The sequence below is a fragment of the Netta rufina genome (assembly GCF_964035555.1).
Source record: "Netta rufina genome assembly, chromosome: 8".
Lineage (NCBI taxonomy): Eukaryota > Metazoa > Chordata > Aves > Anseriformes > Anatidae > Netta > Netta rufina.
This window is the reverse complement of record NC_140131.1, coordinates 19,920,202-20,204,555: the sequence shown is the minus strand read 5'-3', so window position 1 is coordinate 20,204,555 and position 284,354 is coordinate 19,920,202. Positions and strand designations below refer to the sequence as shown.

Genomic DNA, 284,354 nt, shown 5'->3' with positions numbered 1-284,354 from the left:
GAGGGGCTCGCCGGGGTGCCGGGACAGCCGCCTGCGTGCAGCCTGGTGGTGAGACCGCGGGTGGAGGCGTGCACACCGGGGTGCGGTAGGTGCTGCGCACGTGAGCATCGCTGCTGACAGAAGTGTGACAGGCCAGGCGGGATGGGAAGGCACCAGGGGTGGCTATCCCGCACCATCGTTACCATATTTATTATTTATGTTGGTGGTGGGTTAAGTTGAATCAGGATGGACGTACAGAAGCAGGGGACAGCAAAGCTCTTTGGTAGCAAGTGACCCCCTTGACCTCACTACTAGAGCTGGAAATAACTTCCTAATCACTTATCCTTGATCCAAAAGAATGGAGATTTGATAAGAAGCATCTGACTACCCCTCTTTTTTTTTTTTTTTTTTTTGATTTAGGGTTTGTATCACAAAAGCTGGAGAACTTCCAGCTTGCTAATTATTTTTTTTTTCCTTCCCCTTTTTCTATAAAAACCTTAAAGCAAAGGAAGAGACGGGCCAATGCAAATATTCTTGGCAGACCTGTCCAGGACCACAGCCTGCTTCCTGGCCAGGCCTGCCTGGTCTCCTTGCAGCCTTGTGTCCCCACTGCCCACAGGACGAAGCCCGGGGTCCCTTTGATGATGTCCCACGCCTGTCCCCCACACTACTGGTCATATGAGCTGCATCTCAAAAATAACTTGCTGTAAATTCCCACCTCTCGAGGCTCCCTCCTCCCCCTCAGGTGCCCGTGAGCAGCGGGGCTGAGCCACAGGAGCCCCATGCCAGCAGCAGCACCCTGCTGCCTCAGGCCACATCCTGCTCGCTTCAATGCCAGCGGTGAAGCAGCTCTGGAGCCACGCGCTCCACTGCTAATCAAGCGGAGTTCGATAATTAAGACATTAGCTAATTGTCAGGGACATTAACATTGATTTCTGCCCTTTCACGCTGCAGACACTGATCCGGCCACGTACACGCCGCACAAGGCGTGCGTGGGGGAGAGGCTGGGCTGGCTCAGGGTGCATCGAGCACCCCATGAGCACCCCTGGTGTGGGTGCCCCGGCACCCCCTGGGACAGGGCCAGCCATGAAGCAGTGATGGGGGAGCACTGAACCCCACAGAGATGCCTCTTAGTGGGAATGCAACCTGAACCGAGTCACCTTCCTGTTAAATGCAGGGACGGTTTATCAAATTAAGGCCGCTTAAGAGAGGCTGGGCAGAGGCTAAGTGCAGTTTAGTGCCTGGAGTGGGCTGACTTGGCTGCGTGTGCCGATGCAAGCTGAGCCACCAGCCCAGCTCTGCCCCCACCCAGGGCCATGCAGGACCCAGCCCTGCCTCTTCCCACCCACGCCTGCATCACGTCCCGAGGAAGCGCCGGGACTGCATTGATCTGCCAGGGGAAGGACGGGCGCGAGCCAGGCACCGCCGTGGCAGCAGCGGCGTGGTAATGGGCACGGCGGGGCGCTGGCAGTGGGCCCGCAGCTCCTGAGCGCGGGGACAGCCACCTCCCAGCCTGCTGTCCTCGCCTGAGCGGCAGCGTTAGAGATCCCAGCCACGGCTCTGAGCCCATCCCTGCTTCTTGCTATTGCAAAGGGGCTTCGGTAAGTCAGTGCCTTGCCCCCTCCCAGCCCAGCAGGCTGGTTAAGAAACCTGCAGGACTCTGTGAATTGGGCTTCTTTTATTAGCTCTCCTTAGAGTGAGGAACTTTGAGGTGAGAGCAAAGGAAAATGTCAGAAAATCCCCGGACTCGGGGAGTGAAGGATTTGCATAAGACATCAAATGAAATGAAGCCCGGGCTGCGGTGGAGGGAGGTGGCAGCTGGGCGCCCCGCACCACACCGGTGCCATGTGCTGTGCCCTCTGGCTTCGCTCGCTGGAGACTTTCACACCCGCAGGCAGGAGCCCTCTGAGCAGAGTGATGTGGAGCACGGCTCCCTCCAGCGCAGCGGCGGCTCCTCCAGCCTCAGGCCGAGCTCCCAGCCCCAGGCATCCCCGCGCCCCCCTCCCCGCTGTCAGGGTGGGCACCGGTGCGAGGCGAGGAAGCTCCCAGCCACCCCTCTCCCTGCTTAGTGTCACCAGCGTGGCACCGGGTGTCAGCGAGGCACGGCAGCAGCCGGGCACGGGCAGCCTGGGGAACACGGGGCTGGTGCTGGGATGAGATGTGGGGTGTCAGCGGGGCCCCCCCAGATCTCCCCAGCCCTGCCCTCATGCCGGGCTCAGCCCGCTGCTCTCGGAGAGCAAACACGCCCTTGATCCCCCCCCAAAACCTATCCTGGGGAGAGCGCAGGGGGGTCCTCGGCACCGACCCTCCCGGCTGCAGACGGAGGGGGGACACTGACACCTGCCGGCAGGTCCCGCAGCGCCCGGCCCGGCCCCGGGACCACCGAGGGGGGTTTGGGGGCACCCCAGGACCCCCAGCACCTCCAGCCCGTGCCAACGCAGCGCTCGGGGGGAGAGGGGGACATAGCGCGGGGCTCCCCCGAAAAGGGGAGGCAGAGCTCTCAGAGTTTGGGTTCCTCCCGAAATTAAAGACCGGGGGAGAGCAGGGGAAGAGCCGAGCCACCGCTCCCCGAGCCCCCACTACCGGCCCCACACGGGCATCCCGCATCCTCCCCCTCTCGCCCAGGGAACCGTGCGGCGGCACCGGGGCCGGGACCCCCCCTTGTTCCCCTCCCCCCCAGCTCCCAGGGTCCAGCTGTTGATCGCTGCGTGCCCGGCGGGGTGGGGGCGCGTTTGGGCATTTTAGAGGGCACCTTCCCCGCTGCTGCCGTCCCGGGGCTCTCCTGGCCCCGGCGCGGCTCGCAGCCCCCCGCTGCCCCCCAGCCCCCCCGGGGGCAGCTCCGCGCTCCGTCCCGGGACAAACCCGGCCGCAGGGGCTCGTCCCCCCCGGGACAAGGTCACCGAGCGGCGGCAGCGCATCCCTAGCGGGCTGCCCGCGGGGAGCAGGGGGGGACACAGGCAGCGTGGGGCACCCCACCGCCCTGCCTCAGCATCCCGATAATCGCGACATCATCCTCATCCCGAGCTCCGGCTGCCCCCCGGGGATGCTCCGCGCTCCCGAGGGCTTACCCCAGGCTCCGGGGTTCTCCGTCCCGTCCTGCCCCGTCCCCTCCTGCTCCGTCTCAGCCCCCCCGGGCCCGGCCCCGCCGCCCCATGGCGCGGAGCCCCCCGGCGGGCAGCGGCCACCCGGGTCCCGCCGCGCTCCGCGGCCGCCGCCGCCGCCTCCACGCTCGCCCTCGGCCGCCCCCTGATATATGCACGGGCCGCAGCCAATCAGCGGCGCCGCCTGCCTCCCCGGGCCCTCCCATTGGTGCTCCCGCGGCCGCTCGCCTCGTGGGGGCGCGGGGGGCGCGGACACGCGTGGGGGGCGCGGGGCGCTCCGGGCGGCTGCGGCGGGGAGAGCGCGGAGCCGGCAGTGCCCGGGGTGAGCCCCAGCAGGCGGCAGCCCCCCGCCTCCAGCCCGCTGGCTGCGTGTCCCCTGAAAGGGGAGGGGGTCCCCCAAAAGGCGGGGGGTCCCCCCCCGAAAAGGGTTTCCCCCGGGAAAAGGCCCCCACGCAGCCCCGCGCTCTTCCTGCGTCCCACGGCTGGGTATTGCAGAGCTGGGTTTGGGGACGAAGTGGGTGGTGTTTGGGGGGAGCAGGCCCGGCGTGGGGGGCTCCCTCGCGTCGTTTCCCACGGCCAGTTCCTCCACTCGTGTCATTTCCCACGGTCATTTTCTCTGCTTGTGCCCTTTCCCATGGTCTATCCCTCCACTCGTGTCATTTCCCAGGGCCAGTTCTGCTCGGGTCCTTTCCCACGGCCAATTCCTCCGCTTGTGTCTTTACCCACGGTCTGTCCCTCTGCCCGTGCCCCCTGCCACGCGTTATTTTCCTCCCACGGCAGGGGGATGCTCCTGGGCAACAGCCGCCCCCCCAAGTGGGGACCCCGGGGGTCCCCTCGGCTTCCCGCTGGTTGGAGCAGGGCTTTGGGGTCGGTTTCTGGGCCCCACTGAGCAGAGAGCCATGGTCAGCCTGCCAGGGGGCTTCTGCCCCCAAAGAGAAGGCCAGGCCCCATCTTACAAAACACTGCTGTGGGTTTTTACTGTATTTTTACTGTTTTTTTTTTTTTTTTTTCCCCCTTATCTTCCATTATATAGCCTTTATATTGTCTTTGTATTTTTCCTTATTATTTCTTTATATTTTTCCTTATGTTTTTCTCATATTTTCCCCTACTTTTCCCATATCTTTTCCTTATATTGTTCCATATTTTCCCTTTCGTTTTCCCATATTTTCCCCTATATTATCCTATATTTTTTTCCATTTTCTCCCCATTTATTATATTAAATAATATAAAATATAAAATCCACATCACTTTTATTTATATTATATATAAAAAAACATAAAATATTATATTTTCCCATATTCTCCCCATCTTTTTTCCTTATATTCTATCCCCCCCACCCCGCTATATTTCCTTCACGCTCCCCTTCTGCCCCCCCCTTATTTCCCTTTACATTTCCTCCACCCTTCCCTTACACCCCCCTTTCATTTTCCCTTACATTTCCCCGCCGTGCTGGCAGCAGTTCCGTACCGGGCCGTGTGTGTGCAGTGTCCCCCGTGTCCCCCACTCCCTCCTCCCCATCCTTTCCCAACTCCGAAAGCACCCTCCCCATTCAACGAGGCTGAGATTGAGAACGGGGCGGGGAGGGGGGATTTAATTTCCGGCGAACCGTGCCGAGCCGAGCCGTGCCGAGCCGTGCCGTGCCGTGCCGAGCCGTGCCGTGCCGTGCCGAGCCGAGCCGAGCCGTGCCGTGCCGTGCCGTGCCGTGCCGTGCCGTGCCGAGCCGAGCCGTGCCGTGCCGAGCCGTGCCGTGCCGTGCCGAGCCGTGCCGAGCCGTGCCGTGCCGAGCCGAGCCGTGCCGAGCCGTGCCGAGCCGTGCCGAGCCGAGCCGTGCCGTGCCGTGCCGTGCCGTGCCGTGCCGAGCCGTGCCGCACGGGGAGGCGCCGTGCCCCGCGTCCCCGCCCCTCGCCGCCGCCGCCCGGCCGGGGCTCGGAGCGGCGGGGCTGCGGGATGGCTTGGGCCGGGCTGTGCGCCCTGCTGGCCGGGTGCTGCCTGGCGGCGGGCAGCGGCCCCGCCGAGGCGGCGGCGGAGGCGGCGGCCAAGGAGCTGGAGTGCAAGCTGAAGAGCATCACGGTGTCGGCGCTGCCCTTCCTGCGGGAGAACGACCTGAGCATCATGCACGGCCCGTCGGCCGCCGAGCCCAAGCTGCTCTTCTCCGTGCGCAACGACTTCCCCGGCGAGATGGTGGTGGTGGACGACCTGGAGAACACCGAGCTGCCCTACTTCGTGCTGGGTGAGCCGAGCATCCCGAGCAGCCCCAGTATCCCCGCCCGGGGGGCTCCTCCCTGCGGCATCCCTGCCCCGGCCGCCCCGCCGCAGCGTGCGCTCCCGGAGGCCGGGGCCGGGGAGGGGGTTTGGGGGGCTCCCTGCGCCCCTCCCGGGGCGGCATCACGGGGGCCGCCACCCTGGGGCTCGCCCCGGCCGGGGGCCCGCAGCCCGAGGCCGGGGGGAGGCCGCCGGAGCCCCCCCGAGCGGAGGCCGGTGGGAAAATGTCCCCGGTGGTCCCCACGCTCTGCCCGCGGGGGCCCTGCCACAGCCCCCCCGGGTCCCCACGCCGCGGCCTGCTCGCGTGGGCCAGGCTGCGCTCCCCCCCCATGGCCAGGTACCTCCCTGCGCTGCCTGGGCTCCGTTTCCTCAGATCTGGTGGCCTCATTCTGCTGTGTGTGTTTTATAGCCATATATATTTTTATTTATTTTTTTATTGTCATCCAAAACCTGACCGCTTGCTGCTTTGTTTGTGCTGCGATCAGAGCAAGGCCTCCGCCACCCGGACGCGGGCACCCGCTCCCCTTGGTGCCAGCCGCGCTGTAGCAGCCACTGCAATTTTTAATTTTCAGTGATATTTGTGCCGAATACCAATTTCCTACCAACCCCCCATGTAAGCCCTGGGTGGGCTCCACAGCTGCACCCCCGCCGTGTCTGTGCGTGCCTCCTGTGCACCCTGCCAGCACCTTTGGGTGCCCCGTGACGTGTTCAGTATGCCCCCCTTGCCTGCGTGCTGTCCCCACAATAATGTGCTGGCGCGTGGCTTTGCATGCTGATGGCCACCTCCTGCGACGGCCCCTCTCTGGGTTGTGTCCCCAGTGCTTTGTCACCCTCCCGTCCCCCAGACCTCCTGCAGAAAACCCGCGGTCCTGGCTCGGAGCAGCGCTGGCTGCTGTGCGGGCATCCCCCTGCTCCCATGGGAACGGCAGAGGAGGGCGCAGGGATGGAGATGCCATGGGGGGGGAGGTTGTGGGGACACCCCTGGTTCTGTGCCCGGGGAGTGGGGGATGGCTGGAGGGGGCTGTGGGATGCGATGTCCCCACCCGTGGCACAGCCCCTCCGTGTGATGCTGCGGCGGAGGCCAGGGAGCGTTGCTCTGGCAACAGGGCCGCAGCGCAGCGGATGCTGCGGAGCCGCGCACGCGTGGCATTGACGCCCCAAAAGCAGCACAGGCTCTCGTCCCCTCCTCGGACCCGCTCCCGAGAAGCCGGACCCCCATGGCTCTGGGGCGTGGGATGCTCCTGCCCTTCGGATCTGGGGCTGGGATGTGTGGTGCTGCATGGGGAGGGGTCCCAGGGCACATCGCGGTGGGCTCTGCTGTGATATCGGTCCCCTGCGAGCCTGCGGGTGCCTGGGGCTGTGGCAGGGTGCGGGGGTGCTGGAGCAGCAGGATGGGCACCCCGGGGGCTCACTGTCCCCGTGGCTTTGCCTGGGTGACTCCTTGCTTCGTCTCCGTCCCTCCCAGCAGGGGATGTGCCAGCTTGGCATGGCCACCTTGCGCAGTGTCATTATTGTTATTATTATTATTGTTGTTGATATTATTATTATTGTTGTTGTTATTGCTGTTACCATTATTATCATCATCACTGTCGTTATCATCCTGGGTGCTGTGCTGGCTGGGGGAAGCCCTCCAGTGCACAGAGGTCTCACAAGACCCAGCTTTGCTACCTCAGGGGCTGTGTCCTCTGCACCTGGAGAGCCCCCAGCCCAAGAAGCCCCTGGGGCAGAGGAGCATCCCTGGCTGGTGCTGAGCACTCTCATTCACTTTGCACCAAAGCTAGCATGGATTTATCCGAGGGCAAACATGGGCATAACCATGTTACTCTGTGAGCTTGCCCCAATTTCTTTACAACCCCCTTGGGTGCCCTGGCAGCTCCCTGTCCTCCTTGGAGTCTTCCCAGGGGGTTGGAAAAGTTGCTTCAGGGAGTCCATGAGCTCCATGAGCTTGCTGGTCCCCGCTCCGAGTTCCTCCCAAAGCAGAGGGATAGCAGGTTGTTTGTGGGGTTTTATTGCCCCCGTTTATTGATGGGGGGGCACTGGGCAGGGACTGCAGCTGCTCAGGGGTTTGGTGCCCCGTGTTCGCATGGCAGCATCTCAGACACGTGCACAGCACCTCCCGTGCTCACTGGCACGCACTGGGAGGTGGGGATGGAGCAGCGCCCTGCTTCGTCCTTATTTAAATCGGGGGAGCCTCAATCGCTGCCTTTCATCTCACTTGGTGCTCGTTGCATTAGTTATGGCTTTCCTGAAGGAAGGCTGCCTCTCACCGCTCAGTGGCCATTAAGAAATGCTAATTTTCAGCTCAATATTCCCTTTCTGCCAACCTTCGCAACCCCTTCTTCCTGGCCCGTTGGCTCGGCGGCATCAATCCGCATTTGATATGTCATTAGCTGGCTGCGCACTCAGGCGGGCTGCGGACTTCTTTGGTCCCTTCCCTCTCAGGTTATAAACGGCGAGCGGGGTATTTCCGAGCAGCCTGGCTTCCCGCGGCCAGGCAGGCTCGGAGGACATTTGCAGTGCAATTAAAAATGCACAAAAGGCAGCATCTCTGCCTCTTTTCCCTTCTCATCAACGTACCAAAGAGGAGTCGCGAAATGCGTTTGGTGCACAAAATGGGCTCGAAGCACAAGAATGCTGGGGAGCTGAGCTGGTGGGTTCAAGATGCCAAAATGTCCTGTTCTCCCTTGGTTTGGATGAGCCAAATGAGCTTTTTTTGCCTACCCAGTTTGCAGCCACGCTGAGCTGCTCTGGGATGGTGGCACCGTGTCCCCAGAAGTGTCCCCTGCTGCCCGGGCCTTGGCTGGCCGCCTCACCTGCTCAGCAGACAGACGCTCCCAGCCCCAGTGACTTTAATGGATTATCATAAACTCGGGCCTTAATACAAGCTGTCACAATTTCAAATTATCTTACTTTCAAATTAAATAGATTCCTTTTTAAATACAAAATCAATTCTAATTTTTTAGAGGGGTGAGATCTTTCAAAGGCACTGATGAGCTGGGCATATTTAACCGCTGCAGGATATCTCCCTGAAATACCTAACCATTTCTTGCCCTTTTAATTAATTTATTTATTTTTCTATGCTTTTATATTTTCTCTGCTATGCTCTTGGCTCTGCTGTAGGGTGCTTGGGGGCATTGAGGTCGGGGTGGCAGCGGGACGGACCCCCAAGGGGCACGGGGTGCTTGTTACTTTGGTCACCCAAAGCGCCTCCTTCCTGTGGCAAAGCCACGGGGAGCCCTTAAACCTCCCAACACCCAAAGCTGCCTCTGCCCACAAGGAGCAGAGCTCCCATCACTTGCCTGCCACGTGTGTCAGGCTGAAAGTGGTGTTCCTTGATGGTCACATCCTCCCTCCACCCTGAAATAAAATAATGGGGAGCTCTTTGCACACCGAGGTGATCCCCGTGCCCAAACCATGGCTCGGCTTCATTTCTGGGGAGGTGAGGGCACCCCACCTTTGCCAATGGAGCTCCCCTTCCCCATCCCCATCGCCTGTCCCCCAAGACTAGGGCATGACAGTGGGGTGCAGTGGGGCTGGTCCACCCTGCCGTGGGACCCACAGCATCGCATTGGTGCTAACCTTGCACCTGAGAATAGGTGTAATGGTGAAATAATGGAGCAAATATTAAGAAATTCTTAAGTACCCAGAGAATAACCGAGTTAAATTATACCAGAGGAGCTCAATTGCCTTGCTTAGATTGATTGAATTACTAAATGAGCCTGACTAATGGAATGGAGTGGATATATCGGACTTTTACTCAAGATCCTGAAATAATTTCTCTAATAAGATTGTGAGCCATTAATTGAACTTGGCTTTGATCCTGGACACTGTCGCATGCACCGAGACCCGCCGCTATGATCTATGCTCCCGCGTTCCTGCAGCTGGTGGGATGATGTCCCTGGCGCCCTAACACTGCGTGGTGCAGGGTGCTTCCCTCCGTGCCGATGTTTGCCACCTCCTCTGTTCTCCAGCGAACATCTGCCGGTCATCGCTGAGGCCTCAGTGCTGCAAAATCTCCTCTCTCTGCTGCTTTGGCACCCGATTTTCACGCTGAAGGCACCCTCACAGCCCCCCACTGCCCCCTTGGCCAGGAGCGAGTGTTTCGGTGGCATACCAGCTATGGAGGGCTGCTGTATATTTTATTTATTTATTTTTTTTTCCTGGAAAAAAAAAATTGGGATTTTGTCTCTGGGAACCCGTTGCCACAGCAACCGTGCATCCAGCCGGCTCCAGCGGCAGCGGGGCTGGGGCATCTCCCTGACCCAGAAAGCAGTGGGGGGAGCCCACGGCAGGGCTTGTGCCACTGCCCTGGGGCTCCGTGGGCGTCTGGCTGTGGGGCAGGGTGGCTGCGGGGGTCTGGTTCCCCCCGTTTTGGCTGCTAGGTGAGCAGAACGATGCTCCCATCTTGCTGAACTCACAGCCTTATTCCTCGCTCCCGTCCCCACAGAGCCCTGTCCCTTGTGGATGCAGTTTCGGGGGGCACACTGCCTGTGTGGGTGCTTCAAAAGCCCTCCAAAGCTTTGCCACTCTGCCACCTGCCTCTGCCCTGCCGTCCCAAAGCCAGCAGGTTTTGCTCCTGGGCTCCATCCCATTTCCCACCTTCTGTTTAATTTTTTTAGGGCTGCTTATCCAGCTAAACGGGGCACAGGGCAGTCATTACTGGGGGGCAGCATCTCGCTGCAGAGGAGCCCTTCGGATGAAGGGATTTTTACCTCCCAGGACTAAGGAGGCGTCTGGGTACTGGCAGCTCTGTCATTGCAAATGGAGCGTCCTTTTACTGGCACGTTGCTGGGGCTCGCGCCCAGCAGCAGCATGCAGGTCGGGAGGATTTTCCTAAAAAAAGGGAAGAGTTTGCTCGTTGCTGGCTGCTCGGTGCCGAGAAGGGCTGGTCGCTAGCTGGTGGTGGCACGTCGGTCACAGAAGCCTGGGTGTGTGACCGTGGTGCAGGAGGAGGCATGGTCCCTGTGCTGGCAGGCTCTGAGGCATTTCAGTAATTAGTATGACTAATGAGCATAGCAGAGCAAGCAGATATCGGGGATGTAGAGAGCTGGCTCTGCTCCTGCAGGGAAGCGATCCAGCTGAAAACCAACCCGGTAGGAGAAGGAGATGGAGAAGGGTTGGAGAAGGTGGCAGGAGGTGTTACGGACAGACCAGCCCTGCCTTTTCAGGGAGATTCTGGGTGGGATTTGGTGGTGTTTGAGCACGGGGGAGCCTGGAAGGGTCTGGCCAGCCCTGGGGTGGCCACACAGAGCTTGGTTTTCCCCCAAAGCAGCCCTGCTCCAAATGGTGGCCTCATGGCCAAGTGTCCCTCTGGTCCCCCCCTGCTCATCCAGGGCCGGTGGTGGCACCTGGAGCTGCGGGCACCGAAAAACCCGACCGAGATGTCACCGTCACAACACGGTGGCTGCCTGGGAAGGCAGATATTAGCAACCCCGAAATATCCCGGGGACAGGCTCTTGTGTGATGGGAGACAGTTACCATGGAAACCTCCTTCAAATGAAAAAAAAAGAAAGAGAGAGGGAGAGAAAAAAAAAAAAACGAAATTTAAAGCAGCCCTTGTAGCTCAGAGGAACTGTAGACCTTATTATGGGTTTTGGCACCCCCCCTTTCCCTTTTATTTGTTCCAGCTAACAGCTCCAGGAGACAAGCCAATTAATTTGAACATCCCGAGGGGAGCGGGAGGGCGAGGGCACGGCTCTGGCAACGCGCCGCCGGGGCTCAGAGCCACCCTTCTCCCTCCGTGGGGGGCTCGACGGATGCACCAGGGGGACAAATCAGCCCAGTGGGCTTTGGTGGGCCGGGAGGACATCTGGGGAGGGAGACGTGGTGGTCCCAAGTTTTCTTGCCAGGGTCTGCTTGGCAGCTGTGCTCCCACGGGGGGCTCAGCGCGGCGCTTCCATGGTGCCCGGTCCCCTAATGATGTCCCCAGCGTCCCCAGCCATGGGGAAGCCTCCTGGAGATGCTGGCTGTGCGCAGGGAGCCCACGTGCTGCAGAGCCTCCCCGGAGCCTGCCTCCCAGCAGCACTCGTGCTGGTGGGGAGCTGTTGTCCCACCTGTGGGAGGGCGGTGGCGTTTCGCAGGAGAGCACAGGTGGCTCCTGGCAGCACACCTGGACGCAGCTCCCCGGGCTTTTCCCTGGTGCTCAGCGCAGAAGCAGACGGGTTTGGTGCTGGAGAGCACCCATTTTTTTGGCACAGGTTGGTGGTGAAGTTTCAGCAGGTCTCTGAGATGCGTGGTTCAGCGCGCACGGCAGCAATTGCAGCTTTGTTTCAGGACAAAAAGCAACCCAACTTTTTTTTCTTTTTTTTTTAAGTCTTTTTAGAGGGAGATGCTCTCTCCCTGGGTGCGCATCACGCCTTGGCCACTCAGACCTGAAGGACCTCAGTCCTGTTGGGTGGATGATGGAAATGCTGGTGGGTATGGGAAAGAAACATCGCTCGAGTCGTGTCCATTTGCTCAAACCCTGCCCAGATCTGGCTGTAAAAGCTTCTCCTTATTATGTTTCCCACTTTCCTTGCTCAGAGTAAGACGCGTGGCTGGTTATCAGCCAGAGGACTCTGCCTCTTCAGAAGGACAAAAAATCATTAAAATCTTTTTCAATTAGGTTTCAAACACGAGGAACATCCTTTGGGTCAGAGGAGGCGGTGGGCGAGGGTGGATCTGGCCCCAAGCATCCCTCCTGTGTCCTCCTCCCCCCCCCCCCAGTGGCAGCTGCACGGGGGAGAAGGGAGCCCTGGGGATAAAGAAAAGCTGTGTCTGGCAGTGCAGGAGCCTGCAGTTCGCCACAGCCTGGAGTCTGGCAGGGCTCTGTGCTCTCCAGATGCCTGAAACACAGCTTGCTCCTCGATTGGGTTTAATTGCACTTGTTTACCGAAATGCTGCATATTTGCTAAAACGGGGTGCAGCGTCCCTCCAGCCCCGCTCTCAGCACCCCAGCTCCATCCCCGATGGCACGCCAGGATGGCAGCATTGCCCTGACAAAACCAGGACGCTTTCCTCTTAATTTTTCCCCCCAGGTTTGTCCCCACAGCCTCACTCCCTGCCTGAAGAGCCCGGCAGGTAAACGCCGTGCTGCCCTGATGCGCAGCCACGATCCAGCCGAGGCGTGCTGGAGATGAAGAGCCCTGTTACATAACTCGGACTGCAATGCAGAACCCTCGTTTATATGTTTAATTATCCCATTCCCCCTCCCTGCTACGTAGCAGAGGGGCTGGCGTGCGAGTGCGGGGTGCCGGCGGGTGAGGATGATGCAGGAAAGCCTTCCTCTGCCACCCCGTCCCTCGGTCGTTGCGCTGCTCCTGCTCCCAGCCAGCTGGAAGGGACTGGGCCCATGGTCTCTACCCCTGAGCTGGGTGGGAGAGGGGTCTAAAAATGTGAGGAGAAGGGGTGTGGGTCTCCAGAGGTCTCTGAGGGCAGAGCTCTGCTGCGGTTTGCCTGCCTTTTATCCCTCCCTTCCGAGCTCCCGCTCTGCACTTTCTGTCCTTCTGACAAAGGCAGCCAGCTCCGAGCAGCTTAGGCTTCAAAGTTCCCAAAATAACAAAGGTTAAAATATATTAAAGAGAGGGAAAAAAAAAAATCAAAAATTGCTACAAGATCAAGTCAGTGCCCTGCTTGCACCTGGGCTCGGTGCTTCAAAGAGACTGTGAGGAGCCCCCGTGGCATCCACTTTCTGCGAGCAGCAGCTCAGGGCTGATGTCTTCATCCTCCTGAACCCCTCCTCTTCCTTGTGCCTTCATCCTCCTGGAACCTTCACCGTCTTGGACTCCTCATCCTCCTGGCGCCATGGGGAATTCCCTGGGGATCAGCCCACGGAGAGGGGAAGGGATGGGAGGGGAGGGGAGGCTCGAGGGGCAGGTGACACAGGTGTCCCCTCACCCCGTGCCCACCCACCCATTTCCCCTTGCAATGCAGGTGGGCAGAAAACTCCTTGTGGGGAGGCTCTGTGCTCAACTTGGTGCTTGGTGCCTCTGCTGGCCCCGCTGATTTATATAGATCATCAATATGACAATTATATACACCTGCAGATTTAATTACCTCCATTTTCGTCAGGCAGTGACAGATTTATACCTCTGTTCAGTTCCTGTAAATCTGAAACAAGCTTGACTAGACCCAAAAGTCCTCACATTGATCACCGCGCGCTGGCTGGTCTCTGGCCCTCTTGACAAGCTTTTCTCTCAAGAGTGATAAATTCAAGATGCGCAGACAACTTTTTCCCCTTCTACATCTTTCTTCCCTGTTTTTTCTTTTCTTGCCTCCTCCCTGTCATCTTCAAGCCTCTCCACAAACTTGAAAGTGGAGCTTGAAATTGGTAAGTGCTCCTAAAGGCTGAGGGGTTTATGGCACTAGGCTGCAGTTGGCTCTAGCCCATACAGCACCTTCTCCATCCCCTGGGACCGGTGTCAGAGGAGATGGGAGGAAGAGGAGACCCACCTCTTAGAGAAACTCTTGGCACAGGAGTGTGCAGGGTTATTTTGGTCCCGTGTGCCCCATCAGACAGGCAGGTCCCCATGGCAGACGCTCAGTGAGCGGCCGCGCTCATTTCCTGCGCCGAGGACGCCAAAATGATGTCTAATTCTCCCGACCTCTTGGCCTCGGTGTAACGAGCACTTAAACAAATTAGTCTGCGGGAGCGGGCTAGATTTACCCTTGAAGTGAGGTCCGTGTCGTCGCTGTAATGCATCCCCCTGCCTCCCCCGCCTGCCCCGCCACCGCTGCTGCTGGCCCTTGCTGTGCGTTGCAGGAGTTTCTCCAGCTTGGATTTGCCTCTGGGCTGCTGGCCTCGATCGCTGCTGGTGTATCTGTCTTCCCCAAAATTGGTTCCTTTCTCAGTGCTTTCATGCTTTATGGTGGATGAAACATAGTCTTTTGTTAGTTTTTCCATTCCTAATTCTTGCAAAGTGAGAAATAGTGAATAATCATTGCCTTTTCCACTGCTCCACTGGCTTTATGATTTTATAGGCTTTTATCATCTCCCTGCTCAGTTGTTTGTTTTCCTTGCCGAGGAGCCCTAGCACAGTTGGTTTCTCTTCTCCACAAACCACTTCTGACATCTCTGCTTCCTTGTCTCCCCCCCAAGCCCCTTTTGCTGCCTCTGTTATGAGATGCCTGACCTGAATCCTGCTGGCAGCTTTCAAGAGTGGCGTGCTGTCACCAAACTTGCATTTCACCTGCCCACTTCCTTGCCCACTTTTCCTCTAGCATTTCACAGCTTTGGCTTCGAGGAGCCTAAATTTAGCACTGGTGACCAACTTTGTCATTCACCTCCTCTTCCAGCACGTTCCTGAGCAGCCAAGGTCCTGACGAAGATATCTGTGGGGCGCCTTGGTAACCTCCTTTTTTCTTAAGGAGTAACCTCTTACCTCCTCTGCCTGGTGGGCTTTGAGAGGACTTTCCTTCTTGTAATCTCCCTATCTGGGTTCTCCGGAGAGATGCGAGGGCTGATTTTGACAAGAGCTCTTTGAAACGGGTCCATCAAACTGGATCACCCTTATCTGCTGGCTCACAGTGCTGCGTGACCCACATTCACCCACGCACCTACTGGTTCCTCTAACAGACTGTGCTGGGCAGAAGTAGGATTTATTGGTCTGTAATTTCCATGATGCACAAGAGCTCTTTTAAGAGATTGGGGTCTTTTCCATCAAATTTGTTCCTCTGGTTGGTCGCTTGCTCTTTCTGAGCAGTCAGTGGTGTGTCAGTTGTCCTCTCCGGTGCTTGTAAGTGAGCATCAACGAGGACGAGCAGTTCATGCTCTGCTTCTGTCCCTTTCCTCTAAAACCTCTTTGCTCTAAAACCTCCTCCATGAGTACTGCCATTGAGCCAGCTCTGCTGCTGTGTCCATATGGAGGGCAAAGATGGGGAATGTGAAATCCCCTGTGCTCCTCCGATCGGTGCAGGGAACCCCCTGGCCGCATCTCCTCTTGGGTGTTCCTCCCCTGTAAATCTTCCTGATGTGGGCTATTTCCATGCCATTTGCTGGAAAAGTTTGCCTTTTTCCCAGTACTTTGCTCTTTGGCCATGATGCTTCCTAATTTCAAGTGTTAGAGAGCCCAACAGAGGCAGTGGGAGAGCTATGGGGCTCTCCAGGCCAGTAGACAAGAGTAGAGTGGGATCTGGAGGATGCTGATTCCAGTTTCCTAAAGCTGAGTCTGCCCTGGTATTTGCTGGGAGGCCAGCGCAGCAGTTTTCTGTGGCTAACTGGGAACTTTGCCATCGTTTGGGCTCTTTCTGTGGAGATCCATGCTTCCTTCAGGAGGAGGTGATACGACGGCATTGCAGGGTGTTGGGCTGGGATATCCACTGCAAATGTGGGCCTTTTGGGGATTTAAACATCAATTTTGCGTCTCTTCAGTTGCTGGCATGTATCCTATATATCATATATGTTCACGTGCTGTCACGGTGTGGGGTTTTGTGTGGTTTTCACGAGCTTGTCTTCCACATGTTGGTCCAGGACCTGGGTTTGTTCTCTTCCCACAGCCCCTATGTGTTTCCTGGTTGAGGTAAATGGGACCGAATTAACAAAACAGGAGTGAAAATCCACCAAATCCACCACCGACACATGTCCCAGCCTGCTTATCTCAGCCGTGCACATCAGCCAAGATTTTCGCAGCTTTTGGCCAAGATTGACAGAACTGGTGGAAAATAGCTTTAAAGGCGATGTTGCACAGTTGTGGTTGGACACGTCTGTGGGTCTGCAGAGAGGAGCAATGGGACATGGCAGACTGTAGGGTCAGCAGCTATGGAGTAAAACTGGTCACCTTGAACCAGTTCCTGATGAATCAGGGTCCTTTGCTCTGGAAACGTGGCACAGTGTCACTCCAAAGGGTTGCTGTTAAAGGGAAGCGTTAGGGCCACGGCATATTTGGGATAAAAACCCCAGTTTGAGGGTAGAGTGTGAGTACAGCTTTGAAAAGCAACTCCTCGATGACCTTCCCAAAAGCAAAGGCACCCTATATTTCAAGGGGAAACCTGGCTAGCTGTCAGCCTAGCTACAGCAGCCGAGGGCTCCACGTGCACCAGCCCCAGGTGCAGGCAGCGTGGTAGGGTGACATCTCCGACCTCTCCAGAGGACACTCCACTAGTAGCTGGGTGCCTTTTCCTCGAGACTCCAGGTTGTCCCATGCCTGTGGGTCTTGTGGAAATTTTGTCTCAAAATGCCGTCTCCTGACAGGTAAAATGAGGTTTGTTCTTGCTGGTTCAGGAAAGCTGGGTTGTCTTAAAAAGGTAGAGTGACCTCCAGAGTGAGCTGGTTTTCCTGCCTGACGTTGGGGAGGGGAAAAAAATGCAAATAAAATATGGATAGTCAGTGATGAATGTGATTTTGTTTAAACAGGCCCATAAAAACATGAATATCACCCCATGAAAGATGCGTCAGTAAAACCTCAGAAGTAAAACCTGCTCCTAGACCAGGATATGGATTCTGACATCCCAACTGCTGAGGTCCCAGCGCAGGGCGAGCGGCTCACCATAGGGAGGGCTCCTGAGCCCTTGGGGGCCAAGGCTTGCTTCAGCTGGGACACAGCCTTTTAAAGGACCTGTGAGGTTCAGGCATGGAGCAAATGTGGAACTTAAATAAAAGCACAGTTGGGTTCCAGATGGAAAATAAGCCAGGTTTAAATGTTAATGAGGAAATATAAGTCCGAGTCAAAAGCTGCACTCTGCAGAGACTGACATTATGGCAGAGTTCATTTGACTAATCAGAGGCATCTATTAGTGCAAAACACTTCCAAATGGAAAGGAAAATTGTTTTGCCTTTTTTTTTTTTTTTTTTTCCATAAAAAATGTTGGCTTGCATTTGTTTTTGAGGAGAGTTGCTCATTTTATGTGTTTTTCCTTCCTGAGGCATTGTGGGGGGAAGAGGATGGAGGAATGGCTCCGTGTTGGTGCTGGGACCCTGCTTTTGATGTTTCCTGGGCTTGGGCATGGTGTCTCTGTGTGCACACACAAACCTGGCCTTGCTGCAAAAGAGCGTGCAGAGATGAAGGCCAGGGCTTGCTGTGGCTCTCCCCAGGAAAATGGGTTTATTGGGGTGATAATGAAGCAGGTGTAACTCCACCACCTGCAGCAACTTCATCCAGACTTCCCTGCTCTCCTCTCCTTGCCTTGCTCCTCCCCAGCCTCCCCTCACAGGTGGTGAGGGAGAGGAGCCGCCCTGGCCCTGATGTTGGAGGCACCAGATGGGGAATTTGGGGGCTGCTGCTCCTGTGGACGTGAGGAACCCGGGCTGCCTTTGGTACCAGGTGAGCATGGCACAGCGTAATTAGTGGTCTCCTGCTGTTATTAACCCCTGACTCGGGCAGGCTATTTTTTAACAGAGGTGCAAGAAGTTAATAGTGGCATTAATGGCTTCACATCCAAGGCTTTAATGAAAGCCAGGCGGGGACCAGGCCTATCATCAATATCTTTCAAACTTCGGACTTGAAATTATCCTCCTCCCTTCGCCCTTGGTTGGCTTTCTGCCTGCTCCGGGGTCTTTCTGCCTACTTTCCTCACCTCCTCTAGGATCAGCTGGGCCCGTGGCACCGGGCTGACACCCACCAGCTGGACAATGGGGTGGGCCCCCACCTGCCCCAGTGATGAGCTGAGCCCCGTTAGCACCCAGATAAATGGCCCCAGCAGGCTCTGGGGGGTGTGGTAGCATCTCTCACCAGCTGATGAGAGGTCTGCTTGGAGAGTGAGACAAGATGAAGCATGCTGGAGTGGGAGAGCAAAGATATGAGGTGGCTCCGTGTTGGTCTTGGTCTTCATCCTGGTCTTGCTGTTGCTTGAGCCAAGCCACAGGAAAGCTTTAAGGGGACAGGACAGTGTGGATAAATCTGTTTTTGAACAAAAATTGAGCATAATGGGGCAGCCAGAGAGTTGCCAAGACCCTTGGGGAGAGGAGGAGGAGGAGGAGGTCTGAGGATGATGCTCTCCAATCTGGTTCTGCAGGAGCAGAAGTGGAGGAGCAGCCTTGCCCCGTGGGGTGATGCCATGGTGGTGGTAGCCCACCTGTTTGGGGTGGTGGGGCTGACTCCTGGGATGCTTTCCTGCTCCCAGCACCTCTGACTTGTGGCCGATGCGGCGGCAGGAGGGAGTGCAGTGGGCTGGGAGGGGATCACACATGGGAGCTCCGCAGCTGGGTGGTGCTCTTTTAAATCTCTTAAATCCATTTTTTATCGAAATACATTTTTCTTTTTAAAAATAAGCCCGTTTAAATAAATTTGAAATTATGACAACCTATTTTAAGGCCTAAATTTACTATAATCTATTAATCATTTAAATAACTTCCATCAAGGAGTCCTCCTCAAATATTAATGAGCTGAAGGGTGCTGCTTTTTCAATGATATGTCAGATCAGGGGAAAACATCTTTAACTCCAGCTTTCTAAATGTCACAATGTCATATACTTAGTATCTATTATTTCCAGTCTTCACAATGGGGGAAATGCTGGTATTTACATTTTTCCAAATGTCAGTACGTTGAGTTCCTGTTGTGCATAAAAGCCCTTGCCTTAATTACTCCTAATTTCACGTTAGCAGGCAGGTGCAGGGAGAATATTTTCTTCAATTTGAAATAGTTCATTTGAAGTTGGGAAGCCGTGGGGAGCTGAGGAGACAGGGAAGCTTGTTTTCCCCTTCCAGCCCATGAATAAAGACCAGGTGGGAGAGGAGGAGACGGGCTGCTTCAAACCCTGGTGGCTCCCGGGACCAGATTTTCAAAGGGGATCTGTGTGCCGAAACACGCAGCTTGGCGCTTAGAGGGAATTTCAAAAATGCTTCTGGCTGCAGAGATGCTCTCGGCTTTGCTGCGGTGGCTTGAGGAGAGCTCAGCATCTCTCTGCTTGGGACACTGGAAGCGTGCTGATTGCTGCCAGAAACAGAGCCCGTGCTGAGCAGGAACACCCTGCCAACTCTCTCGCTGCAGCTAATGTTTCGTTTGATTAATCAGATCGCTCTGGAAGGGCTGAACCTGGTTTCTGATGCAGTCCCCCCCCCCCCCCCAGTAGTTAGCTCACTTAAGGCAGCTTAATGAAATTAATTAACAGTACATTTAAAATGTTTTGTGTTTTTTGTCGTTGTAATTGAATTCCAGCTTTCATTTGAAGGCAGCTTGAGAAAAGCCAAATACAGGTGACAATCTGCAGCACAGGCACGGGTGGGCTCCTGCCAGCACCAAAGTGGGCGGCACAGATGGGGCAGTGCAGGGCAGAAGCTGTGCCTCCTTGGGATGCAAATGTGAACAGAGCTTGCATTTTCAGGGAAATAACTCAAGTGCTCTGCCCGTCCGTCCCGGTGCCCCTGGACCCTGAAGCCAAAGGGTCAGGATGCTCGGGCAGAAGGTGCAGGTGCTGCTGCAGGTCTTGAGGCTGTGTCCCATGGGGGGAGCTGCAGAACGTGGTTGGGAACCTCTGAACGCATCTCAGTGAGAGCCGGAGCTGCGGGTGTGATGGTAGCCACATGCACCTTTCCCTATTCATGGCATTTGTTTGCAATAATTAGCAGCACGGCCCCCTTGATCCCATCACTGCCCAGAGAGGTTGTTCTGTATCCTCTGCACCCACAGCCGGGCTGTGTGCAACATGGAGCTTACGGGCAAAAGCCATGCTGCTGGGTATCCATGGTCACATACCATCCCCTGGCTGCTCCCACCACCAATTTTTGGGGAAGAAGCAGACACATCCCTGGTGTCCCCTCCTGCTCTGCATTCCCTTCATGACCACCTTTTGTGTTTTTTTTTTTTTTTTTTTTTTTTTTTTTTTTTTTTTTTTCAGAGATTTCAGGCAACACAGACGACATCCCGCTGGTGCGCTGGCGGCAGCAGTGGCTGGAGAACGGCACGCTGCTCTTCCACATCCACCACCAGGATGGGGCCCCCAACCTGCCCGGCTTCGAGCCCACCGATGAGCCCCAGACTGAGTCGGCAGAGGAGGAGCTGAGGATCCTCCACATCTCTGTCATGGTAGGTGCTGGTTTAGGGTGTCTGCTCCCTCTGCTCCTCCTGCCCCGGGATGGGGAACTAAGCCTCAGGGGTGGGCTGAACGCACCCCTCCAGCCACTGGTGCACGCAGAGGTGCCTGCTTTGGAGTCAGGGGCTGTGTTTTTATTTTTTTTCTTGTCTCGGAAAAAAATCTGAAGAACTGACAATTTCTGAGCCGCTGGAAGATAATTAGCTGGAGACAATGTGCTGCCGAGGCTGCAAACAGGCTGTTTAATGGTGCCTACCCTAATGAGAGCGTCGGTAGCTCTTCCAGATTGCAGCCTGGGGCCAGGTTTCTCCTCCATCATTTGCGCTTGATTAGTCTCGAGGAAAAAAAAATAATAAAAAAAGGAAAAAGTTCTGGCAAAGCCAACCCCAAACCCATTTTGGTCCCTTTCCTTATTTTTGTCACCATCCTGGCTCCCATCCCATGAGCATGCATCACTGGGGGGATGGTTGTCCTGCTCTGCTGCTGTTGTTTTGGTGCTCTTGGACACCACTGAGTACACAGACCCGGGCAGGAGTGCATGAAATAAAGTTGTTATCAAACTGATGGAAATTATGCCCGCAACCCCTGTACCAAAATGTGTAAGTGCGGATTGAATCTTCCCCTCTTCTCCATCACTCCCAGCTCTGCTCTGGCAGCATCCTGACAAATAGAGCTTGGCTTCTGTGCCCAGCGTCAGTCACGTGTAATGTTCAAGGCTGATTTTCTTTCTTTCCCCTTCGGAGAGAAGCGTGAGCAAGGGGCTGTGTTCATCATGGCACGTGGGCCATGCCAGAAACCCTCATGCAACTCATGTGCAGCACCGGGACCCCTTGGAGGCTTTTCCCAAGTGCCCGGTGGGAGGGGATGGAGGATTTCTGTGCTCCCGTGGGGAGGAGCTGAGGACTGAGGTGGTGCCCTGGCCCCTTCAGCAAGGCAGGTGGCTCCACCACTGTTTTTTTTACTCCTGGAGTAAAACTCTTGAAATATCTTGAAACCTCAAGTGGCCACCATCTGCTTTTCCTCATGGGTTCTTGGACTACCAGGGCAGAAAAACTGCTGTTTCAGTTAAATAACGGGGCTTTTATAGACATCTGCAGCCAAGGGGCTTCCACTCGGCTCGAGCTCCAGCTTGGTCTCCTTGTTTACCAGCCGCCCAGCTCAGGCAGCAGGCAGAGCTGCCTGCTCTTTGAGGGGAGAGCCGCATGCAGAGGGCAGCTGAGGAAAGGCAGCAAAGTCCCCGTGTCACCCCCCACCCATGGGTGAACCCTTCCAGGGGTGATGGGAGCTGTGACGTAGGAGCCATCTCCGGTGGGGACAGGGAGTAGGATCCACATTCGGGAATCAGAGGAACCCAAAGGGATTTAAACCCCATAGAGAACTGGGCCCTGGCTGCCTGTGTCCTCCATCACTGGATTCTCCTCCTTTGTCTTTTTCTTTTTTTTTCTTTTAAACAAATTTTGTAAGGAGGGCTGGGAGGGTATATTGCAGCTCCGTTATCCTGGGAATGGAAGAGGGCTAAGCCATAATGGCTGTTACAGCTCCTTTTCCAGCCGCTTCTCCTGCTTCTCATTCAATAATTTCCTTAATGTTTTGTCCTGATGGAGCAGATTGTTACTCGCGTTTTATTTTATCAAGATCACCTATTGCTTGAAAAAGAGGAGGGGGCTGGAGCTGCAGATGACCAGGGAGCTCTTAGCTGGCACTATTATTATTATTGTTATTATTATTATTATTATTATTGGCACAGGGGGCCAGCGAGAGCTTTCATCTCACCGCCTCCGTCCATGCTGCAGCAGTGCCATCTCCATGGGGGGTGGCCTTGGGGACAGAGAGGGGGTGGCAGGGCTGGGTGTGCTTTTGGCCATCTCCAGCACCGTGGGGTTGGAGCTTCTCCAGCCGTGTGCCCCCGAGCCTTCGTCTCTTCCTGCATGCTGAAATTTCCGCAGGACGCCCTGGGAAAATCTCCCAAGATTAAGAGCGACAGCACTGAAAGCGGCTGGAAATGGGTCAGAAAAAGTTGCCCCTAGGAGTGTTTGCCTGCAATAAACCCGGCCTCCGCTTTCAAAGCCGTCGCGGGAGCGCAAAACAAAACACGCTCTACTTTAAACGTTGCCTTTTCACGCCTCGGTGGTGACTTCAAAGCCGGTCCAGCTCGAGGCAGGCTTTACCCCCCGGTGCCAGGATGCTCTTATCAGCGCGGCCGGGCTTCTCCCAGCCTGTCCCCCCTCCCAGCGCCCCGGGGCTGTTTGCTGGACCCCCCCTGAGCCCCGCTCGCCCTTGGTCCTGCAGGGAGGGATGATCGCACTGCTGCTCTCCATCCTCTGCCTGGTGATGATCCTCTACACCCGCCGGCGGTGGTGCAAGCGGCGCCGCGTGCCGCAGCCCCAGAAGAGCGCCAGCGCCGAGGCGGCCAACGAGATCCACTACATCCCCTCGGTGCTGATCGGGGGCCACGGGCGGGAGAGCCTGCGCAACGCCCGCGTGCAGGGCCACAACTCCAGCGGCACCCTCAGCATCCGTGAGACCCCCATCCTGGACGGCTACGAGTACGACATCACCGACCTGCGGCACCACCTCCAGCGCGAGTGCATGAACGGCGGCGAGGACTTCGCCAGCCAGGTCACCCGCACCCTGGACTCGCTGCAGGGGTGCAATGAGAAGTCCAGCATGGACCTCACGCCAGGTTGGGAAGCTATGGGGCCAAACCGGGCCCTTTCTGCCTCATCTTCCTCGCGCGTGTGCATTTTCCCTCCAGGGTTTGGCCCATTTCTCTGGGACTCCCTCGCATGTGGGATGTTAGTGGGGTTTTGGCTGCTAGTTGAGGGTGGTCCCCATTGAGTGGCACGCAGTTGGAGAAGGCAAGGTAGAACTTTGGGGGGGAAAAACTGTGATTCCTGTGGCCTGGCTGAGGACCCAGATGGTGTTTCCTCCGAGCTCCCCCATGGTGAGCTTCCCAAATTCCCTTTTCCATCCCAGAACTCCTGGTGTCTGCACCAGCTGAGGTTTTTAATATTAAAATTAGGCTTGCCATCAGTATGATTCAGAGTTAATGCTCTTCTAATCACCAACAGAGATTATTTGAGGCTCGTAACACACTTGCTTGTTGGCTGTATTGCCAAATGAGCCGTACAAGTGAAACCCTCTTAGTCAAGGCACAGTTTGGGACAGCTATGCTGTGGTTCCCACAGCTCTCCAGGGATTTTCTTTGCAGACCTGGATATGCAGAAGTGCCCTGGGAGGAGGGGGAATGCTGAACCTCAGTATTTTTACGGGCTTGGTGGACAGGGCAGACTGGTCCACCAGCCACAGTCACCTTGCACGGGTGCTGGGGGTCCATCGAAGGAAATCTCTTTCTCGCCTCCCTTCTTTTCTTCTTTTTTCGGTCTTTGTCCCTGAAAGATGTTGCCTTCGATTCTTCCCGCCTAGGGAGCGACAACGCCAAGCTGTCCCTGATGAACAAGTACAAGGACAACATCATCGCCACCAGCCCCGTGGACGCCAACCACCAGCAGGCCACGCTGCTCTCCCACACCTCCAGCAGCCAGCGCAAGCGCATCAACAACAAGGCGCGAGGTGCGGGGTGTACGGGGATGTGCCAGCCCCCGGCAGCTCCCCAAACTGCCCAGACCCACGGGATTGGTGGGGCGAGAGCTGTGCTGCAGGATGGAAATGGGGGTTTGGGATTTGGGGCTGGGAGCTGTGGCAGGGGGGAGAAGTTGCAAGGCAATGGGGGCTGTGGTGGGGAGGGAGAAGATCTGCGTCCAGCTTCAGCCTCCAAGGCCACAGCAGCAGAGGGTGATGGAGGATGAGGTGTGCATGCAGTCACCCCGCCATGACGACACTTGGTGTCCCCCACAGCCGGCTCGGCGTTTCTTAACCCCGAGGGGGACTCGGGGACGGAGGCGGACACCGATCCCCAGCTGACCTTCTACACAGACCCCTCGCGGAGCCGGAGGCGCAGCCGAGGTGGGTGCAGGCAGGCAGCGAGCGGGTCTCTGAACCCCGACGTCCCCCAGCTCTGCCTGCTCATCTGCTCATCAGGCTTTCCCTGTGGGCTTGCCCCACGGTGTGGGGGGCAAGGACGGGGATGCAGAGCCCAGGACCCCTCTGAGCACTCTCCCGGGTGGCTGGGTCTTGGGTCTGAGAGAGTTTTTGTGCCTTGCAGTGGGGTCCCCCCGCAGTCCCGTGAACAAGACCACGCTGACCCTCATCAGCGTGACGAGCTGCGTGATCAGCCTGGTGTGCTCCTCACACATGAGCTGCCCCCTTGTTGTCAAGATCACCCTCCACGTCCCCGAGCACCTCATCGCCGATGGTGAGTGCCCCGTGGCTCCCCCCGAGCTCCCTCAGCCGTGCACTGGGAGCTGTAACAGAGGGGAAGGAGGAACGATGGAGGGGGTGGGTGTGGGGTGGGTGCAGGATGGAGGGGACGGGTTTGGGGTGGAGGACAGCAGCGTGGGGCAGAGGGGATGGGGGTGGGATGGTGGGGATGCACTCAATGCGGAGGTGGCTGCTGCAGGATGGAGGGGATGGGTGAGGAATGCAAGAGATGGATGTGGGGTGGGGGGGACCGTCACGGGATGGAGGGGACCGTCATGGGATGGAAGAGGCTGTCACGGGACAGGGGACACTGTCATCGGACGGATGGCATTGTCACGGGCTGGAGGGCACTGTCAGGGGATGGAGAGCTGAGAGTTGAGCCGCTGATTGCCCCCCGGGCGGCAGGGAGCCGGTTTATCTTGCTGGAGGGCAGCCAGCTGGACGCCAGCGACTGGCTGAACCCGGCGCAGGTCGTCCTCTTCTCCCAGCAAAACTCCAGCGGGCCCTGGGCCCTGGACCTCTGCGCCCGCCGCCTCCTCGACCCCTGCGAGCACCAGTGCGACCCCGAGACCGGTAAGCCGGGGGCAGTGGGGGTCCTGCGGGGCCCTCTGTCCCTGATGTCCCCCCTCTCCCCGTAGGTGAGTGTCTCTGCTACGAGGGCTACATGAAGGACCCGGTCCATAAGCACCTCTGTATCCGGAATGAGTGGGGCACCAACCAGGGGTGAGTGTGCCCCCAGCGCCGTGCCCAGGCTCGGGCGGCAGCACGGTGTGGCAGGGCTGTGGGAAATCCTCTTTGGTGAAAGAGTTAAAAGCACCTTGGTGAACCGTGAGCTGTGGGCTCTGCAGGGGCTCCTCAGGAGGTGAGGATTTTTGTTGTTTGAAGTCGTCAGAGCTGAGGAGCGCTGGCATAGATGTTGCTGTTATTAGGTTTCAGAGTGAACAGCCCCCACAGAGCATCGGTGCTGTTCCTTTTCTCCTTCTGGGGGCTCTCCTCTGGCAGCCAGCACCAGGAGATGTTTGCCCGACATCATCATACCCCCAGAAATACAAGAGCAAAATTTCCTGATGTTTTGGTAGCATGCAGAAAGCCCAGACACAGCAAAAAAAAAACTAGGGGGACAAGCGACCGTCAGGGATGTCCCCAGCTCTCCATGGCTCCCCATCCCCTCTTAATGGATGGGGGCATAGGGATGGGGTCTTCGCCTTTCCCCCGTTGCCGAGGACACGCTGAGTGTCTCCCGTTGGGCTGGAGGAGCCCACAGCCAGCATGCACAGAGCAAGGGGGAGAATGACTTTGTGCTCCAACACGCATCTGTGAGTGCTGGCTTCCTGCTGCTGTGCTTCTAGGGTGTGGGACTGCAGCTGAGCACCTCAGCTAGCTCCTCGCTGACCTAGCTGCTCCATCTAAAGGGAGAGGGGAGAAAAGGCTGGTTATTAGGAAAAAATACAGATGGCAGCAGGCGGGAGGGAAGCCAAGGGCAGGAAGGACAAATCCGCTCCTGCCCTTTAATAAGGAGTTGTTTGCTCGGCGTAATTCAAAGGGGTCTTTGGCATCGTCCCCAGGATAAATAGGACCAGGGAACTTGTTTTTTCCCATGTGCGGTTTTGGCATTATAGGATTTTGCTGTGTTTGTGCTCTGCCTTCCGTCCTGCAGCAGCGTTTGTGCCTGGCCAGGATGGGACCACCACAAGCCCCCCGGCCTTTCCCTGGGTCCGTGGGGGCTCTGATGGGTTGGGGCTCTCTTGTCGCGGCTCCTCCAGTTTGCCCAATTCCCTGCAGAACTTGCAACCTTAACCCAGGATTTATGGTGTTTTTTTGGGGGGCAGGGCACAAAAGCAGAACTGGGGGGGCTTTGCTTTTGCCAGCCCCTTGGTCGTGCTGCGGAGCACTGCTGGGATGCCTGGGCACGGTCTCTCAGCGCTGACAGAGCGGCGCTTTTATCTGAAAGCGCACTGCGAGGCTCTGGATGCGTTTCCGATTGGTTTGTTTTTATTTACAGTGATTATCATTTGAGTCAGTGTCTGTGCACTCAGCAGCATCTAATTTTGCTCGTGAAGGCGAGCTCATCTTTGAACTTTATTTGCAGTGGCTTTGTGTGCTGCGTGTATTTTGGGTACCACACCGAGAGCCGAGCCATCACCATGCATCCTTTACTGAACGCATCCGGTCCCTAAATCAGCACCAGTTTTTCAAAAACGAGAACTTTTTGATCATGTGCAGCAGATATATTTTGATCGTCTGCTTTTGTGTGCTGCTCTTCAGCTGTTTTAAACAAATCTGCTGTGCGTTGCCTGTTTGTTAGCCGCCTGCCTCCCGACTTTGATATGCATTTTTAATTAGCTGCCCCGCGGCTTCTTCTCCAACATTTCTCAGGTAGCTTTCCAGCAATCTGGCCAACCTGGCTGATCCAACCGGATTCCCAGGGTGGCACCATGGTAGGACTGTCCTGGAAGTCACATCGGCGAGCTGTGCACCCGGGTAGCCTGCCCACCTCCCTAATTTCTTGACCCCTTGCACCTGCAATGCGATGGCTGATGGCTGTCCCCTCACTGGCTGTCTCCTTACCTGGGAGATACCCCCAGTGAGGTCTAACACCTTTGGCATTTAAGGGTCTCAACATGCATTTTCCTCTATTTTCACTCTTCACCACTGCAAGGGGAGGTTTGGGGCCAGTTTAAGGTGATTTGGTCAATGTGGCTGGCTGTGTGCTGTCACGCTCTTCCAGCATGGGCAAAAATATGGGCAGGGGAAAGCAATGGGGTCAGCCCCCTGGTTGTAGGGTGGGCTGGATTTGCCCACTGCTTGCCAGGTGAGACCCCTCTGCTTGGTAGGACCTGCGCCAAGGTGGGCCCAGAGGACCCATAGGGCAAATGGTTCCCTTTCAACAATTTGGGTACTGCTTGAGACCCTGTGAGGTGTTAATTGCTTTTCCTGGGTATTGGTGGGGATGGCTCCTGCTGTGGGTGTCTGTCTCCTGCTGTGGTCATCACCTGCCCTGGCTCTTCCCAGGGAAGTTCCCCCTAAAGTCAGCAGTGGGATCCTTGTACTCACCACTGGTTTGCACTGGGAGCATCCCCTTGCAGAGCGTGGATTTGCTGGGGGTCCCCAACCCCAAATGCTTCTCCCTTTTGGGGGGACAGCAAAATCCCACAGCCAAATTGGACCACCCCAGCAGGGCAGGGCACCCCTTTATTCCTGTCCTGCTCACCCCCTCCGCACGGTGCCCCTTCTATGGGGAGCTGTCCCCCTGCCCCCCTCTGTGCTGTGTACCCACCCGTGTCCCATCCCCTCCAACCCCACAGAGCAGCCAGGGACATGGAAAAGTGACAAGGACAGCACTTTCCCTGCTTAAGCTCTTTTCTTTCTCTCCCTTTTTATTTTTCCACTCCTTTTTCTGCCTATCTTTTTTTTTTTTTTTTTTCTTTCTCCTCTGCCTCTTTCTATCCCCCGCTGTGCGCCGCGGCTTTGCGAGCTGGAAGGACGGCCAGATAAAAAGCTCGTCTTTCTTTCAGATCCTTTCACCAAACCACCCCTCCGCCTCCTCCTCCCCGCCCCATTCTCCTCGCAGATTTACGGGCAGCCCAGGAGAAAGTGCCGGCATTAGCATTTTTAATAAAGAGCCGCTTGGAAGGGAGGGCAGCGGGCGGGGAGGTGGGCAGGAGAACAGCAGCCGGAGCCTGGCGAGACCCTGGCCAGGCAGAGCCTCAGTGGGGCTGGCACTGGGTGGAAACCCCAAAAAGCATCAAGGGGCCGTGGCCCAGACCTATTTTAAGCCCATAACCACCAACCACCTAATTCTCTGGTGGCACTGCAGCCGTGCTCATGTGTAGCAACTTCTCAGCACCTTCGGCTCTCCCTGCCAGCTCCCTTCCAGCAGCCCCATGTTAGCTCATCACTGCCGTGTCCCATGGGCCCAGGCTTTAGTTCCTTATCCAACAGAGGCAAAAAAGCCCCGTGGATAACGATGGCTCCCAAGGCTGGAGGTTGGTCTGACCTTGTCCCTGTGGGGCTGCAAGGCAGGGTACAGCTCCGGGGTGCAGGGGACGTAAATCAGAGAAACACCAACAGCACCAGGTCCCGAGGGCTTGTCTGGCACATCGGGAGCTTCCCCTTGAGCCTGGGTCTGGAGCAGGGCATGAGTCCAGCTGGAAAAAACAAGAGGCCTGAAGACCGTCCCGGGGATGCATTGGCAGAGCTTTGGCTGTAGGCACTCGCTCACGGTGCTTGGTGAGCTTTCTGGCTGTCGGCTGCCCCGTGGACCCCCCGTTTTGTTGTTTCAGATGCCAAGGCTTGCAGGGAGCCAAGGGCTGTCATTTCTGGCCCATTTAATCCAATCTGATCAGATGCAGAGCTGCTTCTGATCTGTCTCCGTACCCTTTGTGAGCTTGGAAGGCCACGCAGCCGAAATACCTGCCAAGAGCAAGGAAAGCAGAGCAGCGAGGCGCCTGCGGAGCACAGGAGGTGGGGAGACAGGCAGCTGCATGGGCACAGGGGAAGAAAGAGGGGATGAAACAGCACCAGAGCCACGGGGGGGACATGCCAGTGATGAAGGAGGTGAGATATGAGCGGGGGAGAATTTCTCCCCCCACCCTCTGCAGCAGGAGGCACAAGTAGGCGAGGAGGGGACTTTTGTCTGCCTGGAAGGAACAGTCGGTGCGGAGCTCCTGGAGAGCCAGGCTCAGAGCACAAAATTTTAGGCACAGTTGGAAGTCGGACACTGGGGGGCATAACGTGTCCTGGGAGCTGATTTGCACCTCGCAGGCAGACTGGAGGCTGAGTGGCACGGCGGTGCTGTCTCCTGGGCTCCCATGGCACTGCCACTTTTGGGCTGAGCACCGGGGCATGCAGAGCGTGGCTCTCCACCACCATTTTCCCACCCGACCCGCCAAGGAACAATACCATGCTCTGCTTTTGTTCCCAGCCTGGCACACTCCGGAGAAGCAAGAATAAAGCCCATCTATCTGCAGGGAGGCGGGGATGTGCAGCATTCAAGGCGCTGGCGAGGCACAAGGAGCAAGAGGGCCTTATCCGGGGCGAGGCGCTGGATGTAATCCTCTGCGCCCAGCCAGCCACAGCAGTGCCATTGTGTCCCGGCCAGGAAATGAGCAGCGTGCTCTAATCCTGCAATCAGGATTTTTATTTTTTTTTGTCCTTGCTGAAATAACTTCAGATTAGAAATTGAAGTGCTTATGCAGGAGAGCTGTAATTGCCTGGAGAGAAAATCCCCAGGCTTGCTGGAGCAAGGTGCTTGTGGTGCCCCTTGCGGGGAGGCGAGCTCTCACCGGGTCTCTTAAAGGTGGCAGGGTGGAAAAATCTCTTTCTCTTCCCAGCTCTGAGCTTGCCTTGCAAATGGGATTTGGTTGGGTCTGGTTGTGATTCCCCTTGTCTGGTATCCTGAATTTTTTTTTCTTTCTTTATTTTTTTCTGGTCTCTGACTTGCCAGTCTCTCTGCAATGGATGCTGTGTAAAAAATGCAGAGAATGCTCCACAAAAGATGCTGTGTAAATGATGCTAAAAGCTGTAAATTTTTCAGGATAAAGGAAATAAAAGCTTTGTCTGGGTTTGGGTTAGCACCCATGCCACCTGAAAGTATGAAACTGAAGGGGGATAAGGCAAGGGGTTGAAACTGTCCCTGGGCCTGAGATGCTTCCTTCCAGAAGGCTCGCAGAGGAAAGTTTCAGATGTGTTTTGGGTTGCTTTTTGCAGTTTGATGGATGTGATAAAAATCTCCACTGTGGGAGCAGGTGGGTGGTACCCGAGGGTGCAGGGGTGTGAGGCTCACACATGCTCTGCAGTGATGGGAAGGGGGGGCTGGAGCCAAGCGTACCCTGAAATAAACGGCGAGGTATGCCACTGAATGGGGGCACCAGCCATATAGGATCCTAACTCCTAAAAATTGGGAGAAAAAAAAAAAAAAAGGCCAAACATCTTGGGTGTGGGGCTATTTTCCTGCCTTGTCCTGGCTTGGTTTGAGCTATGTGATCCCAGGACCCATTCTGTGCTTGCACCCATGTGTGTGTGCCACAGGTGCAGTGGCTCTTGCTGTAGCACATAGCAAGCAGCCAGGGAGATATTTGGGGATGCCAGCGTGATGTCCTTGTGCTTCTCCTCCAGACCCTGGCCGTACACCATATTCCAGCGCGGCTTTGACCTGGTGCTGGGCGAGCAGCCATCCGACAAGATTTTTCGGTAAGCCCTGCTTCGACCTTATCCCCACCCCTTGGACCTCCCTGCTGGTTTGGCCGCTGCCTGGTGCTGGTCCTGGGGAGGGTGCAGCAGGCTGGTGATGGCATGGCCAAGCACCGTGTCCTGTGCCACCTCCTGGGGACTTGTGAGCATGGCTGGCGTGGTCCTACTACAGCGGCCACGTGGGTTTCATGGGATGCTGGATGCCCAGCAGCCAGTTCCTCCTCCCCATCCACAAGGAGAGCAAGATGTAGGTTCTGAAGGAGGATTTCTACCAAAAGGAGAAGTGCTTTCCTTTTCCCTGGACACCTCAGAGAGGAGGAATAAATACATGAATAATCCCTCGTCACCTCTCCTCCTGCTCCCCAGCAGCATGCTCCTGGCGGATGGGTGCTGGAGATACCTGCATCCAGCTGGGGATGGGTTTGGGACCACCCCAGGGAGAGGGACGGGTTCAAGGGCTGGGTTTTGGTGGAGGTGGACATCTGCATGATGTCGCCGCATTGATGTGACACAAGGGTGGCCCTCTGGGTGCGGTGCCCCCCTGTGTGCCTGCTCCCCTGCCAGGTTCACCTACACCCTGGGGGAGGGCATGTGGCTGCCACTGAGCAAGAGCTTCGTCATCCCTCCGGCTGAGCTGGCCATCAACCCCTCGGCCAAGTGCAAGACCGACATGACGGTGATGGAGGACGCAGTGGAGGTCAGGTGGGTGTGACTGTAGAGTGGGGACGAGGGTCTGTAACAGCCTGGTGTGGCTCTGCAGCCAGGGGGACAACCCAAAGGACGTGGGGGTGGTGAGAGCTTGGGGGTTGGTACGTCTGCTGCCAACCAGAGCAGTGCCAACCAGAGCAGTGAAACACCTTCTCCCCCTCCTCGCAGGGAAGAGCTGATGACCTCCTCCTCCTTCGACAGCCTGGAGGTTCTCCTCGACTCCTTTGGCCCCGTCCGGGACTGCACCAGGGACAACGGGGGCTGCAGCAAGAATTTCCGCTGCATCGCCGACCGCAAGCTGGATTCAACGGGCTGCGTGGTGCGTGGTGGGGGGACAGGGCGGAGGAGGAAGAGATGCCTCCTGCTCTCCTCATTACCCCAGAGTGAATATTTTTTGTGTTTTGGGGGCACCTGGTGGCTCTTTCAGGTGTCCCTATGACCTTTAGCGTGTTCTGTGCTGGTGGAGGGGCCTCAGGGAGCAGCATTTTAGCACCCACCACCTCCACAGCCTCCTCTCTGCCCCACCCAGCTGGGATTTCATCCCAGGAGCCACTTTTGGCTGGCTGGGCTCCCCTCATCTCTCTCGCTTTCCCCTCCACCAGTGCCCAGCGGGACTGAGCCCCATGAAGGACGGCACAGGCTGCTACGACCGCCACGTCGGCGTCGACTGCTCTGACGGCTTCAACGGGGGCTGCGAGCAGCTGTGCCTGCAGCAGATGGTGCCCCTGCCCGACGACCCCCTGCTCTACAACATCCTCATGTTCTGTGGGTGAGCCCCCCAGCACCGTCCCCAGCATGGGGACCTCCGTGTCCCCAGGAGCAGGAGACCCCTCCTCGCTCCGTGAGGGCACGCAGGTGGCCTTGGCCAAGTGAACTGAGAGCACGTGGGGGTTTCTGCACCATAACCTCTTCCCAAGCAAAACACAAAATGCAAAGTGGCCCCAGGGGCTGGGTGGCTTTGAGGGTGTCCTCATTTCTGGGTGTCCCACCTGGAGTGGCTTGGGCCTCGCTGGTGGGGCTGCAGGTGATGGGGCCCCGCTGCTGACTTGCCAGGTGCATCGAGGACTACAAGCTGGGTGTGGACGGGCGGTCCTGCCAGCTCATCTCCGAGTCGTGCCCTGAGGCAGGGGACTGCGGCGAGCCCCGCGAGCTGCCCATGAACCAGACGCTCTTTGGGGAGATCTTCTATGGCTACAACAACCACTCCAAGGAGGTGGCCCCAGGGCAGGTGCTCAAAGGGACCTTTAGGTAAGGGGGGACGTGGGGAGGTGGCCGCTGGCAGGGTTTCCAAGAGCACAGTGTGTGGTTCAGCCATCTCTGGCCAAGTTTTGCAGAAGACCGAGGGACTGGCAGGGCAGGCACATCTGAAACCACATCTGTCTTCATAACCCATGCCCAGAGGCTTGGTGCTGGGTTTTTGGAGTGGGTTGCCAGCCAGGTGTTGCCATCCCTTGTCCCCTCACCCCATTCTCCTCTCTCCCCAATTAATTTCCAGGCAGAACAACTTTGCCCGGGGCCTGGAGCAGCAGCTGCCAGACGGGCTGGTGGTGGCCACGGTGCCCCTGGAGAACCAGTGCCAAGAGGAGCTCTCAGACCCCACACCTGACCCCGAGTTCCTCACCGGTGAGTGAGCCCGGCCAGACCTACACCCTCCTGGGGATGCTGTGTGAAATATCCTGCCTGGCTGCAGCACCCCGTGCCCAGCCCTGAAAGGGGAAGGCGGCACGTTTCCCGATTTTATTTCAGCCACCTGCAAACGGGGGCAGTCAGTAGCATTGCTGTGGCAGGCTGCCTGCTGCCAGGCTGCCCGTTTGCAGGGCACAGGCTGTGAATTAATTGTGTGGCTAACAGCTCAGGTGCCCACCGGAGAGCTGGGGGGTTTTCAAAAAGATTTTTCTTCTTCCAGGCAAAAAACGTTTTCCAAATGCCTTTAATTTGATTTCCAAACCAGAAATTGGTGTAAAGAAGCATTCAAAACCACAATATTTTGGTTTGTCCTCACAGACCATTGACCATGAGCACCAAGGTCACGGTGCGTTCCTAGCCTGGAGGGTGCCATGGGGGTGACAAAGGCAGTGCCACCACGGCCACGGCATCACAGAGGGGATGGGGGCCAGGGACTTTGCTGGCAATGACGCTGGGGAGACAGAAGCCAGCAAATTGCTGTATTCATTTCCCACTGCTCTGCTGGCTCTTTGTGACTGATTAGGAGGGAAAAAAAAAAAAGAGAGAGAAGAAAAAAAAGGAAAAGGAGTGAAATCTTCTGTGCTTGTCAGTAGGCAGATCTGGGCATTGCTGTGAATACACGAGAGGCAGAGCTGCTGAGTAAGGAAGGGCTGTTTTTGCATAAACACTTTGCAGGGACGAGCGAGGCTTTGAAGCTGTTGGCAGCAGCCGGCACTGAAGGAAGCGGCACTGGGAGGCAGAGTACCGCATCCTCCTTATCCTCTGCCTCTCCTCCTCGCTGCGGAGGGGGGAGGCACGTTGTTGTCCTGCCTGAGCCCTGCTGCGTGGCTGCTCGGCTGCCAAGCAGTGGTGTGCTGCACTGGAGGTGTGCAGCCAGCTGTGGGATGCTCTGGCCACCAACATCAGAGCTGTGAGCAGCCTCAGTTCCCTTTCTCGGGCTTCGTCCCAGGATTTGGCTCTCAGGAGCTGGGTCTGTCCCTGGGTTGACCACCCTCATCCTCATCCAGGCCATCTCGGGAGGGTTTCTGGTCTTGCTCAGCCCCAGCATTGCCACAGTGCCCAAGGGACCGTGAGCACAGGAGGGCGATTTCCCCATGCACACGTGTCCTGCTCTGTCCCCTGGGCCTCCGTGTTGGCCGCAGCTGTGGCGTGACGGTGACCGTTCCCAGGCCTGCCAACAGCTCATTAAAAAGCGCAACTCTCATTAGCGAAGTAATTAGCACACCTGGGCATGTCTGGGGAGCGGCCGCCGGGAGGGAGGCAGGAGGAGGCTCGTTATCTTCCGCCGTGGAGCCCCGGACGGCAGGATGAAACGAAGCCATCATTTTTCATTTAAAGCCATGATTTTAATTGCCGCAGAGCAGCTGACGGCGGGGACATGATGAGTGCTGGTCCTTTCCATGACTCCTTCCCACCCTGTCGGGTGCACAGCGCCAGGCATGGCACAAGGCACTGCGCCCTCCGCGGTGTCCCCACGCCTGGCAGTGGTGCTGAGCGGTGCTGAGCGCCGTGTCCTCTCTCTGGCAGGGATGGTGAACTTCAGCGAGGTGTCCGGGTACCCGCTCCTGCAGCACTGGAAGGTGCAGTCCGTCATGTACCATGTCCGGCTCAACCAGCTCACCATCTCCCAGTGTAAGTGGGGCCAAAAATGGTGGTGAGAGGACACGGCACCTTCTGCTGGGTGGTGGGCTTAGGGTTGGCTGGTCTGGAGGGCCCAAGGGGCTCAGTGTCTGCATGGATCTGGGCATCTCCCCCCATGTCACCCCCAGCCTTCAGCAACGCGCTCCACTCTCTGGATGGGGCCACCTCCCGCGGGGATTTTGTGGCGCTGCTGGACCAGTTTGGCAACCACTACATCCAGGAGGCCGTGTACGGCTTCGAGGAGTCCTGCTCCATCTGGTACCCCAACAGGCAGGTCCAGCGGCAGCTCTGGCTGGAGTACGAGGACATCAGCAAAGGTAGGAGCCCCGGGACAGGTCCTCAAAGCCACCCTGCTGCCTGCTGAGCAGAAGCTGGGTTTGCCCTCTGCACAACAGGGAGAGCGCCCAGCCCTTGCAGAGGCTGCATCCCACCTCATTTTCTTATTTCCACCCTGCTGTTGTGGTCAAAGGACCCCCGTGGACTGCAGCCAGCGTCAGCCCGGGCCAGCAAGGCGTATAAATACCCACACCCCCAGGGAGATGAAAGATGAATGCGCTAATCCCACCAAGCCGTCCTGTCTGATTCTGGACTTAGCTGCTATTTGTCTTTAATCCCGTCCCTTCGCTCCCTTTGTCTCCTCCCTATCTGCTCTCTTCCACTCACATCCCGGGGCCAGACTTTCCTTCTGCTAATGTTTTCTCTTCTCCCCGGGTGCCAGCGCTGTGTTTTACTGTCTGCACACCAGTGACGAACTGGTCACCGGGCTCTGGGAAAGAGGGGGAGCCTGTGGGAGCCCAGTCCTGGCTCTGCCTTCAGTACAGAGAAGGAAGCATCTGCACACTGCATTAGAAGCAGCAGGAAAGGTCAAAATCCTGGGTGTGGGTGACCCCTCGGGTGGAAAACGTTCATTTCTGAGCCTGGATGCTGCGGGCTGAGGCCTCCTGGAGCCTGGACGCCTTCCCGAGCCCACCTGCAAGAGTCCAGACCTGCTGCTGTTTTGCTGAGGGCTGTTTCCAGATGTAGCATCTTTTGATTGCGAGTACTTTTTTTTTTTTTTTTTTTTTTTTTTTTTTTTTTTTTCCCCTCCTGCAATTTCCTCCTCTTTGATTTTCCTGCTTGGAGGCTTTTCAGGTCTGGCAGTCTCTTTCCACCCACAGTATCACATTTCGGTTTCGCTCTGGCACCTGCCACTTTCCCTCCTTTCCTTTTTGTTTGCAAACGTCAGGAGCTGGATATCGACTGAGAAATTGCAAGAGACAACTCATTCTCTGGCTCCTCTGCTTTCCCCCGGTGCCTGTGAAGCTGCAATTCACAGCTAGCCCAAAGTGATCCATTTCCAGCTCGATGGGGTAGCCGAGCAATGCTCTCGTACCCGGGTTTTTGTCTAACAGCCCTGTTTTCCTCGCAGGGGTCTCAGAGATTGGCTTGGCTGACCCTTGCAATAGGAAGATCTCCCCACAGCATCCCACAGTGGCCTCAGCATCCGTAGCTTCTTCCCACCCCACCAGCCTGCCTTGTCCTTGTCAACGCCAGCCCTTTTTTCACGATGACACCACGGGGATGTGGTGGCATCGGGGCGCTGGGCACCTTTGCGAAGAGCTTGGAAAAGCCCCATCGCAGCCCGGCTGGGGGCTGCAGTGGTGATGAACCTGTAGGACTGCCTCCGTCTCACCATTTTCTTCTGCCTCATGTCCATGCTTTGAAAGCCAAACCCGGGAAAGACCCCATTTCCTGGCCTGGCTGCAACCTTGCCCACCTCCATAACGCCCGTCATGGTCTATGGTGACTGTGGGGGTGATGGCATGCGCTTCTGCCACACTCAGCGGGGGATATTTGGGGCTGGTGGTGCTAGAGGGAGAGGCTTTCCCAAGCCCTCTGGCCACCTGTGCTGTCTGAAAGCCCTTTTCCAGTGCAGGACACGTGCCCCCTCCAGCCCTCCCCCTACATTTCTTGGGGGGAAAGGTGGACAGATGCAAAGAGCCAGCCATGAGGCAGATCCCAAAAGGGAAGCGCTCCTCATCTCCCTTCCCCACAGAGGAAACCGAGCACAGGTGCAATGGATGGACCAGAGGAAGTCTTGGTGGGTGGCTTTGTAGCCATCTCAGGAACTTCCTGGCCATCTGGAAGCACTGACACATCTTTTCTGCTTATTCTGAGCTCTTTGGATCTGCATCCCTTGTTTTTGGTTTGTCTGCCTCTAGGAGGGATTGGCAGGCTGAGCTGTTTGCCTCTGCAGAGAGCAACGCTAAGATACAAAATAAAATTAAAAAGGAGGGGAAAAAAAAACAGTACAAAATGCCCATGTGCAGGTACACACAGCAGTGTGAGGCACAGATGCCTCAGCACAGGGTAGGAAGGCAATCTGGGGCCCGCTGTGCCAGCAGTGGCTGCAGCTTTTGGAGCCGTGGGGACGATTGAGGGCAGCTCGGGGCAATTTGCAGCCTGCATTCGTGAGGGTGCTGCCACGTGCAGGCCTTTTGGAGGTGGGAGTCCACATCGCTGCTGTGCACCCGTCCCTGTGGGTGTGCAGTGCGCTCTGGTGCCTCGATGCCTGCGGGCTGCTGGTCTTGGTGGGGGCTTGTGAGAATCAAGGGAGTGGAGAGGAGAAATCGGCGGTCGGGCTGATTGCTGGGGGAGGCAGCCAGGTTGTTCCTTGTGAGCCTCCAGCTGCAAGAAGGAGGCTCCCTCTCGTGGGGACCTGCTGCAAGGGCTGGGGAAACTGAGGCACTGGGAGACAAGAGGCCAGGGTGGATTTTCCCATTCTGACGCCTGCTCTTGAGGCCAGTGAGCATTTCATCCCTACAGAGCAGCCCTTACAGACACAGGGGGTCCTCTGGTTGCTGCCTGCCTTAGAGCCTTCTCTCCTGGGACTATCCCCTGACCGATGGCTTGGAGCCCACCCCCGTGCCCCTCTTTCCCCCCCTTCTCCAGGCAACTCCCCCTCGGATGAGTCGGAGGAGCGTGAGCGGGACCCCAAGGTGCTCACCTTCCCCGAGTACATCGCCAGCCTCTCTGAGTCAGGCACCAAGCGCATGGCGGCCGGCGTGCGGATGGAGTGCCAGAGCCGCGGGCGCTGCCCCTCGTCCTGCCCCCTCTGCCACGTCGCCTCCGGTCCCGACACACCGGCTGAGCCCATCCTGCTCGAGGTCACCAAGGCGGCCCCCATCTACGAGCTGGTCACCAACAACCAGACCCAGCGGGTGAGGAGCTGGGGTGGCATCAGGGTGGCATTGGAGGCCCTTGCCCACTGCCAAGACCTCATCCCCAGGGTGGATGGGCCATGCTGAACCGTTTTGGCCTCACCCATGGGGAATGGATGAGCACAAGCTCTGGTGGTGGGATGCCACCTGGTGCTCAGCCCCTTCTCCTCCCTCCCAGCTCTTGCAGGAGGCCACCATGAGCTCGCTGTGGTGCTCGGGCAGCGGGGATGTCATCGAGGACTGGTGCCGCTGCGACTCGAGTGCCTTCGGGGCCGACGGGCTGCCCACCTGTGCGCCTCTCCCCCACCCCATGTAGGTCCCCGTGCCTGGACCCTCGGTGGTCCTGCAAGGGGGTGGCGATGGCCCCGTGGTGGTGGGCCCTGGGTGGCTCTGTGGGGCAGGGGTGCGAGCGGATGGGGGATGTGGGAACCAGGCAGGGGGTGCAGAGATGCAGTGCCTTTTCCAAATTCAGTTGGGCATTGGGGATGGGGTTTTGGATCCGTCCTGGTAGAGCAACCTCAAGGAAGGAGCTCTGGGGAGCAGGTTGCCCACAGCCAGGAAGGGGCAGAGAAGGGGGGGGGTCACCTCTGTCCAGGTGGGTGGCAGGGCTGCTGGTGGCCCTGTCCTTCTGGGGACGCTGACGGGCCGGCATTGCCCCCCAGCCTGCGGCTCTCCACCGTGCACGAGCCCAGCAGCACGCTGGTGGTGCTGGAGTGGGGGCACTCGGAGCCCCCCATCGGGGTGCAGATCGTCGACTACCTGCTCCGCCAGGAGAAAGTCACCGACAGGATGGACCACTCCAAGGTGGAGACCGGTGAGTGGGGGCTGCCTCCGGGTGGCGGGTGGGATGGAGGTGTTGGAGCTTCTGCCTCTCTCTTTGCAAGGGGATGCTGCTATAATTACCTTATCCTGTGGGAAAGAAAGCAGCCCCTCCCTGCCTGCCGTGCTGCAGAGGTGCCAGCCCTGGGGACACCGGTACCATCACCCACGGTGCGTCCTTCTCTGTCCCCATAGAGATGGTGCTGAGCTTCGTGGACGACATCATCTCTGGTGCCAAGTCTCCCTGTGCCATGCCAGCCCAGGTGCCCGACAGGCTCTCCTCCACCATCTCCCTCATCATCCGCTGCCTGGAGCCCGACACCACCTACATGTGAGTCACCTCCGCCCGTGGGACACTGCTCAGGTGTGCGTGAGGGCTCGGGAGCCTTCACCGCTGTCCTCCTCGGCCAGGTTCACCCTCTGGGGAGTCGACAACACAGGGAGACGCTCCAGGTCCAGTGATGTGACGGTGAAGACGCCCTGCCCCGTGGTAGATGATGTGAAAGCTCAAGGTGAGGTGGAGCTGGTGCTGGCCTGACACTTCGCATGTACAGCTGGGAGTACTGGAAAGCAGCTTTGTTGTGCAAGATGTGCAGACCTGGCTGGGACTCGGGCAGGGCTTGGAAAGGGGGTACAAAACCACCCCAAATCTGTATGTCTGTGGTCACAGGGTGAGCATGCCTAGGGTGACGCTTGGGACCAGTGATGGGGGGTTCCCCACTGACTGTCCCCACTGATTGTACCCACTGGCTGCTCCTGTCCTGGCCTCAATGTCCCCTGCACCCCCGATGGCCCAGGCAGTGCGTGATGCTGAAGGCTGGCACGGGGGGCAGCAGGAGGAACCCATTCCCCCCACAAACAAGCACAGAAGCAGCCTGTGCTCATGCTAAGACAGGTGGAGCGGTAGGCACTGGGGACATATTGGGCACGGGCGGGGGAATAGCTGAGAAGACCTGACCTGACCTGCCCAAGTGACTGATAGCATCTGTGATGCCCAAAGTAATCCCAGTTGTGTTCCTTCTGGTAAATAAATGGTATTTCACCACCAGTACCTGATGACACCACCCGTTTCTCCTCCTAATTGGATCAAACTACGGGAGCCTACATTGGATTGATTAGTCCAGCTGAGTCCGGGTGATGCCTTCTCTCTGTTGTTCCTCCAGTGCCTTGATACGACATTAATCATACCCCGGGGGACAAATCTTGGCTCCAGTAACGGCCGTGGAAGATGTGCCTCATGGTTCCACCAGAGCCAAGCATTGTCCTGGTGGGCTTTGTTCTTTGTGCTCATCTCTTGCACCCCACTGACTAGCCCTTGTCCTCCTGCCCAGAAATTGCCGACAAGATCTACAACCTCTTCAACGGCTACACCAGTGGCAAGGAGCAGCAGACAGCCTACAACACCCTGCTGGACCTGGGCTCCCCCAGCCTTCACCGAGTGCTCTACCACTACAACCAGCACTATGAGAGCTTCGGGGAGTTCACCTGGCGCTGTGAAGACGAGCTGGGGCCCAGGTAGGCTCAGGAGCTGGGTGGGCTTGCTGTGTGTGCCAACACATGCACAGGGTCTGGTTGTACGCGTCTGTTCTTCTCCTGGGCTTTGGCTTGACTTGTCTGTGTGCTGATCTCAGCACCACCCCTGCAGCTGCCTGGAGATGGGGTGTTTCCTGCCCTGTGTCCCCAGATGTCCCCTGCCCTGTGTCCCCAGATGTCCCCTTCTGCCCGTCTCCTCCCGTGCCTGCCCCTGTCTGAGTGGTTTTCCAGTAACGTGGCTGTTTCCGGGCGGTTAAGCAAGCCGGGCTGAGAAATTATGTGGGTTGCAGTGGTGTTTCCTAGCAGCTGGCCTCCACAGAACTGGAGTCCTGAGCCCGTCCAGTATTCAGCATTTCTTCAGATGTACGTCAGCAACAGATCCCGTCTGGGAAACGCACGGTCCCCCTGCTCAACACCTCCTCTGATCAGTCTCACCTCTGGCTCCCTTCCAGCCCTGCTTCTCCAGGTGATCACGGGTGGATTTCTGGCAGAGGATCAGAGAGCACACGTACCTTTTCTGCTCTCCAAGTCTCCACTAGGGAGGCAGAAGGTCTCAGTAGATACCTGGTGGCTGTCTTGCTTGTAGCATCCCTTCACATCCCTCCTAGTTCAGCTTTGCTGGGAAACCCTCCAGTGATCCTCAGCTTCCTGGGGCAAAGCTGGCTTTTCTCCTCTTTCCCCTTTTTTGATTTATTTTCTAAGAAACTTGAAGTCTCTAAGGCAAAGCGTCAAAGCTTGGGAGCAACCTCCCAGTGTACGGCGACTTCTGGTTATGGCTTCATTCCCAGGATGTGAGTAGGACCATCTCTGTTGCCACACGTGAAATCCAGCCCCGGGTTGTACAGCCTGTCTGACATCTGCTGCAGTGGTTTGTGTGAGGAGCAAGTGAAGTGACACACTGGGTTTGTCACACAGCCACTGCCACTGTCCAGGGCAGGCATTGCCGTCAGTGCTCGTGATACCAGTGAGGAGAGCACAGCACCACCAGGACGTGGGGTGGAAGCCGTTTGCTCAAGCCCCACAGGGCAGAGCAGTGTTGGCACAGGGTGACCAGAAGTGCCATGGGATGACCCAAATGTTGCTGTTTGCTGCAAGTCGGAGGGTTAATTCCACCCGCTGGAAATGCTGGAGAGCTTAGGGTGGGGTGACGCAAGCTGCTGATGAAGTGCTCGCAGCTCGCGCTGCTTGGAAGGAGAGGTTGAGGCAGCTGCAGCGGGATCTGGTGATGACAAATCTTGGAAAGCAAGCCTCCTGTCTGATCGTCTGCGAGGGCGAAGCATCCAGACTGGTGGTGACAGGACAAATCACTCGCAGATGACATTGTTTAGCCAGCAGACGGAGGATTTGTGTGGCTGCTGCTGCTGCTCCTTTGAAGTGCTGGACGCAGACCCACGCGAGCGACTCGGCGATGCTCCCCCAGCTCCGCGCTGCCGTGCCGCCTTTGGCTCTGCTCACACTCATCGTCCTGCTCACCAGGGCTGGCTGCTGGGCTGAGGGAAGCAAGTATTGCGTGCAGATAGCTCGGTCGGGGTTACCGAAGCGAGACGGTCCCTCCCAGTCTGGGAAAGGCTGCAGAGAGCTCTGGACTTTGCATACGAAGACGTGGAGAGGAGGGCGGGTCATTTTCCAGCAAGCCACAAGTGAAAAGAGGCTTTGGTGCGGATCCTGGTGGAGCTCGCTGGTGTTTGCGGCCTCCCTATTGGTGTCAGACCTGTCCAGCCTGGAGCTGCAGCCACATGGAGCCAGCAAGGGGAGAGCTGTGGCTCGCAGCCCCTGCTTATCCAAGCAAGAGTGTGACAAAGGTTTTTGTCCCCAGCATCCCGATTTGCCTCTCTGCTGCCTGCCCCGTGCAGAGTTACTGCAACCATGGGGACGTGTCTCCTGTTCCTTGTCTATGCCAGCCCAAAAAGTGACCTTGAAGCTGGCTGGGAGAAACTTGTTCCAGCCCTTGGGACAATGACAGTTTTGTCTGGGTTTCCAGGAACACGTAATACTCACCTGCAAGACACTTCATTTGGATCCATTACCTACACATTTGCCAGATTCCCCTGAGATCACCTGCAGTGCTAGACACGTTTAAAACGAACATAACGCGTTTTATCTGAACAAAGTGTTGCTCTCGATAAGAGCATTAGAAGCACAACTTTCAGAGAAAAAAAAGCCTGAAGAGAAAAAGAGACAATTTGGGTTGTATTTGGCCAGGATCGCCCATGCTGCTCTTGTAACTAATCCAGCACGAGGGGCTGGTGGTTTAGCACTTCCTCATTATCAGCACAAGCTCGCACCAAAGTGGTGCTGCTCTGGGGGTGCTGCAGGGGCCCTGCTGCAGGGGGTGGCTCGTGCCCAGCCCTCCTCTCCCCCTGCCTCCCGACCCCTTCCCCTGGCTTTCTTGGCTGGGTCTCACAAGCAGCATGGGCTGCCTGACGGCTCCTTACCAACCCCTGCTGCTCGTTTCTTTCCCTGCAACCAGAAAACACGGAAAATACATGTTCAAAAGAGAGGGGGGGTTTCTCTTTCAGAGCTTTTCTGTGTTAAGCTGATGTTGTATGCGTTGATGTATTCCTTCTAGCTTGCACGCTGTCCTGTGGGACACATTTCCTAAACTGTTATTAAGCATTATAAGTCATGTGTCAGGAGTGTCGTTGACTGTACTTACATTTTATGACACCGCATCTTATGGGGCTCATAACAAAACCCCACAAGCCAGCCTAATACAGATGACAGGCATGATAGTTTGAGTGGTTTTTTTTTGTTTTTTTTTTTTTTTTCCCCTAAATCTCTTTCATGCTCAGTGATGTCCCAGCAGGCTGGTTCCCAACGCTGTACATTTCTCTTCCACCACATCCCCCTCAGCCACATGGTGGCAAGGGAGCGATGCTCCCCGCATGTGCCTGACGGCTCCTCGCATTTCTCTCCCCTGCCTCTTTTCTCCCCCTCTCCCACCCTGTGATATGGGGTCTTAGAGCTGCAGCGGTGTCAGGCGATGCCACTTGAGACGCTCTTTGGGCTCGGGCACCCTTTAACCACCTTTACTTTTCTCTCCCCACGCTCTCGTCCTGCCCTCCCCCCCGCTCCCTGTGGTGCTTCCGTCGCCCCCGCTGCAGGAAGGCTGGCCTCATCCTCTCGCAGCTGGCAGACCTCAGCAGCTGGTGCCACGGCCTCCTGCAGGAGCCCAAGATCAGCCTCCAGCGCTCGTCCCTCAAGTACCTCGCCTGCCGCTACAGCGAGATCAAACCCTACGGGCTCGACTGGTCGGAGCTCAGCCGGGACCTCAAGAAGACGTGCGAGGAGCAGACGCTGAGCGTCCTCTACAACGACTACGGGGACAAGGACTACTGAGGGACGCAGGCACCCGCCTGCACGCCGGCCCTGCCGGGGCGGCGGGGAGGGTTTTATATACGGACCCACAGCGGGGAGGGAGGGTGTCTCTGGAGACAAAAATTGGGACCAGGGAGTGAAATGGCTGCTCTGTGCAGTTCTGCCTCAGTATTAGTTTCTTCTTCGGCTTGGCCAAAAGTCTTTCTAGTTAGGAGTCTTGTTGGACCCTGTTTTCTTGGTTTGTTCCGTTCATGTTGCCAAGAGGTTCCTTGTGGTGGGCGTGGGGGCATGGAGACGGCAGGCTGTGGGGCACGGCCCTCTGCACCACCCCGTGTCCCTGCCCCAGCCACGAGGGGCCACTGGTCGCAGGAGAAGCACGGTGACACAGGTGGGAAGGGAGAGCTGGGGAAACGGAGACGGGCATGCAGGTCAGGATGAAATGCTAATGGTTATCGCTGAGCAAGACAGCCACCAGGCAGCCAAGAGGGTGTTTGGGGTGTATTTGTTGTGTTTTTGTTTGTTTGGGTTTTTTTGGTTTATTTTTACAGTTGTAAAGCATGAGGTCTGGATGAGACTTGGCTCAGCTGTGGTGTCATCAGCCCAGGTGAGGGGAGGAGATGGGCGGCGGTGAGCCCACCTCCTCGGGGCTCCTCTGCCACGGCCAGCTCCCTGTCGGCTCGGAGACGCAGGGTGCTCGGGGCAGAGGCAGCCTGGCCGCAGGGCCAGCGGTCAGCTGGACAGTGCGATCTTTTTTCTCGTGGGACCAAACTCCTAGGAAGTCAACTCAAAAATCCCTTCCTTTTTTAATTTTTATTTATTTATTTTTTAACCCACCGTAATAAAGACTTAGAAGCAATGACAAACTAGTGTTTGTCAAAAGCTGAAAAATGGAGGCTGGGCTCCATTCAGAGCAAACCGTTCCCCAAAACCCCGTTACCACTGATGCTGTTGGAGGCAGCAAACGGCTTCATTTTAGCCTCAGCTACCAGCCTGGTTCGCAGAGGAGGCACCTCTGGACTTGCCAGCTGTGCACCTTTGATCTGGACAAGCCAGGAGTCCCGCAGAGAGATTTTTTATGATGCCTCTTCAGAGCGAAATTTCCTTTTCATTTTTCAGTCTTGGCAGGAGCAATCTTCAGCCTTGTCTTTTTTGATTTTCCACCTCGTTCCTCGCACTACCTGCTGAGGACACGGCTTCAGTATTTGTGCAGCACTGGAGGGGAGGCTGCCGTGGCCTGCAGCCGGTCACGGCCACCAGCGCCGTGCCGCAGAAGTCGCACAGCAGCCGATCAGAGCACACAAGCATCCCCCAGCAGGACAGTGCTGCATTTTTTCCTCCCCATGGGCAGAGCTCTCACGCAGGGGCAACTAGGCTGGGTGGGAGAGCTGCTGGGCACAGCCACCAGCAATCAGTATTACCTGGGCATCCGAGTGTCATTTGTGTAAGGAGTTCATCTGGCAGGGCTCAGCAGCCAAACACCTGATTTTTGCAAGCAAGAAGTCTACCAGAGCCTTCAGGCTTCCCCTCACGTTTCCTTCCATTTTGATGTACTAAACGCTGCTGAGGGCTTGGTGCTCAGAGCAAGCCCAGCACCGTCTCCATGCTCAGGTACACATGGGCAGGTGCTCCATTTCCTTTCAGCCACGGGGAATCTTGGCCAAGACGCTTTGGTTCGGTCTCTTTTTCCTTCCAGCCGACACTGAGACATCCTTTAACTTCCATCCAGGCAGCCGGCCAGCGGTGAGCAAAGGGCACCTCCGCGCAGCGCCTCGGAGGGATGCTTGGACAGAGGCTGCTCTGGCCCGGATGCGACTTGGTAGCTGGCCATGTAATACTGCTTACGTGGCCTTTATAGGAAACACAGACGGTTTTCCTTTTGGGAGCAGCTTCCTCCCTCGTGTTGCTTATGAGGTGCAGGAGCAGGGCGGGCGCAGCCAGCCAGCCACGCACCCTGACTCTGCCAGGAAAACCCTGTGTGCTTGGTGGCTTTTTCACCCAGACGCAGAACTTACCATGGGGCCCTGCAGATGTTTCTGTTCTGCTCCCACTCTACAATTTCTAAGCCCTTGCATGGTCACTTGAAACACTGCAGAGCCTCCTTTGAGCCCTGTGGTTGGGTGAGGGCTCCCTTGGCTGGGAGAGGCACACCCTAAGGGTGAGGGCGAGGTGACCCACATGAGGTCGGACACCAAGACCCTCGCACGGGGTGGGATTCATTGTCACCAGCCCATGGCAGGCACCACTCTGTGGCACCTGGGTGACTGTCGCGGAGTCGCCACATGCCTGTCTTGGTGCGGCGTGTGCCCATTTTCGTGGCAGCCCTGGCTTGCCCAAACTTGTATTATTACTATTTTATTTTATTTTTTTCCCAAATCCCTGAGTTATAGCACATATGCTCATCTCAGACAGCTGCTCAGACAGCCCCGAGGCATCCCCTTCCCTGCAGAGCTGGAGGACTTCATCTGCCGAAGGCTCCTGCCCCAAACAGCCAGCCCTGGCTCTGCACAGTGTTTCCTCTTGTGGACTCCTGCCTCTTTCCGTGCTGCCAACCACAGGAGAAGACAACGTGTTTTGTTTTTTTCCCAACGTCCCTCACCCTCCTGCCCTCTCTCCTTGTTTTATTTCCGAATTAACAAATGACCATTCACCTGAGATGAACCTCTGGGTCATTAACTTTTCTTTGCTGCACCCCTTCCCCTGTAATAGCATTACTACCTTTTACTTGTTGTGCCGTTATTTAACATATAAAGATGGTTTGGTCCTTTTCTTTAAAAAGATGGCTACAATTCATGTTCCTTGATGTTATATTAAAACTCTAATGTGACATTTTACTACTGTAGATTGAAAATAGGGTGCTCTAGGGTTGGACAGCCACATGGCAAGAAATGCAAAACCCTTCCAGATTACTTAAAAAAAAAAAAAAAAAAAAAAAAGGTTTTAAAGAACAACAACAACAAAGTCACTAGCACTATGTACAACTCCAGATGATAATTTAACCGACTATTAAATGGAGCTGTTAGTAATCCGTGGCTCTGGCAATCTGGGATGTTTGTTTGCAGTTTTGGTCCAGCTGATGTCATCTCTTGGGAGCGGATGAAAAGCTCCAAGGCTTTGAACTCTTTGCCTCTTCACATGAGTTCAGCATTAGCCCGTCTGCCCAGCAGGTTAGCCAAGTCCCAAAGCACGGAAGGAGCCTCGCCTCGGTTACCCTCACCTGCTCCACCGGCACAGGAAGGTCCAGATCCCTTTGGGTTTGGGGGGTGGGCGGTGTTAACACACCCTCAGCAAGGGGCTTTGCTTCGCAAACCTCCATGGATGCTGGGAATTTGGGAATGGATTCCCCAAAAATGCCTTTTAGCCTGTTTTCAGATAGCAGGTGGATGGGACCATGCGGTCTGGTGGTCCACCACCCCCTGCCCCACTTGGCAGACCCCTGGCAGAGGAGCAGCAGCATCGAGAACATCAGCTGCCTACAAGCGATGCAAAAAGCGGTGCCTGAGCAGGTGTGGGAGACGTAAAGGATGCCTTAAAATTCACTTACAGTGCAATTGAGCATCCAGAGGCAGCACACTGGTGGCGGCAGGGCCCTTCCCCTGGTCTGCTGCATGTTGCCACCAGCCCTGCCAGGAGGTGGGAGACCCGGGGGCGGCTGGGGATTGCTGTGAGCGCAGACAGGACGCCTGGCAGGATATGGGAGAGGGGGGATTTAGGGGCTATGGAGCACAAATCCATAGGAAACCAGACTTCATTCCGCCTCATGGAACAAATTGATTTTTTTTCTCTCTTCCCACTGCTAAATTGCAGGAAAATAAGTTAAAAATACACCCGATACTTTCCTTCTACTATTTTCCATGCAGCTCACTGCTGTGGCTGCCACCAGCTTGTTGCACAATGACCTGTGAAGGAGGAGGAGGAAGAGGAGGAAGAGGAGGAGAGAGGCTGCATGGCAGTGAGATGGGGTCACAGGCATGAACTGCTGTGTTGGAAGATCCTGATGTGAAAGCCAGGGGAGAAAGTCACCCCCAACAGGGCAACGTGGGCTGTAAAGGATGCACCACCAGCTGAAGGGAAAGGCAGCATTAGGGCCTGGAGAGGGGGTAGGCACAGCCCCAGCCTTGTTCCCACCTGTGTTTCCCAGCTCCCAGAAGCATGCAGGTGTGATTCCCTGATTTTGGCGTTCTAAAATGATGAAAATCTGCTGGTTTAAGTGCCATTCAGCTCCATGTGTGTGTGTTGGAAAGGCTGCTGTTGGCCAGCAGACTTTATTTACCCTCTACAAGGAGGTGCTCGCAGGGATTTCTTCATTTTAGAGCAGGCATGGGTAACATCCCAGCTCTGCAGCCCTCACGGAAGACACCATGTCCCCACGGTGCCAGTAACCACCTCATTTTGTAAGTTCAGCATGGACTCCTTGGGCATCCCAACTGCTGCCAAAGCTTCCAAAAACCCAGTCTGTGTATCTGGAAGAGCCACCACCCTGCTCGACTGCATGTCCCCCTTGTCTTGGGGACGCGGGGGCCGGGCTCTCTTGCTTCGAGGCTGGGTGGTTGGTGGGAAGGAGGGGATGGGATGGAAAAACTGCTCTTCACTTGGCTACTGCCCTAGACATTGGCCCTGTTTTGTTTTAAGTGCAAGCCCCACAGCTGGAGTGCTGGTTGCTTGGTGGCTCCCTCCCATGCTTGAGGCTGTGGGGCCTCTTAATGAATCGTCCTCCATAAAAATCTGGTCCTGGTGGGAATCTGTGCTCTGGGGACATCGGGTGTCACTGGGAACTGCTGTTCCTCCTCCGGCGAGCGGCGAGAGGCTTCCTGCAAAGACCAGGAGCGAAGGAGGGGCTGGTGCTCACCAGGGGGAGGCGTGTGGCTGCTGGAGGAGGAGAAGGAGCAGGATATAAAGGCAGGACAAGGGACGTGACAGATAGAAGATAATACAGAGGGACGCTCGGGATGGGTTGAGCATCCCCAACAGGAGCACCCCAGACCCCCCCGGGTGTGCTGTGGACAGTGCTGGAGGCAGCCCTGCTATGTCCCCACACCCGGCACCCCCAGGGCTTGCCGTGGCCTCCCTGCCTTCCAGCAGCAGCATGAGCCCAGGCGGCTCAGCTTGTTTCCATCAGCACATCTGGCTCCAATTGCTGGCAGAAGGAAGGGCCCCACACACCCGGGCTGTGGTGACAAGGGGACGGGTGTTCGACAGCACCGAGCCGCCCTCGCCCCCCCAGGTGTCTGGTGATGGAGCGGGGCTCACCCAGCACGCAGCCAGCGCGAGGGGCTCCTCCTTGCATGTCCTCTTCCCATTGCCCCTCTCTGGGGCTGGGGCCGGTGACATGCTCATGCCAGGAGGAAATTTGGGATGTTGTTGCCTTCTGTAGCCTCGGCGCTGCCCCACGGCATCCATCAGCCCCCCAGCCCGCTGCCGTCGCTTGTGTTTTCCAGTCCTGCCCGACCTTTCCGCTCGCTCGGCCGTGACTCACCTTCTCCGGCGTCTGCAAGGGAGGCGTGCAGTGGAGGAAAGACAAACAGCTCCTAGCTCGGGTTTGGGCTGCTCAAACCCTGCCGCGGAGCTGCCAGAGGGTGCAGGGGCTCCCTGGGGACCACCCCGCACTGGGGCAGGTGAGCGCTGAGAGCCAGTGTCTGGACAGGGGGACATTGCCTCGTGGGCTACAGCCCTGGTCTGATGGGGGGAGAGGTTTGGAATAGTCACATTGGCAATGGGAAAGAGAAGCCCTGTAAGCTTTTTCCCTAAAGTCTACAAAAAGCAATATTTCCTCTGAACAAACCATCCTGGAGCCCCTAGGACATGACCAAACGGGCTGGCCCTGGTGGGGATGTGGCCACCATCTGTGGATGTCCCCTGTCTTGGGGACATAGGATGTTTGTGGGGTTTGGGGACATCCATGGGACCGGGCTCAGCCGGCACTGTGGCAATAGCTTGTCCTGGTCCCCGTTACACTCCACAATGGTGGCTGCTGAAGTCACTGGCATCCATTGGGCTCACCACCATCTGATGGCAGAACTGGAGCCCAGCACTGTGGTGCCACCCACCTCATGCAGGGCTTTTTGTCTGTATGTGCAAATAATAAGTGGTTGTTAAAAAATAAATTAATATAAGGCTTTCTAAAATTATTAAGCACCTTTCTTATCGTTTTTGTTTTTAACTCTCTTGCCAGGGTACCATTTGGCATGTTGGGCACTGATGTGAGCCATCCCGTGCTCCCTGTCCCCAGGGAGGTGGCACGTGAAATACACACACACACACACACACACACACACACAAATTTCCTACTTTTATGGTGGGTTAATTACCAAAAGACACCAGCTGTGGGGCAGTTTGTAGTATAAGCAGTGAAAGGCCACTTGGCACGCAGAGACAGAGGTGATGGTCACCCTTCTTGCCTGGCTGCAAAATTGTCCTTGCAGCTGGTGGAGGACATTGAGGTCCCCCCAAACCCAAAAGGCCTTCTCCTGGTGGGCTGGGACAGTGCTGGGGGAGTCCGTGGTTTGGGGCAGAGGAGGGCTGTGGGTCAGGTGGGTGCAGGAGCCACCGGACCACCTCTGTTCCCAGCCCGGACCCCATCAGCTGAAGCAAAGAGGCAGGAGAGGTGGTGGATGAGAAGATTATTTATTTTTCATAGATTTTTATAAAAAATAATTATCAAATACAAAAAAATAAAAATAGCAGCAGCCTCTGTTGTGAATAAAACCCTAAAGGGGACAAAAACCGCTCAGTGTCGCTATAGAAGAACAATATTTCGGTATGTAGAAGCTATTCAGCCATGAGAAGCACAGATCTCTACCAGCCAAGCCAGCACCTCCAGCCCTCCCGTCCCTTCCTGCCCTTGGTGATCAGGGACAAGCCATGACCGAGACCAGGATTTTCATGCAAAAAGTGTACAATTTCAGCATCTAAACACATAGGTGCCCAGGTAACGCTGACATCAGGCAGGTGACAAGATGCCAAGGCTTGAAATTCTCCCATCTCCCTCTGCGTGTCACCCTCATCCCGTGTACGTGTGGCCACCACAACCCCCTGGCCACCAGGTCCCCATGGTGTCCCCCACTCCTGCTGTGCCTGCGCCTGGGGGGCCCTGGGTGTCCCCTTCCCTGTGATGGAGTGGGATGGGACACCTGAGCTGCACCTTCCATGGGGCATTAGACTCACAGAGAGCTTATTTTTCTTTTTCCATTTCATTATTATTATTATTATTATTTGATTGAAAAGTTGCTTGAAGCCAAACAATTGCAGCTCTGCCAAACTGACGGTGCATTTGGGTGAAAAGATGGGGTGTTTTTGCTTGTGCTTGACAGGACCAGAAATGTCCAGAGGAGGTGGGTCCCAGCACCCCCTTGAGCATCCCTGCCTGGGCCAGGGCACGCAGCGAGGGCAGGACAGGATTTGACCAGCCGCGGGTAATGGGAGCACTCAGGGCTTGGAGAAGGACACGGCATCTCCTGCCTCAGTGCTGGTGGGATGTCCAGGTGCCTCTGCCCCCTGCTCCTGTCCTCCAGCCAAATATAACTTTGGGAGATGCCTGACAAAAAGCGCTGTGAGGAGGATGCTAGTAAAAGCCAAAGGATGCCTTGAAAATCCCTGGTCTCTCCACACCGTGTCACCCTCTCTCCATTGCTCCTGCACCAGACAATCCCTGGCTTGGAGCCTGACTCCACGGGCTCAGGCCAGGCACTGAGGACGCAGCTGAGCAGCCTTGGGCCTCCCAGCCTGAGCCTGGAGCTGCAGAGCCTCCTGGACACCGATGGGTTTCTGTGCTCCTGCTCTGGGGTCCCTTCTCAGCTCTCCTCCTTCCATCCCTTTTCTCTTTGCAGCACAAAACCATCAGTGACAGCCCCAGCTGGAGCTGGGCCCTTCCCAGCCCGCCACATTATGGGGCTGGCCCAGGGTCCCACACCAAGCTTCGGGGCAGGGGGCAAAATTTCTAGCTTTTCGGGGTGAGGAGAGAATCTGAAGATTTTCACTTTGTATCTACAGGAGGAAGAAACTCATTGACTGGATGTGCAGTGCAATGGACTGGGCCACAGAGATAGCAATAAGGAGAAGCTCAGCAGCAGCAGATGATGCTCAAGGTGTCCTGACAGGTCATCTGGGTCCTGTCCCTCCCTGTTCTACACGGCCTGGTCTCCCCCAAGAGCTGCTGACTGAAGCTTATGCTTGGAGATGTGGGGAAAGAAAAGAAGGGCCACTTCAGCTTCCTTCATCTCAGAGCATCACAGTTACTCCAGCTTGCCCGTCACACCCCTCATCTAGCTGGATCTCACCAGCTGTGGTGCGTCCAGGGCACAGCAACACTTCTCAACCTCAAAATCCTGTTCCAGGACCAGCAGCAGGCAAATCCCAAGGGCAAAACTTGCCTTCGGCAGATACCAAGAACACCTCGAGGCCCTGGCCTCCATGCCTCCCACCTGGGAGCTCTCTCCTGGCTTGGCTGGGATGTTTGGCTTCTCTCTCTGTCCTCCTTCCAGCTCCCTCTCAGCAAACGAGGGGGAATTCCCTGCTCTTCCCGCCCGGACCTGCCCTTTTCCCAATGGTTTGTACTTCACAGCAGCATGGGTGTGTGACAAAGGGTATCCTTTCTCAGCTTCATCAAGAGCAAAGAAAATATAATATATATTTTTATATATTATATATATATATGTATATATATATATAATTAAGTTTAAATATTTGCGGAGATCACAACTACCTCGACCTTGCTAAAAGAAGCCTGTACAGCAGAGGGAGGGGGGTGAATAGTGACAAAATCCAGAGCAAAGACAAACACTCAGACGCCGGTCCAGGACACACGTCCGTGGCAGCGTCTGGGCTCTTGGTGCTGGACCCTGCGCTGAGCCCCTCGGGCCAGACCGCGAAGTCCCGGGCAGGAGCCTGTGAGGCAGGGTGCGGTGATGGGGATGGGACCGCCCGGCCTCCTGTTCCACAGCCACCACCTGCTCCGTGGCTTCCACTGCCATCCTCCTGCCCGGCTCGTCCTCAGGCCTCCTGCCCCCGGCACCCTGCCACCACCCGCTGGTGCCCCTTCGCTCCTCGGGCGCTCGCCTGACCGACAGAGGTCCTCCACGGCCCCGCTACTGGTTCTCCTCCGCCGCCGGGTCACGGCACGTGCATTCGTCCTGGTCACAGTCAGCAGCAAATGGGATCACCTAGCGGGACACAAGGGAGAGGTAAGACCAGAGCAAGCCTCCGCTTCAAGGCCCCTGGCCTGCCAGCAGCCCTGCAGCTCCACCAGCCTTCTCCACCTCGGTACGGACAGACTTTGGGTTGATGTTGGTGTGGTGGTGACTGCTGGGCTCTACGCCCACCAGAAAACAGCTCCACCATGGGGTGTCCCCAGTGGTAGCTGCGACCCACGGCTGAGGTTTGTTCTTAGCGTTTTCCTCTTCAGTAATTTGCATTTCAAATTCTGCCATCGGGGTCAGCTTGAGTCTCGTGCTCCAAAAGTCAAACCCTCGGGAGAACTGTCCCCTGGTGGGTGTTAACCATTTGGACTAGGTGAGGCACGTCTAGGTTTGGGTTTTACTTTGACCCATGGTGGAAAGCCCGCCGTGTCCATGCCTGAGCCTGTGGTGCTGTCCTTCAGCCCACTGCTGGCTCTTCCCGGCTCAGCCACAGCACGGAGGTAGCACGGCCTCGTCTTCTGCTCTCCTTGGAGGAACTCATGCTGCTGGAGAGCTGGGACCTAGGAGGGTCATGAGCTGGGGCTGGGTCTCCTGAGAGCCATGGGACTGAATCCCCCTGCCTTCCACTGCAAACCCATCCTGTATTTTGGCCAGAAATGCAGATGTCTCAAACCCTTGAGAGCCATGCCTGGCTCCGAGATGTGATACCGGTACACAGGCTTCACTCATCACTTGGGTGTAAAGCCTTTTCTCTCCTATCTCAGCTGGATCTTCCCAGGATTTCATTTTTCCCTTTCTCTCTGTATGTGTGTGTGATGAAAGGAAAAATGATTCAAGCTCCACAACAAAGATGAGAAGATCCAAATTCACATATTTTTGCAGTGAGAAATTATCTCGTGCCCTATGGTTTGTTTTGCTGTTGGATATGTTTAGGAAGGATGGGCTGTGAGTACTGGATAGCGAGTTAGATGGGAGGGGTGGTTGTGGTGGGAGACAAAGAAGGGTCTGCACAACTCTTCCACTGCGTTGCTCGCTCTGTGCTATTCCTCCTTCTTTACCCCGAGTGCTGGGAGGGAAAATCAACCCACAGCAGATGCCAACAGACCATGCCAAATGCCAAAGTCCCTTGAGATTGCTCTGTTATACAAGGTGACTTCTGACTCACCATGACTAGCACTATGATGGAAATCATTTATTTGGGACTTATTGCCCAAAATGAGAGGGAATCCTGTGAGCTTCAGAGGGAGCTGGGTTGAGCTCTCAGTCCCACTGGCATGGGTCCAAACCTCACTGTAATCAGTGGAACCGATGTCTATCAGCTTCAGCTGGCTTTGGTTTAAAATCATGGGTTTGTTGATGGGAGAATTGCCTTGCAGGCCAGTTTTTGCAGCCAGGAAAGCCAAACAACACGGCTAGCAGTGACCACTTACTCCTAAATCCAGGCACTTACCTTCCTGGAGGACAGTGTGGAGGAGCAGCAGTCACCCCCGTCGTACTGGCAGTATGCCCGGTTGTTGATGGTGTCACACCAGCCATCTGCTTGGAAGGGCTAGAGAAAGGAGTCATAGATGAAAGGGTTATTCAGAAGTGGAAGGTTGCCCCCAAAAGCAGAGATCCTTGGTCCTCAGCAAGGCCACTATGTGCCCCTGATGAGGCAGGGCCTTGTTCCAAGATGCACAGCCTAACCCCAAGCCAAGGGCCACCAGAAGACGGTGCTCACGGGGCAGCAGCTTTGGGATGGGCTTCCTCTGCCCAAGGGAATTGTGCCAGAAAATGAGAAGGCAAATCCACACTGCATGAGGGGGCAACAGACTGAGTGCCACAAGACCCCATCCCACTCAGCACCTCTCCACAGAGCCCAGCGCAGCCCACCTAGGAGTGAGTTCACCACCTCACCTGCTCGTCCACCTTCTAACACCGTCCTCATGCAGTGCCCCTGTAATCCTGTTCTCTGCGTGCTCACTGCCAGGGCAGGGCTCGGTGAGAGGCTGGCCCAGCTCTTCCCTCCATCACCCCTCTTCCCAAAGAGCTTGGCTCTGAGGTTGAGCCTGGTGACCTGTCTTGGGCAGCTAAGAACAGAGAGGCTGTTATGAGGAGCCATGGAGCATCCTTTAGACTATGAGAGAGGTTTGGCAAGGTCAGGAGTCCCCCAGGAGCACTTGTGCCCAAGCCAAGCCAACGCTGGCAAGTGCTGGTTGCAAGGACTAAACCTTTTCCAGAATGCTCCTGGTATGGCCCTACCCCAGGGGAATTGCCCCCTGATTCCTTTAGGCTCTCCAGTGGAGGCTCTTGCCCAGTCCACAGCACACGGCTCTGCCAAACCTTGCCAGGTTGGACTGCACGGCTATTATCTGGTGTCTGGGTGGGAAGAAGAGAAGGGATCTTCGAGCACTAGCTCCCTGTAGGCAAAATCCAACTCTGGCTTGAGTGGAGAGGGCATCAGCCTACTGAAGAGTCAGTGGGGGCCCCATCTGGCCCCCTGGGGGTAATGGTGCCCAGCTTGCCCTTGTGCAGCCCAGACAAATGCCCCATCATTAGCAACCTCCTGTGCTTTCAGCAGTAATGTGGAAACAGAAAGCTATTCCAAGAGAATAGCTTTCTGACCAGAAATATTAAATGGCACAAACAGCCATTCAGAAATCCACTTTATTTTCTTTCTTTTTTTTTTCTTTTTTTTTCTTTTTTGTTATGTTTAGTTACATGAGTCATCTGATCAGAGAAGAGAAACAAGCAACTGGAGCTGAGCAGCAGCCAAGTGGGGCTGCGAAACGAGGCCGTGCGACGGGTGCAGCCGAACTGCGTGCATGTGGAGCACTTGCAAAAAGCTGTCAGGAACGATCTGCAGCTGAGGTTTATTTATCGCAGATCCACATCAGCCCCGCCAAGCAACAACCCAATGTGCTAACAGAACGGAGAGGCCATTCATTAGCTGGGTGATTAGTAATGAAATAATTCTCCCGCTCTGCGCTGGTAGCTACTGGCCCAGCAACTGTGGCCATCCTCCAGGAGGACTGCTGTCATCAGAGAGGCTCCTGGTGGAAACCTGGCCATCCCGTTGCTCATGGAAGCAGCCAGCCCGTTTCACTGGGTCTGGAGGCCCCAGGTGACAACAGGGCTTAGGAGAACACACCCGACCCTGGCCTTTGGTGGCCACTCACCCACAGTGCTGCTAAACCACGTAGCAGCCTGCAGAGAAATGTCACCGCACCGGGGCCGCCTGCACCGACCGTGCTGAGGCCAGCACGGTGACAGTGCCACTGCTTCACACCAGAGCCGAGCCCAAACCAGGAAACCAACGTGTCTTTTTGTCAGCCCTAGGCTGGGGCCCAACACGGCCCCTCTGCTCCCCCAGTGCAGGGAACAGGCGCAGGGGTTATGGCAAGCTGCTGAGCCCGTCGGCGCTAGCGCTGCTGCAGCCACCTACAGCCCTGGGGCTACCCCAGGCAGCTGGGTAGTTTTCTTTTCGTGCCCCCAGCTGCTCATCCAAGCCTCTTTCCAGCCCAGGAACCACTGCACCTGAGTTCCCAGGGGATGTGGGCAAGCAGCACAGCTGCCAGAAGATGCACGAAGCCCTGAAGCTGAGCCCTCTGCAAAGCTCGTCCTAAGCCCAGGGAGAGGGGGCTCTGCACGATGGCTCTCACCGCGTGCCTTGCAGAAGTCCCCAGCACTCCCAGCCCCTTGGGAAGCTAAGGAGGACTGCTGGCATTTCTCCCATGAGGAAACTGAGGAAGAGAGGCAGGGTGGTTGCTGGTTTTGGCCGGCTGAGCCCCACGTTGGTTCTCCATGGGGACATCCACCTGTTTGAAGCCCAGAGGACCCTGGGGAGCGATTTCACCAGTGCAATAGGGCACACGCTCCTCGTCTTCTTCCAAAGAAAACCTCCAGTGGCTCTCAAAGGACGGTGAGCAAATGTGTCTGGGCCGAGATGCGGTGGGCTGGGGTGGCGATGCTGGGGCTGGCAGGTGCAGGGACACAGGCTGGGGGCTGGCTGCTGGCGGGGACGCGCTCTGGATGCGATTTGCTTTCACGGCAGAGTTTTTCCTTGAGCTTTGCTCCATGTGTCATGACTCACTGGCAAAACAACACCTGCTGCTCCTGCAGTTTCCATCTAATTACTGCAGAGGATTGCCGGTCCCGGCTGCACAGGTCTGAAATGATTTCCAGATTGTGTCTTGTGTGCAAGGTGGGGGAGGACAGAGGCAGGGACAGGATGAGCAAGAAGAGGCTCTTGCTTTCTCCCTACACCTATTAGGGCTAATTGCCCCCCTTCCCTCAACCCGCTGGAGCCCGTACCCCACCCTAAACAAATACAGGCTCCTATGGCAACACTTGTTGGGGAAACTTAACAGCTCATGCTCCGAATTACATTGGAAAAACATATGAGGGGAAAATAAGAAATGACTAATTGGACCGGAGGCTCCAGAGAGCCAGGAGCATGGGTTGGGGACCGCCAGCCCTGCTCCTCGCAGCCCCAGGATGGGCTGGGGCAGTCTCAGTTCTGACAGGGCTGCAGCAGATCAAGGTGAGCTACCAGGGACGGGCTGGCGAGGAGATGCTGCACCTCTCAGCAGATCCCCAGGGGAGACACCACGCATCCTGTAGCTTTGCCCAGAGAGCCTCCAGCTGGTTTCAGTCTTTGCAAGCAGAAAGAGAAAACTATGGTGCTGCTGGATGCCCTTCACTTATGGGGGCATATCCGTGGGCTTTGGCTTTCCTCTGTCCATACTTGCATCAGTCTCATTGAGGTCTCGTAAGAGTCATGGCCGGGGAGGACATGGGCAGTGCAAACAGCTACAAACAGGTGATGTGAGAGAGAGAATCACCTACAGACACCTGCAGCCAGTCTTCGAGCCATGCAGCTCTGCAGGAAGCAATGCCAGCATGGGGTGAAGGGAGGTTGGAGCATGCTGGTGACTCCCAGAAGGACCTGTAAGTGTTTTAGGATGTGACAGGGAGCTGTTTGGCCAGGCTGTGTGCCACCATGAGCCGGGCTATATCATCCATCTTCCTTGTTCAGACAGGAGCATCGCCAGGACATGTGTTAGCACGTGGAGATCGGCATCTGGCACTGCAGGGCCCAGGCGATGCGCTGCCCTAATAAAAATAGTAACCACGCATCCAGTGTTTTGCTCACAGCTTTTTCCTCCATCCTGCAGAGCCCCCAGGGCTGGGGCTGAACTCACTGGCTCTGTCCCCACGGCTGGCTGATCCAAATCTGACAGTGCAGGGAGCCCCAGGGCCACCTCCTTGGCTCTTGGCCCAGTGTCACTGGCGAGGTGGACGGGGTCCAGATGCTTTCTTCAGACCACCTTATAAGTGAGTTGATTCACTGCAAAAGAGCCTGGAAGGGTGTGACAGGAATGGTGGTGAGCAAGACAGCCGGAGAGGCTGGGTTTGGGGAAGGCGGCGAAGCACGGCGGATAAACCACAGATGCCATCAGTACTGCACATACTTCGGTGCTGCGTCACGGGCGGTTGGTCAACAGCACGTCTCAGGAATGCAGGTTTTGCTCTGGTTGAGCAGACCTGAAGCTCCAGTACCTTGCTTTTGGCAATGACCCATTCCAGATGCTTCAGAGGAAGGTTGAAAAAAAAAGTTAAAAAAAAAAAAGTGCAGCATACACCTGGCCAATTATGTACTGAACAGCTCTACTGCACTGCTGTGGAAAATGCTTGTGATTTCAGTCTGCCCCTAGCTAGAAAAAGCCCAGATCCCCATTTTGGGGGATTAATCCAGCCTCAGTAAGCAAAATGTTTTCCCCCAGCCTCCAGGTCCTGGGCTTTGCAGCCATGGTGATCCCATCCAGAGAGAAAACACAGGTCCTCACGTCCTTCACTTTGGGCATCAGTATTTTGGGCTTTGATGTGGAAGGCCTCGGACAACGTACATGCCAGGATGGCCACATGCCACCACACAGGTGCCTCTCTGGAAAGCTGTAGCTTTCAAAGCAGCCCTGGACGAGCATCATTTTGGCACGGGGACCAGCCCTGGAAAAGCTGCTGATGCTCTCGGCCCCACACCTTGTGCATCAGCTTCGTTGCTGCTGCTTCTGCTCTTGTGGCGTGAGTGTCTGCCAGGGCTTGGGTGGGAAGACTGGAGAAGACCGAAGGGAGATGGTGCAACAAGGGAGACAGGGATGTGACTATGATAAGCCTCCACCAGGGACTTGCTCCCCTCGGGGACAGCTGCAGATCTCACAGCACGTATGTGAAAGCTGCTGCACGGAGGAGGATGGTGAGCACAAGGAGGCTGCACAAGACCTGGGCCACCACAGTCCCCAGGCAAGGTGCTTCAGAGAGCTCTGCTATTTCAGGATGTCTCTTGGAGGACATGAAGGGTGCCCTAGGCCTCGTTAAAAGGCTGGTTCACACAACCCTGCTGTACATCTACCACCCCACAGTCTTTACTTGGGTCCCTAAAAATTCCCCTGTGGAAAAATCCCTGTCTCCATCCCTTCAGCATTGCTCCAAACCACTGTTCCCTTACAGAAAACACAGGCTGCTTTCAGTCCCTCCAGCCACAGCCACAGCTAAAGGGATGCTCCAGCACAGTGTCCCCAGGACGCATCCCTTCCCTGCACACACTGACGCTGGTGGGGCAGAGAGCCCGGCAATTCTTGGCTCCCCTGGCTTGCCCAGGGAAGTTGACGGGGAATGCAGACTGTGGGAGGAAATGACAATGTTCATTGTTTGGATTAAATATTTTTCTTGGCCCTCTCTCTGTTGCAGAGTGTCTTTTATTTCATTATTTTTTCTCCCCCCTCCCCAACACCCCAAGCACGCTGACTTTCCCTCTCTCTTTCCTGAGGCTCTCCAGCACGCAAGGAGGAAATCAGCTCTGAAAAACACAGGGAGGGACAGAGAGGGAACAGAGCTGGCAACAGCTCAAAAGTTTTTTTTTTGGGATGCCTCACTGCTCTGGGCCACTTCAAACAGCAAGCAAGTGCTACCTGGCTGACTTCACCCAGGGAAAGAGAACTCTAGAGAGGAGAGATCGAGAAATTTGGCAAGAAGCACCTGGGACAAGTGGCTCGAGGAAGAGGAAAGAGAAATTCCCGCAGACCCAACACTTGACCCAATATTTCTGCACTACCTAGTTTCTGTGCTGCTTTTGAACCGTCACAGCTGTCCCTCGGAGCAACGTGCCTACAGGATGGCTTGCTTGGAGAAGTCACAGACCTGCCCCAACACCTCTGACACAGCCAGAAAGCAAAACAGAGAAACACCAGTTGTTTCTGAGTTTGCTGGTGTCCTTGAGCCATTCCTTATCAGCACAACATGCAGGCTGCTTTCATCACCTTCTCAGGTCTTCAGGAAAATCTGCTCCAGTTCTGGCATCCTGCGGCCCACGCCTCATAAAGAAAACAGAGGCTGGCTGCTTGAGAAAGAGCACTCCATGTACTCGAAGGAATACTTGAAGGAAGAAGGGATGGGCTGAAAGGAGGCACCCTGCTGTCTGGTTTCAGCCTATGTGCCATCACTTGGACTGTGGTGCCCAAGGCAAGCAAGCAACTGCCCAGCTCCCAGTAGCCTTGGTAATTTGGAGGTGCTGCAGGCAAAGAGGATCCCGTGGACATTGGGTTTCCTGCAAAAATCTGGGCCCAGGGATGTTTCTTCAGCCCTGACCCTTGCTCCTCAGAGAGCCTGCATCTCAGCAGATGGCAATCTGGAAAGGGCTCTGCGCAGCCTGTGGGGGCATGAGGGAAGGAGGGGATGGGAAGGTGGTGTAGGTGTAGGTGAACACCACATGAGAGCAGATCTTTGCCTGAATAAAAGCATCTGGTCCATGATCTGGTCAGGGTGGATTCCCCTTATCCTTTCTACACCCTGATCTCAGTGCTCACAGCAGATGGGGGGAGGAAGCGCCCAGAAGAAGCAGAGAGCAGGCAAGGGGGAGGACAGGGAGATGCCGCGTGGAGACAGTGCTCCTGGCAAGCCCGGGGCTCCCCGAGGTGGGTCCCCGCACGCAGGAAGCCTGGGCTTCCCCTGCCACGAGCACCAGCCTGCCGCCCTGCCCCAGCACCTCGCCTGCTGCCCGGCAGGGGATCTCCTGCCAAGCCGTTCGTGCAAAATATGTTGCAGGATAGAACGGGTTATGGAAAACAAGCCCTGAAAACCACAAGGGCCTCCTGACCCACTTGTATCTGGTTTCTGCCAAGTTCTTGTTACAGATCTTAAACAGAAAGAAAAACAATGTACGAGGGATGAAGGAGCTGAAGGGGAATATTCGTGTTGGAAGAGCAGTTGGCTGGGCTACGCTCGGGGATGTTTGTTTATTATCCAATGCAACTCGCTGATTTTTATTTCAGCGGGTGCTTTCAGTGGCTTTCCACTCCTCTGTCTGTGCCCCTGGCTGCACGAAGGCACTGCAGAGAGAGGGGAGAGCAGGACAGGGGGCTCTGCAACCTGTCCCTTTCACCACGCTCCTGTGTGATTGCTTTGCTTCCCTCTGGGTGCATTGTCTCTTAAGAAAATATGATCTCTGTAATCACACTCCACATGTGTGCAGGGGACAAAGGTTCTCTCCTGCTCATACAGCCCTGCCTGGTCCTATTTGTATCTCTTTAAGCATCCTATGTCCTCGAATATTTTAAATCCCTTTCTGAACTTAAAGCTACTGCCCACCTCTGCAGCCTCACCTGCTAGCCAGGTTCAGAGTTCAGGGCTCACTGTGTACAAGATATTTTCTTTCACCTGTTTGAAACCCCCTTGCTAGCCTCTGGCAGCGCTCCCTAGTTCTGCGTCCATCTTACCCAGCACCTCTGTGACTTGGCAAACCTCCAGCAGCCTCCTGCTCTCCAAACTGGAGAGTCCCAGTCTTTTCAAGATGCCTAGCTGTGGCATCCCTTTAATCACTTTGATTGCTTCACTGTATCCTCTGGAGATGTGGAGGCCAACATGGCACACTAACCAATATGCGAATGTACCAGAGCCTTGGGTCACTCACAGAGTCCTTTTTGGTCACCTGGACCACACGGGCTTTTAGGCTTTGGCAAGACCTTTGAGGGAACAGCAGTCGCACAGCCTCTTGCTTTCTTACAAAAAGAGCAGTAGGATCCTCTCCCTGTTTTCAAAGCCAGGTGGCAGGCAGAGGAAGAGTGCAGACTGTATAGAAGAGTCACAAAATGCTCCCATGGGGATAGGAGATGAGACAGTGGTGATATGAGCAGGATGAGAGGGTGACTTTATATTCTGGCCCTGCTAAAATACCTGGTTGCTCCAGAGAGTCTCCTCAGAGAAACTGGGTCACCTGCAGTCCTCACTGCCCTAAGCACCAGGAGAGCAAGCATCATGCTCCTGCCTGCTTTCCTGAGCTGAGCTTTGCCATGGCATAAAACCAGAGTCCTGGGGGTCTGAGAACACAGGGGTCCTGTCGATGGTGAGGACACCCCAGCAGGGTGCCACACCTCATCTCCCATCGCTTTAATGCACGGTGGGACCTTGATTTTAGATGAGACTTCCCAACGTCCCTATTGCATGCATTCTCAAAGGGGTTAATTGCGGCTGACAAATGCTGGCCCCAGGCCACAGACATGCCAAGGGAGGGTTTTATGCATAGCGGTGAGGAGGGCCAAGGATCCTTCAGGGTCCTCAGCTACCTGTTGGGTCACGAACCGCGGTAACAGCTTGCAGCCAGAACCACGCTTTGATCCCTAACTCCTAATTGCCACTGCAATTACTCAGGAAAACCACGAAAGAGAGAACAGCTTAGCATTTTACGATCATGATAACACAGTCGGCAGCACACGCAAGGGCAGTGAGACCTTGTCCTCGTGTGGCGAAGACCTGAGAAGGCCCCAGCAGCTCAACCCGCCAGCACCCAGCGCGCCAGGCAGCCATCTTGTGGCCAAGCCTCCGGCCATGCCCCAGCCTCAGGCAGAGCCCCCCAGCCTTCTCCTCGGCTGTTCCCCAAAAGGGCACCTACCGCAATTAAAACTGCAATTAACCCTTTGCTGCCTTCACACAATGGTGGAACAGAGACGATGGTGAGGTCATAATGTCGTTGCAGGAGGTCTTGGCTGCCTGTGTCTGCTTGATCGCTGTGAGAGCAGCCCATGTGGCTCTGAGCAGGATGGTGGCGGTGGCACCATCCTGTGAGTAATGCTGAGTAAACATGGTGATGATAAAATAAGCGAGCTTTTCCACTGGAACCGCAGTATGAAAAGAGAGGAGTCCCTACAGTGGGAGAAATAGGGGTGCAGAGCTGATGAGTAGCGTGGACTGGAAGATGCTCTCCTTTCAGAGATGTGGCAAATACTGGCCACCCTCACACATGGACCGAGCACAGCACCAGGTTCACGGCGGGGAGGAGAGCCTTCTCTCCTCCTCTACCCAGCCCCAAGCCCCCTCCCTCTCTCCCTGGTGCTGCCGTCTGTTTTTCTGCTGATGGCAGGGGATGAGATGTTCCGCTGGCCCTCGAGAGGCGAAGTGCGCTCAGCGCTAACTCGTATTCCTGACGAGCTCCTGGAAGGCTTTGCATCCCCAACTACGTGCCTCCGTGCCGCGGGGATGGGGAACTTGGCAAGGTGCAGCGAGAGACCGGGAGGCAGATGGACGACCAGATTAATGGAAAGAGAAAGGAGGTGGGGAGAGGAGAGAGAGGGATGAGCAGGCAGGCTGGTCTCGCCGCCAGAGTTTGAGAATGATGAGCGAGCATCACTCTGGTGCTGCTGCGCAGTGACTTGAAATTTCCAGCGGGAGATGGGTGAGGTGGGGCCGGGTGGGTTGAGGCTGGGCTTGGTGGCTACTGCCATGCCCCAGCCTGAAGTGAGTCCTCCAGGAAGAGGCTGAACAGCAGGCAGGAGGCCTGTATTCCTCCCAGGTAGGGCTGCTCCCCTAGCTGAAATGGCCAAATGAGAATGTTTCCTCACCCAACGTGCTCTCTGCCGTCAGTGGAGAGACAGTGACATCTCCGAGGGGTGATGTGGACCTGAGGGGACATGGACAGGCCACTGGAACAGCAGTTGTCTGCTCAGTGGAGAGCAGAGGCTGGGCTCCTAAAGGAGGTACCCCTGGTGAGGTATTGCAGGGAAATGAGGAGGAATCTGGGACTAGGGTGGCCTGCACAGCTGGCAAGTCAAAGCTGAACCATGAGAAGCTAAAAAAGCAGAACATTTCTTGTGCAGGCAAATGAAGGAGACACAAAAATAAGGGATGGGGAGGGAGGTGTCATGCAGCAAAGCCAGATTAATGGGCTGTATTCCATCTCTACCCTACTCTTGCCATCTGATGTCCCCACATCCCACAAGAATTTGGCCCCCAAGTGAAATGACCTCCAAGATCTGCAGGGCTTTTGGTCACAAGGATGGAGGCAGGAGACGAAGGGCAGTGAGGTGATGTGGGTGCAAGCAAGTACAGATGAGGTGGGAATGATGTTCAGGGCATTTCCCCCAATCAAATGAGGGGACTGGTAACACCTCTCTTCTCCCTAGTGCCAAATAGACACCAGAGAAATACTTTGAATGAGACAGTTTAGGTAATAGTTGTGCTTTGTGGCAATATGATGACTACTATAAAACCCATGTTAAAAATAATAAAATAAAATAAAATAAAATAAAATAAAATAAAATAAAATAAAATAAAATAAAATAAAATAAAATAAAATAAAATAAAATAAAATAAAATAAAATAAAATAAAATAAAATAAAATAAGTTGTCTAGCAAGACTTAATGACCTGCAAGATTGTGGAAGAAAACCCAATGAAAAGAGTAATCAAAGACATGAGAAGGGAGGAGGAGAACAGGGACGAGGCGACTGTGAGCTGTTTCTAAAAGGAAAGCACGAGGGCAAAAGAAACAATCTGAAGGATGAATCTTCATTAGTATTGCAGTGAGTGACTGTGACCTTAAAAATAGTCCTGGGCTGATGAAATTGCTAACAAGGAAGAAGACATTGTTCCACAGAGGAGGATCAGGTTATCTGACAAATAGTTAGATGACCTGGAGAACTAGGGAGAGAAACAGGATGACATTCGCTTGTGTAAAATTGAAGGGCAAGCTCTTATACTGATAGGAAAACATCTGCTGTTAGCTTGGAGCTCATCAGTTGGAAACAAAGGATGCAGAGAAAGATCTGGGTGTACTTGCTGACCTCAGGATCTCTCTGAGCTGCCAGACTGATGCAACTGCAGAAATGACAGCTATGTTCCTGGGTCCTATCAAACGAGAGATTTCCTGCACACAAAGGCTTTCTTGCAGGGCTTTGGTGAGATCTCAGCGGGAAGAGTATGTACTGCTTGGTCATTCCTGTTGAAAGAATAATTGAAAACAGAGAAGGTGTAGAAAAGTATACAATTGGAAAGATGAGAGTGGACTCTTTTTTTGCTCTTAGGACACTGCAAGATTTTGGCTTGCTTGTTATAGCTGTAGGCTATAACTGTTGTCTGGGATTGCTTTCTAAAAGTAAATGGGGATGACAAGCATCCAGGAACAGAAAGAGCTTGTGTTGGCCACAAGCATGTTTAGGTGGCTAACGAGAAGAGAGGAGAGACTTGGTGTGAGACAGAGACTTGGTGTGAGATTCATGTAGTCAGTCCCCCTCTCTAAAGCACACACAAACAGGCTGGCATTTTTCCATCATCCTTTATGGGACCTCCTGCTGAAGACACAGACCAAAGGTGAGGTGCAGAACCATCCTGCTTCAAAGACATTGCCCTAGAGCCAAGCTGAAAGGCATGCTATAGAAAGACACGGAGCTCCCAAGATACCGGATCCACCACCAAGCCATGGTACTCGACCATCCAACACCTCTCTAGCACACAGCAGCCTATTCCCCTAAGCTAGTAGCCCATGGGTTACAGGAGAGACACAGCACGACAATCAGTTTTGGGAAATAACTACTGCATGTCCTGTTGAGCACATTTCCTCCCTGGGGACGTGCCCCCTGCAGCACTGAGACCGTCTGGTCACACATGGTGGTATATGCTGCCCCTTCTCCTGTAGTTCAGCCGACAAAGAGCTGAGCTAGGCAGAATCAGTGAGCAAAACCGATCATTTGCATTGAAATGAATGCATCCAAAAAAGAAAAAAAAATCAGCAAAACCCAAAGCTATTTTTGGTGTGCAGACTTCATTTACATTTTCCTTTTTGGTAAAAATCCCAAATTTTCAGCATACAACATTCCCGATTCCCCCCCCCCCCCCCCTTTTTTTTTTTTTACCCTCAATCATAATAACAAATAGTGCTCGACAAAGACTGCCTATTTTTCATTTCCTCTGCGAACTGACTCCAGGCTGCCTATGATTTTCTCCTGCCTGATAATTATTCAAAACGAAATGAGTGGCTAACCAATTTCTGCAAGGAATTCTTTGTCTGCAGATTCTTGGGGAGCGGTTTGTTTTGCACACACGACGTTGGAAATCCTCCTTGTTTTGGTTGGACGTGTGAGTCACACCGGGCTTTTCTGGACCCATATTACTCCAGAACTGCAGTTCTGGTTAAGGAAATATTCAGGCTTGGAGTCAGCGTGCACATTTTGGGGATACCCCTTGCCAGTGAAATCCTTTTGCTAGAATTTTCTTCTCGGGCTGGCCAAGAAGAGCGTGAGGAAGGAAGCGCGGTCTGAAGCCCTGGCCCCGCTCTGCAGCTGAGCGGCACGCTGCAGGCTCACCCCCAGCATCGCCCCAGCCGCTGACACGCCAGGACATCACGATGCCCCGCGCCAGCTCATACCTCACCTCGTCCCTGCAGCTCCTGCAGATGGGGAAAGGCGTCTTACCTCTGGTCCCTTCATCTCCAGGAATCCACCCTACTGGCCCAGACCTGGCTGTGGGCTGGCAGAGCCTGCGGAGCCAGGAGTCGCACCTGAGAGCCTGTGGTATCTGGAAGCTTCTGGCTGGTTTCCCACTAACTCTCAGTGTGCCCAGGGAGTTTCCTTCCCCCTCTCTGGTGTCCGTGGTAGCTCTGAAAACCCAGCTTGCTTCCACCACGCGCTGCCAAGTGTGCTTGCTCTGGTCTCCTGCTTGGCCTGCAAGCCCCGGCCCCATGTGGAGCAAGTGCGCGGTGAAGGCTCCCGGCCGCGACTCACCTCACACGACTGGATGCAGTGAATGCCGGAGGGGTCTGGGTACCATCGCAGCCTGCCTGTGCATACAATGTGCTGAGGAGGAGAGGAGAAAACAGCAGTTAGAGGAGGTGGCAGAGGCAGGGCAGCCACCACGACTGCTTCCTGGGGGCATAGGGGTTCCCTCGATATCATGGGCAGGGCAGCAGCAACACCCCCGAGCCCTCCCTTCACCTCTTGAAGCCCAGCAAGGTAGCACCAGCTTCACCCACAGAGCAGGGCATGTTGCTCAAAACAGAGGCTAGACAAATAGGCATGTGGGTGTATGTATATATATATATATATATATGCACAACAGGGAGAGGACAAGGAGAGATGGCAGGGATCTCCAGGGAACCAGGTTTGGCTGGCAGCACTATGCCACGGTGGCCACCAGCCAAGCTGGGAAGAAGCCATCCGCGGCCACCACAGACAGGAGCCCTCCATTCATCTCATTGCACCCAGCTGGATTTAGCAACTTCCCGTCCAGCCTGCGGTCGCTGGATGCCGGCATCAATTCGCCCATTGAGTCCTGCTCAGGCTCCAAGAGCCGTGTCCCCGGGGCGGTGGGGGGGGGAGGGGGGACACCTGAGGACCCACGTCCCCGAACTTGGCCGGGTCTGGATACACCGGGCTCACGTTCACCCACGCCGTTGAGGTCATTGCTGGTATTTACGAGGCTTGAAGTTAGCTGCTGCAGCCAACTGGACACAAGAGCAAGATGCAGAGGTCTCGGTTTCATCTAACTGGAACGCTCCATCCCCGTAATTCAGAAGGGGGTTGTTGGGAGCACACATGATTATATGGGGGAAGAAAAGCCCCACCACACAGACAATTTCCTCCTTGTAAAGCTCAGGCAGGCTTTGAAATCTGAGGCCCCATAAAACGAGAGCTGGCCTGTGAAAGTGTCCTAGGATGCCCTCCATAGCACAGGAGCTGCACGGACGGGCACGTATGTCTTCCCCAGCCTGGCTCCGGCGTCTGCAGGATGCACGGCAGCACGGGATGTGGCAGCTTTGCCTGGGTCTGTGCTTTAGCAGCAGGTTTGGATGTGGCTGGGGAAGGGCAAGGTAGCTGCAGGCTGCCTGGTGGCATCTCTCTCTGCTTCACGTGCCATCCTGGGCTTCTGTTGTGTTTCTCAGCTCCATCCTGCACCAGGAAGCCTCCAGTCCAACCTGATGTGTTGCCAGGAGCAAACCTGGTCCCGAGGTCCAGTGTCCTCAGGGTCCTCGGTCAGTGCAGAGAAGGCAGACTCAGAAGCAGTTGCAATCAGATTGGGCAGAGAGGCCCAGGATGGCCAATTCCTGCTCATCCCAAAAGATGCTCGAATCCCAGCCCCACTGGGACATTTCATACGTGGTTTCTGTACGACTTGAACGAATCCCCAAACCTGCTTGGCAGTGGGATGCGATGGATCAGTGCTGAAAACCACCGGTGCCGCCCCTTGTGTGGGTTGTTGCATCGACCCCATCACCTGGGGAGCCTGGCAGCCCCCAGGAACACAAGCCCGGCAGGAGGGCTGGGTGGTGTAAAGGGGAACGAGGCAGAGGGGAAAACAAGGCTGCTGGCAAGGGGCAGCGCCGCTGCTTAAAATAACGCCTTTCTTCCCTGCTCCAAACTGCCTCCCTTGCATGAGAACCAGTGGCCAAGCCACCCGGTGCCTCCTTCCAAGGCTCGTGCTCCGCAATCCCACACGCCACGGGCGTCCTCGCCCCCGGCAGCGCCGTGCTGCGGGTCTGCTGCTTGGAGCCGAGGCAGGGCAGCGCCCACAGGCACGGAGCGGGGATGATGCTGGGCCCCCGGGGAGGAAGGCGCAGTGCCTGCATGGGGGCGCCGGCTCCGGGGAAGGCTGTTTGCTTTTCTTTGTTCCACCTCCTTCCTTCTGCATCTCGGTTTTATTTTAAGAAATATTACCCCGGCAGAGCTGCTTTTTGGGAAAGTCGTGCTGTCGAGATCCAAACTATGCGAGCTATTTGAGCTGTTTTGCCTACAGAATGAGTAAAGGCTGGGGAGGGAGAGGGGAGCGGGCGGCCAGCGGGTCCTGGCAGCAGGAGCCACCTTCCAGCTGACGGCGATGCCTCCTCCCCAGCACAGAGATGCCTGCCCAGGGCTGCTTCACCGCTGCCAGGTGAGCGGGGACCAGGGCTTGCACCCTGCCCAGTGCCAGGGGCGGCTTTTGCTCCATGCTCAATCCTCCTAGTGCCTTGGCTGACAGTAACAGCCAGATCCAGGCATGCGGCGTGTCCCAAAAGTCAGTGGGATTCCTGCCTTTAGCTTCCTTTGCGGAGGCATCCTGCAAGTCCTGGAAAGCTCACTCAAGAGCTGATGGCTTACGCCAAGATTCGGTTTCGGAGAGCAGGAGGCCGTGCAGTAGCATCCTCCGCCTGGGCACGGGTGAGCCTGAATAGCCACACGCATTCATCGCCCAGCTGCTCCTCCACTGCCACACCAATTTACCCAGGAGGGCTCAAGACGGGCAAAGGAAAGTGCTGGTATGGAAAAGCACCAGATGCAGAGGAGGGAGGACAGATTTGGCCACACGATAAATATTTTGAGGGCCCCACCTACGTGGCCAGTGAATCCCCTGCTACAGGGACGCCACCTCCCCATGTACCTGGACTCTGGTGGGCTGCAGACGGTGATCCATAGTCTCAGCAGTTACATTTTCGGGCAGTATGACGGGGTCGCTGGGGGGTATAATACAGGAGGGTGTGCACACAGCGCCTGCGGAAGGAGAGACAGCCTTGAGGGCTTCCAGCAGGAACCAGGCAGCGGCGTGTTACAGGCGGGCACCAGGTCCCAACCTGCAGGCTCCTCACTTTGGGCAGAGGTGGGTGTGAAGGAGACCCATAGCCCCCTAGCACTTGACAATTCCTTCCCCAAATCCTGACTTATTACAAGAGCCTACTGGAGTTTTTTGATGGCTGATTTACCTCTCCTGGATGAGATAAGAATTGAACGTGCCCTAAGAGAAAGATCCAAGCCCTGATGGCAGGACGTAGGATCCAGCAGGAGAACACAACTGGTCTGGATGCTATGGGATGTTTGTTCACATGTCAAGAAGCACCTCTCATAGTTTTTCTACACCTTCCTATGACCCAGGAGGAAAAGAAAAAAAATGTAAAAAAGCCACCCTAGAAAACCATGTGGGTCCCAGCCCTATTCCCAGCTTCACATCAGGTCTGTCTGAAGCTCAGCTTCAGCCCTGCCTCAGCCAATTTTGCTCAGACCCCGGTTGTGCCCAAATGTCCTATCCAGCAGGATGCTAGATGGGATGTAACGACTGTGACTGAGCATTGCGGCTGAAAAGCGACTGAGTCTTGGAGAAAGAAATGGATGATGTGGTCCCTCGTCTGGTGAAAGTGCCCTGTTACACACAATTGTCACTCCAGCTTTTATCTAGGGCCTGCCTCATTAACCCTGCAAATGTCAGCAGTCATAACAAGGGCAGAGACCACGCGGGGAGTGAAGGGCTGGAGGGTGGGAAAAACACTGCAGAGGGCTGGGCTCGCCCCAGGGACGAGTCCTTGCTCCTTCTGAAGAAATGCTTACACGGTTTTAGTTTCAGTCTTGCCCATGAACACAACTATGCACAGGGTTAAAGCCACCCACAGGCTCTGTGTTCAGAAAGGGGACAGAAGAGAAAACATTTCCATGGATTTAGTGGGGATTGGCACATGAAGAGGAGTCACCGTGACCTTCCAGCTAGCTCTCCGGGAGGGCTGAATCAACACGGGGGTTGCGTTTATGCTTAGCTTCAGCCTGCTCTCACCTATGCCGTGTCCCTGCTCGCACTTGTACTCCACCAGGTTCAGCTCCGGGGGTGGCGGGCAGGTGCCCTGCAGGCTCTCACACAGTGTGAACTCCTCCGTCCACGAGCCCTCCTTGGTGCAGACAATGGGAACCTGGAAAGCAGAGGGGCAGTGGCTCTTTGGTGGCACCCAAGCACCCAGCCCTGCTGTTTTGAGGTGCTGTGAAGCCCCACGTGCAGCCGATCTCCCCCTGTCCCCATCACTCACCCGCATGCCCGGCGGCTCGCAGTTCAGCACGCACTGGCTGTCCAGCTCGAAGCCCTGGGTGCAGTTGTACATGCCCTCAAAGACCGGCGGGGGTGGCTCGCACACCACAGGGACGCAGTGCCCCTCTTCCCACTGCCCACTTTCCAGGCACTGGATCTTCAGGAACTTCCTGGGGAGACAGAGGTGGAAAGCTGGGCTGCAGCCTCCCAAAACACATCCCTTATCTCTTGGCCGTGCATCCCGCAGAGGCAGGAGCAGCCTGGATGCCCCTCCTTGGTTCTCAAACCCCCAGGCGTGGGGCTTTGCCATGCCACTCCCCAGCACAACCCATGCTCAGCCAGGACCTTCCCTTCCCCTCACACTGGTTTAGGAGTCCCAGGCACTTTTTCTCACCCTCCCACCATCTACTGCAGCACCTCTAACTGCTCTCTCCCTGCCCTGCAGCCCCTGCGGGTACGTGCGCCGCGTTGCCTTGTCCTGCCGCCAGTAGCTGCATATTTTGCTCGGAGGAGCGAGCCTCCCCCAGTAAATCCTGCTGGCCCGTGCCCAGCTCCTCCTGAGGCTCCTCTTTGTACGCTGGCCAGAGCTGTCAATCCCACTCTCGCCGAGGAGCTGCCGCACCGGAGCAGACCAACACCATCTTGTGCTGCTGAAACAGCCCCAGTGAGAACCACTTGCCAAAAAGATGATGAAAAAGAAAAGGAGCAAAAGGCCAGAAGCGGAGCCCACCCGCTTCTCCGTCTCCTCTCCTTGGCAGCAATACAGATGTCGCATCATCTGCACAGGGACATGAAACCCCCCCGGGAGGCTTTGGGCGAGCTGGGGACACATCGCCGTGACCCAGCAATGACACGTGGCTTTTGACAGCGCTGATGAGCTTCACCCTGAGCTGACTGCAGGTCCTTAATGAGACTTTTCCCCCTCTGTAACAGGCTCCCATCACTTTCCACCAGATGCCTGCTCCGGCTGCTAGCCTCTGCCCGCTCCCCCTGGGGGTGCCAGCAGGCAGGGCTCCAGGCGTTTGTAGCACACCACGGGTACACAGAGGGGATTTGGTGTCTCCTCTGCTGCCTGGTGCGGGGCTGGAGAACCCCCCAAGGGAGGCACTGAACTGCCCCTTGTTCACCACCTGGGTGCCCCCGCTGCACAGGGCAGGGTCACGCAGCCTGGAGCAGCGAGGGGACAGTGCCCATGCCCTGCCACCAGAGCGGGAGGCAGTGGGCTTGGTGATGTCCCTGTGAGCCCACGGAGCAGAGGGGGGTCAACCTGCCCTTCACACCTCCATGCAAGCACCCCTCAGAGAATGCTACGAGCACCCCAGGACCCTAGGCAGGACCATGCTGTGGACAGAGAGATGTGCTCTCTAGCCCCAGAGCATGTCTGGTTGACCCCAAAGGGGGCGTGTACGTTTCTGCAATCCCAAGCTTTCAGAGTCCCCTTGTCCCTTCAGGAATTAGATACCTGTGTTGTTTTTGTGTTTGTTTTGTTTTCCTAGGGATTTCATACAAGTGATAGACGTTTCCTGCTCTGACAAACACAGGCTCCAACCAGTAACAAGGAGAAGGCACAGGAAGGGATGGGACACGGCAGAGCCCCCAGAGCTCTGCCAAAAATCTCCCCACCAGACCACGCCAGGAACATGGGCTGCCACGGTGTGAGCATCCCAGCAGTGAGCAGTCCTGCAATGCCCTCCTGGGACCAGCAGCCTCAAATTGACAGAAAGAAACTGAAACCACATCAGATTTTGGAAGGGAGATGGGGAGAAACATCTCTAGATCCCATTGCGGACATCTGCAGCTTCAGCCCCCTGGTGATTTCATATTCCCAGTTGCTGCCCTTTCCCCTAGGATGATGCTCACTGCCTTTCAAAGACGTCCCCATCAGACCTGCTGCTCCGAACACTTTGCCTACCTTTGAAGGCCAGCGAAGGCACGTAACGTGAGGCACTGATGTGCATCGGAGGGTTGGCTCCTCACGCAGCCGTTTCCCCTCCTTGCATTGCCCGGCAGGCAGGGGGTAAATCCGAGCAGAGGAGGCTTTTCGTGCACGGATGCACCACAGCCACGCGGGAGGTCAAAGTGATGGCTTCGGGGCAAGAGCAGCAAACCGGCAGTGCAAAGCCTCTGGCACCGAGCAAAAAACCTTCACAAAACAGGAGTACACCCGGCCACCTGATATATAACTGATGCAGCCACTGCACGTCACTGTTGCTCTTCTGAATCACGTCTCCCACATCGCAGTGGAGGCCCTTCAGCGAGGACTTGGGGAAGGGCTGGGGAGAAGGCACCCCACGGCACCTCGCGTGGCTACGTGCTGTGGTTTGCAGCCCCATTGCCTTCTCTGGGGCTCCTGATCTTGATGCGGTGCTGGAGGCCCCAGCTTCTCCCTGCATCCCCTCCAGACCTGGGCCAAGAGCCTGCCTTGCTCTGGAGGCTCTCCCCACCACGAGCCTCTGTACCACAAACTTCAAAACTGGGTGGCCTGGGCTGACCCCGGGGCAGAAGGTGGCATGGGGACCACTGCCAGGCATGTGAAGTGGGCATTTTGTATTCAGGCACGGAGAAGGGAAGGGAAAGGCTTTAAAAAATAAATAAAATTGAAAAAAAAAAAAAAAAAAAAAAAAAAAGAACTTGTAGCAGCTTGAAGTTTCCAGACCCCCTGACTTCTTCTGATCTGGGTTAGCGGCATTTCTTGAGGATTAACAAGGAAGCCAGGAAAATCGGAGTCAACGCTTCCCCCTCCAACTGGGCAATCCAGTGTCTGATGGGGAAAGGAGGCAGGGGAGACGCCTGAGGCCAGCGAGGGCTGTGCCTGACGTGAAGGCATGAGCTTCATCGAGCTCCAGGAGCTGAGAGCACAGGGGCCTGGCCAGGATCCAGCCCTGGGCTGGGGTCCACCACGCAGGAATGGTGATAAATGAGCCCAAAGCCCACCTCATCTCCCAGGGCAGGAGACCGATGGCTTCAAAAAGGAGAGGGGAGGAAGGAGGGAGATTTGCCGGTAAATTAAAAGAAAGCTATGCCGTCCTGTAGGACCTCTGCTGCTTTCCACCCCTCGCTCCAAACAGCCTGGGCAACCCGGGCTGTAAATCTTCATCAGAGGCCCGAGAGGTGGAAATGACATGGGAGCCCAGTTGACAGCCTGTGTTTTCTTTACCTGGCTTTCTGGCTCTCTCCACTGCTGTGTGTTTGCCTTTTATCTGGAAGGGGCCAGATGTGGGCAGGGGAAGCAGGAGCCCCACGCCTTTGTACCCACCACAGATGTGCAATGGCCCCGTGCCCTGCTAAGCTGCGATGCTGCGGGGTTGGGCTGTCCTGCTCTGCCTGCTGAGGTCCTTCTGATGCGCTGCCAGCCCTCAGGCTCCTAACTTCTTCCAGGCCGTGCTCTCCTTCACCTCCTCTTCCTCTCCACCAGCCCGCCATGGCCTTTGATCAGGGCAGGGGGTTGGAGGGGCTGACATCCCCGTGGGAGCTGTCTCATGGCTCCCGTGATCTCCGGTGATGGGCCGTTCGTTCCTTGCTCACTGACACATCTCCTGGTCATGCTGGCCAGCTTCTCGCCTCTGCCCATTCAGGAGTAGTCCCAGGAAGGGGTAACAGTGAGGGAGGGAGCAAGCAGGAGCAGGAGACGAACCACCAGGTGCGAAAGAACATCTTCTCTGAGCCTACGTATTTCTTTATCCTCTTTCTCTTCCATCTATGCTATGGGAAATGAACTTCAAAAGATTGTGGAAGCCTCCTAAGCATCCTTGTGTGAGCGCCTGCCCCTGCAGTAACATTCAACTAACAAAACAGAAGTGAGGAAACCACACGAGCGTCTGTGTCCAAGAGCATCTCGAGTGGGACAGAGACAGCTGGATCCCAGCCAGGCTCAGGAAGGTGGGCACCATTGCCCTACAATCTTAGGGGCAAGGCTCAGGGCTTGGAGCCCCAGTCCAGGTGCAGCAGCCGTGGTGTTCTGCACGGCGTGTGGGAGGGAAAGGCACTGCAGAAGGCTGGTCAGGCACTGTAGTCATGCTTTCTTGTGCCCACCAACACCTGTACAGCACCAAATCTTTTACAGGGCTGGTTCTTGCTGGATTGATGGATGACGCAGAGATAACAGACCATGAACTCAGCTTGCTGAACCCAGAAAGAGCCCAGAGAGATCTCAGGACACCCCAAAACCTGATGCCTGAGTCTTCAGCTGAAACCCTACTCCCTCACCAGCACATCAGGAGCCTGCACCCCACCAGTGCCAACCCCTTCCAGAGCTCCCCGTCCCCTTCTCTAACAACTCCATTCTCCAAAAACGTCCCTGAACAGAGAGCAACCCCTCTGGCAGCTCTGATGGTCTGCCTGCCAGGCCTGAAACACCAGAAGGATTTCCAGCAACCTAGTAATCGACTGGCCCATGTACTGACTAGTAGCTGCTGCTCGCTGCACGTGCCAAGGGGCTTGCACTGAAGCTGAGTGCATGCACAGAGCTCCAGATGAAGCAGTGCGCAGACACTTCCAGGGAAAGGTTTTTGCTTTGGATCAGGCCACTCATAGAGCAGTTAACATACATGAGAAAGCAACAGATTTTCTGCTTGTTAACTTTTTAATTTTCTTATTTTTTTTGCTTGCTGTAATAGGATTGTGCCCTACTGTCAAAGATATTGGGTGGATTAGTAATAACGATACGAGCAAATGGGAAAGCGCTATCTCAACATCCTTTGCCATGAAAATGTAAACAATTTCATGTGATTTTCCTTGACTTGACTTACAGGCTGTTCGGGCCTGTAGGGATGTCCCACGCATCAGAGGAGCGCTGGGGTCTCCCAGAGGGCATCCTTTTCCCCAGTGCTTGTGGCAGCACGGGTGAGACAGCCTAACTGTGCAAGCTGTGTTGATCTGATTGCACATCCAGTGCCTGAATGCCACAGGCATCCGAGCTGCTCCACGGTTTGCAAAGCAGTCCATGTGACCATAGCCATAATCGTAATTTGCTCAGCTCCCCCTGGCCCAAGAAATCCTCCTAACACTGTGAAAAGCTGTTTACAGAAACCACTTCCTTCATTACTAGGCAAGAAATTTGGCAACTGCTTCCCAGTGCACAACAACCCTACCCCAGAGCTAAGTAGAGCTGAGGTCTGCATCCAATTAAAACTGGAAGGGGGCATTAAACAATTAGCACGTAATTACTTGATTTGGGCTAGCACCAGGACTCTGGGGAGGACCCCGCCTGTGCCAGGGAATCTGTAGTGACCAGACCCAATGGGGACTTCAGCTGGAGGTATCGCAGACAAAACGCTGCTCTACCCACCAGCATCATGTTATTGGCCCAGCACAGTGCTAGTGAATCACCAGGAATTTTTCCCTGAAGCACTGGGAAAATCTTCTCCAACTGAACTACAAATGTTTGAGATTAAATTTAGCCAAGACATGCAGGGGGTAAAATGTTAACCCTGACAGAAGGCTGTCAATTGTTACAACTAAAACAGGTCATGGCGCTGGGATTGTTGCTTTGAGGAAAGGCGGCAGCTCCAGGAGTCTTCTAGCATCTTGGTACATCATTAGCTAATTACCTGAGAGCCTGCACACACTTCTGTATGTGCTTCATTTTCAGCAAGTGACAAGTGCATTGAGGTGTGTGGGACAACTCATGTGCTTTAGGTTAAGGCACTTAACTTGCACTTAACGTGCTCAATGGCAGCTTACATCTCATTCCCACCTGCTGTGACCTAAATTAGGAGAATACCTCTCACATCTGAGGAAATAAGCACAACCAGAGTCAGCTGCTCTGCCTCGTGTCTATCCCAGCAGCCAAAGCAGGGCTCCAATAAATGCAGCGTACCATGGCCCATCCTCCTCCAAGCTGGAAGGAGGGGAGGCAGGGAGGAGTGGTGGCAGACCCACCACAGACTTACTTTTTTGGTTTGCTTGCTGTGTTCTCGGCCACGTGGTATCCAGGTTTGCACTTGTAGCGGCAGACAGAGCCCACGTCGTGGTTACCCTGCAGGCACTGCGGGACCAGGAGCTTGGCGTTGGGCACCGCGGGAGGCGCATCACACTCCAGCTTGCAGTAGGCTTCGGGGAGTGACCAGAGACCGTCCTCCAGGCAGGTCAGCCACTGGTTCATTCCTGGCACCAGGAGAGAAGCAGCGTGTTTGGGTTCAAAAGTCCTCTTTTTAGAGTGGGCTTGGCCACAAAGGGAAGCGACAAATTGGAAGACCATGGGCTAGTTGGACAGCTAGGGGCTGGAGATGCGATTTCAGTTCTGCACATCTTCCCCCAACTCTCCCTTAAATTCCCCTCTCTCCTGATACCTCAGGAGAGTCGTCAGTGGGCTGGGGGCTTTGTGTATGACTGCCTCTCTCTCGTATTTATTTCAGCTCAACTTCAGTCTCCCTGGGTGCTTTCTGCAGCTTGTCCAACACCTGCCCTTACAAGCCATCTTGCCACATGTACAGCACAAGATGGGAAGTGCCAGCAGGACAGATGCAGGAGCCCTACCTCGTGTAACTGGGAATTCTGACCTCAAAGTTGACAGGGAACTGAGCATCACTTTCTTTTTATAGGATCACCGCTCTGCCTACAGCTGCTCTTGGACAAGGGCAAGACCGTGGCTCCGCTCAGCGCTTGCGTTCCCGACGGGCCGGTGCTCCCGGCGGCAAGGCGAATGGGTTGTCCCCACCTCCAAGTGCTGTGGCAGGAGCCATGCGATCCCTTCCCTTCCTGTTCTAAGCATTTATTAGCACTGAGAGGCTGCCCATAAGGACGCCAGCCTTTGGGGAGTACAAGCAGCAGACACGTTCCTGCCTCAACAGCTCGGCAGCTGGACCTCTGCGAGTCTACCCGCGCGCCTTGACAGCCTTGGCTGAGCACCACCAGGACTTGTGTCAGCTGCTGGAAGCCACCCAGGGCACTCCACGGATGGGATGCCTCCCGCCAAGGGAGCCCGTGGCAAACCTCCCGTTGACTTCAACGGGAACAAGAGGAGGCTGTGAGGGAAATATCGGCTTCAAGCCCTGCCCTCAGTTGACCCACCAAAGGCAATGGCATGGGTTTGTGCAGAATTTGGTCTGTCGAGTTGTCGTTCGTGCGCTACCCTTTGATCAGCTCACGCTGGGATCTGCCGGCGTCCCTCCTGTCATGAAATGAGACCTTAATTCCCTGCAGTTTTTGCTCCGTAGATTTAACTAAAAAAACAGTAAATGATTCTCATACGTTTCAGCTATAAATGTCGCCATAAAATAGGGCACCCATTAAAATGATTTGTTGTATGCGATTGTTCGGAGCAAAGGCGCTGGTGGAAACTCACATAAAGTCCCAATGCTTGAAGCTGTCAAGGCAATTACCCACGAAATCCCATCCAGCTCAGCCTTGTATAGACAGGAACAGTAGCTCTCTTTCTCCGACTTGGCTTAAAAACATTCCTGTGGGTATTGATGGAGTCGGCAGAATGAAAGCCAGGCCATGGCGTGTCTGGAGGACTGCTGTGTGTCTGGGTGGTGCACATCTCCGAGACTGCTCTGCAGCTGTGGGCATCAGTCTCTACGGCTTTATAGTGCCCCAGGCTTCCTGAACCATATGCTTTCCCACAGCCACCAGCCCATTTTTGGCTCTCTGAAGTCCTCCCTGTTTGTCTGCACTGGATCCCTACACTCTCCTGGCCTCCCTCATCCCCATAATGCCGGAGCCTGCCAGACCTCACCAGGTCTCAGAAGAAGACATCCCAACACCCTGAGGGGAGTGGATATGGGTCGCCAGCCAGGGGGTGAGCGTCAGAGGGAGCATCCCTACACCACAGTGTCTCTGCTCATGAGGGATGGATGCTCACCATGTAGGGAGGTCTCCCAAGAGCTCACCTGGCTGGCAGAGGCGAGGACACCCAGGACATTCAAAGTAGCAATGGTCACTTCAAAATACCTAGGGACACGCACGGAGAGGTGGCACCAAAAAGGGAGGGTTAAATCCCCTGGCACTCCAGACCGTACCTTGAAGCTTGGCTGGGTGGACGCAGGAGAAGGAGCATCGCTTCAGGTAGGTGGTCCCTTTGGGGCAGGAGAACTTGGCGTAGTAGACATGCGACTGGTCAGGGACACCACAGTCAACAGGGTCACAAGTCACAGATCGGTCCCACCGCCCTGAGCTGCACGTCAGAACCACGTCCTGCTGCGGAGAAAGTGAGGCTCCATCAGACCCCCAAAACCCAGCTCTAACAGCACGTTCTAGTACCGCAGCCAAACGGGCTGGCTCAGGTTTCAGGGACTTTGTGTGGCACAGTGTGGCGTTCCTTGGGGTTCAAGGCATGATGCTGAGGGTGTGAAAGCAGTGACTGGTCCCTGGGGTGACACGCAAGTCACCTCTAGAGGCCTTCTGTAACTGCTTGCCTCCAAGTGTGACATTGTCTAAGTGGTGCTAGAGCACATTAAGGGCCAAAAGATATCCCTGCAAATACACAAAAATTTCCTGAACTACAAGTTATTCCCAGCTCTGTGCAATGCTTTGTTCTCCCCTACAAGACCAACTCTTAACACAGCTGTTGATGTACACCTCTCCTGTTGACTGTTTTTCCCCAAATGTCCTGGTCCTGTCATGCCCACAGAGCCCACTGAAATCTGAGGTTTGTCTACCAGTATTTATAAGTTGTAATTATGAGTCTGGGGGATTGCATGAGAACCAGAGTCCCAACTACCAGGGGTGCCAGGCCTAAATGTGGTCAGTATGTGCCCTGGACCTTGCCAAAACACGATGGCGGGCCACAGTTGCTATCCCCAGCCCACTAACCCGAATCCAGCACTCCTCAGAGAGGGTCTGCAGGGGAAAAAACAAAACAAAACAACAACAACAACAACAAAAAAGGTTTATTTCAACTCTTCCTGTTGCCCCTTCGTTGACTGAGCACAACCACGCTGCCTGTGGTCTGTCCTCCCAGCCAGCACATCCAGATGGAACCTGGACGTGGTGGCCCTGAGGGACATCACTAACTTTTAGCCTGATGCTCTCTGGTGCATGGCAGGATCGTGGTGAAACCGAGCCAGGTGGAGAGGACACCCAGTGGAGAGTTGTGCATTTTTCGTTAAAATGCCAGGAGATGTATACAGGCACGCAGGGTCATACAGGCAAACTGTCGGAGACTAGGGAAATGTGGCGAGCTGCAGGCATGCGAACGAAGCTGCTGGCTACACCATGCTCTCCTCTATCCTCCCCACAGACCAGGAAAGGAATTTCTAGCACCTCTCACAGGACACGTGCCTGCCAGGGGCGAGCACCTGCAGCTCTCCGGAGGGCAGAGAGGTCCACCCTGCTTCCACAGCCTGGCTCCACTCTTCCCTTCAGGCCTGCGTGGTGGCCAGCACAGCCCTGAGGCTGCTGGATGAGCTCTTTCTTGCTGACCTCTGTGCTGCCCCAGGGGCTGGGCAGCAGTATAGCAGCACAGCACAAAGGAAGAAAAGCTCCTGGAGGCTGCTCTCCTCTGCAGCCCTCTAAATATAGTCGCTCTGCAAGGACGTCATTTTTTTTTCCCCGAGCCACTAACTTCAACTTTAAAAGAGAAAAAGCCCCTGGGATGCTTAGCCCTCCCAGCAGTGCCCATCCAGAGAAGAGAAATGCCTTCCTCTCCCTCTGGGAGTGCACCACCCCAGCCTGGGATGTCCCCTGCAGTGGCATTTAGCCTGGCAGAGTTGTGGCTGCACAGGGCTTGGGAGCCCGGGGGAATGGCAGCAGAGGAAGGAGAGGGTCCGGAGCAGCTCCACCATCACTGAGGTCCAGTGCCAGGGCCGTCATCAGCCTGAGGTTCATTGAAAAAGCCTGGGTTTGGAAGGACAACGTGTCCTGGGGCCACACCAACCACCCTGGGCTGCTTAAGCCCATTCTCAACCGGCCCAGCAGTCACTCACCTGCGTGGAGCCCAGGCTCTTCCCACTGCTGGAGCGGAGCACGAAGCCCTTTTCGCAGGTGATGGAGCACTCCATGTGCCTCGGGCCATCAGAGGTGCAGTTCATGCTGGCGGTGTGAGCAATAGGGGGTTTCGTACAGCTTCCCAGCCCTGCACAGGCACCGTGGGCACAGCTACGGAGAAGAAGAGGGATGGGGTCAGCCAGCAGGCCCCTGGCGTTGTGCAGCAGGGGGCGGCTCTACAGGTGGCACCTGCATGGGATGCCCAGCAGGCCACGGGTGGGTACAGAGATGCATGCCTATTCCTCAGCCCCTGCTTATTCTAGGCTTGGCTTTCCAGAGGCAACAAAGCCCAGACAGCAACACTGGGTGTTCCTCCTTCCCAATAAGTTTTGAACCCACACCTCAATTTCAGTCAGCTTTAGCGTGAAGTAAGAGTTGCCTGTGCTGCTATTTAATGACAAGATTAGCAGCAACAAGTGGACAGGAAGAAACGATGAAGAAGCCTTTTAAAGCCTCTACTCCTAGAAGGGCAACAGGCACATCAAGCACTGCATTGGACATCAGAGAACCCACGGGGGATGCTCCAACTGCAAAAAAATGGTTTAGCTGAAGAAGGAGCCCCTGCAGATTCATGCCATCCATGAGATGTTCTTCAAACTACATGCAGACCCCTCCCAGGCCTGTCAGCAGAGTCCAGAGCTTCATGTCCACGTGGCTGTGCTAAGCTGCGGTGATGCCAGGCTCTTCGGGAACAAGAACATCTCCACATGCATCTGTCCAGCCCTATAGGCTCAGCTGGGGCATACCTAGGACATTTGGTGGGTAGGACTCTTGTTTTTTGCTTGTTTCTTTGTTTTTATCCTTTTGCAAGTGGTGCTAGGGTTGACAGCAGCCCTCCTGGAGTGGGGCAGAGGTGCTGCAGCTCCAGGCAATATAGGAGGAGCAGAAGATGCCCCTTGATGCTCCCCTGCTCCCTGGCCAAGCCCCACTTTGCACAGGGCTGCCCCAGTTTTGTGCACTACGTTTGGCCCACAGGAAGCATATGTCGTGCTGCCTTTGCCTCCCGCATTTGCTCAAGCCCTCCAGCTGAGGACACATGGCTAGAAATTCCTCAAACGACAAAAAACCTGGTACTGACATGGATATTAAGGGAACACAATGTGCCGCTGAGTCTGGACAAGTCTGCCGAGCCAAAGGCACGGTGGAAACCTGGGGGCCACAGCCCTGAAAGAGCTGGTGGGCACAGGCAGAGGGGAGGAACGGCACGGGAGGGGACCACAAAGGAGAACAAGAAAAAAGAGGCTGTTTTTTCAATGCAGACCTGTTTATGAAGTGAGAAATGGTTTCAGGGCAGCTGCTGCAAATTCTTTCACTAGCTTATATTTCCATTTGCTTCCTTTTTAAAGAATTTGTTTTATGAGCAGAGCGTTTGTCAGGTCATTAGCTTCTGAGGGCATCTGGTACCAATTGTGGCCCTATCCCCTCCTGCAGCTACCTTCTCTGGGCGGCTTCTTTGCTCCCCGTCCGCGCCCCCCGTGCACGCACACACGGTCCCTGCCCCTGCTGCACCTCCCCGGGATGCAGCCGCTGTCCTGACCCACATTCATCTGCTCGTGAGGCCACGCTCATTGTGGTGGCACCTCCAAGTGCATCCAGCTGGGCCAAGGGCTCAACTCGAGCAGCTCCACGGGTGCTGGTGGAGCAGTGACACAGCCCTGGTCCTCGGGACGTCTGCTGTCTGGTGACAGCACTAACACAGCATGCATCGTTTGCAGCTCTGCTTTCCACCAGTTTGGACACACAACTGGCAGTGCTGGTAGAAAGCAGACCAAGAAACACGCACGTTACTGACTATGTTACAAACGCACCATGATTTGTAGAGGTAGGTATATGGGGAGATTTATAGCTGTGTATCATAATGTGAGGTTGAAACATTCCTTTTTATACACACCACACGTGCATTACCTTGCACGTTCTATATATGCAGATATCTTTTAGCTTTCTCTCTTAGCCCCAGAAGGTGACTAACCTGCCGCTGTTCTCTCTGTGTGACGACCAATGCCCACATCCCACAAAAAAAAAAAAAAAAAAAAAAAAAAAAAAAAAAAAAAACACTGCATTTTAGTTTGGACACCATCTGAGGCATGTTCTCAAGTCCTGAGTAGCTCTGAGCTCTCAGCCTGTACTTTGAAGTCTAATGCTGCTATTCCAGACCTAAAGAGGGGCTCTCATCACTGAAAGCTGGCTGCTATTCTCAAATACATCAGTAAGCTCAATTAAAAACAAAGCAAAAAGTCATTCTATCTACATGCTTTGCCTTGATCACTTCCTTTATCATTGCCAACACCACTGTGAGTGCCTTTGCATTATTCTGCGTCAGGACATCTTTGAGCCTGATGCCATACAAGTGCAGGACAAGAAAAGCCATGTGGCCTGGCTCCATCGTGCCTTACTATGGCTCGGGTAACGCAATGGAATAAATCATTGCTCCCAGCCGCTGGAACACCCCAACGAAGGCTGGACAAGGAAACGGTGTAGTTAGCCCAGTTCTGATCTCAGCATGAAGGAGCTCTTTCTCCTTTTGATGATAAATGAAATTCCTGTATCACAGCTGCAAACTCCTGACATTTGGCCATTTCTGGTTCAGACCATTTAAGACGTATGGCGAGCCAATATATTTTTTTTTTCTGTGTGAAACATCTAAAAAAAATTTCCATTTTTATCCCAGCACCGTTTGAAGCTCAAACTAATGATTTGTCAACAACATTTTTACAAAATGCAAAGCTTTTTCTCCTAACTTATTCCACATCAGCACCAGCCTGCATGACTTTCTGGGCTCATCGAGTTCCATAACTCATACATGAAAGAGAATTTCAGACCTGGAAATTTGTGAAATTCTGCCTAGGGATGGCCTTAAGTACTCTGGAATGATAAGAGCTTTCTTATGAAATGGGACCAATTCTATACACTTAGGGTAAAGATTTTCCTTTGGGATTCTTCATCATTCTTTAATAAATATGTGAGGCAACCACCACCAGGGGAACATGTTGAACCAGTGGTGACAATGCTGGTAAGAAGGGATCATTTTGTTGTAATGAAACCCAAATTCTGAAAAGCTGAAGTTTTGCATTTTACAGCAATTATTTCACGGAACCCAGAAAATATTGATGGATTTACCCAAGTCAAGCAAAGCCAAGCCAAATACAGTGCAGCTGCCTAAAGTACAATAAATCATCCATAAATTGCTGTAGTATCTACCCTAGCTTTCAACCCAAACATTGCTCCTAAAACAGCCCTTAACATCAAGCTCCAACTTTAGCAGGGGAAAATTATTATTATATGAAGTTCATCTCATAGTGCAAATCTGGGGGAGAAGGGGCTGTAGGAGGTGTTGATGGAAAGGTAAAGGCTTCAGCCAAATCTCCCCAGGTTGAAAGTAGTCACTGCATACACTCTGGTGGAGTCTGGATTGCGGCACTGAACATCAGTGAGATAAAAGATGTTTACCCCAATGCGGTCTAGCGAAAGAGGATAGCCGGGAAATGAGAAAAGGTGTTTTGGAAATACTTGGAAATTTCTTCTCCCTTCAGGCATGTTTCTCATGAAGGGGAAAGGTCTCACACTATTACAGTAAACCTGATGGCAACCGTCCTTGTGGGAGCAGGCTGCATGTACAGACCCAACGGTGGTGATACTTCTTGATTAAGATCTTCACTGAGGCTGCCACCTCAAGAAAAGATGTTTGCTTCTGTATGCGACTCCCAAAGAAACTTGCCAAAAAAATAACATCCCTATGAGTCATCTGCTGTCATCCACCTCACAGATAGAGAGGAGGTACCAGTGAGATGTCGAATGCACCAAACTAGGTTTACAGAAGCTCAGAAAGCAGGGCTGGACGGGATGCTGGGTTTGGGCTGTTGTGCTTCCCAGCCTGAGGCAGGATGGGCTGTACCTTCATCCTGCTGTGAGGAGCTGGCCTGGCTCCTTCCTGAACACAGCACATGGGCAGGATGTGTCTGCCAGGCCGCATGCCTTGCTGTGACCATCCTCGATCATCCTCGTGGCCTCCTCTGGACCCGATCTAACAACCCCACATCCTTCTGGTGCTGGGGGCCCCAGACCTGGAGGCAGCACTCCAGGTGGGGCCTCACAAGGGCGAAGTAGAGGGGGACAATCCCTTGCTGGGGAGGATGGAGCAAAAGGCAGTGACTGGAGCTGGAGATGGACAGCTTTCATCCTGAAATCATGAAAGAGGCCACTTCTCAGCACAGAGGGTTACTGGATGCAAGAATAGCTCAGCAGGGGAGATGCTGAACTCATCACCTCCTGCAGTCTGTAATAGAAGATAGGAAAGCTTTCTGAAGGATGTGTTTAATCCAGCTTCTGGGCAAAATGTCGTTGCCTGTGTGCAACACTGGGGAAGGCAGGACAGAACGGGTCAGGCTGGCTGCAGCGGTACACTGAGGGCCTCCAGGAGCAAACCCGGGTCTCCCAGAGCTCCTTCCCTTCTTCATGGGACACAGGGAGGACAGAGGGCTTTGCGTGATTCACATAATGTCCCTACTGGTAAGAGAGTGAGGGAATCAAGACCAAGGTTCAAGGGTCTCACCAGGAGGTGTGCCTGAGCCAGGAAGGGAACGTCCCTTGCATCACACACAGCATGTCCATGGCAGCTCACCTTTCTGCTGCGTATCAGGGGCTGGCCACATTTAAGGAATATTTTTGGGACCAGGTGGCCCTTCCTCTAAGGTGACACCAAGCAGACTGTTCCTGAACTGTTCAGCTGCTGTGTTCAACTCTCAGGATCAAACTGGTGAAAATAAATTGTGCTGAGAAATGTGTTTTCCCTAGGTGAGACTGGCTAACCCCAGGGAAAGGCAGAAGAGGCCTTGAGCATCCTAAAAAAGCCCATATAAGAAACATTAAAACCAAGAAGCTAGCTGGGCTGCGGAGAGCAAAGGGTATGGAGCAGCCCCTGGAGATGGTCCTAGCACCTCCGAGGGTTTGCATTGTCACCTCTGCTGCCAGAGGAGAGGCACCTTGAGAGGTTTGAGGGCAGAGCCAAAGGCTAAGGTAAGCCCACGCCCTGGGAAAGGTGGTGGTCAGGACCACTTGGTTCTTGAGAAGTTTTGTCCTGCAGGCAAGGAGAGAGGATGTGCACAGAGCCACACAGACACAGCTATCTTTTAACACTAACAGATACAACTCTCCTCCTCCCTCTGACTTTCCCTTCCTGACAGTCCCATGAAGGAGGAAGCCCGGCCAGGCTCCCCTTGAGTGCACAAAATGAAGTTCTGAGGGTGCAGAGGAGGGCAGGCACGCAGGAAATAGAAGCACAATGCAGCCTGCATTTTGTAGCACCTTGCCTGTTAACTTGCCAAGGCATTTCCCAGCATATGCTAACATAAAATAAAACACGCTAAAAATAAAACTGAGCTAAAAATAAAAATAACAGAGGAAATGAACAATGTTCCCCTGGTTCACTATATAGTCTGTACCAAGGAAAACAGGAGGGATTGTGGCTCAGTGTTAAAATACAAAGAAAAGCATGAAAGGTAGAGAGCCCGAGCCTGGTGGGACGGCAGTCCTGTCGAGGGGCAGCGCTCCCTGCTCTAGGTGCTGCTTGGTCTGGAAGGGACAGACCCACAGGAGAGTGCCCTGCATCCAGTTTCATACCAGGCACGTATATCTCTGCAGATGGGAATTTTCAGGGAACTTATTAAAAGTCTGGTTTCTGCTCGACCTCATGTGGTTGCGATTCGGTGCAGAATGCGAAAAAGAGCCCAGTGGAGAGGGGGTGGTGGTGCTGGTAGCGAGGGGCAAGGTCCATACCACTTTGGTCTGCCAGTGCTCTTCCCACCTGTGATGCCTGAGGTGGGTTTGAAGGGAGAAGGCAACTCTTTCTTCAAAACAAGGACGTGTTTTTCTAGCGACAATCGCCTTCTGCATCCTGACCTGGAGATGGCTGCATTTCACCAGCAGAAACGTGATCTCTTTGTTTTCCTAAGCCTGCAAAGCACTTTGAGATCCTTCAAGATGAAAGATGTTGCAGAAATACCAAGCAGTCATATTTATTATTTTGGCAACGAGCATTTCTAGGCTGAAGTCAGGAAACCTCGTTTCTTTCTTGCTTTTGTTACTGTCCCTTTCTTGGGTTATTTTAGGAAAGCACTTACATGCACGTACTGTGTATGCGAGGCTGGGTGCATGCGAATGGTCAATTCAACTTTTTATTGGAATAACACAGATCTTCTATGATCTTTTACAGTTGAATATCTCTAAACCTATAAAGATTTTACATTCCTTTTTTTTTTTTTTTTTTAATAGGGATACTTTTCCCCAGATTCCACCTGCCCTTATGTGAAACCAATTATTAGCCCTGAAAAATAAAAGTACTACTGAACATTTGTTTTGGATATGAAATAGATTTTATAAACACAATAAAAGGGAAAAAAATACTTGGACCTTTCCTGACTTAGCAAAGGCAGATCCTTTATTATTAGCAAGACTACTGGAGATTGTAAATCAAAGCCTTATCCCCTCTAAATATTCAAGCTTCTTGTCCAGAAAAGCAACACTATAAATAGCATTTCCTACTCCTCAGACTCTGGGGATCTGATTTGCTTAGCGTGTTTGCTAAAGACACGTGCATAACCTGCAGTTTAACATCCTGCCCCCTCGCAGCTGAGCAGGGAAGGTCACTGCAGGGAGGCCAGCAGACTGGGCTTGGGGTGCTTGAAGCTGCTTCATGATAAGGAAGGGCTGAAGCTAATCACTTTGCCATTCTTCCTGCCTGGGTGATGAGCAGAAGATTTTTAAGACACTGTAACAAGGCTGATTTCAGCCCTGTGTCCACCCTGTTAATGGCTGGAACCTCATGATGCCTCTGGCCAGAGTAAACTGCTCCGGAAATCTCTTCTCCAAAGGCCAGCCCCATGCCTGACTTTGCTGCCTTCCTCTTTCCCGACACTGGAAGTGGTGTTTTTCCTGAAGGTGGGATTGGATCCCTACTGATGTGGATCCACTGGTGTCTAACAGAAAATGAGCTGACAGGGTCTCCCCTTGAAGCTTCTTCTCTCTCACCAGCTGTATGTTTTTATGAAAAGTTTACTTTCCTCTGTCCCTTTATGTACTTCTGCCCATGCATAAGTGATGCTGAGCTATGTCTGGTCAGTCTGTTCATCCTTCCAGCCACTTCTGAGGGGGAGGGGGAAGCTCTCAAGCAATGAGAGCACAAAATTATTTTAAAGGATGAGAAAATGTAATTGAAAAACCACATCAGTTGGCTAGGGGCTTGGAAGCATGTGTGTACATAGCTGTAACAGCTACCAGGAGGAAACGGACTGCATTTCAGGTGGACACTGATCCTTTAATGTAAGGCTGAGAATAATATTTATATGCTGACTCACTAAGATTTATGTTTCTGTATAAATCACACATGCACTTAAAAAAAAAAAAAAAAAAGTAAAAAGCAACTGCTGGATATTCACAGCTTCCAGAACTCTACATAAATCAATCACACCATGATCCCACAAGCTTTTAGACAAACACACACACGCTCATTCATTATCAGGGATGTTCATCCATCCAGGGCCATCAGCAGCAGAAAAATAATGACAGGAGTAGCGATGCGATGACCCTAGCCAGAGCCCTTTGCTCTTAGTGCCTCCACAATAGCTCAGACCCAAACTCAGCATTCCCGGTTACGTGATTTTAGCAACCAGGGGTTGCCAGCCCCACTACTGCTCCAGGTCAAAGCTGGGTATCATCCCCTTGTCCCTCCTCATGTCTGCATGCTCTTGCTGCCTTGTCGACTTAACCTATCTTGGGTGATGGTCCTTACCTGTGCCTTTGCTAGCTCAAGCTGCCTGGAAAGCAGCACCCCATTCTGTAAACACCTCCTCTCCTTCACAGCTTTACAAAGACACTCGGGCACTGCTGCCTGCCTGGCATCAAAGCACTGTGGCAGCTATCGTCTTTATCAGCAAGGCAGCCCAAGCCAGCAAAGGGAGGCTGTCAGCCGTGGCACGGGGAGCTTCGTCCATGTTCCCCATATTGCAGGGAAGGAAGGGACTGGGTGGGATGATGTCAGCAAAGCACACACAGAAGAAACCCTCAGCAATAGCTGCTCAGCAGAGAGAGCTTGGTTTTCCCATCAGGAAACACTGCCTTCATGCACTTCTGTGCATATGCACAGGCCATGCACAAAGTCTGCTTTCCTGCCCCCTCACCCATGCAGCGAGATAAACAAATCAAGTCTAATTACACCTGCCTTTCCAGTAACAATTCAAAACCCACCTGAGAACAGTCACAAAGCAACTCTTTGAGGATGAAGAGTGGTCACGGAGCAGCTGGGGTTGGAAGGGGCCACCTGGTCCACTCCCTTCCCCCCAGTTCAAGCTCAGGCACTCCCTGCATGGAGCCAAACCCAGCAAAACCCAAGCCCAGAGCCCCTGGAAAGGCGCCCGAGGCAGCAATACCTGTATCGCTGATGGCCGTGTCCCTCCTCGTGTGGCAGCAGGCAGGTGGTGGGGTCAGCAGAGCCCGGCAGAGCTGGCGTCCGCAAGGCCACGGCTGCGATGCCCACGAGCGGGGAGGAGAAGTTGAGCAGCACCGACCCAGCCCGGTAGGACGGGTCCTTCTGGCCGCGGGTTGCATCGATGACGAGCGGGTTGTGCTGACACGACAGCTCGTGCGTCCCTGCGAGGTGAAGAGGAGAAAAGAAGGCACAGGCTCAGCGCTGGTAGCACCGTGTCTCATTCCGGTGCTCCACCACCACCCCTGCTTGCCCACGTGTCTTGGCAGACAAGCCCAGAGCATAGTTTGGGCAGCAGAGGCGCTGCGCCCGGTGCTCACCCAAGGAGCGGTTCAGCCCTTCCACATTGCTCAGCTGGACGGTCACCCTCGGCTTGTGCTGGTCGCTCGGGGCCGTGCCGTCAGAGGCCAGGAAGACCAGGATGGAGGTGGGCACTGCGGGTCGCTCGAAGCACACCTGGGGGAGAGTCGGAGCACACACACCTGGTGCAACCCTCCTGATGGCACCAGAGGGAGGCAAGGAGGGAGCAGGTGGGGAGAGGAGGGTTGGGGTTCACACACTGCGTGGGGTCAGTGAATGGGCAGGGGGAAGGAAAGGAGGGTGCAGGAACATGGTCCTTCCCCTCCTCCTTTCCCTTCACTACTATTTCCCATGTGCACCAGTCCTGCCTTGCCATACATTTATGGCATCTCCCCAGCTTCCCCATTTGCTGCTGTTAAAACGAAGCCCTATTTGACCAAGACCTGGATCCCCCTTTCTCTGCCCTTCCTCGCCAGGTTCCCCCTTCTACACCAGCGAGGCACCTGGGTAGTGCAAGCCCCGGCTCTGCTGCCGCACTATTTCCACTAAAAACAAGACACGGCCCCAGAAGCCAGAGCGAGCGCGAGCTGTCCGTCAGCCAACACGTGGAAAGATTTGTGGCAGGAAGTCCTGCCTGCTCGGAGAGCTGACAGCTCCCCACTTGTCTGCAGCCCTGAAGGCTACAGGAGGCAGCTGGGAAATGGGTGGCATCAATCACGGCGGGGCAGACGTTCCTGGGAAGTAAGAGGATAGAAATGTTTTTCTCCCCCACCCCAGACCCCCCCACACCCAGCGCCAAGATGTGTTTCAATCCAGATCCACCCTATGGAGTGTTTTTGTTGAATGCAGGCATAGATGGAGTCCAGAAATTCAAGGCGAAGCTGCATTTGGGAGGAGGACAAGTCCCGGCTGGCCAGGCACAGCCCGGAGAGCAGCCACCAAGCGGCGTTTCAGCCCAGCCATGCTGGGCACTGCCCTTGCACACCACAGAGCTCAGCTCTCGGCCGGTGCTAGCATGGGGTGAGGACAGCACCTGCCCCACTGCTCCCTATCCCACCTAGGCAGCCAAAGTGGCACAGCCACTGACAGCAGCCAGCCTTGGGTGCCAGCTCAGGTCTCCCAGCCTGCAGGAGTGCACTGAGTGGCCCCAAGTTAGAGCCAGGGCAGCTGGATTACCTAACATCCCAATTTACTTTAAAAAAAAAAAAATAGTTCTTAATTTATTTTTACATATTTTGTGTTTGACCACAGCAGGCTATCTGTTTAATTTTTCTTCTCCCTCCCTGCCCCCCTTCACATTTAATTTCCTGTGTGTTACGCATCGTGACTTGCCTCCAAGTGATTTTGATTCCTCCCTGCGTCGGATGTGTTGCAAACAGAGAACAAAGCATGGCCGCAGATCTGCAAGTGGTAATTATTCCCATCTGCACGGTCGATGCTTCATTAGGTGGTACAGCCACGTGCACCTCTTGCCCCCCTACAACACGACCCAACCTTTTCCTCGCTCATTGGTGCTACCTCTTGAGGAGGTAGGAAGCAATTCCTACACTGTGGTGAGGCTCGTGGCATGGTTTTAGCCCAGGTGACACAGGTGCAGCTCTGAGCTGGCCGAGGGGGATGGTAGCCACGAAATTACATGTGCACGCGTGTAGGAGCAGCACCGTTCCTGTCCGCACAGGCGGGCGTGCTAGGCAAATTGTCAACAAGAATCTGTCTTTCCCAACCCAATATGTTACCAATCAGGAAAACTATAAAAAAAAAAAAAAAAAAAAGAGAGAGAGAGAAAGAAAAGGGCATATTTATTACTAGTCCATAAATAATTTTATGGGCGGAAAATAATAGCACTCCTAAAGAGAGCATGGAGAACCAATAATGAAAGTCTTTAATATAAACATCCATAGAGGAAGAGAACTGACCACAAGCTCCAATAAAACTGGAACATGCTTTAACCCCCGGTGAGAAGTGGAGAGCAAGCTTTCCTCTAGGTAGGGCAGAGAGGGAGATTTCTGACTTCTCACTAGCAAAGGAAGAAAGGAGGTACGTCTGTCATGGCCTACACCAGAGACTGAACCTGGAAAGTAGGTTGTGAGCACAGACAGAGGGGGGAAAAAAAATCAGTTAAAGGAAGTTCTTTGGAGAGGACCTCAGAGAGGATGGAGAGGCAAGAGCGAAGTTTATTGGCTTGGGTTTGGTGATTCCCTGAGGCTCTGAGAGTCCCAGGATGAGGTCCTCTCTAGACAGCCTCCAGCCAAGCAGGGCAAGGTGTCCCTCAGGCTGCTGAGGAAGCAGCAAACCACAACCCATCTTTCCAGTAACACGAGGCAGCAGCCACGAAACCTCCAAACTGTGGCTGCAGTCAGAAAATCAACACTGTAAAAACCGCCTTGGCCCAGCCCTCGGCTCTCCCCTGCCCTGCCTGCTGGGATGGAGAGGTTGATGTGCCAGACACCCTCCCAAGACCAGCGCAGGCTGGAGACCAGCAGCTTGGGCACATAAAAGCATCTTCTTAGGTGTGGAGTCACCGAGGCAGGAGGACAGTATATCTCCAGGTGAAGCCAACTGGAAGTGGGATTTTCATGAGGCTAAAGAGCAGATGTTCTGATCTTTATCCTGGCATGTTGAGAGCAGCCTCTCTTGAAGGCTCAGGCAGCAGGTGACCCAGCATCCCCAAAGATGCTGCTCTTCTTATAACCCTCACAGCTTCTGAAGCACCCGCTGCTGCTTTTCCCAGCCGTGGGGAGCAACAACAGCAACAACCCAGGCCTTTAGCACAGCTCAGCCAGCTTGTGCCCACCCTTTTGCGGGTGTAACAGCACAGCTCGACTGCAGGGAGTAGTCAGGAGCAAGTTGTTTCTCAGCCTCAAAACATTTCTGTGGGCTTCTGGTTTCTGGCACAGCCCTCCTCCTGGCAGTCTGCCCCAGGATGGGTTTGCTGTTCACAGTGGGAATGGGGCAACTACCTAAGACCCAGCCACAGGCATCCAGGGTTTGCAAAGAGCTTGGTAGGGTATACAGTCCCATCTGAGCAGCTTTTCAGGCTGCCATAGCTCCTACTGAAGGGCAGAAGAGGACTGGCCTTGGTCACCAAAGTGTTGGGATAAAGGCAAGCATATCTTTCTGTGCCTGACCACACGCCCTCGCTTACCTTCAGCCAAACTTTCTCACCGCCCAAGGGCATCCTCTCCTCATTTGGATCCTGAGCGTTGTCTTGGCTGCGAGAACATGGGAACCAAGCAGCCTGGGAAAGGTCCTTTGGCACAGCGTGAAGGTAGGATTTACATGCCTGAAAGAAGAGAGGTTTGTATGTTTTGTTTTTTTCAACCCAGAAAGAAGAGAGGGAAGTAAGAGAAAGAATTAAAGAGCACCTACAGAAACTAAGGGGAGGCTCAACACAGTGTGAAGCAGAGGTATGGACCCTGAGGTGTTCCTCATACATGTGTGCAGAAAGCCTTTGTCCTTTTGGGGTGGTGTAAATATGCTGTTGAAGTACCTCATGGTGCCTGTGGACCTGAGACAGGCTGTAGGATGGCAGAAAGACCATAGTCTCTGGATTGTGACTGGGCCAACAAGATCTAAAGATGAGATTTTTTTGCCTGAATACCAGGTTTCAGCACCATTTGGTGCCCTGCGGTGTGCCAGGTCTCCCTCTAGGCCTGGGGGACAAAGCCTGGGAGATAAGTGTGTCCTTCTAGAGGATTAGACACCCAAGCCCAAGGCATCCCACTAATCACGTACATACGGACAATTTAACTAAGCAAGGAACCATCTTCATGATACTCAGATCATCAGATCAGCTGAAGTGCACATATAAATGGCTAAAAATGTGCCCTCTCTACACACTTATTCCCCTTCTTCAGCTTGCTAGGAAAGAATACACACACACACACCATGTTACACCATGTTAACACTGATCAGGTGAAATCCCATCCGAGGACCTCCAGGGCCCTGCTCCAAAGCCTATATGAAAGATGATTCTCCCATTGATTTTTTCTTTGGCTTCAGATCAGACAGCCTGAGAGCAGCACAGATGTTGATGTACATGTGATTTTATCCTTTCAGGCCCCAATTTTATAAGGTATTACTTTTTTTTTTTTTTTTTTTTTTTTTTTGTGGAACCACTGCTCACGTGTACTTAGCTGGTGGGACAGGGGTGGTCCCTTACTGCATACAGGGGAGGTGCCCCCCATTTTGATGAGAAACCCCTCCATGGACTGCAATTCCTGGCCCTAGAAACTACTGCAAGAGGGGTGTAGGAAATGCTCTGGTCTTCTACTGGCTCTCTGCATGGGAGCACAGTAGTCAGTCAACACTTCCAGAGCTGCTCTGAAGCTTTGATTTCTGCCTCAGTAAAATCCTGCTCAGACAGCAAATCCCCCAGCTTTACTGGGAGGGGGTGGGGATAGGCTAGAAAAGTCTTTTTTTTCTGTCATGCCTTCACTTACCTTCGCAACAGGCTCTCCAGTGGCCAAGGAAGCAGGGCAGGACTTCTCATCCTGATGCGAGGCATAGGCTTTTGCTGCCCACAGGTCCACGTATCCGTTGGGTGTGTAGGGACCGCAGTCTAGGACACTGCTTGTTTTCTCAAAGGGCTCACACACACCGTCTCCATCATGCACGTAGCACAGGCTCGGCTCTCCTGCAAGGAGATGGAGAATGCCCTGCTTGCAAACCAGGCTGCAGGCACACACAGCTCCTCTCCCAGGAGGCGTGATGGTCATTTGGCCCTGGGATTTCCTATCATGAGGGCCTGACAAGTCCTGTAGATCACTCCAGCTGCAGATCCACATTTTATTACAGTGACATGCACCACCATGTGCTCTAAGGACTGTTATGAGGGAAGTGAGAGCAGTTCACTGTTTTGATTTCTGCCTAGCAAGGGTATCTCAAATCTACTCAGACTCACCGACACAGTTGAAGCCTTTTTCCTTCTTACACTTCCTGGAGCAGCCATCTCCATCCAGCAAGTCCCCATCATCACATTCTTCCTCCAGGCTCCTAAGAGGACATCACCCAGATGTGTTAACACCACCCTTGACTCACACTCCCTGGGTGCTTCTGCCTCATAACAAGTGAGGACTCCATGCCTCGGGTCCATTTCCATAGAAGGGGGGAGAAAAGGAAGAACACCGCATGGGGTAAGAGGGAGGAGAAAAGACACTGCATCATGCCCAGGGGATGAAAATGGGGACAAAGTTCAGGTTGGACCCCTCATCCAGACCCTGCTCCTCACAAAGACCATCTCCATCTCCTAAGATGGGAGCGCAGCTATCTTCAGGCCGGTACCCCTGGGTGGAGGACCAACCCTGCACTTCCCTTTTGGGCAGGATGACCTGCCAGCTTAAAGACCCTCAGCTGAGAGCATGGGTTTCTTGACTTACGCGGTCACCTTCCCATCCCCACAGTAGGGCGCTCCGTGGACGTGGACAAGCGGTGGGGAAGCTTCTCCCAGGGTTGTCCCAGAGACGGCCTGCACCTGGTAGCGGTACACCTGCCCAGGCGTCACTTCCCTGCAGGAACACGGAGGATATGAGCAAGGAGCAGGAGGGAACAACCCATGCAACCTGCAACAAATTTGATCGCCCCTGTTACAGGAATCACACGTCTGTGCCCAGGCAGTGCTGTGGCTGGACATGCGTCTTCACACCCTTAGCTGCCAGAGGCAGCTGCTGTGGGAAGAGAGCTGCTGCCAGGTCATGCAGAGGGGCCTGCCATTCCTTCCCTGAGGGACTGAGCCGGGGAGAAGCTGCATGAACTCTAACAACCACTTTACTAGCCTCGTTTCTGGGTTTAATGAGTTCCTTCTCGCTAGCCTCAACTCCTTGGCAAGGCCTGCACTAGTGCAACGGGGCAGCAAAAAGCTTCCTCGATGGCAGGCGGGGAGGCTGCTCGCAGCAAGACACGGTGGCTGGGCCTCGTAACCCCGTGAGCTTGAGCATGGAGTCTGCTCACAGCACTGGGCCAGACACAAACCCACTCGGGGGCCCGCGGGTGGCACTCACGTATCGACAAACTCGCGGTGCGCCTGTGCTGCCGTGGCGGGGGATCCATCTGCAAAGGGGGGCTCGCGGAGGACACGGTATTGGATCAGCTTGCAGGAGGAGCAGAGGGAGCTGTGGGGCATGGAGGTCAGCAGGGCCGTGTCTATCTCCATCCTCTCATCGAAGGTGTAGATTTTGACTCCGGACACCTTCTTGTGGATGTTGAGCTTCACGGTAAAAGGGACGTCACAGAAGGTGTCCAGGGGGCCCAAATGGATGGACTCCCCCTGCTCTGTCAGGATTTCGATGTCAGACAGTGCCTTGGGTGAGTCAGTGGAGAGGTACGTGGTCCAGAGGGTGAGGGAATCGGGGTAGACAGGGTGCAGGAAGCGCAGCTCCAGGATGCAGCCATCCGGCTGGGGGCAAGGCACGGTCATGTTCATGTGGTACAGGTGGAGCTCTGGGCTCCAGGCCTGCAGGCTGGGCTCGCAGGGCTGATCCACGTCTGGGGGCCCTAGGCAGAAGGACAAAGAAGAGGATGAGAACCAGGCGACAGCTGACCTTACAGGCGACCCAAAGGGGCCATCCTCCCCACAGGGTCCCCATAGGAGCTTATGCATCTGTGCTATAGCTGCAGGTTCCAGAGGTCGTGGACATCGCAGAAAGCAACAAGCACCACTGGCCTCCCATCTCCTGGTAGCATCAGATCTGCCAAGCCCTCTGACAGACAGGATATTTGTACCCACACTGCATCAGGTCTTGGTGCCACCAGTAGCTCTAGCACCTGCCTGGACGTGGCTGGAGGACACAAATCTTGCTGTGTGGTCTCATGGGTGCAGAAGGCTTGCTGAGGGCCACCAGAACCTCCAGTATGGTGCCCAGGCTGGCCCCAGCTGTCCGGCTTTCTTCCCCTGGTGGAGGATTAGCACTCAGCAAGACAGATGTAGCATTGGGCTTTCAGTCTCAGAAAGCATCACCAGATTTCATCATCCTGTAGTGAAATACTCTTGTCTCCATAAACCACTGCAAGCGTTCCTTAGGGAGCAGCAGTTCAAAGCCTGCATCCATTTAACTTTCCTCTTCTAAAAACCTTAAAACCTGTCTCTTTTCCACCAGAGCCAACATGAGCTTGTGATAATTACAGGCTCATGCAAAGGAGAAAAAAACATCCAATACTTCCAGCTGCAGTTTTAATTTGCCAGTGAATCAGACAGGCAGGGGAAACAGGAACTACTGAAGATAAATGAGCCAAGCTTTGATTTGTTTGGTATCACTGAATAAGCACAAATTTGATTATTTCTTTAACTTGCCTGTGTGCGCATGCATGTGTGTGTGTGATTTGCAATGCTAGCAAGAGATAATCCCATGATATGCCAAATCTAGAGATGAGTTTTCAGGCACTGAACCCCAGCTATATGCTGACGCTCCTGTTCTCAAAGCATGGGCTTTGTCCCAAGGGGGTAACGAAGTCCCAGCTGTACTTTCTCAGCAGTCCCTGGTGCATTTTCAGCCAGCCTTAGTGGCTCAAACACATGTAGACACACAGGACTAGCAGATCCTCTGGCTCCACAGGTTTCAACAGCAGCGTGCACACTACATGGGATTGTTTCACCTGGTCTCCTGCCCCTTCTGCAGCATAGAAAGCCCAACAACTTCTGCAGCAGCTGCATGACCTTGTGAGCCAGAGCTCCCAGGCAGCTCATGAAGTAGCTCTGCAAACCAGCAAGAATAGCATCCGACCCCGATCAGCCAGGACTTGGTACACAATGCGTAGGACTGGGCAAGGGGCTTCTCCTGCTCCCTTCGGACAGAGTGGTCTCAAAGCCTGGGAACGTCCCCATGGTTTTGGATGAGGCCCCAATATCTATATTGTAAGCCTTTTATTTCAATGAAACCTTCTGGGTACCTTCTGGGCACCTCCTGCACTAGCAAGCCTCGTTGAAGAGGAGAAGGTTCACTCTCTCAAAGAAAAGCTCCTTTTCCTTCTCCCAGCAAGACCTCATCTCCACCCAGAGGATTCACGGACAAGGAGAGAGAGGACGAGAGTACCTTCTGCCTCTTCTGGGGTCCAGTAGCCAGAGGAGTCGCACACCCGAGGGGACGAGGCCTCGTGCACGTACTGACGGAAAGTGCCGTCTTCAGCACAGTCATCACAGAGAGTGTCCAGCTCCCTGCAGACCACAGACACAAAGGAATTGCGTGTATAATCATGGCCAGTTACATTTCCATACAAGTTTGCTCAAGCAGAATCAGATACGAAGCTAGAAAACCAAGGAACCCAACTTCTCAGGAAGCCCCACGACAGATTGTTCTTGTCTGAATGGCTCACAACACCCAGCACCAGGAGGCTCTCACGCCTGGGTGGGTAACAGGCTCCTGCCACCCCCAGCATGAAAGGCCCATCATGGAGAACATTAATTCTTTGAAAAGACAGCAACCATGGAACCATGCTTGTGTCAGTGGCCCTAAAACACTTCATTTAAATTGCAAAAGATGGCTTTGTGAAGCAGCTTTTAAGCAAGCTTGAAATCTCTAAGATGTGCTTAAGGTCCAATAATAAAAACATAGACCTGAAAATTGGTGGAAACTGAACTGCTTTAGTTAGAGGGGCTGCTGAACAGAGGCACGAGCTGCTTGTCCAGGTCTCAGTGACTCCCCAGCATTAGCAAGATAAAAGGAAGACAGCTGCCCGAGGAGGCCAAATGACTGATTCCATTTCTCCTGCTTGAAACATCCCTCAAGTTACCCCCAGTTAGTTACACTGCCAGTCTGCGACAGCGCTGGGAACGAAACCCAGCTCTTGCGGTTCCAGCTCCCTGCCTTAACCACAAGGCTGCATTTCCTCCTGGTAAATGGCTATTTTATACAATAAGTGCTAAATGAAGCTCGTTTTTCATTCCGTGATTGCACTCTTGGGTTTAAGAATTGGCATCACCTCCCGATGCTCCTTGGCATCGCCTCCCCACACCCCGATGGCAGAGGCTGGTGGGAGAGCCCTGCACACAGCCCAGATCCGCAGGAGCTGGTCACAGGGAAGAAGGTGCCAGGACCAGATCTACACCCTCCATCACCAGGGCAGCTGCAGGAATGGGTGCTTGCTAAGGCTGGGGTGAGACTCGCCAGCTGGCAGGGGGCACGAGGGGTGTGCCAGCCCTCCCTGGTGTCTTCACTGACTCCCAAAAGGCTCCCCCCATCCCCTGCTCTCTGCCCCAGCAGATCCCTGCACAAGTAAACTGATGTGAGGAGGATGTTGCTCTCTCACCTCTCGTGGATAACACCGCTGATGGGAGGCAGCCAGTAGATGCTGAGGGAGTCCTGAGTCTGCCCCGTGACCATGGGTGGGATTGGGATGGGCGCAGGCTTCTTGCTCTGGCTCCAGCGCTGGTACACCAGGTCCAGGTAGCAATGCATCCGGGCCACTTGGTTGGGGGTGAAGGTGTTGGTGCAGTCATCATCTGGGGGAACAGCGGTCAGGATGAGGGTGGCAGGGATCAGCTGGCACTCTCCCTGATCCCCGAATCCTCTTTCGGAGAACCCTGGGGAGACCTGGGAGACACCAGCGCCTGGTGGCTCTCCTGCCAGGGATGGCTGGTGTCGTGTGTCCCCAGGGCCACAAGATGGCACTGCCTCAGCAGCTCCACAACCCCGCGCTTGCCACCGTGGCTCCGGTCATAATAAGTAACCGTAAATAAATAAATAATAATAATAACACTGCTTCAGGACAGGAGAACAAGCACATGCCAACAGGAAGGCAGAGCAGCCTCAGTGCACTTCCAGCAAGCCACGGGCAGGCAGGCAGGGAGGGATGGAAACCACAGCAAGAGAGGGGCTATGAGGTTCCTGCAAGCGCATCCTCGCACACCAGGAGGGAGCACGTTAGCTGGGGAGCAAGGCGGAAGGGAGTGAAACACAAGTTTCTCGCAGAGGTCACCCCTTCCCATTTCTAACAACGACTGCTCCTCACCTGTGTAGCTCATGTAGTTGTTGAAGGGCGTCCCCGTGAAATGCATCTGGCCACAGGTGTCATTGGTAGGGTCTGGGTCCCGACAGAGCTTACTCTTTGGGGTCGGGGCAGTGTCAGCGCAGAGGTCTCCCGTCTCCATAGACGGAGTTGTCTCCCTGCAGGGATCGTCACAAGATTCCCTCTCGCTCACTCCCTTAAAGACATGGTACAGCCCCAGGACATGTCCCACTTCGTGGATCATGGTGTTCGTGTGGCCATGCATACCATAATAAGCAGGGTTGAGGACAACACCACCTGGAATTTCAAGCACAGGGAAATCATTGTAAGAAAGTGACAGCGAGCAGCTGCCCTTACTCACTTGTGCTGGCTAAAATTCTTCTCACTGTGCTTCCAGGTCACAAAGAAGGTGCCAGGTGGGGGCCAGTATTGGCCTTGCAGGGTTGGAAGAAGGCTCCCTTGCTTCAGAGTAGGGTGGCTGGTTTCTCTTCCCCCTTCTGACCATATTGCTCCCCAAAAAGTCTTCAGTTGTTTCAGCTACCATTTCCCTCTGTGTTTATAAGTCATTGTCTACTTTGGTTCACACTTAAAACTCCAAATGAAGTCTGGAGCTGGGGCACCAAACTGAGACCTGGGCTTACAGGGACAATCTTTTGAACCAGAGGAGAGATTAGACAGCTCATCCCCAGGCCCAGGTGGCTAAAGTATGCCAGCTCCTACGGCAGATGAGAACCAATTGCCTTGCAAAGTCTTGACACGCTTGGCTTTGCCAACTGGGAGCCACCTTCAGCAAGAGTCCAGAAGATCCAAAAGCACTGGGTAGGTCCCATGCTCACCTTGCCCCGAGCAGCCTGCTGGACAAAGCGTTTCTCCTCTCCTGCCCACCTGCCCGTTATGAGAAGAGGAAGGAGCAATGATGTCGAGGAAAGCCAAGAGGAGCAGAGCCTTCCCTTTGCTCGCCGCCAGATCTGACTGCCAAGGCAGGATGCACATCCTGTAATGACAGCCGTGCCCCACACCAGCTGGGCAGCTCTCTGTGGAAGATGCTCAAGAACAAAACTTGCCCCTCTTCTCCTCTCTCTTCCTTTTCTTTTCTGTATTCTGCCCAAACAAACTTCTTTCAAAACTGCTCCTCTTCTCCCTGTTTTTCAGTGGCTATCTCCTTCCTCATCCCCTTCTCCTTGTTCCAGCCACTTCTCTGTGCTGCCCTGCGGTGCAGGAGCAAGGGCTGGGAAATATCATCAAGACAAGAGGGAAAAAAGCAGCTCCCAACATGTGCCCAGGCCAACTCCAGGCAATACCTCCATGGCATGGCAGGCTGTTTTTACCCAACTACTGTTAACCTAGACAGCTCGGATGGCAGTGCAGTGAATAGTTGGCTCCCGTGCAGCTTGCTCCCTCCTTTGCAAGGCCCTGGAGAATTTACTGTGCCAGCTACCTCACAGCAAAGCCTCTGCTACTGCATCTCTGCTGCTGATCGCTGCCCCTGCCAGCAAAGTTAAAACTGGCAGAGGGCCACCGTGCGATCCTGTGTCCAGCCACAGCATAGACAGCTTGAAATCTGCTCCTGAATCAGCTCCGTGCGCTGCTGGCCTACCTCCTGTCCTCAAGTACAGGGCATTCCCTCCAAGCGAGGGCTTTCTTCAGATCACAGTGTCCCTGGCAGGGGACCAGCAGGACTGCGACTCCTCTGGTGGAGCCGTGCTTTACGAACACGGGGCTGGGGCTGGAAAGGGCCTTCCGAGATGCCCTGAGCAATTCTTCCAAGCCCAACAGGTTGAAAGGGTGAGGAAGTAAGGGTGGCACCTTCCATGCAGCGCCCTGCGCTGCGTGTGGCTCACGGAGGGGCTGGGAGGCAGCAGCGGCGTGAAATGGCACCACTTCCTAGCAAAAAACTCGCAGTGGTTGTTCTTCCTCATGCTTTGTCCCCAGTGTGGAGGCTAAACCCAGGCATTTTGTTGGCCCAAGGCAAAGGATGGGGCACATAGTGACCGCATGCCCTTTCTCCCCAGAGCACTGGAGTAAAGGACCTTGTACCTTGGTCCTATAGATCTGACTGGTTATGAGCCACAATAAGCTACAGAGCTTGAAAATCCTTTCAGGACCTTCATGTTCGACTGTATCCTGTTGTTCAGAAGGTTTTTGCACGCTTCCTCTCTCCCAGCTCTCAGGCTGGCAAATACTGTAGATAGCAGAGGGCACCCCATCGACGGAGAACCTAGTGGGCATATAGAAAGCTACTTCTCATTTCAAAGCAAACAGAGAAAACAGAAAGAAAAGGCAACTCTGCGGCCAAACCCAAGCCTGAACAAGGCAGGGGACTGCCTGCCCAAAGGTCTGAAAGGAGGAATGTGCATGCAGAAAGAAAATAATGTTCATAAACAAAACGAGTGAGATGTGAAAGCCCTGCACGAATCCTGCAGCACTAACCACAAAGACGGGCCTGAGGGGCACCAGAGGCCCTGCGACCAAACCATCCTCCTTCCACCAGAAACCCGATGCTCTTCCCAAACAGGGGAAAAAATGGGATTCTGATGCAGGGAGAGAGAAAACTGTCGCAGGGGAGGGATGCCAAGGCTGGGATACCCTGTCACTCCCTCCTCTCTGCTGGCTTCCCCTATCCCATTCCTCCCCCACACTCCACAAGGACAGTCGTATTTTTAGTCCTTCTTACAGCTAATTAGATGGCAGGATTAGAAACAGCATGAGAACAGTGCCTGTCTTCCAGACCTTCCCCATCCCTCCATTCTCCCCACAGCTCCCTGGTGAGCAAAGGGCTCCAAGAACCCCCCAGCTTTAGACCTGGGAGTTGCATTTCCCCACTTGGAGGGTCTCTGCTATGAAGGCAAGATATGGAGGTGTTCATAACATCCCGTTGCAACAAGAACAGTGTCCCCTCTCCTTCCTCTGCACATCAGATCTTTCCTTCCACCTTTACCTCCTTCTGCTCTGGGAGGTGTACTAAATCAGGCGTTAAGTGACCTCGTCCTCTCATGCCTGAGGACAAGACCAAAGAACCCCCCCAGGATCAGCATTTGCACAGCCAAGCTAAAAATGTCAGTGTCGTGTCCCCGTGGCATCAAGGGTAGGTGAACCAGAGACGTCTTTGGACGTGCCTGCCAAACCAAGTCTGGGCAACTGGAGAATGGCAGCTGGTGGAACAAACGCACGGTGGTTAGTCAGGCAGGAAGATGGCCACTGCTAGAGGTACCTCTGGTGAACGACTGGCCCTCCGTCAGGATCCAATGACCTCAGCAGATATATGAGCTGGCCTCAGCTTATATAACTACAGAAAATGTTTATAACATCAAATATTCATGCTCCCATTGCCTTTCAACCATGTTTATGCAAATACCGTTCACATGCAACTAGACAAAGTTTGAAGTGTCTACATTATTGCATTGCTGGGATTTTTGAGGCAAGGCTTTCCGTTGCGGAAAGATGAATTTTATATAGGACAGGAGTTCTTCATCTCTGTGTTTTGCAGTTAAAGAGATTTACTTGCAAGTTCTCAGAAAATTAGTCCTGGACTCCTAGCAAGAACACTCTGAATTTGAGAAGAACTGACTGTGATTATGGTGGAAACACTGAGACAAAGTATGGTTAGATGAAGCACTGCAAACAGACTTGAGATTTTGCTTCTGCTGCTGGCTGGGTACAAGCTGTCTCTGTCTGGAAGCTGTAAAGCAACTGAAATATTGCCTATAGAGATGTCACAGACCAGTTCACCCTCTCCAAGTCAGTCATTACCCTTTACGCCTCAAGGAACATAGCCGCTATTTGTTGGTATTGCTACTGGGCTAAGACAGTAAGTCTGCAGAAACTGCATGAAATTTGAATTTATTCAGGAAAACAACCTGGAGGAGAGCAATGGATCTGCAGGTCATCAGCATTGGAATGTTCATGTAATTTACAATACCCCAAAAAGGGTGTTGTAAATAGGTGAGCAAAAGGGAAGAAAAAAACAACATTTTCTGAAACTTCCAGAAGGTGACAATGCCAACGGGAAGGTGAAGAGGACCTTCTTGATGGACACACTTGGAGGGCATGAAAGAGTTTCTACAGAGTTCAAAGTCCAGAGGGCAGATTAAAACCATCTAGAGAAGAAGAGAAGGATAATTTGGAAACAATATGTTTAGCGAGCTTTGGGATGAGAGAAGAGGTTGAAACAGAATAAAGAAAGGCAGTTGGAGAGAAGTCTTATGGTACTTCTCTTGAAAACATCTAAGAAAGTCCATTTCAGAGAGACAAATGGAGAAAAGTGGGGAGGAAAGTCTGGCCAGGAGGCAAGTTAGCTTCTTAGGGAAGTCAAGTGATACTCAAGGAACCAACCTGATTTTGTTGGAGAATCAAAGCAAAAGAAAACCAATGGGGCAGGGTCTATGTTTGCAAGGTGGCATTTCTGCTCCACAGGAAGACACAGTGGCACAGGGGGAGCAAAACCTGTGGGCTGACCTAAGCCATTAACATCAGGAGAGGCAGGAGACCTGCAAGAATCAGCACAAGAAGGGAAAAACAGTGTCTTTCTGGAGACTGATTCCTCTCTTCTGTAAAAGCCTGTTGGCATCCCTGGTCACTGCTAGGGCCTTAAAGCTCAGGAAATTTTCTCAAGCTACTATTCACTCCTCCCAAGGCTTTCTTTGCTCTTTCCTCCCTACCGTACCTTCAGATTTACTCAGAGCAGGTAACCTCCTGCTCAGTCCTAAATTTCTTCTGCACTGACAATGGTATACACTGTGCCTAGTACAAAACACTTGATGATGTGCTGGAGCCTACTGTTTACAGAGAAGAGAATCTGTCACCCTCCCTCCCCAGCTCATTAAATCTAAAACCAAGGACTGTCTTGAACCGAAGTCTTTGGTCTGTGCCAGAGCCTCAGAGAAGTTTAGATCCAGCTTCACACTTCACAGCTCTGGCACTAGAGCCAGGACAACACCCCTTTTCCCCTGAACCTCCCTGGTAAAACCCTGATCCAACATTTCCAGATGGTGCAATCCCTGCTTAAGGACTCTGGCTGGACACAAACTCCAAGACCAGAGTTAAATGCAAGCTTTTGATTAAACCAGTTACCCTGATTACCCTTCTGTACACCTCCTTGCAAGCCATCGGGAGGGGTCTGACAAGAACATGTGTGGCTGAAGCACTTGCTGTAGTAAGATGATTGTCCAGCTGAGCCTTGGAAGTGATTTCTGGAAGCTGAAGGAATAAATTTCATGGAGGTTTGCCTTCCTCGACAAGCAATTGTAGCAATATGCTATTGAAAAACCAGCCCTGAAACTCATTGAGGGAGGGAAACTGGCACAAAAGAACTTTAAAACAGGTCTTTAAGAGCGGCGTAAAACTTTAAGGGTTGAACATCACGCACTTGTAAAAGCAGAAGGTCTAGGTCTGCTGCGCAGGTGTCACGAGTAATTATTTCCAGTTACTTATTGAGAAACACTTTAGATGTTTTGACTACAAAGTGTAAAGGGCCTTGCCAGAAAATTCTGACATTGAAGAGGTGGAGGGAGAGGCAGGAAAAAAAAGAGACAACAGAAATAGGAGAAAACACACGGTACATTTACATTCTAGCGAAGCAGCTGCCGTTTTAACAATTTCACAGTCTGCCAAGACTGATGACCTTAATGGTTTGCCTTGAATTCACTGAAGCCAGAATACCTTGCCTTCAGCAGGTAGCAAGCCAAGTTATAAAAACGAGGTTTAATTTGATAGTCATCCTCACATTTGCAGCTGGATTTGGAAGTGGCTAAAGCTCGCTGCCTGTTCAGCTCAGGAGCCTTGGCTCTGAGGTCACCAAGGCTCCTGGTTTATATGTTTGTCATTAAGCACTGCAGAGTGAAGTTCACCATTTCCAGAACCCTGGTGGATAGGCCAGGAAGGTCTCAGAGAATCCTCCTCACCTAAAGCATCTGGACAAGTACAACTCTTATTCCCCCTCCAGAGCCAGCACCGATGGCGAACCTGCAGCTTTCCCCTCACTCCCTGCCCCACTGATTCCCTGCCCTCACCACTAACAGAGCTTGTGGCTACCTGAAAGCCCCATCCATATAGACATTAGGAACAGATGACTCCTTTCTATACAGAAGCAGAGAGCCTGTTACCGTGACTTTTGATGTTCATTACACGTCCTCAGTGTTGAGCCAAGCCATGGCGGTGGAAGTCTGTGCTCACTTTCCCAGCTGCCCCCATCCCAAAAGGCTGGGGTGAACTGAACACAATTCAGTGCCAAAACACCAGCTCCTGCCACAGAAGGGCTAAACTAGAGGTGATAACTCCAAAACCTCCCTAAGCACCTGTAACTGAAGGCAAAAGGCTTTGTCTCAAAACATGAGCTTACTTTTTCTCCCACTCTACCTGAGAGCAAAGTCTAGTGCCTCTTCTTGCCAAGCCCACTGAGAGAGAGAAGCCAACGCCCCCAAGGCCCCACGGGTAGGTTCGCTTGCTTACCGAGGTGACTAAGAGCCTCTTTATCCCATGGCCAAGTGGCAGCACCAGCCAACTCTTCCCTCACCGAGCTGGCAAAGTAAACGTTGAGGAAGTGGGTGCTGTTCAGCTGCAGGGCCTCCTTCAGCTCCTTCACGCTCATGTACACCCTGCAAGGACGAGGGAGAGGAGACAGTCAGCAAACACATCGGTGGGGCAAAGAGGAAAAGCAAGAGTTGCCCGTAGATAGATGGGCAAGGGGCCAGCAGGCCTGGAGACTCCATCCTCAGCTGCCTGGGACCAACTTGGTAAAGTGCGGGAGGAGCAGGGACTGTTAGAGACGTCTTTAGGTGAGATGCAGTCACACAAATATGAAGACATTTCCCCAGCTTCTCTAATCTGGAGGCTTTCACAGCCATGGCTCTCCTCTCTGCCCGCTTCCTCAGGACAAGCGGTCTGGTGGGAGGTGGCAGCGGGTGGTAAGAACAAGGAGTCCCGGCAGGACACAGGCGTGTGCCACGGGGTGCCACCTCGCCCCCACGCCTGCATGTTTTGTAGGGAAGAACATGAGCAAAAGGTTCCTCCAACTTCGCTCTGAGACATCTCTCTGCCAGTTCTGCTCAAAACAGAGCATGGCCTGACCTTGGAGAGAGCTCCCTCTGAGAGGGGGTGGTCTGGGATGGCTGCAGAAGGGTGGAGAAGTACCAACTAAACTCCAAAATAAGCTTAATGAGGAGAGGGGAACAGGTCTGGAGACAGCTCCACCAAGGGGCATGTCTAGAGGGGGAAGCCTCCTAATGAGACTGCTGGCTGTCTCTCCTCCAGTCTCCAGAGCTGAAGATAAACAGTCGTAGAAGTAAAAAATTAAAATAAAATAAAATAAAATAAAATAAAATAAAATAAAATAAAATAAAATAAAATAAAATAAAATAAAATAAAATAAAATAAAATAAAATACTGGAATGGGAATATGCAATACATCCATTTCTAAAGGTCACTTTGCACCTGTCCTACAGCGAACAGCAGAGCAGTAACACCATGGGCACCTGGGCATCACGACAACGATCCTCACTACTCCTGCAGGGCTGGCATGTCTCTGTGCTCGGAGAAAAGTGGTAGTTGGGAGATTTAGGTTTTATTCTCCCCTGTGTAGTGCTTTCTGCACAGATTGGGGATCTACACTGCCTTCACCAGTACACCAACAGCATTGGTCTTTACAGAGTTCATGTCCTCAGCAGTGTAAAAGGATCAGGATCTAACTTAATAACAACAACGCCAATTCCAATAATAATAGTAGTGGGACTGCAGGGCCTTGGGCTGTGCTGTAAGTGCCAGATACTCTCTTAAATTAAGTACTACTGTTTCCACTGTCAGTGCCATGACCCTCGTGGGCTGAGACAGCGCTGGGACAGGTAGTCCTAGAAGACATGTCTCCAGGTCTTCAAAGTCTGAGGAGTCTGACCCCACAGTTTACGAAACCAAAGGGAAGACTGCATTAATTTCAGAGGTCCTAAGCGGAAAAAAAATGCATGGAAAGGCTTCAAGTACATCACTGTGGAATGATGATGGAAATGCACCATTGTGGAAATATGTCATAAGAATGACTAAATCTGCAGCATAAAGCCAATAGCAACATTAAGGTGGTGGAAAGCATTTCGCTTATCCCCCTGCTTCCAGGAGCAATTGGCATCTTCGAGCTGCATGGAGAGCTCACGAAGGGAACACAAGAGTTTCTTTACGCTGGACTAGCCGTGAAGGCACACCGGCTGTATGTGAGTGAGCAGCTTCTGTAAAAGTGGCATCCATTAGCACATTCCTCACCGTGTTGAATTATGGAAGAAAGGACAAAAAGTTAAACACGGGCTAAGAGGAAAAAGGCATATTCTCATCCAAGATGTGAAACGAGCAGGGAAAGCAGTGAGAAATGTGCAAATACACTGTTTGAAATGGCAAGATCCCTAGTGAAGTTATTATACCAACATACTTGTTTAGAAAGAGAGAGGTTGCTACAGCAAAGGGAAGAGGAGGAGGAAAAAGTGAATAAAAAATAAAAATAAAGGAACAAGATTTCAGAAGCATACTAAAGCAGGATGACATGTGGAAAGGAGTGCGTGAAACCCAAGGGTGACCATTTCCCTGCATCTGAAATAGCAAAGATTTTCAAAAGCCATTACTGCCTCGGGAAGTATCAGGTAACTGGGACCTGCTGACTGCCTCTCCCTGCAGGTAATGGGGATCTGCTGACCCCCCTGAGGGGCCATCCTGGCCTGGGCATCTCCCCACATTCCCAGGGGCAAAGGAGCTCCAAAACTTCACCTACTTCAGAAAATCTTGGCTGATGCGTATGGCAGCATTTAGCGATGGGATGAGATGACCAGCTTGTCTTCACCAGGCCCTGAGATCTCCCACCACAAAGCAGCATTCCCAGAACACTTTCCCCAGCCACATCAGCTTGCGGAGAGAAAAACTCTTCCAACCGGAAACGGCAAATTAGGATAACATGATCTCTTCTCTGTGATGTCTCGCCTGAGCATCCCAGACACGCGCCACGCTGACGCCATCTCTTCAACCCAACCAAGACGGGAGCAGGCCGGGAGGAATAGATAGGGAGAAGAATAAATAAACCTGAAGGACATATTTGTGGCATGAGTCGGAAGGAAGAGAAGCAAAAATTTCGTAGAAATAGAGTGTAAGGAGGGGGAACAGGGAGAAAAAGTCTCCCTCATGCACCAGAGCTGCTCGGGGGACACAGAATTAAAAATAACGTTGATTCCTGACCTATGATATCTTGGAAAAATAGCCCCAAAGCCTTCCAGGCTGTCCAAATTCCGAGGGCTGACGTCAGCCCTATTCAGAGGGATATTCCCGCCGCCTCTCTTCTGGAGACATGATGTTTTTCTGGCTGTCGCCTGCTGTTCCCTTGACACTAGCAACATTTTTTGTCAACCCTTAATTATAAATAACTAATTTCCTCCATTGAGAGATTTGGATGGCTCGGGGCTGTGTAAAGTGTAGGGGGAGCAGTTTCAGCACTGAGATGCTCATGGGTTGGGTGGAGAAGGAGACAAAAGGACCCCGATTTCACCCGCTATGACAGGGAAAGCACAAACATCATCCTGCTGGTGTCCCCAAAGACACGAGCAAGACCAAAACAACTCTAGAATGGACAACTCTGACTCCCCTCAGTCCATATTTCCCACTGGCATCCTCAGCTGAGACAAGGAGCATGCAACTGGCGTCTTTGTCTGTCACTTACTGCCAAGGTCATGCTCTCCCTCCTCTTTGGCGCTTCTGTGATTTTCCCTGGGGGGAAGCAGAGCAGCCTTTGGTCTCCACAAATGGGCCAAATGACAGCCTTCTCCTCTGCTCCCCAAATAGCTTCCCAACTCCTTCAAGACTGAGTATTCCAAACTAGATGGTATTTATGGCACGGTGAGTGCTGCAAACCAGCACACATACACAGGGAGAGCCAGAAGGACACATGAAGACATAGATTTCAGCTGAGCAGAAAAAAAAAAAAAGCCAAAACATAAAAAAAAAAACACCTCACAACCCAAAGAATAAAGCAGAAGACAGAAGACAGGCAGAGAAAGGTGATCAGGTTTGCCAGATTCAAAACAAACCCTTTTCCAAGAACGTAAAAGCCTCACTGGTGAGCAGCTACCTGCATGGCAAGACCACCTCAGCCTAAGGAGTAGCTGCATCCCTGCACACAGCTCTGCATGGGCAATGACAACATGCTCTCACTGTGTGACATTTCAGGCTACTGAAGGGAGGGAAGGAAGGCAAGTCAAGCAGCTTCAGTGACTGTCACCAAAGAACTGTGGAATCCAAGACTCACAGCTGCAGGTGAAGAGGACCTCCTCAGGCCAACTGGTCTGACCCTATTTTGTTCAGAGCAGGTCTAATTACACCAAATTGCTCAGGGCCATGTCCCGCTGAGACCTGAACTTCTCCAAGGACAGAGGTTTCACTCCCTCTCTTGGCAACCTTTAGATATCCTGATGGAAATAAAGACTCCTAATGCCTAATACAAACTTCTCACATTCTGACTTGTGTCCATCAGTTTCTGTCCTCTCGCCATGCAGCTCTTCTCAGAGCCCACCTCTATCTCCTCTGTGACACCCAGTCACAATAGGAAGACTGTGCCTCGCAGGAAAACCCTCACCTCCCTTCTCATGTGTTTGCCTGCACATTTTTTTTTTCCTAGCCCACAGTGAAGAAAACATCTTTCCTCTTGTGCTTGTAAGTAAAGCTCTGGGTTGGTTTGGCCAACAGAGAAAGCAACGTGTTTCTCCAAGCAGCAGTAGAATGGGCAAACTGTGATATGAGCCTGATTTGGTTTAAAGTGGGAGAAGAGAAGCAAGAACAGCAGGTTTTAGTGATAGCCTTATCACAACAGGAAGACTTGGTGCCATAAAAATGACCATTACCAGTGAAAGACAAAAGATGGCACTTCTGAATGAAAAGCAAGGCCAGCACGTACCCCATGCAACACCATAAATCAATCCCAATTCTCTGGGTATTGCAAAGGATGCATGTGTAATGCCACAGGAATTCCACTGCAATGCAAAAATAGGAGTCTTCTCCCTGTAGACCTTTCAGAGGGGATGTGGGAGTGGGGTTGGATGGAAGTTGTCCAAGTGCCCTCCATGGACAGCTGGAAAATACTTGAGACCCAGCCAGCTCCAAGCTAACCATTCAGCCTAATGAAGTCACAGGGGATTCTGCTTTCATGTCCCTCACCCACCACAAGGAAATTCCTCTTCCTGCTCCTGCCAAGCAGGGACGCTCCTTTTTTCCAACCCAAACCTTTGTTTGACAAATGAGGAATTCCTCAGACTTCCCAGGAACAAGCACCAGTAATATTTTTGGTGTGCTGACATGCGTCTGCAAGGTTGCAAAGGGTTAAGATAATGCACAGCAACATTTCTTCTGAAAAATCAGCTGAAACCAGAAGAGCCACAACTCAATCCATGAAGATAGGTGCTAGATCAAGTGGCATGAATACTTCTGAGGACAGACTCTCTCAACTCCCCATTTCATCAGTGAAGAGATGTTCTTCCAGACTGCGAGCCAAAATGGACATCTTCAGTTCACTCCACCAAAGGACTCTTCCTCTGAAGAGTCTTCCAGACTCAGGCTCTGTCTGCATGCATGAATCCCCCTTACTAGAATTTGTGAATCCTCATCCCTGCTCCCAGCATGGGAATTCCCAAGTGATGCTCAACCTTGCCTCCCTTCTGGACATGCTACCAGCTGGGCACTGAGTGCAAGCCAGGATGGGTTGTCTGGTCTGCCTCCAGACTAGACTGATGGCGGTCCTCAAAACCGAGCCCAGGAAAGGAGCCCAAAGCCATTTGGGTGCACAGGGGATGAGAACATCACATACACCTCACTGTCAGTGAAAGAATAATGGGAAGGAGGAAGCAGCCACCACCAACAGCATTGTGTAGGAGACACTTTACTATTAGCACGAGGAGCTGAGCGTTAAGATGTAAAAAAGGGTGACAGTCCAAAACCCCCCTGTATTGTGCCTTCAGGATTAGGGGTTTCCCTTACACAAGACCAATTCCTGCTGCATTCAGAGGAAACCCTCTGTCTCCACGTGGGAGGTGGATTTGGCTTTGGGACTGAAGCAGCTGCTGATGCTGCAGGGTCGGAGAGCTGCACTGGCAAAGCTGCGGACAGGATCAGAAAGGGGCTGTGGTTCAAGGCTGTGACCCTTCTGTGCAGATTTACTGGGGAAAGAGACCAAGAAGGCTGCAGCCTGTTAGCACACAGCAGATGTTACATCAGAGGGGAGCGTGCAGCTTCTTGAGGTCAGATTTGGGTAAGAAAGAACAATAACGTTAGTGTCAGACTAGAAAGCCGTGCAGGGCATTTTGCCCTGAGATAGGCTGAAGAGTAAATGCTGCTAACGTTGGCATGATCCAGCTATTCCTGGAAGTGTTTGCTAACAAAATTCTTTACTAAATAATCATTGCACCAGAAAAAGCCAGTGCTATTTTAGACCTGGTTTTGGTAAGCAGTGTAAGAATTATGAAAGAGCCGATGAAAGAAAGAAAACTTGTCCTGAATTAATGATGGATTGATTGAGATTAACTTAAATAGAGAGATAAAGACAGGTCTTGACTTAAGAATGGAAAAACAGGACTGACCAGCAGACAGGCTGCATCTGGGAGGCTGGGGAGAGCAGGGGGAAACGGGAACTCCCTGAAGCCAGGCTGAAAGCAAAAAGTAAAAAACCTTCAAGAAATAAGAGCAGCAACAGAAGGAACGAGCTCTCTGAGCAGGAAAGGGGGCTGAAGCTCGATGTAATTGAGATTAAAGTGCAGGAATGAAAGTGCTCATAGATAAAAAAAAAAACTTGGTGGGTGTCAGGTATTTGTAGTGGAAGCCTGGGAAAGTGGGCCTAGCTCCTTGGGCCACCTCCAGGTGGGGACCTGCCCGAGCTATCACCCTCCAGTGATGAGCAGGGACACCAAGCCTCTGCTCCACAGTGGCTTTTGGGACTTGCACAGCTCTCATCTCCCAAGCGTGGGAAGAGCTACCAGCCGTGTGGGAGAGTGGGTGTCCCCACCACAACTCTTTCTCCCCCATGTTTCCAAGCCCCTGGGCACCATCCTTCCACCTCAAGCCACTTCTCACCCAGGGACAACCTGCAGCGATCTCCTACAATCCCACCATGCTCACACCTCCACAGCCCACTTTAGGGTCCATCACAACACCAGCAGCCCAAAAGGGCTTCCCTCCCAGAGCAGAGAGACAAGGATTGGAAGAAGGACATCCTCATTTCTGTAAGGTGACCTTCCTCACAGATTTCCCTCTTGCAGCCTCAGAGGTGTGTGTCACCCACACCCACACACACCTTGTATAATTCTGCTTGGAGAACCCTGTGACACCAAGAACAGATCCACAAATTCATTGTTTCTTACAGCTCCTCAGCTCTAGAGCATCATTTCATTCTGCCAAACAACCAAAGGCAACACTCACTTGAAAGTTAATACAAAATACGCCAGATGTTTCCCAAAAAGATCCCCAGAGAGGCTGGCTTTGAGCTTGTGTTAGTACTACCGATTCACCCCGTGAACCTTCCTTTTCAGCCCCTCGGGGAAGACAAGCCCATGCAAGTCCCATAAACTTCCTGGCTTATGTGACAATTCTTGTGTTGCTTAAGCATAATGGGCCATCAACTTTCCCCTGGGATAAATTTGTCCCAGCAATCTGTGTTTTAGTGCTCTACATCTTGGGGGAGTTGATAGCATTTGGGGTTTATTTTAATGGGAGTTGGTAGCAGTGATCAATTGCAGAAGCTCTATTTCCACGGAAATGGGTATTTAATAGATTTTTGAAAATGGTAGTTATTGACCCAATGGGCCTTAATGGCTTAAAAACCATCTGATTGTAGTATGTAAGAGTAAATGCATATGATTTTCAAATGCGTACTGGAATAGGTAGTAAAAACCCTTTTAAATTGCAGGGACATGGTCAATAGGGAGTTTCCATTTGCTTGTTTGGCCTTTCTATTTCTATCGGCATGAATCATGGCCATCTCTTCCTCAAAGAGACTTGCAATTTCCTCACGGGTGAGATCATCTGAAAACACGCGACCCATCCGAGACCCACAAAGGTAGGAGGACGTCTTTCATCAGGGCGGGTGGCAATGGAGAGCCAGGCTTTCAGAAGAGCTGGGCTCTCGTGCAGGGAGCAGAGGACACAGAGCACCTCATCCTCTGTGTCCCCGAGGGCTGCCCATTGCTCCCAGGGAGAGCTCAAAAGCCAAGCACACCTCCGAGACCCCTGGGATTAAGCTCAACCTACAAGCTCCCAGTTGATGATCCTGCACTCAAAGTCCCAGCCAGAAAACTTGGTTTATCTGGGGGTTAACATGGACCAAAACCATAAACAGGAACAAATTCCAAAGGAAGCCCAAATCCCCAAACTGAGACACAGATTTAAGGTTATTTCCCCCCAAACCTAGCAGCTCTCTGAGGTCTCCAAGGGCTCAGCACAGGCTGCTGTAACTCCCCACCTTAGGCCCATCGTCCCTCCCCTGGCTGCCCATTTTCAGGAGCCCGCAGGGACATGGATATGAGATTCTTGTCTGAAACCAGCCTGGGGGCTTTGCAAAGAGGAGAACACCGTCTCCTCTTCATACACAGCGGGCACAAAGGATGATCAGACCATCACAGTGACTTCTGACCCCCCCTTCATCCCCCAAAACATAAGCCTGGCCACCCCGAGGGCACAGACCTAGCAAGTGGGGAAGCCCCTGCACACCTATGGGGGCTACACGAGGGTTGTCTGAGAGGCTGGCCCTTGGGAAGAAGAGGGGAGGTTGGATGAGGCCCTAAGCAACCTGACCTAGTGGGTGACATCCCTGCCTACAGCAGCGGGTTGGAACTGGGTGATCCTTGAGGTCCCTTCCAACCCAAGCCATTCTGTGGTTATGATTCTCTGATTCTAGGGGAGCCGTCAGCATGAGGCATCATCACCTCTGAGAACAGGAGCAGAGCACTGGACTGGGGGAGCTAACACACAGAATTTGCAAGAAGAGCTCCAGACCCGACCTGGGGCAGGGAGCCCTGCAGCCCTTCTCCGCACGGCTTGGCTCCAAAAACCCGCGCAAGCAGCAGCAGCAGCCCAGCTCCAGCGCCCACCAGCACGCCTCGGAGAGCCCGGCCGTCCCCAGGGCAGGATAAGCGCTCGCCTGCTCTTCCTGCTGTTGATGCTGGCGGCCGAGAGGCTGCGTTACACAGAACATGTGCGCGCGCGGGGGGAGCGCAGGAATACGCTCACAGCCCCTTGCGGTTTCACCAGTCTGAACTCAACAGTGGCAAGTTATTCTAGAGCAGGCTCCAAGCTAAACAGAACCAGGTATGGTTCACTTTCCGCCTGGATTGTTTGTTTCAAAGGAAAATAAAAAACTTCCAGGGCCAGGGCTGAGCCTTGCAGCACTCTTCCCCTGCCTCAGGCTGTGCAGATAAGCTCAGTCCCCATTCAGACCGTGGGAGGGGATCTGCTGTAAATCAGCTCCTTCTCACTTTTTGCTCACATCAGAATAAATGAAATAGCAGCACAGGGGGATAAAGGGGTCTCTGCAAACAAGTGGGTGTCCCCTGGAGCATAAAGCAGGGACAACACAGGTGGGTGCAAGGCTCCTGTCCTCCGCTGCCACTGCACGGGCTGCACGTGGCCAAGAGACTCCAAGCAACCCAGGCAGGGGAGGACTGTGCAGACACCAGCTCAGATTTTTGCCTTGCAGTTAGTCAGGACAGAATAGCTTCATCTCCTCACATTAAATGCCTCTTTTACCCCTCTATCTCTGTCTCCTGTCCCTCTAGGACCTGAGGGACAGGAGACAGAGCCCCAGCACTGCGCTGCACAGCCAGGGGACGTGGTGGCAGGGAGTTCTGTGCCCCAGTTTCCCCAGCTGGTATTACCCTTCCCCACAGCACAGGCAGGTGGGTCCATGCTTAAAAAACACTGCAGAACACACAGCCTTTGCTGCACAGGGCTTTCAAAGGCATTAAAGAAAGTAGGCACCTACACCCCCCACTGCTGTTCAATGGAAGGCAAGGGTCCAGCTTTTCACCTGGTGTCTCCACCTCCTGCATCCTCCTCTGTGGGAAGTGCCTCAGATTGCTGCTGGGAAGAAGGCAGGGCTGCAGAGAGACCTGAGACGTTGCTGCATTCACCCCGAGCTTCTCACTGAAGGGCAAATGTTTGTAGCCTTGACATTGGCTGGGATGGGGATCGATATGCACAAAGAGAGGAAAAGGAATCTGTTCAACCCAAACATCTCTGCCTCTTCTTTAAAAAAAAAAAAAAATTAATTTAAAAAAAAAAAAAAAAGATAGGGGAAAAAACAAGTCCTCAGCCTCCAACTTATTTTTAGGTCCCGGCAATTGGGTGTCCCAGCCGGAGTGCGGCGCGCGCAAGCCAGCACTCTAAAAATGCCTCCCTCGCAGATATAAAAAGGACACGGGATAATTTATTGGGGAAGCTTTGCAATGTAACAATTCTACGTTAACCACAAACAAACAACACAAAAAGCCAACCCTGGGGCTGCCTCTGGTCCCCAGCACAGCCCTTGGCAGGCGACAGTCACCAGCGCTCAGCATCCAGAGCCCCCCAGCAGAGCCTTGGGCTGTTCTGGGGGGCTCAGGCCGTGCCTAGCCTGGGCAATCCTGTCCCCTCTGCAGGGGGACGATCTGATTTCCTAAATAATGGGGCTGGTCGGGCCAAGGAAAACTAGATTCCTGTGTCTGCAGCCCCGCTTGCCAACCCAAACGTGGATAAATCACCCCTAGGACCCCCTGACATGGAGCTGACGGGGTGCCACTGGGCCACCCCACTTCGGTGTTTCCTGGGCTCACAGCCACAGACACGAGCACAGCGGGGTGAGGAGGAACACAGAGGAGTGCTGAAAGCCAGGACAAAGAGCAAAACCCCCCAGTCCCAGCCCCCGGACACGCTGTTCCTCACAATTGTCCTCTTGATACAGCCGTGCCCCAGGGTGGTGGGAGCTCCCAGAACAATAGCTTACATCTGGGCAGGCTGTTTTCCCCCAAAAGCGCCCAGACTGCCTGCAGCCCTGGGCAGGGACCCACTCCCACTGCTCACAGGCGATTTGGGTTGTCCTCCTCCTGCGTGGCACCCTGGGGGAACCCAGCCAGTCAAAAGCAAATCCAGGAGCTTTGCCCCAGCCTCAGGCTGGGGGAAGCTCAGGCACCCAGAAGCAGGATCGCAGAGACATGAGCTCTCGGTCACATCGTCAGCGCCTCGGCAGGCAGCCTGTCCTTGTGGTATCAGGGGCTCTACCCAGGACAGTCCCATCTGTCTTTGCCAAGGTTTGAAATTAGAAATCAATGGGAAGAGCCCAGAGAGAGTGGGCTTTCCCACAAGGAGAGACGAAGATTTTTATGGGCTCAGTCCAAGGGCTCTCATAAAACATTAACGCCGCCACCAAGAAATCCATCAGACTCTAAAAAAAGCCCGGTTAATCAATGCTCCTCTCCAGCACCTCTGCCAGAGAGGAGAAGAAACAAGAGGCCATCCTTGCCTCACCTGCTCTCCCCGGGACACCTTTAGTGTCCATTGGGCAATCAGCCAAATTTCCTGACAACGACTGGAGGGCTGGGAGCAGCTCAGAGCCGTGAGTCCTCGGGGGTGTCCACAGGAGACGGTTAATCTGGGTCAGCTTCTGAAGGCACTACTTCGAAAGCAGGAGGGTCCCGAAGGACCTTAACCCAATTAAGCATCCCTCCCTTAGGGGGGAGCCCAGCTACGCCTGCATTAAGGCTCATCAGGCGCTCGGCGGATCAGACAGCTCCGTACCGCAGCTGTGGCCATCCCAGGGGAGGCAGAGCTGAACAAGGCTCTGAGGATGTGTGTGCAGGAGGGAAAGGGGAGGCGTGGGGCAGGGAGAGCTCAGACACTGCCCCATACCTCTCCTTCTCCTACACAGCCTTCAGCACCATGGCAGAGACATAGCAGGGAGGTGCCACAGCCCCTTTTTCCCTTGTGGCTGTCCCTTTAGGGACCATCTCCTCCAGCATCCGTGCTTCTGGTGGGGCTGGCGGAGCCCGGTGGTTTTCCACCTCCTGCTGTTCCTTGTGCTGGTTCTGCTGGGTTCCGGGGTGCTGAGACAGGGCCCGGCAGCTCTGCCCTTACGTGGGCCGCCCTCTGGTTTTCCTTTTCACGCTCCCTGTGTCACACACCAGACTCATTGACTAGCTGCCCGAGGGGGACCCTCGCTGAGTGTTAATTGCTGCTAATGAGCTGTTGCTGCTTTCCTTCCAAGAATGCCAATTACCGCGGCGCTCAGGCGCTGCAAGGAGATGCGTGTCTGCAGCGAATCAGCGCGGATGTTACCCCGGCCCCTGGCACCACGCTGCCACCAGCTCCTGGAAAATGCTTTAAACCCTGGTGAGACTGGGCAAAGGATGACAGCCGACAGCCCTCCTGTCGTTGTCCGTCCCCTCCCGCTTCCCATGGTGAGTCAGGGTGGCTGGGATGTCCTTGATGTGCTGTCTTCTGGGCTGGCTCTGCGTGGAGCCAGCCACCAGCACCCAGTCCCTGGCTGAGCTGTGCTGGGGGTGCTGTGGGGGTGCTGTGGGACTGGCTGTGTCCCAGCCCAGGTGGCCGAGTGGAGATGCCCCATGGCCTGGGCACGGTGTCCTGGCACAGCACTGGTCAGTGTCGTTCCTGCCCCGCAGCCCTGCCACCCTTCCTTCAGACCCCCTTTCCATCCTGTGCTCAGCAAGGCCAAGGAGGGGAAGCACACTGAGATCTCCACCAGCTACAGAGCATGGCTCCCTCCACAGACATCATTTGTCCTTCTCCAAGCTGCAGCCCCAGGGAGGTGAGGGATCCGCTAGGACGTTAAAGGCATTTACAAGTGCTTAAAGTCACGGGAGCCAAGGCACAGAGACCCTTCACCAAAACTGCATCTGTCCACAGCCCTGGCAAGAAATCGCCTGGTGCCTCACTCCAGCTTTCTCCTTTGGATGATTTTTGGCAGTACTGAGAAGCATTCACACCCAAACCGCTGCCTCGAAGTGAAATACGACGGGGATGATTCACCGCACGAAAAGTCCTGGGGCTTTGTTGTGCCACCTTGCTCTGAAAGGAGGTGTCAGCAGCTGGAGCATGGCCGGGGGCATCCTGCTGCCTGCCCCCGCTCACCTCCCAGCACCCGGCTCCTCCCGGGCTGCCCTTCCTCGGTCGGTTTGCTTTTATTTCGCGTTATTTCCCTCATTTTGGCTTCCACCCTGAAAGTCCTCCTGCAGGCTCCTCAGCTGCCCCACTCCTCATAAACCTTCGTTTGGCCAAATTATGGCTAAAGCCAAATGTACTGGCTCAGCAGGAGCTTTCCCCAAGCAAAACGCCTTGAGCTTGTGTATTTGGGGGTATCCACCGGCAACTGAACGGCACTGACCCAGCCATGCAAGCAGCTCTGGATCACCTCACCATTTCCCAGACCCACGCTACCAATTTCCCAATGTTTTTCCCAGAAAAACAACGGGGTGCAACTGCTCCATATGCCTACCACAGCTGCTGGGGTGCCCGAGGCAAGGGCTGTGCCAGCGCTCCCCGAGGGCAGGGAATGGCAGCCAGGGGGAGCTCAGCAGCAGCAGGGTTCAATTTGTGCCCCCACATTTCCCAAATGCAGGGCACACTGGATTTCTCCTTCGGAGCTTAGCCTACAATCAATCTTGTCTTATATGCAGACCAACGAGGTCTGCGGAAAGAAAAATTGCAAAAGATTTGTTATTTCCCTAGTGTTCCCATTTTCCCATTCCTTTCCCACAGAAGCAAGGTTTTTGTTTTGTTTTGCTTTGTGTGTGTGTTGTTTTTTGTTGTGTTTTCTTTTTATTTTTTTTCTTTCCCAACTTTCAGGGGAAAATCCTGACAAATGGAAGCCCTGATTCATACCAGCAAAAATTTGGCCTTTTTTATTTTAAGGTGGAGCCCTTCTTGTCTGAGGATGAAAACATTCCTCTCGCTGCACACACAGGGCAAGGACCAAGCCTTGGCCATGCTCCTATGGAGAAGCAAAGTCCCGCCTGGTGGCCAAGTGGCCATGGGTGGCCACCACACGTGGAGAGCAGTGGGGCAGGCAGGAGGACCGCTCGTCCCCCAGTGCTTAGGAAAGAGCTCGCTCACCACGCTGGGAAGCAGGAGGACGGGCAGAGACGGGGTGGTGATGGTGGCTGCCACCAAAGAGACTTCCAGGGGTGGGGAAACATCTGCTGGGGGTACTTGGGCAGAGGCATCGTGTGTGGCTCCATGGCTGGAGGGAAGCACTGGGAGAAAGGCTCCTCGTCCTCCCCTGGAGTGTGAGAAAAGCTTGAGAAGGAGGGAAGGGCCCCAGAGCCACTGCCCAGCCCTCAGGCACCTGCTTCCCTCTGCCCTGCGGTCCCCACCTGGGAGCTGGCAGAGATCAGAGGCTGGCTTGGGAAGAAAAAAGTATTTATGGCCACAGCCTACCTGCTCGCACAGCCTAGAGAGTAAAAGTGATGGAGAGAGGAGACCAAAGGAGCTACGCCTCCCTAAACCCTCCCTTGAACATGTGCTCCCTGGGGGTAGTGCTGCCCTCCGTGGGGGTGGCAGGGGGGGAGCCCCACGGCCACGGGGAACACGCAGCTCTCTCTGACACTGAGACAGAAATGACTTAAAAAAAAAAAAAAAAAAAAAAAAAGGAAAAGCCATGTCTTTTTTTTTTTTTTTTTTTTTTTTTTTTCCCCTGTCTCTGGCCAGAGAGCACATCTGGCAGCGCCACGACTGCTGGAAGCCATCAGCGCCGGCACTTCAGAGGCTCCGGCAGCCTGCGCCGGGGGAGGAGGGCAGTGCACAGAGCACACCGAGGGCAGCCCCCCCCGGCATGGGGGGCATCCAGGGGCACCGCACCACACACGGATGCCCCACGGGCACCTCGCACCCGCACACACACCGGCGGCCAGACCCCACGCCACGAAGCTGCTGCGTCTGGCACAAGCACCGACCACGCGCGGGGCAGCTCCAGTGGCACCGCAGCCCCCAACCCCCCCACACCTACCGCTGGGGCGAGTCGGGGTCGAAGCAGGTCCTGCCCACATCGGCGGCGTGCGGGTCGCAGCAGTCGCCGTCGTCGAAGTCGTCCAGCATGTTGTTGCACTCCATGTGGCAGATGCCATCACGACGCTTCCAGGAGAAGCAGCGGCCGGGCCGGCGGCAGTCCCCACCGTCGTAGCCAGTCAGGGGGTGCTCGCACTCGGGGTCGCAGCGCTCGTTGCCCACCTTGCTGGGCTCGCAGCCCAGCAGCACGGCGCGGCGGCGCAGGGAGGAGTTGCGCACCTCCAGCAGGCTGAGCTGCCAGGAGATGTTGTAGGGACGGAAAGCGTCGCTCAGCGCCCGGTGCTGCCGCCAGACCTGCTCACGGCTCACCGTCGGCCGCCCGCCGCCGTCCTCGGCCAGGCTCACCACGCGGTACCGCACCGCCTTGGCCCCCCGCAGTGGCCAGTGCTGGTTGTAGTGGGAGACCAGCTCCACGTTGTCACACGCTGTCTGCCCGCAGGCCGGGGGACCCAGCGGGCGAAGGATGGGGGGCGCGGGGGGCAGCAGCGCCTGGCGCCGGGGGAAGGAGCCCTCGCGGAAAGGTGCCCAGCGCTGCTCCGGGGCGTCCAAGCCGGCGGCCAGCACCGGTGCCACCCCCAAAGCTGCCTCCTCCAGGAAGGGCCGCTGGAGCTGGGGCTGGGGCAGGGCTCTCTGCCACAGGGCCAGCCCGGCCAGGTGTCCCCGAAAAGCGTGGGCGTCCCCCCAGGCGTCCCCTCCCAGCAGCAGGGTGCGGCAGGAGGCCATGAAAGTGCTGTGCAGGGGTCCCCGCTGCCCACCAGCGCGGCCCACCCGCGCCCCATCCACGTATAGGGACATCCAGTGCCCGTCGTAGCTGGCGGCCAGGTGGGTCCAGGTGTCCGGGCGGTAGCGGTGGGACCCGGTCACCTCGGTGGCGGCGGTCGCCCGGTCGGTGCGGAGGGAGAAGAAGAAGCGGGCGTCCTTCTTGCCGCCCAGCCGCAGGGCGCGGATGCCCAGAGCCCAGCCCTTATCGCTGGCCGTGTGCGAGCAGTTGTCGAAGACGCCTGCAGAGGGGATGGGGATGGAAAGAAAGGAGAGGCGGTGAGGGCTGGAGCTCCACGAGCATCCTTGTGGCATCCCAGGGTCTCCTGCACCTGCTGGGATGCTCTGCTGAGGAGCTGTCAGAGCAGCTAAGCACCAGCAGCAGCAAGGATGCAAAATCTGCACTGCCAGGCTTCTGCTTGGGGGAGAAAGGGTGAGGGGAGGTTTTGAATGTGTTGGGAAAGATGCAGAAAAACACAGGTGGCCAGAGGCTGGGCAGCAGGCGCTGGTCACCGTTTGGGTGAGCCAGGAGGGGGCTACAGCCAGAGAGGCCAGATGGAGAGGGGAGGAAGAGCACAGCCAGGAGGGAAGGAGAGGCCAAAGAGCATGGAAGGAGAGCGCATCTCACTGTGCACCCAAGCGCATCACCAACCCAAGCTTTGGGCTGTGCATGACCCAGCAAGGGGCAATGGACCCGCTGCTTGAACAAAGTGGTTCTGGGCTCCTCCATCGCCGAGGCAGCTCAGTGTCCCGTCACCCAGACTCACTCCCTGTCTCCCTCCATCCTCTTGGGTTAATGGCTGTGGCGCTGCCATGGGTGCCTGGAAGCACCTGAGGCCACCACGGCTCCGGCAGCCATCTCCTGGTGGCTGCACCACAGCTGGGACATCTGTGGAGTCGTCACCTGGGGCTGGTGAGCTCAGCATTGCTTCCGAGCCCCACCAGTGGCACCTTGGCATGGGGGCAGGGCTGGCCCCGTTTCCCAGCATGTTTTGACACTCTGGCTGTTGACAGGCTGGGTTTTTCAGAAGGCAAGAGCCAAGCACTTGAAGATGCCTTTCTCAGGCATGAAGCTGGGCTGCTTTGCTTTGAAAAAAATCTTGGCCCCATCCTGAATCTCCCTCCAGCCAGCAGCGATGGGCTGGAATTTGAACCATCTTGAAAATCCTGCAAGCAGGCAGAGCTTGAGCCCCCCGAGCCCTGTACCTCACCATCCCACCCCAGAGCAAGGCTTCGGGATAAGCCCATCAACACCATCCCCTCCACCCCACCGAGCTCCCACCCCGATAAAACTCCCCAGGATGAGACAGAGCAAAGCCAAAAAGCAGGAGGCAGGAGAAGGAGCCTGGCAGCCGTGGGAAGGCGAAGCTGAGCGTGTTCGTGGACAGAGGGCTGGCTGGAAGGTGTTTGGACCTGGATCTCGTCTGGAGGATGGGGAAGGGGGAGCGGAACCTGGCCTGTGACGTTCATCAGTGATTAGAGCGATAACGCCGGGTTTTAAAACAAGGGCTGCTGGCAGCAGTGCAAAAAAGTGAAGAGAAGCAGCGCTGCTTGAGCACTGATACGTGAAAAAACTGGCTGCAAAAACGCCCCCCAAAGCATCAGGGTATAAGGCTGGAGAAGCTGAGACAGCCAAGAAATAATAAACCCCATTGGTTCTGCTGCAGCTTGCGATTGCAGAAAAGTTGTCAGGAAAAATGTTTGATGGAGAAGTGTCCAAAAAGGTGAGGTGCCCCACGTTGTAAGGAGCACGCTCACAGCACCTTCTCCATCGGGCCAGGTGCTCTGCTGCCCGCTCGGTACACCCAGGTCCCCAAGTGTCACCTCCTGGTCACCCCTGGGGACCAAGCAGCAACGGAGCTGCAGCCCCAGGAAGACACCTGGGAACAAGTCTGGGGATGCTTCTGGTGAGGGATCTTCTGACCCAACAAGACCGCCTCTGATCTGAGCAACACCAAATCCCAGCCCAGTGCAAGGTGGGAAAACTTGGAGATGCTCAGCTCTGCCCCGCTCTCCTCCCACCTTCCCTCACATGTGCACAGGGGATTGGGAGCATCTCCAGCTCCTCCACGGCTGCAGGTGGCCCCAGGGCTGCAGGTTGCCCCAGGGCTCGGTCCCTGCAGGGCACAAGCCCTGGGCCAGCAGCTCTCTGTGTCACCTGCCTGCATCAAAGACGTCCCCGCCGCCCTGTCCCCGTCCCAGGCAGCCGGCCCCGCGTTCCCAGCTGCAGGGCGAGGGTGGGAAGCTGCGGGTGACTCAGAGAGCCGGAGGCTGACTCAAGCCTCCGGAGCTTGAGTGCGGAGCGGGAGATATTGGCTGCCCGAGCGGGTGCCAGTGGTCGCTGTGTAACAACTGGCCCACCCCCGGCAAGGAAAAAGAAAAAAAAAAAAAAAAAAAAAAAAGCCTTGATAAAAAGAAAAGAAGGGAAACTAGCTGGGAAAAGTTAAGCCTAACACCTGCGGGGCCGAGCTCCAGGTGCAAACAGCTGTGCTGCGGGTGCGGTGAGGCTGGGGGACGGGGATGCAGCCATCGCCCAGCAAAAGGGGAGGGAAATTTAAGCAACGCGCCCGGGGGAGGGTGGCAATTGGGAAGGGAGTTAGGGTAACGGGAGGGTTTCTCCACCCAGCCCTCCGATCCGGTTCGGCATGGGGCTGCAGCAGCCCCCCGGCTCTCCCGAGGGGCCGCCGTGTGCCGCTGCCCTCTGCCCGCAGCTCTCCATCCCCTGCCCGCTGGCTCGGCTGGGGATGCTGCGGGCTCGCTCCCAGCGCCAAGCGCCCCCCAAAGCCGAAGAAGGGAGCCCCGGGGGGGACACAGAGCCCACAGCCTGCCGGGGGGGCACCGGGGAGCCCGGCCGGGAATGGGGCCGGGGCCGGGGCCGTGCGTGCGGCGCGGCTGCCACCGTGCGGCCGCAGGGTCCCGGGGCTCCGCCGGCGGGGAGGAGGAGGAGGAGGAGGAGGAGAAGGAGGAGAGGGGAGGTGGAGGAAGGAGCGGGGGGGCTCCGTGCCTCAGCCCCGGGGCGCGCAGGGGCCGAGCCCCGCAGCCCGGGCGCCGGTTTGGGGTCCCGCGACGGCGGGGGGCTTGGGACGGGGAGGGGACACTTTGGGGTCGGGGGAGCGGGGCGGGGACATCACCTGCCGCAGGTGAGCAGCGCCCGGCGCTCGGCGGTGTCCCCGTTGCCGGGCAGCCCCCCCTGCCCCCGGCCGGGTCCCTCCTCCCGTCTCGGGCCGGCCGAGCCCCCGGCGCCCCCGGACGCGCCCCCGCCGTGCCCCCGTCGGGCCGGGCGTTACCTGCGATGACGGCCGGGTTGCTCTGTCCTCCCTCCGCCTTCACCCACAGCTCCAGGGTGAAACGCTCCCGCGGCACCTCGGGCAGCGCCTCCGGCCTCGCCGCCAGCGTCTCCCGGCCTCCGGAGAAGTACAGGGCGGGCAGCGGCCGGGCCCGGGGGGGGCTCGGCACCTGCGGCGCCCGGCCCCGCGGCCTCCCCTCCGCCTCGCCCCGCTCCTCCTCGCCTCCACCCCCGGCTCCCCGCGGCCTCCGACCCCGCGGCCTCCCGGGGGCGGCGGCGCCGAGCACCCCCTGGGCGGCCCGGCCCGGGTACAGCCCGTAGGGGTGGTGCGGGGGGGAGGCCCGGCGGCTCGGAGCCTCCAAGCCGCAAAGCTCCGGGGGGCCGGGGAGGGGGGGCCGGGGCACCCCGCGGGCCAGGCTCAGCGCCGCCAGCAGCAGCAGCGCGGCCGGGGGAGCCCCGAGGCTCGGCATGGCCCCGGGGGACGGAGAGGGGCGCCGGGGGAGGCGGGGGTGGGGGACGGGACCGGGGGTGGAGACCCCGGGGTTTTGGGGAGGGGGGGACGGTGGGGGGCGCTCAGGGGGGCGGCGGGCGGCAGCCGGGGCAGCGCCGGGGCATCCTCCCCGGGTCCCCGCCGCTGCCGCTGCCCCCAACTTTTCCCCGGCGCCGCTCTCCTCTGTCCGCTCCTGCGGGCCCGGGAGGAGGAGGAGGAGGAGGAGAAGAAGGAGGAGGAGGAGGAGGGGGAGGGCGAGGGCACCGCCGCGGGGACCCCCTGTGCCTGCGGCGGGGCCGGGGCTCCCGCTCTCGCCGCGCCGCCGCTGCCCGCCGGCACCGGGAGGGATGCGCCGGGCGCCCTTATCTAGAAAGCCCCGAGGCGCTCCGCTCCCCCCGCCGGGGAGGGGTTGGAGGGGGGGGCTGCCTTATTTAAAGATGATTATGTCCAATCTAATAAACCCCGAGCGACGCATCGCCCTCCCCTCCCTCCCTCCGCCCTCCCGGCCGCTGCACCCCGCCGGGACCTGCTCCCCGGCTCGGCACGGCTCGGCACGGCCCGGGGACGGGGACGGGGACGGGATGCGGAGCGGAGCCGGAGCCGCAGCAGGAGCAGGGGCAGCACCTGCGGACACAGCCCCGGCTGCCCCCGCCGCTCCCACGCTCCCCGCAGCCTTCCCCGTCCTCGCCTCTTCCTCCGCTCACCGCTCTCCAGCCTGGCAGTCCGGCGCGGGGCTCCTCCGCTTTTCTTTCTCTTTATTTATTAGGACCATTATTATTATTATTTCCTTCCCAAGTTGAACCGAGCCCGCGCTGCGCTCCGGTTCTGGCTCCGGCCGTGCCGTCGCCTCCATCCCGCTCCTCTCCTGGGGGTGGGCGAGAGGAGGGGGCACCCCCAGCCCCCCCCGAGGGCTGAGCCGGGGGGCTCCGTGTGGGAAATCCGCCCGGAGAGAGCCGCGGGGTGCCCCCGGCCGGCCTGCCCTTCTTTTTTTCCCTCCTTCTTCTTTTTCGGTGCTTTTTGTTTTTTTCTTTCTTTCCGTCTCCCTTCCCGAACAATGATCCCATCTGTTGGCCACGTGCAGCAAGGTGGGCTGGAGGCGCCTCGGCCAGGCGAGAGGGACAGAGCAAAGCCCCCCAGACCCACCTTGCGCGGCCCCCACCCGGCCGGGGGGCACCCACACCACAAAGGGTGCCCCGAGCCCACGGGTGGGCACGGCAGCTCCCAGAGCTCCCCCCCAGAAACCCTCGTGCAAGCTCGGTAAGGCAGGTACACTCGGCAAGGTTTTTCTTTTCCTTCTTCTTATTTTATTTTTCTTTTTTTTTATTTCTCTCCAAAACACTATCTGTGGCGGTCAGTCCGAAGCAGGGTTGCCAGCGAGAGCTGGGAGGCCCCTTCCAGGGTACCGGCTTTCGAAGCAGCGAGGCAGGAGGGAAGGGATTTAAGAGCAAGCGGCAGGAGCTGGCCGCGGGGGGCTTGTTTTCTTCCCAAAGAGCTGGCGGGGGGGGGGGGGGCACAAAAAATAGTAGGGCTGGGAAAACTGGAGGGCCAAGAGGGGTGGCACGGAGAATCGCCGAGCCCCCGGGAAGCAGGGAGGGAGGTGCGAGCACAGGGAGAGGTAAAGGCATGGGGAGGACACACGTGGAAGGGAGAGGACACGTGTGGGGCATGCGAGGACATCAGAGCTGGAGCAGGAGTCCCAGGAGATCCCGAGGAGCTGCCTGTCCTGGGGCACAAGCGGGGTCCAGCACCCAGGGATGTGGGGAGGTTTGGGGCTCCCCAGGCAGCGTGGGGGCACTGGGCGAGATAACCCAGAGCTTGGCACGGCTGGGGCGGCCCCGACGGCGTGTTGTCCTGGGGCAAACGCCAGCAGGCATTGCTTACAGTGCGTACTTGTTCAGGAATGAGCCGAGCTCCCGATAGCCCCGTCTACCAGGGCCTGATAACGGCGGATCCCGCGGGACGGCCCATTTTGAATGGCAGTGACCTGATGTTAAGCAGTTGTTCGTCATCTCGCCATGCACCCCGCTGTGCTACCCGGCCACCAGACCAGGAGCCTGCACCCCAAGGAGCCAGGAGAGCCCCAAATGTGTGTGCCCGCTCCCAAGGGATGGCCTGGTTGGGGTGGGTCCAGCACTGCAGAAACAAAACCTGAAACACAGAAACGTACCCGTGCAGTCTCTGCAGGAGGACAAGGTGGGCAGGAGCATCGTGGCAAAATTTCTGGGTGAAATCTCCCCAGGGTGATGGGGTTACGGAGCAGAGCCACCCCTGTTTCTCTTTCCCACTGTGAGCTGTTGCTGAGCCTTGTTGCCCCGCTGCTTTCAGGTGGCAGAAGATGCTCCAGCCCCTGGCCTCCACTTGCCCCAGCCTGGCAGTGCTCTGGAGTGATGCAGCCCCGTGGGCTCCCTCGGGGACATCCGAGGGGAGGACGTCTGCCGGAGGTCCCAGCTGGGTGCCAGCCCTGCCCGCAGCACCAGGAGAGAGATGCTTGCACCAGGAAGCCCGGTGCAGGAGGCGAGGGAGGAGAAGAGGCTGCAGGTCCCTGCTGGGTGCCCCCCGCTCCCTCTGGGCCCCAGGTGCCCCCCGAGGTGGCACAGCTGGGGCAGGGGCAGGGCTGTGCCTGACCTGATGCTGCCCGTGCCGGAGGGAGGCGAGCAGCAGCGTTTCAGCAGGAGCCGGGGCCGAGCCCTGCCTTTCCCCACGCCTGTCAAGAGCCATCAGCGAAAGCCTTCCTCACCCTCTGCTCCTCTGTAGGAAACCACCGGAGAGCTCGATGTAGGAATAAAGACACGGGGAGAATCTGGCTTTTTTGTTCACCGCAGGGCAGCCAGACCTTGTGGGCTGAGGCAGCAAGCCTGAGCAATCAAAGCGTCTGGGGGCACAGCCCGGCCTCCCCCCAGCCGCCGCATCTTTTCCCAAGCAGATTAGGAGCCCGTTCAGACGGCCGGGACCCCTGAGGTCAGGCTCTGGCCTTGCACGCTGGAGGTTTGCTTGGGAACTCGCTGCGTTTCTGCCTCGGGCTGCTCTGCAGAGAAGCCCCCGTACACAGTTGGTGCCAATGCCAGCAGCCCCAAAAATCCGGCTGTGAACCCCCCTGAGCCCCCTCTCCTGTGTGCCTCGTGGCCGAGCTCACACCTCTCGTAACAGGGCCAGGGGTAATGCTGCATGTCTCTGCCAGAGCCCTCCCGCAGGCTCACTGGATGGGATTCTCCAAAGTCTGATAGGAAGGCTGAGCTCCCGCAGCCCTCTCCGTGCCACTCACTCCCATGTGACGATATTTTCTCCAAGCTGGATTTGTCTAAAACCAGCTCAAGCATTTGAAAAGCGATGTACATGACCTCAGCTCCTTTGGACACAGAGCTGCAGAACGAGCTTTAAATAACAGCGAGGAGTAGCCCAGCAGGATCTGACTGCTCCCTCATCCTCGGGTCTGCAACAGGGGTGCTGGGAGCCCCGGGCGAAACCAGTGAGCTTTGACGAGCCCCCAGTACGAACCACTTGCTCCCAGCCAGGAGGTGAGGATGCTGCAGACGTTGACATCTCTGCGGGGAATGTCTGCGCCCCGGCATTTTGCACATCACCAAGAACTTGCGGGTGCTAAATTAAGACCGTCGAGAGAACAGAGCACGACCTTTGCCAGATGGGGTGTCTCAGATATTGAAAATTATTCCAGCAGCTCCCGCAGGGCAGGGACATAGCCGCCTTTACACCACGCAGCTCCTCCAGCGGGCATGAGGAAGCGAGGAGTGAGGCTGGGGCTGTCCCGCGGCTCTGCGGGCCGCTGTCTGTCGGGAGTTTCAGCCCCATTAAGTCAGGGGTTTATGAGTTTATTTCTGTGTCCCTGGCATCTGCTTAGGGGAAGAGATGGAAGAGGCAGGATGCTGTGGTCCCGGTGCCAGCAGCAGAGGCGTGCTCCTGGAGGACACCAGCTCACAGCCACCTGCAGGAGGAGCATCTTGATACAGACGGCACGGAGCAGAGCTTGCTTCCAAAATCCCTCCCTGCAGAGCCCCGGTCTGCTGGCAGGAGCTCCAGGAGAGCACCAAGCTCACAGCAGGCAGGTCCCAGTGGGACAGGGACATGTCCTTGCTGCATCTCCAACCTCCCCGTGCCTGCACCAACATCTGCTCGCTGGTGCCCCTTGGATGTGCTGCCTGCACTATAGCATCTCTGCATACCTCGGGTTGGGGCGGCTGTCCCTGCGTGTCAGAGCAATCCCTTGTGCAAACAAGCCTCGCTGTCTCCAGACAGCTTTTGCTCTGCCCCCTGCATTTCTCTATGCATTTATATCTGGCACTCAGAGGTGCATCCTGACTGCTGCTCCAAAACACGCTGCCATCCTGGCTTCTTCTGGCCGAGTGCATCACGGCAAGGAAATGCCGTGCTGTGTCGTGGTTTATCCGTTGGCTGGCGAAGCCCAAATATACCCTTAAGTCTCCTCTAACCTTCCAAGGTCAGGGTTTTCCCTTTTTCTCCCCTCAATTTCTTTTTTGCGGCTTCTTTTGGAGCTGCACAGATGGTCCCTGGGGTGCTGGGGGTTACTCAGAGGTGGGTGCCCACCCCGCAGGATTGTTCCCGTTCAAGACGGAGGCGAGAGACTGTCTGCTGGCAGGTACTTCCCGGGAGGCCTGGGGGAAGCTCCAAGGATTCAGTGGGCCTTGGAGCATCGCCCAGCACAACCCCATCACCCAGTGACCACCTTGCTGTGTGCACCCATACCTCTGCTGGGAAATGTGGTGCTTTGTGGAGGACAAGTGGCAAAGCTCACAGCTCGCCTTGCACCTTGGCACCTCCACCTTTGTGTGCAGGGGCAGGACAGGCAGAGCGGGGGGCGAGCTCATTGTGCACCCTCCATACCCATCAGTAACACAGGCCTGGAGGCTCCAGCTTCAGATCCATGCAGAAAAAGGGCAAATGTGGGCAACGTGCCTGTGGGGTTCACTTTTTGTGCATGGCAAGCTGCCCCGGCACGGCTCGGGGGGAGGCTGTTCTGGAGGCATCTCCAGAGGCATCCTTCCCCTGCAGCCAGCAGCTGCGGTGGCAGAAGCTCATCGCCAGCCACCCGACCGTGTGCTCGTGTCCCCTCCTGCCCCCCAGGCTCAGGTGTGGCCCCATTGGCTCCCATTCACCCCCCCTGAGCTTTGGCAGGGCCACCCCAGCCAAGCCCCCCGAGGAGGACAGAGGATGGACGGTGATGCTCCCGGGCGCGTGGCGGCTCTGTGGGGACCACGGCACCCAAACCCCGGTGAGGACGCTGCGGTTCTTGGTCTCCCCCCAGTGACCAGACCACAAATAACAAAGCAGCAGGTCTTACCCGTGCGCTGGAGTTTTCCAGCCTGAGGAGCAGAGCTCCCAGAACAGGCGTATTGTTACCAGGTAATTATACTAATAATTATTTCCCCGAATCCTCCCAGAGAGAGAAGCCCTCTCGCCGGCACGCCAGCTTGCTTTTGCATTTTAGGAAACAAGAACCGATTTCCCCACATGCACGAGCCCTCTAAATGTATATTTTCGTTCATCAGGGAGCACTGACACCACGGAGGCAAATGGCCTGTCAACAGATTTACGGCAGGAAGTAAGTCACTGCCTCTGAGCCTGCGCTTTTAATGTAATTAAAGTCCTCTGTTTGGAATTCGGTGCTAATTAATATTCATGCTCTGTTCCCCATCTGCCATTCCCGCATTGCTGGTTCCCCCTGAGATTGATCAGAGGGTGATTAAGGCAACGAGCAGGCAGGGAAGGAGGGGGAGGCCGGCGGGACGAGGGCTGGGTAAAGGGAGCAGGATTGGCACCCAAGGGCCTGGCGGGGCTGGAGCTGGGGGAAACAATGGGAGGCAAAGCCCTGGGGTACCACAGGGCTTGGTCAGCCCTGGGGAAGGTGAGAAGCATCTCAGGAGCCGGGCTGCAGAGGACAGACCAGCAGCTGGTGGTGTGAGGGAGGCTTAATGGAGGCAGCACTGCCTTGCTGGCTCCTGGGGCTCGTCTGGAGACACAGACCATGCGGTCCCCTTGCTCCAGGTGGGCACTGTGAGTGTGCCCCTCTGCCCGGCAGCTGCAAGCCAGCATCCCTGTTCCAGCCCCGTGTTGGGCTGAAACCAGGCACGCACTCTCTACCACTTTGGGTGAGAAATATGTCCCTGTACTCTGGGCTGGGAGCATGGTGGGCACAGCCGCGCAGAGCACATGGGCTGCTGGGAGCAAGAGGAGATCAGGGACGTGTGTGGGTGCTGGCTTTGCCCAACCCCATCGCCCCATCTCCAGGTGCTGGAGATGCTGGAGCAGAGCTTCCTCTGGACCTAAGGGCACCGCGCCTGCTGCAAAGCCTGCCGAAGACCCGTCCTGCTGCCAGGGCGCAGCTGGGGTGGACGATGTCCTGGGCTGGTGGCCATAGCCCATGCTGGTCAGAGGGGTGCTGGAAGGCAAGGCTGTGCAGTCACCTCCCTTGGCAAAGGATGCTGCCCTTCTCCCTTGCCTTCTTCTTCTCCAGAAATGATGGCAGGGGGACATGGTGTGGCAGTCCCCAAGGGGCTGGAGGGATGCAGGCTTGCGGCTGAGTGTTGAGAGACACTGGTTGTGCTGCAGGTGTGTGGCCAGGGGGGTTTCTCAATTAACAAGGGGCACTTCAGACACCTTTTAGATCCTCAAAAGCAATCATAGGGCTTAATTTAGATGCGCCCCGCTTGGAGAGCTAAGTCCCGCTGGCATCTCCTGTTTACGTACGAACAATCAAAGTGATTTATTCATCCATCTAAAGCACGGTTGCTCTTTGACCGTCCATCCATTATGCTTATCTCCCTGTCCTAGTTAGGAGCCGAGCAATCCATCTTGCCTGCCCTAATGCACGCCAAACGACTCTGCACCACGCGGGCTCCGCCAGGGCAGACGGTGCGGGCACAGCTCCCCGTGGCCCGAACCCAGCTGTGATGATGCCGGCCCGAGCTGGATGCCCACCATCCCGGAGGATTAGGATTCGGGATCTGAGGATGGGCTTGAAGCCGTCTGCAGCCATAACTGGGACTGGGTTTGGCCAGGGGCTCACGGTGGCACGCGATGGGCGGCTCAGAGGAGCTCACCCGTGGGGACCCCACGCATGCGTGAGGAGCGCACGTGCACAGAGGAGCCGCGCCGCCCCGTTTAACCTGGGCTTCTTCTTTCTCCTCATTGAATTGCAAAAGCGGCGCGGTGCTGGAGCAGTGTGTTCTCATCCATTATTGAAAGAACAGGCTGCTCTGGGGCCACACCAGCACATGGGAGAGGCAGCCCCTTGCTCCCTCTCACCCCAGAGGAGAGGAAAGCGGGATGCTCAGAAAGCACCGTGCCACCTCTCTTGTCACCTCCTGCTGGGGGCAAGTGGCTGAGACAGGCTGAAGGTGCCTGGAGGCCCCCTGCTTGCACCAGGCAGGTGCCCAGAAGGAGAAATGGGGCCCCTGCGCCCCTTCCCCATCCTGGGCTCAATAGGAACTAGTGTGGGACACAAGCGTGGTCCCATCAAGAGCTTTTTCAAGGGGTTTCTGCTCTGGGCAGCATTAAGGGTACTCTTTAAGGGCTCCTTAAGGGCCATTGCCAAAATTCCCCATCCCCTGATGAAGCGCAGGACATTACAGCTTTCCAAAGAGGTTCAGGAAGACTGCTTGGGTACAGGCAAAGCAAATGTCATCCCTCCAGCCTTTCTTGGAAATAGCTGACCCAATGTGGCTGAAATTTTCCAGAGTTCAGGCTGAGGCAAACCTCTGGCAGATGATTTCTGCCTAAACGGTTGTGCCTTGGGCACTGTTCTAAGCAATGGGAAACACAGCCTTATAATGGGAGGTATTGGGTAACCTCAGCAACAAGCAGCATTATCTGCCCTGCCTACAATAAAATAATTAATTCTCATTAAGTTGCCCTTTGAAGAGTGCTTCCAGACTGAAAAAAAAAAAAAAAAAAAAAAAAAAAAAAGACAAGAAGAAAGCAATGGAATTAGCCAGCCCCCTCCGGACTTGGATCACTCCAGATCTGCACAGCAGCATCTGGCAGAGTGCGGGGAGGTGTGAAGTGCTGAGCCTGGGAGAGCTCCAGGCTCACCGACAAGCAGAGAGGGGTTTTGGCCACGGCTGCCTCTGAGCAGGATCACCCATGGCAGAGTGATTTCAGGGGAAGCTCCCGGAGGAGAGGCAGGGGGTGGCACAAGGAAGGCACTGACCCTAGTGAAGAACACTGTCCTGAGAGGGGGCAGCAAACCATGATGAGGTGAGGCACTCAAGAGCAGACCCAGGAAGAGCTTCAGTCCCAAATCACACTTGGCCATTTATGAGTTTTGGAGTGGTTTGATTGATTTTTCTTTTTCTGTCTTTCCCCCTGTGCGGCTTTGAATTCGGGCAAGAGACAGGCAGAAACAATGCTGGGGGAAAAGAAAACCTCTTCTTGCAGCACCCGAGGCCCCCTTTTCATCTGTGTGATGTAGGCAAGCGATGCTCCTGCACCAGAATCCTCTGTAGCACTGGTGAACAGGGTTTGCTGCCAGTCTGCAAGCAGAAGCAAACAAAATTTTAATGGGGACAGAGGCACCAAGCCCCACTGCCATCAGCACAGGGCTGCCAGCAGGGCAGTTGCCACATCCCAGCTCTTTATTGATTCTGCTCCCCTTTTCTTTCCCCTTCTCAACTCTTTCTGAGCCCTGACCTGCTGTCTTCTGGGAAGTGCTGGCTGGGTTGTGAGAAAGGATCTCCCCGCTTTGGCAAATTTAGCTTGGTTTGGTGTCAGACGGCTGTGTCCGCAAGCTGCGGTGACTTGGTAGCCAGTGCAAGCCTGGTGGCACTCGCCACTTGCTCGGAAAGGAGCCCACCAGCCAAAAAGGTGCTTTTGTGCAGTGGAACTGTTTGCACAGAGCTGGAGTCAAGCAATGAAATATTCATAGGACACTAAAGCAGTGGGCTCACTGGCTGCCTTCTTATGGGAATTCAATAATACTGGAGACAGCCTTAATTCAATATTCAGAAAGCCTCTTTCTCTCTCCATCTCCCGGCTGTCTCTTTGGGTTCAGAGATCTTTTCGGAAACCTCCTTTCTGCACGCTGGATCCATTAGCAGAGAGTGGCAGAGAGGAGGAATGGGGGGAGAAGGAGGGGAAAGGCGAGGATGGGGACTGCATGAGGGACCTCTGGGCCTCCGAGCTGCCTCGTGGTGCTTTGCTGGATGGCCAGGGCCAGCCCTTCCTAAAAGCATGTCTGCGTTGGCTTTGGGGCCGGACCCAAACCTGTGCTCAGGGCTGAGCCAGGAAAGTCCTCCAGGGGCTGTTAACACATCAGTGGGGCGCTCGGGGTGCCCTGAGCCATGAATTTTTGGGGGCTGGGAACATGTCCTTGGTAGGCAGGGCTAACCACATGCCCTGTCCTGCTGCCCACAGGGACAGAGGTGGATCTGTGAGCTGAAAGGAGAAGACAAGCCGGGACCGACCACCTGCAGGGCAGCACAGAGCAGCAACAGGCTTGTCACCTCTAGCTCAGGGCTGTGATGCCCTGTGTGTTGCAGTGAAGGGGAGGTATAGAAGAGCAGCAGCTTTCCAAGCACTTAGGGCTGGGTTTTTAAGTTTTTTTTTTGTTTTTTTTTTTTTTTTTTCCCTCATAGGGTCCTTCCCAGAGAGCATTTAAAATTAAATGATTTACTCCACGATGCACTGGTTATTTGGTTTCTTCTGGCATCTCCCTGTCACGAACGCCCTCAAGAAGATCGATTTCGACCTTCAGAAAACCTCGCTATTAGCATTTGATCTTGTCAACCTCTTTTTATAGTGGCTCTCAAAGCTCAGCAGCAGCAGCTCGATGGCTATCTGCCACGCACGCAGATGCCAGCTGGCGGGGACAGCGCCTTGTCCCCCTGCTGGAGACTGGCACAGCACCACCCATACAAAGGGTGCACAGAAACTGGGGGAGAAATGGGAGGGTAGGGGGCTGAGCATGGCTCCGAGCTGCTGCCCACCCCCAAGACATGGTGGGAGCACTCTGGGGAAACAAGAGATATACATGCTGCTTCACTTTCCACTGGAAAGAATATATAAAAGGAATAAACTAAATAAAATAAAACCTTTTTTGTCCCTTACTCTGGCATCTCCAGGCCTGACCTTGATCAAGCAAATGCATTGAAGATGCTCTTTCCCCCTGTTGATATTTTATAGATTCTTGTTCTGGCTGTGTTTGGGTTTTACTCTATTTTTTTAAGTCTTTCTGGCAAATCGTCAGTCCCACAGATGACGGCTTGGAGCAGAACTCCCTGTCTGCTTGGAGCAGGTGCAGCTCTCCGCGTGGGGTCCCAGGGAGCTCTCCCCACCCCTGCTGGGTGCTCTGGGTGCTCCCAGTCCCATAGCACTGCGATGCCCCCTTCCCACGCCAGCACCCTTCTCCGCTCCACAGCTGGGAGCCAGGCCGATGGCTGGGCCATGTCCCCTCAGGACATGGGGTCCTCCTGGGTACAGCCCAGAGCCCCCTGGTCCATGGGGACCCCCAGGGAAGCTCACAGCAGGCCGTGCCATTTGGCTGCTTCTCTTGAGCAGCTCTGCTTAGCTCCTACTACAATTTACAAATCTCCTTAAACAAGTTGCTTTGGGATGAACAGGACCGAGTTTGGTTTTCTCCAGATTTCGATTCTTTTATTCTGTGTTTTGATCAGATCTCCAGGTTAGGCTTTATCTGTAGCTGTGGTGTTTCCCGTTTCACACATACATTTGGGGTATCTTTAACAGCAAAGCGTGCTGGGGGCTGAAGGCAGAGACATGCACCGGAGCTTCACTTTGGAGAACGACTTATAAGCTATGGCAAAACGGGGCCACGGGGAAGGCTGAGCAAGGATGGGGCATTGCGTCTTCATCACAGTGCCCTACACTTTGCCTTCACCCCATCCTTCTCAAGGACAGCCTGAAGCACCCAGGGGTCTCCCTTTGCCCTAAATCCCTGTTGTTCCAGTGGTCCTTTGGGTAGCGGCGGGTGGAGGGCTGGCTGTGCTCCCCCTCGTACCCCAGCCGCCCCCAGCTTCTCCTTCCATCAGCTGGGTGGAGGCCAGTGAGCCTCCAAAGAGGACCTCTGTGAGGGATAACGCCGCTGATGGATGTTGCCTGTCTGCGTGAATCGTCTGCCAGTAGGTCAAGAATTACTCAGATGTGTCTGTTATTCCAAATTATTCACTGATTCACGCGGCAGCTTACGCAGGAGCTCCTTGATTAGATTCCTCAATATCGAACGCCCCGGCTCTTCAGCCTGACCTTCTCGGCCACGTAAGCCTTCGGGCCATAAAGCATCCTTATCCAAAATCTTGACCTCATGTTTAATTTTATCACCGTTGACGTTAACGGAGGTTGGTTAAACTTAAGCGCATGCTGGATGTTTCAGCTTTCCTGTATCGGGGCCTCGGGACATTTCCCATCGCTGACTGATGACCTGAATTCAGAGATGCCTTTTCCCTGGCTTTGATGGGCTTCAGCTTGGCACGCACGCAATTCCTGGAATCAGTTTTCCACCACAGATGATCGTGAATCAATCATTTGCTTTCTGAACGTGTTCCACAGAATTCCCTCAGCTTTCAACACGCTGGCACCTTTCCTACCAGAAAATGAGTTGGCTCAACAGTTCTTGGGAGAGCAACCACCCCGAGAACTGTTCCCGCTTGGGAACAAAGGGATTTCAACACTTGAAGTGAACTTTTGTGGGATGACCTTTTTCAGAGCTTCCCCACCTTTGCTGAAAACCAGTCTCAACAAAAATGTGCTCGTGGGCAGAGGGCGGCTGAGAAGAAAGTGCGCACAAGGGTTGTCTGTGAATAGCGGTGAGCCCAGGGTGGTCTAGAGAAGACTTTTACATGTTCACCAGACCCTTGGGTATCTGATCTTCCCTGGACTACTCTATGGAAAATCGCAACAACACCCAGTATGAATTTACCTCACCTCACATGAGGTATCTGGCAGGTTGGTTGTCTAAACCGAGCAAAGCATCCAGGCTCTGTCTTTGGTCAGTAAAGAGACGAGAAGGAGTTCAGAGGTTAATTTATCCCAGGTATTTGAGGAAACTGGCTAAGACAGCACCAATCACCCTCAGACATCTGCTTGATCATCCCTTTGGCAATTGAGGGATCCCAGATGACAGCTTTTGCTGCCACAACTAGCTTTGGGATGGTCAAAGTTAGTTAAAGGGCATCCTGCAACTTCACGAATCTCTCACACCATCCGAACACCCCAGTCTTGGGGTGGCTGCTCAAGGAGGGATGAAAGCCAGGCAGTGGGAGAGGAGCATGTTTGCAACGAGGAACAAATCATTTTTGCCTATTCGTTTAATTGTCGGATGCTGCCTCTCTCCCCAAACTATTCATGAGTAGATGGCAACTTTCTGTAATTTAATCATTAGTCCTAATTATTCAGTCCGTCTCTCCTATTAATAACAGGCAGTCAGCAGATTGACAGTAAGCAGCTCCGTGCAATTATTTTGCTGGGTGAGGCTGGAAACACGAGCCGTGCCAGGTATTTCTGCTGGGGCACAGATTGCATGGAGCATCCCTGCCTGCCGGCCGCGTGGATACGGAAGCCTAGAGCTGCATTTCTGGTGTGAATGCCCCTGTTTGCAAAATGAACACGTGCCAAAAAGCTGCTGGTTCCCAGACTCAAAGGCATTTGTGTGAATATCTGTGAAAAGGGAATACAAAGAAGGACCGAAGCTAATATATTTTAAATAGCTCCACAAATCATCGGTCTTGGTGTTGCAGGAGACAGCTTTCCTCAGGTTCAACCGTGTGCTCACACATTAAGTTACAACGGGAATTTGCCACCTGAAACTAATGGTGATTTATGGCGAGGGTACATGAGAAATACCCAATATTTAATTAGCATGATGTTAATCAGCTACATTGCAGTCCCCTTCCTCCAGCCACACCAAGACCCACGTCAGTAGCATGTGAAGCCTCTGTCTTCCTCTCCTTGTGATATGGGGCAAGGATCCTGGACATCACCGAGCCACAGGCGAGTTATTTATGGCTAAGTAGCTTTAAGGCCGTTTTTGAGGCTGCAGCCTTACATTTCAGCAGGGAACAAACAGGGATCTCCTTTATGCCCGTACAGAACTAAATGTAAAGCCCCATGAGGCAGAACCAACTGCTCACGGGCATGCCCTTGTCCCCCAAAAGAGGCGGCTGCTGCTCCAGCTGAGGAGTTCGCTCCAGACAGAAATCCCTGCGAGGGGAATGCATCGACTTCTGGTGGGGAGAGCTCTCTGGTTTTAAATTCACTCGAGATGCAGAGTTTATTCAATTATCAGCCATCGAGAGAACGAAACGTGGCTTCAGTCCAAACACCGAACGGGCAGGGGAGAAGATGACAGCCAGGTTAACCCTTCGTTTACCCTCTGGCTGGAGGAGGGTGGGCAGCGGGATGGCACCGAGCGATCCTACGTGTGTGCATGGTGCGGTGCCAAGGCTAAAGCTATCGGCTCACAGAAAGGACTTTTACCCTGGCCGTGCCTAGGAGGGCAGGTGGAAAAAACTCAGTTTGATGTGGTACCCGACAGGAGGATGCTCTGTTCACAAGCCCCCTTTTGTAAGGGGACCCCAAGGAGCACAAAGGGCCCTCTGTCCTCAGGGGAGACCCACGGCTGGAAAAAAACAAAGAGAGACACCGGGAAAGCGTCTGGTTCATTATTCCTCTCTGAAAAGCTCTCCAGCGTCAGGCTTTTTGAAGGAAGACTCTGGGCGAGGAGGGGGGTGTGGATTAAAGCTGAAACTCATTGGAAGAGGCAAGGAGAGGGGGAAGCGTGTGGTGGTGGGGCTGGCGAGATGCGGACCCTCGCCAAATGCCCCGGGAGAGCCTCAGACGGGGGCTGGCAGCGGGGACCGTGTGCCAGTGCAGGCGGCTCAAAAAAAGCCCAGAAAAAAGGCCTTTTGCCTTCCTCTACAGCATGAAGGCTTTGGGGAAACTGCTCCCACAGAGGCTGCCTTCGTGTGAGCTGAACCTGGGGCGCAGGGAGCATTTCCCCTGCTGGGAAATAACCCCAGCTGAGTGTGGTGGGCAGCAGCAAGCCCACCCCGGGGAGCACTGTGCCTCCACTAGCTCAGCACCAGGGAGCACAGCTCCAACACCCAGAGCTGCTCAGCCTCCTGCCCCCCTTGGGGTGCTTTTTTCACCCCACCGTTTTCGCTGGGGCTGTGCAGCCACTCTGGGGAGCAGCAGGGTGCTGGATAGGAAGCAAACACCAAACAGCACTGCCTTTTTTTTCCAGCTCCACGTCTGTTGCTTGGATGCAATTTCTGCTGGGTCTCTAGTCCCGGGCAGGGAAGGGCTTGCTGGCTGTGCTGGTACCCGAGGCAGGAGCCCTGGCAGCTCTTTTGCCCGGGCTGAGCTTGCCCTCTGATGGCAAAGCCCGGTAGTGAGAGCAAGCCGCTCCTTCGGCACCCCTAGGCTCGGGGGGAGCCTTTCCATCGCCAGGGAGCCCCCCCAGTGCTGCTGCTGCTGCACAGGCACCCTCAGTGCCGGAGCTCGCCCAGGGAGCAGGGGGAAGCCAGCAGCTTTCCCCAGCCACCCACCAACCTGCCCAAAGCCAGCAGCTGCTGGCTCACACGAGCCCTGCCATCGCCCTGGCTGCACTGGGTGCTGCTAGCAGGGTCCCTCGGGCACCCCAGCCATCGGTCAGGCCCCCAGCCCACCCGGGAGGCAGGGCTGGGGAGCAGACCCCACACCCAGCCAGAAGGCAGGACAAGGGACGGACACAAGCACAGCTCAGAGCAGCAGGAGAGGCCCAGACCTGACCCTAAATACAACCCCAGCCAGTGGGTGCATGGGTGCAGGTTCCAGGTGGGACTGTTCAGGGCAGTTGAGGCTTTTTGGTGCCCTCGGGTTCCTAGTGTGACACAAGAGGCAGAGCTGAACTTCCCCCCTATTTCTCTGCTGAAAGTCAGCCCCCAGGGATGCACCCCTGCAATGACAGAGCTCTGGGCTGCTCCAGCTTCAAGGAAATCCACTTGGAAAGCAGGCACTATACAAGGGTAGAGCTCCCCTCTGTGCACACACTTGGGAAGAGATGTAGGGGACTTGCTGCTGCCCATCTTTCTCCCCCCTTTTCAGAATGAAGTGCCATGTGCACGTGCCTGGGCACTCCGGGGTCAGAAAAGAAAAGTGCAAGGGTGGTGAAAACTGCAGAGCTCTTAGGACAATTTTTCTCACCGCATCACTTTGCTTCCTACATCAAGGAGGAGATGCGCCCAGCACTGGCTTTGGGCAATGAAGAATAGCACACAAACAGAGGGAAAAGCTCAGTTTGACAACTGGGCAGTGTGAAATTTCCCAGGCTGGAAACCTGCAGCAGGTCGGTGCATCACCCCTGGACATGCCCTTGGTGGCAGCTGCCTTCGGTAGAAGGGGAAAGTTTTCATAACCCACCAGTCTGTACCAGGAGGATCGATCCAGGAGAATGACAGTGGACTGGAATATATTCAGCCCGGTCAGCCCTGGTACGGTCATTCAACAGGCTCCAAAATGCCGAGAGATTTGAAATAGATTTCTGCATATGAGTTTCAGTTCCTGATTTTTTGAAAACTTACAGCAACCTAAGCCACACACACACTTCTTTAAAAACACCACTGAGCCCCGTGGCTTAGGCAAGCACCAGACCTCGGCAGCTGGGACCACGAGGAGATTTCAAGCCATGAAGTAAGTCCTCACAGGTGGTAACAGGCAAGGCAGATGATTTTGCTGTCCGTAACATATTGGAGAAAGTTCACAGGAGATATCAGCACACAGTAATGCTCAAAAAACAATTGCAAGCCACTAAATTGACCTGTTATACATCATAAGGGCACACAAACTACATCATTGTTGATTATATTTTGTGGGAAAGAAATCAACCTGGGCAGAGATGCCAAATTCATTTTTATTAAAACAATTAGTACAGCATCCTGAGGCAGACCCAGGGCTGCTCAACTCGAGGACAGGCCAAGCCTGTGTGAGAGAGAAACCTGCAGCAGCCCTGCTTACACTGAGCAGTGGACAGAGGCTTAGTTAATGTTTCCTGGGAAGCCCACTCCTTGAATGCAAGGTTGAAGACTCTCAGCAAAAATAGTCCCATAAGGCAACCTTCACCCTACCCCTGGGCACGCGCATTTCAATGCGGTGTTTAGTAATAAGATACTATCTGTTTGTTTTTCCCCTTGTAAAAGTGATTTCAAAATTCTGAGCAGTGAGTCGGGTGTTTCTGCTTGGGTGGGTCAGAAATGAAGTCAGGCTCCCCTGCAGCTTCGCCACAGACCGCACACGTGGAAGCGGAGTCGCACGTGCATTGCTGGTTGGGTCTCTGCAGCACCCAGGAACCTTGGAGACAGCATTTCAGTATCACAGGAGAACCACCAAGTGTTTTTAACCTCATTTTAGCTCAACCAAATCAAACCCCACTTCAGAAGATCTGAATGATCCAGTTGGCAGCCAAGAGGTGACACCTTTCCCAGATAAGCACTTTTTATTTTCTTTAAATGATCGGAGCTGTTCAAATGCAGCAGTAAATGTTAATATTTTACTTTGCTGGTTCTTTATTTCTGAAAATGATGCTTGAATCACGTTTGCTCAAAATCTCTACACTAGCTTGGAGTTAGGTTAAGGCTAATGCACAAAACTCCTCCTGGGAGTGGCAAAGGTGTTGTTATAAAGCATTGGAAAAACAAAACAAAACAAAACAAAACAAAAAACTATTTTTAAATAGCATTGTATAATCCTAACTGTAACAGATGTCACTAAGCACCCTCCCTCCCAGCAATATTTGATTCTGCACTTTTAAAACAGAAAGGAAATTTAAAAGAAAAAAGCCAATACTGCCCATCCACCGCGCCCTCCAGATTCCCACTCCTCTGTGCCTGGCTTCAGGAATTAAAGCTTGGAGATGTGTGTCCTGGTTTCTCCCGGTAAGCAGAGGAGGGAGTGTGCCTAACGGGTAGGAACTGGGTCTCTTGGACAGCTGTGCTGCAGGTTTGCTTTAGGAGAAGTTGCTGACAGCCTAATTTTCAGATTTATGGAGCAGTAAGAGTTGCCATTGACTCTGTAACCAGGTGATGAATCTCTCCATGCTTCATTTTTTTCAGCTAGAAAATGAGAGAAATGGCGTTTCTGTCACTGGCTAGCTGGGAGGTTAATGCAATGATTATTAATAAGGCTCTCTAATGACCTCTGGAGCAGCAATTCCCAAGCCTGATGGCAGCTCCTACCGGGGGCTGCAGTGCACCTGAACAGGGTAACGGCCCTGGTGGAAATTAGGTGGCAACCACAGGCTCTGCAACGGGAGCAGAAGTAATTTTCCTAATGAGTCACCGGCAGTCAGGAGCGGAACCTGGGACTTGAATGTCACTTCCCCAAACACCTGGCCAGCGTTGCTCTGCGTGGAAGGAGTTGCAGACTCCCTGGCGTCCTTCACGATTCCTGCAGCTGTGCCAGGAGTGGGTATCATGGCTGCAGCGGCCTGTTGCACAGGGAAATGGATCTGCAGATATAAAAGTCACAAAGTGGGGCTTATAATGAGCAGGATTTACGTACCCAGAAGAATAGAACCTACATTGCTATTAAGGTTCACACACCTATAGACACAACTTTTCTGCTCCTTCCTATGTCAGGGCTAGTGTGTCACCCCTGCTCACGCAGGACAAGAACCAGAATGATGCTGTTCAGGACGCAGTCAGTGCCCACCTTCGGAGGGTGGACAATGTGGTAAAATAAGAGCAGGTTCCTACAGCCGGTTTTCCAAAATGTACTCCTATTAGAAACACCAGTTTTGTTGTGCAAAGTAATCCCTAAGGCAGATAGAGGCAGCTTATCCTGGGGTAACCGAGCTGTTTTCAGTCTAGGTTTCAGGGCACTGAGTGATGGGCTGGGTACGAGGCGCTTGCCTTGCTGTGTTCCACACACCTTTGAAGGTACGGACACGTTTATCTCCTTTAAGAGAAGACATAAGCTTAACACCCAGGTTAAGTGAGGAAACAGGGATTCTTTGGGACAGGTTTGAACAGGACCCCAGGAAGAACGTACTACAAGGGAGTGCAGAGATCCCCACTCTCCCCTGCACTGAACCCAGCACAAGTTTTGCTCCCAAATGGGATCCCAGCCACAGGGCAGTGTAAGCAATGGGCATGCAGCTTACTGCAGGGAACAGAAAAATCCCTTACAGCTGATCTATTGTTTCACTCCTGTACCCCTGCCACCGAGCCTAATAACTGTTGTCAATATTTGGACTGTAGCAAATTAATTTAGTGCTCATTTTGTGCTAACAGGGACTTGAGGATAACTGGCATGCCACTGTTCCAGCTGTGGTGAGCTTTAAAGCCATGAACATTAAAACCGTGTCCTTTATCCTGCTACAACACACAGGTATCTCTAAGAAGTAGCATGTAATCTTCCCTTAGGCTGCATACATTGATCTTGAAGCTGGTAATGCAAGGTAACCCTAGGAAGGAAAGGTTTCAGGTGGTTAGGAAAAGCCAGAGGCTGTTCAGTATTCATCTGGGCAGTGCAGAAAAAAGTCTTTGCTTCAGGGGCCTCCGGGAGTTCATAATGATATCCTGAAGCTCAGGTATTAGGGAGTTGGTCTTTCAATGCTGAAGGTGCTGAGTGCCACATTCACCACTAGGCCTGCAGGTGGAGGTGGTGCAGGGAAGGCCAGTTACACAGAGGCATCGGAGGAGAAATATCTGACCCTTAAAAGCTTTTACCTGGCCCACTTTTTCCTCCCTGGAGCACAGCCAGTAATATTAAGTATCAAAAAATTGCATGGTTTTTAAAGACCATGCATTTCAGTATGCATGAAGTGCATTGACAAGCTACTGCTTATACTGGTGCTCACTAAAACTGTTTTTCCCTGGAAAAATTAACAGTTCACTGAAGATACTCATCAATAAAGCTTCTGGACACTCTGGAAGACAAGGAATTGTTGCTTTCCTTTCTTTTAATAAAAGGAAATGTGATGCACACGGATGTCAAGTCAGGTTCAAAGAAAGATATTTTGGCACTTTTCTTTAGCCTCCACTGAAATCAGTGGGAATTGATGTGTTTCAGTGTCTTTGTGGGATTAGAACTGAGACTTTCCAGTCAGAAGGCTATTTAAACAAGGGGAAGAATCTTTGGCTCACCCCTCCCCCCCAAAAAAAAACAAACAAAACCCACAATAACTATAAAAAGGAAACTTTTCAATAGCAGCTACAAGGGGTTAAATCATGGGAGTGACAGTAACGGCAGATGTCATCTTATAAAGGTGAGGCTGCTCTGACCCATCTCTTAAAGAAAAGTTGCTCTGACTTCCCAGACTCAGGTTTGTGTTTTTTTGTTTGTTTGTTTGTTTGTTTGTTTTCTCAACATTAGGAGTAAACAAAAAAGCAAATGCCCAGCTGCATCTGGGGAGATCGGGGATTGCACCCCACAGCTGTCCATGCACATCAGCACCCCCCCAGCAAAACAAGAGCTGGGGTTCACTGCACTCCCTTTGGGAGATGCAGAATGTGGCCAGCCCTGCCACATGCACCAGAGACATCTGACCAACACTGCCTACCTGAAGCCACCTTTTTCTCTCAGACCAGTTTTACCAGCTCTCATACTGGTTTTGCAGATGACTGAAGGTGCACTCTGCTGCCTGCACTGGGAGGAGTGCTGCAGAGCTGATCTCTCTGGGCGTTTTCCCATACCTGGGTTTAGGATTACCATCCTCGGGGAATGCCCTTGAGTTTCCCCAGCTGCCTCGAAATCTCTTTAACCCTAGACAGGGAAAGCTGATGGCAGACAATACAGTTACCCAGTGCAAAGCAGGCAATACACCTCCACAGGTCATTTGAAGAGAAATGAAAGAACTGGTATCTTTCTGCATTACGTCTGGCCAAGCTGAGAAGCAGGCAGTGCTGTTTCATGAAGCCCTCTGACTTCAGTTTGTCTCACGGAATCCTGGGGCTGGAGGAAACGTTTTCCTTGACACACAAAGCATCTTTGGGGAATCATTCATTATTGCTTTATGCATTAACTTTCTGGAACTTTATGGAAGTGGGCTGTCCTTGCTTCCGTAAAACTGGGGACTACCACCTTCTTGTAGGGAAACTGGCACATTCCCTGGGTCTGGTTAGTGGGATTACGAATCGCTTGGGCAGAGAGTAGGCTCAAGCCCAGCATAAACTGCTAACTCATTACCAGGCACAATGCCTTTCTGCGGGGCTGGACAACATTCAGTTTGTGTAGAAAACCTCAGCAGAGTAGAGAATTGTGAGTGACAGCATCCCATGGGATACAGTTGGCTCCTTCCTCGTCCTTGAAGGTCCTCCGGTGATGGATGCTTGGGGTGGACAGAGAGCATCCTCAAGGGACAGCATGACAACCTTGCTCCTCAGCACTGTAATAAAGACACAGTAGCTGGGAACACCTCCTCGCTCTTTCAGCCATCCTCTGCACTTTCCTACCTCTCCCCCACAAAAAGCCAGACGGGCGGCTGCTTTCACCCCACGCTCTCCTCGCCAGCACTCCCCGTTTCCCAGCTGCACCTCCATGACGGGTCCCCTTCCCCTCAGCCAGGGCTGGCCTCCTGCCCCATGGGGCCTCCGCTGCACCCAGGGAGGGGGAAAACGGGATGGACCCAGGCTTTGGGGGGCCTCTCGTGAACTGGGGGAACCCGCCCACAGGATATGGTCTACAAATTTAAAGGTCTTTCTTAAATGGTTATCAGGAAGGCAATGAATAATCCAGAAAGGTAGCATTTTATGGGGCAAAAAACGATTCACGTCTTGGAGAGCTTTGTGTATTGTGATCTTTTTTGATGATGTGACAGAGCTAGGTGAGGCTGCACCTCGAGTGCTGTGTTCAGCTTACTATAGGAAGGCCCCTACAGGTCTCAGGGGAGACCTCATTGCTCTCTGCAACTCCCTGAAAGGAAGGTGTGGGGAGCTGGGGATCGGCCTCTTCTCACAGGTAGCTAGCTAGAAGACTAGAGGGAATGGCCTCAAGTTGTGCCAGGGGAGGTTCAGGCTGGCAATGAGGAGACATTTCTGCTCAGAAGAGCAGTCAGGCACTGGGACGGGTTGCCCAGGGAGGTGGTGGAGTCACCGTCCCTGTGGGTGTTTGAGGAGAGGTTGGACCTGGTGCTTAGTGACACGGTTTGGTGGGTGATACTGGTGGTTGGAGCCGATGATCTTGAAGGGCTTTTCCACCCTCAATGTTTCTATGGCTGCATGGACTGCCCGGGACTGCTGCGGGTGTCAAGCACCAACCACCACGGGCTGAGGGCAAGGAACGGCGCAGGAGGCGAAATGGCGGAGGGCAGAAGACCCCCACCCGCCCACCTCCACGGCGGAGCGGCCCCAGCACCCCGCGGCCCGTCCCGGCAGCGCCGCGGCTCCCGGGAGGGCTCCGCAGGCACCGCCCGGGGGCAGCGCCGAGCGCGGGGCGGCTCCGCGGGGAGGCTCCGCCGCCAGCCCCGGGCCCGCTCCGCCCTGAGGGCAGCCGGAGCCCGCCCCGCCGCGGGCGGCGCATGCGCGGCGCCGTGTGTCCGCCTGTCAATAAAGCTTGAACCAGCGCCGGGCCGGGGGCGCTCGGGCGGGCGCGTTTGGGTTTGGGGGTGCTGCTTTTTTTTTTTTCTTCCTTTTTAATTTTTTTTTTAAATATTTTTTGAACCAACTTTATCGCTCCGCTGGCGCCGCCCGCTCGCCCGGCGATGCGCTGAGGCGGCCGCCGCCGCGCTCGGCCCCGCTCCGCCCGGCCCGGCCTCGGCATGTCGGGCAGCCGCCCGCCGCCGCACCCCGCCGCGCCGCCCGCCGCCGCCTCCTCCTCCTCCTCCTCCTCGGCCGCGGCCATGGCGCCCGGCTCGTCCTCCTCGGGCGGCTCGGCGCCGCGGCCTGTGCTGGTGGCGGCCGCCGTGTCGGGCTCGGGCGCGGCGGTGGCGGCGGGCGCGGGGCTGGCCCGGCTGGCGGCGGCGGCGCGGCCCGGAGCGGGAGGAGGAGGAGGAGGAGGAGGAGGGGGGGGGGGGAGGCTCCTCGGCGAGCGGCGGCAGCAGCAGGAAGAGGCCGCTGCTCACCCCGCTCTGCAACGGGCTCATCAACTCCTACGAGGACAAGAGCAACGATTTCGTGTGGTGAGAGGGGGGGGGGGGGGCGTATCGCGACAGCGCGGGGCGGGCGGCGATAATAGGGGCGGCCCCGCGGGCACCCGGCTCGGCTGTGCCCCCGGGAAGGGAAGGGCTCGCCCTGCCTCCCAACACAGCCAGGCCGCCCCCAGGAGGGCCCTGAGGCGAGGTGGCCCTTCTGGAGGTAAGCACAGGGCTGCTGCTGCCCCGTTTGGGGTTTGTGCCCCTCCAGGTGAGGTGTGAGGCTCGTGGCTGCTGATCCTGACAGAGCCAGTGAAACCCTCGTGGGCTTTGCTGGGGATGGTCAGCTGGCGTGACATAACGGTAGTGCTCGTGTCAGCCTCGCACCTAAAACCAGATGGGTAGGAAAAATCTGCGATGATGAGATAAAGGTTCGTCTGGAGTCCCTTCATGTGTTGTCCTAATGTTTGGCCCAAACTGCAGGTCTTGACTGGAAGTGCCCCTTTGGCAGGTGTGGGGGAGCGAGGCTCTGCGTTGAGAACTAGCTGGTAATGCTGGGTTTTAAAGAGCACCCTATTGCTAATGGCTTTCAAATCTTCAAACATAAGGAGTAGGTTTGGCTTTTATAGCTGGCTGGATGTACTAAAATGTGAGAACAGAAAGTTGGGGTAAGTGTTCACAGCTGAGAGGCAAACCGTGATGATGAGATACTGGAGACAAGCATGGGTTAGAGGAAAGTCGTGCATCTGAAGGAACCCGTAAAACAGTAGGAAAAGAAACGGACCACAGCTGGCAGGGTGGCCTTGTCTGGCTGTGCTGACTTCCAGGTGAGGGTCAGATGTTCGGCATCTCTGCAGGACAGGCATCGTAGCAAAATCCTGCAGACCCGATCCTATAGCTTTGTAAGCGATCTGGCAGGGTAGATAGGAAATATCCCTACTACTAAAGTGAGAACCTGCAGCTGCTGAAAAGTTAGTGGCAGGAAAACCAGCAACTACTGGCTAGTAATAAGGAGTAATTTCTGATCGTTACTTCTCCCTGTGGGTAGTGGCTTGCTCTGCAGCAGAGTTGGGGTGAGCGTACGTCCCTGATCAGCGGGGGTCCTGCTCTGAGTGCCAGGCCATGTTAGATGCATTTAGGGGAACTTGTTTTGGGAGATGTCTGCCTTGCTGCTGCTCACGGGTTTTCTGGCTGTGAGTGTTCTTGCTTCTTCCTTCCCACTGCTGTAATGCTCCAGCAGGGCTGGTCTGCAGCCATCACTCCCTATCCCTTTAGAGTTAGCTTTTGCTCTGTGTTTGTTGTCTGTTGTAGACATGAATGTGTTTGGAGGGAAGGGAAACAAAGTAAGTTTCCCTTGGGAAAAGGACAGTTGAAATATTTTGCATTGGTTCAAAAAGCAGGGTTTCTTACTGCTTTTTGTACAGGTAAGTGCTTCAAGGAGAGTGCATAATGAATTGTTTTCTCCTCATCCAGGAGTACTGCTGGCTGAACTAAGTGAGAAGGAAAAATCAGCTGAGCAGTAATCAAGGCAAAATGTCTATTCCTGTCCCCCTCTTGGTATTTACAGGAGAGCCATGCTGGGTGTATTTAAGTGCAGGTCAGAACCTTTAAGAGCAAGTGATAATTATAGTTAACTTACCTGGGTTCCTCACTGCCGTGTGTTTCTGTGGGCTGTAGGGCTTGTTCTTGTTTATATTAACAGTAGATTCAAATTATAGTACTTATCTTTTTTTTTTGAGGTAGCAATACAGTTATGTAGCAGAGAAATAAAAGCTCAGCTGGCAACTTTGGAGTTTTGAGCAATGTCCAGTAAGACGGGTGCATGTGTGAGGGCTTAAATAATTGATTTAAGCGAGCTTTGGCTGTCCCAGCCTGAGAGGCAGGAGCTTTCTGTGTGCCATTTTTCCATAAGGATGCTGTCAAGCCACTGCCAGCTGCAGGGAGGGGAGCGTTTGACAATTTTTCTGCACGTGGGCCGTGAGTTCCTGGTAGCGGCAGCTGTAAAGTCTGCAGCAGATCCTGCCTGCACCAGGCTGAAGCTGGGAAAGAAAAGAGAAGTTTGGGTGAGTTGCGTGTGTGCAGGTGCATGTGGAAATACTGTAAACAGTGTGCGCAACCTGCCTGTCTGTCATCCAAAAATGCCCTCTCAGCACTGTGAGGCTGAGGCTTTAACCCAAACGTTGGCATACCTTGCTGGGCTGGGTTGTGAAACGTTCAGCAAGTGTACGTCAGGAGTTTGTACATGGGTGCTGTTTGTGGTACGTAGCACCTTCCTGGAAGTGTGGCGTGCCCCACCAGGAAAGTGTGTGTGTCTGACTTGCCAACTGCGTGGTGGTGAGGGAAACTTTTTGTGCCTCTTTGTGCACGCTGTGGATTTGAAGGCAGACTTTGTGCTGCTTCTGCAGCCAGGCCTTCCTGCAGTTGCCTGGAGAGTGTCTGTCTGAAAGGGAATCCTCTAATTGGAGGATTTCCTTCTCTCCAGCAGTGTAATTGCCTACGGTTTTCCCAAGCCTTACCTTAACCCTCCCAATTAATGGTTCACTAAACCTTTCTAAAACCAGTTACTCTCTGCTTTGCTTCCCAGATGGAGGGGATCATACTGCCGGCTGACTTTTCAGAGGCTGTTTCATATCAGTGCTTGTTTCTGAGCTCTTTCATAAATACGAACATGTGGAAAAGAGTATGTGGCATACAGACCTGGAGAGGTACAGCCAACTTACCTGGCTGTAGGAAGCACTGTTTGCTACACTTAGAGGTAGACTTGTGAGTCTTTTCTTAGGTATTTACCCATTAATGGTGATGCCAGGCATGGACTGAGTATGTTTGTATGTTTGTGATCTGGTAAGTTCCTTTAATAAGGAGTGCTTCAAACTGACTGGAGGTCACAAACTGAAATGTTACCCTAAACTGCTCTTTATGACAGTTCTATAATCTGAAACAATGATAACTCCATAATCTATTCCTGTGTTATAGCTTCGTACTGATCAGATAGTAATGGCAGTGCTCTTTAACTGGTCACACTCTGAGGAAATGACAGAGCCTGGAGTCGGTCCCGCTTTCTTCTTAGACCCAGGAAGAACAGAACAGGAGGGAGAAGCTGTAAGCAGGTCCTGTTTGGTGTGGGACAGAAGGAAGTATGAAATGTGCTTGAATTTTATAGTGACTGTTTCCACCAGGTGTTCAGGTAGCTGAGGTTGACAAAAGCACTTGAAGTACTCTGAAAACAGCTGGCAAAATGCAGAGGCAAGTAGTTGGTTAAAACAAAAATGTTTGATATCTGCCCTGATGTCTCAACCATGGAGAAAGAAAATACCTGATAAGCCTTTGCAGTTCAGAAAGTGCTGGACAAGGAACTGTTGAGTAAATAAGGTATCGGTATCTGGTAAGGAACACTGAAATCTATGGCTGCTGAAGTACTTTGCATCTTTTTACATGGCACTGCTGCTTAAGGCTCTCAAGTAGAGAATAAGAGCTACCTCACGCATAGGAGCCTTGATTTTGCCATACCTGTGCTGCTCAGCTTTGGCACATGCTGCAAGCTGCAGTATGGCTCAAGTTCCTGCCTCTGGCCTTTAATCAGTTCTTAACCTTCCCTCTCTAGGATCCATTAAAACAAATGGCACACAGCAACTCTCATGTAACAGCCAGCTTGGCTTTGATAAGTATTGAGATATCAGTCTTCTTTCCATTTGTAAATCAGTCAGCGTTTTGGGGTGAAACTGTTCTTAATGGAAACTTCAGGCTCTGTTGAATGACCCTGTGCTGAATGGCTGTTTCTGTGGGCTCTGATCATTTTTTCTCAGCTGTTTCAATTCCGTCACTTCTCCAGTCAAGCTGGTATGGAGAAGAATAAGTTTGGAAATGGGGGCCTGGAGTAGCTGTGGTGTCAGGAGGACATCTTCCTTGTTTAGCTCTGATTTGCCACATCTGACTGCAGCCAGAACAGCATGGTAGTCTTGGTCCCTAGTGCACTGCCTGCAAGAAATGCAGGGGTGTGCTGGAGAAAACACACCCGACCCCGTAGGAAGCAGCAGTTTTTAGCATTTGTGGGAAGTGGGGCTGTGTTATGTGGCACAATTAGAAGGCAGAGAAGTTTAGCTCTGTCACCAGTGGGGAGAAACCAGCCTCAGATGTTCACACATCTTTTTTGCAGAAAAGGACCTGCTAGGGAAGAGAGGGGCAGGTGGTCGTTAATCATTTTTGTGGCTTCTTCTGGGGAACAATTGGTGGGCAGTGGCTTGGTTGGTTCAAAGAATAATGTTCTGGTTTGATTTGTTTGCTTCTAAGCCATGTGTATGTAGCTGATGTGCTGGGATGTTGAAGACAACCTGGTTTGTGCCCCAGGGTGGGCAAACTCTTTGAGCCATCCATGATGCCCAGTTTGGTCACTCTGACGGGGATCGAGTTGGTAGAGGCTGCAACTTCATCTCCAAATACTATTTTTAAAGCCTGTAGAGGTATCTCCTTCTCATGTTTAAATGCCTAACGGGGTCTCACAAATTTCTATTCTCTGAAAAAAGCGATGAGATGTGGGACTGACTTCTCAGGAGCGTTGGCGATGGGCCTTTCAGCCTAGAGGGGGAGAAATGGAGGTGAAATCAAACCTGCTCAGCCAGTGGTGTGGTCTGAGGTCAGGTGTTTTGAACTGAACTTTGGAGAAGATGGATGCTTTGCAAAAGCTGTTAGCAGTCCTGTAACAGTTGCACGTCCTTCTCCTGTCAGCTCCCTGCCTGGTCCTTGGCAGTTATGAAGGCAGTTGGTTATGAATGGCTGTTGGCTGAAAAATAGGAGAATAAACTGATTTTGGCATTGCTTATAAACACCTTGTGTCTGTTCACAATAAAAACAAATGTTTATGATCAGTTTGAGATTTAATACAGATAGCTAGGAGGTCCTTTGCTTGTCAGAGGTACTCTGGCTTTGGGTAGTTTGCAGCTGTTGAAAGCCTCACCAGTGAAGGCTCACCTGGTTTCCAGTTGTAGCAAACTGCAGGATCGTTCCAAGGCCATAGAGCCCTCGATTGCCCTTTTGATCTTTATTCTGCCTAGCTGCTGTTGCACTTTTTTGTCCTCTTCTGCTTTACAAACAGAAAAGATTACCTACGAGTGATTGGGTAGCTGCTTTGAATTAATACTTTTTTTAAAAAAAAAAAAAAAAAAAAAAAAACTTAAAAAGATGTCTTTTGATTTTGTTTTCAGCCCCATCTGTTTTGATATGATTGAAGAAGCCTACATGACGAAATGCGGACACAGCTTCTGGTAAGATCTTTGTATCACGCGGTGCTGGTGACCTGACATCATTGTGAAACCCTTTCCTTGAGTTTACTGCTACTTCTGTTTTCTGTCCCTGTGCTGAAGAAATCGAAATCAAAATTTAAAAGGTGGTTACCAGTTAAACTAAAATGAAGTCTATGAAGTGTTAAAACCCAAACTTTGTGCCACCATGATTTCCTCTGTAATGCAACAAAATGGTCATAAACTGTTGGTAGCATTCCATGCTCAGAGTCAGAGCAGTTTGTCAGCTTATTTTCTTGGGAAATGGAAGCTTTCTGTTACCACCTGAAGCAGTGGGTCCTGCTGTTACAGAGGTCACAGGAGCCAGTGTTGGTGTTGGGAGGTTCTCTCTTCCTTCGTGCAAGACCATACGGTTTGAAGTGGCTTCCAGGTTGTCTAGGGTGATTCTATTAAACTTCAGAGAAGATGCTTTAGGCTTGTTTCTTTCTTTTCCCCATAGATCTTTTTCTCTTTGCAAAATGTTTACTAGGAAGCTCTTGTATCAAATAGGTTCAAGGTTCACATTGTTTCAGTATGTTATCTCTGGTTGTCACAAGGAGCAAGAATGTTTCGTGGAAACATACAAGAATCCTCTGGGGCAGGTGTACAGTTATCTGCTCCTCCGGATCTCAACTAGGGGTTGGAATAAATGTTGAACTATCAGGCTTTAATGTTTGCTGTATTCCATACTGTTATGGTGTCTGTTAAACAGAAACAAATCTCCCACCTTTTCAAGAAGTAATATTTTAGTAGCATAAAACACCTTGAGCAACAGAATCAGTTAACTTTCAGAATGTTTTGACCTCTATATGTATACGGGTAAGATAACGTGATTTTATGCCCTATATGTAATATTTTAACCTGGTGATCTGTAACACTTTTTCAAAAGTCCAAGATAAGAGGCATTCAAATACCTTTACTTAGGAAGAACAGAGCAATGTTGTCTGATACCTTTTGAAATTGACATCAAGCTTTGTTCTTAGGGAGTGAGGTGCTTAAATTTAATGTTAAAGTGCATCTTTGGAGTTACTCTGTCCCTCAAATAGCTAAGAGCTCAACAGTGACTCTGGAGTGACTCGTATTAATAGCTGCTGAGAGGCAGAGGGGAAATGTGAGACCCTGGTGAAGATACTTTGTCAGTGCTCGATTACGTGAAGTGCACAGTAGTTTTCAGTGTCACTTGCAAACTATTTGGCTAACCTGGAAAAGTTGCTGCTGAATAACACGGTCTGTCTGCTAGCTCTGCATGTGGAAGCAGGGCACAAATTCAAGATTCAAGCATAACTGAAGTATGCAAGTTGCCGTAATCCTCAGTGAAATAAAGGAGTAAAGTACTTAAATACCTTTTTGTAATCCTTGCCAAGAAACTTCTTTTTTTGCTGTAGCATGCTCCTAGTCAATATTGGAATGCTTTGACTCCACTGTAAGTTCTCGACAACACAGCTGTTAGCTAGCAGTGCAAGTCAAGTACACATTATCTAAGGTTGATGCTATTTCCTTTGTACTTATGTTTTTTTCTTTATGTTTACGTACTTTATCTTGTCTTTTAAACAGCTATAAATGTATTCACCAGAGCTTGGAAGACAATAACAGATGTCCCAAATGTAACTATGTTGTGGACAACATAGATCATCTTTATCCCAACTTCTTAGGTGAGCTCCATGCTTGTTTTTGTAAGAAACATCTTTGTTGTGATGGAAGGCATGTACTTGTAAATTCATCCTATAAATAACTTGCTTGCAGATATTGAAAATGAAGGCCAAGCATCACTCCTTTGGTCAACTGCTTTTTTTTTTTTTTTTTTTTTTAAAAAAAGTGGTCAACTTTTTTATTTTTAAAAAAAAGTGGTTAGTAGTATAGGTTGTTACACTCCATTGTCTCTAGCAGTCTTATGTATGCTGAGTTACAGCAGGGAGACTGACTTGCTGCTTTATGCATGCTATAAAAAACAAAATGAAGATGTTTTCTGGCGACTTGAGATTTGGATCTCTACTTTTGTTTTCCTGCATTGTCTGTTTAATAATCAAGAACTTGTGCTGTTTTCAAAGTATGAACACTGAAAGGGGGAGGCTGAATTACTTATGGTACTGCTTTGGTGACTACGGCATGGTCCAAGTGGTGTGTGTGTGTAAATTACATAAAATATTCGTACACATATGCAATCCTAATTAATCGCTGCATAAGCAAAGAAGGAAAATGATCTTCACTGGAAATAGTTAAATAGTGGGTTATGAGGAGAAAACACCAAAGAAAAATGCATTGGAGTGTGAAATATCGAAATTAAACTAAATCTTGATTTCATATGCTGGGATATCTGTTTAATAATAGATTAAAAGCTATGGTAGCCAATGAATGCTTCAGAAACAGTCATCCTGATTTAGACCCAAGCATGTTGTGCAGAAGATGGTGCTGAGGCAAGTCTTGGAGGATGTATAAAAAAAAAAAAGAGGTATACATGTAAAGGGGTGAGCTTATCTTGGTCTCTTTACAGTGTTTGCTAAGCTGGAGTGAAATAAAACTGTAGCAAAAATAACTGAAGCAAAGAATGTAGTGATTTAAAGGAGCAAGTTGTTCTATTTGGCTGCACTTGTTCTCAGCCTGTAGTAAGTCTGTTAATGTTTTATTTCCTTCATACTCCTCTTAGACGTACATCTGCCTTAAAGCTGGAAAACCATGGTACTTAAAAATAAATAAATGAAGCAGTTTTAGGGATGTGTAGGCATTATGTTTACTGATTTTTTTTTTTTAAATCTCTATCCTTAACAAATTGTCCAAAGAAGAAATTGGTTAGAGAAAAATGGACAAAATGTCCCACTGTTTTAACTGCTAGTAAACTTACTGTGGAATTTATAATTAAAAAAAATAGAGGTGGATTTTATATGCTTATTTTGAGAGCTCAAAACTAATCTCTTTTTACGTCTATTTGTTTTTCAGTCAATGAACTGATTCTTAAACAAAAACAGAGATCTGAGGAGAAAAGATTCAAACTGGACCATTCAGTGAGTAGCACCGTATGTTCCAACTTTCTTACTTTATTTAATGGTTTTATACAGCAATTGTTATTATGTGGCTTAATTTCGAATAAATTGTATTGTTGAGCTGTTGCATGAATTTGCTTTATGGGGTAGTAATACAGATATCGGTGGCACTGTATTCCTTCAACCTTGATAATTCCACTTCTTCCTGCCAGCTGTTTTACAGGTAAAAGCAAGCTGTGTTAGTGTAACTAAATGTCATGTAATATCTTGAATATAACGTGGGAAACTACCCTTAGAAGCACACTTGTTTAAAGGTAATAATCTTCATTCAGTGCTGGAAATTACAGCTACAATAAGACTAATAAATGATCATAAGTGCTGCACGCTTGTGTGATCATGTGTGAGAAGTTACGTTCTACAGAGAAATGGAAGGATAATACCAACCACAAGAGGGAGAAGGATGTGTTTGGAGTAGTGGTGTTCTGGCTCTCATCCCAGAAAAAACTGCCTGGTTCTCTTCTAAACTTTGTTCATGTCACGGAATCAGAGTGCGAATTAGCCTGAGCTGCATTCCTGGTTGAGGGAAACCCTGTACTGCAGCAGTGGATGCTCCTGTACATTAAGATCAAAAAGAGTATATAATATTAACCAGGAAACTTGCATAATAATTGTCTTACTATGTCTGGTTTCCTTCCTTGGCTTCTATATAAGTCATAAATAAGGATGCAAGGTAATACTGAAAATCAGAGCCCCTGTTTTTCTCAGTTTAAAAAGTACAGCTCTATTGAAGTGTTATTAGTTTAAGGACTGCATTGCAGAAAACTATGCTTTTGGTAGTTGTATGCTTTAGAAAAGAGCAGTCTTCAAAGATTCATTCATTTACTTGCAGTCAGTTCTATATTCAAGATAAAATATAAAGGATTTAGTATCTCATTTAAAATGCACGCAGCTAACCTGAAGGCATGTACAATAACTTCTTGGGATTTGGTTCCACTTTCACAGAAAGCACCTTTAAAAACTGCCAGTAGATGCATCTAAGTTAGATAACTGCCATCAGATGGAAATCTACAGTGAATTATTCCAAAAAGTTGGGTCTATCTCTTGGCAACAAATAAAAATACCAACATCTTCTAAAAAGAGCAGCTTTGCTGCTGTATGAGCTCCTTAATATGCATGCTCTCCTCTTGTACTACTTTTGATGTTAAGTGAAATTATTAAAGACATGTTACAGCAAATGAATCCTGTGTTAAGCACCATTTCTTGGCAAAGGATATGTCTCATTAATTAAGAAATCACGTTACGGCATCTCTGAAGCTTTCTGAATAGTGCAGATTAATAAAATAATAGCACTAGTCAGTAAAGATTGTATTTTAGTCCCTTCAGTGATGGCTAGGGCAAGATTTATACCGTATATCAAACAAATATATAGCAGTCTTGTCTGTACTGCAAATGTAATTCTAGAATCTGAGCTGTTATAGATATGAGTCTTTTCCTATACACTTCTCAATTTATTCAGACATCTTTCTCTTCAACCTTGCCTATTGAGCCTGACAAACATGTAAACCGTATTCCAATTGCTTTCCATTTCTGGAAGAATTTTTTTTCAAGGTTAATATTTTGCCTCTTTTCCTTTTGAAGTAGTCTTCAACACGTTTAACTTTTAATTCTGTGTTTATGTCCAAAACAAACTCCTTGTGGGGCAGTCCATCTCCCAAATAAAAAGAGAAATGTTCCTTTTTCATAAATCTGATGCTTATTCTCATTTCATTCTTATGAAAATGAAATTATGCCCTGAAAGTTAAGTTGTACTACTTAAAATCTGTCTTATATAGCATGTTGATTTGATTTAAAGTTACTTATTTTTTTTCTAGTTGTTCTAGGTTGAAATTGTGCTGTGCTTTTTGTCTGTGGCTTCCACAGGTTCTAAGTGTTGTGTAAAAAGAAATGTTCTGTATGAATGTTACATTCTTTGTCTTAATCTTGCCAATACAAATAGGTTATAGCCTCTTAGAAATTGTCTGCTTTAGATTGGGTGGCATTTCTAGTTGCTTGCAAACCTAAATATCTTGATTTAGCGTCATAGCTTCAGAGGACAGGGTTTTTTGATCCAGCTTTGTTTTTTCTTTTTTTTGAAGGCCTAAAGACCTTTCAACCACATCCTGAGGTTTCCTAATGCAAAGCTGTGCCTAGTGTTAACATATTATTCAGCCTTTCCTGTTCTAAAAGATACTTTTTTTTTTTTGCTAACTTTACTGACAACGAGAAGGGCAAACAACCTGTAGAGAAGGGAGAATGGGCTTCATGGTAATGTGCTTGTTCTCCAAGGAGTACTTCTCAGTTCTAACAGGTTGAATGAAAAGATCACCTTGATTAGTTTCGTCTTCTTTCTTGCTCTTTCATTTCCTATGAAAATGCTCCGAAGAGGAATAGCGTGGGAAGTGGGAATTAAAGAAACAGACCAATACTACTTTCTAACATTTGCATTTAGTATTAAGGCTTTACCTATTACTTAGTTAAAAAATTAAAATGTATTGCCACTTAACAATATTTCAGATGGATGTAACTGAACTGAGCTTCAATAAACAACACTGTTTCTCTCCCTAGAAATATGTTCTTAGAAACTAGGGCACAAATCGGATAAAATTGTGGCTCTAATAATCTCTTCCTAACAGTAGCTGTGCTCTCATAAAGTACAAGTTCTCAAAATATCTTCCGAACAAGATAAGCAGTAACACAGAGCAGTAGGACAGAAGAGCTATGGCCTGTACATGTGGGAGGGTTGGGAATTGTGATTCCTGAAAAATGCTTTGAGGTTTTTACAGAGGGATGAAATACTGCATTTTTGCCTTTAATATCTGTTGCTGGATATAGCCATGGGTGTCTTGAACTTAATGTCTCTCCAATGTCTCTCATCTTTCTAGAATGGCCATAGGTGGCAGATAATTCAAGATTTGTTGGGAACTGATCAAGACAATCTTGACTTGGCTAATGTCAACCTGATGCTGGAGCTGCTGGTGCAAAAAAAGAAGCAGTTGGAAGCAGTAAGAAATCTCTTGTGTCCTTTTTAAATGAAAGTTAATAGCTTTTTCTTTTTATGTCGCTGTCCTCTTAAAGAAAAATTGTAGTGAAAGTTCAGATGTCTCATATTAAGTCAGTTTGAAGACTTAAGCAATGTGGCTTAGGCAAAGCTATTTCTATGATTTAACTGCAACATGGCTAGGTTGGGATAGTTGTTATGTATTTGGTCATTCCATGCTGTTAGTCTCAGATGAGCATTTTGCAGTTAAAAGAACCAGACCTTCTAAATTCAACTGAATTATAAATTTGGCCAAGTGAAGTTGGAGTAGAATTTCAATGATGTTTTAAAACAGGTGAGGAAAAGTTGTATTAGAAACTGCTTATCTTATTCGCTCTTGCAGAATTAATGTTTACTTACTCTCCTCCTATCAGAACCACAGGCTAACTGGAAAACTTTTATTGACTTTGAGCAAAATTATGTTACTGTCTTGTGTGGGGGGCTTGTACATAACTCTTTCATTGTGGTTCAGTGAAAATGAAGTGGAAGTAAAGTTCATAACTTCAGAGTAAAAGCACTTTGTATTCAAGGCTGTTTCACACTTGTGACAAATGTGAAACAAAGAAACAAGATCTAGTGTATAGGTGCTTCTAAGCAGGAATATCTTTTAAGGATACTAAGTCCAAAAAAAAAAAAAGGACAAACCCAGCTTGACACTTCAAGAACGCTAAACGTTTTATTTCTACTTGCTTCACTTTTTAAATTATAGTCAAAGGGCTGGGGAGGAAGAATAAGAATATCTCGTGAAAAATAGTTTTCTTGCCTCCTGATCTCTCTACTTTTCCTGTCCCCTCTGCCTTTAATGGTTTGTATGCGATAATATCCTGAACCTTTTTGAGTGTATGTTCACAGTCCTCTAGTGGCAAGTATTTCTGTAGGTGGTGAAATGAAGCTTTAGAATGCTGGGATAGGATTAGGGCTATATTAATGCTAAAATACTTTTTTTTTTTTTTTTTTTTCCCTTTTATGCACCTCTTCTCTTGCTCTGATAAGTTTTTGGCTAATTTAGGTGAAAATATTAAACCAATGGTTGAGGCAAATGACCTGTTATGGAAAGATTGGAAATGGATATTTTCAATTTCACCAGTAATTTTTGTCTTCCATTCACGAAATCTTTAGCAGTCATCCCTTTACATAATCTCAAATGTTAGTTTTGGCAGGCAGTGTTTTTTATATAGAAGTAGCATACTGAAGTATGAAAATCACAGAAGTGGACACTAATGATCTTCTAGGACAGAAGATTAGTCTTCAAAGAATCTGTATTCCAAAAGCAATTTCAGGTGCAGTAGACAAAGAAAAGCATTTCCTCTTATTAGTAACTCTTCAGAAATACACAAACAAGAACTGCTACAAGGATTTCTGCCTTCATGTAAAAAGTTGTGATCCAAACAAAACTTTAACACACGTGAGGCAAAGGATAACTACTGTTCTTAAAACTGCATTAACCTATTTTCCTTTCCTTGTCTCTGAAAGCCGTTTTTATGCAAAGCGTGAATTTCTGTATATAAAATGGATGTTTGTGTAACTGTTGGGTAGATATTAAGAGAAACACTCTTATTTACTGTGTTACAGGAGTCCCATGCTGCCCAATTGCAGATCCTCATGGAATTTCTTAAAGTTGCCAGAAGAAATAAACGAGAGGTAACTTGCTTTGTTTTTCAGCTGGTGAGGTGTTGTTTGTGGCCTTCTGTCATTTTGCTTCTGTTTAAGTGATGTGTTAGCCTGACATTATCTCTTTAAAGAAAAAGACAAGGCCTGTTTGGGGAAGTCTCATGCAGATGATATATGGGATTCAAGGGAAATTAATCTGTTTGTGTGACGCCTTCAGTTCTTAATCTCTTGCCTTTTTGTCTCTCACTGATGTAAATTCAATTTGGAATCTCTATCCTATAGTTCTCTTCTTCCCACATGCTTTACCAAATTCTTGAAACAAGATATTTTCTGTGATGGAAAAGTTGAAAGCCTGAGGAGGAATGAAACTGGTCTGTCTCATTTTTTTTCTTTTTAGCGTATCAAATGCCATGACTAATGCTGTGCCACAAAAGAACAAATAGTCTGTGCTCTTCCTCATTTGTCTCAAAATGAGCCTCCTAAGGAATTAGAGAGGGTTCCATAATCAAATATATTGTCTTTCATGGTTTGGGACTTCTCATCTATAACTGTCATACAAATAGCATAAACCCTGGTACCAGAAATATCCTAGAAACCTAGAGAAATGATGGTGAAAACCACAAAAGGAAAAGCTTTCAGGAGGCGCTGTTCTTTGATGCGGAACATCAGACCAAACAGTGTGAATGCAAAGTGCTGCAAACTTGAACCATGTTAAGGCAGTGTGCATGAGAAACCTTTTTCGGAATGGTTTGAGGGTCTGGTTGCAGAGTCATCCCGAAGCATGAAGCAGACTATTTGTTTAAGCCTTCAAGGTTAAAAAGAAGATCTTTATTTCTGTTGGTTTTGGTTAAACAGCAAAGGCAGGAGCACTGTTTGAAACCACTGAGGCATCTCCACATCTATTTTTTTTTTTAAAGTGGTAGGAAGTTACTTTATGACACCCCTCAATCTTCAGAATATCTATTTTCATTTTTCTTCTATTCCTAATGTTTAGGACTATCCAGTGAGTTTAAGAAACTTGAATAATCTTTGTGGCAGAACTAATGCAGGCTCCGGCCATTGTCCACGTGTGCTCATTAAATACCTTCTGTGAAAACTTGATGCAGCTTGAAGGACTGTTGCGAGATTTCCCAAATTTCACAAGAACCATGTTTGTCTGGGAGGTGAACTGTGAAGCTGGTGTGGCAGGAGGCTCATACACAGCCGGGGCATCCTTTTTTTGAGTAATGGTTCAAGTGCAAGGCATTTGGGGGCAATACCAAGAATAAAAAACAATGATGGCTTGGCTTTGCTCTCCTGCAGCTGAAACTGAGTTGCAACAAGTCTTGCAGAAGGAAGTGCTATTGGTGCCTGCCTTAGGTCACCTGTTGAGTGGGATGGATGAAGGGAAACTGCATAGCTTCACTTTTTTTTAACATGTGTGGTGTTCTTCCACTGACTGTGTTCAGCACCTGGGGAACCTTTTCTATTATGTGTGTACCATTGCCTTTAGCAGTAATGGACAGGGACTCCATCATTTTTAAGGCTAAGAACTGGCCTTGGGAACATCCTGAAGCTCACTGGGACAGAGGATCTACTTCAGATCCTTTGTCCCTGCTTGTGTTCCCTCTGGTGTTGAGATTTCTTCTGCTGTAATTTCTTTAACCCTGTCCCCCCCGTGCCCTTTGTATCCCAACATGAAATGCAGACTGTCACATCTCAAAAGACCTCTGTGCGGGCCTGTCAGTTCAGAGCTTGCCGTAGTGTTAGCATCTAGCCTTGCCATTCTTCTTAAAGGAAATGAAGCCTTGTCAGACTTGTACTAGCAATCTTTCTTTTTGGCTGATAAGAAACAATGGATAGAAGCATGGAAAATGCAGAGCAGTCAAAAAGATAGTTTTGGGAAGATATCAGAACGTGTATTCAGTGATCAAGACTCCAGCTGTACTGCTAGATTAAATTAATCCAGCTGGTACTTCTGCTACAGGAAATCCTAAGCTCCTCCCTGTAGGCAGCAGAGTTTGTTACACATACTACTTTATAGAAAAAAGAAAACAAACATATTTTTATTTGGGTAGTAGAACTACTGTTTGGAGCAAGGACATGGCTTATGCCTGTGGTGCAGGTGTATCTGGGTGTAACCTGCATGGAGATGTCTGTGGAAACCTGAGGTGCTAGTTCCGAAGAGGGCTTTAGATGATCTTAATGAAGTAAAGCAGAGGAAGGTTATCGGGGATATGTATGTATTCTGATGCTGTAGAAGGTGACTTCTTAAGAAGTAAAGATGGAACTCAGCATGCAAGGACCTTGGAATGCTTCTGCAAGGTATTCACCGTAGCTAAGAGTCATGTCAGCAGGCTTTATTTTGTGGAGGCAATGTGAAGGATCACTACTCGTGTTTTTTTTTTGTTTTTGTTTTTTTACTAATTCAATTGTGGTTCTAGTAAAGATGACCACAGAGCAATTGGAATTTCACTCAGTAAGCTATAGGTGTACCATGTGTGTGTTTTTTGTTGTTGTTGTTTTTTTTTTTTTTTTTTTTTTAAAAAAAGAAAGTTGCTTTTGTGTAGGTTGAGAGTGCCTGTTTCAAATCTGTCTTAAATGTTTAAAGAAATATGCAATTTCCTTGTTAACTTTTTCTGGTGTGCCTCTTTGAATATTATTTATTGCATGATTTTATTAACAGGTTTTACTTATCAGACTCCAGTTTCTTATGTAGAGACTAGGTGCAGTGTTTGCTAATACAGTTATTACCCCAGGGTTAGTGTACTTGCTTACTGTTTCATAACATGTTCAGAGCATAAAATTAACCACCTGTAAGCCTCCTTGCTTACTTCACTAAGAAGTTTTTTCCCTTCTGTTTCCCAGAAATGGTGACTTCTGAGCATATTGGCGGGCTGTTTATATCTAGAAGAAAACTCTATAGACTTATACTTAAGAATTCAGAATATTGCTGTAGTAAAGTCTTTTTGACAAATGCCTCTTCCTTGCGCTTTCATCATTTCTCTAGAAGATAAATGTGAGGTTTAGCACCTGCAGAAGTTTCCATTAGAAATCCTGTTTTGATGTGCTCATAACTTTCCAAAACATTGATCTTTCAAGTTGAAATTTACTGCATGTATTTTGCACAAAGGTATTTGCAAGTCCTTTTTCTTTTAAGGTTATATCTTGTTTTCTTTCTGACCTATGGCAATATGGCAAAAAACAAACTCCTGGCAATACTAATGGGAAAAAAAAAAAAACTGACTTTGTAAAAGATTGAAAACAAATGGCTAAAGCTTGAAAATACTTTTTCAACAGAATATGTTTTGGAGGGAAGGAATGTATTGATCATCCACAATAGTTGGTTGTCTCAAAAGCAAATGTAGCGTGGCTGCATGCCTTTCCATATGTGTGCATAGTTAATTGAATGCACACTTCCCATTTTTTTCATCCAGCATTCTCTTCTGTTGAAATAAAAGATCCAAGGACTCTAGAAGGTCAAGTTTAATAACAAAATACTTGACTTGGTTTCTCTTCAAAATAGTAATAAGAAACAAAATGACCAACCTGTGACATCTTTAAATTTATATTTTAATGCCAGAATTTTAATGCTGTTAGCTTAGTTGTGTTGCGTAAATACTTAATGAAAGTTAAACTTGAAATACTTTTAAATGATCATGTTTTCATCTTGAACCCTTTGTAAGAAAGCTGATGATACCAGGTAACACAGTTCTGCTCAGTTCTATTTTCATTATTTAAGGAGACTTTTTACTAATTGCCTTGTCATGATTTTAATCCTACAACATAAAGCAAGACACCACCACACCTATGTACCTGTGCATATGTATGCTTATGTGTTACGTATAATTTGTCCTAAAACATTTTTAGCATAGCTACTTAATGGAGAGTTTTTTCTGTGAAGTAGAACATTTGCTTGCTGAAGGAAGATAATTAGCTTAATGATTGGTATCACAAATCAAGTTCAGCAATGTGCAGGTGATATCCCCTAGATGCATTCATCCTTCTTTTGACGGCTGTCACTTCATCTTTACACTTCATGGGCTTTTTGTTTCTAATAATGTTTGTTAGACATGAGATATAATGTGACGAGACCTCTTTCATATCTGCTAACACAAGGGGTCTGTTTTCAGCTCTTAAATATCGTGGGGCAGAGGAGTAATCCTGCAGTGTTCTCAGGTTTTCTGTGCTGAGTGCCTGCTCAGCGTTTCAGAATCATCATCACTGTTTTCAGCCTCAGATACGCATCTACCCGAGCATCTCCACTTACTCCATATTATGAGCATGTTAAATACTAAAAATAAGAGGAGTTATTAGTTTTTGTGGGATAATTGCAGGGAGTTACAAGCATGAATTCTCCAGGGATGTCATTAGCTTGTTAATCACTTCACCTGTCAGATCTTATTGTTCTGTGCATACACACATGGATGAACTAATGAATAAGCAAGAGGAGGTGACAGAACAAGAAATCTGTTATGCTCTTATGTTGTCATATAGTCTTGATTACATTCCAGGACTCCTGAGGTGAATTTATAGCTATAGTACTCTTTCCCTTGCGTTGCACTTAAATAACTGGTATTTTAAATCTATTTGCATTTCTAAGCTGCTCAATTAGAGACATGAGTTCTGACTGCAGTGATAAGCCAAGGATGCAGTTAATGTATGAGCAGCAGGCTAGGGATTACCATAAAAATTTCAGTATATATTAGCTGATTGTCCTTTCTTCTGTGGAGAGATCTTTCCAAAGAAAGAGGGGGCATCTCTTAACCCTAGGAGCTAACTGGCATTGTGTCGGGATGTAATAAATTCTGAATTAATCTAAATGTTTAGACAATTTTCTTTCTTGCCCTACCAGTCCTTCTCTTGTGATACCCTTCAATCAGACCATATTAGTAAGCATTCAAAGTCTTGCTCCCACAACCCAAACTGGAGGATTTATAGTGGGCAACTGGGTAGAAATTAAAAGTATGAAACACTTTTGGTCAGCCATGTATCTCCACCCTCCTGCTTGCAGGAATTCTGTGCGTTGATCCAACAAGGATGCTGTCTTCAAACTTCTGTTACCTCGTCCCCAATCAAGAAGAAATGGTTGCCATTTGGAGGAAGTATTGACCACAGAAATATTCCCTGCAGGCAAGTCTGCTATGGATGGCCTGCCTATATGCCTAAAAGGCTTGGATTCCACATTTGACCAATGAAAACAACATTCAGAGACTCATGCATTCTTCATGTCTTCATACCAAAAAACATTGCATCATTTTTCACTTATGCAAAGACTTCGTAACATCAAAGCTTTTAGCAAAAGGAATTTGATGTCAAAATTTGCAGTTAATTTAAAAGGCTAAAATCTCTTTCAACTCTGAAGATTACTTCCTTGCTGTACTTGCCCTGTATGTTATAATAGGCTGTGTTAGAAGCAATAATGGAAGGAAAACCCTGAGACAGATGAGACGTCCAGCTGGCTTTCAGAGAAATTGATCTAATTCATTGTAGAGATGCAGTTGAGGTATTCAGTTTTATGGAAAGAAACTGTAAATCAGTTTCTTGGGGGTCTGAACTGAGGTTCAGCTGCTAATATACTGAAGTTTATACTCAAGTTTGTTAGAAGACAAGTTGATGGAAAGATAAGTAGAAAGAGATAACATTGGATGAAGTTTCTTTTTTGTCTTGATCTATTGTATGTAGGGTGGTGAAACTTCTGGATCAGAGCATTGAGGGTGTGTGTCTGAACATAATGTGACTTGTTTCTAAAAACATGAATCCTGAAATTCTATTTAAGCTGCTCGGTGGGAGTTGCATTAGTAATTTCACAATATTTCCATTGAAAATAAATTCTGCTATTCTTGTGCCTTTTCTAGAGTTTGAAACACAGTTGATCAAGGGTGTATGGCTCTTTCCCGCATGCATTTTTCGAGGCTGTTTCTTTCCAGGCCTTCTCCTTGACACCAGGAAATTCTGCTGAGCCCTGGTCTAGATGGTAGCATCCTGCATCCATCAGTGAATGAACAAAGTTAAGAAAAATGCCAGGTTTAGTGTGAACAACTCTGATGTAATGGCAGCTTTTCTTGTAAGTACTTAAATCTGGACAAGGAGACCCAATCAGGACTGCTTTTTGTCTGTGCTGTACAAACACAACAAATGAAGTCACTGCCTCATGGGCCTTCAGTCCAGGAAAAACAGGAAGCATGAGGATGGGAAACAGCTCTGTGCCCAGCTACACTTGTTGGTAGATAGCTGACTGAAATCCTGTTCTGACCATATCCTGGCCTCTAGTGCTGTGTAAACCCAAGTTAGTATTCCCAACCTAGATTCTTGTATGCAAAGTCAGGAGTGTTTTGGTGGTGGTGAGAGCTGTATCTGTGCATAGCTGCACTGAGATGATGTCACTTCATGCACGTAGTCCAGGGCTGAGAGTTGTATTTAGGGAACTCTTGAGTCTGAAACTGTCTAGATATGTATACAAACCAGAGGGTTCTTGGGGACTGCTTGGTGGTCTGAAGGGCTTGGATCTAAAAGGTTATCTAATAAGAAAGCTACGAGAGCCTATGTTCCCTGCTATGGTAGCTCCTTTTTTTTCTAACTGCTGAGTCTGTTTCTTTCCTTGGCCATTGCTTTCACTTTTTTTTTTTTGCCTATTACTGCTAGGTTATTTAAGCAAGCAGGTTGCCAGTAGTCATGCTTTTATTCTTTAATTCTTCAGCAACCTTTGAAGAGTCTGTACTTGGAAGGGGGCTATATTCTGCCTGTACTGGAAGCATTTTTGACTGGTTGTTGTGGGGTGGGAGTCAAGTTGTGTACTCACACTGCAGAGCTGTGCAGCTCATTCACTGTGTGAGCTTGTCTGTCCTTGTAGCTCAGCTGAGACTAGCTCCGAGTTGTGCCTTTAGCTTGTTTTTTGTAACTGACATGCAGCTCCTTGACATCCTATTTTTCCAGGCCATTAGTTCATTACTTGCATGTTCTGAAACTTGTTTTCCAGAGGTTATAAGAACAACCTATTTTGAGATCATCCTTTTCCTTTTGTACACATGCATTTGTGTAATCTGGGAGCAGAACATTATACACCTACTTCTTGTAGTTTATCCACTGTGATGTGGAAACAACTAGGTGTGTTATAACTGCTGAACTGAAGCCTTCTGCTTGTCCACGTTGTTCCTTTCAGTTCAGGGAAAGCATCTGTGTCGGGGGAGAGTTTATACTATGTGCTTCTATTTTAGCATTTATTTAAGCATTCATTCTAGGTGTTATGCTGACTTAATCTAGAGCCTGACAGGCATGATTCTGCTCGTCACCGGGACAGGACTCGGCTTGATTTATTATTATTATTTTTTTTTTTTGGTGCCCAACAAGATTGAAAATCAAATTAAGGGCCTATAAGTCTGGATATACTACAAGGACTATAATTTATCTAGCTTTCCCTAAATGTTCCTCAATGGCTGGCAATTTATAAATCAGTCTGTTTATTCAGAGTTTAATTGGAATGAACATGAACAGATTTAAGGGCTTTGATAGATTAAAGCAAAACCATGAAACACTTAAGTTGACCTACCAGAAAAAAGGTCTCTATGTGGGCATTAGTAACCCATTTGCTGATGGGGGTAAGAAGTCTCTTCCTACAGTAACCATGCAATGCACTTGCCTTATTTTTAGGCTTTACCTGTGAAGCTTGATAAGTTCAAGTTGCCCCAATGTAACTAGAAGGAAACTTTAGCCCCAGTAAATTACGTTCCAAATCTGGTACTTTTGGTTCTCTGCAATATTTAATAAAAGCTGGCTGATAAAATGCCTCTGCTCTGGTGCCTATAAAAAGTTCTCCTGTTTATGTGGTGACAACCACCATCAGTTATTTTTCAGTATTCTCGTTTGGCTATGAGCCAGGGCATTGTAGAATAGCTGATTTCCTTGCTGTAATTTTGGAACTTCTCAGTGTGTTTTTGTAACTTCATTTTTAAATGAAGTTTATGAAAGTGGGGGACTAATGGTATTTGACTGCTAGAGCTGAGTACAGGCAGGACCCATACTGTGTGAGTGTCACTTAGCTTTACCACTAATCTTGGAGCTATAGCACCACCTGCTATTCTTGCTGTAGGTTTTGCAAGTGAAAATGGAATTATCTGTTATGGTGTAGTGGTTTGTAAATTATCTGTGGCAGTCTAGGTTTAAACCATTAAACTTGTGCTGTCTGTGACTAAAATTAAGTACGAACTGAAAACTTCAGAGTAGAAAGATTAGGATACAGGTACAATCTCATGTTGTTTCACGGAAGAATCGGCCATCTTAGAAACAGACATAGACCCAGCAGTCCTCTCCTGCCTTCAGGGACAGCCGTTCTTAATGTTGAAAAGGTAAATTAGAGTAGTGGGTTACACATAAGAATTAGCTATGCTGATCAACAGTGGGAATGTTATTGATAGGGTTTGTTTGCTTAAAAACAAAAGGCTGTCATTTTAAAATCAGGCCTAAGCACTTGAGGGAGTAAATCTTTGGAAGTATTTTGCCAAATGTTCTTGGGAATATGTCATACTAAGTGTACTATGTAATGCGATACTAATAATTTTGGGTTTGGACTATTTGATATTCCCTTGTAAATTCTGAAAGCAAAAAATTTGTCAAGCCTTCAAAAAATGCGTTGTGCTTAGTGTGCTTTCAGTGGACTTGCCAACTTGGTAATAGCTTCTGGTCAAATGCCACAGTGCTAGCTGTCTGCAGCTTTTTATTGCGAGTTGAGGCAAGTCAGCTGGGCTTCCAGTTCTCAATTTCTTCATTAGGGCTGTGTGTCTTGGTGAACCAGGCTTACACTGGAGCTGGGATTGGTCAGGGTAGGCCCGGACTTGGAGCTCCCACCTAGAGAAGTGAGTCTGCTAGAGTCTTGCAAGGCTGGGCATAGCATGTGCGGGTCTTTGGACAAGAGAGGTTTGCTGAAGTAGGGTGGGGATTCAAGCTGGTAAGCAGGGGATGCTCTTGCCTCAGTATAAATGGTAGTCTTCAAGTCCATGTCCTCTCAGTTATGAGAAACGAGCAAAGCTGGGATATTGACTGAAAAGTATTCCCCAAAACCAGTGTGACCCACAGAAGGGAAAGAGAATGACCGAGTGTGTAAGTTCCTGTCTGACCCTTTCAAAGACAGCCCTTGGTTAGGTTGACCACTGTCTGTGATGTAACCGAGGTAAGTAGTTCACCTTGAAAGAAACACCATGATGGTTGGTGCCAGGAGCAAATCTCTCCCTGGTCATAACAGGTATTTTTTGCCAATCTGAAAATCTTGCCAGTAACATTAAATTATCAATTGGCAGGTTAGCTGCCAGTGAGAGAAACACCCTTAATAGTTTTAGTAAAGTATTTCATATTAAAGGATAAAATGGTTGCTGTCTTGTTCATGGTGTTTTTCCCAGATCATGTTCAGTGCTTGTAAACTAGTTGTAAATACCTTGCATGGAAGGTAAATATCTTGCATGGGGGACTACAGAAGCATTACTTGCATAATGTGGGTCTCTTTGTGATTAAAATCCAAGTACCTCATGCTCTTGTTTTTTTTTTTTTTTTTTTACCGTTACATGATAGCAACTTTGTCTTGAATGTAGTTTGCATGCCTACTTGCGTTAATCTGTGCATATGAACTGCCTATTGACTTTTGAATAATGTAGTATGCTAATTAAAATGGTTAAGGTTTCTCCCTAAAGAGATCTTTATTTATGGTGGTGGTGCAGTGCAGATTGATTTAGATTTCTCTCATTCTCTTATCCACAGCAATTGGAACAGATCCAGAAGGAGCTAAGTGTTCTGGAAGAAGATATTAAACGAGTAGAGGTGAGGTGCCCCAGTGTTCCAACTCTGGCAATTTTTCATTTCCATCAAGCTGTCTGCCTTGCTGTGGGGCTGCTGTGTTAAATTTATGGTGTTGGGTTCAGTAATGGGAAAACGAACAGATGATGTTCTTTCTTTAATTTGTTCATATAGTTGATGTGTGCAAGCTGCAGGTTGGTAAGAGGGCGCTTTATGGAAACTTATCTCTTATATAATCATATCTTTCAATTTCTTTGTATGGGTAGTAAGTATTTTAGAATAACCACCAGAAATCAACAGCTGGTTTATTGATTGTAACTGATTTTTGTTTGTTGCCCTATTCTGGCTGTTTGCACAGGGTATTTAAATTTTAAGTGTGCCACTCTTAGGATGGAGATGTACTGGGGTGCACGAGAGAGCTGTAACACAGAGGCAGGGTAGGAACAGAACCAGCTCCTGTCACGTCAAAGCAGAAAGAATCTGCTACTTCCTGATGTAATTCTTCTAATTTTGGTAGGGATCTCTTTAGACTTTAACAATTATTCTTTAAGTATTTGTAAACCCATCAGCGTAATCTTTCTGTACTTACTTAGTTCTTCTGGTTTCTGTTTGGTCCTTCCCTGTAATCATTTTAGTGTTTTGATTGTGAAATAGGCAACTTTCACGAATGCATCAAATTTGGCCACCTCTCAAAAACAGAGTTCCCTTAGAGCTTCTTGGAAATCAATTTGCATGTCTGCTGCTTCACTGCCAGCTTCCATGCACTGCCCAAAAGCCTATTAGATTTCTTCATTCACTTACAATTCATATAAATGCTGACGAATAATCAAAATATAAATAAAACTGACAACCGCCAGAACTTCCCTTCAGATGATAGCTGCACAAATTATAGCTTGGTAGGTAACAAGCTGGCTTTCCTGAATCTTCCCATTCTTGGGAAATAAATATAAATTTGCTTGTTAGACTGGTAAAATAGGCCTTCAGATTTAGGAGAAGCTATTCCCAAAGCTGTTGGATTCCTTGAAGAATATCTAGCTCCCTGCTTTTCTGCTCTTTAATCAAGCCCTTCAGTGGACGGCAGCTGGAATATGCATCCAGTGTGTGACAGTGACCTTACGGCTGACCTCTGAAGTCTGGGATGTCTTTTGTCACAAATATCTTACTTTCTACCTAACAACTAATGGGCACCTAGTGGGAATTTAAAAAGCTCCAGTAATGTTGTCCTGGAACACCTTGCCCCCCTACCTAATGAGCTGCAGCATCCTTCATAGCTTTCATTTCTCAAATGGGTTAAAGATAGAATCTCCTACTGGGTGCACTGCAGTGATTTAGTCTTCAAGTGACAAAGCCAAGTTCATGTGCAAAGTTTCTGTTGTGCATCTGTCCCACAGAAGGTTGATATATCCTCTTTCAAGTCTAAGGCACGATGCCACCTTTGCTTTGCCTTCTTTTGGCCGTTCTTGCCCTGACCCACATCCAACATGACTTTATAGCTGTGAAGGCTATAGATAAAAGCTTGCATCTATGTCAGAACTGTGGTTAGAGCTTGCTTGTTCTGCTATGTTTGAGAGGTACTGGGTTAGAGGCCATTGATGTTAACTGAATCATTTTTTTTCTTTTTGAATATAAGCTTCATAACTGCTCTTTTGGGGCAGGGGGGGAATCACTGTGGAGTTTCATAAACACAATTGGAGCGAAACTGAAAGGAAAAGTATAACGACTTCTAGGTGGAAGCTGAAGAAATGCAGATACAGTTGGTTATTTGCTTGGAGGGGAAAAAAACACCTCTGTAAATACCATATATTGAAACGTTCATGTATTCATGTATTGTCAGCTTTGCTGTAATGTGGCTTTCTGTTTCAGGAAATGAGTGGCTTGTATTCCCCAGTCAGTGAGGACAGTACAGTGCCACAGTTCGAAGCTCCTTCACCTTCGCACAGGTATGGACCTTGCAACTCGGAATGTGGATTTGGGACTGTACATATTGCACTATGCTTGTTAGTCTTTTCCATGCAATGCACAAAACACAAGCAAAACTAGACTTTGAGTACCATACAGTATTTACCTGTTCTGTTTTTGATTGATACAAACTCTAGCAGAAGAAAGCAGTGAAAACAAAGAAAGCAAACACCGTCTGAGACTACAGTTGGATGAAAAACCACATCTCTTACCCAGATACTGTGGAAAGCTGATAATTTTAAATGTAGAATGGATTAGTTAACTTGAATTCTATGCCTTTGCTATGGTATGAAATGTTACTATTAAATACATACTACCTTTCCTGAACACTATGCAGTTTTGCTTCGCATATGAAAAGTCTAAATTTTGTATGATACTGTTGTCCTATAGCTTTTCCACTCAGCATGAGTGGCTAAAGGTATAGGCTCACAGAATCAGATTTAAACAGAATCAAGAGTATGCATGTTTTAATGTCTGATTTGATTTAATGAAATATATTTCTAACAACATACTTTCAATGTGGATTTTTGTCTGAAATATTGCATAGTCTGGTTTCTTGATGACAAAATTGCAGATACTTCTTATGTCCAAGTTGCACGTGCCAGGGTTTGTAGTGTTCCACTTCTTCATAGCCCTATTTTTTGGCTGTAGGAAAGCTCAGATTTTACAGGGCCAAGTTATGTTATTAAATGATCATCTCTACTACTTCTCCCAAGTGTATTTTCCTAATAGTAGAGTTCTTTGTGGTTGACTTTGTTATAAAATTTTCTCAGTACCTTTTCTACAACTAGGGGTTCTAAACCTGGTAGTACAGAAGTGAGAAAGAAACGATCAGATTTCCTCTCCTGCAGACATTTCGGTATAGTGCTTTGTTATGGAGCGTAGCAGTAGTAGCTGGGGCTTTTACTGAGATGCTGTTTCTGGATATAGAGACAAGTATCTCTCATTTCTAGGAAATTCTAGTTGGCCCTGAGGGAAGGGATGGGAATATGGCCAAGATGGATGAGAGCAGTGTTTGTTACTCTGCTGTTTGCCCAATTTTTGGATGCAGGTGCATCTTCATGTGGGTTACTGCTGTTCTGCTAAGCAGCAGTTTTGTGAAGATGAGATTTTTGTCAGGTTCTACCAGTTCTCCGGTTATTGGCTATTAAACAGTTTTGCTTGTGGTTTGTTTCAAGTTACTGCTACTTGAGGAAAACTTAGGCATGGGTTGGGCTGGACTTGTTACTTCTATGTTGAATGGCTTCAGGCCTAGAAACCTTTTTTCTAGGAAGATTGTATTTATGAGTAGATGTGTGTTACTTGGGGCGAGTTAACAAACAAGCTCCCAAAGAACTTTCTGTTGAAACCTGTTGACACCTGAGAAAATATTTTAAGCCCAGGACCCTTCGTGAAAGAGTTCACAAATCTGCTGCGTGTGACCTACTCTGGTTTCAGTCTGAGAGTTCTTACTATTTCTTCATGCCTGCTTATTTTGTGTGCTAGGGTCAGTTGTTTTCAGTTCTTGCTTTTGAAGATGCAAGATAATGTCTCGAATATTTCAGGGAGCTTCAGCTAAGGTCTGCTGGGAGATGATGTGGATCAGATTATGGCAGGTGCAGAGATCATGAGTTTGTGTTTTTGCCAGGTCTTATTATGTTTGTCCAGTTCCGTCTTGGCTGGGTCTTGAACCTTTGTAGGTTGTTTTCCCCTGTTACAAAACAATACCAAGAGTGTGGTAAAACAAAGTGTTTAGGGTTTTTCTGTAGTGTTTGGAGTTGCCTTCTCTCTGTGTAAGACCTGCTTTTCTATTTCTTACTGACACTGCTGCGTTAGAGGTAGTTCTGAGTGTGCAAAGAAAATAGTAGGTGAAGGTGGTGTTTGAACAGGTATCACTTTTTGCCTGGCTGTTGCAGCTTCTATCCCTGTCCTATTCAGAAGTTGTTTTTATGTATTTCAAGTAATTGAATTGGCTTAAATTACCCAACCTCTGATTCCGGAAACTTCTACCCCTTGAAATTCATTCTCTTTTCATCATTAAATAAAAGTTCTGGAGAGTATCTCATGAATTAGCTGTTACTCCTTATTGGAAAGAATAGTGCAGAACAACTGATAGGAGCTTTAATCTGCTGGTTTTTCCAGTTCTATGTTAACTGATATATTTAATCTTCAAAGTGCATTTATTGATGCTGTGAATCAGTAAGAATGAAATACAAATGTTTCTGAGATAGCTTCACTTCCTTCATTTAACTTCAGTTAGAAGTTTAAGTATCTGCAAGTTTAATATTTTAACAGAATTAAAATAGTATGTATATTTAATAAAGAATATAACTTGTTAACATGCTTAATACACTGAAATTAAATAGTCATATAAATTTACTATTTTGTGTCATAAATAGCACAAGGCCAAGGATCCAAGCTGAGATCTAAAAAATAGTTTCTTTAGCCTTTGAATTTAAAGCTCAAGAATATAGTTCTCTGGAATTCCAAGTTTTATCTGGTTTCTGGTGACTTGTCCTTACTCATCTGCTTCCTCCGAATTACAAGCTTGCTCCATTAATTCTGTTTCTTCTCATCTTTAATAGCTTTGTTTCCTATCCCAAACAGATTGAAAATGTGAAACTACAGTGCCTCCCACCCATCTTCCTTTTTAAGTCCCTTAGCAAAAAAGTGAATGCTATCGTGTTCAATACACTCTCTGCTTCAAGAAACAAACATTTTCCCCTTATGCTTGTTCAGGGTATGATGAAATATTCAATTGGGTAATAGCATGGCACTTGTTTACAGAATTGCAGATTGCTGGGTTTGTATACTAATAGAGAACAAGATGGGAAGAATAGGGAAAAGAACAAATAGTTCTGGGTAGGGTTTTTCTGAACAGGCGCATGTGCTATTTTTGCTATCAGTAAATGGTGCAAACAAGAGATACAAGTAAGCAACTTCTGTGACTAGCTGTTCAGGTAGTACTAGCAATAACAAACGATCACTCTAATAGGCATTTCTCAGGAAAGATTCTGATCTAAAAATTAGTTGCCTGGTAACTCAGGGTCAGTTATCAAAATCCTGATCTCCTTCCCCTCCATTTGTTCTAATTACTCTTCACACGCATAAGACCATAACAAATGTGATTTATAGACCACAGGTTGCTGCGTTGCTGTTCTTCTTGTTCCAGATTTTAAAATGTGTCATTTTAGTGTAGCTGGATCTCTTAACTGAGCCTACTGCTGCAGCTTCTTAAGAAGAGTTTAGAGGAAACTTGCATTTTTCTGATTATTTGCTTCCTGTTTTTTAAAAGGAAAACATACAAGCTTATGCCAGCTAACTCTGCTACAGGCTCTGCACAGAAATGACTTTGAATTTGTATTCTGGTTAGGGAAATGACGTCTGCACTCTTGAAGGCTCTACATCACCAGACAACCTGCAGCAGAACGAGACTAGACGCTCTAAGTCTCTGTGTTTTGCTGTTAATTGCCACTATACCTGTCTCGGAGTGGAGTACTTTTTCATTGCTTTCCAGCCAAGTGTCTTACTCATGCTGTTCCTGGCAGGATCTGCTGTACGTGTTTCATTATTTCTTGTGGCCACATTCTAATTTAAAGTTCATTGTCCCTGACCGTGCTTGAAAAAGCTCTGCTGCTTTCTCCCTGCAATAGCTAGCAGCAGATAATGATTTTTATCCCTTAGATTTTCTTTGTTTGTAGCTTTTGTCTTGCTTGTAACAGAACTCCAATCAATCTCATCTCGCTAGTTAGCCACTAGCGATACTTTAAAATCATCTCTCATCATCTGTTTCTACTTCCTTCTACCTCCAGGGGAGCTTTAAAACATTCAGAGAAATATTTAAGCACTAGTACCACTATTTCATCCTTCTAGATTTGCAGGTACCCTGACTGGCATTTCAGCCAGACCACTTGTTTTATGACCAAGGATGTCAAGTGTACGCATCAGTTCTGGCAGCTATTACATAAACACCAAGAGGCACAACTGTCTTGTACAAAACCAGGACAAACCAATGTTCTGGCAGCTTTTTAAAGAAACCTTCAATTTTCCCAAGCAGTGCTTAAATCCAGGGTTACCGTATAAGTAAAACTGAGAATAATGAGCATAGCTTCTTTTCTGTCCAAGCCAAGTGACATAGCAGAAGTGAGTTACAGAATAAAGATTTCCAGAAACAAGCCATGATGATATTTACAATGTGTTCTCTGTAACTATTAAAACGGTATTCTTTTATGTTAACCTGTATTTTAAATTTTTTAGTAAGTTTTAATCTGGCTCTGGTGTTGTATTCTGATGGCTAAATATTTTGCCCATGTGTATAAGAATACTGAACCACCTGTATTCTGACTGTATCAGATGCTTTTGCATTCTTTGGAAGTTGAATTTTTGGAGTTAGCATATGTTTTTGAAAACAGCGATTTAAAGTATGCTGTGTCATAAATACTGATTATGCATGGTAGCGGTTTCCAGTAATAATCCTGGCTGTCGGTATTGGGTTTAATTCTATGTTTTGTTGCTGGTATCCTGTATTGATTCAGAAATGCCGTGAACACTTGTCTTCCTTAAGTTGGTTCCTCTATCTTCTTGTTCATGGTGCTGTTTCAAATGTCACAGCATTAAATTTCCCTTTTTTCAAAGGAAGTGAAATCCATTGGTGGCATGTTATTTTCAGAATGTCCTACCCTGCATATTTTGTACAGAAGATGACTTCGCATTCTAATTAAAAATTATTAGATTGCGCTACACTTAATTGTGTGTGACAGTAAGCAAATTTCTTGTATATACAAAGATGATCAGCATTCTGTTGTAGACATCCTGTATTTAAAAAAAAAAAAAAAACACAACAAGAAAACCTACATCCCTCCCAGCCCCCCAGACAAAAAACAACCTTGTGCTCCCTGTCTGTAAAATGGATTTCAAAGGCAAGTGGTTCTACAGGATGTAAGAGGATGGGAGAGAAAAATGGGTTGGAAATGATAAAGGATGATTGTACAGTGATTTAAGCAGACTATTTCTTTTGGTTTTGCAGTAGTATTATTGACTCCACGGAGTACAGCCAGCCTCCAGGCTTCAGTGGCAGTTCTCAGGTAAGGTAATACATGTGTCTGCACACGGGGGAAAGGAGTAGCAGATGTGGAGGTTGGGGAGAGATTAAGAAAAACATAACACAATTCAGGGTGCCAGTGAACTGGCCTCTTGCTTTAACTGGTTATGAGGGCAAACTGCAGGGGATTGTCCCCCTCTGCTCTGCCCTGGTGATGCCCCACCTGCAGTGCTATGTCCAGGTCTGGGGTCCCCAGCACCAGAAGGATGTGGGGCTGTTAGAGTGGGTCCAGAGGAGGGCACAAAGATGCTCAAGGGGCTGGAGCACCTCTCCTACAAAGAGAGGCTGAGAGATCTGGGGCTGCTCATCCTATAGGAGAAGGCTACAAGGAGACCTTATTGCAACCTTTCAGCCCTTTAAGGGGTCTTACATTAAAAAAAAAAAAAAAAAAAAGGGGGGGGGGGGCGGGAAGGAGAGAAACTCTTTAGTCCATCAGATAACGACAAGGGGGAATGGTTTATAACCTAAAAGTACGGAGACTTAAATTTGAGGTTAGGAGGAAATTCTTCACTCAGAGGGAGGTGAGGCACTGGCACAGGGTTGCCCTGAGAGGCTGTGGATGCCCCATCCCTGGACGTGTTCAAGTCCAGGTTAGATGAGGCCCTGGGCAACCTGATCTAGTGGGTGGTGTCCCTGCCTATGGCAGGGGGTGGGGTTGGAACTGGGTGATCCTTGAGGTCCCTTCCAACCCGAGACATTCTATGATTTTAGCCTCAGAAATGACTGTTCATGATAATGAATGTTCATAGTAATGCAGACAAAGAAAATTAATCTAGTGTATTTAGATTGTGACTTAATTCCCAAAGCTGACTCTACCAAGGCGGGGGGACACATTTTGCTCTCCATCTCTTCAAGCCAGCAGTATTTTGGAAGGGATGTAAATTCCTCACCTTTTGCATTGACCTAAATAGTTTTGGATCAAATCTGATTTCTAATACAGGAACAGTTGTTCTCCAAACGTACAGTTGTCTTGTAGTCTGTCATTGTTAGGGCCTTACAAACTGTACTAAGACTTCATATTGCAAAGGGCAAGAAGTTGAGCACATAATGAAGCAGTTTGGCAGGCAGCCTCTAAACTCGGTTCGACGTGCGTGGCCTAGCTCCAAACCCATGGCAGTGCTGTCAGTTGGGGGCAGATCAGCTGAGCTGTGAAGATCACACTGGTATCCAGCTCACTGCTTCAAAAGGGGTTTGGTTATAGAGAAGTTCTTATTTAGGCTGGTTGCTGGTTACATGCAAACTCATGTCTCTGGTGCTCTGTTGGTGGGCACACAAGTATTAAGCAACTAGCAAATTAACAGGTGCAAGTGCTGCTGGATCCTGTCTGACAGTAACTGATAGACCTGAATCTGGGGCTTTTTGCAGCTGTGTAACTAATTGGTCATGAGAAACTTTCCTATGTTAGCCTGTGGAAGGAAGTTTGTAGTTCCTGATACTGTGGTCTGTGAGGTTTTTGCTTGAAAGAAGGATTGCAGCTCCACCATGCTCTAAAGGGCATGTAAATTCTCGGTGGGGGTTTTATGTTCGGGACTGATGTGTTATAGTGTGTGTTTGTTCTCCGCTGGCACTACTTGCCTCGGTGCTTTAATTTTTCCTTTGAAGTGGAAAGAAATGGCATAGCTGTACTGCACAGAACAAACAACCTAGATTTTCTAGTCATTCCTGTGACAGTCTTATTTGTGAGAGTAATTTTTTGTCCTCAAATGTGATTTTTTGTCCTTGACAGTGCAAAGACTGTATTCTCCAGTGCAAATTTGCTAATCAAACTTTAATGTATGTTTGGATCGGGAGTTGAGAGAGAACTCTTAAGCCTTTCATTCAAAGGTAGTCTCATTTCAACAAGAGTTTACAGGGAAAAGTTATTTACAGTAAAAACAGTTCTAAGAATGTAAATTCAATTGTGTACTTTAAACTGTCAGTCACACCAGAAATCTTAGATTCAGTACAGCTGCAGTACACAGCCATGCTGGAATGGACAGCATATCGTGCTTTCCTGATATGATGACTCTTGGCATTGCTTGCAAATGTGTTCTTAAAGAAGAATTTATATATCACTGAGCTACAGGACAATTTTAAATAAACAGTGGACAAGTTGCATAGGTCCTGGGGAATCCTGCAGGTAGTATTTAGTTGCAGTACCTCTCGTTTTTGCTGGCAATCAGGAGCTTGTATACAGCTATGAAGCTCTTTCTGTTTAAGAGGACTCCTTGGGGTGCCTACTGGAGTTCAGGCAGAAGAATAACTCTTGATAAGAGTAATCTTAACTAATGTTCTCAGCTGGAACAACCATAACAGGTTTCTTAGTTTCCATAACACAGTGAGCAGTTTTCTCTTATTTCCCATTATTTCTTCACTCCTGTTTCCTGGCATTGCTTAACAAGTAGCTGTGAAGCAGACTTGTTTGCTTAGAAGCTCATCACATGGTTTGGTTTTAAAAAGAAAAAAAAAAAAAAAAGAGTTGCTTAAAATCCTTAGCTGCTGAGCATCATGTCAAGATGGCTTAATGCAGATGGGTTCCCAGGACAGCTGGATCACTGGAGACCTGCTCCAGGGGGATTTTCCTCTGGAGACCAAGCAGCTGTCTGAAATGGCAGGCAAGCTGCTTCAAAACACAGGGGCTACCTCGGTGTGTACCAGACCCATCTAGCAGATTTAGGCTTGGGTTATATCACTCATCACGTTGCAGGCAGTTTGTCTTAACAAGACTGAAGTGCTTGCTGCTCAGCACTTGGAGTTGTTTTGAGCCCTTCGTGCTTCTGGTGTGCCGAGAGAGGCTGGAGCCCTCGCAGGCTGGTGCTCCAAATTAAGAGAGATGCCATAAGAGTGTTCCATTAAAGCTCTCTTAAAGCTGTTGAAGCTTTAGAAAATTGCAGTTAAAAGGTGTTGAGGTAGAAGTACTTCCCAGCGTTGGAGCTGTGTTTTGAGATTGGAGCTGCTTGCAAGAAGAAAGAAGCTGTTGAGCAGAGGCACAGTCAGCGTGTGGTTGTGAGTCACGATGCCAGCACATAGCTGGGGGCCTCGCACAGGAGCTGACATTTGGAGATCTTGTGGCTTGGGGTTTGCTTTCCTCCTTATAAGTTAAGATACTGTTCATACAGCTGTAAGAACTTCAGACTAGGTTATAAACTTAGTTAATCCTTGGTAGCTTTCTGGATGGTTGTAATGCATGCAGCCTGTTCTCCTGCATGGATTGAGGGGGAGTTAAGTCCTTCCTGGTGTGTGCTGGATGGGTTTTGTTAGTGCTGGTGAGTGGCACTACAGCCCCTGTGCACGTTCGGGGTGCTCACTAGGAAGCCTTCGTTATGGAGCTTGATGGTTCTTGGATCTCCTAGCGTTTCCTCATTAGCTTTGAGCAAGTGTGATGTGTGAGACTTTAACTAAAAGCAAGGTGCTCTTCATGCCTCTCCTGTAACAGAGGAATTTGTTCCTTTCACTAGTGATTACAGCAAGTACTTGGTTTTCTGGTTCTTCTTGGGGGAGAGGTGGTGGATGCAGTTTCAGTCCCTTGCTTCTGTCTCTCACTACTGCTGCTTGTGTAGATTGGGAAATGATTTTTATATTTCCAAGGACTTCTTTTCAACTAACCTTTGAACTTGATGGTGTCTTAGTGTATCTCTGCTTCATTTGCTTATTTTATAGTTACTGAGTTACTTTAAAAGAAATAATTTAGTAACTACCTCCTTAAAATAAACAACCCCTCTTTTCAAGCAGTTTTTCAGAGCTCTAGCAAGAATGCCCAAGTCCATGTGGTGTGAGAACTGGAAGCTCCGGGGGTTGCTGCTATTCTGTGTATGAAGCTGAATTTGCAAAGATTCAGAAAACAAGTACTGTTGAAAAGCAGCTGCTCGTCTGCACCCTGTAACTTGACAATATGAGACTCTAAGCATAACTGTTGATAGTAATAAGAGATTTATTGTCACTGTAAACTTTTTAACTAGCCAGATATAATCTATAAACTGTTTGCAATTTATTAAAATCTACTGAAATAGAACCCGGGCCTGGCTTTACTTTTCTGAAGAAGGTTCTCTCCTCCATTCAGACCAAAAAGCAGCCCTGGTATAACAGCACGCTAGCCTCACGACGGAAGCGGCTCACGGCTCACTTTGAGGACCTAGAGCAGTGCTATTTTTCCACAAGGATGACACGTGTCTCAGGTGAGTTCTTGCTCAGTGTTCAGCTCCTGACATTAGTTAACTTCTACAGTCCTAGTCTGCAGAAAAGAGAGAGCAGCCTTTACCTTTTCCCTGCCTGGGAATTTTGCTCTGCATATTTGTGTATAACTCAAATAATCCCACCTAGGTTTTTGACTGATCTTTGAGGTTTTTAAGCTTATAAAATGATTCCATCATTTAGGAGGGAGCTGTATATTGTGCTGTAATGCTGTACTGTGAAAGGGCATAATGTGTAACAAACAACTTCACCGATGCTTGTCCTCAAGGTGTGAATGCTTGAAAGCAGTGCCTGGGTAGCCTTTCTACTAGGTGTGGTATAAACGCAGCAGTTAAAACGTTACTACCAAAGTACTGCAGAAGTAAAAACAAGTTGATAAATGCTTACATATTTAACAGGCAATATGACACTTGCATGTTGTCTAGATCATGAGTCTTGGTTAAAAAATGGCTTGAAGCATACAAGCTGAGTGTGCAGGCATGTCATTATCCCATGGGGCACACCTTAGATTTAATACTTGTTTTGTAGAATTAGAAGCTGTTTTCACAGTTGCCTAGATTGCCTCATTCATAATTGAGTAACACTGTGACAGCAGCTAGAGTAATTGTTACATAGAGGATGGATGGTTCTTAATTACATAAGAAGATTCTCCTCAGAAATGAATGGGTCAAATGAATGCCTCTTGAGGGAGAGGAGGGTTGTTCTCTGGCTCCCCTGGGGAAGAAGCAAGCTTTGGGGGGAAGTTCTGTATGATGAGCTGTGGCACGCAAGAGATCTGCCACACCAGGCTCTGAGCCTCAGCTTATACAAAGAAGGGCAGAGCGCAAGAATGAGTGGGGAGCCACCAGGGATGAGAGAAACCTCAGAGGCTTAAGAGGGAACCAGGCAGAGGTTGCTGCGGCGGAATATCTTCCCTCATAGCCTTGGAAGGCAAGGATCAACCTCCAGAGGACGTATCAGCAAGCAAGCCAGGGCAGAAATTCCTGCTGCTCTCCTCTGTGGATTTAGTTTGAGTTTTATCCACTTCAAAATCATCAAGGTCTTATTTCTTTTTTCATTTTTTTTAAAAAATAGCCTTTATTTTTAAAGGCTACCAGACATTTTAGGGGAGCTCATACTTGGGTGAAAGACCTGGGCATATCTATTTCAGGGTGGTGCCTGGCTCAGGTCTTGTGCACAGCAGCATAACTTTAACAGAGTGTGACACACTGGGAGAGTGCTTCAGGAGCTGGAAGATTGGAGAAGCTGCTTGTGTATGACCAGCCTGTCTGCACTGAAGTGCTAGCAATGCTTTGCAGACTACAGCACTTCACAGATCACACTGAGATGCTTTCATACAGTGTTATCTGGGTGATGCATAACTGTGTTCATGTTAAAATAATACCTTTATTAACAGAGGATAACAAATGGGACTTTTCCCGGCATTCCCTTGTGGAAGGCATCCTTCTTCATAATTGGAACTATAAATATGAATGCGATGAAACTGTTTTATTTGTGTGTCAGCTGCACCAAGAGTGGAGGATTTGCAAGTGTGAGTTTTTCCCTAAATAAGGGATAACCTGTAATACTTAATTAGGTTTTCTTCTATTCGGAGTCATTCCTGCTTTTTGACACATTTTAAATAGGATTTAATGTGGCTATATGCTTTTTGCAAGATATATGTTTTTGCAGGAGATGCCTGAGAGCCTTCTACTAAGGAGTGGAGAAGTAATATAACTGTAATTATGAAATGGCCTTGCACTTTGACAGGGAAAATGTCTTGAGAAATAACACTTGGTTTTCCAGGCATAGATACAGAATAAATTATAGGAGGACTGTGTGCTTGATCTCAAAATATGGGAAATGGAAGAGTAGCAGCTATTTGCGCCTATTAAAGTGTCAAAGGAGGAGGAAGGAGTCTTTGAAAAATACTGACTGATGTTTACATACTTCTCAAGCTGTTTCCTGTAGTGGTCAGGTGCAGATGATTTAATTTAGAGCAGTACTTTGTTCATTTTGCCTATTTTGATCCATCTGACATGGGTAATGTACCCACAGCCAGGACCCTTAAACATGCTAATTACTGGCCTCCCCTGTTCCTTTATACAATCAAACATTAAACAGTGTGTGAGGGAGACTTCAAAATGCCTTATGACTGTGGAGCAGTATAATTATTTCTGATGGCAGGGAATTACCAAGGTGCAGAAAGTGATTATTCTGTTTTCCCACCAGAAATCATAGTTGAATTTTACCATTGAAACCTTGTTTTTCTTTTCACCCCACTATTTCCAAAGACTTCTAGGGAGTTGAGCTTTGTCACTTCCTCATGCTATTGATAAGGAACTGATAAGGATAACTAGAGCATGAATTCATGACTTCAGAGGCACAAGTGAGGAGTGTGCACGCTGCTGCTGCAGTAGTCTAACAGAAGGCGAGGTGTGCAGTGCTGTGACTTGCATGCTGGCCTGCCTGTAAACTGAGGTGCTGTGTGTTAGTGATCACTGCTCTCAGCTTGGTCTCTTACACTATCGTGCAAAAAGACAACAGAAGTGTAGCGTTAGAGGAAGAAAGGGGGAACTGCTGCAAATTCTGGGGGTAGTTGCAAAGCCTGAGGGCTCTGTCTGGTGTTTGACTGCAGATGCGTGATCACTTTCAGGAAAGCTGGCTTGTCCACAGGGCATTGCTGTAAGCTAGGAATTTTTCCTTATTTAGGAAATTCCAAATTTTAAAACAGTTTAAACAAAATTCCATTCGTACTGAGGAAAGTTAGGACTTGAGGTTGCAGGGAATAATTTTTAGTTATCTATACTGCAATTTAGTTTTAACTTTTGTAGCAAACTTCCATTTTCCACAGAATGTTTATCATTATTCAAGCTGGCTCAATTTCACCTTGTCTGCTGAAGGTCATAATTCCACAAAGCTTACAGCTCAGGGAGTCTTCTGGTTTCATGCTTGTCTCCCTTCTCCAGCCATGAAACAGCTCTCCCCTAGCTCTGTTGCTTTTGGAGTAACAAGAGAAATATTTTCTGCTAGAAGTATTTGGAATGTAATTGACACCAAATGTAGGCATATTGTAACTGAAGTACAATTCAGGGGAAAGGGAATATATTTTCACTTCCATTGAATGCTAGACATATTCTTTACGCTGCATGTTGATGTGCTTAAGGATTTTCTGTTAATAATCTTCGTGGCCTACGGGCTTTGAATTTGACTAAAATAAGTGAGCTCATCTACCAGGAAAGCTGTATTTGTGATCACTAGGCGGATTCTCAATGCAGTAGGTTCACTGGAAAGACTTAATTTACACTCTGAAAATCCTGCTGCCTTCAGGGAATGCTAGAGGTGGGAAATAAAACCTGTTTTTGACCAAGAATCCTTCCCAAATAACAGGCAGATGTGGTGTCACATGAAGATATGCATTTTGATGATTGTTTGCTGCTGTGTTTATTCACCTTATTATTCTTCATCCTCCCCAACTCTGGTACCCCTCCCTAGATGACAGCAGAACCACAAGCCAGCTGGATGAGTTTCAGGAGTGTCTATCCAAGTTCACACGCTACAATTCTGTCCGCCCCCTGGCAACGCTGTCCTATGCTAGTGACCTCTACAATGGCTCCAGCATAGTCTCCAGGTAAGAAATACTGCCACGAAACGCGCTGTTAGAGGCACAATACAGGCAGCTGAGGCCAAATTAATGACTTGTATTAAACAAGTTATGGTCTGTACATGCACAACACTTGACTGTGGCTTCCTGAAATAGTTTGGCAGATGTATGGTTATCATTGATCTGTGAAGGCACTTGAGTACCACAGTACTATTTTCTTCCAGTTTGTATTCAAGACCAAGTGCAGAACCTTTGAGATGCTCATGAGCATCTGCAGCCTTTCTGGGAAGACATGAAGCCTGTTGTGGGCTCAGTGCTCTTCATGTTAGTATGGTTGCATTATAAGTGATACAAGTCTAGGATTTTAAGAAACACTTTTTTTTTTTGGAATTGGTAATGATGAATCCGTGCTGGTGTTAAATGGTGTTGGTGGAGCCAGTCATAATGGCAGGTAGTAAATAGCTGAGTTGTTTATAGCTGTGATTGCTTGACCTCTGCTAAGTGTTGAAAGCTGTTTACCGTGCTCAAACTAGTGAGGGGGTGGTTGTGGTGAAGCCAACTTGATAACTCTGCTCTTGCCAACAATATCTCTGCACCCTCTGCCACGTGGGATGGTCACATCCTGTGCACCACTGAAGTTCATCTGAGCCTGCAGTGGACCTGTTGAGACACCGAAGTTGGTGAAATGTTTAACAGGGTTAGTTTCTTCTAGTTTAACACCATGAACCAGCTCTCAAGCCTGAGAGAACACATGGGATGGGGAGAGGCTGGGACCTGCCAGCAGCCCTTACCTTCAGCTGGTTTCAGCAGCTGTGGAAGCATACCCTGAGGGATTTAATTAGTCTGTGGTAGCCTGTTTAGAGCTGTTGGTAGTGTCAGAAAAGATGATGCAATATATTAATTGGTATTTTTTTTTCTATATGGCACGTATTCAGGACCCATTAGCTCTTCCCAGGCACATTTTACAAAATGAAATGCATTTGTTCACAGCAACCTTCTGATGAGGAGTGGTTGTATCATCCCTATTTTATAGGTAGGGAGCATGGGATCCGGAGTGGCCATACCTGAGGTCTTGAAAGAAACATTACAATAATATGATGAATCGAGCTTGGGCTTTCAGAGTCTAGATCTAATACCTTCCACTAGAGCAATTCAGACAGTGACAAAACAGCTTGAATATTTCTTGAAATACTACAAGAAATACGCATTGCATGAAAAAATTGAAGCATGTGTAGCATAAAATATATATATTTTTAAAGCAGCATTGATCCCTTAACTACTGCAATATGTAGCAGGAATGTGTAATGTCCGACTTGTTCACAGAGGTCAGAACACAATAATCACTGATCTGACGTATATTTAACCTGCACTGATTGGGTTCATGCTAGCTGCAATGAAATGCAGATGGGAATCTCACTGCAACATAGACAAACTTCCTTAGCTACCAACTTGAGCATGGATTGGATTTTGCTCCTTTGCCCTTTTCTCTCCTTGACATTCTGCAAGAACAGCATTTTTGTGGTATTTGGTTAGAAAATGCTGGAAGGGCAGTAAATCTCACTCTGGTTTTGAAGGTATTATAATTCTTGGGTGAAATATAGGTTTGAAAAGTATGTGTTTTATTGTTGTTAAAAATGAAGATACTTCAGGGCCTCCCTCCAAGCCAGCGCTAGAATCGGTAGTTATTTAATGTTCAGTGCATTTAACTCCAAAAAGCTTGGATTCCAACTTAATGTTTCTCCCTTGCTTGTACTTCTTATTAGAAGCATTCAATAAATTTTTAGTTGTTTTTAGTATGTGGGCTGAGTAAGAGTTCACATTTGAGTGTGTCCTTAAGTGCTTCGGTAAAGAAATGCTGCCGAATGTTCTGCTGCTGTAACTCTAGTTAGCTTCTGGCTAGCCAAACAGTTCCTTTAAAGTTTGAATTTGTTAATCAAGAATTTGTATATAATATGTGCTGTCCAACACATTCTGCTGTTCACTATTGTTCTTCATCCTAATTAGTAGGCTCAAGTTCAAAGAGAGCCTCTGAAAGTAATAAGTGAGGTGTGTGAGTCTTGGTGAGGGCAGCTTAGGATAATAAAAACTCACAGGTAACCACGGATGGGGTGAATTAATTACCAGGGTGCTTTAAAAAGATTTCTCACTGAGTGAAATGCTGTGAAAAGTTTTATTGTTTAGAGGACCAGATAAACACATACATACACTGATTCCTAAATGTGCTCCTGGGCATTCTGTAGGAACCTTGAAATAAATGACAAAAAGGTGAGTCTTACTGGTTAGTTGTTGCTGTTGACAAAAATCTGTCCATACATAGCAAATAAGGTTTACAAATAAGGGATCATCAATAAAAAAAAAATCCAGCAAAAACACAAAAACAACCAAAACCCAATCACCTGTATTTTAAAGGGGATGTTTTAACTATATTTAGTAATCTAAGTGGGATTTATCTGAAGTTAAACTTCCTTGTATGTAATGTAGCTTTTTTAAATATATCAAATAAAGGGATATTATAAACTGACAGAATACAGGGGTGCTTGGTTTGCATTGCTTTAACGTGCACTGGGCTCTGAAAACTCCGCTGGCTTGAAGTTTAAGATATATTAACTCTGTGTGCGAAGGAAGTTGATGGAAACATGTTTCTTATCTGCAAAACCTAGTTTATTTATAAGGGAAATAAAACTGGATTTATGGGAAAGGAATGAAAAGTGTAATTAAAGACTGTTTATAAGCAGGCTGAAAAAGTCCCCCAGCTGAGCATTAGGAGTACTCTCCTGAGCCACTTGCCACAAGCATATTTATGAATGCCTGGACTACTGGAGGACTAATAAAAGATGATCAACAACCCCCTGCATGTTGTGTTACCTGGAAACATCCCGGTGAAGTACGAGGAAAGCTGCTGTTGCCTTTCAGGCTGACGAGGAGCCAGTGCTCCAGTGCTGGCGCTCCCTGGGCAGCATCCACACGGTGGCAGCCGCTGGTTGCAGTGCAGGGGGTGGGCAGCAGCCGGTCCCTAAGCTGCATCTTCCATCAGGGATTTGCTATTTTATTGAATAAGGTGCGTGCTGCAAGATGGGAAGCCGGGCCAGGTGTTCTTGCTTTGCTTAGAAGCAGGGCACATGCATGAGAATTGTAACCCTCCTCTTCAACCCGTACTTGCTTCAGGAAAGATCAACAGAGGATGAGCAGTGGAAATAAATGGGAAGATTTGCAGTGGCTAGTTGTTTGGTTTTGCTTCTGTTAACATCAGGGTGACTTTGAGCATGCTTTGCAGTATGAATGTGTGTATAGCTCAATATGCTAAATGTCTCTTCTACACCCAGTTTTCCAAGCACAAAGTGTTTACATGGCTTTCCTGAGCATGTGAAGTTTTGCTAGAATTGGGCCAAGGAATAAATTTTGCATTTATTATGCCCCCAGACAGAGCAGTCGTGAGAGCTTAACTTTTCTTCTCTCCACTTACTGAGGCAGTAAATAGTAGAAGGCTTTCTTTTAAAGATGAGACCGTAAACTGCAGCGTTAGCATTACAATGATTTATGTAGAAAATTGCTTTAGCGCTGTCAGAGGCCTTCAGAGAATAATGTGGCAGTCTTTCATATTTCAAAAAAAAAAAATGAACAGAAAAATAGCAGAAAGGCTACAGCAAGATGTCTGTCTGAAATCTGGTTATCAGCAAGCTGGCTGTGCCTGCTGGAGTCCCCGTGTCTGGTGGAAACGGGGGTGCTTCTGTCCCAGAAGCCCTGAAGATTCTGGGGCAAATGGTATGTAGGTTTTCATAATTGCTTATACTTCAAATGCTTCTGGGCTAGTTTACCACTTCTCCAGAAGGTCTTAAAATGACATCCAAAGGGCTTTGTATACAAAGCTCTTTGGATACAGTCAAAGTACAGCCAAAGCTATATTTGCCTAGAGGCTTATTTACCTCATTAAAGCAAAAATAAAATATTTGGCTGCTGAAATCTCACTCATCAAGATATGGCTTTTACCTTTGGGGTCTGCTGGTTTTTTGATTTATTGTTTTATTACTTATTCTGTTGCCTCTAAGCAGTGTAGGGGATCTGAAGAGACCTTCCTGAGCATTCAAACAGTACAATTAAGCCACAGTTTCAAGGTTGTACTTTTTGTTTGTGTTGACCCTTTCAGTAACATGACCTGAAGTCCTTTCTTCAAAGGTGACATTAAAAGAAAAAAACCATTAGGAGGACATTTTCCGTCTATTCACTGAACCACTCTATTCTTTCATTCCCCTTTTTACTTCAGCTTACTTGCTCGTCCATATAAATTCTGAGATCTGTACTTAATAAGGTGCCTTTTAGTTCTGTATCTACCATAACAAGTCTCTTTTGCCTTTTTTTTTTTTTTTTTTTAATGCACTGTGCTGGCTGGGATTAGATGAGCGCTTTTATTAAGTTTGTGACCAGTGATGCCTCTATCTCGGTGGTAAAGATGAATGAAAGAAACGCGCAAGTGGGTTTATCCTTCACAGGATCACGTCTGAGTGCAATAGATGCTGAGGAGGTGAGAAATGAGGAGGGCTGAATTTTTCTTATAGCCTCTTCTAAGTCAATCATTTTTTGAAATGGGCTCTTATTTAAAGGTGGCAGTTCTAAACTGTGGATGGATCTGTCTTGGCTTGTTCTTCCGAACTGGAGAGAAGAGAAATGCTCAGGTAAAGCAACTTTAACTGCAGAGTGGCAGAGGATATGCGAAAAGTAATACCTGAACCTCATCAGTGTTTGAGCCCTTCCTCTGGCTCTGTTATGTTACTTTGACTCACGTGAAGTTTTGGCCTCCAGACCAGAGGCTGTCTGGGGTTGAAGCAGAATTGTGTTTAATTTGAGCTGGGAAAAACAAAAGCAGCTTTTCTATTACTTTCTCTCCTCTTGAGCATAGAACTCATACATTTCCTAGTACAGGGCTGTGGTCTGGATCCTGTGAGCAGAAGCCGAATAAGATGTGTAACCAGCAGGAGGGTTACACAGATGTCAGCTCCCAGCTCTGACTTCGGGGCAATCTCAGCTCAGCAATGTAACCCTCCTGGTCCTGAGGACAGGCCCGTATCCCAGAAGGGACTGTGAAACCCAAGGTGAACTTGCCAGGTCATATCTCCAGTCCTTGATGGAAAAAATAAACTTTCTGGTGCTTGTGTTGACATTGCAGAGAGTCAGAAGTCTGTTCTTACATCTGCATTTACTTTTAGGGATAAAATTTACATAATTTTAAATTGGGAAGCTAATGAATGAAAGTTTCATAGCCACCAGTGGGACGTTCTTTTCTCTAGTAATTTCAGACTATCTGGTAGTAAGACGATCTTTTTCCCATTAAGCTTTTAGTACTTCAAAGCTGTCTCCATCTGCAGATAATTAGATGGGTTTTTTAATTTAAATCAAATTTTATGAATTTTTATGAATAGTCTGAAAAAGTATTGAAGAGTCCTTGATCAATGTGGGAATCAGCTTTTAAACCAAATGTATTAAACAGAATGATTGTTCCTCATGATCTCTTCTATAATGTGGAGCGATTTCCTGCAGCTGATGCGAGCGGTTCTTGGGAGATGCTGCGTGGTGCCCCCTGGCTGCAGCCCTGTGCTGCTGAGCACTGGAGCAGACCTGAAGAGGTGGCGTTGGACTGCAGACCTCCCAGGGTCCCTTCCAGCCTGGATATCTTGTGTTGTGTCATTAGCTAAAGCAACCTGTAGCTAAGTGCCATTTGTCAAGGCTTATAAATCAAATCCAAGCCTGTGGACTGTGGGCTTGCACTAAAGGCATGTGGTCAGCTTGTCGTGTTTGTGGCTTCCTGCTGAGCATCTTCTCTTTGAAGGAGAAGCCATGTCCTCCTGTGGCTCTGCCACCATGCAAAGTGAGGTTTGCTTCGTTGTACTTCGGGATGCCCCGCTTGAGAAGGGGTGTTAACTGGCAGAGGACCATTTATTCGAATGAGACCGGGCTCTTCAAGGACTGGCTCTGTAAAAGCGCAGGGATTGACAGCGGATGCTGTAGTGCAAAAACGTCCTCTGAGAGGTGGATATCCAGGATGGAGGCTGCTAGCACATGGAAGGCAGGTACATCACTGTATCCTCCCCCCCCCCCTTCCTAAGTGCTCAGTCCAACAGGCTTTTCTATGATTTTCTGTGAGGCTGCAGGCAGCTGCCCTTCTGTTCCTGCTCCTGTCTGTGCAACAGGCAGCACTGCTGGCAGGCGATGGCTGTGATCTGACCTCAGAAATAGGACTTGCAGCCGTGGAGGCTGAGGTTTTGCAGCATCTTCTGTGTGGAAAATGGCATTGACAAAGCCAAGGACAGATTTTTCATGAATTTCACAAACTTGCCTCCCCCATTTCCCGATTTTACAGCTTTCCATAACTGTTGAGTTGGATGCAGTGAGCCTCTGGGCTGATTGCTCGAGGAAACAAAGCCCATTGTTAATGGTGCAGGTGGTTTATTGGGGTCTCTTTAATTTCTAGCCATACCTGTTGGAAATGCCTTGCTTTGGCAGCAGGTCATTACCTGAATAATTAGCACACCTTTAGATTTTTTTTTTTGTTTTCCTTCCTTGATTAGGGGAGTTAGTTTGTTAAATGACAGGTTGGCGTGCGGAGATGTGTGGGGTGGTCTTTAACAGCTCAGAGAACCCTACCAGCAGTTCAGCCTGGAGAAGAGGCTTGAGCAAATGGTAATTAAAAATGGTTATTAATGTTGGCTCTAGTAATAAATACAGGGTGAGACAAGGATGCTTTGGATTCATGTGTTGCCTAAGTGTTGTAGAATCAGTTATGAAGTGATACTGATGGATATGATCTTGTAATCATACAAACAAGCATGTATATACCTATTTGTGTAAATGATGGCGGAAGTCATGTTGAGTTTTTCTGCATAAAACATAAATGAAGGATATTGGAGCCTGTGGAAGGACTGTGTTTTACAGTCCCAAGGCTGATGGATGTTTCTGATGCTGAACTCCTTTTTTAATGTTTGTCCCACTGCCCCTTCGGCTGTGTTTGCAGCTGCGGTGCTCTGGTTTGGAGAAACAAAACCTTTGTTGGGGGCATAATAAATGTGGTGGCTTGGAAACAAGCTTGCAAGCTCTTGATTGGTTTTATGCTCAGAGAGGACTTGAATATCTATCAGAAGTGACTCAGTTTATGCCTACTTGATGGCATGATCCTGCTAGGATGGTACTGCTGTACAGACAACCTTTCAACTGGTCTGAGTTAGGCTTTGGTGTGGAAAAAGTTTTTTACTCTCTCAAACCTGCTTCGTATACAGCATGGGAAGAGGCTGCCAGCTTCCTTTCTGAAAGAGTTTCTCAAGCTTGAAAGCAGAACAGGTGAGTATGTTTGGAGACCTAAAACCTCTTCTACCTTAATATTTTATGATGTTCAAGCTGTGCTTGTGCTACTGTCAGAGCTGTTAATAAGCTGGTAATATCAGCAAAGCTGGGGGAAAGGGAGGGTCCTGTTCTTCAAATAGGAATAGGTTACCTGAAATATTACAGCAGGCAGACCGACAATTTGGCTCAAATGTTAAATGGCATCATAAGAAAAAATGATAAACATTCTGCACTTAACCGTTGGCAATTTTTGGTTAACATTTGTCTACCCTAGCTTATTTAAAAATGGTGCTTTTTGAAACAACTGAATCTAATCCTCATTAACTTGCACGGTAGTTGTCTGCAGTGACTTTGGCTCATTGTACTTCTGTGTATCTGGCATATAAACCCTGGGACTGTCGTCGTCTTCTCTTCAGCATGCAGAAGAGCATCGCCTGGCAGTAAAGTGGCTTTTTATCAATATGCTTTATGTTCAGTTGCTTGCAAAATTCAGTAGTTCCCTATAGGTTTTCTCATCATTAGTGCTAATTAAGCTAGGTTCCCCTGAATACTTATATGAATAAAACTTATTTAGTAGAATAGAATGTCCCTAGCTACACAGTCTCATAAAGTTAGAAGGGGTTTTGGGGTTGTATTTAGAGGAGATTAGTTTCAGGGTTGCTTCCCCACCAAAACAGAGGGGATCTTGGTTTTGAAAGCTGAACTATTGCTGGAAGCAGCCTTTTTCATAGCATAGTGCATTCACTCTCTCATTGGGTTTAAAAAAGGAATAATTCTATTTCATCTAGTGATTGAAAAAGCATGGAAGTAGCTATGTTGGTTTTGACTTCAGAACTGAGAGATGGAGCTAAACCTACCAAACCTCAATTTCAGTTTAATATTCTCCTTTAAATATACTGAGTGGATTGGAAGTATTGCTAAGTTGTCTCTGTTAGAACTGATGGCATTTCATTACACATAAAAGGATTTTTGAAAGCATGAAATGGTCTTAGAACTAGGTCTAATGACATTACTTAGTCAACTTGGTACCTTTTTATACCTTTCTTCAAACAGAGCAGAATAAAACTCTAGGCTACAGTGGCTGTGAGAAAGACGCTGGAAGTGTGACTGCAGCATGATTGGTGCAATAATGTCTTTGTGAGAGCTCAAGAGTTGAGGACTCACCTTCTCTGTGCAGTGCAGACTTAATAAACAGTGATGTCTTTTCTTATTTGTTTCCCAGCTGATAGGAGTGGTTATGAGTAAAAGCTTATAATCAACACACAAAGAGCTGACATTCTGCTGGCTTATTGTCATGCTACAAAGAGGCTGCTGCTAAGCAAGCCTCTGTTTCCATCTGCTGCTTGAAGCCTGGAGGAGGTGCAGTGGCAGGTGTGGGTACCTGAGGTCCATTCAAAGAGCAGCTGGTGCTGCTGAATCTACAGCTGGAGTATCCCAAACGGCTCCAAGAAACGGGATCACACTGAAATAGCTCAGGATCCTCTGTGCTGTTGACGGGGAGATGTGCTGTAACCAGCAACACAGGAGTCTGGGCTGTTGGCCAGCACCGTGCCTTCTTGTGGGATGGTGAGGAGTGATACCACTGTAGGAGGGCTGCTGGCTTGCCCAGTTCTGCTACTGGGGCTCCAGCAGGCTTCTTCCCATGATCTGGTGCTTTGTTCCTTGCTGCGGATAGATGGGAAGAGATTCTCTTGGCTCCAGCAGAGGTAGAACTGAAGCTTTGGTGTATTCTCCATCTACTGCCCCGGTTCAGGTCCGGATCTACTTCATACTCTGGTAAGTTAACGGTGAATGCCTAACAGGGAAAAGAAAAAAGGGAACTCTCAGGCATGCAGCTCACAGCCCTCATGTTCTGCACTGCATGCGACTTTCCCAGGCTGTCTGCCTGCTGTTCTGGAGCTCCCAAGTGCTTCTGCCCATCCCTTTCTTGGTGCTACTCAGTTCATGGACACACCCGTGGTTTGGTCAGAGGGAAACATCTAATGGTATTTCTTCATAGAAAGTGATGTACTTAATCTTGGGCAGGAATGCTTACTTCCTAAAGCACTTTCCCTTTGCTAGAGGAGACCTAGATTGAAACTGAGATCTCTGAGCAAGAGTTCAAATGGATGTTCAGCTTTTTTTCCTTGAAAAGCAGTGTGCACAGTATCAAAGGGACTACGAAGTTGGGTATTTCTGCCAGTTCTTGTTAGTCTGGCTGTAGGCAGAACAGAAATAACTGCAGGTACTGGGTGAGCTTCCTCACTGCTGGGGATGAGGGAGCCCTTGGGGGTGGGAAGTAAATGGGAACTGCAGGTGTGCTCAGGGAATAGGAAGGCCTTCCCAAGTGACTGGGTTGTTCACTTCTATGTGTCTCTTTACAAGGGTCAGGAAGTTTCTCTCTTTGGGCTGTTAGGACTAGTGGCCATTTGGGGCTGACAGACTTGTGCTCAGTTGTATGTTCTCCTTCCCTTCTCTCCTCTTTCCACCTGGTTTTGTTTCTGCTGGGTCAGTTATGGAGCTGATGTTACTGAAATTGTCCTTTTCACTTGAACTTTGCACAGAACTTACCCATGTTCCTTTTTGAAAAGAGATCAAAATGAAAATAGTAGAAATGATGGAAGCCCAAAACAGATTCCATCTGCAAGCTACTTTGATTTAAAACTAACTAAATAAATAAAATTGTCTTGACCTGTGGCATAGGGGATGTGGAGACTTCCTATTTCAGAAAAAGTGGCAGATGAGGTTATCTTTCACAAACATTTTATACTTGATAACTCTTCCCCTCATTCAGACATCTTCGTGTCCTGTTGCCTGTTGGGAGGTGGAGGTTCCTGCAGTGTCTTCTGCACAGGTTTCTACATGGCCTGGTAAGGAACACACAGGGCAGCCTGCAGAATCCCCTAACCAAACATGGGGTTAGGTGAAGAGGATGCATCCAAATCACAGCTTGAAGCAAAAAAATAAAATAAAATAAAATAAAAATGTACGGACAGTAAATCTAACCTCTGCAAGTAGTGGAATAGTCCTGGGCTGTTACTATATTTAGAGTGCTTTGTGCTCCACAGGTCGTCTTCTGGGACGTCTCATCCACTGTAGTGGGTTTACGTGGCAAGGTTTTGGTAGCAGGGAGCCATAGGGGTGATTTCTGTGAGAAAGATCTAGAAGCTGCCCCATGTTTGGGAAGGGCCCCATTGTTTTCCAGATCCGAGCCAATAAGCGATGTTGTTTTTCGCCTCTGTGAGAGCATATTTAAGACAGGGAAAAAACGCTGCGCCACACAGCAGCCGGGAGTGAGGAACAGCCTTGCGCCAAGCCCATGGAGTACCACGGTGGAGCAGGGTTCCACGCTGCAGCCCGTGGAGGAGACCACGGTGGAGCAGGTGGCCCTGCACCGATGGAGGCTGCCGCCTGTGGAAGACCCCTGCCGGAGCAGATTCTGGGCCGGACCTGTAGCCCGTGGAGAGGAGCCCACGCAGGAGCAGGTGATCTGGCAGGAGCTGCTGCCCGTAGGGGAGCCAGGTTGGAGCAGTTTTCTCCTGAGGGATGGACCCCGTGGTACGGACCCATATCTGGAGCAGTTCTGGAAGAGCTGCTGCCTGTGGGAAGCCCACGCCGGATCAGTTCATCAAGGACTGCATCCCGTGGGTGGGACCCCACAGCACAGGGGACGAGAGTGACCGAGAAGGAGCGGCAGAGAAGAAGTGCTGTAGACTGACCATAACCCCCATTCCCCCGTTCCCCTGCGCCGCTCGGGGGGAGGAGGTGGAAGAGGGTGGATGGGGGGAAGGTGCTTTTGGTTTTTTTTTCCTTTGTTTTCTCACTTCTCTCGCTTGTTAGTTGTAGGCAATAAATCTTACTATCTCCTTATGCCGAGTCTGTTTTGCCCGTTACAATAATTATTGCGTGATTTTCTCGTCCTTATCTCAATCCTTGAGCCCTTTTCACATATTTTCTCCCCATTCCTCTTTGAGGAGGGGGAGTGAGAGAGCGGCTGTGGTGGAGCTCGGCTGCCCACTCGAGCGGAACCACGACATCCACCAAAATCAGTTCTTCATCAGATCTCAATTAGTCTTGAATCTGATCCATTAAGAGGCCATAATTATGGTAGCTGAGACATCTGTCAGATTTGTCCTCTAATCAAGCTAATTTTCTGATGATCTGGGGTCGTGTCTAACCCTGGTTGATGCGGTTCTTAAGGATGAAGATGTTTGCTGTGAGGGAATCGGTAAGTGGCGTCTCGTTTGGATAGCTAACTTGTCTGCTGGTACAGCACTCTGCAGAACTGATGGGTTTTTCTTTAAGGGGGACTTCCTCAGATTTAGGGACTACAGCGGCCTGGCTGGGGTTGTGGTGTGTTAGCACAGCTGATTTAAAAAACCTCCCTTGCAGCACAGCAACTGGAATGGGGTGGGACATGGACTGATGGTGCTCTATGCGTGTTGTGGCACTGGCTCAGGACTTTGCCCAGTGACAGACTTCATTTAGATGGTGCTCTGCAGTAAGGAGTAACTGATGCAACTGTTGCTTTACAATTTAAAAAGAAAAACAATATTTTAGCCATGTACAGCTTTAGCATAATAGTCTTTTGATACTGAAACTTCATACGCCTTGTCTCAGTAACCTTTGCTTTTATATGTGACAAAACTTTGTCTTTGAGGTGATGAAGCACAAAATGAGTATTGTTAGAGCAGCTTCCTATGCCTGAACGTAGCTTTGTTTTTAAAACCACAAATTAGTATGCTAGTGCACACTTAGTGACACTAATTACATTGCCTTAAAATAAAAGTCTGCTGTAAAAATGGTCTCTCAGGCATGTGATGTTAATACGAATTTCTGTATTGGTCCCAGGTGCCAAACAGTCTGCAATGGTGGTCACGATGTTGGACTGTTACCTATATTTATACTCTTTTGACTTCATTGTTTCTAAATGGATGTTGGAAGTAGGCGAACAGGCTCCAAGGAATAGGCTTGGGGATTGTTGAAGCGACAGAATATCCCTGAGAGGCTGGGGAGTGGGAGCATGAAGTGAGACTTTCAGGAAATGTAAGCAAAGAACAAACACTGCTGCTGTCACCCCACCTGTCTCCCACTAGTTAATGTTTTCCCCAATTTAAAGAGAGCAATCTGTCCATATCCCCATTGAATGTGGGGCCAAGGTAAGATGGCAAATGGGACTGGAGATGTAGAAATAAAAATAGCCTGTTATTAGCTAGAAGTAGAATTGACAGGATTTGGTGTATTCAGTCTTAAATCATATACAGTCCCATGGGAGGGACTGAATTGTATGCTCTGTGGAAGTGGCACCTTCTGCTGCCCCCAGTCTTGTTATCAAGTCAGGATTCATGACTAGTGGTGATCGTAGTGTGTGTGTGTAGTGGAAACAGTGTTCAGGGATTACCAGTGTCAGGTTCTCCCTGCCACCACCACCGTGCCGTGCAGCAGCAAGGATTGGGTGACAGTGGTGGGACAAAGCAAACCTTTGTCTATGCCAAGTGAGTCTTCTGGCGACTGCTTGCTAGTTCTAGTATGAAGTGTTTCAACACCAGTTGTGCTGTCACCTGGTTTGTAAACACTATGGCTTTGTCAGCCTCACTTTTCCCCTCCCTCAGCCCTCTGTTAGCCAAAGCCAAGAGTTCAGCCTTTCTGGTGCCTCCCTTGTAAGGCAGCTGCTCCGTTCCTTTAATTATTCTGATTGCCCATCTGTATGCGTTCTCCAGCTCCAGCGTGTCCTCTGGGCATGTGGCAAACACAACTGCGTGCACCATCGGGATGCAAATGTAGCAAGGCTTTATACTGTGGTAAAAATGGGAAATACTCATTCTTCACTGGGTCCCCACAGGTCTGCCCTCAATGCCAAGCCGAGCTTCCAGACATGTTTCAGAAGCAATTTATTTCCTAATTCCATTTGTTAGCTACAAGTGCTCTCCAAGGTCATGGGTTTTAGAATTAAAATGAAGAAGTTGATTTATAATCTCGGATTGAGAATAAGGAAAAGCAGCAGAGAAATCAGAGTTCTGGAGAGTGCCTTTGCTTTCCATATGAGGCTGGTTGCTTGACTTTGTAGGAAAAATAAAGCAGTGGCTCGGGAATTGGAGATGTCTGTCTTGTTTTCCCTAAAACAGGACAATTGGTTCCTTTCAATTTGATCTCTACAAGTAAATTCTGTAGCGCATTGATAAATCTTTTCAAAAAAGCTCAGCAGTTCTTGTGTCCCCAAAAGATTCCTTATAAAAATTCAGATAGTTGTTTGTCAGAAATGGAGTTCAAAAGCGTTGGCTTTAAAAAGGAGGGAGGAGGAAAAACCAATTGTTAATTGCTTCTAATGTGCACAGATTCGAGGAGCAAGGGTCACTGTTAGTCTGAAAGGAAACTGCAGTGGATGCTCAAATGCTTGAAGTATGGCTTACCTCCAGCACTTCCTTAAATATTGGAAATAACAGAAAATACTACAGCAGTTTCTTGGTTTTATTAGTTTTTCGTGTTCTTTTAGCCTTCCTTCTAATAGTTTTTGAAGCTTGTTTTAAAGTATCTCCTTAGCTCATTAGAAAAATCAAACTATGGGTTTTTCCTTCTTGGGAAGGACAAATGAAGAAAACCATCAAGTTCATTAAACAAACGTTGTTGCTGACATTGACTAACTTGTGACAGTGATGTGCCCTGTCTTTTTACCTGTGGCCCATGCTTTGCTGCCCTGCTATGGCATCTTGGGCTTCCTTCCTTCCTTCTCTGTGCCAGCCAGGCAGTTGTACTCTTTTTCTCAGGGTAAGCCCGTTCATGAGCTGCAGAAAGCAGCCACGTTCTTGGCCAGTTTGGGTATTTCTGGTGAAGAGCTGTCTTAGCCCTCAGTGCAGAGGACAACCTGCAGTCTCTAGAGGTGGTTGCTTCAGGCTGGAGTTGAGGTGGGTGTATAGTCCACCTGCTCTCTCGCATGCTTTGACTGTATAAATGTGTCACCTGAAAACCAGGTTTCAAGAGTTAGCCCCATTGTGTCTGTTGGCAACAAATAAAACCAAGTTCTCTGAATTTCATACAGATAAATGTGTGTAAGCCAGTGTTCATATTGAAACAAAAAGGCTTCAGACAGTAAGTGACAGGAATTCCATCGAGCTAGTTAAATGCAAATGAGCCCTGCTTAATACTAAACACGTTTAGAAGACTTGCAGGAAAAAGCATGGAAATAACTGTTACCATGCAAGTGGGCTGTTTGTCCTAATCCTGATCAGTCCAGGGGGAAGCAGAGCTTTGCAGATATTAGGAATGGTTTTGTATGGTAAATAATCTGCTCCATTAGTTGTTTAAACTGTTCGTATTTCTCTTTTGTAAACCACTTCCTAAAGGCTGACTGGCAGAGAAGTAGAAATGTTTTGTACGAGCGCTGTGTGCCATGCATCGTTTGTGGAGGGCAGGGCGCAATGCTGCGTGAGGTTGCTGTGCTGGGTTTGCCTGCCTTTCTCACGGCCGACGAACATCTGAGCAGGTGGTGGTTTATTTGTGCATCAGTTTTCTCCCTGCAGTGTCTTTGATACTGTTTGAAGGTCGCAGGTCTGGCAATCCGTTTCATTGGCTGATTCTTTTTATTAATTTTTTAATGGTATGTTAACTTTACTGACATATTGAAATACTCATTTGTTATGTCTACAGTATGTCTTTAGCATTAATTCAAATTTCTTATTTGGAGAAGCAAACCTACCCCAGGTGAGACAGTGTTCTGTTCTAATAACTTGGCTTTTTGCAAGACATGGTAATATATTATTTTTCTTCAGCAGAAGGATGAAGGTATAAATTGAACCCAAGTAGATGAATTGCTGCCATCAGTTTGGTTGTGCTCTACCTGAATCTACGGGGCAGTAAACAGGAGCCGAGACAGCAGTTCAGTTAAGATTGTGATACAAGTAAATCCATTCTTTCGGTATATGGACTTTCGATTATAAAATTCTTCCATAGAGCAGAGTGAGCTGGCAAGACAAGACAGGCCTGAAAGGTGCTTTTGTCCTGCCTGTATAAAAAGTGATGGGGCTGACAGAGATCTGAGGAGGGGTGAAAGCAGCTTGCTGCTTTACTGCTTGCTTTGCCTCTCCCATTTTATATAAACAGGTGCATTCTTGCCTACTTTAATCCCCAGCCATTAGCACGTTCATTTTCTTTACCTTTTTCTGGGCTTGCGATTTGGCAGGCTTGGCCTGCCTAACTGACTTCTCCAGCAAACCCAGTCATGGTGGGGCTGTCTCCTGCTGCTGCTCTGGTGAATTTTAGGTTCTGGAGTTAAAAGGCCAAATTTCAAGCTGCTTCATTGAATTATTTTGTGTCATCAGACTGCATATCAACAGTCCTCTGTGGTTTAAAAATAACTGGATAACTTGATCCTTTACGAGGATCTGAAAACTGGCAGTTGAATTTATCTTCCCTTGAAAGCATTGCAGTGCCTTCAGCTTCTCAGCTATTGCAAGGGGTAGTAAAACATGAGCTGTTGAAGCTGTGAGGGCAGCCTGAAGAGCCCCCTCTTTTAACTGGTTCGTTGCTTTCTGACTGTAGGAAGTTACCTTAAGTGCCTCAGCTCAGGATTTACAGGCTGTATGAATGTGAAAATCTGATCAGCCAAAGCTAGGTGTTCTCTGCTGTCATTCAGAACTTGCTGGCTGGTGCGCAAATGCCATGGCTTCTTGAAAAAGTTGTGGTAGGGACCGGTGAGATTGAAATTTTAATTACTGAGTGGGTAAGGCCCAAGAGGGATCTGTGGAAGTAGTAGAAGATTGCTTCGTCAAGAGATTTGAGGAGATCTGGCACCCCATCATAGCAACCTGGGGACTGAGGGCAAATGCTGCACCCAACCACTTTCTAGGAGTAGCAGCAAATTTTTGATAGGTGTCTGCAGGCATCCCTCCTGCTGAACCTCAGGCTCCTTCAGAATAAGGAGCTACTTCTAGAAAGCAGGTTTACTTCTCTGGCTACTGGATGTTTAATGGATTTCTCTCGAGCCCTTGCAAGCTGTGAAAGTAGCAATGACGCGAGCTCTGTATAACCTGCTGCCTGCATCCCTCTCAGATGTGTGTCATGTACAACCCCAGGCTTTTCTCATTTGCAGCTTAACTTTGTTATGAGGTGACTGCTTTTACTTGCAACTTCATTGATATCTATTACAAACTTGCCCTGCAGTTCAAGAAAGTAAGTGCCTATGTTTCCAAGAGCAACCCTAAGTGGAAGTCATAGTGTGCAAGTGTTTTACAGTATCGATGATAGGCATTTTAGCCCTTTGTTGTTGCTTAGGGAATTTAGAGGGCCTTTCTCTACAAGTACTGATTTACTCTGCATTGACACTTACAGTTCACTAAGCTGCTGTATACAAGAGCTAAGGGATGGAGCAATGCAACCAAAAGAAATTAATTGGCAGTTATCCCATAGCATCTTGTTTTCAAAGACCATACAGCTGAATTTTAAGCATGTTTCCAGGGTGAGCTGTCAGCTTTGATGTTCAGGTGCTGTATAATGTAGCTGGTGTAGCTGAACTGTAAAAACTTCTAGAGCACCTGAACAAAAGTTAATTTGTAAATCAAAATGTATGTGCACTTGGAGGGGATTAGAAGATGGTGCCTGAGAGCAAGAAAACTGTTTGCCAGACCTTTCTAAGGTGCTCTGAATGGGGTCTTTGCTAACTGCACTCTTCAGAAGGATCATGATCGTCAGCTCTGCCAAACTGAAGGTTCAGATGGTAAAATACCCTGCTGCTAAGTGCATGTCTTGTGTGGCATGGTTCTCAATCTGTGCTTTTTTTTCCCTAGTATTGAGTTTGACCGAGACTGTGACTACTTTGCCATTGCTGGGGTGACAAAGAAGATTAAAGTCTATGAGTATGGTACAGTCATTCAGGATGCAGTGGATATTCACTACCCTGAGAATGAAATGACCTGTAATTCCAAAATCAGGTAGGTGTTGACTTTGCATTTACACTCGAATCGCCTTTTTTATTTTGTCTAGTGGCTGTTTTGCTTTCTTCATTCATTTCAGTAATGTTTGGCAGGGAAGGGAAGGGTGGAAAGCAGGAGCTGGTAGAGAGCTTGCTTCAAGTTCTGAGTGGGACAAGGTGGTGGTGGCACAAAGGATTGGGTATGCCAGGCTCATCCAAGGGAACAGCAGGCCCAGGTGTTCAGGCAGTAAGAGGGGCATATGGTAGTGAACTGTCTTCATGTTCCTTGTAAATGCTCTTGGATACGCACTTGGTTAAAAGCAGAGTAAAACCAGAGTAGTGGATCTGCTACAGGTAATGACTGAGCTTATCTAAAGATAACTTTTGTCCCTGGCTCTTCATAAGAGCCACCAGTTCTTTCATGCTCTGTTCATTTTGTTGACTGGATCCTTTCCATTGTGCTAAGAAGCTGCTAGTCCTCAAGAAACGTGCCTCATGTGCACCTTCTGCCGATGAATTTATATCTGCTTGAAGTAGTGTTTGAGCCTCCTTATGTTGAGCTTTTGGGAAAAGACTTCGCTTGATTTTTGGCTTTGTGCTTCTATCGTTAACTGTCAACCAGATCTCTAATCTTTTTAGATGATTCAAGTCAAAGAAATTATAGACCACCCCAGAATTTCAATTGAAAGAATCCAACTAATGTAACTTAAAGGCCTAATTCAAAAATTCAGTTACAGTTCAAAGGTAAATAATATAGGCAATCAAACCAATCCCGTGCTATAAGAGAAAACTTCAGCACTCCTGAACTCGTTTGTTTTTACACAGTACTCTACATTTTTAAAACAGTAAAGCACCTGCAAAAGTGTAGGCAACAGATTTATGTAAGTCCAGCTTCTACTAAAATAAAATGGTGTACAACAAGAATAATAATGTTTGCAAGTCTGCTTTATAGCATAAAAGAATAATTTTGTACTTGATATGTTCCATAAGATAGATAAGTCACGCTTCTGTTGGTTATGTTGATTATTGTATATGTGTATTTTATGGAGGAGAAGATGTAAATACAACTACTTAGGGACTAGCTTTCCAGATTTCTCTATTTGAGTGAAGGTGTTCATTATGGACTAGGCAGCATACAAATGTAGTAGGCTCTCTCCCTGTGCACCTGTGTTTGTATACAGTTTGCATTTATTTAAATGCACCCTTTTGCTTAGAATGAGCCTTTTCTAATCAACTACTGGCTTTCTTCATTCTTGCCTGCTCTCTTTTCATGGCATTGGTATTTATGCCAGTCTCTTTCAACTGTCTTTTTCCCCCCTCTGATTTATTGCCTGTGAGGAGATGGACATAAACAGTACGAGAGGAACTTGTATTGATAAGCCATATTGCTGATGGAGATTGTTTTGCTGGACTTGTGAAACGCTCTGCTTTTTTTTGGAGCAAATATAGTCAGTTCATGCTGCTCAGCTCCGTTATTCTGAAGAGAAGAGCAGAATAATGGAACAATCTTGCAGTTGATTAATACCTCTTGCCTTAATTAGAAAGGGAAAATAATATGAACTCCGTATTTCCTTCTGAGTCTACTTCTGAACTCGCTGCTTCACATTTGATAGGAATCTGCCCCGACAGCCCTGCCAGGCGTTAGGTAATTGTTTGTTCTGCCTTCCCCGGCAGTCACTGGCGCGCAGAGCTGCATCACCGCATCCAGTGATGTTACTCCTGTCAGCTTTGCGCTCCAGACAAGACACTGCTTGCGTTCAACACTTCTCTTTCTCAAATTCTATGCACATATATATAAAAATATACAATGATGCTAAATGTATTGTCCTCTGACAGCCTGCCTCAGCGGAGGTGGACAAGGTCCTCTTCGTTTCCTTGCTCTAGTTTCGCTCATTGGTCCCAGGAAATGCTTTTTTTCTTTTTCTTTCCCATTGGCACCTTCACATTATATCAGCCTTCCTTCTGCATGTGGGTGCTCTTGGTTTTGACAAATAAAGTGAGGCTGTCACTCAAATGCATCCTTGCTATATCCATTAGCTGTGCTGCCAGTCACTGGTCCTGTGGCTCGCTGTCACAGTGTAAAAGAGTATAATAATTTGCTATTCTGAGGTGGCATAGCTTGAGGGAAAACTTATATAGGAAGACAGTAATTGTGTTAGGGAATATTGCAATATGCTGAAAATGTGCCTGGGTTGTAGTAAAAAACCAAACAAGTGGAGCCTGCTTGTAGAAAGCCTTGGCTTAAAGCTGTTTGATCTTAATTCGGGTGGCGGTACGGGATCTTCCAAAGGCTTATTCTGACTACTTGCTAGTGCCCTTTCTGATGCCAGGGACAGGTGTATTCTTGTAGTGCTATGTGGGCGGTACATCTCTCCCCCGCTATCTCTTGGGGATTCTGCTGAAGATCTTGGTTGGATTTTTGGACCTTGGTTGGACCCCGGTATGCTGCCATTCAAAAACCCATTTGTCGTAGGGTTGCCTTGTGGAAAGCTTCAAGTTCTCGGCTGTTTTTAGGAGGCCATTTAGAAAGCAAATAAAATGAGCTTGCTCAAGACAGTGTTAGCTGCTGGTGTGGTGCTCTACAGACAGCTGAGGATGTTCAGCCTGTCCCGGGCACGTCCTGCAGAGACGTGGGGACAGCACACATCTGGGATCTGGTGACGTGCTCTGTCATAGCTGGCATGTGACAGCAGCACGGCTTGTAGGGTCCCTTCCCCTCTCTGCAGGCGGCTTTGCTTTCCTGACAGACATCAGGGGATGCTCGCCCTGCGTGGATCCTGGTTAACCTCGTTCCAGGCGGTGATGCTGGAGCACGAGGCGCTACTGCTTACGTCGGTGACACGACTGTCGGGGGAGCAGTGGCACTGAGGGATGTCTGTGAGAGCACTGGAGGGCTGGGAGCAAGCCCGCTGTCCTGATGCAGCTGCGGGGAAGCCCTTGCCCGGCCACCACTGGCACCAGCCCAGCACGGAGCCTGCTGCAGGCTCTGGTTTTGCACAGGCAGTGCTGGGCTGCAGGCTTGCCTGGAGCTGTATCCGAGCCTTTCTTCCTCTTTTCCAGCCCCCTCTCTACACCCACCAGCTTCTTAAATACCTTCCTTTTTCATCATCTGCTGAGCTTTCTGATCTTTATTTTTAAGAATGGGGAGGAAGTTGGTGTGTCAGTGTTCTGGTAAATGCGCGCCACGTCCCCCGGGGATGACAGAGGCAGAAGCTTCCAGGAAAAACACAAGCTGACACACAAATCCTCATAAAAATCCCATTTACAGATTCATAGCTTCAGCGCAAGAAGCAAATCCTGGCATTGTGTAGGAGCTATAAACAGCACCCTGTGAGCTAATTGTGATTTGCGGTGTCCCTGGCAGTGGCAGGCGATAATCTGCAGCTCCCCCCCACCCCAGAGCACGGGGTGGTAGGGGAAAAGAGGGACAGGGTGAACAGCGAGCTGCTGCTCTCCTGGGATTTATTGAAGAAGCAGAATTGTTGCTTACCATAGGTTGCAGGAGGGGGGAAAAAAAACAAACACAAAAACAGGAAAGCTAGCGTTCAGGTAAAAGAAATAAGCTTTAGGCCTTGTTAATCTATAATAGGTGATGTGCAAGTGCGGTTAGGTAAACACGCCTTTGAAATACGTGTTTAATATTCTGCATGCCCACTGCTGTGTGTTTGCAGCACCTGTACTTCGGTGATAGATGTTACCCAAACCTCCCAAATCAGCTGCATCTGTTTAGTCGACTGCAGTAAAAGCAAAGCATCAGAAGGTCTCTTTAGCAGGCTGCTAGTATTTTATTGTTCTCATTTTTTGGTGTCAGTAAATCAAACGTATGATTGCTCTAGCCTAATAGCAGTTCATGGGCACGTTGCTGTCAGGTTTTAAAATGTCACTCGCTTCCCAACATTAAGTTTTAAATTAGTCAACAACTCAGCATGGCGCTCTTCAGTTCGGTCTGCTGTTTGGAGAGGTATGAACTCTTTATGCTGAAAAACTTCACAAATGGTTGTTGGACGTCTGTATTTCCACTGCAGAAAACATGTAACACTAAACAGGCTATAAAAAGTATGCACTCAACTTCTATTAATTCCAGTTTCCAGAGTAGCTGCCTCATTTTGGAGTGAAATGAAGTAGTTGTTCTGCAGAACTATTCCTCTTAAACCTACAAAACACTTCCTTTGGATTGATTAGGGGGAAAAAAAAATGTCCTTAAACACTTGTTGTGATGGTGTAATTCTGCATGTCTCTGAAGTATTTGGTTAGCATTGCTACATGGATGCTCCTTGCCAGTAATGGATTATTCCCTTAAAAGCATTTCTGTTGTAAAATGACTGAGCATCAGTTGACTCATAGTAATAGACTGGATCCCAAGCGTTTGGCACTCAGAAGCACATCAGACCACAGCAGTTCTATGCCTTATTAAAAGCTTTAACTCTGTTTAGGTCACTTGCCAGAGGGGCTGTTGACACCTGCTAACTTGATCCTGGATTTGAGACCTTTCAGCCATAAAAGCACTGGTTCATGGAAGGAACAGCAGCATGACTGGCAGCACTAACTGAGCCAGCCCCCTTGTGTCACTGAATGAGATGAACAGAAATCTTCCTGGGGTCGGGATTTCCGTGTGTCCAGGTCTGATGATGAGGTTAGGAGAATGAGAGCTAATCACCCACTGCTGAAACACTGAGACCTGCTTGTAGCGTTTTTCCCAGCTAATCTCCTAGGAAATAAAGCTGCCAGAAATTAGAGCAAGGTAGATGGCTGGGGTGCAGCTGTTGCACTGTTTCTGGATTGAAGAACAAAACAAAAACTGAAAAGGATGGTTACTAGTGTTTAAAATAACAGCTGACCTTGCATAACCCCTTTTCATTATGCAACAACCCCTTTTTATTATGCATTGTCTCAACCTTAGGTAACTATCTCTTGTATCATACCTCACAGCATCCATATTTCATTTTTTTTAACCCTGTGTGTGGCTGCAGGTTGTCTGCAAAAGGTTGTTTTTACGTGCTCTGGGGTTTTGGTGCTTAATTCATCTGAGGACTGAGGAAGCTGCATTTTTGGTCCATCTCCCTTCACCTTTTCCTTTCCCTGTCTCCATCTTGCTTACCTATACGCTTCTGAGTCTTACCCAATTTGTTACCCATGATAACACCTTACTAACGCACCAGAAGATAAAGGCTTTGCAGGTTTCATCAAAATCCCCCGTGTTGGGCGAGGAAGAGAGATCTGTGCCCCCACAGAAGGGAACACTGCAGTACTATCCAGCCCTCTGTACATCCCAGAGAAGCCCCATTAAAGAGAGACACTGCAATGTCCCAGCCACAGGACAGCTGTTTTTTTTTATTCAGCTCTGTACTGTCACAGATGCCAGAGAATACAACCATGGGGCAGTCAGGGTAGGGGTGTGCAGAACAGCTTGTTTTTCATTTTAATAGGGCGAATGATCAGGTAAGTGTCCTTTACCTGGAGAGGGAGCCCCCCTCTGTCTGATCCAACCCTGAATTGTGCTCTACAAAAAGTTACTTTTGAGGCTTTAACTTATAAAGAAGCTTAAGTACTGCAGTGTCAGGGAGAACGTTTCTAATTTCAGACTTTGCAGAGAGTCAGGTGATGAGGGAAGAATTAAAGCAGAGAGGTGGAACAGGATTGGTTTTGTCTTATTATGATCCTTTAATCATATTCCTTAAAAATGAAAGATTTATGGTGTGTGTGACTTAAAAGGTGTTAATTGAACCACTTAGTCGCTGCAAATCCCCAAACATTTTTCACCTGTCAGTTCCCATTTTCCCTGTCTCACTCTACCTACAAATGCTTTCCAAGTGAGCATTAACCCCTTGTTAGCACCAGCAGGCTTAGGTGGTGCAGAACACACAGCCTGCTCTTCGCTGCGCTAAGTCTAATAAATGTGCTTTTGGGCACAGAAAGCCTTCATTTTTCTCCATCGGTATCGATTGATCTGATAACATATTACTTCTCCCTATAAACTTGACATTACTTACATCCTCAGATCTAGCACGTCTCAGACAGCACTGTTACACTGTAGGTTTTTTTTTTTTACACACTTAATAGTTCTGAATTTTCATCATTAGGGCTGACTTTTTTTTTTTTTTTTTTTTTTTGCAAGATCCAGTGATACTATTACCCTCTGCATAGTTTATTTTGCATTTCCTAGCTCTCTCTTGCAGGTCAGACAGGGCTCTCGTGCTCCCCTAGCACAGATCCCCTAACCAGCCAGGCACCAGCACATCTCCCCTTCTCTCCGCCTGCCTGATGTGCTCTCACTGCTGTCTGGATAGAGGAGTGCATTCTCTGGGACTTGGCCCTGTGTTATATTCTGGCTGCTCATCTATGGCTGAACTTCAGTATTTCGTTCTTCAGCTGTCTCCTTGAAGCCCTGATTCAAGTGGAGGTGAGGGGGCAGGGGAACAGCTTTAAGCAGATAAATGTCTAGTGCATTGTTTACCCCCGCTATTACTTGGAGGTTTCTCCCAGCCCAGGGCCTTGTGCTGTAGCTGTAGAGCTCTGAACCACTTCTCCTTCCATCAGTGGTCAGCTGTCCTACGTATGGGACGGAGGCTGCAGATGTCAGGTGTGGTTATCTCTTATCTCTGGACTGCTGCAGCCTTCATCTCCTCATCTCCTAATCTCCTAGTCCTGGCGAGCAGTGCCTGCCAGCTGCACCTGTCCTCAGGGAGCCCCCTGAGCCTCTGAGCGAGGCTTCCAGTAAATGGCAGACTCAAGACCTGCTTTTCTGTGGGCACCTGAAGGTGGTAGCATCAACATAGTGATGGGTTCCTGGTGATCCTAGTGCTAACTCTGGGGACAACCTTGAACTTGCAAGGTGAGGTGACACTAACCCTTTCTAATTAATGACTTATTCTGGAAGATGTGAAACCAGGAGAAGCACTACCTAAACTGTGTCACCTCAGCTCTCTTCAGCTGATGGTACAAGGTAAAGATTTTATTGGGTAAGTAAAACTTTCAAACTTTTGAAAGCAAAGCTTTAAAAACAATAGAGGCTGTTAGGAGAAAACAGTGTGCAAGTATGTGAGCTGTAGGGAGGTGTGGGCACAGGCAGAAGTGTGGCCATTTCCATAAAGCAAGCTTCCCAAGATGCATGGGGGAAGGAAGGTCCTGAAATTATTTTCCAAGCATCACACAGTGGTGCGGGAGACTTGTGGGAAAATGGGACTGTTGGATGACTTGGTCTTGTGTTTTAAGTTGGAGTAACTTTTACAGACAGAGCATGTCAGAGCTGGAAGTCTTTTGGATTACCCGGTGAAGTTTCCCGTTGATACGAGCACCAACAGCGCGTTATTTTTTTCACACATCTCTTCAAATATCTCTCTTCAAATTTCTCTTAGAAACCAGCTGAGTTTCTTGCCTCCCATTACTCAGCTGCTCCAGAACATCAAAGAAACTTGTTTGTGCCATAGCAATGTAGCAATCAGTTGTGACTGCAGTTGGTGTTCATAGTCCCCCTGTAATTACAAAGTTATATTCATGCCCCAGTAAGCTAGAGAATGGTCAGGAATAGGACACCAGAGTTGCTTGTAGTTATTCAGCTAATCAAAGAACAATAGTGCTTATATTTTTAAACTGCCTTAACAAAGGAAAAGGATTTTCCCCTCTGCAAGTGCCTGACTCCTAAGGAAAACAGGATGCAAGTGTTTAGTGGAACCAAGAATTTGCCAAGGTGAAAATGCTCCTTAGGGATTCCATGTAACTACATTGGACTTCAAAGCGTGGCTGCACTAATCGAAGGATTACTAAAAAGTTACAGGAACGTGGACTTCCAGCATTATTGTTGGTTAAAACTTGGCCTTAAGGCTGCCATAATCTAGTTAACTGTGTCAGAGCTGTTTGATGACCTGCGTGAATTGGCTCTGTCAGTTCAGTTTCTGCTACATGCATCACAGTTGATACCAACTGGCGTGCTTTTGTGCCAGATGGTCCAAAAATTGGTGAACAAGTATTACAAATTTGCTTACCTCTGTCAGATTTTCAGGAGGCAGAGTGGAGGCATAGTGCCAGAACAGTCTGAATGTGACTTGGCAGTATTGTTGCGCTTGTTTTGTCTGCTAGCAGTTAGAGTTTGTCAGTTGAATTGTCGCTTAGTTTTACATAGCCACTTAATTCAGTTTAAAGTATAAGCCATGCAACATCCTTCCTGGTAAGAAACATCTCCTAAACTGCTGTTCCCTTCTCAATTGGAAGGGGGCTTCCCCCCACGTGCAGATAGCTGAAAGTACTTTGTCAGAAGTCACAGGCTTTCATTGTGCGTGTAGGTATGTGTTTGCTGTTGGGTATGTTGTAGGGAGAGGGGTTGGTTTGTCCTCCATGCAGCTATATGTTCTGCGTGTATAGGTTCTGCTAGGCAAGTAGTTATCCTTGTGGTAATGATAAAAAAAGTAGTAGCTCTTGGCAAGAGACAAAGTCATCAAACCCTGAGCTCTGAGCTTTTTGTGGAATTCAAGCAGCAGAACAACAGCATTATTAGAGATGGATGTATCTTAAAATAAACAAAACCAACCAAATCCTAGTATTTCCTGTTGGAGCAACTGACATCACTCAAGCAAGTAAAGCTTTTCTTTTAGCTCATGGTGGAAGGTTTGCTATGTTTCTGGTGAGTTTTGGTTTTGTCACCTCTTAAATGTTTCAGTGAAGTGACTGACCAGATCATAGAATCATCTAGGTTGGAAAAGACGTTCAAGATCATCCCTTGTTGAACATTGTGCAAAGAGACTGACTGACATATTGCAAGCATGATTTTTTTGTTGTAAGGTATGATTTAAGGTAAGACTGACTGTGTCTCTTTTTTTAGCTGTATCAGCTGGAGTAGTTACCACAAGAACCTGCTAGCCAGCAGCGACTATGAAGGCACCGTCATCCTGTGGGATGGATTCACAGGACAAAGATCCAAGGTCTACCAGGTAATGTACAGTCAGTGAGCAACACTTTTCCATGCTATAGACCGTGTCAGGGGAGCAGTGTTAGGGCTAAGATGCAGCTTTTTCTTCAGCAGTAGGCTTACAAGCTTCACGAGGCAAAATAGATTGTGCTTCTGTTTGGCAAATGGCTCATCCATACAGCTTTATGGAGCTGTAGTCCTCTGAAGGAGTCACCTATATCTTCTTGTTACAGGCATGAAATGGTTGATGTTTTCTTGCTGCTGCTCACAGGCAGGGAATCTGTACAGGGAGAAATGAGTTTCTTGAACTTTTGTCTTGCCTTTCTTTAGAAACCTCTCTTTTTCTCTCTCCGTACCTGTTCCATGTCTGTCTTTGTCAAAAGCCTTCTGTAAAATCCTGCAGTGATTTGCTGTTGCAGGTGCTTGTAAAGCAGAAGAGCAAGATGCAGGTGCAACTGGTAAGTCTGGCAGAAGGGACCAGTAGGCAGAAGGCTTCCTGATGGAGTTCTGTGCTCAGCAGAGCAGTGCGTGCGCAGAAGTGGACTGAGCTCAGCAGTGAGGCCCTGTGATCAGACCAAGGAGGCTGCTGGAAGAAAAGACAGCCCATTCAGGGAGAGGTTGGAAGTGCTGCAGGGTCTTGCGTAGGTAGAATACTGCATTGAAAGTGGTCAGTGGCAATGAACTGCAGGCTAGCCTTCAGTTCTCCTTTCTTGACAGTTCAATTAAGTTTTAATTCCTACTTAAGGCTTTGTTTATTCTTTTGTTGTGTTTTAGCCATTTATAATGCTTGTTTTCATTAATCCTCTGCGTATCTCAATTAAAAACAAATTATACTGGACAAAATCTTGTCTGTTTTCCTCACAAATGCCTTTTGCATTTCTTTAAGACTGAATAATGAGCCTGGATGGGACCAGCTGTTGCTTGTGTTAAAACAAACTAATTTTGCTTCTTTATCAGATCACTGGAATTTTTTGTATTTGGATTTACATAGTTAAAGGCATACACAGTGACATCTGCTTCACATGTATTAGAAATCCTTTAGTGACTTTATCCTGGTGAGCTTTTCATGTTATTGTCTTGCTGGCCTGTACAAAGGTTTATTCAATGCAGTGGTTTGCTTCCACGTGGGATATGCCAGCATAGCAGATACAGCTCTTCTGTGTTTTGGGGAGGAGTAGGCTTATAAGTATGCATTTGGAAAAACAGGATTAGACACCAGAAGTTTTGTTTCCCAATTGAATAGGAAGGTAGGGATTTCCAGGACTTCCGGAGAAGAGGTGTTTGGAATGGCTTATGAACACGCATCTTAATCATTATAAGGAGATATAGCTGTGTTCTACTACAATAATTGGCAGCACGCAATGGAACAGCAGCTAAACTGTGCTGGGAAAACAGATCTTTAACGTTTATTTCCTGAACTCAATATTGCTTCAAGATTTAAAAACAAAAGTAAAAATAAACAAAAATAAAAACTGGCTTTAGCTTTCAAAATTGCTGTTCTGCTGTTGTCTTCTTTCATGGCATGTCTGGCATGCCATACAAGCATTGGTCTGTCTGGGAGAAAAGGCTTTTCTTGAGAAACTGCTAAATATACTAAAGTTTTCTGGCCAGGAATCTCCTGATGATTTATACCAAACAGCATGCATTTTTCTCTTACTATTTTATCAGATTACAACTCACTACCATGCAATATTTTTTTTCTCTAAACAGGAACATGAAAAAAGGTGCTGGAGTGTTGACTTTAACTTGATGGACCCAAAACTATTGGCTTCAGGCTCTGATGATGCAAAAGGTATTTTTTTTTCCCCATCTCTGTGCAGAAGGCTTGTGCTTTGTGTATTCCCTTTGAGGCATAAAAATGTGATATTTCAAGTAGCTGATCCCTCAGCTGCCTTCGATATTGTACTTGATGTGGTAATGTGTCAAGATATTCCCAAACTGTTCAGAACTTAGAGAAAGAGAGGCTTTGTTTGGATTAAGATTTCTTGGTATGATGTTCACAATTCTCAGGTAGTATGCTCTCTAGCATTTTCCAAATCACTAAACAAAGCAAAATGTGTTTTAACATTAGTTAAGCTTGTTGAGTTAAAGCCTTGGGGCCTTTTAAAAGAGCAGCGTGTATTTGTATTTCACAAATTCAGTTTTCGGTGAAAAAGCAGAAGTTAAACAGCAGAAGGCATATTTTTACCTGTATTTCTCAATGTTAAAGATTGTGCGTGGTAGGAAGCCTCTTGCTTTCATGATGTGCAGGGTGTTTCTAAGAGTTTAATGGAGCTGGGCCGTGGACTGAATGGGAGCGCTGGGACAAGCTCTCAACTTCTGTGCTCCAGGGCCCATTTGTCGAAGGGCTTTTGGAGATCCTTTAAGGGAGCCTTTTCCCAACATACTGGTAGGAAAATCTTCCTTTCCTAAGAAGCTGTAGGAAACTAATAAAGACAGCACTGAAGAATACGTAACGTTCTTCATCCCTAATGAACAAGATTTCATCTGTAATGTGTTTACAAGATCAAATTTAGTTATTAAGCAGCAGGAGCTGTAGAGTCCCTTTCATAGTCCTTGGGGATGAGCTCTCCTAGATGGGCTAATACAGTTCTGGACAGAGCTGTTCATGGTCTGCTTTGAAATGATAAATTTTATATATCCATTAAACCTTGAAAACCTTTCTTGTGCAGAATGCTTTTAAATTCTGTTTCAAAAGAAAACTGCATTAGTATTCTTCAAATACATTTGACATTCTTCATGTCATTGGTAATTTCATTTACAGCATTGCTTTAATGATTATTTTATATTTAAGGTGCTTTTTAGATGTTTTTGATACACTTGCCTCCTTCTGGTTGAAGTGGAGAGTTTTCTCTGTGCTTAAGTACAGTGAGTGAACATTCACCTTGTAAATTATCAGCCTTTCCATCGCTCTGCTCCCCCCCTCATGCTATGCATTTGAAAAAGCTTATCTTCCAGGTAGACACACACTTATTAGCATGTTAACAAGTTGTCCTGCAAAGCCAGCTGCAAGCAGAGCTCTTGTCTCTAGTTTAACAGTTCACTTTTTCAGTAATAGTTTCTAAAAGTGTAGTATTTCCTTAGAAATGACTGTAGCAGCGTTTGCAAATCGACATAACTCACACTTCAATCCATGAAGGTCTTTTGAAGGTACACCGGGGTTTTGGTGAGCAGAATTGGCCTAGAACATTTTATCCTTTGCTCCTACCACGGTTTGCCTGTGATTTGCATACATAATAAGCAACTGGAGACAAATGGAGTTCTGTGAGTGTTTGAAATAAGCACAGCTTTTAAGTCTTTAAGGTACAGAGCAACAGCAGCAAACACCCAAATCAAACTGACTCTGGAGTCCAACTTCCATCTCAGTCATCATACTGAAAGAGTTAAGTGCTACTTTTTCCTCACATTTGTAAGTTGTCTGAACTTATAAGTCTGCTTAACTTATATTTTTTAATCTGTTTGCTTACCTTAATGAGTGCTCAATTTTGTTCTGGCCAGCTCTGAATATGCATTAAGGGCATGTTTGGCCAGGTACAGTGTCTGGTGGGAAATATAAGAGCTGTGTAACCTTCCTGTTCTTTTACCTCTCTGCTTGTATGAGGCTGCTGCACTGGGCTTTCTAACAAGAAATTTCAGTGTTGATAGATACTGGTGTGACCAGAGCAATTGGAGCTAATCTCTTCATGCTTCCCTGGAAAGCATGGGCATAAAATTTTCTTGTCAAGTGATCAGGACAAGCCAGCAAAAAAGTGACAGCCTTGCCAGTTCTTCCTGCATGCCTGCGTATCTGCTTGTCTTTTCTCAGTCTTTTCAAGTTAGAGGCTAATTTTTAAAGCACTCGGTGTGCTCAGTAGACATGTGTTGGGAAAGGAGCTTTTAGATTAATAATCCTATCATCAGGGCTTCAGAACGGGCTCTGCCATGGCTCATACACAGCAAAGGGGGTGCTGATGAACAGAGTATCACAAGGGATAAAATGCTTCTGATATAGTTGGAAACAACATCCTTGGGTATTCTTGGGTCCTGCATCATGTTCATTAGTTGAAGATGATCCGGGATGTTTATTTGTGAAAGGTCTTTGTACTTTAATAGCAGATAATGAGAGCATAGAAGCATTATTGTATTTGGAATAACTGCATGCATGAAAACCTCATTTTTATCTATGGTTGTCACCCCCTTCCCTTTTAAAGGGGCAAAGGTAGTCGAGTATGTCCCTGGAGATCCAAAGTGTAAGCCCATGAGGCAGCAGTGAGCAAATTAAAATGTTTACTTGTGCTATGAGCAGTTTGGGGAAAGTGCGTGGTCTTAATTTCAGTTCTTATATGTTTCTGGTAATAGCAGGAAAAATGATTCCTCCCATAAGGAGGAAAAGGTGAAGCTGTGCTATTTCAGCGGAGAAGGTTTAGTTCTGTGAAGGCATACAATCAGTATCAAAGGGTTGGGGTAGTGCTGGAGCCAGTGCAGACTTGCAGCTGTTTCCTAATCCAGTATTGCTCTCTGTTCCAGACCAGGAATGCAGTTTGCTGGTTGGGGTGAAGTTAGGACACAAGACAGTGAGAGCAAGATATTACCTAATGCCCTGTGGGTAGAATTTCAACCTCCCCTAGGGTAGTGACCAATTCTGGAGCAGTCAAGCACCTATTCTTTCTTCTGATGTCTTTGAAGCTCTCCGAAACACATGGAAATGCAGGCAACTTTGAGAAACTAAAGGAAGAGTCCTGGTTTTATGTCACTTGTTAGCTGTAGTCCCTTCACTCTTACCAGCACAAAATGGAGAGGTGGAGCAGAACAGGAGCACCTGAAGGCTCAGAGCTGCAGTGGGAGGTTACTTTTCCTTGACTCGTGGCAAGGAGGAATGCAGGTAACTATTGCATTGCAAAAAGGGAGAACTATTTCTGTGCAGCCTTGGTAAATGAGACCACAGCTGCATTACCGGCACCTATTTTTCACAATACCCATGAATTTGGTTGCTGAGCTGGCTTCGTGAAAGAGTGCAGCATTGCTGGGAGCTGCATGTCAGGGTTTGCACCCCAGCTTTGAGGATGTTCAGAGCGTTGGTGCTTCATTTTCAAAGGTAGCTAGCTCCTTCAGCTTCTGCTGCTTTAACTGCTCTTAAAATATCAGGCTGAACTTTGTCTGTTCATTTTCCTGGCTAATAGCGGTTCAATAATTTCTTGGAGATTTGAGGGTCGTATTCAACAGGGAGTGCCTCAAAAGGTCAAGATGATGCTGATGGTTAAAGTGGCAACCAAGATACCTGACTGACTGACTTATGCTTTGTGTGAACAATGAGGGATGCTGTGAAGTCGTTGCCTGCTAACAGTCCTGAGTTTACACCGTGCTCCTGCTCGACTTCAGCGTGGCAGCTGGGTACATCGACCCCTTTGGCTACCGCAGCAGTGCAGGCATTACACCTCTTTCAGTCAGTGCTGGGGCACAGAACTGAGCTATGGAAGATGAATTTATAAACTGACACGCTTGGTGTAAAGCTCCAACCCAATAAAAAGAATATTGAAAAGACTGACACTTTTTAAAGGGGGGGAGTTTTTTTTTTTTTTTTTTTTTAAGAGGCAGCATCTTATTTTTTTGGTGAAGGGACACTTGGCCACAGAGGTGTATCTGTCAGTAACAGCAATACTAGGAGACATACACTTTGGGAACATGTGTTTTAGAAATAGTCAATCTCAGATGGTTGTTTGCCTCATTTACACAATTCTAAGTGTTAAAGACATCTGTGTGTTGTATAATTATTGCCTCGACCTCAGCAAAATTGCTGAAAGCTACAGCAAATAAACTCTACCCTTATGAATTATGCTTTATTAACCTGTCAGTTCTTTTTGCAAAAATAATGGACAGTTCCAGGTAAAACTTGACAAGTTTCATTATGCGTTGTTAGATGTCGCATATATCCTTTTTTATGGCACTGACTAAGATATAATTGGAGCTTAGCGTATCCCACAGCAGTTAGATCACAGAAATTGCTGCAGACTCTAATCTGTGTCTGTCAGTGGTAACGAATATTATGATGGCTTTGAACACACAGGTCGTCTCTTCACCAGGGTAAATGGCTGAGCTTATGACCTGAAGACTTGAACCAAAAATGAGCCAAGTTGCAGCGTAGCCCTCAATTAGCTTCTGCCACAGAACTGAGACCCAACGGCCATTTGTTTAGTAGAGGAGAGGTGGTGTCAAGAAGAGACTTGTCCGCTTTGGACAGAGCTTTAAGTATCGATAAGTAGATAGAAGGCTCCAAGGCAAGTGTGTGTTTTCAGTCCTAGGTTTGGGCAGAACGGTGCTCTGGATGGTGAGAACATTTAACCTCCCTGCACACCTCAGGTTTAAGCAGTATTGTCTGCCAGCATCCTCTAATCACAACCTTATTTGCTCCCTATGCTGTCACTTTCCTAAACGTGTTGTCCTCTACTGCCACTGCAACTTAGACTGAACATCTCTGTTCATTAAAGCAAAATACTGATGTTTTGCTACTGTGCCAAATTATCTTTTTCCTGGCTCTATATTTCTCTGCTGCCCTCCTCCCCCCCCCAGCAGAAACACACTGGGGGAGGTATATCATCCAGTCTCACTTGGGAGCAGAGAGCATCTTAAGCTATGCTTGTAAGGCTGTTTGTTTCATTTAGAAATGTAGCTAGAGCTGTATTATAGCTCAGGTAAATAAGGATGGATTTATTTCTGAAAATCCAGCAACAGGTTGGGGGCTGTTTTCATTGAATTTTACATAATAGTTATATGCAAATACAGCATGCATCAGTGTTTGTTTCTGGTATCTGTGTGCAGCTTTATAATGGTTCCAGGCAGCTGTCAGATGCCAGCAGGGCTGTATTTTAAAAAGCTTGAGTGGTGCACTCTGAGCAGTCGTGTATTTCCTTCATTCTTGAAGCCATTCTCCTACATATGGTCAGAAACAGCACAGTCTTGTTGTGTTCTGTTGCTGGCAGTACTACTTTAAAAAAAAAAAAGGTGCCTTAGAATGAACCTGCCAATGTTCCTCCCTTTCCTTGTGTAAAACCTTGTCTAAAACATGTTTGAGTAATCCATGTGGAAGTCTTGCTTCTCCTTCAAAGCTCCAGGGAACGAATGGCCGAGAGGAGGCATAGAGGAGCACTCTAAGGGTGGGAGGACGTGCAGTCAGGCTACTTATTACCTCATTTGTTTATTGAGGTAATAAACACTGGGGAAACTATTCCTGGTCCTTTCTGCCATTTTTGCTCACTCCTTCACCTCCAAAGTGAGCTTTCTCTCAAAAGGTGGCAGAGGACCCGTTGGCTACAGATCTGAAGAAGCCCAAGCAGTTCTTGGAGCTGTTTAAAGGATTAAGCCTTTGGGTAGCTCCTGCATGTTCAGTCCTTAGCTCTAGCCTCTATCTTGCTCTGCCTACTCCTCAGCATGCTGTTCATGACACTCAAGTGTTACACAACCCCCTTATCGAGAAGAGGGGGAAGGGATAATGTTTGTCTGATTGAAGTCTTTGTAGCAGACCCTGTTGATGCCAGTGTGCTGCTCCCTTTGCCCAGACTGAGGGCAGCGTTTCACCTGCACCTTTTAAAAATAAGGTGCATTATGTGGGGAGCACCTAACAGTCTTCATCTTTAAGGTTAAATGATGCTCAAAATTTTTGTGGAGGGAGGGGAAAGCTAAATTTTGAAAAGCCTGTGGTATTTTCTGTTGGTTTTCCTGGGAGGCCCTGAAGCCAGTACATAGGGGAAGAGCTCACTCCGTATGATGTGGTTAAATCAATGTTCACACAGTAGTCTCACAAAACAGTAGAGTCCTTTGTACTAAGGAAATATATCATCATAGGAAGCTAGCATACTGATTTCTTTTCTGTCTGTGCCAGTTCCTTGAGAATAAAACAAGTTGTTCTTACTTGCTGTGCTTAAGCATACAATTAGGTGTATTTATTCTGTGCAAAGCAATTCTGCTTTGGAGCATGGAGTTCTTCTGTACAGCCAGGCTAGGAAACAAGGAACAAAAAGGGCATAAGTCTTCCTGCTCTTGATTATATGAATCTGTAGTCCTCTAGTCTTAAATGTTAAGATTATAACATGTATTGAGTCACCTGCTCCGAAGAAGCCCTCAGCTGCGTGGGATGTGGACCTTCTCCATACTCACAGGAGATGCTGATGTGTACGTACCTGAGTGTTCTCAGGCTCACTAGCCATTGGTTGCAATCTGACCTTTTCTGATCATTAGCATCTTGGTAACTGAGGTTGTTCAGAATCTTATACATGAAAATCTTACATATAAAGGAACTATGTTTTACACCTTTCAGATAAAGTTTGTTTTTTGCTTATTTATTTCTCTCTTTTTGTTTCTCTAGTGAAGCTGTGGTCTACCAACTTGGACAATTCAGTAGCAAGCATCGAGGCCAAGGCGAATGTGTGCTGTGTGAAATTCAGCCCCTCTTCTAGGTATCACCTAGCTTTTGGCTGTGCAGGTAGGTAAAAGGGTCTTCTGAGAAAGAAATGCTGTTTCTTCTTTGCTTTAAGCTGCTTCTTCAGGAGACTTGAGGTTGGCTGCTGTACCCAGAACTGAGGTGTCTTTGCAGTTAAAATGCCTCTTCAAGCGTGCAGTCACTCAGAAGGCATCAATGATACTCAAGTGTCAACTCTGTTCTGCAGTCCAACTTCTTAATTTGGGTGTCCATCAGAGATAAAAACTCACAAAAGCAAGTCAGAGTGTATTTATTGGGGTAACTAAGGTTACCAGGCAAATCTCAGGTTTGTGAGCCTGGAAGCTAGGTTAATATGTTAACATGGTAGTTGTTCTTCCTGATTTATAGCATTGCTTATGAAAGCTACAAAGCCGTACTGGGAATTTTAACTGGTTTTACCTGAGGCATGCTGTAAAAGATTGGCTGTACTTGTTTCCCATAGCTGCAACTGTAGTCCCTGTGGATGGCTGTTTTCTATGTTGGGCAAAGCATCTCTGTTAATGTTGTGTGGTGGTTTTTTTTAAAGTAGTCAATGGGAAAGGCATGGTGAGACTTCTATTCACTTAGGTTAAATAGGTTTTGGTAATAATACAAAGACTTGAAAGCAGAGCAGATATCACTTTGGGAGGAAACTGTGTCGTGCTATGCGTGCAGCAACTGAAACTCAGAGGTACCTATTATAAATGTTTAACCAACTCTGCATTTCCTTTCTCCTTGGGGAGTTTTAATGTGCTTGTAACTAGATGTTCTGATGGCACTAGCTATCTCTGGACTTCGGGAGATATGTTGATCACATTCTTGCAACCACTGATTTGCCATTTCATTTAGATGTTCCAATTTCCAGTCTGGTTCTACTTAAATTTTGACTCTTAGAAGAGAAAAAATAAATTTGCATTTTGATACACTGCAAAAATGGATTCAAGTTGGAGTGTAAAATATTGACTTGCTTGACAGGCATCTCGCTGAAGGTTAGTGAATTACATGCAAGAATAGAATTGAATTACAATACCTACTAGCAGCATTTGAATGAAAGGGACTATCTGTGAGAGGCTCTAGGGAAAGATGAGAGCACCAGCTCCAAATGAATCAGCTGCTGATTAAAATAGATATGTAATAGCACCACAATACAGAATTCTTCCTGATAAATCAGTAACTGGGATTCCTTTCCACCTGAAAGGCAGAGGGGAGACAAGGCACAGATAAATCTGTGAAGATTTTTGGAGCTGTAGGGCACATAAGATGAAAGCAGAGTGTCTATCCATCAGGCCATGCTTGTGCCTGATGAACCACAATGGTCTTGTCTTCAAGTTATTTTGGGAAAGAGGCATTAGTGAGTGCCATGGGTTAGTTGGAAGTTTTAGATGACTACACGTGTGTTTTTGAGATATAGAGAACGCTGATGGTAAAATGGTACTTGCACTGGGGAAGAACATGGAGGGAGACAGCAGATAAAATTTTAAAGTGTTTACATCTGCTTGATGCTTGGTAATTAAGTTTTTAAATAAAAATTAAAATGGATATTTAACTATGATTGCTGAAACAATTACATGGAGTAATTGAACTGATGGGAATGATTTTCCACAAAGGAATTGTAATTGATCTTTCAGCCATAAACACATGTGAAAAAATATGTGAAATTAAAAATCCTGGGGTCTTAAAAGGTGGTTTTATTTTTGAACTGAAAAATTGAGGGCAAAAAGTTTATTTTGTTCTGTGTAGAATATGAAAGTAGGCACTGTCCTGTTTAATGTGTTATGGCAGAGATGGATTTTTTTTCTCCTCCATGAGTTCCAAATGATCTTGTTTACTAAATTCATTCAGTCTATGGAAAGAAGTAATATAACTCGTAAATAGTGTGATTTGTCATGTGAGCTCTAATCTTCATAAAGGAAGAGTAAAAGCTGTTTTCTTTAAGCAGTATTAATGCACACACTTTGGACACATGAATTTGGAGGTTCCTGTTTCCCTCTGTAGGAATAAAGATGAGCAGTACAAGACACTAATTCATTGACCACTATAAGGGGCAATTTTAGAAAGTTGGCTTGTCTTTGCCAGGGCTTGCTCATTGAAGTTCCAGTTCTGAGAATGTCAACTACTTTCTCAGTGCTTTATCCAGTGATAAAGGAGCCGAGACTTACTAACACTGTGCTCACAGCAGAGTTTTGTGCAGTCTTTAAGCAGCAGTACTGCTCCTGTGTATACTTGTATTTGTTGATTTGATGGAACTTCAACTTTCCCTATAGCTGCGATCCCTTTTTGTAAGGCCTTGTTCTTTTACATCTTGAGTAATGAAATGTTCTGCTCTGCCCTTGACAAAGGCATCATGCCCACTAGTGTCCATCTATTCAGGATGCCTCTTTGAAGTCAGTCTTCATAATCAGATGCTTCAACTAGACTAGCTTTCTCCTTGAATCTCTGTGGTGGTTCCCCCCTTGTGTTCTCCATAAAAACAGGATGATTATCTTAAGATTCTTTCTACCTTGTCTCAGTTTATGGATTCCTTCTCATTTGTTAGTAAAATGTTGACTCTTGGCTGACTTCTGTCAGCGTTGCCATACAGTTGCGCTTGGGTAAAATATGTGGAGGTAGCTCTGTACTTCCAGACTTGCTCCAGTTTTGGAAGAATTCCCTTTATCTTCATATCTCCCCAAAATTTCAGAAGGTCTACCAACACGTGGTACCAGTTAGGTGAGCTGATGCAGCAGCCTGTTGAAATGGTCATCTGTTTCCCCATGCTGAGTTCCTGGGCAGGTCCCTGCCCTTAGCAACAGCAGGAGAAGATGAAGTGTCAGTCTTAAACAAAATCTCCTGAGAAGGGCTTGATGTGGGTTGGAAATGAAATCTCTTGTAGCTGTGGGTTTCTTGGTTGAAGCCTCTGCTTCAGTCGCTGTGGGGCTCTGGTTTAGATACAGCTGTGGTCAAAAGTGATAACACTATGCTTCTGTGTGGGGAATGCTCCTTTAGCATGAAGTACTGGGTGGGCTTCGAGTTCAATGCATGGAAAACTGTGCTTAGCTGCTACTATAGAAGCAAATCCCAGGATTACCATCTAATATTAGTGATGGATGTTTCTTCTCTGGGCTCTTTGCTCTGAAAGCTTTTAGATGACCAAAAGATCATTTTTGTGACTTAAAACAGAACAAATGAGCAATAAAGTGGAAGAGGAGCCTAAAAGGAGAGAAATGAATATTTGGTTTAGGAAATAATTTTCCTAAAATTCGACAGGCACTTCAGGTTAGAAGAAAGCTATCACATCTGACTGCAACCTGATAAAATCTGTTGCAGTGGAGAGGGCATATAAAGAAGAAAAGATCCCTTTTGTCTGTTACTTCAATAAAATATTCTATTTGCATGCTTACTGAGTTGAAACATTGTGCAGTATAAACTGTAATCACTGCCGAATACAAAATCAGGTAATTTTGTGGTCTTTTCTTTTTAAAAATAGATAGGGCTTTATCCTGAAATTAGCTATATAAATCATGACCAAAGTTGTTATTGTTCTGCCTCAGCAACAGCACTGATGCCCTCAACCTATATATTTTCTAGCAGTACTGTTTCCCTTCTTAAAAAAAAAAAAGGCTGCGAATACATGCAGTTTGCAGCTTGAATGGCCAAGTTGTGCAGCCCGGGTGAGATCAGACTGTCTGCGAACTCGATGAGCTAAGCATAGCTCTTTGTAGTAGCAATGCTTTATCGTGGCGTGCTGTGATACTGTCAGCAGCTACCACTGACCTTTTATTTCCCATCATCAAAACTTCAGATTCCAAAGTTCTTACACTGGAGGCATCTTCTTGAATGCTATTTTTTTTTTCCCTGTGGGACCCACAGATCTGGTAGGTTGGTTTGGGGGTGAGGGGGACTCCTCAGTGCTGCACAGATGCGAGACATAGAGCGCCTGCTCTCCAAGAGTTCTACAAACAAGTGGAAGCAGTACAGGTAGATGGAGAGGTGCAGCAGAACAGCTATGACATATTCAGAGATTAATGGTTTTGTTGAGTGAGTTTTAACCATGGTCAGGTCTTACTGCATTGTCGTAAACCATTGACAGCATGGGTTCAGGTGACCTGACCTGGGAAAACACAGGACAGTGCTGATTTATGTTGACTTTAATGCTTACCTAAAATTACAGCCTCAGAGTTTGAGACCCTCTGCACTGGGGAAGTCTCTCCATAGTGCTGAGGCTTTTACCTTTCTCCTGTTCATGCATTTCTTGCCCATTCTGTCTCTCCTCCTCATTTCCCTACTTGTACAATGCTGCTGTGCCAGAACGCTTCCCAAGAATGTGGTTGGTCTTCCAAGATGGTTTTGCCCTTGCCTAGAAGGTTTTGCATGCTATTTAAAAATCTTGCAACATCTACAGCATTACAGAGCAGCGTCATACTCTGGCTTTGAACGCTGGAGCCTTCCATTTGTTGTTGAAAGGCCACAAAACTAATGATTCTGCTTCACAGCGTACAACATGAAAAGGGCTCCTGTTGCTATGTCAACAGCTTTGTTTTGATTTTCAACTGTTCCATCACCCCTTAAAATCTCTGCACAGCCCTGATGCACTTACAGTTCAGGGTCACGTGTGGCTTCTTTATCAGCATCATTCAATTTTGCTAATATACTCGGTGTCTAAGCAGGACTGCTTTGGAGACCATCCTTGTCCAGTGAAATATTGATTTTTCTGCAGTAACTGGAGCAGTGATTTCTCTCTTCCAAATATCTCTCTGTAGAGCTAGCCTTTCATGCTTCCTCAGATCTGGGTGACTTGCCTGCCTTGTCACTCAGCTTAGGAGAATGATGTGATATTAATGACCAAGAAGGCAGTATGCCTTCTTGGAAGTGAATTAATGTTTTCCAGCTGAAAGCAAGGTCCTACCTTAATAGATTCTCCTGGGTAAGTACTCCGCTCTGTCGAAAACCTACAGTGACTCAGAAAGAGTCCATTTGTGCAAATATATGACATGTTTAGGGTGGAGTTGGGCAGCTTCTTTGAGCTTAAGCTACAACATTATCTTTAGCACGTGAATTGAGTGCAGTATTCAAATGCACAGGCAAGGGTCAGGCATTTCCTCGAAGCATGACCCTGAAGTTTACAGCAACACTTCCAAATTGAGCCTTTCTGAAATTGGCAGGGCATGCAGCAGTCAAGGACTTGCCTGTTAGGTCTGTTGGGCTTCGCGTGTCTTACCTTTTTTGTGGGTATTCAGCAAGTGTCCTCTAGTCCTTAATTTCTGAGGTTGTTGGCAAGGAAAGAAGAGGACAAGGTCCATGATTCAGAAGTGCACACTGGACGTCTTGGGGGCTAAACTCATTCCAGAAACCATGGCAAGTGTTTCAGTTGTGGCAGCCTTTGAAAGCACCTACACTACCTGCTCAATCTGCTGAGGGTCATTTCGCCAAAACAACAAATTCCTTCAGTGGTAACAGTCATATATCTGTACTGACAGTGCATGTGTTGGGGGAAGTGCTGAGCTTAGTGACATTGTTCAGTTTAGAACAAGGTCTTGAAGGTTTGATTTTAAAATGATGCTGGGATGCAATATAAAGTGAAGTATCAACCTGCCTTCTGCTGCCCTGATGCATGTTTGAAGAGACTTTCTGACTCGGATCAGACTTGCTTGGTAGCTCAGTCTGCTGCTGCTTCTGGCGTGACAAAGAGAAGAACTGCAGCCACACGGTGTTACCGAAACCGATGATGTTTGCAGTGAAACCAGCTTGCCTGTTCATGCCCATCTGAGGCCAGGTGAGTCCCTGAGTCTTCAGGCTGTGCTGCAGCGTGTCTTAGTGCTGAGGCTGCTTCCCAGCAGGTCAGGAGGGGACAAGAAACTGCTTGCAGGCATCCAGGAGATATGTGCATGAATTTCACGAAACTTCATGAAGTTATATAAGCTTTTACATTCTGTACACAGAAAACGTCATCTCTGATTTGTTGTATAAAGCGCTCGCAATAATGAGTGAGTCGCATTCTAGAGACCTACTGGGAGTTACCAAACTTTTATCCTAGAGGTTGTCACACTTCAGTAACAAGTGAACAAATAAAATGAACTCAAAGCTCCATTTGATTCTCTGGAGAAAAGGATAAATCTATCAGTGGCAGAAACAAGCGTGCTAATTGTTTGCTTAAATATTCTTTTCCTGAACATTTTGTCTTATGACTGGTGCAGAAGTTATTTATTCAATATTACAAAATCCAAATTAAAATTGAAATGAGCCTTGAAATTCAGGAACAGAATAGGCAACTCTGAGATTCGTCTTTTCCTCCAACTGCCAAATTGTTCTTGCTACTGGTTGCTGCTGTGTTCCTAGTAGTTTAACCCATTTCACACCTGGAGTTTGTGAAGTTAGTTTTTCTAGTAGCTCAATTGGAAGGAATTACTTGTTGGAATGGATCTTCTGTAGCACATTAGTGTGGTACCTCCTTTTCAAGCTGCTGCAGAGATGAACCATTCCAGTATCTTATTTGGGTACAGTGCAGGATTACTTTACAACATACACTACTTTTTTTCCATACAAACTGGTGAAAATTGTTACACTGCATAGGAAAACATGTAACCTGCAAATGCAGTGTGACCTGTCATCTAGAAGGCTTCATTTTGTAGCATCTGAGCATCTAAGCTTTGCACGTGGTTTTCAAGAAGAGAATTTTTAAATGCTTGTGCTAGGTTGAGAGTTCCCCTAAAGAGGAACTGATTGCCATTTGTAACTGAAGCTGATGACAACAAGTAAGGCTGTAGATGCATGTACAAACCCAGCAACCCTTCACATGGCTTACTTCATTGCCTGGCTAGATCACAGATTGCCTCTCTCCCACATTGGATACCTGTGTATCATCTTATAGTCTTCCCATGCTTGTTTCATCATCTGCATACCCCACCATATCTTTAGTGGGGCTTTGGTTGAAGCATTCTCATCTGAAGCTTCAATATTACTGGTCAGGACAGTATCTGTTATATCCATTATTCCAACAGTAGTGGAATCTGCTTTGAGAGCAGTTTAGGTGATGAATCAATGGCCGTCTCCAGAATCTGGTAGCAGGAGGCTTGTCTCCTCAGGCTACTTAAGCACAACGTAGTACTGGGCCAACATCAGCTTTGAGAGTTTGGCCAACTTGTGTCCTCAGCTGCTTGTTGTAAGGCACATGGCAGCAGTCTGCACATTCCCTAGAGCCAGTTTGATTGCTCTGAAGCTTGTTGAATGGTTATTGTATGATGTTCACTGATACAACAAAAAATATAAAGCTGTTGCTTCATAGAGATACTCCTAAAAACTTAGGGAGGATGTTTATTTTCATATCTATCTTTTTTAACATCTTAGGTTACCTTATCTGCATGAACTCATCTCGGAGCACACAGTCTTGGAGTCCAACTGCTGTCTCTCCCCTCCATCGCAGCTCCATGACCTGCAGTACTTGGAGTCAATCAGTAGCCAGTGCTCTGGTTTGCAGTGAGATCAAACATCGTGTCCTGGAAATATCTAGAATCAGGATCTAGAGCTGCTGGCTTTGGATGTATCCAGCAGTCACTGTGCTAGTAGGACTCGTGGTGCTCATGTGAGATGTTTCAGATCTTAGGATATGTAGTCTGTATGGACAGCATGGGTTGGGGCACCTTTTACTATAAAATGACTCCTCTTCACATATTCTAGGCGTTGTAAAACTCATTTTTAGCCATTGATACGCGTGCATTAGCGGATATAGTCAAACATGTTCATAGTTATGGAGAACAGTAGGTTATACTCACTTTTTCTTCATCAGTCTTAAAGAATGAATTCTTCTAAAAGCTGTAGGTTGTTACTGCTGTTCTCTAAATTAGTTTTGTAACGTTGGTACATCTGCCTTATCCGTACTGATTTTTTTCCCCAGCAATCTGGTAGGAACCAATCTTTGAATTGCATGCAAACTAGCTAGCCCTTATTCCTGTGAGAAGTCTCTTATAGTTTTTTAAAACCGTAAAGGTCAAAGTTTCAAAGGAGTTCTAGAGAAATCTGTTTTGCTTCCCTTCCCATCTGAGCCCTTTTTCTCAACTGATTAAGATCTCTAATGCTTTATGTCTCCTCCTTCTCTCCTTAATATGAGGCAAGTTACTTAGTGGAGGCTTTATGGGCTGCTGTGTCAAAAGCTTTTGACAAGTCAATAAAAAATGTCCCCAGTGCATGAAGACCATTATCCATACCCCGGCAAATGTCATCTGTAACTTCAAACCATGGGGAATCTGTTGAATATGAAGGTTAAAAACCCAGTTGGCAGTTCCCATCAAGGCTGCTGTTCCCTTCTTATGTTCAGTAGAGGGAGATATAGATCTTCAGTGAAATGCTAGTGTTGATATACATTAAAAAAAAAAAAAAAAAAGGTGCAGTTGGTGTTGTAAGAGATTAAAATCACTGGCTGAAGCATCGTCTTTACTGTAGAGCTCTGGCAAAATATATCAAATGCTAACCTGTAACCCCCTGCCTTCACATCCCTGAGCCTTTCCTTGATAGAGTGGTTATTGTGGTGTTGGTTTTGCCAGGGATGAAGCTGAGGCTAGCAGATGTGTTGAATACAACTGCAGCTCTCTTGAATTCAGCTTTCATGGAGGTGAGCGTTTCCCATGCTGCTTTTTTATCATCCAGTCAGTCATACAGAACACCATCAGGCATTTCCTTCTCAAAGCTGTGCTCTGCCTTCATTTACATGGAAAGCTGAGATGGATTTGTGTTGGGTTCCCTAAATACGATGGGCGATTGCCTTCTAAAATCATCTGTATCGCGGTGTGGGAAAATGAGATTGAGCTGTCAGAATGCAGTCATCCCCAAATACCTGCACGCCTTCCTTTACTTTTGAAATCTTTCGTCTCCTTTGTAACATCACTGGTTCTGTGCCTTCTTTACTGACAATATATTTTCAGGTTTTGCCACCAGCAAAATAAATCATACAGAGCTTGCTTAATGTTGTATACTTCTAAGAGCATGATGTAAGGGAGGAGCACATGAAGGAGTTCTGACCTACAGGGAAAAATCTCTTGAATGCTTTTCTCAACCTCTGGTCCCTTTTTGGGTGGATGTTGAATGCTTGTAACACCTATGAAGACAGGGTGTGCAGGAGCTCCCTGGGAGTCTTGAACAATGGAGTTTGAGACCACTTGTCTAGACAGAACTCTGATAGCAAACATGAATGAAGTACTGCATCCCAAATTATGTCAAGCACACACACAAAATACAAAATAAGGACTTTGTTCCAGTTCACTGCTGCAGACCAGAGCGTTGCTCCTCGAATAGATTGCCAAAATTCCCCTGGGGCAAAAGAAGATGGTTATTCAGAGAAAAAATGTTCTTTTACTGCTAAGGGAACTCAGATAAAAATAAGAGGTAAAGTAAATGTGTCAAATGGATAATTTTGACTTAGTTACAGAAATTACAAGTACTTTGGTTCTGTAACAGAATGCTATAAATACAAAGCTATATCCAGGAAACATTTTAATTGTGCCTGTAACAATGACTGTATTGGGGTAGATTTTTCTTTTTTTTTTTTTTTGTTGGTTCTCTTGAAGGGAAGGTGTGAGCAGGAAAAATAAATATCAGTTGGCTTTGCCCGTGCTGTGATGATCTTCCAACAAGGAGACATTAGGGTGAGATGGTTTTCTCTGTTCTCTCCTCATGTGATTTGTGCTGCAAGTGGAAAACAGCGTGGTGCGTTCTTCAGCAAAATGCTCTGCACAATTTGGTATGCCAGAGGTTCTTAGCGTCAAGCTGCATCAAACCCATTTTTAATCTCTTCACTTACAGTAAGGGAAATGGTTTGTAAAGAGGATGCTGATGTCAGCTCACTGTCGATATTTATCTCATTTCTTCCTCAGAAAATTCTTGTGTTAATTTTCATTGCAGGGCTTTTGTTCTCTTGAATTCAAGTCTGTGTTATTTCCCATGTTTAATGCATTGTCTTCATTCATTTTCCCAGAGCATCCATGTCTTTTATGTAGTGGAAACTATCACATTGGTTTATCACAAGCATTTTCAGGGAGAGAAGACAAAGCCTGTACTGATCCTAGCCCATTCTGGTATTGCTTTGAGTGAAATGAATCTCTCTTTATAGTGCTTCCTTGGCTGGGGGGCTTTCTTGCCATTCTTTCTTGAATGCCCAAATAACATCTTGGCTTTCTGTTGCTATAGTAAAGATCCACTTATTCCATACTCTCTTCTGCCCTGGAGAGCACCCATTTTTACATGTCTTGGTGAGTTGTATTATTTCCAAAGCTGGAGTGTTCAACTCTGTCCAGTCTTCTCTCCAGAGCAAGACCCACACATGGATGGTCAAACTCCACTCCCACCTCTCTGCTGTCAGGGAGGAAACTTTACTTCATTCATGACTCTTTTGACCAAAGCCACCTCAGTCACATGAGTGTATGTCTTTAAATGCTGTTGTTTGGTATTACAGACTCCGCAAAAGTTAAAATTCAGTAGTTCATCTTAGTTCATCTTCTTTTTTTTTTTTTTTTTAACTAGTAAGAATAAACTTAATTACAGGAGAACAAAGGTTGAATGGCAGTACCTCATGCCTCCTCCAGCATGTGGGAGTACATAGACAAAACCTGAAAGATCTAAGAAGACAAATGCCTTATCTTTCTTATGTCAATAGCAAATAGCTTAGGTAAATTTGGATTAAAAAAATATTCTTCCTAATCCTTTGACATAAGAGCACTCTTCAGGATAGCCAGGACCAGAGAACAGTTTGTAGAATCTCCATCTTTGGAGATGCTCAGAGCTTGACTGACTAGGACTTGAGCACAGTTACTGAACTTGAGTTGAATCTAACTTTGCACATGACCCTCTTCTGAGTAAGAAGATCTGGTTGGAAGAGACCTCTGGAATCCATCTCACATAGTTCTATGATTTTAAGGGCCCTTGAGCAAAAGTGGATTTTAATCAGAAATTGCACTCTGCATAAGGATTAAGTTTGTTTTGACTTTCTCATAATTAAATCCTGAGTTGTTTTTTGACCAGCCTCTGAGGAAATCGCTGCCGTTGGGGAGGCTCTGTTTCCTGGTATGGAGGTAGGTAGAAGGTCCACTGGGGAGGTTCAGCTTTCTTCTTAATAGTTTTCAAGCTACTCTGTATGGCTCTGATGGCTTTGAGGTCAAGAGTAGCACTGAGGCTTTTGTAAGATCTCGTAAAAGTTCTCATCTTCAGTGTTTGGACTCTGATAGCAGCTCTCTTTCCTCAGATGTTTGAGGAAGAGCAGTGCTTGTTTATTTGGCCCTTGTTCAGGTTTCTGTGAGGACAAAGGCATCCAGTATATAAAGCCATCTCTCAAGTACTGCAATACAGCCCGTTGTACTTCAGTGTGCTACTGTTCATTTGAGTTTATTTTGAAATCAGGATTTAAAATTGGGATGTTAGTCCCTTTTATCTCCTTCCTCTTGCTCTGTACTAACAGGAGAGTTTTCAGCACTGAAAACCAACGTTGTATGTAAGCCTCCTGATTGTTTCCTTTTTTTTAGTCTAGCCTAAGATTTTACCTCTGAGGATGCAAACTTGCTTTTTTTAGGGAGAAATCACATTGAGCCTGGCAGAAAAAGACTTCTGTTTAACTTGTCTTGATGTTAAAAATCAGTTGTTCTATTGGTTGGTTGTGTCTGTTGAACAAAAATTCATTAAAGTGTCTTGCCCTTCCCTTTCTGGAATAGCACTCATGGGAGTGATAATGTGTGCTCTTTCTTTTCACCCACACACTTGAAACACAAGATTTTGTTTGAGCCACTGGTCTTAGGACACTTGAAGCCTTTGGGATGTGCTTGTGTTTAGCTCATCTAGGCAACTTGTTCAGCAGAAAGAAATAAATCTGGTAGCCTTAAAGTCTTCAGTCTGTCCTTTCTGTGCACTAAGTATTCTTGTATGCTTCGTATACAGAGGAGAAATATGTGAAAGGGAAGCTCAATTCCTATAGGTAGATGTTTAAATATAAATAATTGGATTTCAGTGAATTCTTTCAATATGTTTTGAGTGGTGGATGCTTCCTTCAGGATTTCTAAAATCATTTTTTAACCATCAGATGTAGAAATAGAATCAAACTCCATGAAATTATGCCTCTCATGTTTCGTTCTGAAGATACCATGTGGGCTTTTTGTTAACATTTTATTAAAGGTTATTTTTTCTTTTGTTTCTTTATAACCTAACTGTGGGAGACCACAGGCATCTTGCACCAGCTCTGCCTGGCTTCAGTTTTAATGTTGCTGGACAATTCATTTAATAATCCTCCTCCACCCCTCACTCAGGCTTGTATTGGCGTCTCTGCTTCTCACTGCCTACATACGGGCTTTTGTTACGGTGAAAATGGGCAGCCTTGGATCAAAACTTGAATATCAGGGAGAAAAACAAACAGACAAAACTGAGGGGATAATCAACCACTGACGCAAGACGCTAAATAAACAGGGTTATTGCTATCAAAGAAGCATGAGGGAAACATATATAAGGCTGTGCCCTACCCTGGGCTTCTGTTTCAGTAGAACAGCAGCAGCACGAGGCGAGCAGGACTGCAGGCAGCAGCTGGAGCATTTATATAGAAAATGAATTTGATCCCTAAGTTTGCTATTGAAGATATTGATTATTTAAAAGAAAACAAAAGTTCAGAATGTGCTTTGGTAACAGAAGACCTCTTAACAGACCTTAGTAACACCTAGTTTGCTCCGCTCGGACTTAATTTTATGGATATGGGCGTTTCTTGGCTGTAATGTTCATCTGTAGCAGTGAGCACCACTTGCATTCTCAGGCATATAAGCACTTGAAAAATGAGGGCAATGTAAATTACTTATTTTTTGAGTAGATCAATAGGAGAAATATTGAACAGTTGAGAAATATGCATTTCTGTATGAAGTAAGAAAAATGGTCATTAGTTCTTCTGCAATTCCATTTTCCAGAGGAGAGCTACAGGACCTTTGCGTGCATCTCTTGGGGCTTTCTAGTCATTACATCCCTTGAATGTAGAATTGTTGCCTTGCAGGTAAATTGGTGTTTTGCTGCCCATTGCTTGATGATATTCCTTCTAGTAAGTGGCTCTTGATCAAAAAAAAAAAAAAAAAAAGGAAAAGAAAAAAGCCTTGGATGGCCTGTAAGTAGCTCTAGGGTGGTAAATGTTGGTGGTGAAGGTGGGTGAAGCACATGGCATGGAAGATGAAGGTGAAGGTGGCTCAGAATTGCTGGGTACCTGCAGAGCTCAGTTGCTCTGCTTCAGTGGGCATGCGTTACCACCCCTGCGGGACCAGTGCTCCGTGCAACCCAGCACGGTGCTGCTGTGTGGTGCACCCTCCTAGACCTTCCTGCAGAGAGCTTGCCTTGGAGTTGCTGCTCCTCAGTACGTTTTAAGAGTTTTGCACTAGGTGATGTGAGCCTCGAGCCTTCTAGTAACAGCTGCTTTGTGAATTTTAGTAACAAATCTCCTGAAGAGTAAGGGAAATCGCTTTTAGCAAAAGGCGGACTTTACCTCTTTTTGTTTAAACAGCGAAAAATACAAGAGCAATTACATCTTTTTTGAACAGTCTGAAAATTATCTAAGATGCTACTGGCTCAATTAGCAATTCCCAGCTCTTTTCAGAAGTTCTTAACCTGATTTCCTAAGATTGTGTAACCACATCATCGATTTGTTCACTGGCCCCCCTCCCTTGCAGAGGGAGATGCTCACCTCCTCGCCTTGCACGCTGCAGAAGTGGCCTTCCCGCCTGCCCTGCTCCTGCTGGCTGCATTCTTGGGAATTTATGAGCTGATAAGCAGTGAGTGATGCCAGCCTCTGCTGACATGGGCTATATTTCCTGAAGAGGCAGTGAGATCTCTTGGAAGTTTTGTTGGAGTTGTCAGCACTTGCGCTAAGAAGTCCGAACTTGTGATTAGTTGTCACTAAGCAGCTCGAAGGTGAGAGTGTAGCCTCCTTCCAGGAAGCAAGCAGATCTGGCAAAGCACTATTAAAAAACTCAGACTCGTGGTCTGTGACCTCTCAGCAGCAGCAGCAAAGCTGAGCTGCTCTTTTTGCTTTTTGAGACCATTCAAAAAAAATAAAATAAAATAGATGAAATAGACATAATATGGCCTGCTGGAGAGAACTGGGGTTCAGGAGGAGCGGCAGCAGGACTCTGTCTTGCTCAGCTTATGCAGCGACATTGAACTGGATGAGAATCACTTTGGAGTGTTTAATTTGTTCCAGTATGTATACATGTTCTTTCCCATTATCTCATGTATATTTCAATTAAGCCAGAATACAAAAGACAGAGTAAAGCAGTAAGTTGTTGCTGCCTAAGGTTAGGCAGGAGACTTTTAACTGTGGAAGCATTGTTTTCAAGCTGAAATTATTTTAAGTGAGTTTTCTGGCCAGGGATAGAAACTGTGGAGCTGAAAAAACAAACACACACTGAAAGTTGATTATAATGCTGATGGTTGAGGAGCAGAATGAGAAGCAAATAAGCCTGTGCGTGCTGGCTAGCAATGAAACGCAGGCACTTTGTGGCTTCTAGAAATGCCGAGGGCAGGAGCAAATGGCGTTTAAGGAGTTTGGAGCTGCTGCAGAGTTTGGGAACTTTGTGTCCCCTTGGTGCCCACTCTTTTGCTGACCGTCAGCTGGGAGCAGCACTGCCCCTGCTTGGAGCCGTGCCGAGCTTCGTGCCCCTGATGCTGTCCTCATGGCCAGCCTCAGTTCATCCAAATGTGCCCCACGAGGCTCCTGCCAGCCTACCTGGGAGTTGTATTTTTCTCATTAGCTTCATTTCCAGGCTCTCTGCTTCCTCAGCAGATGGCATTTTTATCTTGTTTTCGGAAAGCCCATATGGCCTAAAAGAGAGAGTATCTCTTTAACTGTAAAACACGACCACCTGTTCGGGTTTTAATGAATGCGGGAGGCACACGTCTTCATACATCTACTTAAAAATAGCTGCTTCGGTTGAATTAAAAAAAAAAAAAAAAAAAAAACACTGATTGTGTGCCAACACTTTGGCTGCTGAAATAATCAATTAATAATTAAGTGGCTAATTTTAGAACCCCCCGGCCTTGCTGTTCCCTTTCTCTTGCTGCACTGAGAGCAGGCAGTGATTGATGGCCCTGCCGGTACGGGGAGGCACGTTGTGCTGGGGCCAGCTGCCAGCGGCCTTACAGCTGTTTGTGGTGATGTTCAGAAGGCAAATGCAACTTCATGGCCCTTCGCAGCAAATGGCCTTGGCTTTTCCTGCTCCAGCTCTCATGCTCAGCATTGCTCCAGCTGCTGACAGGGCCCTCCGCAGGAACCTTCCTGTCCCTGTCACCCTCTGAAGGATAAAATCTGGTGCTCAGAAGGTGTCCTAATGACAGGCCAGCTGGAGGGGAGGCTGAAACTGGGAGCAAAAAGAGGCTTGAGGGGCTTATCTGCTACCTGGCTCCTAATAGAAAGCCCTGCTGGAATCATTTCTGCTCGTTAAAATAACAATCACCACTTAACTGTTTCCTAGCTCCAGGATCAGGTGTGCTGGCCAGGCTGGGAAATGGGTCTGCTTTCGGCTGAGTTTTCCAAGAGGTGGAAGGGAGCGAGATGTTCTCAAGACGATGAAAATGCCCACATAGTAGGGATGCTCTGGGGATTTTGGTTGATAGTAGCAGCAGTTCTGAGGGTTTTCATTTCGGGGGGAAGAAAAAATGGGGGCCTGCGAAGGAACGCTCGGGGTGCGGCACTGCTGGCGTTTCAGCACTCATAGGAGCGGGCATGAGAGCTGCTGAGCTCCCATCACTGCCCGAACCCTGCTGCACCCCATGGAGGAAGCCTGAGGGATGCAGAGAAGGGTCTGGGGGGGGGGGGAGACAGTTGGGAAGTTTTACTGGAGACCTCACTGGTGCTGGAGTGATACGCAGATGCCCAAAGCAAAGAGGAGGACGACTTGCCTGCTCACCACGCTTTGCTGCAGGTTGCTCCTGTAGTCCCCTGTCCTGCTGTGGCCAGCAATTAGCCCAGTAATGCAGGTGGAAAGCTGCATTTGCACTGAAGGCAGCTTCTAGAGCTGTAGCCTGATCAATAGGAATCCAGTTATCTCTCGAACCACGTGGGATTCTGAGACAGCCGGGCGCTGTTTGTATGGCTGAGAGCCCTGCTTTGAAACTCCGTGCAAATACGAAAATAGCTGTGGCTACTGGCATTTAAATGCATCTCCATGCAATCTCTGTGACGATCTGCCACTGGGGGTGTGCTGTTTCAGCGGGAGGAGGGTCAGAGCAGTTTTCAGCTGCTGTCTGGGTGCTGCGAGTTGCCTGCTGAGAAGGGAGGCTTCCTGCTCTGTCTCCATGCACGCATGTGGCCTCCCCTCCCTGAATGTCCAGAACAGCAGGGGATAATTAAATGAAGCCCGACATTAATGATGGCAAGTCAGGGAGGGAGTAGCTTATTAACCTTGCTGAGCTGGAAAGAGTACTGGGTGTCTTTGGGGCTTGGATCTCATGGGGGCTGCTATTCTTGCTTTCACAGAATTTCACAGAATTTCTAGGTTGGAAGAGACCTCAAGGTCATCGAGTCCAACCTCCAACCTAACGCTAACAGCCCTCCACTAAACCATATCCCTAAGCTCTACATCTAAACGTCTTTTGAAGACTTCCAGGGATGGTGACTCCACCACTTCCCTGGGCAGCCTGTTCCAGTGCCTCACAACCCTTTCAGTGAAGAAGTTCTTCCTAACATCCAACCTAAAACTCCCCTGGCTCAACTTAAGCCCATTCCCCCTCGTCCTGTCACCAGGCACATGGGAGAACAGGCCAACCCCCACCTCGCTACAGCCTCCCTTGAGGTACCTAAAAAGAGCGATAAGGTCACCCCTGAGCCTCCTCTTCTCCAGGCTGAACAAGCCCAGCTCCCTCAGCCGCTCCTCGTAGGACTTGTTCTCCAGGCCCCTCACCAGCTTCGTCGCCCTTCTCTGCACCCGCTCAAGCACCTCGATGTCCTTCTTGTAGCAAGCTTGTCCTTTTTCTGTTTTCCTGGGAATTGACACAGTTGTGCAGAAAATAAAGCGTACCACTGATTCTGTTGCAATCCCTTTTATGTGGCTGTGGCACTGCAGCACATCTGCGAATTAAATCTTAAGAAGAATTGGAATCCAGTCTCTGCTCTCTCATTAGCAGAAATGCTAATTCTCTCTTGGTAATAAAGCCAAAAACTAAAGTATCGGGGTTACCCATAAGAAATTCAGGCACTCTTTTCCACTCTGCTGTGAAGCAGTGGACAGGCTGAGTGTGTAGCCTAAGGTTTCTGAACAGTTTTCCAAGAGGGGACAGATTGAGGAAGGAAAGAGGGGGGAGCAGGGAATGAGAACTGGCAATTAGCCTGCCCAGGCATGGTGCCAAGAAGGGAGGCAGGAGCAGCGAGGGTCCTCTTAGCTGCTGCCTTGCATGTGGGCTAAGTGGGGTTTGCAGAACTAAATTTTGGGGCTGTTCTAAGCAGTCTGCTTTTAAATGCTACTTTCCAATAGTGCAGACTATTTACCCTAGGTGAGGTTTCCATGTGGAAACCATTGTCAGGGCTTCCAGCATGAGCTGATTCCCTCTGAGAGGTCCCGTGTGTCCTCCCCAGCGGATGAATTTGACCTCTTCTTTCTCATCCCCAGATCACTGTGTCCACTACTACGACCTCCGCAACACTAAGCAGCCCATCATGGTGTTCAAAGGGCATCGCAAGGCAGTCTCCTATGCAAAATTTGTGAGTGGGGAAGAAATTGTCTCCGCGTAAGTATTTCCTATTAGGTAGGCTAAAAACCTCGTAGCCCTTGGTTTCTGGCAGTCATTGGGGCCCTCGTGCGAGTTCCCCGGTGTGGGTGGGTGTGCACAGTCGCTGCTGTGCTTTTCGGAAGCAGATCGTTGCTTTTTCAAAGATGAAAATAGCAATTCGTTCCTGGTGTCACTTGGCTCTGCTCTGTCTTGTGGAGCTAAAAAGGTTAAGAGGAACGCTGAGGCAAACAGATCCAGTTTCTGACCACAAAGCCCTGAGTTTGGGATGGTGCAAGTGGATGGTCCCCTTCTGAATAACTTGTGTGCAGGGGGTGCTCCTGAGCACAGGTTTGCTGGCAGCCCTGGGGATGTTACCAATGTGCAGTAACAGGGCAGCTGGGGAGTGACAGAAGTGATCAAATAGTATTGCTACATCCCAAGAGGATGTTTGGCCATGGCCTGAAAGCAACTTGGATAGAAGTGCCCCAAAACCACGGGGCTGCCTCAGTTCTAGGTATGTTTTCCTGTATGTAGGAATGAGTGTGTCTATCGGATCACATGGGGAAATTAAATGTGTATTTAAAGTAACTGTTAAATGATTGGGAAAACGCAAGAAACCTTTGGGGTCTGTAGGCTGCCAGGGGTGTGTATCATAGGTGTTACATGTGAATGTATTGCCATCAGAGGGCACCAGGACTGAATCATGGGGTTAGGTCTAGTCCCAGAAAGTAGGCTTGCTGCCTTGTGCTGAGGGGATGGTTATCTACCCCAGTTCTGTCCTCGGTTTGCATGTAGCTTGCTCAAGCAGTCTGGAGCCAAAGCAGAGCGCTTTTTTAAGGTGTTTGTGTGAGCATCCAGACTGCTGGTGAATTATGCTGATGTGAGCAGTGTGATGGAAGATTCCCTGGTGATTTCTAGTGCTGCTTACCAGTTCCTCTCTTCTTAATTCTATTAGCATTATAGCTCTTTGTAAGGGTGCTAATTCGTACCTGGAACACAGAGCAAATTAAATTGAACGCTTTGAACCAAATCTGACTAAGAAGAAAGCATTTAATAGGGATGTAAGGAACTTGGGAATGTTTTACAGCCGTGATCAAGTGGAGCATCGTATGTGTGATGCTTCAGGACAAAATGGCACTTTCCTGCTTGAGAATGGCTATCCCTGAGTCCTGGGAGGAATAGAAATAGGGCTGTCAGACGTGGACAGGGAACTAACTGCAGGGCTCACCTATCTTTGTGTGTGAACAGCAAGAAATGGTGGGGAGAGTAGATTTTTCATGTCTTAATTTTGCAAACTGGGCAGTCGGCAGTAGTGACTCCCAAAAACAAAGCACTAATCCCTTTTAAGGGGGGAAAAAAAAAGTATGTTCATATTCTCTAAATTTTTTAACTAAAGCTGTTTTATAGATTGCATTGATTTACTGTGCTTTATAGAGTTAGGTTTTGACCTCAGGGATGTTCAGAACTGCCTGGTATTTAGCACAACACGCTGATTGCAGTGCTCATTTACAGAGAGGCAGATTTAACAGAGCAGCACATCCATGATGTTTTTTTTGGAGAGGGTATGAAACCAGAAGAGCAGTGTAATAGCAGAGGGATCAGTGGCCTTTTCCCGTCCTTGTGGTACAGTGGCAGGTAACTGTCATCTTACATGGCACACTTGTCCGAAGCAATGAAAACATGGCTAGGGCTTGATGAGAAATTGTTAACAGGAAGAGCATTCCATTAGTTAATAGGTTAAGTGTTTTTATTTTAACAGGGAGATCTAGAATATAACGTGGAGGTTAAGTGCCTATGTACGTAAGGTCTTCTTGATGGGTTAGCTGAGAGCACGAGCTATCACAGGAACCTGACAGCTTGTAGACCAGGGATTTTCTTTCACTGCTTCACTCTGTTTTCAGAAGTGTTTAGTTTCCAAGCAACTCTGAAGCTTTAAAAAGCAGTGCTTTAAAAATAATATTGCTATCCTAATAGCAAAGAAAGCTTGTCCCTCTACCTCTGGGCAAAAAAAGAAAAAGTGGTATATATCTTTTTCCCCTTTCAATGTTTTGCTGTGGTGGTAGTACAAGAGAAGGGAAGGGAGCTGCAGCATAGGGCAGCAATGGATGTGGAACAATCAGACAGAAACCAAATACCCTGTTTTAGGGTGCCCCCAGTCAAGACCTGGGACCAGGATTGCACTTCTGCTCGAGTCATAGTATTAGAGATAAAGTTCATACCTTTGTTGTGATCTGACCTCGTGCTATTATTACAAATGACTAACAAATCTTGCTGCAGCTCCCTTATCACTCCTTTGTCATTCCAGCTGTCATTGAGGGCTGAGATAAGGTTTTTGCAGTAGAGCACGAGGTGCATCTCTCTCTTGTGCTATGTTTTTAGGCAAATGTGACATTGGTACAGGACTAATGTCAGGAATATTTGATGGATATTGTTGTTTTTTTCTTTCAGCTTCTAATACTTGGAAAGCAGAAAGGTTGGGTAACACAACCTGTACCTGCCTCCCCTCTCTCCCACCTCAGCAGGATGACAGGTCCTACTCCCAATCCCTTTCAAATTTCAGATTAGAACAGCTCTCTTTTTCTCAAGAGTAGGTTAGCTGGACTCTGGTCCCCACCACATCAGCACTTCTAGATGTCCTGTGGATTGCATCCCTGTAAGTCAGGGAGTGTAAGAATATCCAAAGGTGGCATTTGCTGGAGAATTACCTCCTGGGAGGTGAAAGGCTCGAGTTCTCTTGGATTTGGGGAGACAAATTAATCCTGTATCTCTCTCAGAAACCGAGGTCTTCCTAGTTTTGCTGAGCTCTGCCAGGTGTAGAAGACTACCCACACCTCCCTTCTTTTGCCAAAAGGGAAGTGTTTGCTTATGGTAAACAGAAAAACATTTTGAAGGCAGGTATGTCTGCATGTGGGGGAGCAAAGTAAAACATTGATTTTGATTTTATCCCAGCAGAGTTGTGTATTTTTAAAAGTAATATTTAGCTTCGCTGTCAAGGTGAAAACAGTGAAAGTTTGAGATTTGTATCCAGGCAGTCCCCAGATGCTGGGCAGGAGGAGAACATCCTGCTTTCAGGGCAGCTGGAGGGGAGGAGACTGCTTCCTACCTTGAGTGCTGTAAAGGCATGAATGAGAGTTGGAGCAAGCAGGCAGAAAGGAACAGCCTTTGCCTATTCTGTAGAGGTTACATTAAAAAAAAGTGTCCTGGATCTGCAAGGATTTGGAGGAGGCGGTGAAGGACCACAGGCTATGTACAGTCCAGTGGAGAATTCTGCAATTGATTGGAGAAAAGGAGAGTAATAGGAATTTTTTTTATTCAAACATGTAATGCATTTTGATGGTCTTTTAAAATGATGTGATCCTTTTCCAAGTTCAAGCTGGGTTGCATGTGATTGAAAGTGAAATAAATCTCACTGAGTGCACCAAGACTTCCTACACTTCCATTGCAAGCAGAGTGTTAAGGAGCAGCGTTTCAAGTGAGCATTACCTGCCATATGGCAGCAGTGTGACTTTAAGTGTTGTTTTCAGGTCAACAGACAGTCAGCTGAAGCTCTGGAACGTAGGGAAACCTCACTGTTTGCGCTCCTTCAAGGGTCACATCAACGAGAAGAATTTTGTAGGGCTGGCATCCAATGGGGACTACATTGCCTGTGGTGAGTAGAGCAGCCACCCTGACACGTGTTAGAGTGACTCCTTGGAGCTCCTGCCTCTCTGTTTGCAAAGCATACCAGCAAGGTACCACATAGCTGCATGGACCTCTTAATTAGAGGATCGGTCTGAGCTTCCATCCTCCTCTTCCCTCATGAGGAATGGTGTAAGGAGCCTGATTTAAGGAGTTATGAACTTAGTTTCCTCTCATTAAAGATGAGGTCTTTGTATATGGTGATTCGGGTTTGCTGTCACCAAAAGCTCATTGCTGATGCAGTTGCTGTTGATAGTGTTTGTCTTTAAAGTTTATCAACTGACACATCCTCCTGTATCTTTCTAAGAAAGGTCAGTAGCCTGGACCACACAAGCAGTCACATTCTTGTCACTTCGTACAGCATTCTGCATGGTGAAGCAATGACACCCTCAGTGTGAACAGCTTCCAGAAGACTAAATCACCCTTAAGCAGTTACTCCTTTGAAAGCTTGTGTCTTTGCCACTTACGTCAGGCTGTTGAAACTCTGCAAATCCTCAAGTCTTGGTGGAAGAGCAATGGCATGCTGAGCCCTGTGGGATGGCTGCTCCAGTGCAGCAGGGAGGAGGACCTTAGCTTGTGTGTTCTCTGATCTCTCCACAGCTTGCAAGGCAGAAATTGGGATGGATTTCTAAACAAAGTCTTCACACTGTGTAGTTTCTCTTACTTAAACCTCCATAGACCAAGCTGTCATATTTGATTACTGCAAGCAAAACTGACAGTGCTACCTGCCTCATGGCTGTAACGCCAAGCAGGCATTCCACGTGCTAGTGTAGATGCACTGCTCGGATTGCTGGGTCCTAAGGAAGTTCTGGAGTAAGGTTGGGGTCCTGGATATTTTACAGTTGTCTTGTAATAAAGCCTGGCTCTGCTTTAAGCACTGTGAAAGTTTGCTGTGGAGCATGCCAAGTTGCTAAGGCACCATGAGCACAATGATAACTACTAGGAGGAAGTGTTACATCTTTAAACAACAGAAGAGCTAAGAAGCCTTATTTTTGTGCCTCTTTGCAGAATGTAATCTTGCATATTTACTTTTTATTTCCAGGAAGTGAAAATAATTCCCTTTACCTATACTATAAGGGCCTCTCAAAGACACTGCTGACGTTCAAGTTTGATACGGTCAAGAGCGTCCTGGACAAGGACAGGAAGGAAGATGACACCAATGAGTTTGTGAGTGCTGTCTGCTGGAGGGCGCTTCCAGATGGGGTAAGCTTCCTGCTCGTTCGGCTGGCTGGGTGCTAAAGGGATGCCTCCTGCTTGCTTTGACACCGCTGAGGATTTGACTGCATTTGGTGTTTCCCTGTTCATGGATAGTACAGACCAGTGTAAGAAAGTCAAGAGCTGCAGGGTAACTGAAGCACTGTGGACTGGGGGGAGGGAATGTTGGGGGACAAGAGATTGCTGTGGTCTAAATTCTTCTACCTCTGTGTCTGAATTTATTTTCTTCTGTATCTGAAACCCCCAAAGCAGAAGTGTGTTTCTGACATGCAATTTGTTTGTGTGTTGTGCAGCAGTTTTGTTGCTTTAACATTTACAGATACTGCGCACCTTTATTTAAATGTTACACTGTCCACATGGGCTTGCTCATTGAAATACATGCCGCATGTTTAGATATGTAAAGATGTAAAAGGTGAGCCCAGGCTGCAGTTACCTCAGTGACAGGCAATTCATATATATAAGGCATGTACTGATGCTGCAAGCAGACCTGAATCCACTGCTGTGAGTGTTCTTCAGGTGTGGGGCTGCTTTGGAGGCCAAGAATGCTGCTTGTAAATTTTGAGTCTCTTTGAAAACCTTGTGTAAAAAAAAACCTTGAGCAAGTGACTCTCTCGTATGTGTTTGAAGATCAGATATTTAACTGGTTTGCTGGGAGGAGGAGGAGAGGAGCTCATCCTAAATGCAGTCTTATCAAGCAGCTAAAATGGAATGTTGCCTAATTGATGTCCTGAGACATTGCATTCACAAAGATAACATTTCGGAAGGGTAACATCTACCAATCTGTTTCAGTATGAAGAAACTGCCCCCACAACTGTGATTCAGTTCTAACTGTCACGAATGTCAGATGAAAGCTTCTGAGCAAAGAAAAAATAAAAATAAACAAAGATCAAGCATCTGAAATAATAGATCGCACTTGCAATTGAAAATTGAAAAGTGGGGTGTTTCAGTTGGAGCAGTGGGCACGAGAGTAAATGATGTAGGGTCACTGTTTTTCTGGCTGGGGATTTCATATATACAGATGGCACATCTCAGATGAAGAGCGACTATTGGAAGTCGTGTAATTTTGTTTCTGCTGGATAAAAATGTGCTGTGGGAACCTGGGTCCACATACGCCCTTTCTTTAACTTTCTTTACTACAGTGTTTTTCTGTTGGGTTGTCCTGCTGACTTCCTGTCCAGCTTTCCTTCAGACCACACGATAATTGTGGTCTCACCCCTTGCATTATTTCTGTTGCTGCCCGCTCCTTACCGGGCTTATTGTGCTTTACAAACCTGCTGTTCAAACCACTGGGAAACTTCTGAGCAGTCACCAAGGGCTGTCAAACAATTCTTCATAACTAAAAATGAAAAAATATGTGCAATGAAAATGTAAGAATTCAAAACCATAACAGGTCAGGAACAGTTAAATCAGGCCCACAAAGATTGCACCAAATAACATTCAAGTTTTCCCTTGTTAAGCAGCATTCAGAATCTGTCACCACTCTGATTTTTTTTTCCTATCACTCCTCCGCTTTTCCCTGGGCTACTTTCAAATTAGTGTTTCTCCCATGGTAGCCTTGGTACCTGGCTTCAGTTTGTAATGAAAACAGCAAAAAGCTGCCTGTGATCTGAGAGCCACTGACTGAGCATTTTGCTTTGCATGTCTGCAGTGCGTGTCATCCTGCTTTACATCGCAAGCAAGCAGTCACGCTTGCTTTTGCCAAGAAGCCTTCATGTTTCCTTGTACCATCCCTCCAGCCTCCCCAAGACGTGAAGTGCTCTTCAGCGACGCGCCCGCACACTTCTCCTCCCTCTTGTAAGGGTGTAGTGGTCCTCTCAGGTCTAATTGAGACTTTGCTCATGTTCTTTGGAAATTAAATTACTGCACAGCCAAAGGTCACTTATATCCGCAAAGTCTTGCTCAAATGATGGAACTTTTATTCTCCTTTTTGATAACGTTTCTTAAATTGACAAGATCCTCAAATGAGCTGCGTATGTATGGGCTCCCTAAAAGCCGGCGTGTTTTTTAATGATGCTCGGATGAGAGAAGTCCTTTGCCTTGCAGTGCTGTCAGCATGTTTGGGAATTGGCAAACTTACAGCCTATTTCTAGCTTAATTGCAGACTTTGATCCTGAGTGAGTCACCCGGCCTTAGTTTCCTCATTACAAGAGCTACCACACCTACTCTTACTGCTGGGGGTGGTCATGCTGGTTCTGCTGGAGGATACCTATGTCGAAGTGCAGAGCTCAGCACAGGCTAGGGAGCCTGCCAAAGAGCTGTAGCAAACGCTGTGGGTAAGCTTTGTGCTGGTCTCTGTGCCTTGTTGGGCCAGTTCAACACCATCTTGCTCATCTCCACAGCAGTGGTCACTGTGCAGTAACTTTGGTTTGCAAATGGGAGTCTTTCAGGCAGGGGGCTGCGGGTGTAGCGTGCCAGCTTTTCCCCAGGACACCCCAGCGGAGCAGACTCTTCTGTTTCCCCATGGCGGTGCTCTCAAGGATTGTTCTTTAATTAACCTTTTGAGATGAGTAAGTTTCAGATCTGTCAGTTATCTTGGGAAGCAGAAGTACATGTGCTCCATTTCACGCACTTAAGTGCAAAATCTTGGATCCTAATTAAAACTTAAACCAGAACTTTCAGATGAAATGTCATTGATTCTTTCTTAAATCTATTTTTGTATAATTCAAGCTTTTTCCTTTCTCCTGAGCCAAAGTCAAGCTGTGCCAGCAGTCCTTGCCAGAATCCACTGTTGTTTCCCCCTCTCTTGGTCTTCCCCTGCTTAGGATGATGCAGAGACCTTTCTACTCTAGCTGTGGCTTCTCCAGCTGTGGAGGTACAGGCAGTGTGTTTTTTCCACATGTTGAAGCTGTATTGAGTTAGAGAAACTGTTCTTTGTAAGCGCTTATTAGCTTTTTGCGTAAGGCTTATTTATTTTTCAACTCTTACAGTTAAGTAATTTTTAGAAATGAGCACTAGCTTGTAGGGTAGTATTTGTTAGACTATTCAAAGAGAAATGTTTCAGCATGTACTTCAGGGAGCAAGCCTTTGTGCTTCTTTTGATGCTGCATTTTGGACAACGGTAAACGGGGCTATATTATTTTTTTAAGGCACTCATTAGTATTTTGTGGGTAATGCCATTTGTCGCTTCTTTTTCCTCTTTGAAAATTAGAGAAGGCTTCAGGAAATTGTTGGCCAAAGTGACCTGCTAATATGAGTTGGTAAGTTAGAAGCAGGATCAGAGACACATTTCAGAATCCCCCCAGAACCAAATCTTTGTTTCACAAGTCAAGTTTTTTTTTAATATACCTGTCATCCCTTATTTCTGGCACCTCAGCAAGACTTACCTAACTTGATTTGAAACCCAAATCTGGTCTTGAGATGGCTGCATACATTCTTCTATTTTGTTAGCATCTAAGCAGACTAAAGACATGATGTTCTCTTCCATAAAGGGGACACCTTTTGTTTGGACCCGGTTTGCCATATTCCAGAGTCCAAGATGTGAATCGCACATCTCTTCAATTGTTGTATGTCAAATAGCCCCTTTCCCAGTCATGGTTAGCATTTCTCAGAAAGAAGCTGTCAAAAGAGAAACCAATGCTGAACCTGCTCCCAGGACAGCAAAAAGGTATTACTGCTGAACACAGAAGCAATTTGATTATGTAGATTAAGCGTGGCTCAATCTATCATAATCGCTGTAAAGACTCCATTTAATTTTGTACCTGTTTGCATGAGTATTCATTACTGCTGATAAGCAGGTTAGCTGGGGAAAGATTTCTCAAGCTGAAATGTCAAGGTTTCGATACGAGTAAGGAGATAAAGCTAAGAGCAGGAAAATGCTATGTAAATTAGCTTAGGTAAAGCCTTACTTATTTGTGTGTGTATGTATAAAATATACATATGTTTCGTCTTTTAGAGGGGTAAGGAAGGGGATGCATTGAGAGCAGTGCTGCAGACTGTCCAAGGTACCTAGCTCTAATGAGAGGGTCGGGGGCTGTGTGCTGGGAGGACTGCAGCAGGGGGAAGAGCAGGGGCACGGCAGCGCTGTGCAACCATCTGCTTTGCATGACATGGGAGGTGCTGGTGTGCATTTCCTCACCTTGCTGGCACTCCACAACAGTCAGCTCAATTTAGAGGAGTCTGGAAACAACTGTCCAGCCACCAGTGCAAGAAGCAGGCTGTGGGACTTTGGGGCTTCAGGCTGCCTTTAGGCACTCATGTGACAGAGATCTTCATAACTAGTCTTACATCTCCGAACTAACCTTCATTAATCTTTGAAGATGGAAATATTCCCTTCAGGTAGGTTTTTGGTGCAGCTCTTTGGAAAGCAAGCTTTTCCTCTGTTTGTTTTTTTCAACTCCCCTCAACGCTCAGCTTTGTTTCTTAATGATGTCTGGCTTGAATTCTTTAAATAGAAACCTGTAATTATTTCACAATAAGCTGGTCATTTAATAGGGCTGTAATCTTGTTCAGTGATGAAAAGTAGCCATCCTTTGTTTCCCAGTAGCCTAATAAATGGTACGCAGCATACACATGAGCTAGCGTGGATTCTGATAATTTACAATCAGCAAATTGGCTCCCTTCACTGGATTTAATTTAGCCAATACAAATTATTTCGGGAAGTGATTCATTGCCATTTTAAAGCACTAATAAATTTGGATGACTTATGAACGTTAGAAATGAAACCTCCTTTGTCATTCCCAAATAACCAAATTGCTTATTCAGTGACATTCCTGAGTAACTTGTATCGAGTGCAACTACGTCCCTTGTAACTTGAAATTTTCAATGGGATTGGGGGGGAGAACAGGAGGAACACTTCATATTTTTGAGCTTCTTTGCTGCTGAAAAGTTTAAGGTCTCAAAACTGCCCAGAATTTTGACTTATGTCTTTGGCTCAGGTTTGCTTATTTTCAGAGCATCCTCAGCTAGTTGTTCAGATAGCAGTGAAGCTTCAGATTACTGAAGTGTATCTATCATAGGGGAGAGAAGAAAGCCTGCATGAAGTGGTCAAACCCAGACCATCCTTTGCCTCCTTCTGGTCCAGGTGGCTGCGCAGGCAGCAGTGGGAGCGTGTCCCTGGAGGGGACCTGATGTTTTCTGCTTCATCTTTTCTTGCTTGAAGCAGGGCCCGACTTAGGTTCCTTGGAAGCTGGCCCCGGCATTCCTGAGCAGCATCTCCCAAAGTGGTGTTCTTGCAGGTTATTCTCTGGTGTGGCATTGCAGTGTCCTGGAAATGCAGTAGTTTTCCCTTGTGACTGATACACACAGCAGTTTATGGCAAGCTGAGAATGATCGGCTTTTAAGAAAGCGAGGAGACGTAGCTTTGATCAGATTTATTCTTTTTTTTTTCCTCTCCCCCTCCTAAAAATCTTCAAAGATTTTCTTCCCTCTGGTGGAACTTGCCTAAGCCCCGTAGCGTGCATGCTGTGAAGCTGGAAGCTGTGTGATAGCTTCCCGCTCCTCTCTAAATGCCCTCTTCTCTCTGGCCTTTGGCTGTGCTTTAAACAAGACATTTTTGGCTTTTTTACTTAGCTGCTTCACACTTTCCAGCCTTAGAAGGGAAATAAAACATATTTACAATCTATCTTTTTCATGTCTTTTCCTCCTTTTATTTGCTTGGGAATCTCGGATCTTCAGTGGCAGCTAGAATATTGCAAGATAACATCAGGCATGCTTGAGGTTTTCTTCCAAATCTTACCTTATTACTTATGCATACCAACATACACAGTGTATTTTGTTTTGTATGCCACTTGAAAACTATTGTTGTGTGCAGAATAGTTTCTACCTTAGACATTAAAAAAAAGTCAGTAGTTCAGTATGCGTGCTCCTTTGTTTTGAACATGTCCATATTCTTTTATACCCACATCTCTTCAAACACTCATTCTGGGGCTTTGGTTTGTTTGGCCAAAGAGAATTAATTAAAAAAAAAAAGTTACTCTATAACAGTGTTTTACTCCTCATCACAACCCTGGAAGTCCAACTGCAGAGAACTTCTTGGGGAAAAACATCCTCTATTATTAGTGGTTCGTGCATTATATTGAAACTTCAGTGTTTTGACACTTCAGTCCGTGTGAAAGACCATCTTGGTAATGTGATTATGCAAATTATAGGCTTTAGGAGAAAGTGTTTAAGTTGGACTCTTTCATACAAGAAGACAAATATTGGTAAATGCTCTTTCATTACCACTTTTCCCCGGCTGCAGGGTGCCCTCTGAGCTCCCTCCCAGCATGGGGGCGAGCACCAGGGACAGGGCTGAAGGGTGTCAGGCACTGCCCCTAGCACTGGCTTCTGTGCGCTCATCATGTCTGCTGAGGGGCATTTGGGGGCAGAAAAAGATGCCTCGCCTCCCCTATTTTGCTGTTTCAGGGCTCGACACGGCATGACAGCAGGTAGCTGGTACATAATGCATATGTTAACTCTTCCTTTTCTAGATGCAGAGCAGCCTGTGCGAGCAGAGGGGATGAGGCTGTCGCCTTTGTTCAGCCCTGGAAGTTCAGGTCCCCTGTGGTACTGCAGCAGTCTGATATCATTCTAGCTTCTATTTTAAGAATAGCCTTTCCAAGAAGTGTAGGTGGTTCTTTTTTTTTCATTTGTTAGTTTTAAGTTTACATTTACAAACTCAATTTCTCTCTCCTCCTGCAAGGTGAGGTGTGTATCTTTTTTCCTGCATAAGTCACAGAAAATTGCCACGGGGGTGATGTTTTTTAGAAGTGAAGAAAGATCAAAGTTGCACATACCGCTTGAATGAAGGCAGTACTTACATTCAGACTTCCGTAGCTGATATTTGCTTACCAACGCATCTCTCCTAGTGCCGGGAGAAGCGTGATGCAGATGGGACTGACGTCTTCCTTCTTGGAGTCATCTCCTTCCTAGAGCAAGTGAATGACACGGTGGTCAGCATAACTCTGAGTACTGTTGACACTACAGCTCAGTAGCTGATCCCGGCGGTGCAGCTGTATGGATAATGGATTGCAGTTCACTCCACTGTAAGCAGAGGTCCACGCAGGTTCTTGTTGTTTCCTAGGTTTTAAGAAAATAGCAGTACCCCCACACAATCAGAAATTGCGTTGGTATGGTACATGCTGTGAGCTGGGGGCGCAAAGTCTCTGCAGCTGTCATTAAACTTGTAAGTGGCTGTGTTTCTCCCCTGTTGGGACTCTGCTGCTTTAGTAACCATCAATTCATTATAAAGGTCTGAGTTGTATAATGGATGAACCCAAGTCAGGAATGCACCTGGAACCTTGACTTCATTCCCAGCTCCATCCTTTGTTCCCCGTTGTACCATACAAGCTGAGGAGCAGCAGTATGTATTGTGGGGCCCTTCACGTATGCTGTATCCCCAACAGGACCAGTTAATAGAAAATTGCTTGTATTATGGTAATGCTCAGGGACACCCTTATGTATTCTGTGGAGGGCAAATAAGAGATTTGTATTCAGGGAGCATTTGCTTATCAAATTAAACTTTGGTATAATTTTTCCTCCCCCATCAAACCTCTGCAGTGCTGCTGTTGGACCCTTGGACTGAACTCTGATACATGTCCTGCTGGGCTGTAAAGATGCTGAATCAAACAATTAATTAGGTTGTTATAAGGTTTACATATATTTTTTTTTTTCAGATGAAGCCTAGAAACCTGCTTACTGTGAATTGTCAGCTCCTCTTTTCCGTTTGTTCTTGATGTCTTTGTGAGAGAGCTCAGCCTCGTTTTTTCATCCTCTGTAGTATGAGGCTTTACAGGGGGCAGGCTTGCTCTCTCTTCCCCCAGAACTCATAGCCTTTGGATAGGAAGGCCTATTTCTAATATTTCTTCCACCCCATTCCCCAAATAACACTGCTGCCCCCTTCTTGTCCCTGCACAGGGGGCTTTGCTCCAAGACACTGCAAGCAGTAAGTCCTTGCAAGAAACAAGCAAGGTTTGCAGGTACTGGAGTCTGCTTCTGTTGCCTGATCTCAAACGCCAACAAAAGGTGGTCTCTTCTGGATTAGTCACAAAGACTACACAAGCAGCCTCTGCTATCCTGTCCCCTGATAAGTTCATCTGGCTTTGCTTGTGGTTTCGTTTTTTTTTTTGAAGTGCCATCTATCTGCTGACATCTCTGGTTGGAACAAAGGAGCCTGTGAGATGAGCTCTGGCTACGTGAAGCTACTCAGGGAGCTAGGCAGTACTTGGTTTGTCGTTTATGAAGTAGATGAAGGGGCTGTTTAAGATGGAAATGTGAGGGTAAAAATACATCTCACCACTTTGTGCTGAAGAAGGAGCCTGGTTTCAGAGGAGTAAGAGCGATGCAGGTTTCAGGAAGCCATTGGTATCAGGCTCACCATCACCCAAAAGTCATCTTCAGTGGAGCAGCACAATTCCCACACTGAGGATATCTGGAACGCTCACTGCTGATGTTCTGCTGTCACTGCTGCTTGAAGGTGGTTTTATAACCTCATCCCCTTTTAAAAAAAAAAAAAAAAGTGACTGCTTCAATTACCGTCAAAGCAACCTCTCAATATTTTTTTCTCATTTTCTGGTGCACCTCCTGACGGCGAGTTCTGCAAGGCCACCACCATTCAGGAGTTGTGGTTCATGAGCTGCATCAACCTTGTGCTCTGGTGCTCCTAATTAAGCAGTTTTACTGGCAAGGATTTAATGTTTTACAGAGTCTAAATGAAGTGGAAAAAATATGAACTGATTTTTTTTCTTTCCAGCACAAGATTTTGATCAGATAATTTAACCTCTGGGTGAAATGGAAGTAGAAGCATTTATGCACAGGTCTGCAAAAGCTTTGCTTTATGCAGGTCTCTACATTAACAGTTCTTGGCTTTGGAGTAATCCTTCTGGAGGCTTCCTTATGCTTTCTGCACTTCCATTATCAATAGCAAAATGCCAGAGCATCCTGAAACCCCATAACTTGTGACCAGTTTAACATCAATTGCATTGCTTGTTAGTAAGGCAAGAATTTCAGCTTTTGTCGCGCTGCTTTTCTATCAGCAAAAAAGATTTGTCTCTTTAACCTAGTTAAACTACCCCAGGCTTCTCAGTGTTGTCATGACCTCCTAACCAAGGCCAGATGAGCTAGCTACCTGCACGCAGTCAGCTGGAATCAAAACTACCTGGGTATGTAATTAGGACGTGATTATTTTCTGTTGAATACCTACAGTTATAACAATCAGCCCTGCCTAAGGAAGGGAATCCGGTATGGCTTGAAAATGATGTTTTACAATTTAATGGGTACCTCCTGGCCAGGAGTGGTGCTGGTGGTGTTGCTCGTGCAGCTGCGCAGCGGGGTTTGCCTTCGCACAAGGCTCCGCGAGGGAAGCAGTGCCTCAAACAGCAACACCTCTTTCATGCTGTTGTGTATCAGAATCGCTTCCTGAACTTTTATTTGGTTGCTAAAGCTGTAGGAAAGTAAGCTGTGCAATGCAATAGTGGATTTTCTAGATTTACTTCATATGTCTGAAGTGAATATTAAGCTGAGCAGAGAGGCGCAGACAGATGAGACAACTGCATTGTTTTCCACTTATTTATAATAATGAGAGATACTGGAGGGAAGATAAGCAGTATTACATATACTGGGAGGAAAGATTGGTTCAGATCCATTAAAGAAAAAAAGCTGCTTTTACCTGTAATCTGTAGATAGTGTTACAAATTAATTGCAGCAGGAGAAACCACACCCCTCCTCACTGGCAGAGACTCAGCATCCTTATCCTTGGTCAAGCCTCCAAAGCAAGCATACATGAATATTTTTTCTTCCTAGTTTCTTGGTTGATCAATTCGATTGAGCAATTGTTGCCTTTCTCTTCCAAGACAGACTTCTTTACAAAGCAGGCTGATTGGGACAAGTTTGTTCTCCAGACCACCCACTAATGGAAAGCCTGTCTAGTCTGGGAAGTGTGTGCTTGTGGAAAGTCTTCTCTTGTTTAGAGCAAAATATCCTTGATTAAAATAGGAGGTTAATAGTGCTTCTGTGTGTGTCTTGGTTTAGAGCTCGCATGTTAGCTCCAGCATTAGCAAGGATAAATTTGAGCCAGCAGCAGTTTTAAAAAAAAAGAGAAATGAGCTGGAAGTGAAATACAAATGTCCTTATTTAGTACAAAAGGATTCATCTTGTTGTAGCCTTTCTCTCTTCGTTAGGTTCTCATTTGGCAGAAGTTGGGCAACGTTTGAGAACGGGAGGTAAAACAGGAGTTAGCAGCTTGCGAAAGTTGGGTGCTGGTGTTGCAGCAAGCAGCCTGCGCTGGGAACGAACGAGTTTTCCTTGTTCCAAAACGTTAGAGTATATATTTACCTTACGAAGGGTAAGCAGAGAGTCACACTGAAAATCACTCTGCTGGTGCTCAGATGTTTGTATAAGAAAAATACTGCTTTAAAGATTTCTTTTAGATAAATGTTTGGACAGCGGTATGCTTCCAGGGCAAGGAGGCTCACTTCGCTGGCAGCACCCTTCCCAGGGCACCCTCGATTGCAAACTCAAACCCTCTCCAAGTCCCTTGGATGCTTTCTGCAGCCATCCCTGCAGTTCCTGTAAGAATGCTCCTTGCTTTCCCCAGGAGCAGAGCTGACTGAACGTGCAGGTGGGGACAAGACCGTCTCCTTGTAAGCCAACTGCAGTCTCAAAATCTTTAGCTTTTGATCCCTGTTTTGAACCTGGGAATTATGGCTCCCTCCCCACACCAGAACGGGTGAGAATTCATTTTTATATAGACTTTAAAGTTTCCGTTTTCCTTTCTGAGCAGGTTTAAGGTGGTTTTATGATGCAGACAAATGTGTTCTCAGCCAGGATGGGGCTTCTGTATTCTTTATATCTGGAATGGTGACACACAAATGGGGAATTTGACTCCATCTCCCTATAAATAAAAATTAATGAAGTAACGAATCTGATGCACACTAAGCCATGCTGTCTCTGCCTCTCCTTACCCAGAGGAACACATACTGTGTACGTGCTTTGTGTTGTTTTGTTTTTTTTTCTAGGATCCCTTTCTTATTGCATCATTTAGTTCTTGCCTGGAAGCTGTGGCTAGGGTAGTTGATTGTGAACTTCTTGCAGGAGCTGTCCTCCTGCTGCTGATGTAGCAGCATATATAGGTGTGCTGCGACAAGAAGTAAGTCTTGTTTAGTCCAGTTGTTTTTATCTTCTCAGATTCACTGTGCTTTGTCCTATATTCTCAGGCTTTGAGAGCCTGCAAGGAAACAGCAGGTACCTGCCTTGTTCTCCAGCTCCAGAGCCATGATGTCTATTAAGGAGTAAGTCAGCAGCAGCGTCTCTTCAGAAAGAGCATTTAAAGGGTAGTAAAAAAGGAAGGAGGAAGCAGATTAGCTGGAAATTAATAATAAAAAAGTAATCAAATGCTGGAATTGTTTGTTGTCTTCCCTCATCAGCAGAGCTCAGGTTTGTATTCTCATATTTGTGTAGCTGAAGGATATGAAATCAGAGGTACTGTGTCTCTAAACAAGGGACTTGTTCCTTCCTGCAATTCCAGTAGTAAATGGCGTGATTTTTTTCATTATGGGCTTGAATCTTCTTAAACATCCCCTTGGCTGTTAGTGTCATTGGTAGCTTAATGGATTTCTTGATTGTTGAGCTCCTTTTTTGATACAGTATTGTTAATCTGTGCATGTTCTCAGAATGAGGGTTAAAAACAGTCATTTCAATTTGAGATATCTAGAGATAATTTTTATACCCACTGTGTGAAAATAACTTGAACAGTACTAGAATTATCCATTGTAAGCGAGATGATTTTACTCGTGAATTGGGTTTACAGATAAAATCTTCCTCATTCCTGGGACCTGGATTTTCTATTCATCGCTCTCTTAAGATTAATCGGGAGCAAGACTTAATCCAGAAGATGATTGAATTGTCCTTAAACAGTGATGTAGAACGTTACCCAGGTCTCACTTTATCAAAATCCTTTTTCAGTCCTGCAATACTGAGAAATCATGAGTATATGAACTACTTGTGATGTGCACCACACGAAGATGCTTTTTCTTTATTTTCTGGCTCTTTAGAAAGGAAATATTTTTTGATTTTTTTTAAGTTGTCATAAGCTAAAGTTGTCATGAGCTGTTGTGTGGAATGGGCTAAATCTGTGTAGCATATTAGGAATTTTGTCTTGCAATAAGAATAAAGGTTTCCTTCCACCCGCAAAAGCCTCTGACAGCTTAAAGGTCTGCCACTAACTGAGCCACTGCTGATTTTGTGCAGTTGCCAGGACAGAAATTCAAGTACCTTAGTGCAGCTGTATTTCCAGACCGGGAACCTTGTTTCAGATTCTGTCAAAACAAAAAAATAGCAAGGAAAGACAAATGGAGGCTCCAGCTGCCCAGACCTTTTGACAGCCCTGCAGGACCCTGCAGTGGGCATCGCTGGGCAAAGCTGCAGCCTCCCCTCGCTCCCACTGCTGCTGCCAGCCCCGACTTTGTGCTTATGCTGCAGCAATGCTAACAACAAAAACATAACTTTTAAGAATTAATGCCTCTTTAATCTCCTGTTTTTCAGCAGGAAGCATGTAGAGCATGCAGGTTGTCTTAAATCTCCAGTTACAGCACAGAATAACGATTTCATCTTTTTTAGGTTTGTTTTTTCCCTTTTGGAGGAGCAAGATGAGAGCATGGGGTGGAGGGGAGCATCTAATTTGAGGACTTCCAGGCTGTGACCTGCAAGCTTGATAGTCCATCACATAATTTGAGGACTGCCACAAGAAAATGGTTTGTGATCAGTAACACTTGGGAGCTGGTAATAGATGCATGTACCGCATCTAAAAAAAAAAAAAAGTGTACGTGTTGTTTAATGGCCTTGCTGTAAGGACACTGGCAGCCAGCACACTGCTGGCACGCTGCTCCCTGTGGTTTAGGAGGGTAGTCAAGGCCAGGAGATTTAGGGGCTTATTAAAGGCACTGCAGCTTCAGGCACTGCTGCTAGCTAGCAGTCACCAGGTGAATAAGAAAGGAGCCTTTCGTGCCTTGTCAAGCCCTGTTGTGCCTGTGTCCTGTGCAGCCTCTTTCTTGTGGCCAGAGTGACTCTGACCTTCTGAGTTAAACTTGCCCACTTAATGATAATTTTTCGATTATTTGAATCCTCTTTTCTCCAGCTTATTTGCATGCACTCAATCACGTTTCATTTAGGATTTGATGCAGGCAGAAGCTGTGGATAAAGGACTGTACCAAAGTCTGTTTTAATCAAGTTGTCGAGGGCTGGAAGCTGCTGGACCAGTTGGGACCAGTCGTGGGCAAACGAAGAGTGTTTTGTCCGCTGTTGCAGTCTTCCTAGAGTAAAGTGGAGGTCTCTGTCTGCTTTAGGAGAGCCAACTAAACTGGATCGTTCCCCTCCATACATGTTTTAAGCCAAAACGGGCTGATACAGCTCCTGCAGCTGCTTTCACAGCTTGTTCTGCTGCCAGCTGTGAAGGTCCAAAGGGGGGCATTGGCAACCCAAAGCTAAGCATAATTGCTTAGGGGTAGCCCAGCCCCGTAGTAAACAAAGACTATAATCAGAGCTGTTGTGTTTTGTATTAAATTGTCCTTTTTTCAAGTCCTCGTTAGGTTTATAGCAAGCTGGCTGGAGACGTGATTAAATTCTGCTGGAAAAGTGCATGGGATGGAGCAGGTCTCCACGTCCTGGGGTTCCCCTTCCTTCTCAGTTTGTCCTGCTGCTTCTAGAGGCAGTAATATGCTGTGAGCCAGCTTTACAGTTTTGGTTGAAAATAACTGTGCAAAAGCCCATCAAAGCTGTTCATGTCCCAGAGTCACTTAAATATATCCATATATTAGTATCTAAAAGGCACCTCAGAGTGTGAGAGCTCCCTGGCATGCCAAGGGCCATTGCAGTCATCTGTTGGTGTCCCCAGACAGGCTCTAGTGAATCTTCAACAGACCTGACCATGTTTGTGTGCCCAGAAAGCCCAGGTACTGAAAGGAAAAGCAGGCAGGATGGAATTGCTCTCTTGAGTTTTTTTGGATGAGCGCTGGCCTGCTGCCTGGTTCCTGTCACTGTTTTGCAGAAGTGAGACAGATCTGGAAGAGGTGGTTGCAGCTGTGTATCTGAAAAATAGTGCTTTTAATTGCTAATTAATTGAAGTTACCATTTGCATTTGGGGTTTTCCTTTTTAAAGAATGACATGCATGCAACCACTGGCGTTGTTTATTTATAGCATGACTGAACCAGAAACTTTCTTCTGCTGTTTTGCTGGTACAACTGTACTTCGTTTATTGAATCTTCTGCTTTCCCATCCATTTTTTTGGCTTCTGTATGGATAGCCCTTGTTATTCTAGTCCTTGACTCCCCTCCTCTGCGGACATATAAACCTGTAATGTTTTCCCTTTCGTCTTTGTAAACAATAGGCAGTCGGGCTAATAGCGTAAGTACAAAGTCAAGGGGGCTTTGCAGATTCAGCTTGACAGCTCTTCTCCCTGAATTATTTAAAGGCTGTAGACAAAAACACCCATCTAGAGCTTCAGATGACTTCTCATCCAGTATTGTGGAGAATACCTGATACGTGAGCCCCACTGATTTTGCCCACTGAAGTCCACGCAATCAGTAGAGTAGCAAATGCAATTAGAATGCAGAGGCCATGTCCTGGTGTCCCTCCAAAAGGCAAGTGAGTTGCAGGGAGGTGAGGTGAAAGAATAGGGAAATTTCTCTCTGGCTGTAAGGGTTGTGTGTCAAGTTAGGGTGGCTGGTTTTTTTCCTCCTCTCACAATCAGTGAACTTACCTAAAGACATCCTACATCTTTCTTCTGACTTAACAACCCACCAAGGATTGCAATTATTTTTGCATTCTCATAGTTTTTAAATCTAAAACGCTTTTCAACAGTTGAATGACCCAGTGATTTCTGATTTCTCAGGTGCATTTCTGTTGCTGGTTTCACTTGTCCTTCTGGATCCTGGGCTGTTTTAGATGGATGGGATCAGGGAAGCAGGCAGCAGAGCACAATTGAGTCCTTCAGATGATGTGAAGTTCATTATTACCTTTTGAATAGTTCATTCTGCAGAACTAAGTAGGGAAGATGTCATGCTTGGCACTTACTGCACTAAAGCTATAAAGCTGTGCTCTCATCAATCTCAGTAGCTAAGGCATAGCCATTGTCTCTTCCTGCTCCCATCTCCCCCAGGTAAATGCAGTAGAGAAAGCATCAGAAGTAGGATATTAGAGAAACTGCCTCATATGTATCATCTGTACACCGCATGGTTATGTTTAATGAAGTTCTTCACCTTTTATGTACAGTCATACCTTTATTAAAATTCAATTTACTGTATGTCTTTCAACACCAGCAGTACCATTTGGTAATCAACGCTGATATTTTGCAGCGTGGCCTTCCTTTGAGAGCTGACTCGCAAAAATGTCAGGCGGGCTGCAACATAGCTTCCTTCAGCAATGCCACGCTTTCTTTCAGGTTACAAGTGAAAGGCAGCACCCTGCCTGACAGCCTTGCAAGCATGACCCAGCTCGAGGTCCAGTTCAGCTCCCTTGTGCATATGCTCATGACGATAAGGATTTATGGAGACCATGCTGACCTCGAGCCAGCCTGGCTCCAACCTCATTCTCATCTGTGGGTGAGCTGGGGGCTGGCTCTGCTGCCTGGGGGACTGGGGGAGGATGCCCAGCGCCACTGCCCCATCCTTATCCATGCTTACCCTGTTGCACCAGAATAGAAAGCAGAGGAAGAAAATGACTAGAGGCTGTAGCTGGTTTTCAGTGGCAACCTCTAGTTTATCAACAGATTATCTACTTTGTGATTTTCCTTTGTGTTCATATGATGCCCTGGCCAGTGAAAATACTTGCTTGCTGCGTTTGGAGCACTTTGAAATGCTATTTTTGGGAGAGAAGGCTTCCTGTTTCTAGGTAAAGCGCTTCTTTGTCTGCATTGCAGGAGGTTTCAGGTATGTAGTGCTGCAGTTGAGCCTGTTTATACCATTAGCTGGATTGAAAGTTAAAGGAGAGCAGCAGGTTGTGAATTGTTTCAAGATTAATGGAAACTATTGTTTTACCTTAATTAAACTTTTATTCATTAAATCAATTCCTCTTTCCAAAACAGGTGTATGGTATAAATAACACTAATATAGGGATAACTTCATGGAGCTTAGATACATACTAATATTAACACTTTCTCTGCAAGAAACAATTTGTCCCTTTTCTCACCAGGTGCTGGTGGTTTCACTCGTGATACACAAGCCATGCTATGTTCTAGGCTGCTTTATGGATTTTTGTCCTTGTGCCTTCCCCCTGATATCTTTTCTAACTTTTTTTCCCCTGACACTTCTCCTTCCAGTGTGATGAAAACTGTTCTGTGAAAACACTTGTGTTCAGAGTTGCAGCTTGTGTATTTTCTCCTGCTCTAAAAAAAAGGAAGTGGGTGTGTATATATATTTTTGTGTATATTTATTTTTACATTTCCTGGAGTGGTTTATACAGCTACAGGCTGGGCTGTCTTGCAGGCAGGTATCCTTTCCTCTTCTGTTCTTACCACCACGCAGCTGCAGCCCTTAGGGTAGAAGCAGCCTGACGGGTCAGATATTTCCATTCTCCTGCTGAGCCTCACTTCCCCTGCCCTTGCTGTAGTTCTGCTTCCCACGCAGGCACCTAAACCCCCACCTTCCCTGTGTGCAGCCTTGGGTGGAGGTATAGCATCTCAGGTGTGCTGTCATTTTCCCCCTACAAACAGCATCCTCAGCCTTGGCACTTAAACCCTTGGTTTTGTTCCAGTTGCTGTTAGAAATACCGGCCCTGGCTTAAAGAGAAATGAAGGCTTTGATTTCCATGGCTGCCAAACTTCTGGCCCATCCAGAAACACAATTAGAAGCCTTGCAGATGCAGCGAAACCATCGTGTTTCTTTTCCAGCTGGCATGAGCATCCAGAATAGTTAATGTGTGTTCTGCAGGTATCAGAGTGCTCGAGTCCCTGTGCAGCGTCATTCCAAGACCCATTAACAAACCGGTCAGGATTTTAACATATGTCCCGAGCCTTCAAAGTTGGCTTGCTTGCAGAGGGAGATGTTAACCTGTGCGGTCTGAACCACCGTCGCCCCGACCCTTTCGCCTAGCAGTAGTCAGAGGTGACGGATCGTGGTCTCCAGCCAGCAGCCTGCTGCAGGCACCACGCAGCCTCCGCCGCGGCTCCCTCGTTGCTGTGCTATCAGGGCTCTGTTTTGGCTTGGCGGCGGGATTTCACGTCAGAACGGATGGGGATGTTCAGGGAACATTATTACAGTTAAAGCTTACAAATGAGCTGTCTGGGTTCGGCTTGTCTGAACGTGAGCTTTTTTGCATGTGTGGCAGGTGGAGGTGACTTTCATTAGGGCAACGCAGAGGAGCTGCAATCGGTATAAGATCCAATTTGCTAGGTATTGTCCAAGCAGACAGCAAGTGACAGTTTATTGCCCCTGAAGGCTTGACAGCCAAGCCATATAAAATGAACAGTAGCAGAGTATGAATCCGTTATCAGTTTTAAATAAATTCATTTCCTTAGTCCATCAGCCATTTTGTGAGTTTTTTTGCCAAAACCTTTCCCTCTTGCTGACCCAGCCAGCCTGACTCAGCTTGGCTCTCTGCCATTCCTGACATCTTTTAGGATTAACCCCTTCTCCCATGTTGATTTCCACCATCTGTGACAATAATGCATTAATTGTTCTTCCACTTTTGCTTTGAGGGGACAGTGCCATGCGATGGGTTTAGTCCCATGTGGCTAAGCAAGGCTTTGTGCATCACTGTGCTCAGAGAAGGACGGCTCTGCATCCTGCCGTCGTAAGGCATCGGTACTCAGGTCCCTTGATTTCAGAGATCCAGTTGCCAAAGAGGTTGAGGAGATGAGCTCCTCTGCATTTCAGTGAAAACTTCCAAAAATGCAGCTGTTCTTGCTTACAGGCATGCTGTTGAATTAAAGGGACTGACAGTAGGCATCATCTGGGTCTGAAATGCTTCATCACGTGATAATTGGGAAACCTAAAGCATTACAACAGCAAGTAACTGCATACAGAGCAGAATTAACGAGCTTCAGCAAGCACAAGGCTGGACCTGCCTGGGATGGGCTGCTGTGCTGAATTCCAGGTGGCTGCCAGGCGCTACCAAAAAAAAAAAAGCCATCACTGACAGCACTGTGGGCAAATCAATTTGGCTGTCAGCTATAGCATCGGTCCCAAGAACCACTGCTTTTTCTGTACCAACCAGGGGAATCAAACAAAAGTGCTGGATCCAGAACTGTTTAGGCTCAGGACATGGAGCATGTCCTCAAACAGCTGGCGTGGATGTGAGAAGGGAAGGGGCAACAGCAGGAGGGGCTCTGCAGGGCCTGAAGCACAGGTGAAGCCACGGTTTTGTAGAGGAGCAAAGATGGTGGGGCTCCTGGTATTTTCTGACATTGAAGGGCCACTGCATGTTGTCCAAACCCCTCGGCTAGGTAGCACATTGGGCCTGGTGCCTTCAGCCTCACCTGGCAGGCTGCTGTGGGCTGGGGGGGTTCAGTGTGCCTGATGGGGTTTGTGCCCCTGGTCCGTCTGGGAGAGGAGTGCGGCTGGAACAGGTTTCTCGTCAGCAAATAAGTAAATAGCACAGCTCAGAAAAGGAATGCTTATTAGAAGAGTGAAATCTCAGGGGGATTACTTGCTGCTTCTTGTCTTCAGTGCCTCGTTGTGAACATCTGGATTAACCTTGAGCAAATCCACTGGGGGTGCTGCCTCGGTTTCCCCACATGTCAAAGTAGGATAATGCTTCAGCTGCCTCACCAGGACATTTGTTACTCTTAATTAATGTTGTAATGTGTCTTTGGTTCCTCTGGTAAAGTATGCTGTGTGAATGCTAAGTTGTTTTTACTGATTGGATTGTTAATTAAATGTGCACATATAAATGATTTATTGGCATTAGAGAACTAAGACTTAATAATTTAAAATATTAGCATCAAGGTGGGTTAGGTCAATTTTAAGCCTACAGCACTCCCCCTGTTTAGAGGATTAAACTGGTACTGGAAACTTAAAGGACGTAAATGGCATTGGGAGAGAAAGGGAAGCAGGAGCTTGGCCACCTAATGAGTTATTCCGTGGTGTCTCCATGTGGAGACTGTTTTAATTCAGGACCTCACCGCGAGTGCATGGCCTGGGGAAACCATTGGCAGGATCAGCAGTGCGCTGAGTTTCAGAGGGCACGGGAGGTGTCATTGAACCATTCCTCTTGGACCGACTTAGAAACCATTTGTCAGCGTTCAGAAGTGCACGCTCCAGTTCGACGTAGCAGATGACGTATGAAATTAGCTTGGTGTTCCAGGAAAAAAGCACCAAAGGAAGGATGTCTGGGGGAATGCGTGTGCCAGGCTGCTGACGTGGATCACCTCCTGCTGACGGCTCCTGGCCCAGCAGTGGTTATCTTCCCCACAAAGTCACGTGGAGCTTCAGCCTCTAACCTCAAGGCTTCTGCCTCCTTATGTTCTTCTGTTCTCTAACCAGGCAGATGTTGAGGTGAATAAGCTGTAGCTGACAGCCAAGGCAGCACCAGAGGAAGAGGTATGTCATCCTCGTGCACTAAGGAGTTCAGGGGCCTGGAAGTACAGAGAGGAGGCGTGCAGCAGCAGGTGCGGTTGGTCAAGTGGCTGGATGCTGGGGCTGGAGCAGAGGGTCAGCCCTCGTCCATTCCCTTTCTGAACCCAAGCAAAATGTGCACGCTGGTGTTAGTGACAGTGTGCTGGAGGCAAAAAGGTTGGAAATAAAGGGAAGCGGGATTTACAAGGCTGGATTCACAAGGACAGGGAGAGCGGAGATGCAAAGACGTGGCATGGTGCTGTAGGTCGGGCACCTGAAACTGGAGAACAGAGCACTGAAAGTAGGGTTGTGGTGAGAGAACCCATGTGAGGGACTGATCCCAAAAATACGAAGTCCCCAAAGGATATGGACAGATGGTCTGGGAAAGATGGAAGTGTTTTTGCACAAACCAGGGAGTTGTCCCTTTCTGTGTGAAGGTTTGAAAGAGGGAACTGAGCAGCTGGAAAGTGTTGGATGTAGTGTAGCTGGGAGAGGAAGCACTGACTTGCTGAAAATGAGAAGGAAGAAGTAAAGAGAAGGTAAGAGGGACGGGGGAACACATCTTGAGAGTGAAAGAGATGCATAGGAGAGCTATCTAAACATGAAGAAGGGTTTAAACAAACTGGAGTCTGCTGTTCGCAGTTGGGCAAGGAGAGTGCTCCAAGTTCCAGAGCAAGGAGCTGAGGAGCATAGCCAGGGATGTCTCTGGCATCTCTCAGGGGTTTCCCAGCAGCATCTCTCTGTTTCTTCCCCCGCAGCAGCCCAGGGCAGCAGTTGGGAGCAGTGGTCCTTGCTGTGCTTGGGGACTGGGCTGTGCAGCACTCGCAGTAGGCTGTGTTTGTCGAGTAAACTGCTTGTGTAATTCGGGGGAGCTAGATCTGAAGAGGCTTTTCACGTTCTAGTGACTTCTGTTTACAGCCTTTGATCCCTGATGGTTTGCAGTTGGTCTGCACGAAATGAAAATCTAAAGCACCAGATTTAGGTCACACTTCTGAGTACTCATATGCAGAGTTGGTGGTGATTTCTCAGATCACACATTTTCTCTGATTAAAAAATGAGTGTTTAGGAGGGAGGCATACGCAGCAGTGATAACAATAGTAATACCCGCACCCCAGGGCTTCCTTTTGCCACATGCAGCACTGATGGGCAGGGCGGCATGACCTTGGTTGGGAAGAGATTAAATTCATCACCTCCAGCATGAGGTAATGACTGAGTGCAACAAACAGAAGAGGAAGGAGGGAGGGAGGGAGGGAGGGAGGGAAGGAGGAAAATGTATGGGCATAAGAATGCACTTCTTGGAATGCAGTTGTCGAGCGCCGCGCTGCATCGCATTATGTAGAATTGCCAAATGAATGTTTGGGGGCTTTAGTACTAATAGAATAGATGCTAAAAGCTGTTTTCACAAAACTAATGCCTAACTATTTCCTGTGGTTTTGCAGAATTGATGCTAATGTGTTGCATGTTTATGTATATGTTTTTTGTAGGCTTATTGCAAGCTATATTTATATACTGCTGGCGCTTTGTTCAAGGCCTTGAGCTGATTGTTTGTGGGGAGTGGCTGAAATTCCACAGTATATGGTGATAGAAATGAGCAGCTTTAGAGATCTCATCACAGATAGATGGGCAGTGGGGCTCAGTATTTGCACACATAAAGGAGGAGAAAACTTGCCCGCTGGGGAGGGAGAGGGGTTGGTGGGTGTGTATGTTAATAGCAACATAATTTGGTTTTAACATGTCTCTCTACCTGGCCTGACGATGGATGTGCAACAGCTGTTTAAGCTGTGTAGTTCAGCATGCACTAGGTGCAGAGTAATAAGCCTCTGACAAGTTATTCTCATCTTGTATTCTAAATAAATTAGGCGCTCATCAAAAGCAGTTTGGTTCCAAAACGACTAAATTACAGAGGTGGTTGCCTGTAACGTGCCAGCAGTTCCTAGGGTGGGCTTTGCTGGCTGGCTCTTCCCTTTGCACAGATTTCTTTGCCCTCTTCCAAGCAGTTTCATTGGCCCCATTTGCATCTTGAATTCAGAAGGGAGCAAATCGGTGCCCAGTTGCATGCAGCTCCGTCCACGTGTGTGCCTCTTTTCTTCTAGCCTGGTCTTTAGTTGCCTTGTTGAGCTTGTTTTCTTGAGAGCTGCACGCTGAAAAGAAGGGTCATGCTATGAAAAAGTGATTTCTCACTTGGCTGAGAGGTAGCTTACTACTTATTTGAGTGTGTCATTGGAGCAAGCCTTGGACTGCTTTCCTCTGAGCACCCGCGTGCTGTGAATACAGAAACCTGGGTGTATATAGTAGCAAATAAGCTTCCAGTTGCGTGGTATCTTCTTGTGCTGAGTTTGGTCTGAATAGAAGTAGGAAAATACATTAAGTGTAAAATCCCAAAATGAGCAGACTGCTTCTTCGGGGATGCTTTCTTAGGGTAGGAAAGAAGGATATGTTCATGTTTTGGGAGTTGCAGTTGGAAAATGCCAGATGTGGAAGTGTCAGAAAACCTAATAAAAGCGTCCATGGAAAAGAGGTTAAAGTATGGAATTGCAGAAAAATGAGGGCAGGGATTCAATGAGATGCTGAATTTCTGCCTATTCTCACTTCGTAGGGAGGCTAGATTCATGAAGATCTCGTGAAGAAGCTTCAAGCTCTGCATGAGGCAGGATGAGGAAAACTAATTTGGTTGAATGCTTTTTCCCTTTATAGAGTACCCATGAATTCCTACATGAGAAGAAGCTTCATGAGTGCATGTATGGTTGTGGGCAACTCTTTCCAAAGAAAGCAAGCCAAAGGAGTGTTGTCATCTGTAAATCTGTAGGTTAATGTGTTAAGAAAATGTCTTTATTATGCTATGCAGGTGTGATTGTGTAGCATTTATAAACTTGGAGAGGGGAAAAAACCTCAGTATCTACAGCTGGAGTTAGAAAGAAGCACAGATGAGACCTTTTTTAGATTTATTTAGTCATCGCATTTTTTTCCTCAGATAAGCCTAAGGAGGCTTTATCTCCGTGTATAAAGGAATTACCTTCAGAACAAGATAAAAATACAGTTTCCAAGGATTAAAAAACTCACCATTTAGGCATGTGTGTTCTGTTCCAGATTTAAAACCTGAAGAGCTGGATGGTGCTGCTACTGAAAAGTCTTGGTATGGCATAGTTTGCGTGTAAGACAATAAATAAAGAACTTCTTTAAAGAACTTCTCAGCTTAAAGAAGTAATTCTGCTTGGGCCTGATGTTCCTAGTGGAGATAGTATTCTGTTAAATTTATTCAGAAGGGATTAATGTTAGGCAGTTGTGATGGCACATAAAGTAAATTCTGGAACGCATGGAAATAATGGGTTGTGCATTGCTCTTAAACAATTGTACCGTGCACCCATTCATCGATTAAAGATTGTATCACGACAATGGAAAAAAGATAATTCTGTGTGCAGTGTATTACCCTGATGGAAGGAATTGTCATTTACTAGTTTAACTCTTTAAAAAAAAAAAAAAAAAAAAAAAAAACTTGTATGTTGGAAGTTCATCGTGTTTCACAGGTTAGGATTTGTAATTTTCTTTCAAAAATGAAAGCTGACTTGAGTCATGCAACAAGAAAATAACGGGATCTTGAGGGATTGAGAGTGAAGAGCCATTATAATCTGCTAATTACAAGGTAGAGAGCAGTCAAGCATTGGTGTTCTGTTGGGGAGCTACTTTCACACATCTTGATATATGAAAAGGCTTCGTGTGTGATGTCGATGTGGAAGCGTACAGTGAAATGTCTTGAAGATGGTCAGCGGCTTTAGTCCTAAAAGCCAGCACTGACTAATGGCCATCCTCAGTACGGACCGAGCAGCTTTACTGCTGAAGAAATGGCTTTTTGTGCAAACAGCACTAGATTTAGTTCAACTGTGCACTCTTATTCCATCTATAAATAACATAAAACAATGGCCAAGCTTTTTCACCCACTATATTTTCCCATTGTTCCAACAGCTTTACTTAATTAGGGCTCTAGCTCCTTTGAATGCATGTTCGGGGTTAGTCGGCAGTGAGTCTGTCTGCTTGAAAGGGAATTGCTGACAAACCAGGCATTTGTTAGCAAAAACGTCTGCTGGGGCGGGAAGGTGAGAAGTTGCTAATTTAAAATAAGATCTTTAAGAATCCTAGCTGTGAATCTATAGAACAACTCTTGCTGAAAATCCAGAAAATTTATGCTTACCTCAGTGGCTATGGGGCTGGAAGGCTGGGGGGAATGTGCTTTATTTGTGCAGAAATGGGGGAATGGGAGAGGCACAAACTTCTTGGCCTGTAATTATTTATGATACAGCGGAAGTCCCAAATAAGATTTTCAGTCTATTGCACAAATGTGTGCGCATATAACTTGGAGGAACATCTTTCTCCACTATCAGTACCTTAATCCTCCTAACCAACAACTTCTTCATCCCGTTGCATTGTTACTGCTGTTTGTAGAAGGCGGGGGGGGAGTACAAACGTAGGAAATAAGTACAGATTGTATCATTTGTCCTTTAACCAAGCTTTCCTTCTTCCTCAGTGTGGTCCTGGTGGGAAGCAGCTGGATAAGTCTGTTTGAAGCGTAGCTTTGTCTGGCTAACGGCACTGAAGAGTGCTTCTGCATCTTTTGTGTATTTGCATACGCGGTCAGAGCTGTTAGCTACCCGGTGCATTTCCCACTCCTTTAAGAGCTCTGACTCTGTTCCTGGTAAGAACAGCTTTCACAAAGCTGCCCCATTTGCAGAACATGAGCCAGCAGTGTGCCCATGTGGCCAAGAAGGCCACCAGTGTCCTGGCTTGTATCAGGAATAGTGCAGCCAGCAGGGCCAGGGAGGCGATCATTCCTTGTATTCAGCTCTGGTGAGGCTGCACCTCAAGTGCTGGGTTTGGTTTTGGGCCCATCACTACATGAAGGACATGGAGGCCCTGAAGCGTGTCCAGAGAAGGGCTACAAAGCTGGTGAGGGGCCTGGAGCACAAGTCCTGTGAGGGGCGGCTGAGGGAGCTGGGGGTGTTTGGGCTGGGGAAGAGGAGGCTCAGGGGAGACTTCAGTGCTCTCTGCAATGCTTGGGGTGGACAGAGAGCATCCTCAAGGGACATACGGAGTGATCCCTTGCTCACCTCTTCGGTAATGAGGGGAGATGGCCAGAGATGACCCTTGCAGTTGCTCTGTGGAGTTGTCTGCCTGAATATCAGCATGCTTTCCAAGTAGACATGTGTCCTCATTGCAGTTGTAACCACTGTCTGTCTGGGTGACATTTTTAGCTAGGTCCCCCCACCCAGCGTTTTCTTGCCCAGAGTCTTATTCCTTATTACACTGAAGCAGCTCTGACAATTTTCAGGGCTTCAATTTTTTTGGCTAAGTTTTCTTCAAGTTTCATGAAACTTTCAGATCATTTCTGATTCTCCTAGTGCTGACTACTGTTGCGTGAATGCCAGCAGTCAGCCAGGCCCTCCTTCCCCACCCTCCCTTCCCTGTACAAATTGCTTCCCCAGGGCCATCCACATACAGGGCTCATCTAGGAGGGGAGCAAATCAGAGTGCTTCAAAACCCAGCTGTCACCAGGTGAATAATTCCTTTGAATGATGAATGTAGCAGGTATCTCATCTACTCAGGAAGGTCCCAAATTTGATTTTGTTTTTCTTTCCCCTCAAGAGTGTGCTGTGGCAATTTCTTCTTTTGGCGCAATCAGTGAAAGTCCCTTTGAATCCCAAGGGTAAATGCTCTGAAGTTGCTGTGGGTGGATGAATCACGTTCTTCCAGTGCTGGTTCCAGGTGATGGGGATGTCAGGCTGAGGACAGAGGTGCTTGCATCTGGTCTGTCTTTATTCCCAAGTCTGATTTACAACTTCATTTTGCATAATGCCTACCTTCATGTGGATATACATCCAGTCTCCAGGAAGTAAAAGATTTGTGGTGGGCTTATCCTTCCCAGTGTCAAGGAATTGTTCTTCAGACTTCCCTTAATATCTGATAATGATATCTCATTTCCCTGATGAGAGTCTTGAGGCGCACCTACATTTGGCAGTTAATCCTCTTAAATTCCTCTGCCTCTCCAAGAGGCAAGCAGCAGTGCGTTCTGCTGACTTTCCCAGAGCCTTGCTTTTTTCTGTTGATTTAACAGGACCAAAACTCTTAAACAGTCTCCTGTCAATGCTATGTCTGTCCCTGGCTTATTGAAATGCCACGCTATCTCAGTGTGGGGAACCCGAGCACGCTGTGTCACGTCTCCACCCATCACTCCTTATCTGCACTGATGGGCATAGGAGAGGTTGCCACATCTCATCGGGTAGCACAGACTATGGCTTTCCACAGGGGTGAAATAATACTTGAGATTAGCAACCGTATGGAACAAAATGCTGTTGTTTGCCAGGCAGTAAACCCTTCTCTCAATTTTGATTGTACTTGTTCCTTTTGTGTTTGCCCCTTCAATCTTGTTTTAGCAAAGGCAGCTGGCACCCGCTGCCTCGAAGGGCTACAGCTGCTGACCTCCTACAGCAGGACCCCACGCAGGTGCGTGCTTAGAGTTGTTTCGCAAACCCATTTCTCCAGAGCCAGGACTACTCAGTTGTGGTGGATTCTGCATTGTTCTGCATTCTCCTGCCTCTGCTTGGGGAGCTTTTGGCCCCTGCAGCAAGCAAGGAGGGATGGAGAAGGCCAACCTTCTGACCTTCCTGCCCTACAGAGTCACAAAGTGGTAGCGATAAAGCAGGATGTGCAAGCGAAGCTGACAGTGATAGCCTGAGATCTGTAGATGCTTGTAGCGGTGCCACAGGGGAAATAGGTATCCCACCAGCTAGGTGGCCGTGGTGGTTGTCTTTTGAGGTAACTCCATTCACGTGTGCCCTGTCCAAAAAGGTCGGTTCAGTGCATGGCTGTTGCAAGTTATAAACCTGCCGGTCTCTTCGTACTATCTAAGCGTCTTCGTGACTTGCTTAGGTTTTAACACATTGAAGGTATTGGCTGTTTTACAGGCAACACAGAAGGAAGAGAGTTGTTCCTCTAGAGGATTCAAAAAGTTACTTAGCTGTGTTCCCAGAGAAGCAATGTTAGAGCGCCTTAACACATGAGTCGCTGTTCGTTCGATGACAGATTTGGTGCTAATTTTGCTGCTGTCTGCTCCTGTTTGTGTCTCCTGTTTCTGGATGAAAGCAGCAGAGCAGTGATTAGCTCAGACCCTGCTGAAAAAAAACTGTGCCTCTGAAGAACAAGAGAGAGAGAGTATATTACTCTCTGGCATTTTTATTTTATTTAGCAAGGTAAAACTGTTCATTGAGCCAGAGTTCATTTACAGTGGTACCCCAGCAGACTGCAGCCACAGGATGAATTACCAATCACTTGCAGTGAAAATGGGAATCGTTCAGACCCTGGATTGTCTGTACCCAGGAGTTCAAGTCTCTGGCACTTCTCAACAGATTGGTACCCGTGCCTCTCTTCCAAAATCCTATCAGGCATCCCAGAGCAATCTGGTACCTGTTCTGGTTCCCAAAGCACACTTATATCTGTGTTCCCCCTGGTGTTTTCTGATTGTAACTGTTAACCAGAAGCTGGGGAGTTCACAGGATTAGACTTTGCTAGCCACCAAATTAATGGAAATTGGAGTATATGCTTCCTTTGAGGATGTATTTTTTTTCTTGGGAGCTTTGACTTTGGAGGATCATTGCTGAGATAATACCAGGAGTCGTAACTAATCCCCTAATGGGTAGTACTGGGGGTGAACAAATCTATTTATAACAATTAGCCCAGCAGGCTATCAGAAGGCTGCTCTTACCTGATCAGTGGGTTTTCATGTCAGAAAGGATTTCTCTCCCTCTGCTTGAGAGCTGGTGGCTGTGCAGGCTCCTGAACCTGGTGGCGAGGCAGCAGGCAAGTCCATCCATCCCCTTGTGCCCTGACCACACTGTGCCTGCTGCCCACGGGGCTGCCTCTCCACCTCCAGCCCCAAATGCCAGCGGGGCTGTTCCAGTCACCGGCTTCCTCTAAAAATGCAGGTGTTAAGTGACGGGATAATTACAGCGAGTTTCTATGAGGATGGATAGCAGCAGCATGAGAAATTGAAAGACACGCCTGAGAAAAAAATACCAGCTACCTTCAGACAAAGCAGCTTGTGCTGGGCGGTTTGGCAGCATCGCCTATGACCACTGGTGCCATTGCCCCAGCGCTCACTTTTGTTAGGGTTTTTGGCACCTGGTTCCTTTGGGGCTTCCCTTCCCCAAAAGGTTTTGGTTCGGGAGGGTGTGTTTGCACTCGCTGGTCACGTCAGGAGTTCAGTCTGAAGGGCAGAGGCTCTCCTGTCCATGGCTGGCACCTGCTGTTAGCCTGGGGTTGCCCAGCTGGGGTGGCGGAGCATTAATTTGCAGACAACCAGGATATCTCCAAAGGAAATTCCATCAATTCGCAGGAGGTAAATCGATGCTGTCTTTCTGAGTAATAGCAGGGCTGAAGCCCTTTCTTCTCCTCCAAATTTTGTGTATTTGCTATTGCTTTCTAATGGTGGATAAGACAAAGCTGCTGCTCTTTGTTTTACTGGTCTGAAACCTCTCGGCTGGGCAGGAGGTTGGGTGGCCTCAGAGCTGGAGAGGTTTTGTCACGTTGATGAGTCAGTTCAGTTAGGAAAGGCACCAGAGACCTTTGTCCATATGCTGCCAAAAGATGAAAATGATTGTTATTATTTGCACACTTCACAGGGAGGCTGTAAGGATTAATTCATGTTTGTAAATTGCTTTTGAGATTTAAAGCTCTGTACAAGCAGTAAGGATTATTGCTTTCTAATTCTTTAAGGCAACATAACTTTTTAGAAAGACTTTTAGCTTCCAGAGCACCCTGGAAATGGGAAGAGTTAAGTTCTCTTGCAATCAGATCTACCCCTAATATCTAAAGGAAAAAGCAAACTACTTCACTACTGCTTCAAAAAAAAAAAGGGGGGGGGGGCGGCAGGGGAAAAACTGTCAATGGTGAATTGTGACAGTGCCTCTTCTTTTTTTCAGGAGTCCAACGTGCTGATTGCTGCTAACAGTCAGGGTACAATTAAGGTAAGTTATTTCATGCATCTTCTCTTTAAGCACTTGAATCCATTGTTAGCAAAGAGCAAGGTCACAGACATGGTACAGCCAGGAGAAACCATTAGAGGAGGTCATCCCAGCTGTGGAAGTTTGCAATTTAAATGATGTATTTGCCTCTGGCACACGGAGGAACGAGCAGACAGCACAAGAGCAATGAAACAGAGGTAGAGACGAGGTGGAGAAAAGCTGCTGGCAGCTGCCCAGCACCCACCATGCCTCCGCCACTCTGGGTGGTGCGCAGGGAAACCAGCTTGCATCGGGGAGAGCTCGGTGCTCGGCAGTGATGTGCTGCTTAGATTAAACCTGGGCCCGGCACTGGGTTTTATGTATGCAGTATTTTTCTTGACTGATAATAGGTGCCATGTCTCAGTTGCCACAGCAGCCGCTGGGTTTTCGCATTGGTTCAAAAGCAGCTGCGTGGCGTTGCTTTGAATGGGGAGGTTTTAAATTAGTGCTGTCTGGCACAAACATCTCCACGCGCTCGTGTTGATTTTTGTGACAGCAGAGGAGGCTCTGCGTTAGCTCGCTGGCATTAGCCAGACCCCGTTCTCTGGCTGCTGCCGATGTGGGGTGCAGTAGAGCTGAAAGCTGAGCTCCTGATGTGCAGCCAGCTAGAGCAGTGCTTGAAATGAGCAGAGATGCTCCCTCGCCTTGCCTACTCCAAGCACACGGACTGACTTTAACAGACAGCAGCTGCCAGCGTAGGGTTTTATGAAAGCAACAGCCTTCCCCGTGCACAGAAGAGAAGCGAATGTTTTGCCAGGTTTTCAGCACTCAGATAAAAGTCTCTCCAGAATATCTGTTCGATGCATTTCTATCCATGAAGCATCAAGCAATATGAAAAAGGCTTTGTCCCCCTTCGCGTGCGTATCAAATGGGTAGCCAGGCAAAATTAGTTCCAAGCCCAGGTGCTGGCTGCTCTGGAGAGCCTCGGGTCCACTGTCATCCTTGACTGAGCTCAGCAGCATTCACCTCACCATGCTCTTGGGGCTTGGTGGTTAGTGCTGCGTGCATGTGGCCCAGAGCTCTGACACTCTGTAGCTGCTGATAAAGGTATTTACTTGCTGTCTGCAAAGCTGCATGCTGGGTTGCCACCCTCGTGAAGCTGAGAGACTCCTCCCGATTCTCCCTTGTGCCCCTGTCGTGCTGGCAGTTCTGTGAAACCAGACCAGAGCCAATAATCTGTACGATGCTGGAAAAAAAAAAAATCACTGAAAAGGCAGAAATGAGGGGAGACCCAAGTGTCCTCTGTGTGTGTGACAAAATTTATTTTTTTCTTCCTTTTTTTAGGCCACAAGTGGTTTGGTTACTCCTGTTATTGCAGTGTGTGATGCTGTAGCCTTTTGTTTGTAGGTGACTAATTTATCAGGCTTTGGAACTGGTTGCTTGTTACTTCGGTCACTTCCTTCTTAGTAAAATGGGCAAAGCATACAGATGCTGTTGATATCTTTAAGTGAATTAAGCAGCAACAGGAGAGGTTTTGCTCATGCTCTTTGCTTCTTAATGAGAGAAGGTGGAGGGAGGAATGTGTAAACAGCCAAGGTTATTTGAATTGTGATATTTCCATTTGAATTTATCAGCAGGCAGGGGGGATGGTGTGATGGTCTGGCAGTGCCTGGGAAAGGGCTGAATTTGCAATTACACCATGGGCACAAACCCCCTTCAGCCGTGCCATCCTGTACTCGTGGGCTAAAGCCTTTAGCTCTCCCTGCTAAAACCAGCCTGGGGTATTACTGGCTGTACAAATCACTCAGCAGGTGCCACCCCTCACAGTTCTTGTCTCATCGCGTGGTATTACTGCGTGCTGGTGAGTAAAGGGGAAAAGGGGAGACAGGAAGGGTCAGACATGTCCTAGTGATCTATATGCTGATGTAGGAGGTAATGAATGTCGTAAATTCATATTCTAAATGTCTTGTCTTCCCTATTAATCAGGTACTGGAGCTGGTATGAAGGGTTTTCTCTCAAGGCTTGAGGTACTTGGTCCTGCTGATATGCTACAGTGTTCATCTGGGATCCTCAGTGGGACAAGAAACCGAAACCACCTTGATGTTCTTCCCCAAAACCATCGCGTTTGTTTTTTTTTGTTTTCCATTTATGGACTTTTGAGGACATTTTGAGACACTGGGAACACCAGTGAACTGTCTGCCATCAACATTAACTCCACAGACTTTGCTGCTGCTGGTGGTGGTATGGTTGTCTAATTTTTATGATAGGAAAACAAATTCTTTTAAATAAAAACAAAAAGGAATAATAAAATTTATTGAGCCACAAGCTGAAGCTGGAAGATTCTCTCTTGTTGCATATGGGAACAGATTTTCTTGGGAAGGGAACTTACAGGACCACACAGGGCTGCTGTCAGTTGCACATCTCCAGTTACCTTTACCTGGACTGTTCATCCCTACTGGGGGGAAAAAAGTCTCCAAGCCGTACCTGGACACGCAAGCAATTCATTTTGAGATATGGTTGAGTTGTTCCTTTGACTTTTTGATTTTTATTTTAGATGCATTAAATGTTGAGAAATTGTCACCCAGGTTGACGCCGCTGGAGACTGTAGTCCTCTGGTTGTCAAGAAGAGAAGGGCAGCTTCCTTGCTCTTCTTTGTGCCCATGCTTCAACCCAAAGGGGCTGCTCCGAAGGAGAGGAGCAAGTCATCCATTCACCCACGTGAGCCTGGCCCTTCCTGCTGCCTGCCAACAACTGTGCTGAAGTGACCTGAACCTGGCACCCGGACTGACCTCACCGAGATGTCATGCAGTAACGACCTCACCACCACTGATCTGGCTGTGTTTGACTATCCCAGCTAGAGTAGAAAGTCTCTTGATCCAGTTACCAAAGCCCTGCACCACTACTGTCCCGTGTGGTCCGATTGCGTTTGCCCCTCTGCAAACCATCCGTGGGAGCTGAGCATTGTGAACGTTGTAATAAGAGAGGGGATGGAGTTGGTTTGTAATGTGTTTCAGAGCCATGATATAAGTAGCCTTATTTTTAATGGTCATGCATACACTTAAATTGTACATACAGAGGGGGAATAAAGCGTGAAGCTAAGAGTTGTTGTTGCTTTGTTGGCAGAATACGGGGGGGTAAGAAGGTGCAGACAGACTTCAGGAGTAACAGTCCTGGGGAGCTGCCAGGACTTGTTAGGCTGGGAGGCGGAGTTGGTGGGTGGAGTGTCTGTTCTGGTTGTGTCTGGCAAAGGTGTGATATGTGCAGCAGTACCTGGAGGAAGCGTTTCCATTCACAGACAGCACTCCTGGGATTCACTCACAGCCGTGCTCATCTCCCTTGTGTCCCTGAGGCTGGGGTTGCTGCACAGGCATAGCGCTCTCTGCATGGGCAGAGTGAAGTCCTGCTCCACTCAGGCCACCCATCAAGCAGCTGTAGCTGCTGAAAGGTGTCGTATGTCCTTCACGTGTTAAACGCCTGATACTGCTCTTCCCAGAAGGGTTGTGGGGTCTTGCGACCTCCTTTGGTCACAAGGCAAAAAAAAAAAAAAAAAAAAAAAAGATGCTCTTAGTATCTTAGTATGAAACAAAGGAGAAGGGATGAAGGCTCATAGCAAAGCTGTGGACAGATCCTGTCCTGTGTCAGTTTGTGCGTTCCTTGGTTCCTTGAGCTGACGGCCGTGGCTCTCAGCAGGTGGGTGTAGGACACGATCATTTGGCAGAGTCGTGGCTGGGGGAAGGAAGCGCAGGGCGCTGAGCTGCAGGAGCTGTGTGGGCAGCACCCTGTGCGCGCTGGGCTTCGCCCACGGTCACTGGCATGCCAGGGGAATGAGAAAAATCACAAGATGGTGTTTGTCCTGCTCTGGGGTACTATCTGCAGGTCTCAGCCACGTGAGTCACCAGAGTCACTGTGGCAGAAGGGATCGAAATTGGCTCTGTCAGAGTCGGGGCAGCCGATGCTCCCTGCCAAGTGCCCATTTCCAGAGGCTGCTGGTGGGTGACTGCGCCCTGAGCCCTGCCAGCAGCCCTTGCCCCCTCTGCTTTCCCTCACTTCGATCTCAGCTTTCCCCCAGCCTCTCTCATTTATTGGTGCCTATTGATTTATTCTGTGAGCTGCTGTTGTTGTGTCTGGTGTTTTGATGAGAGCCTGTGGGCGCTTCCCCTTGTACCCCAGCTCTGTGCCACGGGCAGCCACTTTTTGTCAAGCGCCTGCCTGCCTTCTCTGCCCCCCACGTTGAGCGGCCTCTGTGTTTTAAATTGAAATGGCTCTGCTGAAGCCGAGATGCTCAAAAACAGAAGGGAAAACAGCTATTTTGAATGCTGCAAGGTTACTCCTTGAATTAAGCAGGGAAAACAGTTTAACATCAGCCTTCTTTATTTTTTAGGTTTTCATTCTGCTTCAATCAAGATAAAATGCAAATTTGGTGTCTGGCCCTAATTAGAAACACAGCAGCTCATAAACACGAGTTGATGGCATTTTTTGTCTTTGTCTTTTTGTCACAAGTGATACGCTCTTTATTTTAATCCCCTTAATTTTCCTTCCTTCAGGTAACTCTCTGCTGTTGATGTATATTAAGCTGCATATAATTACTTACTGTAATCTTTTAGCAGCGTTTGGTTCAATTTCTTCCAACTTAGTCGTTGCTCTCCCAAGCCCTTGCTTTGCCGTGTGTTACCCTAAAGAAAAGCGACCCGTGTGGAAGGACAGGGCCCCCTCCCAGTCGCTCTGCCTGCAGAAGAGGCAATGTGCTGACTGCGCAGCCTTGCAAAGGGTCTCGTCTGCTGCCTTGAGAAGCCATCCAGGGCTTGGAGATGCTCAAACGCGTGACCGAGCCAGGACAGAGATTCGTAAGTCCCTCTGGGAAACTCAGTCCAGTGCTGAGCTGCTCTCACTGCAAAAGTTAACTGCAGGTGGTGGACACTGGTCCAGAATAGTTTTTGGTTTTGCCTCCGGTGTTTGTGTCCCTGGGAGAGGTGCTGGGCGAGGAAGGCTTTTCTTTGAGAAAGGGAATTGGAAATCCCTCACGGCAAGCCAGCCTCTTTAATTAATTTCAAAGCATTCAATAGAAGAGTAGGAGGAACATGCTTCAGTGCTAGAAAGGAGTTCATAGCTGGAGGGAATTGAAAATGATGGTCAAGGGGAAATTTAAATTAATATCAATATGTCGGTGCTCTTCAGTGAGCGCAGGCGGGCCGCGAATGCCAGCATTCGACCCGCGTGCTGGGTCCTTGTTTGTTTAGAGTAATTCTGTTTAACCACGGAAGGTTGCAAAGACACCCACAGATAATTGGAAAGGCAAGCCCAGCTCCTTCCTTGTTCACGAGTCCTCTTTCTCCTTTTTGGAGGCCAGCAATAGCCAGCAGGCAGTGGTCAGAGGTGGAGCAGCACCATGATGCATGCCTTGAAGAAAGCAAGAAGGCAAGCCCAGGTGTAGCAGGACCTGTGACATGGGACCAGAGCCCACATCTCTTCTTCCTTCAGAGAGGCGGCTGTAGGCATCCCCACAGCCTTCTGGTGACCATCACCAAATGCTTTGCTTTGGGTTTGCTTTCAGAGCAGGTTCTTGGATTGTGGGTCTTATCCTCTCTGTTCAACAAGGCAGTACAAGGGTATTTGGTCCATATCTTCAGGGGCTTTGATAATAAAGTGGTTGGGTGGGTTAAAGCACAGCTTCCTTCTCTGCTCCACCTTAGCAAACCACTTCAGGAGGCTTTTCAAAAGCAGCAGGTTTCAGTGTTTCCATTTTGACTTTCACCCCTTAAATCTGGGTCTGGGTGATGATTCACCATCGCAGGATCAGAATTTGTCCTATAAAATCAAGCAGCAGGAAAAAGCCCTCGGGTGAGGGAGTGATGTGGGATCTCCTCAGGGACTTGAATGAGCAGCAGCACCAGCCCCGGCATCCTCCCCAAAATCTCTGCCTGCTTGGATCAGCCACAGTTGGACGGCAGGAGAGGGCTGGGAGCACGCTGTCACTTCGTCTCCAAAATCCTCCCAGGCAGTCGAAGAAAATAATTTGGAGGCTTTCAAATATGAAGAATGTAAAGGCCATCCTTAGGAGGCATGAATAATAGCAAGTGACAGCCCAAACTGAGCCAGCAGTGCGAGCCCAACGCCAATCCCACCCTGGCTGTGCCCGTGCAGCTGGGGCCCTGGGCAAGGCTCTGTGCTGGGCGCCAGCTCCTTTTCCTGGGGTTGCTGTAGGGGTGGCCCCTTTTACAAGGCTGGCAGCCACTTGCTCGTGTGTCCCCCCCCACTGCCAGCCGGTGCCCGCGCCCTGCCCCACCTCGTCCCTTGGGGCTGGGCCCCTCGCAGTAGATGGAGATGGGTGCAGGAACATCCACACGCAGGTAAGGAGCAGTCTTGGTGCCTCCTTGGGGCTGCGGGACCCCCTTTGGCCAAATGCCACAGCAGGGCTGGACCTGCTAAACCCACTCAGGGTCCAGAGCTGGACCCTAAACCCATTTACCCATGGGGATGCTCCTGCTGGAGCTCTCCCCAGGCTCAGGAGCATCCTCATGGGTAAATGGGTTTAGGGGATCTTTTTTACAGAATTACTTCTCCTTTCCAGCTTTCAGGGACCACTCCTCCCCTGCTGGTTTGCATTTGCTCGACAGCAGCAAAAAACACCCTGAAGGCACTATTGATCTGTGGTGGGGGCAGAGGGGCAGCGGAGCAGGGCAACCCCTCCAAGGCATGAGAGCATCGCTGCTCCCATCACGGATGGGTGACGCTGAGCCAAAGCCCAGCAGACTGTGAGGATGAGTTGGGGACTGAGCAGCACTGGGGCTCAGAAATTATTTGGGAACAGCACGGGTGCCAAAACGATGCTCACGGAGGGGTGGGAGAATAACACACACTGGTCACCCGCCAGGTTTCTGGTGCCCAAGAGCAGGCAGCATCCCATGTGCTCTCTTTCCCCCTCCACGTTTCCTTTCCTCCTCTTCTTTTTTCCCCATAGGAGATTAATGGTAATTCTTTGTCTTTTAACATGACTGTGCCTTACAAATTCTCTCTCTCGCCTTCATCCTTTAAATTATCCACATAATAAAATATGCATTCAGTGATTTCAGGTCATAATTTGATCTACTTAGGGAAGAAAAGGGATGATGGAGAAGGGTTGCCAGCATGCTCCACTTTCATCCATTTATCTTTATTTATCATCTTTCTTTCCTAATAACCCATGTGCAGCCCCGTGATGCCACCACCCCTACCTGCGTGCTGCTTCCTTGCAGAACAAGTCCTGTGCTGTGCTCTGGCTTGGTGGGACCCGGTGAGCCCCCAGCCCCTGTCTGTTGGTGAAGGTGTTGTTACAGGGCTGGGAACATCGAGCAGGGGGCATTGAGCTGCTGGCAGTCAGGGATAGAGCTGCAGGGACAGCAGTGCACAGAAACCCTGCTGCAGCATCCCCAGGACACAAGTTTGGGTCGACTCCTGTTGCTGTTAAGTTCCTGCCCAAGAAATGGAGCTGAATGATGGCGAACAGGAGCTGGGGTTTGCAGGACCGCCACAAGCCAGCTGCAGGCTGTTCAACAACCCAGCAGAGCTGGGCACTCCCAGCTGCTGGCCCTGCCTGGGCTCAGTTTTACCCAGCTGTGTAATGAGCGTGAATTCACCACCATGCAAAGCCCAAGCATCTTATCCCGCAGAACAGGAGTGGGGGCAAGGATCCCTCCTTCCTCTTGTCCCTCAGGGAGCTGTGGGAGGCAGGGGCTGGTGTATGGCAGCGGGTGATGCAGCTGTGGAGCGAGTCCCCTTCTGGCCACTTCTGTCCCCAGAGCCACTGGCTGCTGCCGGAGCCCTCCTCCCCACAGCACCCAGGGCTGCCAGAGTCTCATTTCAGTACCAGACGCTAAACCTGAACGTGGAATGTAATTGCTTTAATACCCTCCTTAACACGCTGCAACATCGGAATGAATTTTCTTGGTAAGAGCAGCACCCAAGGGAATTTTGCATTTAAAAAAAAAAACAGGAGCCCGCTGTACGCTGCTGCAAATTCCCCCTGCACTCCCCTCTGCCCCACGGCTGAGGAGGGGATGGAGATGCAGAAGGCGAGGGTCCCCCACCCTGGGGCTGATGCCACTCCTCTGCCCACCCCCTCAAACTGTGCCTGTGCCCAAGGACCGAGCCACCCTCACCTGGTGCCCCGAGGTTTGGAGAAGAGCAGCAGCAGCAAGCAGCAAGCAAGCCGGATGCAGCGTGCGAGCGCCCACGCTGCGAGCGTGTCGGGCTTGTTTGCCACAAAAATCATGGTTTAAAATCCCTGCGCTTAGTGTGGTCCATGTAACAACGTCCCCAGGGTGCCTATTTTTCCTGTAGCTGTTTACAGAGCTATTTGTCTGTCTGCAAGCTGGCGAAGCCTCTCGTTACCCTGACGCAAAGCTATCGGTTTCAGCAGCACTGGTGGGGCTGCGGTGTGGGCGCCTGGGCAGGAGGGGGTTGGTTTGGGTAAAGGAGATTTTCTAGGAACAAGGTTTTGGAAAGTCTGTGAAACAAGAGGTTGCAAGGAGGAGAATATCCGAAAATACTGTTTTCTGGACATGATGGGGTAAAAAACTTGCCTGCCCTTGCTTTACGTCATCCAGCATTGTGGCCAAAGATTCTCTTTCAGAATAAATAATCCTGCTTGCCTGGACTCATTTAAGTCAGAGAGGCACTGAAATGCCCCTGCAGAAGGACAGCCCTGTGCCTGTGAGCCCCTTGCTGCTGTCTTCCCCGTGCCACCTGGGGCTCAGCCAGCGATGAACCCGACATTAAACACACTCCTTCGTGAGGGCTGGGGACATCACCCAGCCTCTTGCCTTCCTTTTTGAGTGATTTATTCTGGTGATGGAGATGCTGTCAGCACGGACAAATGAGAAAACAAGGGCTTGTGCTGCAATGATGCTTTGATGGTGAGGCGTTAACATCAGCACCACTTACCTGGGACAGCATGGAAGCCAGAGAGGGAGAAGGACCAAAGAGGAGGATGGGTGGCCGGAGGCACGGCCTCAATTTGCCCCTGCAGAAATGCCACCAACCTCGTCCCCAGAAGCCACGGAGAAGGTGCCAGGTCTCTGCCATTGAGCAGGGGAGCAAGGGGAGCTTTTCTGCTGGGCACTGACTTGTTTCCTGCTGCAGCTGCTCCGTCTGCCTCCGCTCTGCACTGCAAGCCACAGGATTTCCCAATGCTGCATCCCCAGGGCGAGCTCAGACTCCATGGCCACGCACCGCAGCATCGTGCCCGGGGGTGCCGGATTGTATTTTGCCAGTGAAGAGGATGCCCAAGTGCAACACTGGGGCTCAGTTCAGCACCATTTGCTTTCCAAATGCGTAGCGTTTGGAGGCTGTGTGATGGGAGCAGCCTGGCGAAGCCCCTGCTAGGGGGACAACTGCTGCTGTGCAATTGCTGCACCAGTCTGGGACAAGACCAGGAGAGATGGGGCAAGATGCCCACAAAGCCAAAGCAGCTGTGCTGAAAGCAGCAGGAGCGCAGATCCACCCGGTGGCTTTTCTCCAAAGCCGGAACCCTTTTGGATCCTTTTTGTTGTTTTTCTTTTTTTTTGTTTTCTCTTTTTAAAATTCTTTTTCCTACAGCGCCGCCTCTCCCAAAGAGCAACAGGTGTCCGTGCTGTCAGCGGCACCACTGGGTCGTTTCCTTCAAAGGCAAAATGAAAAATCCATTTGGTTTCTTGTGTGCTGCCTATGATCTATAAACACAGCTTTATTGGATGTTTTCAGAAAGCTATCTGCTTGTAATAAGCATTTTATATACGCGGTTTCAGCTGCGACCCGCCTGCTGGAGCAGCGCGAGCGCGCAGCGATGCCACACAGTAATATTAATGTTCAGCCAAAAAAAATTCCCCAGTTTCTGCCCAGCAAGGTCAAACACGCTGCTTGCAGGGCCACGTGCTGGCCTCTCCAGCCCAGGGCTGCCGCCTGGTTTTGCTTTGCTCCATACGCACCCAGCAGCGTTCACCCTTGCCCAGCTGCTGCATGGGAGCAGATTTCTGAGGGTTGATCGGAGGACGCAGGACTTGTGGAAAGGTTGGGTTGAGGTTTGCCCAGGACACCAGCCAGGTATTGGTGCTTCTGCTTGCTGATGCTGGTGAGGTTGCTGCCTCTGCCCCGGAGCCGTGCAGTGTGGCTCATAAGGAGTAGGTTGGAGCCACTGCTGGAAACTGCCTAACCCCACGCACATCCTCAGGCTGGCTTTGCCTTTTCCAACTTCGGTGAACCAGCTCAGCTGGGAAATAACCTCAGCCAGCAACGGCACTACTCCTCGCTGAGCACAAAGCTTTGGGAGGCTCATTACTTTGAATATTCAGCTAAGTTGTGAAATCGAAAGGAATCAGAGTGCTCTGAATCTGTTAAAATACAACATCACAATCTCTTCAGGATCTTCCCTGCTTTTTTTTTTTTTTTTTTTTTTTTGGCTGGGTGATGGTAATTGGGTGGATTTGTCAGGAATTCACAAATAGCTTTAAATCTGCAAGGAGAGAACTCAATTGGCACTTCCTCCTGGCCGTATTTGAGGCAGCGGCCGCGGGGGATTTGGGCTCATTTCTCCTGTTCGAGGTGACGCCAGTGCGTGGCTCTGCAGGAGCAGCAGGGACTGCTGAACTCAGGGCTTTTTAACTGAGATGCACAAGGACAGGTGTAAAAACCCCAGTGCCAGCTTGGCCTCTTTATCCTTCCCCAAGGTCTGGAGCAGCTGCTGGCACCCATCACCTGAAGGGGGCCTGTGGGAGGGATGGAGGGGGACTGTCTGCTGGGCAGAGCAGCAATGGGACGTGGTGCAGTGGCTTTAAACTAAAAGAGGAAGGGTTTAGATGAGATATTGGAGGAAGTTCTTCACTCAGAGGGCGGTGAGGCACTGGCACAGGCTGTCCAGGGAAGCTGCAGATGCCTGGTCCCTGGGGATGTTGCATGGGGCTCTAGGGGGAGGTGTTGGGTAGAAAGGACCTAGCGGGGTTGGGACCAGGTGACCTTTAGGGCCCCTTCCAACCCAAACCATCCCATGGTTCTGCGATGCTGTGGTCCGACAGGGCAGGAAGCCCCACACACCAGTGGCAGTTTCCACCCCTGTTAACCCTCAGCAGGGCAGCAAGGCCCAACCCTTGTTGCGTGCAGTTGCCCTGCTGCTTTGCATTCCCAGCCCAGCCAAACTCAGCGGGCTCACTCCTTCCATCTCTTACTTTGTCACTGTTACTTTTTTTTTTTTTTTTTTTTTTTTTTTTGTGCTCCTCCTGGGAATTTCATGGTGCTGCCTTCCCCGCACGCCCCTTTGGAGATGCTGCATCCCCCGGGGCAGCCGCCTTGCAGCAGGGCCGGCGGGGGCGGCGATGCAGCACCAGCAGCAGCAGCACCAGGAGCAGGAGGAGCAGCAGCATCAGGAGCATCAGCACCAGCAGCAGCACCAGCAGCAGCACCAGGAGCAGCAGCAGCAGTGCCGCCTGGGTTTTCGGGCGGGCTTTTCCTCCCGCTTCTGCCCGCTAGGTGGCTGCGTGCTGGGAGGAGAGCCCGGAGCGGGGAGCGAGGGGAGAAGAGGGGCGAGCAGGAAAAAAAAAAAAAAAAAAAAAAAAAAGGAGAAGAAAAAAAAAAAAAAAAAAACAAGCTGCTGAAATTTAAGCAGGGGAGGGAGCGGCAGCCAGGCAGTGCCGGGGTCGCTCCGCTCCGCCGCAGCAGGCAGCGGGGCTGCCGGCGCCAGGCCGAGCCCGGGGACCCCTCCGGAGCGGGGGCTCCCCAAATTCCCACCCGACGGCGGCGGCAGGAGGAGCCGGCCCGGCCCGGTGAGTGCCTCCAGCACCGCGGACAGCTCCGCACCCGCACCCCGCGCTCCGCACCCCGCGCCCCGCATCCCCCGCGCTGCCCGGCCCCCGCCGCCCCTGCAGCCCCCCCCGACCACCGCATCGCCCCCAGCCCATCGCCCCCCATCGCCCCCCATCGCCCCCCAGGCTCGGAGGGAGGCGGCGGGGGGACGGAGCCCGGCCGGGGAAGGGGGGCGGGGGGCGCAGGTTTTTTTGGGGGGGAGGGAGGGATGCGCGGGGGGGAAAGGCGGTGGGGGAGAGGGTCGGGGGATCGGGGGGGTGCGGCAAAAGCCGCCCGCACTTTCTGCGAGTTCCCTTCGCTGCTGGAAGGAGGTTGAGGAAATTTGGCTCTCGGCACCTGCGTCACACGGCGAGAGGAGGCAGCGGGGGGGGGCTGCATCTCGCTGCGTCCTGCGGGCAGCGCCGGGGACACCTCGCTGCACCCCCGCTCCGTGCTCCTTGTGCCTCCTTGTGCCTCCGTCCCCACACCCCTTCCCTCCAGCCCACGGCTCCCCTTCCCACGGGGACCCCTCGCAGGCGGCAGCCCCAGCTCCGGGCGGGCTGGGTGGGGGCAGCCCCAGCCCCGAGGCCACCCGGGCCCCGCTGAGCAGCGGGGGCTGCCCAAAGCCCGGCTCTCTCTGGTCGCGTTCAAAGTTTGAACGAGGTTTCTTTTTTTTTTTTTTTTTCCTCCTTCTCTTGCTTGCTCGGGAATAGCTCGGAGGCGCCCCGCGCGTGGCTGCGTTTTGGGGTGAAACCTGGGGGGGTTTGGGGCGGAACCCGGAGGGTCTGAACGCCAGCCCTGTCATTTCGTGGAGCCGGAGAGAAAACAAAACGGAGGAAAGGGCCCCGCTGGCACCACCACACGCCGGATCTCAGCGGCCTCTTTCCTCCATCAGGAGCTGGGGCTGGAGCATCCCTGCCGAGCCGCTCCCCGGGGAGCCCGGCGCTCCGAGCAGCCGGGGAAGGAGAGGCACGGCCGTGCCCCAGGCAGGGATGAATTCGGCACACTCCATCAGCAGGGACCAGTCAGAGCTCCTGGCAGGCTCCCCCAGCTTCGGCAGCCCCCTGGCCCCACTCGTCTTGCCGGGGCGCGTGGCGAACGCGTCGAGAAAATGCTCGTCAGTGAGCAGGGGCGTGCGGGTGCGAGGTCGGTGCTGGGAGGCATTACATAAACAGACGGAGCAGAGCCACAAGTGAGGTGCTGGAAGGAGTCGATTCATTGACAGAGCTGCCCAAGCAGAAGGGATAAAGCCGGCAGCACGGTGACATGGCGTGGCAGCCGCTTATAATCCCCTCTGCTTTTAATTGTGTCTGTAATGAGAAATGAAATGTCAATGTCATTAGCTGCCACCACTCGCCATCCCCATCGGCGTGGCACTGGAGGACAGGGGACACGCAGGGGCTCGGCCACGTGCCCCACAGCCAGACCAGAGCTAAAACTGCAGCGAGGGCGAACCCAGGGCTGGTCAGATCCCCCCAGCCCTGCTGCGGGCTCTTACAGCCCTTGTCCCCAGGGAGAAGTAGGCTGGGACAGTGGGGAATACAAATGATTGGGAAAAAATATTAAAGAAGAAGGAAATTTATGGAGGAATCTGTGGTATCCTCCTGTATCCTGGAGATGCGCATCAAAAGCGTCTGTTTTCACCCCAGGAGGAGAGCCAGCCCCACTGTGTCTGACCATGGGCCACAGGGACGGGCACTGCTGAGGCTTTGCAGTGCTGGAGGGCTCCTCGGCTCCTTGCCCCAAAGGGTGGTTGCGTAGGACAATGTAGCTTGGGGCTGCCTGGGACAAGGGTAGCTTAGGACAAGGTACTCAGCCGGTAGCTTTGGCTCAGTTGCACAGATGGATTTCTTACAGTATTGTCTGAAGTAGACCCAAAGTTTGGAGGAATCCAGCCCAGGATGGGGGCTGGAGCCGCAGCCGGCTGTGTGCTGCCTGTGGAGATGTCACATTGAGAGCTGAGCCTGGGGGTCCCGGTGGGCACCTCAGTGGGCAGAAATCCTGGGCTGCATTCTGCTGCCAGCAGACCAAGAAGGTGCCTTTTCCCCTCCACCTAGCACTGGCGAGGTCACACCTGGGGTGCTGGACCCAATCCTGGGCTCCCCAAGTCAAGAGACACGGAGCTACTGGAGCACCCAGAGAGTGCTCCCAGGTGGCAAAGGGACAGGAGCACCCAAGGGTCACCGTGTGGGTGACAGGGCACCAGCACGGGCTGCCCAGAGAGGCCAGGGAGTCTTTGTTCTTGGAGACACTCAAAAGCCACCTGGTCATGGAGCTGGGCACCCTGCTCTCAGCTGGGAATGGTTGGGAATGGCTGCCCAAACATCGCTGCCAGGACGTCCCTGGTCCCAGGGGGCTCTCTG

The 284,354-nt window shown here is 49.5% G+C and overlaps 3 protein-coding genes across 3 annotated transcripts; 2 read left to right on the top strand and 1 right to left on the bottom strand.

Moving 5' to 3' along the window:
• Positions 1 to 5,027: 5,027 nt before the first annotated feature.
• ASTN1 (astrotactin 1) lies at positions 5,028 to 43,723 on the top strand (the record flags this gene model as incomplete). Its single annotated transcript, XM_084290810.1, has 23 exons — positions 5,028 to 5,310; positions 20,091 to 20,278; positions 22,575 to 22,968; positions 23,712 to 23,858; positions 24,144 to 24,251; positions 24,451 to 24,600; positions 25,011 to 25,178; positions 25,244 to 25,328; positions 30,723 to 30,797; positions 31,362 to 31,499; positions 31,674 to 31,824; positions 32,108 to 32,274; positions 32,559 to 32,753; positions 33,001 to 33,128; positions 34,719 to 34,823; positions 34,961 to 35,149; positions 37,764 to 38,032; positions 38,211 to 38,344; positions 38,695 to 38,846; positions 39,047 to 39,182; positions 39,263 to 39,363; positions 40,183 to 40,366; positions 43,489 to 43,723. 23 exons carry the CDS (start codon positions 5,028 to 5,030, stop codon positions 43,721 to 43,723), a joined length of 3,882 nt encoding a protein of 1,293 aa, XP_084146936.1.
• Positions 43,724 to 52,782: 9,059 nt separating this feature from the next.
• On the bottom strand, positions 52,783 to 125,097 carry PAPPA2 (pappalysin 2; the record flags this gene model as incomplete). The annotated part of the gene is made up of 22 exons (XM_084291549.1): positions 52,783 to 52,857; positions 54,284 to 54,382; positions 66,860 to 66,931; positions 69,489 to 69,598; positions 70,647 to 70,779; positions 70,894 to 71,062; positions 76,784 to 76,997; positions 78,854 to 79,031; positions 80,759 to 80,930; positions 89,240 to 89,459; positions 89,616 to 89,751; positions 92,741 to 92,878; positions 94,038 to 94,231; positions 94,499 to 94,590; positions 94,974 to 95,102; positions 95,595 to 96,087; positions 97,623 to 97,744; positions 98,836 to 99,028; positions 99,538 to 99,831; positions 105,982 to 106,127; positions 120,524 to 121,583; positions 124,629 to 125,097. The coding sequence occupies 22 exons, from the start codon at positions 125,095 to 125,097 to the stop codon at positions 52,783 to 52,785; spliced, it is 4,908 nt and encodes a 1,635-aa protein (XP_084147675.1).
• Positions 125,098 to 146,641: 21,544 nt separating this feature from the next.
• On the top strand, positions 146,642 to 273,251 carry COP1 (COP1 E3 ubiquitin ligase). The gene is given in 21 exon segments (XM_084290703.1): positions 146,642 to 147,044; positions 147,046 to 147,195; positions 152,346 to 152,405; positions 153,975 to 154,072; positions 155,355 to 155,431; positions 158,320 to 158,439; positions 160,047 to 160,115; positions 169,812 to 169,871; positions 171,711 to 171,787; positions 176,812 to 176,869; positions 180,926 to 181,040; positions 184,531 to 184,666; positions 201,727 to 201,870; positions 210,667 to 210,775; positions 212,464 to 212,545; positions 219,092 to 219,208; positions 236,764 to 236,881; positions 240,388 to 240,512; positions 241,584 to 241,744; positions 270,184 to 270,228; positions 272,191 to 273,251. Coding segments are annotated over 21 exon segments (2,148 nt in total). The 5' UTR covers positions 146,642 to 146,835; the 3' UTR covers positions 272,209 to 273,251.
• Positions 273,252 to 284,354: the final 11,103 nt, after the last annotated feature.